This window comes from Podarcis pityusensis (assembly GCF_964106645.2).
Source record: "Podarcis pityusensis genome assembly, chromosome: 3".
Classification (NCBI taxonomy): domain Eukaryota; kingdom Metazoa; phylum Chordata; class Lepidosauria; order Squamata; family Lacertidae; genus Podarcis; species Podarcis pityusensis.
In genome coordinates, this window is record NC_138026.1 from 104,878,331 (window position 1) to 105,166,688 (window position 288,358).

The following is a 288,358-nucleotide window of genomic DNA, read 5'->3' on the forward strand; positions in this document are numbered from 1 at the left end:
CGAAGAATTGATGCTTTTGAATTATGGTCTGGAGGAGACTCTTGAGAGTCCCATGGACTGCAAGAAGATCAAACCTCTCCATTCTGAAAGAAATCAGCCCTGAGTGCTCACTGGAAGGACAGATCGTGAAGCTGAGGCTCCAATACTTTGGCCACCTCATGAGAAGAGAAGACTCCCTGGAAAAGACCCTGATGTTGGGAAAGATGGAGGGCACAAGGAGAAGGGGACGACAGAGGACGAGATGGTTGGACGGTGTTCTCGAAGCTACCAGCATGAGTTTGACCAAACTGCGGGAGGCAGTGGAAGACAGGAGTGCCTGGCATCCTCTGGTCCATGGGGTCACAAAGAGTCGGACACGACTTAATGACTAAACAACTGCTTTTCATTGGGTTTCTAGAGCGGTTGAGGTGTTACCTTTATATATTATTATTATTATTATTATTATTTGCAAAATAATATGTGTGAAACAAGGATTTCTGAGACCTGTCCGCAGCAGTAGTTAAGCAGTACTACAGTGGCCCTCCAGATGTTGTTGGACTACAACTCCCAACCTCCTTTACGGGGAACCTGCAGCCCAACCAGCACCTGGGGGACCCCGTTCTTCCCCATCCCTTTTATGGATTCTCGACTCTTCTTACGTCAAAGCAAAACTGGAGCTCCGCCTAGGACTGGTGCGCGCATGCTCCGTGGGCTCCGGAAGGCAGAATGGAGGCACAGGACTAGTGGCGTGGGACCTAATTCCGGGTGAGTGGAGGCGGCCTCATTCCCGGTGTCTCATTGAGCATGGCCATAATGCCTGCCTGAAAAACATTTCCGTTCTGGGGTGGGATATAGTTTCCTGGAAAGCCTCGACCCCTGCAGCTGCCGGAGACGTTTCTCTGCAAAAGCCCTCCTCCAGCTGCAATATTCTGTGCAGGGATTTCTTGGAAGTAAGGGCTGCTGAAACCAGACTCCGATCCTGGGTTCGGATCGGAGTCCAGTCGTGCAACCCCTATACATACCTACTCGGAGGTAAGACCCGTTAAACTCAACGGGACTTACGACCAGGCAAGTGGGCGGAGAGGACTGCCGCCTAGTTGCGTTTCTTGCAGTTAAGGCTGCTGTCCTGTGCCCTTGAACATCGTGAAATTTACTTCTGTGTAAGCTGGGTGCAATGTTGCACAAGAGACTGCTGTTGCTGCAAATATTCTGCCCTGCAACAACCCTTCATTCTAACCCCTTGGGTGTGGGTGGGGTATTACTTGTGGTATTCACATAAATTTTACTCAGAGTACTCCCACTTAAACTAATGGACCTAACTTAGGCATGCTCATTAACTTCAGTGGGAGGGATGGCTCAGTCAGTAGAGCACGAGACTCTTTAATATCTAGACTCTGAGAAAAAATTTGGCTGAATTGCTACCCTGCACATCTCAGAAAAGCTCTTTGAGGTTTTTTCCTTTAATTATCAGGCACAACAATTAGAGGAGAATAATAAAGCGGGTGATGCTGTGGTCTAAGCCACTGAACCTAGGGTTTGCCGATTGGAAGGTTGGTGGTTCGAATCCCCACGGTTCGAATCCCCACGAGGGGGTGAGCTCCCGTTGCTCGGTCCCAGCTCCTGCCAACCTAGCAGTTTGAAAGCACATCAAAGTACAAGTAGATAAATAGGTACCGCTCCGGAAGGTAAATGGTGTTTCCGTGCGCTGCTCTGGTTTCGCCAGAAGCGGCTTAGTCATGCTGGCCACATGACCCGGAAAAAACTGTCTGCGGACAAAGTCAGCTCCTTCGGCCGGTAAAGCAAGATGAGCGCCGCAACCCCAGAGTCGTTCGCCACTGGACTTAACTGTCAGGGGTCCTTTACCTTTACCTTTAATAAAGACTTGTGATGGTCCCCTCTCCCCCAGATGAGGCAGTCATTGCTCCTGAGCTGTCCTAGAATCTGTTTGCTAACAGTGTTACTCAGAAGTAACCATTGAGTTCAGTGAGGGTTACTCAAGTGGGTGTAGGATTGCAGCCTAAGAATGGGAATGCAAGCACTGTTCCCATCGCTACCGATAAATTTTCTTGTGATTCAAAGCACACTCTGCATGTGGATTTCATCCTGTTTTATACATTGAAGTGCTTTCCTTAGAGAGACACCTCACAAGTTGTCTTACAACTCCAGGATAATGCTTTGGAATAAGATGGTTCCAAGATTCTCCCCAGTTCCAGTTATCTATGTTTTGGTGGCATAATGTGTAGAGCAAGCATAGGGAACCTGTGGCCTCTAGACATTGGACTACAACTCCCATCATCCCTGCTGGCTGGGGAGATAGAATTGGGAGTTCAACACCATCTGAATGGCCACAGGTTCCCCATCCTTGAAGTAGTGTCAATTAGTACCTGGGAAAGCTGGGTTTAGATCCTGAATCACTAGGTGACCTTGGGCCAATCACCACCTCTCCCCCTAACATCTCTTACGGGCTTGTGAGAATCAAATGGAACAAACTCCATGGATGTCACTGTAAGCTTCTTGGAGAATGGTTTGGATTTTATTTTTTTTATGGAACAAATAAAATCATAAATGGTTGTTTTCAGCTTTCCCCCTGGAAGTAGTGGCACTTATCCCAGCAAAGCTTTTTGTCTGTTTTGTGTTAATGGTTTTTATTGCTTACATCACTTCACACGTATCAGTAAACTAATAATCTGTTCTTCCCCATCTTCAGCAGGAACAGGTGTTACTGATAATGGCTGTATCTAGCTTGATTCGGAGCTTTGGGTCCCTGCTGTTGTCCTCAAGCCCTCGTCTCTCCCAGGTACAGCAGCCACGTTGATCAGTTTCTTATCTTTTTCCACTGTGGGTTTATTATTGCATGCACTGTGTATATAGAATGTCCTCTCTCTGGATAGAATTTTGCTGTGGACCTTGCAGCGCAATTAAACTTGCTTATTTTCCTGACACCAAGGCCTTAAATTGTGTGGAATTACCAGGGCTCAGCCTAGAAACCAATTCCGTTTTAGTTGTTGCTGTTTGTTTTAGGATTTGACCAAATGACGCATGCAGATATAATAAGGAAAAATTCTTATGAGCATTTGTTTTCTGCTCTCTTGAGTAATAACAACCAACACCCCTCTCCCCCAAAAAATCTGAAAGTAGGGAGAACAGTGTTTGGCTTGGAGGTTGTGACATCTAATACAGGATTCAGTCCCAGCCCCTTCCACTGTAGACTGTTAAGCACCACAAACTTTTCAAGTGTTTTTGACCCTGTGTTTTGCAACAACTGCTGCATTTTTAACGCATTGCAGTGGGATAATTTTTTCAGATCTTTTACATAGTAATGCATTATATTACTATGATTTTAAAAAAGGGTCTGATGTGGTATAAGGCAGTTCCTTCTGTTTCTAATTAAATTAAGGCTTGCTTTCAGAACCCAAAAATAAATAAAAATTCAGATCTTTGCTGATAAGATTGTCACTGCATTTTAAGGCCGCATTTCCAAAGCACAATAGACAGTGAAGGATTGCGAGATTATGGCCTAGGTTACCAACCTGTTTAAGACCATGGGCACATTCAGACAGAAAATGGACACAGAACAAGCTTTAAAAGCACATAGAGCTGAAAGTGGGGGGGGGGGGAGTGCGACTCTTCCAGCTTTCTCCTTCAGCTCTATGTACTTTACAAAGGAGGAAAAGATAGTCATTCTCATCACCTCATGACCAAGGGGGGCAGTAATAGTGGAGGACAAAGATGTTTTCTGGGTGCTAATGGAAGACTATGCTGCAGACTTCTGGCATAGATCTAATTCAAACACATCCTGAACATAGGAATTAGGGTAGAAAATTCAGTTCATGATGCTTGATTTCCGCCTTTCCTAGATACCTGTGCCTCCCAAGCCTACCTGCCTTGCTGGCCTTGTCCATGCATACCGTGAAATCAGCACCTCTGCTGTTCTATCTACCTCCGATCCACTGTGGAAATGCAGGATCAAATATACCACAAAGCCCATCGGCATGAAAAAGACAGGAGGGCGAGACCACACAGGTATGTCTGCAGCCCCTCACAGCTGGATTGCGCTCAAGTGAGCAAAGGCAACCTCCTCTGTCAGGAGAGACCAAGTAGGGGGAAAAGCCAAGTCTTCTGACGCTGTTCTCCTATGGCAAGGAAATTTCTTTTTAAAAAACAACAACACAGTTTTTGTTTTAAATCTTTAGACTACGTTAAGGCAGGTATGGGCAACCTTTCTTCTGTTGAGGGCCATATTCTCTCAAGGACAACTTGTTAGGGGCCGAATACTGGCAGCAAGATGGGAATGTACTTTGGGAAGGAGGTAGGAGGGCTCTAGGACCCTGCCAGAGCCCTGACGCCTCTTCCCAAAACCAGGCGCAACATTGGAAAGGCAGTGGAAGTCCAACAATGACTCTGAGAATGAGTTGCTGGATTAGATGGGCTATTGGCCTGATCCAGCAGGTTCTTTTAATGTTCTTGGGACTGCTTTTTAACTGAAGGTGCTCAGGATCGAGCCTTGGAACTGCTAGACACAAAGCTTGTGCACTGCCACTGAACTGTGACCCACCTCAAAGAAAATGGTGGATGCCAAGCTCCAGTTAGGAGGAGATGCGTTCTTCTGATCATTATACTTAGCATTTGTATTGTGCGTTTCAAGTCTTCAAAGGGCTTCACATAAAGTAATTCTTACAACAACCCAGTAGGCCAGTGTAGCATTATCCAGGGTAGTTATCTCCATGTTACACATGGGCGACTGGAACTGGAACAAAGAGGACGATAGTTTTCTTAAAGCCACTGATTGAACTCATGGGTGAGGTGAGAATTTCCAGATCATAGCTGCACCAGCGCTCTCTAATATTTTTATTTTGGGGATTCATTGACTCAAATAAGAAGTGCTCGAGTCAACTATTGAAATAATAATGAAGCAACTTTACAATTAGGACTCTTAGCTAAACATATTGTATTGTTGCCAAGTAAATATGAATAACAATCTGGGCATCTTTTGGTTTCTGTTTCTAATCCTCAAGTTAATTCCTGCTTCCCCCTGCCCCACCAAGTGTGTATCAACCACCATGAAGACTAGAAGCTTGCTTTTTGAAACCGGAAAGCTTTTAGTCTCGTTTCAGGTTTTACCTTTAGCCAGACCTAATTTCTGACCGCTTTCATAGACGTAGGGTGGTTGCTGGGAAGCTTGGTCCAGTATTTTTATCTATTCATTTGACTGCAATGTGTGATGCTGAATGAGCTCCGTGTCCGTCACAAGGTCGTATCCGGGTGCATAGAATTGGAGGCGGGCATAAGCAGCGCTACCGCATGATTGATTTCCGAAGGCTGAACTATGAAGCTGGACAAGAGCCTGGTTCCTTTGAGGAGAAAGTGGTTCAGGTGCGGTACGACCCATGCAGGTGAGTAGCAGACACGTGGTCTGGAGACTGTGATGGGTTTTTTTCCTTTTTGATACTTGGGAATGAGGATGACAGCTTGAGCTGACCATGCCCTCTTGGTATCTCTTTGTTCTTGCCCACGGCAGATCTGCAGACATAGCTCTCGTGGCTGGAGGGAAGAGGAGACGGTGGATCATTGCGACCGAAAACATGCAGGCTGGTGACATCCTCAAAACTTCAGGACAAATTGGCAGGATGGCAGGTAAATCTGGAGGACGGTGTCCTGTTCTGGGTGCCACATTTTATGAAGGACATTGACCGGCTGGGTAACGCAGGTGGCAAGGACTCTGAAAAAACCAAGGCCCACGAATAGTTCTTAAGGGCTAACTAGGTTTAGCCTGGAGAAGAGAAGCTTTCAGAGGAGATAGGGTAGCACTCTTCAAATATTTGAAGGGCTGTCTTGCAGAAGACGGGAGCAGGCTCAATCTCTGTTGTTCCAGAGCGTAGGGCTGGAACTAATGTGTGGAAATTGCAGGGAAGCAGATTTCCTAACAGTAAAAACAGTTTTGACAGTGGAACAGGCAGTGGCTGTGTCTGCACCATACATTTAAAGCAGTATCATGATGCTTTAAACGGTTACCGCTTCCCCCAAAGAATCCTGGGAACTGTAGTTTGTTGAGGGTGTCTAAAATTATTAGGACATCCACCTTTTCCTCCCCGCACAATATCAATATCTGCATTGATTTTTAAACTGCATTTTTATTGCTTCTTTTATTTCTTATAGTTGAATTTGAGGTAATGTAAACTGTAATGCACTAAAATGCAATAAGAGGTGAAAGCAGCAATAATGATACAGTTAAAACACATACAGCATCTACGCATAGCACATCGCAATTGCTACAGTGGACGTCAAAAGCATTTAAGTGGTCCACTTAATTTTCAAGTGATTTTCAAGTGATCCATGGGGGGGGGGGGAAATATTGAGGAACCACTACTTAAATGTACAGTGAAGCATTAGCACCCGAAGCTCTGTTCTCACTCCCACCCTTACATTGGATGGCCCTGTATCTATAACAGGGCCTTTTCAGTGGTGGCACCAACATTGTGCATGACATTCCTTGTGCTTGTCCATCTGCCGAAGGAGGACAGACTGAGGCTGCACACTTGGGCCTTAGTTCTACTTGGAGTTTTTGTGCCTTGGCTGTTTTTGGTGTGAATATGGTGGTGGGATTGATTGACTGATTGATTGATTGATTGATTGTCTTTCAGTGTCGGCTAACGAAGGAGATGCCTACCCAGTTGGGGCTCTGCCAGTCGGGACCCTGATCAACAATTTAGAGAGCCATCCCGGGAAAGGAGCCCAGTATATTCGAGCAGCAGGTCAGCACCAGATCAAGGCCAGAAACAACTTTGAGGGAGGTAGCAAACCTGGGCAGGTGGTCAGAATCAAGGCAGTTGCCTCCTTTTCCTCCCTTCCTTTTCAACTAAAGGAGAAGGTTAAATCTGTTGGAACAAATGGAGTCTGTGTCCCGAAAGAATCTTACCTTGCCTCCTTCCATACACACTCCCCCTTTTTTGGAGGAGCTGCCCCTTTTTATTCTTATTTAAGGATTTATAAACTGCTTCACAACAAAATATTTCTAATGCGGCGTACAACACTGAGTATTTACCCCGCCCCCAACATATACAGTAAATCTTTTGGGGAAGTCTCCACTTAGAGTCCCCCATTCATTCAGTGTTGTGGGCCCCAGCCTGTGGTACTACCTCCCGACTGAACATTGCTCAACTTGAGGCACACAACAGAAAATACTTTTTTATTCCAGTAGGCATTCTAAGCTTTATGATCAGGCATCCCCAAACTCAGCCCTCCTGCTGTTTTTTGGGACTACAATTCCCATCATCCCTGACCACTGTTCCTGTTAGCTAGGGATGATGGGAGTTGTAGTCCCAAGACAGCTGGAGGGCCGAGTTTGGGGGTGCCTGCTCTGTGATGAACTTCTTACTGTTATATTCTCTGTATGTTGTTGTTGTTTGTATACTGCTTAGAAATGCTAATGACTAATATATAAATGCCTTGAATTTAAAATAAAAAAGTGACCCACACTGCTTTGTGGGACATCAGGATCTGGCCAGCAGTTTGTAAAGAAGCTTATGGGGAATTCGCTTCCTTGCTGCTTCCAGTACTGTAAGTGTGAGCTGGGTTGTTCCTTGAGTCAAAGCAGACTGAAGCCCTGCTGATGCCTTGTTCTTGCTTCCAGGCACCTGTGGCGTGATACTAAGGAAGGTGAACGAAACAGTCATCATCCAGTTGCCCTCCAAGAGGCAAATGCAGGTAAACAATTTGGGTATATATGCCGCCACGTGGCAGATGGCATCTGCTCGCTGTGCCATCCATATGGCAGCCTTCTTCAACCTGGTGCCCACCAGATGTTTTGGACTACAGTTCCTACCAGACCCGGCTGGCGTTGCCAGTGGTCAAGTTGGAGTTGTAGTCCAAGAAAATTCGGAGGCCACCAGGTTGTATTGGTTGTATTCTTTGGGCCTTCTGTGCTGAACCAAGTTGTCAATAATAATAATAATTTTTTATTTATACCCCGCCCTTCCTGGTTCGGAAAACCAGGCTCAGGGCAGCTAACATCAAATTTAAAACACTTAATTGATGCAACAAAAAACAGCATAAAATACAGTATAAAACATGAATAACAATAAATTCAGGATTCAAAAATCAATTTAGGGGGGAAATCCATCCAATAAACATTAGATGATCACCAGGGATAGCTGGCTAAATTAGTCCTATTTGGGCCAGGGAGGAGACCAGGGGAGAATTAGCCGTGAGATCCCAGATCGAGTAATCTTCATAAAAAGGGGAGGGAAGGAAGGAAGGAAGGAAGGAAGGGGAATAAAAGATCAGGCTAAGTTCAAATTGAAAGCCAGGCAGAATAGCTCTGTCTTACAGGCCCTGCGGAAGGAAGTTAAATCCAGAAAGATCCAGCAACATGTAAAAATCGGGGGTATAATGACACGTGAAGCTTCTAACGTTATCATTGCTCAGTCTACACTTTCCCACATAGGTGATGCAGACATATGAGGCTGAGTATCGAGTCTTGCAGGTTTTGTACGAGTGAGGCAATGTGTCTACTGAGGTTCTTCACCCCTGGTTTGTATTCCTGCTCCATAACCTTTCTCACTCTTACAGGTGATGGAGACCTGCATGGCAACTGTGGGCCGAGTTTCCAACGTTGACCACAACAAGCGGATCATTGGGAAGGCTGGTCGGAACCGGTGGTTAGGGAAGCGGCCCAAGAGTGGCCTGTGGCATCGCAAAGGGGGATGGGCGGGCCGCAAGATCAGGCCCCTCCCACCCATGAAGAGCTATGTCAACATCCCATCAGCGTCTGCACATGTTTGATGTCTGTGTTTGTGTTGTCAGTGATTTTGCAGGATTCTGTCAATAAAGGCTATCCTTTCTGACATGTAAACTCAGCTAAGGTTACAGAGTACATCCCTTGCTGTTGCTGGTTGTTAATTTATTTACCGCTTATATGCCAAAATGGCCTCTAGGCAGTTTTATTATTATTTATTAGATTTATATACACAAGATGTCAGGGCAGTTCACAAGATGATGATGATAACAATTTTTTGATTTTTTTGTACCCTGCCAATCTGACTGGGTTGTCCTAGCTACTCTGGGCAGCTTCCAGCATATATAAAAATACAATAAAACATTAAAAACTTTGAGGATCTGAATCCTTTAAACATTAAAACATAAAAAATACAAGATAAAGCACCAATAAATAGTTTAAACAAAAACAACATAATAACACCCACACACATTTAAAAAGCTGTATAAAGTTAGACAACCCAAGGCCTGGTTGAAGAGGAACATTTTTGCCTGGCGCCTAAAGATCTACAGTCCTACCTCGGATTAAAGTACAGTGGTGCCTCGCAAGACGAAAAGAATCCGTTCCGCGAGTCTCTTCGTCTTGCGGGTTTTTTCGTCTTGCGAAGCAAGCCCATTAGCGGTTTAGCGGATTAGCGCTACAGTATTAGCGGGCTTAGCGGATCAGCTGATAAGCGGCTTAGCGATCAGCTGTTAAGCGGCTTAACGATCAGCTGATAAGCGGCTTAATGATCAGCTGATAAGCGGCTTAGCGATCAGCTGTTAAGCGGCTTAGCCGATCAGCTGATAAGTGGTTTAGCGGCTTGGGAAAAAGGGAGGAAAAAGGAAAAAAACCCTGCAGGAACTTGCAAGACATTTTCGTCTTGCGAAGCAAGCACATAGGAAATTCGTTTTGCGAAGCACCTCCAAAACGGAAAACGCTTTCGTCTAGCGGGTTTTCCGTCTTGCGAGGCATTCGTCTTGCGGGGCGCCACTGTAGCTTTGGGTTGAGCGTTTTCGGGTTGCGCTCCGCGGCGACCCGTAAGTAACAGAACGCATCACTTCCGGGTTTCGCCGCTTGTGCATGCGCAGACGCTCAAAATGACATCACGCACATGCGTAGACGCGGCAAATCATGACCCGTGCACGCGCAGGCATGGGTTGCGTTTGCTTCAGGATGCGAACGGGGCTCCAGAATGGATGCCATTCACATCCAGAGGTACCACTGTATAATAAAGATGCCAGATGAACCTTCCTGGGGAGAGCGTTCCACAAACGGAGCCACTCCAGAAAAGGCCCGCTCTCCTGTTGCCACTTTCTGGACTTTACATGGAGGAGGCACACAAAGAAGGGCCTCAGGTGATGAACGTAGAGTCCGGGTTGGTTTATATAAGAAGAGGTGGTCCTTGAGGTATTGTGGTCCTGAGCCATTTATAGATTACGGCTATAAAATCAGTACAGTTGCAGTGGGGCATTAAAACACCCTCAGTTAAAATATATAACAAAATTGGATTTAATAGCATAACAATTTTAAGAGTTAAAATAATAACATCGGAAATTCATTCAGGGCAATGCTTGCCCAAACAAGTGTGTCTTCAGGAGCCCTCAGAATGCCAATACTGATGTGGGCATCTCATTTCAGCAGGGATGGCATGAAAAAGCCTGCCTCTGTGTTACAATAAACTGATAATCATATAGTTCTGGCAAAACTGGGGATTGTTGAAAGAATACCATAAATCCAACTGGAGAGAACAGTTTACTGGGGTTGACACACTAAGCAACCTAATCCTAGTCAGAATTGGGAGGATCTGAACCCATTTAAATCGGTGTCCTTAGGTATAACTGACTCAGTACAGAATCCGATTGTTAGGGTAATGTGGGCAGATTGCGATGCAGTACGAAAAAAATCGTGTTAGAGCGATGCCTTGATTAGGATTAACTAAAACGTCACCCCAAAATAGCAAGCGTGCTTTTACGTTCTCCAGACCAGAACCCTTATGGCTAGAGGTTAAGCAAAATGGGGTGGGTAGGGAAGGGGGATAAGAAAATCTGGGCATGATTTAGGAGTAAAAGCCTGCATCTTGTTAAGAGTCTGGAGATGCAATGAAAATGTTGGGAATCTGACATACATTAATAGATATATGTAGTGCTCAGAGCCATTACCACAGCAAATGGCTCATTTGACCTTGCACCTGTGATTACCTCACCCATGGGGTGAATTAGGCTGAAGGAAAATGACCCCTTTCTATGCCCAGCTGCTCCAACAAATGTTAGACTGAATTAGGCTGCAATGCTATACCCATTTACCTGGGAGAAAGGCTTGTGGAAATCAGTGGGACTTACCATTGAGTAGACCCATATAGAATTGCAGCGTCAAGTCTCTGATAGATGCAAAATGAATTTCATGATGCAGAGAGGCTGCAGAATAGCAATGGCAATTCTGCATGTTCAAAAATATAAAACTTTGCATTAATACATGTGGCATCAATTTTACTGGTTTACTCAAAAGTATGTCCCAGTTGTGCTCCATGGGGGCTGTTCCTCAGTGAGTACACAGAGGATTGCAGTCTTAATACCTCTTAGTAGGGAGCAAATCTCATTGAACTTAATGGGATTTGCATCTGAGCAGACATGTATATAGGACTGCCCTGTAGGCACCCCTAATACGGTTGACACACCTCAGTTGAGGCAGACGATAACATCTTTAAATAGGGTAAAATATTTTTATTGCCCATCCCAGGGATGGGGACTCACTGAAGTTACATGTGTGTTCACAAGCATCCACGTTTGCACACTCATGCAAAAATAATTATTTATCCAACTGATTTATAATCACAGATGCTTTAGAAAGCCCGGTGTGGGTTTCAATTCTGTTTTTAGTCCATTGTATTGCAGGGCTTATGGGACACGGGTGGCGCTGTGGGTTAAACCACAGAGCCTAGGACTTGCCGATCAGAAGGTCGGCGGTTCGGATCCCCGCGACGGGGTGAGCTCCCGTTGCTCGGTCCCTGCTCCTGCCAACCTAGTAGTTCGAAAGCACGTCAAAGTGCAAGTAGATAAATAGGTACTGCTCCGGTGGGAAGGTAAACGGCGTTTCCATGTGCTGCTCTGGTTCTCCAGAAGCGGCTTAGTCATGCTGGCCACATGACCCGGAAGCTGTATGCCGGCTCCCTTGGCCAATAGAGCAAGATGAGCGCCGCAACCCCAGAGTCGGCCACGCCTGGACCTAATGGTCAGGGGTCCCTTTACCTTTACCTTATTGCAGGGCTTTAAACTTCCTGTATTTTTTAAAAAAATATGGTGGTTGTTTATTTTTAAAGTAATATTATTGTTTTATCTTTTTCGGCCAACCAGCTTTTGAGAAGTTCGCCTCCCTCTTGCAATCAGGAGGCATATAAATTTCATGAAGCAAATAATTAAAGAATATAAGCAAAGGGGGGGGGGAATGCATAAATAATACGCTTTAATCCAACAAAGACAAAAAAATAATAATAAAATAAAGGGGGGGGGATAAAAAGAGATATTTTGTTCCATCTGTTCTCTGCAATGAGACGCTCCGCGAAAGTAATAAGTTTGCCTCGCGACGGCAGCCGTAGTGCGTCAGTGGGAAGGCGGGACACGAGCAGGAAAGGCGGAAGAGGTGAGGCAGCTGCTAGGCTGGATAAAATAAGGGAGGCTGCCGACGAGGCTCGCCCGCCCGTAGGGTTGCGGGTGGTTGTTGCTGTTGTTGTTTTACGTATGTGTATTCATGTTGTGAGGGGTTTTTTTTTGGGGGGGTGCGAGTGAGGTTAGCCTATAATCTCGAGGCTTCCGGCAGGATCGAACCCGCAGCTATCGAGCGTCCAAGGCTCGCGCGCCACCAGCGTCCCATGGGGACCCCGCCCCCTGCCGTCGCTTCAGGAGACCCCGTGGGGAGCTTGGGCGAGGTGGCGGAGCCCGATCTGCAGCTGCAGCGCAGCGCAGTGTCAATCTTTAGAAACAAATAATTAGTGCAAACTGTTATAGATGCCTAAGTTAGACTTGGAGCATGTTCACTGTAAGGCTTCCTGACTTTCACAAAATATGTTGACCCTGGTTGAAGTTCTTTGAAGGGGCAGCCCAAGTTGGCATGAGTGGATATAAGAACATAAAACTAGCCGAACTGAGTCAGGCAAGTGACTCATCCATCATTTTGTTCTCACAATGGCCAACCAGATGCCTGTGGAAAGCCCAAAGCAGGATCTTGGCACAACAGCACTCTCCCCATGTGTGATTCTCAGCAACTAGCATTCAGAAGCGTACTGCATCTGACAATGTAGTAGAACCTACTAGTAGTAATTATTGATACTTATATCCTCCATAAATTTGTCTTAATTCTCTTTTTCACCCATCCCAGTTGGTACCCATTGCTACCTTTGGCCACAGTGAATTCCATAGTTTAAATATTATTATTTGTACCCTGCTCTCCCCGGCTGGAGCCGGGCTCAGATAACATCATATACGGTAAATAACACAGTATACATAAAAACAGGCATCAATTAATTAAAATACACCTTAAAATTAATTCAGACAAATTAAAATATGCACTGTGTGAAGAAGTTCTTTTCTTTTGTCTGTCCTTGAATCTTCCCATGTTCCGCTTCATTGCATGGTCCAGAGTTTTAGTATTCTGAGATCCAGTAGAAGAGAGGTAACTCCAACAAGGATCTCAGCTATTTGCCAAGTTTGAGGAATGTGTCATCTTCCTGGGGTAGTATTTTCTAACAGCACACTGAACATGCCGTAGTTGTGTCTCAAAGCAATGTTCCTGAATTTTGGGCTATCTCACTCAACGTTTCTATAGTGGTTCCAGAGGACGTGACCTGCTTCTCTCTGTACTGGCAGGTGCTTTCCCTGTCATGGTGATTGAGAGGCAGAATGGGAATGTGTTAGTGCATCTCGGGCCCAAGATTCAGACCTATCCTGAGGAGTTAATCCGGCAGCGCCGTGGTCACAATGGGCACATTGAATACCTGATTCGCTGGAACCTGGAAAATGGTACAGGAAGTAGGCCTGGCACCTGTTCAGCAGAGAGCAGCATGGAGAATTTCCTGATGTGGATGTCGGCAGATGATGCCTATGCCAACTGCCCAACACTCTTAGGCAAGAGGACACCCAAGGAAGAGAGTTCACGCAGAATATTCCCTCCCGATGTCACGTTGGATGAAGCATCTCTTTTGGAGATGAAGGCCGATGTCAGGAACTTAGTGCAGCGGGCTGCTTGGCAAATGGCCAGCCCCACAGTCCCTCAGTCCTCCATCCTGAACACCATTCAAGTGCTCAGTGCTTATGCCAGTATTGGCTCATTGATGGGGGTCTTCAAGGAAACGGGTGCCCTCAGTCTGCTGATGAAGATGCTGTGTAACGAGGAGGAGCAGATCCGTCGCAGCGCAGGCAAGATCCTGAGGGCTCTGGCTTCGCACGATGCAGGTGAGACTCAGAAGATTTGTTCTTTTTTAGGGACTAACTCCAGCTATGATACAATTCCTGTCTTAAGGACCACACTAGCCCTTTGTATTTAATACGCAGGGTTTTTAAAAATGCAAGTAGCATCAGGGGGTATGTGTGCACTGATAATTATCAAGGTTGCAGCAAGCATGAACGGGTATTTAATCCTTTCCTCCTGCGCAGCAGTCCTGAAGGAAAGTCCTCCTCTCAAGCTGGTGTTTGCAGACTCTTATTAGTGTCAAGGGTGGGATGGGGGAAAGGTTTCTCCTAATGGAAATACTAATTTTAGAGGAGGGATATTCCTCAGTCCTTATAAGGGACGCGGGTGGCGCTGTGGGTGGTTTGAATCCCCGCGACGGAGTGAGCTCCCGTTGCTCGGTCCCAGCTCCTGCCAACCTAGCAGTTCGAAAGCATGTCAAAGTGCAAGTAGATAAATAGGTACCGCTCCAGCGGGAAGGTAAACGGCATTTCCGTGCGCTGCGCTGGTTCGCCAGAAGTGGCTTAGTCATGCTGGCCACATGACCCGGAAGCTGTACGCAGGCTCCCTCGGCCAGTAAAGCGAGATGAGCGCTGCAACCCCAGAGTCGGTCACGACTGGACCTAATGGTCAGGGGTCCCTTTACCTTTACCTTTATTCCTCAGTCCACAGAAGGAGCCAAAAGGGTTAAATTCCCTCCCTGCTTGCTCTGATCCCATTAATTATCAACCTCACTGGGTGATGCGACAAGTCTGGTTTGGACCTAAGGCTTCTAAAGTATCTTAAGACATGTTCTTTTGTATGTTGCATTAAATGACAGTGCCTAGCCAATGCTATCCTCATCCCTCTGCCTATGTAAACAAACACTATCCCCTCCCCCCCCTTAATCTCCTATGAAAATGATTTCTTCTTCGGCCTTGGTTAATACTTCTAATAAATGGTTGAATTACCAAAAAATTATAGGGTGACTGTCAGTTATGATTCCCAAAGCCATATTAGGGCACTGACTTTATTTTAAATGATGAGGAGTCTGTTTGCATTTGATGAATGCACCTCACAGTAGCAAAAAGGGATACCCCAGACATTTTCTTGCCTGGATCCTAGTATGCACATTTCTGCCTCGAGCATGAAGAGTTGCCCTGTGTGGGCAGAAGCATTTTGCCAGTCCCACTAAGCCATACTTTGGCTTAGGGTAAGGTGTGAACCAGGCCATTAACTGCTTCCTCGTAGCTTTCTGACTTAGTTTTTTGACAAGAATTAATCCCCTGAGCCTCATCCTGTAAGCTGCTACCTGGAATTGCCTCATTTTATGTATTCTATTGCATATGTCTGTGTGAAAGAACCGACTCCCATCTTACTGTGGAGATGGGAGTTCTGTGAGCAAGAAGATGCTTTAGTACATATGCAAAGGAAGCGCCATATTAGTTATCTCTGGTTTCAGGAAGCCGAGCCTATGTCCTCTTGTCCCTGAGCCGGCAGGATGGCATTGAACAACACATGGACTTCGACAGCCGCTACACCCTCCTTGAGCTGTTTGCAGAAACAACATCCTCAGAAGAGCACTGCATGTCCTTTGAGGGGATCCCCCTTCCACAGGTATTAACTGACCTAGATGGGGCTGCTACCAGTTCAGGTCTGGAGGTATATTCAAGGAGTGTGTGGGCAAGATAATTGTGAAGTGACCCGGAGAGAGGTCCAGCGCCGAGGGCCTTCTGGCGGTTCCCTCGCTGCGAGAAGCCAAGTTACAGGGAACCAGGCAGAGGGCCTTCTCTGTAGTGGCACCTGCCCTGTGGAACGCCCTCCCACCAGATGTCAAAGAGAAAAATAACTACCAAACTTTTAGAAGACATCTGAAGACAGCCCTGTTTAGGGAAGCTTTTATTGTTTAACAGGTTATTGTATTTTAGTGTTCTGTTGGAAGCCGCCCAGAGTGGCTGGGGAAACCCAGCCAGATGGGCGGGGTATAAATTATTATTATTATTATTATTATTATTATTATTATTATTAGTTTATTTATTGAAGGCAGGGGGACAAGGGCACGGAGATCCCCCCATTACTTTATTTATATCCTCTCTATTTGCACATTCAAGGTGCCTCACAAAATCAGCCTTGCAAAAAGCATCACCAACCCTGAATATGTTTTGGACTGCTGTTCCGAGCCGTCACAGCCAGTGGTCAGAGCTGATGAGAGTTAAAAGTCCAAAATAGTATGGGAAAGGCTGATTTAAATTGAGGCACTTTAAATAATGTTCTCAATCAGCAAGGAAGAAAAGGCTGCTTTAAATAATGGATGTGAATCAAGTTTACATGGCTATTTCTTCATAGTTTTTCATTTTCTACCCTGCTCCAGATTCCAGGGAAGCTGCTGTTTTCTCTGGTGAAGCGCTACCTATGTGCCACCTCCCTCGTGGACAAACGCCATAGCGCCACAGACCCGGGAGGGGAGCATGCAACCTCTGAGCCTTTCAGTGCATGCTCCGGGGACAGCAAAAGGCTGCAGCGTGAGTTTGACTTCAGCATGGCCATGGCCAGCCTTATTTCAGAGCTGGTGCAGGCCATGGGCTGGGATCGCGGTTGGCAGCTCCGGACTCTCAGCAGGAAGTCGCCCTGGGCAGCTCAGTCTATCTTCCAGTCCCAGGCTCCCAGTGGCGCCACCGTCCCGCCAGCCACTCAGGTCCCCCAGAAGGAGACCAGCACTTTCAAACTGCGCTCAGCCTTCCCCAGTCGTAACAGCTATGTGGAGTACGTGCAGGAGAAGCTGGTGCGGGGCATGCGCGTGCGCATGTTGGAAGACTATGAGAAAGTCTGTGCGGGAGACGAAGGCGAGTTCCTCCAGAGCAATGACGGCACGCCACCCATCCAGGTATTGCTGAGTTTGGGGGCAAAGCTGGGAGAGGGGAACATCCTGGCTTCTGGGACCCAGGGGTTGCGGTACCCACCTTTCTCAACCTGTGGGTCCCCAGATGTTGTTGAACTACAACTCCCATCACCCCTAGCTAGCAAGGCCAGAGCTCAGGGCTGATGGGAATTGTAGTCCAACAACATCTGGGGACCCACAGGTTGAGAACCACTGCCGTAAGCTATGGAATTTTGATGTTTGGGGATCTCGTTGGGTTTCTGAAGCTGTTCTGGCCTTGGTGGTATGAGCAGCAGAATCACCACTGTGTCAAGAGGAGGGTTTTGTTCTGACTGGGGTGGGCCTCTCTGTTGTACAGCCCAGACACTGAGGTCCAGCACCGAGGGCCTTATTGCAGTTCACTCATTGTGAGATGAGAGGTTACAGGGAACCAGGCAGAGGACCTTCTCAGTAGTGGCACCCGCCCTGTGGAACGCCCTCCCATCAGATGTCAAGGAAATAAGCAACTACCTGACTATTTCATCTGAAAACAGACCTGTATCAGGAAGTTTTTAATGTGTGGTGTTTTACTGTGGTTTTAAAATTTTGTTGGAAGACGCCCAGAGTGGCTGGGGCAACCCTTTCAGATGGGTGGCATATAAACAATAAATCATTATGGCTGCTAAATCGTATAAGGGGCAAGGTCAAATTGCTTGCAGGACAAGTAGGCGGAGTCTTCTTCTTTTTTATGTTGGCCCCTGTTTGTTTCCAGGTTTACTGGGAGTCTCTGGGCCGTACATACTGGGTGCATTGGCACATGGTTGAGATCATTAGTTCGTCGGGGCATGCAGATGAGAAAGCCCAAGAAAAGTTAACCAGCCTAACAGCTTCTCTGAGACGGGACACAGGTAAGGCAGTGCTGGGATGTTATAATAAATAATAATAAATTTTTATTTATATCCCGGTTCAAAATCCAGGCTCAGGGCACCTGTAGGAGTGTGTTATAGTGTTAAAGTTGCTTTGTGGGGTTGGAAAAAATGGCTGCTTCTTCCACCTGGACCAGGTTGCTCTGCAAGGGGATTTTTGCTTTGAGGACAGCATTTAAAATGACGCTTTCTTGAGAAGCCATAAAACACCCCTCTGTTATTTTGTGCTCACCTGCAAGCTAACCAGGCAACGTACCGTAAACCGCTTCGGGGCCTGTACTTGGCGCCATACCTGACAGATCATATGAAGGAGAAGTCTGAGATTCTGAGCCGGGCTGAATGGTGGGAGCTCCTCTTCTTCGTTAAGAAGCTAGAACAGCAGGAGCAGCAGGAAGTGGTCCAGCTCATCCAGCAGAATGAGAAGGTAAAGAGCTGGGAAGAACCAGTAGTGGGAGATTCATTTAAGGTAGGAATGAGCCGGTGCCTCTCTTGTTTCTGTTGGTACTCCCTGTTCCAGAATGAGAAGGTTCTGAGTCTGGAGATGTAAGATGTCAGAAGGAACAATGTATCATGTATGGTGGGGATGTGAGAAAATCAAAATGTTCTGGGGTAGTATTCATGAAGAATTAAAAAAGATGTTTAAAACAACATTCGAGAAAAGACCAAAATAATATAATAATAAATTTTTATTTATACCCCGCCCTTCCCAGTTCAAAAAACCGGGCTCATGGCAGCTAACAACAAATTTAAAACACTTAATTGTAAAAGCAATATAAAATACAGTATAAAAACATGAATAACAATAAAATTCAAAGTTCAGAAACAATTTAGGGGAAATTCATCCAATAAACATTAGATATCACCAGGGCTAGCTGGCTGAATAAGTCCTACTTGGGCCAGCGAGGAGGCCAGGGAAGAATTAGCTGTGGGGTCTCAGAGCGGGTAATCTTCATAAAAGGGGAGGGGGAGGGAAGAGAAGGGAAATAAAAGATCATGCTGAATTCAAATTAAAGGCCAGGTGGAATAGCTCTGTCTTACAGGCCCGACAGAAGGAGGTTAAATCCTGAAGGGCCCTAGTCTCCTGGGACAGAGCATTCCACCAGGTCGGAGCCATCACTGAAAAGGCCCTGGCACTGGTGGAGGATAGTCTGACTTCCTTAGGGCCTGGGACCTCTAAACTATGGTTATTCATGGACCTTAATGTCCTCTACGGGGCATATCAGGAGAGGCGGTCCCATAAATACGAGGGCCCTAAGCCACAAAGGGCTTTAAAGGTCTAAACCAGCACCTTGAACCTGACCCTATACTCCACTGGGAGCCAGTGCAACTGGTAAAGCACTGGGTGAATATGCTCCCATGGCAGGGACCCCGTGAGGATCCTTGCTGCAACATTCTGCACTTGCTGGAGTTTGTGGGACAGTTTCAAGGGCAGCTCCACGTAGAGCGAATTACAGTAGTCAAGCCTGGAGGATACCGTCGCATGGATCACTGTGGTCAGATCGGGGCAGGAAAGGAAAAGCATTTCTTCTAGGTGTAGTGACAAAAGACATCCTCAATAATAATAAAAAGAATTCTTATACACGACAGCTGCCGCCAGGATTCTAGTTGCAAAAAACTGGAAGGGGTCTCTGTACATCAAATCTTTCTCTCTGTATTTCAAGCTGCCAGAGCTAGACGAAGAAGGCCTGATCCCGCTGTCTGTCTCCGTAGAGCTAGCTCAGAAAGTGCTGCAGTTCCTGAGCAGGCGCTGCCAGGGCAACACCCAAAGTGATCTGCGCAGCTCCCACGTCTATCTCAAGTATTCCTCCAGCAAAGGAGGGACAGGAGGACAAAAGGTGGACCTGGCCCCTGCGAAGTGTGGCGGCCTTTCCAAAGCCACAGCGCCCGAAAAGACAGAGGAGGACTCACTGTCTACCGAAGCGCCTTCTCCAGCTCCATCCCCGGAAGAGAAAACAGACACCCAGCTGGTTCATGAGCTCCTCAGAATGGAAGGACTTTCTTACCCAGACACGCTGGATGAGAAAACCAGAGGTAAGTAACTGGCAGACACTGGGACTTAATTTTGTGTTCAAGAGACTTCACCTTGGACTAAAGTAGATGTAACAACAGGAGCCACTTAAAATGAGAGACTTGTATCGAGTCCTCTTCGCCCTCTATAAAGTTTGTGTAGTTGAGATTGTCCCATCACAACATTTTGTATTTCCCCCATTCATTGGCTGAGGAGGGCAGAAAAGCAGAACATAGCAGCACAAGGGAAATTTTTTATCGGGCTTTTGGAGAGAGGCCTACTTTTTCCCGCAGCAGCAACCTTGTGTTTCTTGTCAGGTCTAGCTCGGTCTTTCTTATCTGTGTGTCTGTGAACCAGTGGGAAGGCGGTGTGCAAGACTCATTTGCCCAACGTGGGGCTTGAACCCACAACCCTGAGAACACAATCAAGTTTCTGGTTTGATAATAGCCTGGGTAGCTTCTTGTCGGGGAAAAAGAAATGCTAGGGAAAGCCTCTAGGGACAAAAAGGTTTTGTGTGCTGTGGGTGACAAGGAGGAGCAAGCAGGTGCGAGGATGCTGAGATGAAACTGACTGAAGGACCGTTGTGCTGATAGATCTGTTGATCAGCTTTCTGCAGTGTGAAGCTGGTCGGGAAGAAGAGCACCATCGAGCAGCTCTCTGATGCCTTGGAGATGATCCAGAAGCCCAGCTGTGACGCTGAACAGCAGATGGCTGGTCTCAGATTCACCACCAGCATCTTGGAGGAGGAGCTTGAGCGAGAGAGGCAAGAGAGGCATGTCGTCAGGATGGAGTGTGAGCTCTCCAGAAGGTCAGTTGTGGTCTCCTCGTTCTTTCTTTTTTAATATCCACTGCTTACCACAGGCTCTGGGCATAGGAAGGAAGCTGATTCAGGACATTCTTCCATCTAGCTCAGTAACATATATATATATATTTTTATAAGATATTTATTAAGATTTTCAGAATATTACAAGACAAAAAGAAGAAAAAAGAAAAAATACAAAGTAAAAATAGTTAAAAACAATTCCTTCCTTCCATTACTTATCCTTCATTTGCTTATTTCCAGGACCTCCTCACACCTCCCTTTTTTGTATTCCAGTTCAATTATTAGTTCAACAAATCCCTCCCCTCTTTATGTATCCTAATCATTAATCATAAAATATTGTAGTTTTAGATTTTAACCTATTAATAAACCATTTTTTCATATTCCCTTATAACATTTCAGCTAAAGACCACTTAGTTTCTATCCAACATCATTCTAACATTCATTAATTTTGCAATATTTCTGTAAATAGTCTTTAAACTTTTTCCAATCTTCTTCCATCGACTCTTCTCCCTGGTCTCGGATTCTGCCAGTCATTTCCGCCAATTTGATATAGTCCATCACCTTCATCTGCCATTCTTCCAAGGTGGGTAGATCTTGTGTCTTCCAATACTTTGCAATGAGAATTCTTGCTGCTGTTGTGGCATACTAGCTCAGTAACATCTACACCAGGGTCAAGGCCTGTTTTTGATGGTCCTCAGTAACATTTGACACCCCAACCCAGCAGGGTTAGAAACTCAGATATATAGGCCCTACCGGAGAAGAATGGAAAACCAGGCTGATGGATTATATCAAGATGGCAAAACTGACTGGAAAACTGAGAAACCAAGAGGACAAAATCTTTATTTTTTTTTTTTAAATATTTTATTAAGGATTTTCTTGTTTTACAGAAGTGTAGTGCCTCGTATTTTTTTCCCCCCATGTAACATTTTTACAAATCCGTTTCATTTGTTGAGGCATTAGGGGGAGAAGAAAAAGAAAAGAAAAAAGAAAAGGGGGGTGGAGAGAGGGAAGATGGATGGGGGTGGGGTCGGGTGGCGGTGTTTCTATTATGTTTAATGTATGTAGAGTTTGGTGTCAGCGTTGCTTGTGTTGTTCACTTGTGTTCCTTTGGTGGTGAGAGAGGTTGGGGTTGGCCTAGGGTGTGATTGTTTGCTTGTGATTGGCTGTGGTGATCTTTGTTTTCGTGTGTGAGTGAGGTGGGTGGGTGTTTTGGATCAGGTTAGCCATATTGATTTGTATGCTGTTGGTGGATTATTGTCATTGTCCTGTTGGGCTGTGTATGTGATAAATGGGAGCCATACCGGGGTGAAGGCGTCTTCTTCTGTTTGTCCCCGTGTCAGTTTCAGTTTATTAGTTAATTTTTCTAGTAGGGCTGTTTCCCATACTATTTGGTACCATTGGTCCATGCTTACTCCTGACAGGTCTCTCCAGTGTCTGGTTATGGTGTTTCTGGCTGCTGAGAGCAGGTGGGTTATGAGTTCTTTGTGGTGTAAATGGGCATTGTTGTCTTGGAAGATGTTTAGTAGGGCCAATTCTGGGGTGATGTCTATTACTTGCTTAGTTATTTTACATATTTCTTGTATGGCTGTTGTCCAGAATAGTTGGATTTTGGGACACTCCCACCACATGTGGAGGTATGTGCCTGTGGAGGTGCACCCTCTCCAGCATTTTGGTGAGGTTCCTGGGTGTATTAGCGCTAGTTTCCTTGGTGTTAGGTACCACCTGTAGGTGAGTTTCAGTGTGAGTTCTTTTCTTTTCGTTGATATGGATTTAAAGGGGGGTTTAGACCACATTCTGGTCCATTGAGTGGGGTTAATCTCATAGCCTATGTCATTCTCCCATTGTTTTTTGATTGCGTCTAGGGGATTTACAGGATTTTGGAGTAGTATTTTGTATATTGCGGATACCGTCCCTTTACCGTTTCCCTTTGTTGTTAGGAGGAGGTTTTCGAAGGTTGTCAGGGGCCTAGTTGCTGTTGATTTTACTGTTGGGTTGTTTAAGAGGGCATGAAGTTGGTGTTGTGTTAACCAGGGCATTTGGGTGTCTTCTAGTTTGTCTTGTATTTCTTGCGTTGACAAGGGTTTGTTATTTTTATAAAAGTCTATTAGGCGATATAAGCCTTTGGTTCGCCAGGTTTTTATCTTGAGGTTTTGTGCTGCACGGTGGAATAATGGGTGGTACGCCAGGGGGATTAGTGGGGATGGGGTTGGGGATAGTTTGCCTATTTGTGTTTTCCATGCTTTGAGCATGGTCTGTGTGTACCTGTTAAGTGCTGTGGGAATTTTCTTTAGTTTGTTTGGGAGGAGTGGGTATGTTGTGGTGCAGGTGTTTTCAATTGTGTCCCTCTCTAGGTGTACCCATTGTTTTGTCTCATCTTCTAGTATATATGGGATTATGTGGCGTATTTGGTTGGCATTGTAATATGCTTCTATGTTGGGGATTCCCCATCCTCCTTCGGAGGTGGGGAGGTGCAGGTATTTGGGGCTTATTCTTGGTTTTTTATGTGAGAAGATGAAAGAGTGTAGTTTTCTCTGCCAACTGCGAAGTTGGGTTGAGGGGATCCAAGGACAAAATCTTTATGAAAGAATAGGAAAAATTTATAAGTTACTTAGGAGACCATTCAAAATAAATTAAAAAATTGTCCAGTAGCACCTTAGAGACCAACTAAGTTTGTTCTGGGTACAAGCTTTCGTGTGCATGCACACTTCTTCAGATACATATTTTTTATTTATTTCGACTGCGTCAGACCAACACGGCTACCTACCTGAATTTAGGAGACCATTGTATATATTTTTTTAAAATAATTTTTATTAACAGGCCAATCACATCACATTATCCATATCACATTAGTTCCAAATTATACAGCCAAATTTTAAATTTTGTTGGGGGTACCCATACATCAAGCTCCGCACGAGTCCAAAACAGCTTCACTTATCTTACTGCTTTAATTAGACAGTTCTGTCCAGTTTGATCCAGATAGTCCTTTATTACTTCCTTTCTCTTCTTGTTGTTATCGTAAATTCCTTTCTTTGCGATCTCTGATGATTTTCACAAGCAGGTTGAAAGCTGGCATTCTATGTGGATTTTGTACTCTTCCAAAAATCATATCGGTCAGGGACAGCCTCTGTACAACGCTTCCATAAACAAAATTAATCTCCGGTCTGTCCTTTATTTTTCTCAGGCTTACCAAATAAATCAAATGAGTCGGGGGGCTCTGTCAGGTCAAACTTGCATTCCAACATTCCTTCTCGTTCGAACAGTCCTGATTCTCCTCCCCCAGTCCTTCTTTCTCTGGCAAGCCTGTCTTGGCGAGACGCCATTTTTTAACTGCGTCATAAAATTTTTCCTCTTTTCTCACCATTCACCAGTCTTCTCTCCTGCTGTAATCCATCCCACATAGTTCTTAAAATCCTGCCTATGATTCATAAAAACGCAATGATCTTGTTTCTATCTGGGGTGAAGGGTTATTAATATCACATCGTGCAAAGAAAAAAAGAGTTTTTTCCTCCACCCCCCCTTCGTTCCAAACATACAGTCTCCTTGTGGTAATTCATCAGAAAATTTACTTATCCGTCCGTCACTCCTGGTCGCAGAGATCCATTAATCAGCAGTCTTATCAGTCGAGCTTTACTTGATGTATGTGCTTTCAGCTTCATTTCCAATCGTATGTTTCCAATTATATTTCCGAGCTGAAGCAACCAGCACGCGCTGATTGGAATCGGCGTCAGGAAGATCTGACTTCACCGAGGGCCTGTGCCAAGTGTTCGGCACCCCCATCTCTCGTATCAGGGGGTGCATTGTGAACACTGCTGGCAGGACAGTGCATCCCCCACATCCAGGGGGGTATTAGGAAGGCTGCATACTTCCCATAGCAGCCCCTTAGTACCTCGTATGGGTCAGAGAGATGTTATTGTCGGCCATCTTCCAACGCGCCACCTGGTGGCCCCCGAATTTAGGAGACCATTGTAAGCAGATGGAAACAAAGGCAGGATTTTCTCATGTGTAGTGTAAACATTACCGTGGATAATATGGTTTGATATAAATTCCTCCTGAAATAATGACGGAGATAGGAACACCTCACTAGGAGGGGGATTCCGCAACTGGGGAACCACCACTGAGAAGGCCCTGTCATGGGTCAGTACCACCTGGACAGCACCTCTCCCTCCCAGAGTTGGCATCACCAATTTATTGACAAGTTATTTTCTGTTCAGTAGCAAGAAGTATTTGCCTTGCCTGGTTCTGTGTGCTTGGGGCCTGGTCTCCAGCCGTCTGTTGAGGGGCCAGGCTCCTGCGATGACTTGCCCCTTCTCCTGCCCACAGGGAGAAAATGGGGAGGTTGCTGGTGGAGATGCTGAGTCATCGAGTGGAGGAGAAGCTGGTGATGGTGTTGGCACTACAGATGCTGTCCCGGTTCATGGCCAAGTATGACTGGCGGGTCCTCTTTGCCCTCGGAGGGGGGCTGCGCCCCATGCTACAATGCATGCAGAAGCACTCCATGTCTGCATCAGTGCAGCAGGCTGGCCTAGCGGTACGTTTCCTGTCGTATGCTGTATGGTTTGGGTGCAAATGTAATTTCATGAATGTGCATTGCAGTGGTTTCCAGTTGCTGGTCTGCAGCACGTACCCTTCAACTGCCCAGTATTTTCCATTTCTGGCCGCCATGCAGATCATGTGACTCGGGTGGGAGCGCAGCCCAGAAGTTGTGTGTCCCATTTTGCGCTGGGACATGTTTTGGAGGGTATCATGGCACCATTCACATAACACAACCAACCACAGAGATATCAACGGTTTCAAAAATGTGGGGGGGGGGGGAGGAAATCCATGACTTTTTGAAAAACGAGATCGCTAATTGGAAACCACTGGTCTACTGAATTTACAGTTCGCCATTCCTCTCTCTGCTTTATTCCTTGCCATTCAGCCGCTGTCTTTGTCCCCCAGGCGTTGAAGATACTGTTGGGAGCTGGGAACTGTGAGCTACCAGGAGGCTGTGAGAAGCACTACCCTCTGAAACCCTCAGATGCCCGGGCAATGCAAGAGCTCTTCACCGACGTTGGTCCTGCTTCCAGCAAAGTCCCTGGCAATTTGCTCTGCGCCGTCCCTGCTGCGATCGAGAAGATGCTGAACACACCTGGGTGAGGTTCAAGGGGGAATCTGGGCGAGGCAAAGGAGCGTTCGTATCTGATGCTTTCAAATTATAAGGAGGAGGGAAATTTATAGAAGGAAAATGAGAAAGGGAAGAGAGAGGAGATATAATTTTAAAACTTCAGTAAAAATTGTATGAATACCATACTTTTCCGTGTATAAGACTAGATTGTTTTCTTTTAAAATTATGCTAAAATGGGGGTCGTCTTATACATGGATAGTGCATAGGGTGGACGTTTGATTGGTTGCTGCCTTGGCTGTCATCGGCTATTGAGTGTGTTATTGGTTGCTGCCTCAATGGCTGTTGTTGATTGGCTGACACTGCGGCAATTGAGGGGGCGATTGACAGCTTCTGCCAGTGAGGGGACAGATGAGAGGCAGATTTTTGGACGCAAGTGGGTGATTTTCGGCAATCCCCCATAAAACAAGCTAAACAACCCTGCGCAATCCTTTGCAAAAAAAGCCATCTCCCCCCATTTTCTTAAATTTGAGTCTCCCAAAATAGGGGGCTTCTTATACATGGGGGCGTCTTATACATGGAAAAGTATGGTATTTATCTTTACTCTGAGGCTAAGAAGAGCCCAGACCAAGGGGATCTTTCGTTTCTATTGAGATTTTGGAGGGAAGGTTCACTTCATCTTCCTTGAATATGAGGCTCCTAGCTTTCCGGGGCTGGAAAATCCTGTATGAGCCTGAGTTCTATTCTGCCTCATGGAATTATAGACTTGAAAGGGACCTTTTGAAGGTAATTTAGCCCAATCCTCTGCTGATGCAGCAAACCCGCTACGACACCCCCGAGAAGCGGCTGTGCAGCCTCTGCTGAAGACCCTCTAAAGAAGGAGAGACCCCCACTTCTTTCCCGCAGCCTCTCAATGCAGGTTCCCTTTGCCTTCTTCCCCCAGGGCCTCGGCAGCAGTTCGGAATGGGCTTCTGGTGCTCAACCGATTGATCGACTACCACAAGGGTCTGGCGGAGCAGCTGGAAAACTGTGACCTCCATGCAGTCCTGCAGAGCTGCTGCCAAGCCGGCCAGAGCTCCAACGAGAGGCTGGCTCGGATAGTGCTTAGCCGCTTGGCTGGACGTAAGCTGCCCCTGAGCCAGGAGAATGCAGGTATGATGTGGCTGAGGCTTTGAGGATGGATCTTGGCTGGAGGGTGAACGCTCTCCATTAGCAGCAGTATCTCTGTGCTCTCCTTCCTTGTGGGCCTGAAGACATCTGGGCCAAGAGGGCGCTGCCTCTCCTCTCTGTGGCACAGGACATTTCTTCCTTTTGACTTCAATTTGTCACACACGGATGCTACCGCGCTGCCTTAAATTTTCATTTTTCAGTAATGTTATTTGTGGCTTAGGGCCCTCGTATTTACGGGACCGCCTCTCCTGGTATGCCCTGCAGAGGACCTTAAGGTCCATGAATAATCATAGTTTAGAAGTCCCAGGCCCTAAGGAAGTCAGGTTATCCTCCACCAGGGCCAGGGCAGTCCTACTAACGTAATCTGTTTATTACAATTGCTTTTCAGATAGTTCAAATATTTACTCAAATATTTACGGTTGGTGTTTTTATTATGGTTTTAGTTATGCTGTAAGCTGCCCAGAGTGGCTGGGGAAACCCAGCCAGATGGGCAGGGTATGAATAAAATTGTTATTGTTGTTGTTATTCAAGAGCAAAGTTCTAAGCTCTGCCCTTCAAAATGTCTTCCCTCCCCAACCAACCAGTCTCTGCAGCCTCCTTTGGCCCGAAGGACATTGATGTTCCCAAACTGCTGAGCAGTCTGCACACCAGCAGCGTTTGCAAGGAGATGGCGATGGCTCTGGAGGGCTGCATTTGTGGCCAGGGTGCCTTCCCCGTGGGAAACAGCTGTGAGCTTCTGGCAGATGTGCTTCTGCTCAAAGACTTGGTGCCACTGGGATCTGAGAGGGACGTACTGCTGGGAACATTAAGGTATGGCTCACGTACTTCGATGGCAGCTTGCCATGTTGACCCAAGAGAGTTGCGCTCACCCCAAAGGCTGGGAGCCCATCATAGCTCTCTCACCTTGTAAATGGGGCAAGTTTGGAACTTTGCAAAAGCAAACACAGACTTTGGGGAAATGGATGAGAAGTGTACAAGTCCCTCGCAACCATTTGGAAACAAACAACAACAGCAAAAGCCCAGCCAATCAGTATGTTTAGTCGAGCTCTCCAATCATTTTGTGACTTTTATAGGCACTGAACGTTATTTCAATGGGGAATGCAGACATCAGGATAAATCAACAAAGCACGCTGACTGCTTTTAAAAACCCGACACTTTCTCAACCGGGGGAAATGTGCCATGATGCACGACATGTGCAGAGTATTGCCATTCCTTATCCCAAACTAGAACTCCAGAGAGAGTGCCAAGCTGTGCATGTGAATAATAATATGAAGGAGATTAATAATATAAAGAAACCAGAAGCATGAAAGAAAGTAGAGAATGCTTTTGGGTGGTTGCAAGGCAGTTAGCTGTTGCATCGCAAGATTATTGTTGGCAGGGTCTTGTGTTGGCAGGGTCTGGAGCGATCACTTTGGAGGAGCTCAGTTGTTGCTTTTAACGTGTCTCTTTTCAGAACTTTCCCTCCTCCTCCTCTTCTTTCTTCTTTGCTCCAGGCTTTTGAACAAGTTCCTGGACAGTTCCTGGGAAGACTCAGTGCCCTGGCATAAGTGCATTGAGTCTTGCTTGTCTTCCATGAGTGCTCACCTAAATGATCAAGAGGTAGGGAGGAAGAATCGGTGGGGAGGGAGCTGGGAGGAAGAACTATTGAAGCATGTTCTGTGATCCCGTTTCATACGTTGCAGATGTTCTATGGAATTTGTAGAACAGATGATGATTATTTAAACGTAACTTTCCCACTAAAAGTAAAAAGTCCACTTAGTGCCTTCTTTTCCTACGCTTTTTTGTGAATGGTGATTTTTTAAAGAAAAAGTTGATCTCAGCATTTTTATGCAAACTACTTACTTGTTGTTGTGTTTATTTATTTATTTTAAATACTGTTATCAATTCCTGATGTGCTTTTATATTCTTCCCTTTGCCTGCAGGTTGTCCAGGAGTCCATTGAGTTCCTTCATCACTTGGCAACCCTGGACAGAGACTGTGCTGTTTCCATGTGCTGCCTGCGTACCGAGGAAGCCTTGGCCAAAGTCGTGGAGAAGCATGGCTCCGGTCTCCCACGGGTGACGGAACTGAGGGACCTCGTGAGCAAGTGCGAGAAGTACGCCGGCCTGTATAAGAAGATGACTGCCAGCATCCTGGCTGGCTGCATCCAGGTAAATCCCGGTACCTTTTGTGGGGGAATCTAGCTTGGGAGTGCAGGCCAGGTGGAGCAGAGTCGCTTACGTTGAGCATTGGCTGCATTGCATGGAGGAGGAGAAGAAGAAGAGTTTGGATTTGATATTCCGCTTTATCACTACCCAAAGGAGTCTCAAAGCGGCTAACAATCTCCTTTCCCTTCCTCCCCCACAACAAACACTCTGTGAGGTGAGAGACTTCAGAGAAGTGTGACTAGCCCAAGGTCACCCAGCAGCTGCATGTGGAGGAGCAGAGACGCGAACCCGGTTCCCCAGATTACGAGTCTACCGCTCTTAACCACTACACCACACTGGCTCTCTACACAAACTTGACCACAAATTTTACTCTTTTTCTAAAGCGATGAGAGGATTCAGCTGCTGCTCTTCAAAGTGAGCTTGTCAAACAGGTACTCCCCTGTGCCATTCTGGGGCAGTCCCTGGCGCCTCAGGTTCGTGAGGTGGTCTCCCAGCTGCTTGATGACCTTCACCTCTTCCTCCAGGAACTCCAGGAAGTCACACAGATGAGGGTCTCCCTTTTCTGTTGCCAGCTTGTGCAGATCCAGCAAGGCCTGCTTCACCTTTTTCTCCAGCTGCAGGGCAGACTGCAGGGCATCCAGGCTGTTGCCCCACTTGTCCTTCTCTGGCTTCTTGAGGTCCTTCAGCAAGATGCGCCCCCCTCTCTTGTTCTGGTATGGAGGAAAACCAGGCAAATGAATTAGGGAAACAGGAAGAAATGTCATGGCAGCTTTGCCTTGCTTTTGGACATTGCTGTCCTGGGCTTCTTTGGGAGGAGGGGCAGGATAAAAATTCCATAAGGAAGGAAGGAGTCATCCTCCCCAAACAGCTTCTGAGTCCCAGGCTTCTTCCAGCTCAGTTGGTAGAGCATGAGACTCTCGATCTCGGGGTTGTGGGTTTGAGCCCCACGTTGGGCCAAAGATTCCTGCATTGTGTGCGGTTGGACTAGATAATGCTTGTGGTACCTTCCTAGTCTACAATTCTATGTTTCTATTATTATTATTATTATTAATAATTTAATTCATGAATCACTTCCTACGACCACCCTGTTGGAAAACGCCCTGGGGTGCCCTTGCAGCCCCCAAACTCCGAGCATCCTTCGGTATGCGCAGCTCTGGAAAAGGCATTTTCCTTCTTCTCCAGTGCGCTTCAGCAACATATATCAAATGATATCGGCACACTAATCTTCTGGCATAACACCAAGAAGCGTGAGACATTGTAGAGCTGATCTACGTATTTATTTACAAATTATGTACAGACATAGGATTCATGGCGTCCTTTCTTTCCAGCTCCGAGAGAAGAAACAGACAGAAGTAAAAGCAAAAGTACAGTACAAATAGTACATACAGCGGAAGAGATAAGACTCTCTTCCGTTCCCACGCTCTTCCCAGACAGGCATGTGATTCACACCAATCTCATCTGCAGCATCGGAGGCGCGAAATACTAACACATCCAACCTCTGCTTAAAAGCCCTCAAGGAAAGAGAGTCCACCACCTCTTATGGGAATCTGTTCCACTGTCGAACAGCGCTTCCTGACGGAAAGGTCTTCCTGATCTTTGGTCGGAATCTCCTTTCTTGTGACTTGAAGCCACTGGTTGGAATCCTACCCTCCGAAGCAGGAGAAAACAAGCTTGCTCCATCTTCCATGTGACAGCCCTTGAGATATTTGAAGATGGCTATCATATCTCCTGTCACTTTTCCAGGTTAAACATACCCAGCTCCTTCGACCATTCTTCATAAGGCTTGGTTTCCAAATAATAATAATAATAATAATAATAATAATTTATTTGTACCCCGCCCATCTGGCTGGGTTTCCCCAGCCACTCTGGGCGGCTTCCATAGAAACCAAAAATACACTAAAATATCACATATTAAAAACTTCCCTGAACAGGGCTGCCTTCAGGTGTCTTCTGAATGTCAGGTAGTTATTCATCGCTTTGACATCTGATGGGAGGGCGTTCCACAGCGCGGGCGCCACTACCGAGAAGGCCCTCTGCCTGGTTCCCTGTAGCTTTGCTTCTCGCAATGAGGGAACCGCCAGAAGGCCCTCGGCGCCGGACCTCAGCGTCCGGGCAGAACAATGGGGGTGGAGACGCTCCTTCAGGTATACTGGGCCGAGGCCGTTTAGGGCTTTAAAGGTCAACACCTGCACTTTGAATTGTGCTCGGAAACGTACTGGGAGCCAATGTAGGTCTTTCAAGACCGGTGTTATGTGGTCTCGGCGGCCGCCCCCAGTCACCAGTCTAGCTGCCGCATTCTGGATTAGTTGTAGTTTCCGAGTCACCTCCAAAGGTAGCCCCACGTAGAGCGCATTGCAGTAGTCCAAGCGGGAGATAACTAGAGCATGTACCACTCTGGCGAGACAGTCCGCGGGCAGGTAGAGTCTCAGCCTGCGTACCAGGTGGAGTTGGTAGACAGCTGCCCTGGATACAGAATTGACCTGCGTCTCCATGGACAGCTGTGAGTCCAAACCCTTTGTTATCTTGGTCACCTTCCTCGGCACACTTTCCAGCTTCTCAATATCCTTCTTATGCTGGTCCACTGGTACCTGCACACTTTGAGCTTCCATAAAGCTAGCTCTGCCTTCTTATTGCCCTTTGATACATTGGTGTCTCTTGGTGTCTCTTCTACCTCTTTCTCCTCTCTCTCCGCTCCCAAATGCACAGGTGATTCTGGGTCAAATAGAAGAACACAGGCAGACGCACCAGCCTATCAACATCCCGTTCTTTGATGTGTTCTTGCACAGTCTTTGCCAAGGTGAGTGTCCTTTTAGCCTTCAGAGCTGTCGACGTCTCATTCCTTTTACGGCTCTGGCCGTTTGTACCAAGCCCAGGGTCATTTCTTCTTTCCTCAGGCTGCAGCACGGAGGTCAAAGACGACAAGTGTTGGGAGAGGGTGGAAGTCTCCTCCAACCCTCACCAAGCCAGCAAGCTGACAGACGGGAACCCCAAGACCTACTGGGAGTCTAATGGCAACAGCACCTCCCACCATATCAACATCTATATGCATCGTGGGGTCGTAATCCGGTGAGTATACACAAGCAGGGAGGTCCAGTGCTGAGGGCCTTCTGGCTGCGAGAAGTTGAGGTTACAGGGAACCAGGCAGAGGGCCTTCTCGGTAGTGGCATCCTCCCTGTGGAACGCCCTCCCATCAGATGTCAAGGGAGTAAACAATTATTTTACTTTTAAAAGACAACTGAAGGCAGCCCTGTTTAGGGAATTTTTTAATGTCTGACGCTGTATTGTTTTTAATATTCCCTTGGAAGCCTCCCAGAGTGGCTGGGGAAACCCAGCCAGATGGGCGGGGTATAAATAATAAATTGTTGTTGTTGTTGTGTTTATTTGTTGCTTTAACCCTGTATTTTGCGAATTGCCCTGAGATCTTGTGATCTCTTGTGGCGTATCAGTCTAATAAACAAACAAACAAACAAACAAACAACAAACAAAATATGTCTATCATAATTTTATGTTTAATTCTTGGCTTTCCCCCCTGCCAGATGAATTTAGAAATATCCTTCTTCCACTCCTTGAAGCAGCCTGCATTATTTACAGTTGGTATTGATTGGAATAGAAACAGCATCCTGGGCAATAGATTTATTTTGATAGCTGAGATTCTGCCAAGCAGGGAGAGCGTCATTCTCTCCCAAATCTCCAGCTCTTTCTTAATCTCTTTCCACAGTTTAACATAGTCATTTTCAAATGAGTTGAGATTTCTTGCTGTGAGCCAGAGGCAGCATTAAGATAAACTCAAGAGTGTAAATATGTTTTGATGGAAGTAACAATGGAATGCTGAATGGTTTAGTTTATGTAAGAATATGCAGGGATTTATGCTATGCAAAATGAACTGCGGAAAGAGAAGAAGGGAAGTCACTGATATTTTAAGGTTGTCTAAATTAATATTCTAAATTGTAAAACAGAAAATTTAACACAGATAAATAAAATAAGACGGTTGGATGCCAGGCATAGAGAGCCAAGTTTCTTGTTGAGCCAGGAATGTGTGAACATATTGGTTCTCGTGGAACGAGGCAGACATGCTCTCCTGCCTTCTTTGAAAAGGTCCCAGGCTCCCAATAGGGTGCCTGGTTTTTGCTCTGAAACCCCTGCTCTCTCCCTGCACAGGCAGTTGTCTCTGTTGGTGACCAGCGAGGATTCCAGCTACATGCCAGCGCGTATTATGGTCATGGGAGGGGAGAGCGCAGCCAGTGTCAGCATCAAGCTCAATACGGTCAGTGCTTCAGCCTGAAAGGTGCTTCCGTGGCTAGAGAGCATCAAGCTCTTCCCCGTGCCACAGAAGGGTTCCTGTCTCTGAGACACACACCACACTTGACAAGGTTTTGCCTTTGTTTTTGTCCCCCCCCCCCCAAAAAAATTATTCATTTTATAGCACAACTTAACAACACAAACAGAAAAACAAACAATACAAACAAATTCTTGTCTTACCCTTATTTTTTCTAAACATTGTTAGGTGAGTTTCCCCAAGCCCCCCATATCTGATTTTCATTTTACCTCATCTTTAGCAGTTTACATATATCATAATTTTTAACCATTTTTTAAAACCACACTTACTTTTACCATAAAAATCTTCACATTTTATCCCTTACAAGTAATACTATTTTAAAATACACTGTCTTCTACTTCTAAACCTACAGCCTATATCCACTTCCAAAGCTATTCTCAGATTTAAATATTAACATATTTTTTCAAATATTCTTTAAACTTCTTCCAATCTTCTTCTACCGTCTCTTCTCTCAGGTCAAGGTTTTGCCTTTGTTGGCACAGCTTCAAGGGGAAAGGACTGTAGGCTAAGTAGTGGAGAAAGCGTACCTTGCCTTCAGAAGGTTAGTCTCTGGTTCAAAGGAGGAGTCATCAGGCGATAGGAAAGACCTTTGGCTGAGAGCTGCTGCCAGTTGGAGTGGACCAGGCGCAGGGGACAGTGTGGTGTAGTGGTTAGGAGCGGTAGGCTTGTAATCTGGTGAACCGGGTTCGCTTCCCCGCTCCTCCACATGCAGCTGCTGGGTGACCTTGGGCCAGTCACACTTCTCTGAAGTCTCTCAGCCTCACTCACCTCACAGAGTGTTTGTTGCGGGGGAAGAGGGGAAAGGAGATTGTTAGCCGCTTTGAGACTCCTTCGGGTAGTGATAAAGCGGGATATCAAATCCAAACTCTTCTTCTTCTTTGGTCCTCCAGGGGTTGCTGAACAGCAGCTCCCATCAGCCCCAACAAGCATCCCTCCAGTTATCTGGGATGGTGGAAGTTGTGCTTCAAGCAGCATCTGGAGGACGTTTAAAATTTCATCTCGTTTCATGTTTAATTAACATTCCACCTTTCTGTATCACTAGCTGCAGAAACAAGAAACACACAATGAAGATCACGCCCCTTAAAACCCGATACAAAAAAAGTCATGATAAAAAACACGCAGCTTTTTACACAATAAAATTAAACACCAGAAAATAATAATTAAAACAGAAATTCACTCTTGATCATTGCAATAAATAATTTCTAATTTATTCATCAATAAAAATAACAGCATAAAATTGCACGATACATAAAAAAAACCCAGATAAAAGGATCAAACTGAGAAACAAAGACACGCAACTTACAGAATTATTGTATTAAGTATGCACGCACAAACACATGCAGAGGCAATTGACACCAACAACCCTGTGGGAGGGAAGAAGAGAGCAAGGGAATTAGGCAAAGACAACTTTAGGGCCTCTCTGCCCCTTTTCTCCTCCTCTGTGATGAAGAGGCATCTTCAGAATGACAAATCCAAGCCGCATCTTCTCCTTTTCTGCCCAAAGGTGACTGTCCCGCCATCGGCCAGCAGAGTGATCCTTCTGGAGAACATGAACTGCTTCTGGCCCATCATACAGATCAAGATCAAGCGCTGTCAGCAGGTAGGACTGTCCACTTTTTGCCGTGTTTTGGTGGGCCCTCCCCACGGGTGCTGCCTTGATTTCACTGGAAAGGTTTGTGTCGTTCTCAGGGGGGCATTGACACTCGCGTGCGTGGCATCGAGGTGCTGGGCCCCAAGCCCACCTTCTGGCCCATCTTCAAGGAGCAGCTGTGCCGGCGCACGTACCTCTTCTACACCACCAAGGCGCACACCTGGTGCCAGGAAATCTCGGAAGACCGGATGCAGCTGCTGCAGCTCTTCAACAGGTCTTGCCCTTTCCCTGGGGCCGCAGGTGGGGAGGGGCAGGGTGTCCTGCGGGGCAGGGAGGGGTCTCCCTCTTGCGCTGGGAGGGGGTCCACATTCCCAGCCCTTCCCACGCTTACCCCAAGACAGGGTTTCCCAAACTTGGGTCTCCAACTGTTGATGGACTACTATTCCCATCAGCCCTGATCATACGTCCTGCTAGGGATGATGGGAGTTGTAGTCCAAAAACAGCTGGAGACCCAAGTTTGGGAAACCCTGTCGGAAGATATCCATCCTGCTCCTCCCCCCCCTTCCATCTCCATAATAATAATAATAATAATAATAATAATAATAATTTTATTATTCATACCCCACCCATCTGGCTGGGTTTCATGTTGTTCAAGCTCCTGCCCTGCTTTGTCCCGCACCCTGTGCAGCCATTGCTTCTCAGCCCATTTGCCCCTGACCTCCATAGGCCTCCAAGCGTCGCCCAAGTCAGCAGCTGACCCTCCACCCCTTTGCCCTTTCAGGTTGAACAGTGCCTTGCGCCATGAGCAGGTCTTTGCCGACCGCTTCCTTCCCGACGACGAAGCTGCCCAGGCCCTGGGCAAGACCTGCTGGGAGGCTCTGATCAGCCCTTTGGTGCAGAGCATCACCACTCCAGGTATGGCATCTCCTTCCTGGCACAAGTCCTCAGGAGCCACACCCTCCCCCCCTCCCCTCTCCCAGCAGCCCTCCGTGTTGACTCTTTCCTGCCCTCCAGATCCCAGCGGCATCAGCCCCCTTTCCTGGCTCCTGAGCCAATACCTGGAGAACCTGGAGGCTTCCCGGAGCAGCAAAAGCCGGGCAGCCATCTTCAACTCTCGCGTCCGGCGCCTGAGCCACCTGCTGGTGCACGTGGACTCCAGCAGCCCTGAGGCCGAGGAGCTGAAGCCCCCCGTGAAATCCAGTGAGTGTCTCCCTGCTTGGGCAGATGGGCAGCCCAGGAGGGGCAGGTCCCCTTTCCCAATTGAAGGGGGGAAGGTCGCCGCAGAGGAGCCTCTGGGGGCCAGGCAGACCTTGGCAGGAGAGCAAGAGTGTCTTTGGCGTCCGGGGCTGCAAGGGGGGTGGCGTTGGAGGAAGAACTGGGGAGGGAGGAGAGCCCTCAAGGTCCCGTATAGTCAGAAGTGGGTGCCTGGGTGCTCCGGTCCCCGTGAATAACGCCGCACAACCCCCACTTTGCAGATGGGAAGAACGGGAAGAACGGGAAGAACAAAGAGTCGAGCTCTGGGACTGTCAAGGCAGCCGTGAAGAAGCCCAGCAGCACCACTGGCATCACCCAGTGCTGGAAAGGGGTGGTCCAGCAGCAGGTAGGGGGAGCAGAGGACCAGGTGCGAATGGGGGCGCCAAGCAGGGTGAGATGTGGCGTAGCGACTCTCCATTGCTGCAAACAGATGTCTTCCTGGCCACGTCTTCCATGGCAGACCATTCACTAGTCCTGCTGCGTTGTTCTCACTGTGTCTGCATGCAGCTGCTTCCCTGCCTATTAAGGAGTTACTGGGAAGGCAGCCTTGGGGAGAGCTGAGGCTGCGGGACAGGACGGGGTGTGGACCAGACTCTCCCAGGAAAGGGGGTTTCCTGGCTCCAAGCTCTACGTGGTGCTGCTAAATTAGGTGGGAGCCTCGTTCTGATTTTGACACTTCTGCCCCAGTTCCAGTCACATGCCCAGACTTTCCTGACGACTGACAGCCAACCAAAAGATGAGCTAAAGGGTGTTTAGCGCTACCCAGGACAGGCAACCAGCCAGGCATCCCTGCCCGCAGGAAGACTTCCAGGCAGGCCCCAGGGAGCCAGAGAAGGGCGTGTGGGTTGCTCTGACCCTGTTGTGCTCCTGCCGTCCCTCTGCCCAGGTGAAGCTGTTCCTGGAGTCCTCCTGGCAGGCCCCGGACTTTGTGGAGCGCTACTGCAACATCTACCTGCGCCTCCGCACCGCCATGGAGGAGCTCTTTGGGCAGCAGATGTCCTTCATGCTGGCCCTGTGCCACGGCTTCTCGGGGGGTCTGCTGCAGCTCTCCTTCCTGACAGCCATGCATGTGAGTAAGGGCAGAAGGGTGGGGGGCATGGCCTAGTCACGGGGGAGCTCATTTGCAGGAACTGTCCCTCTGACATCCCCCCTCCGGCTCTGCAGGCAGCCTTGCCTTGCCCCTTGCACTTCCAGGGATGTCAAACGTGGCCTCATCTCAGAGCCTGCTTGGCTCCCCTGGCCTGATCACAGAGCAGCCAGCCTCCCCCTCTGGGATCTTCCCCAGATGCCTTGTCCATCCCCTTCCCTGGAGGCGTTGCTGCTGGTTTGAGGGAGGAATCCCCTCCGCCCCCCTCACCCCCCCTCTCCCTTCATGGAAGCTCCACCTGCTTCTTCTCCCGGCTTCAACTGGTGCCTCTTGCTCTGTGGCCAACAGGTGAGTGAGCAGTTTGCCCGCTACATCGACCGGTGGATCCAGGAGAGCTGGGCGGACTCTGGCAACGTGGAGACTTTGCGGCCCCTGCAGCGGAGCCTGGAGCCCGTCCTCTTCCTGGCAGGCCTGGAGTTGGCCAACACCTTCGAGCACTTCTACCGGTGAGGAGGCCTTCGTGGGGCAGATATGCGGAATCGTAGTGGGGAGGGAAGGGCCAGAGATCAAGGGGGAGAGCAGCTGCCGTACAGGCAGAAGGTCTTGGGTTCAGTCTCCAGGAAGGAGGGAGATATTCCTGCCTGAAGCCCTGGAGCCACTGCCAGTCAGTGGAGGGACCAAGGGACCTGGCTCAGTCCAAGGCAGCTTCCCATATTCCCAAGGAGCTGCTTATCACATTGTTCTGGGAGACGGCGCAGGCGTCGGGCAGGAAGTGGTGCAGCCTGTTCCTGGCACTTCCATAAGGAAGAATGACTTGAGAGCACCAGTTCAGCTGCTGGGTTCCTTCCTTCCTTCCTTCCTTCCTTCCTTCCTTCCTTCCTTCCTTCCTGGGTCTCTTGTACGTGAGGCTGGCCTGCCCTGCAGGAGGGGCGAGGGGGGTCTGGGCTGATGGGTCTGCCCTCTCTGCTTGCGCAGATACTACCTGGGAGACCGGCTCCTGTCTCAGGGCAAGACGTGGCTGGAGTGTGCGGTGGTGGAGCACATTGGGCTCTGCTTCCCCAACCGCTTCCCCCAGCAGATGCTGAAGAACCTGAGTGAGCTGGAGGAGCAGCAGCAGCAGTTCCACCTCTTCCAGCTGGAGCAGCTCGACAAGCACCTGCTGGAACTCGACCAGGACGGGAACTGGGAGGCGGAGGAGGAGATGGAGGAAGGCGAGGTGAGAGGCGAAGGAGGGGCCAGCAGGGCAGAGCCCCATCCCTGTGGACCATGCAGGAGGTCCTCTGCCCCCAAGGCCTTTTCTTCCTCCGCTGACACTGCCTGGGCAGCCCCCACTGTCCGCCAAAGCCACAGACCTTCTGTATTTCCCCAGATGGTGGAGGCGCAGCAGCTGTTCTCTCGGAAGGAAGAGGCCGAGGTGAAGGTGCTGGCGCTGTCTCCACGCTGTTGGACCATCTCCTCGTTCTGCTACCTGGAGGATCCTGCCAGGTTCTTCCCAGAATCCCTCAGTCAGCACCTGAGCAAGTTTGCTGACTTCTACACCCAGAGTGAGTGCCAGGCTGTTTTTGAGCCCAGCCCTGCCTCTCTCAGGCTGAGTTTTGGGGGGCAGGTGGACCCCACTTTGACCCAAGACTCTGAACTTGGAAATGAGAACCATCAAACTTTCTATAAAGAAATGATACAAACCTTCGCAGGGAGCTGTGAGTCTTTAAACCATCCTTTGAGAGAGGCAGCGTTAAGAGGTTCATAATCTTTGGAAAATCTGGCTAATCTACGGAACGTGGGATGAGACAATTTGAAAAACAACAAGATTTGTGTTTTGTTCATGCTTCTCCAACCCCAGTATTGTGATCTCCTGTCCTTGAGCAGAGAGAGTGTTGCCCGTCTTGCTGCAGTATTTCTCCCTGACCGTTGCCTTTGTCTTTCTCAGGTCAGAGCCGCTTTGGGCTGGAGCACACCAAGCCGCGGCGTTTGCAGTGGACGTGGCTGGGCCACGCGGAACTTGAGTACCAGGGCTGCCTCCTACACGTCTCCACCCTGCAGATGTACATCCTCCTCTGCTTCAACACTGCCGAGGTCTGACACTCCCTTGGTCCCCACTTGTTTGCCATCAGCAGGGCATATTCCGTGACTCATAGGATGGCCTGCGTTTGCATAAAACATGGGTTGCCAGTGTGATGCCTGCTAGCACAGGTGTGCTCAAGAGAGGACTTCCTCTGCTCCTCCACTCACTGAAGTTTAGTTTGAGAGAAGCAATCTGTTGCCACCAACAGCATTGGTTTAGGGGTGTGCTTGGTTGCAAGGGTGTGTGTGTGTTGCCCATGACACATCCTCCAGTTTGCAGATCTGCCCACAGGTCCTGAAATGTTGGTGACCCTGTCTTGAAACAGCCCCACTGCCTGAATTTTGAACAGTAGAGATTGAAAGCCCTTAGCACCAAGCACAGTTCCTGTTTAACTAACTTTAACTAACTCCAGATGTGCTTTGTTGGACAATACTTAGCTTGCCTTCTATTATAATAATATTTATTATTTATACCCCGCCCATCTGGCTGGGTTTCCCCAGCCACTCTGGGCGGCTTCCAAAAGAATATTAAAATACTGTGATACATCAAACATTAAAAGCTTCCCTAAACTATCTGCTTCAGAAGTTGCAAAACCTTCTCATGGTTATCCCCACATCCTGTCATTGCTGCTGTGGCAGAAACTAGCAGTTCAGTGACTCCTGCTGTGTGGATTTGAGCATGCACCCTGCAAATTTCCTATTTCCTGTGAGTGGCTGGGGCAACACAGCCAGATAGGCGGAGTATAAATAATAAAATCATTGTTATTTTATATTTGCAAGTCCCCCCAATTCTTGAAGGAGGCACTAACTCAACCTGCTTCCATCACCATGACAGGTGTTCAATAATTCCTCTGAGGCTGTCTTCGTTTACCTCTGTTTTCTTTTCCCTTTTGGCCCTAGGAGGTTTCTGTGGAAAGGCTCTTTCAAGCCACAGGTCTCTCCCCTGAGCTCCTCGATTGTGCGCTGAAACCTCTGATGACGAATGGGATCTTGACCCAGAGCCAGGGTAAATATGGAGATGGGATCTTGAGTTTTCCCAGTGAGGTGGGTGGGATCCTGACTTCCAGCTACTTCCATGGAGCACTTGCTTTGCCCAAATCCTTTCGAAAACTACAGCCAAGGAGAGTTTCCCAAGCTAGGCCTCAAAAAGAGCCAGCTATGCTGGAAATCTGAGAAGTTCTGCCAGTCTGAAGTCCTTACATCAGGGGTAGCCAACCTTCTAGGTGTTCTTCACTACAGTTCTCACCAGCCCCTGCAATCTTGGCTATGCCTGCCCTATGTCTTTTGGCTCCAGGTATCTTGAGGCTGAGTGAGGGGACGCTGGCCCAAGCGCCCAGCCAGCGCCTGTGGCTGTTGCCCAAGCAGACCTACTTCGATGTGGAAGAGAACAAGGGCAGGGCTCTGGAGAGGAAGAGGAACACCATCTGCTGCCTCCTTCTTGAGATCCTGAAAGAGGAGAGAGAGCTGCACATCGACAGCCTGGTGTTCAGGGTACGAAATGCAGGGGTCTGGCCTTGTAGCGCAGTCTGGCTGGTAGCCAGTACCAGAGACTAACCCACTTTTTCTGCCTCTCCCAGGTGATAGATGCCTGCCAGAAACCGAAGCCGGGCTCAGTCCCAAAGTTCTCCAGCTTCTGCTGCAGCAGCGCTGACGTCCTGTCCTGCGTGCTCCACCTGCTAAACCAGGGCTCCATCCAGCGCCGGGAAGACCACCCACATCTCCTGCAGTGCGTCTCCACGGAGCCCCCCGCCCTGCCGGCACCAAGGAACCAGCCTCAAGTAGTCTTCCAGACTGTTGAGATAAAAAAAGCACCCACTGCACCCTGCCCAGAAAAGAGACAGGCGTTCTCTACATTTAGGTAGAACTGGCTGCTAGCCTGCCAACACAGCTGCCCAGAATGCTGCCTTCCTGTGTTTTCAAGGCAACGGCGAGGAGGGCGACGGGTGTTTTTGCTCCACGGCGGACTCCTCCTCCTCCTTATAGATTGCAAGTTGCCTTTTCAGCAAAGAGCAAAGTGAGCTTCAGTAACGTTACGGGCTGCGTTGGGCAGAGCTGGCTCCCTCCTGCAAGGAGAAAGTAGAAAAGTTGCCGCAAGCAGCTGCTTCCAGAAGGTGGATGTTTTTTATTCGAGCCAAGGGTTTGCCACTGCCTAACTGCTGTAAGCCTCCCTGGCTAGCAGCTGGCCTGTTGTTTGGTGCAATAGGATGCAACAAAGACTGGTTGGTAAGCAACCACAGCCTTTCCTGAATGTCCAGAATCGCTTGGGGTTGTATAACCCAGGCAACTCGGGAAGCGTCTTCTCCAGATTGTATACTTGCCTTATTTCCCCCAGTGTCAAATTGCCATGCAAACATGGCCCAATGGAAGGATTGCTTCCTTCCCCCTCACTGGGAATGTGATCTTTTGATTAATGTCTCTGGCCTTAGGGGAGGAGCATCGCCCATCCTTGCATGTTCGTTTGGCTGCTGGACAAAGCTAGCACCTCACTGAGCTGATACTCAGGCCACTTTTGGTCCGTTTTTCTTTTTTGTAATCCTCAAATCCAGGGCTAGCCAACATGGTGTCCTCTAGATGATGTTGGGACTACTCACTCCTGACAGCTGCAGCCAAGATAGCAAGTGGTCCAGGATCTTCAGGAGTTGTAGTCCATCGTCATCTAAAGTGCCTCCTGTTGGCTACATGTGCTCTGATTTCTTTAAGACATCCTTTCAGTCCATAAGACAGGACATCCGGCCTAGCCTTTGTGTAGGAATCTAGTGCTGGTGTATTTATTTTTATTTATTTTTTATTTTTAGTGTATTTTGTGTTCTCATTTTATATTTTTGTGTTGTGAACTGCCCTGGGATCTTTGGACGAAGGGTGGTATGCAAATGTAATAAATAATCACAATAATGATTGAGCCGCTCGCATTCTAGCCTAACAGTGAGTGCCATTGGGCAGAGGCTGAAGAGTGAACGGCCAGACCTTTCGCTTTGCAATGGATGAGTCAGCCTTTGATGGGTGCTGAAGCCCTTGCCAATGGCCAGACCTGGCCTGGGGTGGTCACTGTGAACCACGGTGCAGTAAATTAGCTGCTAGGGCCAGCTGTTTAATTTTAAAACGAGACCTAGAAGTTTGTACTCTCAGATGTAGCTTGTGAGCAAGTTCGTTTACATAACAAGTGCACACAATTTGTGTAGTAGCTATAATGTCCACATCCCCAGTAGGTAATATGTGTATTTGTAGAGGTCTATAGGGACCTATAGCTGTCACTGAAGGAAGGGATGGTTGGAGACACCCAGTTTTTAAACATTACACATTGATATGGCTTGTGGGGATGGGCCATGTGGCCTTTGACCTTCTGTTAAGACTCCAGCCTTCCTCAGCTCCAGCCAGCATGACCGGGGGTCAGAAATAAACAGGATCTGTCATCTTCCCAAAATCAGGTACGTGAGGTGCTGGGCTTTGGGGTTCCAGAGTCCTCACACCTCCTCCCCAAAGCCTAGTTAGCACTTTCACAGCTTTGGCAAGGAGGTGGGAGGGCTCTAGGATCCTGCCAGAGCTTCATGCCTCCATCCCAAAGCACAGTACCTTGCTTACCTAATTTTTGGGAAGCCAGTGTGAGGACTGGGAGCTCATATTTTCACCTTGCTCCCCCCACCGCTCTCCCACACATCAGGGCAGTGTGCAGCCCACAGTTTCTGTGTCAAAGTACTCTTGGCAGCCCACTTGTTATGAAAAATTGGACTGCCCTGTTGGAGGGTCAAAAATGAGGTGTAAGACATCTCACTCACTGGTACTTCTGCATATTGTTTTACCTCCCATGCTTTCTGTTGCCTCGTTCAATGCAATGGCCAGCTGCTTTGTCATTTCATTCCTTTCTGAAGAAGTCCAAAACCTGTAATCCCATTAACTGCTGAAGTCCAAATAATAATAGTAACAATAAAACAAATTGGTTAAGAATCCATGGCCTGGTTTCCTTGCACTATCGTGGGTCCAGCGGTATAACGTTAGCATGAACCAAGTTACTGTCTTTGTTGCAGCAACTGAATTCAGGCGGTGTGTTGTTTGGTAGAAATGTGATCGGGTGCCTGGGTTAATGGACTTCAGCTTGCAAAAAGGGAGGAAGGCACTCAGCTCCTGAAAGGCAGTCTGAGCATGGCCATCTCATAGGTGGCCACACCGTAGGTGTCTTGCCTTCATGCAGCTGGACTCCTTAACCAGTTAAGCACAAGCAACTTTGCACAAGTGTTTCAGCCATCTTTACACACCCATTCTCTCCACCCACCCTTTTTTAAAAAAAATACCCTCCCATTGCCAAAGATTTCAGCAGATTACTACAGGATGTGGAACAAAGAAGTACCGGTTCTTTAGACAAGGGAAAACTAACTATCACAAAAGGCTTTATACTCTCAGGCCTGAACTTCTTTGGAAAGCAAATTTTCAACTGCTTAGGGACAGGTGGAACTGTGGAAGCCAATGCAGAGGCTTCTGGAGCTGGCTTCTTGCACCCACGCTGCACCTTTTCTCCCCAAGATCAGCATGCTGGTAGACAGCGTCTAACTGTGCATGCTGGGGTCAGGTTTAACAGGAGGCAGGAGGGGCTGCCAATAGTAAAAGATGGACATTTATCCAAAGGCTTAGAGTGCCTCTCCTCTCGGAAGTATGCATGTGTGGCATGCTTTTGTTTCTAACCTGGTAACAGATAAGTCTGAGATACTGGAAAGTGGTTTTCATTGCTGGCCCGCTACCTTTGACACCGAAAGATCAATCCGTTATGAAGATCTGAACAGGGAAACATTTGGCGATATGGGCTGGTTGGAATTCAGATAGCTTTTAAAGAAGAGAGACAAGAAGGAAGAGTCTAGGAACAAGTCACCAACTTCTGATGTGCTGCAGAAGCTGCTCTGGCCTCATGCAAGAAGCTTGCAGTAGCCTGGTGCCTTTGCATTTACGTTTTCTCAAAACCGGCAAGCTCTACAACCGCTTTCGAAGCCCCCCTTGCGGTTTGCCACATGCATGGCAGTAGGAGAGGCCGGTGTTTTCAAAAACGGCAAGCCCAGGTTCCCCTTTTGCTCACAGAATTAGTCGCCATAGTTCTTTGACCTTTTACAAAACAAGCCAAAAATTCCAAGCCGACTCACAAATTGACCCGAAGCCTTGTCAGTCACAATGGTACCAGCATTAATTTATTAAAATTAATCCAGAAAGCAACCTTACATTAAGTTTAACAAAAATAGAATCTTGTAAAAAATGGGGTTAACCCACCATCCCTGCTCTCCTAACCTCGAGCAGCTGCGTCCGACGAGCAGGCGCAATACCACAGTTTAGGTCTCTTGAGTTCGGTAGGATACACTTTCAAGGCAGGGGAAGGTTGGTTTGGCAGTTCTAGTGACACAAGGAGCTCCAGGAAGGCAGGGAGGCCTGGGCCTTGGAGTCCACTTGGTTTTTGAGAAAAGGAGAGAGAAGGGAAGGGGTTGGGGGGGGCGCTGGCGGGTCTCGTCAGGGAAGAGGAGGGCAAAGAGGCACAAATAGCTGCCACGGGAAGGCGAGGCTCAGGACACCTTTGCTGCAGTTACTGGCTCTCTCGTTCTGGTACTCGTGTTGGATTTTAGGATGTGTCCGTGTATATATCTGTGTCTGTGTGTCAGTCATTTTTAAAAGGAACTTGTTCCTCCTCGTACATCCTGTTCTGCAAGAGACCTGCCTCGCGAAGGTGCAACTCGGCCCGGCTTGCGGAGCTCAGGAGAGCGCTGCAGTGAGTGCAGTGGCCATCAATGGAGTGCATGGAGTGTAAGCTGGCGCTCCATTGCAAGACAGCACCTTGGCCAGAAAGCCTTCCCGGGGGCACAGGCCGCAGGGGCCTCTGGCCTGGCCTCCCTCAGCTGTGCGAGCAATGGCTCCCCCTCTTGCTTCACCTACCTAGCAGGGCCCAGCAATGCGGCAATCAAAGCACACACTGTTTTACACAGAGCTGCAGTACATCCTGCAAGAAGAGAGCCTTGCCCTGCCGCAACTCTCATTTTCTCTCGTCCTGCTTTCTCTGTACTTCCCCCTGCCCCCCACAAATAAAAACCAGAACAGATTGGTTAGTGAAGAAGCCCCTCGGCTTCCCCCTCCAGCCCTATAGAAGCTGTGCTGCTTTAGCAAGGCCCTTCCCCCTTCCTATTCCATTGGAATGGCACTCATTCGAGTTTCTCCCGCCTTTTGCCCTGGAGGTCGGCCTACTGTGCTTTAAAGTGGCAAAGAACCAGCCGTTCTAGGGTTCAGTCCCTTTGCTCTGCTGCACCAGAGCAATCCCGCCGTCTGTGGATCTGTATCGGGTCCCAGAGGCAAGCGCTGCCCTGGGCTCGGGCACTCCTGTGCCACCTCCCCCTGACAAATGGGGGGAAGCAAACAGCAACGCAGCAACTCCAGCCTTTTGTCTTGCCAACGTCTTGAACTACACAAAGCAGCTCGTACCTGGACCAGCTGCCTGCTGCAGAAATGAGTTGCCCCTGCCTTTCCTTTTTGCCATCTCTGTACCACTTGCTTTCTATACTCCCGCCTGGGCATCTCCTCGGGGCATGAGAAGCTGAGCAGTGCCAGACCCACTCCAAGCAGGAGGGGCCAAGTATTTTTTAGGAGAGACGGGGAAAGCTACTTTGTGTTAAAAGATGGCAAGGTACCCAAGATCCCAGGAGCCCTCTGTGCACTGGGGGCGGGCACTGCAGAGTGGCACTTGTGGGCAGAGGTCCAGCTTGCCCAGAATGCAATGGGGTGAGCCTGGCTGAGCAAACCCCCTTTCTTGCCCATGGCAAGGCATGGGAGGGAACAGAGCCCCAGCTGCCCCGAGCCGCCGGCTGGTTGGGGAGCTGTGCAAGTTCCCCCCTGGCCTCTTTCATTCCTGGAACAAGGAAAACTGGCCCAACGGCCGAGTCTTCAAGAGTTCAGGCTGAGAAAGCTCTGTGAATGGTGCAGGTGTGTGTGTGTGTGCCTTCCTTCCGTTTCCTAGGACCAAGTTCACGTTAAAAACTAAAACGAAAACAAAAAAAAACCTCATGGGTGAGACGTAAAGCAAATCGGGATGCTCCTTGCACAGAACAAATGGAGCCAAAGAGAGCCCTGGCCGGATCAGGGCTCCAGCCCTGGGCCATCAGGCAGTCCAGTCCAGTCCAGTCAGTCATCTTCGGCAGAAGCAAGGAGCTGGATTGTCCCTCCTCTGTTCAGCACGGCAGAGCCCAAGTCCTCCCCGAGGCTGTTGCCTCGGGCTGCTTCCTTTCCTTTATCCTCACGCGCTCTTTGTGTAGCCGAAGATGCCGATGGGGAAATGCTTGACGTGTGTCGGCCACTGTGCGGCCAGCTGGAAAAACTTCACATCGTTCCACTCGATGCCGTCAATACAAACTGTAGGAGAGGAGGCAAAAGAGAGGAAGGACATTCAGGCCAGAAGCAGGGAAGGTGTGGAAGCAAGCGTTCAGAAGAGAAGCTGAACTGGGGCTTCCAGGGAAGAGCAAGACATGATGAAGAAGAAGAGTTTGGATTTGATACCCGCTTTATCACTACCCTAAGGAGTCTCAAAGCGGCTAACATCCTCCTTTCCCTTCCTCCCCCACAACAAACACTCTGTGAGGTGAGTGGGGCTGAGAGACTTCAGAGAAGTGTGACTAGCCCAAGGTCACCCAGCAGCTGCATGTGGAGGAGCGGAGACGCACACCCAGTTCACCAGATTACGAGTCTACCGCTCTTAACCACTACACCACGCTGGCTCTTGTGTGCTGGTGGTGGAGGAGGAAATGCCATTCAAGTTAAGCCCAGAGGTTGCTAACTTAGGGCTTGCAGATACCATGGTGTAACAGATTGGTGGAGAATTCAGGCAATAATCCCGCAGCCTGAATTGTGCCTACATTCTCCACTAACCTTCTTATACGAACTTTCACCGTGCTGCCCCTGGAGGCCTTTTTCTGTGCCCCCAGGATGATCCATTAAGCCCCAGATTCCCATCTTCTACTTAAAAAGAGAGTAAGAAGTGTTTTTAGGATGTGCAATATGAAGCCAAATGCACACACCATTCTGCCTATGGTTTGCGAGAAATTTGCTTGCTCTTTCAGCGTTGTACTTGTGCCTCCCTGCTGCCCTTGGAAAAGTCTTGCACATGTCTAGGTGTGTGAGAGAGGAAGAGATGCACATGTGGTCTGTGTGCGAGAAAGACGGAGCATATGCATGTGTGGTCTGAAAAGGAGAGGTATGTGTGTGAGAGAGACGCAAAGAAGTATGAGTGAATGTGTGGTCTGTGAGAGAGAGGGAGAATGAGTGAGTGTGGATTGTGTGGTGAGGGTGAGTGTGGTATGGCCTTCTTGGTAGTGGCACCCTCCCCTCAGATGTCAAGGAGATGAGCAATGAGCAACTATATAACTTTTAGAAGACATCTGAAGGCAGTACTGTATAGGGAAGCTTTTAAATGTGTTTTTAAGTACAGTGGTACCTCGGTTTGCGAACATAATCCGTTCCGGAAGTCCGTTCTTCAACCGAAACAGTTCTTAAACAGAGGCGCGCTTTCCCTAATGAAGCCTACTGCCGCCGGTGCCCTTTCACCGTTCGGATTCCATTCTGAGACCGAGGTAAAGTTCGCAAACCGGGACACTGATTCCGGTTTTGTGGAGTTCGTAAACCGAATAGTTCGTAAACAGGGCTGTTCTTAAACCGAGATACCACTGTATGTTGGAAGCCACCCAGAGTGAACCCAGTCAGATGGGAGGGGTACAATTAATAAATTATTACTATTATTAGCCACCTAGTAGATTTCCCCTGGTACTGGGGGGAAACTCCCCTTTTATTAAAACATCAACAGCATCTGAGTGTGAAATCGTTATTGTGTGATCTCCACAATCAGTACCAGGTTGGTAGGTGAGGGCTGGAAGTAACAATGACTGTACTCTCTCCAAATAGGTTGGCGAACACCCTGTTGTAGAGCGCTGGCGGAGCCACGAGGCGAACAGAGCTCTGGCTAGGGCTATTCAGAAAAGGACAACAACTCAGCCGCCATAGAAAAGGCCCACTCACCACGGAGCATGGTGTTTTGGTGCTTGGCTGTGCAGATCAGGCGTGTGATCCCCTCAATTACTTGACTCTTCGGTTCCAAGTCCTTCTCTTTGTTTTTCTTAGTCAGGAACATGACTGCCAAAAGATAACCATTCGAGATTCAACAGATGTCCACACAGTGAAATCCTATCGCTGAGCAAGCACTGGAAAAGTTTCATGCCCCTTTCCACAGCGCATGCAAAGAGTCTGCCCATGAGGACTATAAGGACAGTTCCCAAACTTTCCCCCCTGCCCCACAGACCATTTGAAATTTGCTGAGGGTTTTGCCAGCCCACTCACCAATTTTTCTGCCTGAAGCGGCAGCTATGATGCATTATGATTCTCAATTGTGTTTTCACTGCTTCTTTTGTTTCTTACACACTGCATTTCATTGTATAACATTTTGAATTCCGTGAAATTTGAACCGTAATAAAATGAAGTGCAATGTAAGAAATAAGAAAAGCAATTACAATGCAATTAAAATGTAATACAGTGGTACCTCGGGTTAAGAACTTAATTCGTTCTGGAGGTCTGTTCTTAACCTGAAACTGTTCTTAACCTGAGGTACCACTTTAGCTAATGGGGCCTCCCGCTGCCGCCCCACCGCTGCCGCACGATTTCTGTTCTCATCCTGAAGCAAAGTTCTTAACCCAAGGTACTATTTCTGGGTTAGCGGAGTCTGTAACCTGAAGCGTCTGTAACCCGAGGTACCACTGTATGCATTGTGTGGAACGATCTGTTTCCTGTCTTCAACCACAAATCCATTGGCACGTCTTGGCCCACCTAAATGGGATCGCTGGTAATTCAGGGACCACTGTTTGAACTAGAAGACTCTTGGGCTAGTAGGAAACCAATCAATGTCAATAGTAAAACAACAGCAATAAATAAACGAGCAGGCTGAGCTGGTATAGGCAGACAACAAAGAGCTGTGATGCTTCTGGGGGAAGATTACCTTTCTTATTCTTCTCCTTGGTGACCACAGTCATGGCCATGGTGTTGGGGGCGGTCAGCTCCCCAGGGCCAGGGATGCGGCTGACCTGCAGAGAGCGGAAATTGCTCTTCAGGGTGTTTTTTATGCCCGTCTCCCGCTTCTCGGCCTCTTTCCTCTTCTCTGGACCCTGTGCTGTCCAGTAATCGACCTGCAGGCCCATCACCTCCACGCCGGGACTCAGGTTGCTGGAAGGAAGAGGGGAAACAGAAGCTGCAACCAAAATGGACCCCGAGCCAAGCTAGGTGAGCAGCAGAGCCACATGGCATAGCTGAGGCCGGACTGTACCACCGCAGGTTCTGAGGGGGACAGAGGTGGAAGCGTGCCACTTACCCAGCTCCCGAGAGCCCGCTGCTGACCGATGGGGAGGGTGGAGGGGTACCCACCACCTCCTTGGTATAGGGGATGCCTCCGCCAGATGGAGACGACGAGCTGAGCAGCGAAGTGGTGCAGATGGTCACATCGTCAGAATCAACTAAGGAAAGGGGGGAAATGGCCATATTATACCAGGGAGATGGTGGCTGATTTCAGGACCCGGGTGGCATTTTAACATCCATCCAATTCAGAGTGCTTCCAGATGACCTGTTTCTTGAGCACAAAGTTTGGGGGAAGCTTAGACGACTGTCTTAGATGTTTACTATGGCCTCGGTCCAGTATATCTGAAGGAGCGTCTCCACCCCCATTGTTCTGCCCAGACGCTGAGGTCCAGCACCGAGGGCCTTCTGGCGTTCCCTCATTGCGAGAAGCCAAGTTACAGAGAACCAGGCAGAGGGCCTTCTTGGTAGTGGCACCTGCCCTGTGGAACGCCCTCCCACCAGATGTCAAAGAGAACAACTACCAGACTTTTAGAAGATATCTGAAGGCAGCCCTGTTTAGGGAAGCTTTTAATGTTTGATGCATTACTGTATTTTAATATTTTGTTGGAAGCCGCCCAGAGTGGCTGGGGAAGCCCAGGCAGATGGGCGGGGTATAAATAATAATAATAATAATAATAATAATAATAATAATAATAATAATAATTTGTTATGCTTTGTCTGCAGGAAGGTTAGGTGATGTTGCATCAATCAAATGTCGCTCCACCTTTCCCAATGGCTTCCCCCATCATTCGTCTTCTTGCAAAAAAGTCTTGATTCTGCAGTGTCAGGGAACTGCCATCAGTGCCGGAGGGAGAGAGCAAAATCCAGAGGGATTCCAGAGAGCGTCCCGGGATTGGGAGAGGCAGCCCATCTTCTGGGGAAGAGAATCAGCGTAGCACCAGTGGAGAAGGGGGGCAGATGGGGGAAGCGGCGAGGCGGTCCCATGACTCCTTGCCAGGGACCAGCGGGGAGAGTAGGGGTCCTCCGCTGCCTACGCCCTCCTTGCGCAGAAGGCTTTCGCGCAGAGAGAGTAGGAGGAGACTAGGCGTCAAAGAGCTTCTTTGCTGGAAGAAGTTCAAGAAACGCCCACTGACGGATTCTGCCAGCGATTGAGACAGCCACGGGTGAGTGGCTGTCCGGACAGAAAAGGTTCACTCAGGCAACCCAGCCAGGTGTTTGCACCGGCTTACGCACGAGCAACCCCTAGAACCACTACATGCAGGCATGTGTTTCTATTGAGCAATAGCAACCTTACAGCCTGCACAATCTTAATTTTCTGGCCTGTGACTGAATCCTGCCTGGAAATAGTGACACCTGGAAGCACCCTCATTCATTGTATGTTTTACATCTTTTATATAACCTGCTCTCCCAAAGCTGGGATTTACAGCCTTGCACCAAAAACACCTTGGGGAGCTTACTGTTGTTAGACACAGCTTAGCCTAGTCAATAATAATAATAATAATAATAATAATAATAATAATAATTGTGCCCTGCCCATCTGACTGGGTTGCCCCATCCACTCTGGGCAGCTTCCAACAGATATAAGAACACAATAAAACACCAAACATTAAAAGATCCAGTTATTACATAAGACCATCTAGTCTAGCATCCTGTTCTCACAGTGGCCACCCAGATAGATGCCCATGGGGCACCCACAAGCGAGCTATGACCACAAGAGTCCTCTCCCCTCCTGCGGTTTCCAGCAACTGCTATTAGAAGCATTGTTGCCTCTAACTGTGGAGACAGAGCCCAGCCACCAGATCCCACCAGCAAATTGGAGAAGGATCTGTGCTGGGTCCTTGCAAGATGCAGGCTGGGTGGGAGACCAGAGCCAGGCTGTCTTGGCCGTAGCCTCCGGGCACCTGGCTCAGTGCCTTCCTCTCACCTGAGGTGTTGAAGGACTGCTCCACAAGGCCCACTTTCACCACCTGCCAAGGAACAAGGAGAAAAGCCTCAGTCAGTACCCAAAGACTTGCCAAGAGCCAACTTTCCATGCCAAGGAGCGGCTAACACAGCCTTCGTCATGCTGGCAGGGGATGATGGGAGTTGTAGTCCCAAATGTCTGGAAGGTGCCAGATCAGCAAAGGTTGAACAAACACCTCACATGACAGTGACTGTGGCTTCCTGCCAAACTACCTCCTCTCTTGGGGAAGGTGAAAGGAAGAAGAAGAAGAAGAGTTTGGATTTGATATCCCACTTTATCACTACCCGAAGGAGTCTCAAAGCAGCTAACATTCTCCTTTTTCCTTCCTCCCCCACAACATACACTCTGTGAGGTGAGTGGGGCTGAGAGACTTCAGAGAAGTGTGACTGGCCCAAGGTCACCCAGCAGCTGTATGTGGAGGAGTGGAGACGCGAACCTGGTTCCCCAGATTACGAGTCCACCGCTCTTAACCACTACACCACACTGGCTCTCTTAACATTAACTTGCAAGACAAGTTATATGGGTGCTGCCAAGGAGAAGGAGAAGGGCAAGGGCTTTTCTGAGTGGTCTAGTGGCCCCCCAACAACAGCACTCACCCCAACAAACGGCACAAACTTCTGGCAGGAATCCTCGTCAGGGCTGTGAAATGGAGCAGAGGCAATTAAAAGCTGCAAACCCGCCCCCCCTCCTGGAAAGAATCCTTGGCCTGGAAAGGCAACTGTGGAGAAGGGGGTAGCTCATGCAGCCAGCAGGACCTCCCATCATCCTTTGCTCACCATCCTCCTGAGCTGCCAAGGGACATGGCCCCCACCCCACCTTCATCCAGGCTATTTTGTCCCCGTCCTTGTTGACGTGTCTCGTCAGTGCGCAGCCTCCCCCCCGCCCCGCCCCCCCCCAGCCAGCAAAGAGTTATAAACAAGCAGCCGTTCTGAGAGAGCCAAAGCGATGTCGTCTCATCTTTAGGATGGGACCGGGGGGGCGAGGGAAGAAGGACAGACTCCTCTGCCTTACGCAGCAAAGCAACCCCACCCCCGGCCACCCCAAATGCTGAGCACAGGATCACACGGCGTAGGGAAGGTTGCAGGAGGGAAGGAATAAGACAAGGAGCACAGGGACGGATGCACTTAAGAGGCTTAGGAGGAAGTGGGGGGGGGGTTCCTTCCCTCCCCAACATGCAACCAGGAACAGGCAGCAGCCCTTGTCTCACACGAGGCAGAAGACGGGGGTCGGGAGAAAGGAGGCAGGAGGCAGCTTTGTTCCTGGACAAAGAGGAGACGGACAGACACTGGGGAAGAAGGGCAACACTGCAGCAAGCCACAGTTCCAATACCTGATATAAAAATCAAAATAGAGGCTTCTTTTCCTTGAATGCCAAAACAAACAAGAAACAAAAAAGACCAAGAAGAGGGAGAGGCGTAAAGAACTGCTGGAACGTAAGCGGTCACTAAGATGACGGGCGCCGGGAGGTGACCCAAACACACACACAGAAGTGGTGTCCGTCTGAATGGCTGCTTTGGGGAGGAGAGGGGTCCTGAACTCTTGAGCAGCAGGGGGAGAAGCTTCTTCTGGCTGGATCTGAGCAGCCAGGTTCTGAGCTTGTGAACCGAGTCAGAAGTAGGGGAAGGGGGATGTCTCCCTGAAGACACACCTGTTCACCCTGGCCTTGGGACACCTGCGATGTTTGTGTTTTGGTTGCCCAGCCTATTTATAGGATCATAGAACTGCAGAGTGCAAAGGGACCTAGTCTGACCCCCTGCAAAGCAGGAATCTCAACTAGATCACACATGGCGGATGTTGGAGACAAAGGAATGCAACCATGGGCTAGAAAATGGCCCCCACCCCCTGGGTTTATGGCTTGCCCTTCGCTGGTATCAGTACAGATAAGGGGTGGCCTATACAACTGCGCAACAGGAAGCAAACCCAATAGTAAACAAACAGCTATCCCTGTGATTGCCATCTGTTTCAATTGTTTTTAATGCTCCACTTGGCAGCCACACTGAGCCCTGCCGGTGATTAAATGAATTTAACCATAATCATAATAAAAATGTAGGCATTGTCATTTGGCTCCAGATCTTTTTTTGGGAGGGGGGACTGGGACTGGGACATCACCTCTTTACCCTGGCTTTTCAGGTGCATGCTTTTAGGACCCACCTTTCTGTATGGTTGTAAGTTGTTTTGAAGTGTTTCTAACATGTTTTAATTCTAGTAACCCACCCTAGGATCTTAGGATGGAGGGTGGGTAATTTCATGATCATCATCACCATCCTCATCCCCCCCCCCCATTAAAGACCCACAGCCTTCTGACCCCAGCCCATTTGCCTGCGCCCTCATCTCTCTGGGTCCAAACTGCACAGTGACCCCAAAGAAGAGGGAGGCTCTTGCTTAGTAAGAGGGAGAGGGAGGGCCAGGGTGGGGTGGGGTGGGTCTCCTGCAGAAGGGCCAAAAAGAGAAAAGAGGTGGTGGAGGGGAGACAGCTGCATGAAGAGAAAGGAAGGCAAAACTTGTTTGGCCAGCCCAAAACATCTGCAGAGCATCAGACTGGGAAAGACTGTCTTCTTACCTGCCGGCGAACCATCTTTATTTACAGAATCATTCCATTCCATCCAGTAGCCTAAACGGAATTGATTGGGATGGTTCTGTAAAACCTGGAACTGGACTACTGGCTGGGCACCAGATTGGCAGAGGCTGCTGTCAGTACACATAATGTCTTACAGCACCAGAGGGGTTCTGCCTCTCTTCCATCCTTGGCCAACGGCCCCTTGCTGAGGCACAGGCAGATACTGAGCTGGGCCCACTCCTGGCGCCAGGCCTGGCAGGCACCCCTGGGTTTTGTTGGGAGCTGCCCAGAGAGGCTGGGTCAACCCAGCCAGATGGGCAGCATATAAATAACAAAATAATAATAATAATAATAATAATAATTATTATTATTATTATTATTGGGTTTGTTTGGTTTTTATGACACAGTCTTACTCAGATGCCCTGGCAGACCTGCACTCTCCCGTGTAAATGACAACAGCACGCCCAGAGTCCTCTCCACCTGATCTTGGGATTTAGTAGGCTGATGCTGGAGCTGATGCCACAGTTTTCACGCTTTTGAAGAGCATTTTCCGCATCTAACACACACGGCTTCTGGAATACCCCGAATAAATTGCCCTAAAGCTGCTACACTTTGCAGTGGGTTCCAGAATACGTACTCTGCTCGACGCCAGCATTGGCCAACCTTGGATCCCCAAATGTTGTTGGACTCTGATTCCCATCAGCTCCAGCCAGCATGGCCAACAGTCAGGGATGATGGGAGTTGGAGTCCAACTACAGGCTGGGGAAGGTGGATCTACCCTCTAACTGGGACTCTGGCTGAGGCTGATGGCATTTGAAGTCCTACAACGATGGAGGTTACCAGCTTGGTGAAGGACTGAAAACTACATGTAGGCTAGTTGCCAGTGGAGTAGTAAAACCATCTATTTCAGAGGTTAGGAACCTGCGGCCTTCCTGATGTTGCTGGACCACAACTCACATTGCCTGGGACTGATGGGAATATGACACAGCTGCAGGGCCACTGGGCCCCCCTCCCATTAGGCCAGCCCAGAGTGCAGTGGGGATAGGCTAGCCCAGAGTTTTCAGGTCACCATGGATGAACTCCTCTTAAGTCGACCACTGCAGACTCTTCCCCGCCCTGCCCCAACACAAAGCAATCTCTCTCCCCAGCCTCAGTTTTCCGACAGCGGCATTGAGTTGCACAACCACAAGCTTGCGCTAACTATGTGAAGCGCCTGGGCACACTGTGTGGCAGCCCGTGGGCAAGCTAGCTGCACACATGCATTGCTGTGACGCATCGCTACACCTCCGGCATCCGCCGCTGCAGATGTCTGAAAAGGAACGTCAAAAGCCAAACCCTGCCCAAAGCGAAGCTCTGCAGTCTGCACACAAAATACTGTGCCAAATTCTGCACGTGGTGGTCGCTGCAGTTGGCCACCCTTGCTGTAGGGCCTGTTCTGATGCCAAGAGTGAGATCGCATCGAGGAAGCATCACCAAACAACTAATGAAGCATAATGAAGTGAAAACGGTCCAGTACAAATCTACCACTAATGCACTATTATTGCATCAATGACATGTTGCCCATGCCTGCAAAAAAACCCCAGCTCCATGAGCTTCATTGCCCATATTTTGCCAAGTCCAAGGTCTAACTTAAAGGTAAAAGTTAAGGTGTTGAATGGTCTCTTTAAATGTGAAGGTTCATTATGGTTCCACAAGATGTGTATGTCTTTAAGGGCCGGAGCAAATAACGAGACCCAGTTTTACAGCTGTGAAACAGTATAGCAGGTGCTGCTAAGTTGTGTTAATTAAGCTGTGTCAGCAATTGGGTATAGTATATAAAGAGCAGCACCTAGCTCTCTCAGCACCCTGGTGGATGGGTCATGCTTGTTGATATATTTAGTGTAAAAGACGTTTTTGGTTTTTTTATTAAAACCTTGTTAAAGTTATTTTTGAGTTCCTTGTAATGTGTGGTCTCCCCAGCAAGCTTTCTGCAGCGCAACTAAACTGCAAATAGCCAACAAAAGGGACCCCTGACCATTAGGTCCAGTCGTGACCGACTCTGGGGTTGCGGCGCTCATCTCGCTTTACTGGCCGAGGGAGCCAGCGTACAGCTTCCGGGTCATGTGGCCAGCATGACTAAGCCGCTTCTGGCAAACCAGAGCAGCACACGGAAACGCCGTTTACCTTCCCGCCGGAGCGGTACCTATTTATCTACTTGCACTTTGACGTGCTTTTGAACTGCTAGGTTGGCAGGAGCTGGGAGCGAGCAACGGGAGCTCACCCCGTCGCGGGGATTCGAACTGCCGACCTTCTGATCGGCAAGTCCTAGGCTCTGTGGTTTAACCCAGAGCACCACCCGCGTCCAAGGTCTAACTTAGTGGCAAGTAAAACTACTGTAAGTGGCGAGTTGGAAGTGGAGATGCAGTGCTCAGAAGCCAATGCCCATTTTGCTTCCACTTGATGCTCCAAGACTCTGAAATGAGTTTGAAGGACACCCCACCACCACCCCCAGTTTGAAGGATATGAAGTTCCCCTGTGCCCAAAACTCACAGGCTTCCCTGCCTGCCTGGGGCGTGGTGACACCCATCCCAGGACATGTCCCAGCCCAAAGCAGAGCCCCTAACCCTGCAGAAGCTCCCGCGGGGAGTGCAGCAAGCCAGCCGTACGTACTGTGTGCCAGTCCCCGATGGCTGTAGGGGCAAGCAGAGAACAGCAGGGCTTGAAGTACCCCACACACCTGAACTGCGGGGGGAGGAAGCACAGAAACAGTACTTGCAATTCCCAAAAACCACTGACCGGGCCTGCCTTTCTCCTGGCGCCTGGCAGAAGGTTTTCTTCTCCGCCCCATGACAGAAGAGCTGCCTGTTCCTTCTGCTCTCAACCCTACTGTGCTTCAGGAGCAGGTTCAGAGACACTGGAGCCATCCAGGAGCCAGGGAAAAGCCAGCAACAAAGAGTGGGACTCTCTATGTAGCTTCTGCACCACTGCCCAACCCAGCACACTATTCCTTGGGAATCCGGGGAAGCAGTCATGGCCCATGATAGGGTCCCATGTGGTGTAGAAGGTGGGTCTAAGTAGCTCCTTCGTTTGCCCATGGTGTGTGTGTGTGTGTGTTTGTGTGTGTGTATGAAAGGAAGATGGCCTCTTACCTCTTCTGCTTGTAGGTCAACATAGCCTCGGAAATGGGCAACTGGTGGGATACATTGGCGCCAGTGATGAACTGGACGACCCGACCAGGGACATCCACTGTGTCTGGAAGGAGGCGAGTGGAAGAGTTAGACGAGGCAGAACATCCTCAAGGAACAAGGCCCCTGCCCCATCCCACCCGGTCCCACCCTGCTCCTCCCCAGCTGGAGACAGGCCTACTTTGTCCTATATTGAAAGATTTTTGGCAGAAGGTAACTGAAACTATCAACAGAACTGTACGGAACAACCTGACATTTACAGAGCAAAACATCCTCTTGAATTATATACCCAGCACATGGAACCTTACAAAAGGACAGTACGAGTGGACTGTGCGTGCCCTTACCACAGCAAAAAGACTGAAAAATAAAAATGTGGCTCCCTTCTACGATTGGATTGAAGAAGTATACAAACTCGCAACTTGTGAACAACTTGCATATAAACGCAGACTTGCCATGGACAAATTCCATGATATTTGGAATCCATTCTTACAAATACTGTTATAGGTTAAGATCTGGTGAAGTACAAGAACAACTTTGTAAAATATACAGTTTTGGGTCCCCCCCCCTTTCTTTCCCCTTCTACACGGGTTCTATTTCTCTTTCTCTCTCTTTTATCTACGTCTCACATATAATTATGTACTTTTTGGATTTTCAATAAAGATCTTGTCTTTAAAAAGTCCTGCTTGGACTACTTACCTGAACTAGGGGGCTCAATTCTGCTAAACAGCTCTCTCCAGGCTGCATCCAGGAACAAGGTGCTGTACCTGTTGTCCACAGAGCCAAGGTACTTGGCCACAGGATGAGAGCCTGCGAACGACACAGAGGAAAGGAAGCATTTTGTAAAATAAATAAATAAATACCTACGACACTGGAGAAGGCAAGTAGAGCAAAGCTTGCACTGCCTTAGGAAGCTGTGCCAAAGGGCAAAATCCTGTTTCGCCTGGTTTGCCTCCACTATTTCCAGCCCATCTTTTTCTTCTTCCAGTTGGAGAGGCCAAAGGGACGTTCCCACAGGTCAACCAGGGCGGACATCTTAGCAGGGAAGACACAGCGGCCTTCCAGGACAGCCACCCCCCCCATGGCAAAGCTCTTACCCAACGGCACCACGAGGAAACGGAGATAGTTGAGCCAGTCCGGGGTCTTGCCGGCTAGCTGCTCCACAAAGAAGCGCAGGACGATGCTCAGGTAGCTCTGGTCCCCTGCGACGGCCACTTTCACTGGGGGAGGCATGTGGGAATTACAGTTACAGCTGCCGGAGGAAGAGAGAGGCTGAGAGATTCACAAAGAAGCAGCCCCCCGGAAAGAGCACAGCCAAACTACTGACCCCACCCCCTGGCGCCTCACTACTCCACTGCCATCAGAAAGCCTAGAATCTACCACCCTTTGGACAAAACCAGGAGCGGTTCCATGCGAGTGGTAAGGAGGGGGGAGAGAGAAAGAGGGAAAGGGGTGGCAGAAGAAAGGGGGGTGGCAGAAAGAGGGAGAAAGAGGGAGGGAGAAGGGGTGGCAGAGAGAGAAACACTGGTGCCCTGCCCAGTCTTGTCTTGGTCTCTGCTCACTACCTGGAATGAATGACTAACATCCTGACCTAATAGCTGCAGAAAACATCAGCACACTAATCCTTGTATTTACCAGAAAAGCTTATATTATTGCAGGAACCAGACTTTACTCAGACACCAACATCTCTTTCAAGGTGCATTTCTTATCCAGAAACCACAGAGATAAAGATGCAGTCTTCCCAAAAGCAAGGCTTCATCCTCTTTACTTCAAACCAGTAAACACATAGTTCAAAGGACTTCTGAACTACGTTACTCAGGAAACTCCCTCTCCACAAGCTATAAACTCCGTATTTTCAATGGCTGGCCAGCTCACGGCTTCAATGGGACCCCCTCTTTGCTCCTCAAGGACCTCAATGATCAATCCTATAGTTTGCTGGACCACGGTGAGTGAAGCTGTCCCCTTGCCAAGCACAGGGGTCTGAAGAGTAGAGCTTAGCACTTGCAGAAGGCTCAAATCTCTGTTCTGTGCCTTTGAGTTCCGTTTTCTTCAAGATCAGGTTTTTCTGCACTTACTTTCCAGGCTTTCGGGGGTCATCAGACCCTCTCTTTACAGATTTCAAGGTGTGGGTGTCTAATGGTTGCTGCCCACACATGGATGCTCGGGTTGCGAACATGATCCGTGCGGGAATCACTTTCGCAACCCGCAGCACCGTGTGCGCGCACGTGCAGGTTGCGAATCGGCGCTTCTGCGCATGCGCAAAAAGCGATTTAGCGCTTGTGTGCATGCGCAACCGCCGAAACCCAAAAGTAACCCGTTCCGGTACTTCCAGGTTTTGGCGTGACTGTAACCTGAAAAAACGCAACCTGAAGCGTCTGTAACCCGAGGTATGACTCTATTCTTGTTTTATTTCCGTGTAGCAAACCAATCTTTTCCTACATCCTGGCATGACACGTTCTTTATAAGGGTTAAAGGCACACAGGCATTTTTCATGAACGCAGGTACTAACTCAACACAGAAGATTCCAATCCTCCTAGAGACCTGCATGTTGAGTTCATGCGTGTGGTGCGCAAGCCTGAGGGTTCAGGCGCACACCACTTAGCAACTTGGGTGGCTGCAACCCCTGCATACATGAACCCCCAAAGTCCTTTCTTCGGGGTCCACCTGAAAAACCAACATGGGGCACTCAGACCCTGGTTTGTTGCTGCCCGCCGGCAATACTCACTATCTCTGGATGCGAGAGACGATGGTGTTGAAAGCGGCCTGCACATCCGCCATGGAGCAGGTGGAGACAATGGGCTGCTTGTGCTCTTGCAGCTGGTCGCACAGATACTGCCGAGAGGAAACCAGAAATAGGAGGCAGGAATGGGATGCAAACACTTTGCAAAAATAACTTGCTGGGGAGGTACCAGAGCCCTCCCCCGAATCCAGGAGTCGCCAACATGGTGCCCTCCAGAATGTTGAATTTCAAGCTATTGCCCCCAGTCGGCATGGCCAATGGTCAGGGATGATGGGATTTTTCAGTCCAGCAAGATCTAGAGGAGCCACAGGTTGGTTTCATTTATTTGTTGGCTTGATTTGAGAATCATTAGCATTTCTAAGGTTCCCCATTCTGGCTTTAGACCCAGGTTACTTGAAGGAGTCTCTGTGCTCATATGAACCTGCCTGAGCCTGGAGAGGCTTTTACCCACACTTTAAAAATCCGCTCTGGAAACAAACATGTAGCCACTGAAGCTTCCTGGTTGGCAGTGCTTCCAGCTGAGGGTTTTTAATTTTGTAAGAGGGTGGTTCAAATATTGCAAATGGGTCATTGGCAACAGTTGTGTTTTTTAATTATTTAACAGTGGGTTTTTCTTGGAAAATTAAATTTGAGAAGGGATAGGGAGCTGACATCTTGATGCCAATTATATTGCAGGGATGCAGCATTTTTAATAATTTTTTTTGCATGCATGAGGAGTGTTCATCCCACAATAAATACCCATCTGGAAGCACTCAAGAGAGCTCAGGGCCTCTGCTCCAGATCACTTGGGCTTGGGGTGTTTCTCCCAGCTTGTTCATGTGAACTAAGCCTCTTCTTTACTCTCAAGCTGGGGAGTTTCCTTGAGCCGGAGCCTCCAGCAGCATTTGCAAAGCTCTGGCTCAATGTCCAAATAATAATAATAGAGGGTGACATTTTATGGGGGAGCTGAAAACCCACTGAAAAGGGCTGTGGCTCAGGGGTAGAACACCTGCCTTTGCCTAGAAGAGGGCCCAGGTTCAATCCCTGGTATCTCCAGGTAGGGCTGGGAGAACCCCCTGCCTGAAACCCCAAAGAGCTGCTTCCAGCATGCATATTACTGACCACTGGCCCTGCTGACTGGGGCTAATGGGAGATGGAGTCCAACAAGCACCCAAAGGGCATCCAGCTGGGAAAGGCTGGCTTTAGAGGCATGCAAGATGCAGGAAGATGGTACCAAGGCTTCCCTGCCCATCCCCAGGGCTCCCTTACCTGGCCTTGCCACTCGGCTATGTTCACCAGGATGATGCTCTCGGGCAGCTGCTCATCCGAGACCAGGATCTGGTTGAGCTGATCATAAACAGACTTTCGGGGCACCTGCAATAGCACAACAGAGGAGCATTCACAGACTGGCACGAACCCACAGCCACCCTTGGGCTGGCTATGCAAAGACCTAGAGGATGGCAAAGGCAGGTAAGACCTCGTGGCCCCAGCAGTGGCTGGTGTCCATTGGGACTGGTAGGGCCGAAGCCGAGGAGACAACCAGCAGGTGGCGCCACAGCCAATGATAAACAGAATCACTTCCTAACTGGTTGTTAAGGACGATGGGATAGTTTCCCTTTCCCCCTAATGGACCAACCTTCACTGCTTGGCCCATTTCTGATGCCAGGAGCTGCCAATTCTTTTCATCTCAGAGCTCCACCAACCCACCCCATTATTATTATTATTATTATTATTATTATTATTATTATCATATTTTTTAATTGACATTTTCCCACAATACAGTAAAATTGCAGTTACAAAAGATACATAAAGAGAAAAACAGAAGAAGAAAAGAAAGGGACAACAGAAAGAAAGGGAGGAAAGAAAAAGGAAGGAAGGAAAGAAAACCCATCAACCCACCGCTTCCAAGCGATTCACTCACCTCCCTCCCGGGGGGGGGGAAACCCTTCCTCCCCCTACAAGCCCCTCCCTGCACCCCACTGCCTGACCTGGGTGCCCTGCCGTGAGTCTGGGGAGCTCTCGCTGTCCAGGCTGCTGGTCCGATCACCCTGTCCCTTGGAGTTCTGCCTGTCCTTGACGGACATGCTGCGCGGCCGCCACAACTGCTTGTTCTCAACTTTGCTGAAAGGCAAAAGTCTGGTTTGTCGAAGTGATACAGAGGAAGCTGGACCTGGCGGGTGGCAAAAAAAGAAGCCTGCCAGGCGACTGAGCAGCTGCCACTAGCTGCAGCGGGAAAGTCAGTGGCGGAAGTGACAAGCCCAGGCTCAGAGAGACCCCACTGGGTCCCAGACATTTCCGGGGTGTGTGTGGCTTTCACACGGATTCAGAGAGCAGGGAAGAGCCACCATGCCTCCAAAGATCACCTCTCCCTGCTTTCAGTATCTACGTGCCAAACCTAGGACTGGAAGGATCTCCAGGGGAGACATTCTTGGTGGGTGGGTGCCTGTCAAATCAACCAAGTTACAATTCATTGCATTTTAGCTCTTTCAAGCTGCTTCCACACAAGGTGTTTTAACTCAGGATTGCTGTGCTTTGTTCATTCGCTTTTCCCCGAGTATCCAGACTGTGCCATTATCAAGCCGCTCCTCTTGTAGTGTCCCCTCCACCAGGCCCTGCTCCTCTTCCATCCCCACTCAGAGCACTGCGACCACAGGCGGCTTGCGGTCGCCTGAGCACTTCAGTCGCGCCGCCTGGATTTGCCAGCATGCGACAGAATCCCACCCGCCAAACAGCGACAGGCTAGCAGCCGCTGTTCCGCCACCAGCCACAAGAGAGAGGCTTTCTTTACCTGGGAGAAACGGTGGCTGGGAACTCTGGCTTGCTGCTGCTGCTGAGCTGGGTCAGCCTGTCCACGCTGCTCTCCTTCAGGACTGTCTCGCCAGGTCCTCCTGGGCAGGATTCATCAGCCTCCAGCTCCTGAGGGGATGCACAGAAAGTCTTTCTTCTTTCACTCTTTGGTAACATCAAACAGCTAGTATACCAAGCCAGCCGCTTCCCCTGCCTGACTGACAGGAGCAAGCCAGCTTCTCTTCCCCTGGGCAGGTACCCTTGGGCAAAATGCGCAGAGCCAGCCCTGGAAAAGAGCTCTGTTCCCACCCTCTGCCCCCCAAGTTGCAGATCAGCTTCAGCTAGAAATTGGGTATTTGGTGTCCCTGGCCACTCTGCCGGCAGAGATCCGGCAAGCATCCTTGCTTCTGACTTCCAAGAGCAACTTGAAAACCCTCTTATGCCTGCGCAGCTGTACAAGCTTTCGTGATCAGCTGCTCATGTTAACGATTATTTTGTATTGCTTTTATGTTGCTTTATGTTTCAGCGTCCCTGTGAGAATTTTTGCATATCTCACTTTTTCTATGTGTTTCATGTTTCATCTTTATGACTGCTGTTGTAATAAATAATCCTTCATAAAAATTATTGCACTACATTCTTCATTAAATTACACTGGGGAACAATTTTTTTTCCCCATTTTCTGTTGCATGAGATTTTTCAACTGTTCTTATATGTTCTTTCAATGCTGATTTCAAATCTGAAATCAATTTTTGTGTACATGCTATTGTTATCTTTCAATTTCCGACTTTTGCCGATACAGTGGTACCTCAGGTTAAGAACTTAATTTGTTCCAGAGGTCCGTTCTTAACCTGAAACTGTTCTTAACCTGAAGCACCACTTTAGCTAATGGGGCCTCCCACTGCCGCTGCGCCGCCGGAGCACAATTTCTGTTCTCATCCTGAAGCAAAGTTCTTAATCCGAAGTACTATTTCTGGGTTGGCGGAGTCTGTAACCTGAAGCATCTGTAACCTGAAGCGTATGTAACCCGAGGTACCACTGTATGTCATATTTACACTGGGGATACATGGACACTGACATGTTGATCTACCCTAACCATATGGTAATTATTGTCTTGCAAACTAAATTTTTCTTTATTTTTATAGTTTTGTAACCTAAATATTTGTGTTTTTCAGATCGGACCATGGCTTCTTCAAGCAGACAAAAATGTGTAAACAAGCCTGATGCCTTTTGTTATGGATGTGGCTGCTACGCACTTCCTCGTCAAAGATGCAATATAACAGCGTTTGTGAGGCGTGCCTATAAAAGCTATTTTGAAATTCCCCTGGGCGACCAAGACAAGAAATGGGCTCTGCATATTGTTTGTCACAATTGTGAGGAAATGCTTAGAGACTGGACAAAAGGAAAATGGAAGAGTATGCCTTTTGGGGTTCCCATGGTTTGGTGAGAACCAAAGGATCACACAAGTAACTGCTATTTTTGTTTCCCAGTGGTATCTACAAGCTGTTGTTATTCAGGTAAAGCTTTTCTGTTGTCCAAGCAGGAAGCTGACCATTTAGAGATCCACACAGATGATCCAGTTGTGCTCTGGGAGTTCCTCAGAGCGCAGGACAGCTCTAATTGCTGAAGGAATGCTGGGATAGGCGACAGAATGTCGGTTTTTCTGGCAAATACCCTTCATATTGACCAGACAAAAACAGCATAACAAAATGAGCAAAGCCTTGCCTGGAGAGGGCTGGTAATCACCCATCAGGCTGGACTCACCATAGCCGCTGTTTCCATGACACCCTCGTCTTGGGTGCGAGGGACACCCACTTTCCGCTTCTCTGCTTCTCCCTGGGCGAACGGAGACAGGCGAGGAGGCAGTGGGGAGAGGAGTGAGAATAAAAGTTTGAATAAGTTAGCAGATAGGACCTCCAGCATCTCCAAGAAGAGAGAGGAAGCAGGTCGGTGCTGAGCACAGGGAAAACAAAACACTTCCAAAACACACTTTGCTTGGTTTAGGCGCCCCAGGAGAGAAGCAACATGGCGGCGGAGGTCAGGGGGCCGGGAAGCCCAATCCCCAGCACTGCAGGGACCAGGGTGACCCCAGCAGCTGAGCCAGTAAGTCCAGTTAACCCACCTCTCCTATACTGTGAAAAGAAGCAGCTTATCCAGGAAAAGACAGGGGGTGGGGTGGGGGAAAGGAGGAAGAAATGTAACAGGGATTGCTCTCGACAGCAGGCCGGTTCTGGAACGGTGGCGGGGGGAGCCTGAGGCTTTCCAGATGTTGTTGGACTACAACTCCCATTACCCGTGCAAGCTGGGGCTGATGGGAGCTGGAGTCCGGTAAATATCAGGTGGGCCACAGGTTCCCCACTGCTGTTCTGCGGGGGGGCAGGCCCAGGCAGGCAGGCTGCTAGCAGGGGGAAAGAGGAGGAGGAGGAGGAAGATGAGGAGGAGGAGGAGGAGGAGGAGGAGTAACTCACAGGGCTGCCCGACTCTCGCTCCTGCCCCTTTTGGCCGTGCAGACTGCTGATCTCAGTCTGGGAACCAGAGTGAGAGACGCCCTCAAAGAAGCGCCTGCAGGAGAAACAGACGGACAGACAGACAGAGAGACAGACGGACAGACAGACAGACAGAGAGAAAGAGAAATGAGGGAGAAGTGAAGTCACCATCACCCGCCCCGCCCCCTGGGCTCAAACCCCTCCCCAGCCTCTGCCCCCAGGAAGCACCACAAGCAAAAAAACCCGTCACCAGAGCCCTGGCCTGGCCTGACATGGACACACAAAGACAGTTGCGGGGGGTGGGTGGAGGGAGGTGGTGGGGCCCGTTGAGCAGCGTGAAAGCAAGTCTTCACCTTCGAGGCAGAGAAAGGACACCGCAAGAGCAAAGCACCCCTGTTTCCAGGCAGAAAAAGTCACGTCCTCCCCGTTCCACTAAACTGGGAAGCTGCTATAGGCCAGTTCAGGCCACTGGTCCATCTATTGGCTACACCCAGGGGTGGGGAACTTCAGGCCCAGGACCAGATGCAGCTCCCCAGGCTTCTTCATCTGGCCCAGACCACACACCCTCTGCAACACCACCACCTTTCCCTTCACCATCCTTGCTTTGTGCTCTCGAGTGGTTTTTGCCACGCTAGAATTTGCACAAAAGTTACATTTGGCATGCGGCTCTGGAAAAGTTGCCCAGAAGGCAACGCCTCCCTCGGGTTGCAAAAGGTTTGCTAACCCTGGTCTGCGTTGACTTGCAGAGGTTCTCCGGGGTTTCAGGCAGGAGTCTCTCCCAGCCTACACCTGGAGATACCAGGGAATGAACCTGGGACCTTCTGCATTCAAAGCACGTGTCCTGCCGCTGAGCCACAGCACTTCGCTGAGCAAGAAACTGCAGACATTGCAATATGATGAGGTTGTTAAGAAGCCCCAGAGAGAGAGGCAAAGGCAAGTGGTTCAAGCTCTGGCCTGGATTTTATAGCCACGCTGCAAGATCTACACCAAAGACACGCCTGAGTGCTGTACAGACCTCTGCTGGGGTGTCAGCAGAGGGGATGGGAATGACTTAGGCTGTGTCTGACTTCAGACGCCTGACGCAGCTTCAACAGCTCCCCCTACCCTGTCCGACTGTTCCTGGTGCATCAGAGCTGCAGCTCTAGACAGTACAGACAAACGTAATGACTGGGAACCTCAAATGTAGGTGAAGATGTTGGAAGAGTCACAGTTGCCTCCAGGTGAGCAGCCAAAAAGCTTTTGTTAAACAGGAAGAGAGTGGTTTCCCTTGCTCTTCTCTGGTCACCAGTGAGCTGCAAAGCATTTAGCAAGCACATGTAGCAACCAAGTAGGCTTGTAACCTTTGCAAGGACAACCATCATATGTCTCAAGGTGACCTCTGTGCCTGATGTGCACCTCTGACCTTTCACTGGCCATGCATCAAGGTCACTATGTAAGAGGCCACTCCTAGCAGCCACTCCCTCACTATGGAGTTTCTGCGTTCTGGGAGGTTGCATAAAGCCACATTCTCATCCTTTGCAATGAGCAGGACCTTTTCCTGCTGGGTCTGATGGCTGGAGATCAGCAGGGATAGCAATATTTCAGAGGTCAAACACTCCACCTAATCCAGCATGCTGTTTCACAGAGAAACCAGTTAAGTATAATTGGTTTAATTCACAATGAAATGGGAATGCCAGTGTGCACTGGTGGAAGGGTTTAACTGGAAGATTCCTCTGAAGCTAAATTCAGAGCAAAAAAGGCTCTCTGAGCTGCCTTAATGGGCTGATAATTAACTGTTATTGTTCTCAGGCTGGAGTTTTAACCTTACATCACATGAGAGGTATTGAATTGCAAATTTGCCATTTTGGAAGGGTGTTGGCTGAAGTCTTTGTTCCCAGACTCTGTAGGGATGTAAAAGACTCTCCAGGAGCTGCGTATCCTAAGGAAGGATGCAGTCTGGAATGCAGGCTGTGAGGAGATACAGACCCCTGTTTCCTTCCTCACTGCTTTTATATATTTTTCGGTGGTATGAAGTAAGAGGAAACCCCTTTTTGCGCCGCTCAGTGCTTTTGGCTGGAGACCTCCTCTCCAGTTTTTTCCGGGGGGTTAGCGTCGCCTTCGTGCCCCCCCCTCGTTTTTCCACAATGGGTGTGCTCGACTGAAGCAGAGCACTTTCCCCGACCTGCTCCTCAAGTGCACCACGCCGGAAGTCGTTTTTGAATAATATCTAATGGGTCTGGGCAATGCTTCGGTTCCAAAAGGAGTCAGTTTTTATGCATCCAGCTGCTTCAAGCTGTGCAACACTAATATCTGCAATAAGGCCAACCAGACACTTCCTAGAAGCTTTACAAGCGCCCCCCCCAACCCTGCAACTGACTACATAATTGGAGGTACCAATTTGCAATTAGGATCAACCATTAGGTTAATGTATCCTTTGTGAATTTGTCCCATCGCCATCCCTTGAAAACCATCAAAGCCAGTCAGTGGTGAGGAACCAACAGCTCCCCCAGATGTTGCTGGACTCAATCAGCTTCCAATCAGCATGGCCCACAATTGAGGATGCTGAGAGCTGGACTCCTGAAACATCTGGCAGGCCATGGGTTCGCCATCCCTGTCCTAAACTGGTGCCCATCACCACATTTTGCAACTACAGAGGCCAGTAGTCTTGAATCCACTGCCAAATCCATTACCTTGATTGAAACCTACCATCCCCGTTCTTCAAACCCATGTACACTTTTCAAAACCTCTGTCCCAGCGTTGGGGACCCTGTGGCTCTCCAGATGTAGTAAAATTGCTACTCCCGTCATGTTTGACCGCTGGCCATGCTGCCTGTGGCAACTGGGAGTCAGGAGTCCAGGCACAGGCTCCCCAGTCCTGCTTTATCATCTCCCAAGAGTGTTTTTTTTCTGAACCCCGAAGTTCCAGAAGTTTTGATCTTTATCTGCCAGGGGAGTTGCTCCTGCCCTGATCATTTGGTTGTGCTTTTCTGCACCCTTTCCTCAGCTCTATGATGAGATAGGGGATCTGCAGGATCGTAAGAGAATATGAAATACCAATATGTATGTTCTGTCTCTCCACATTGCTCCAGCCTGGCCCAGCAGAGAACAAGCCAGTTAAACACAGCTGCTAAGTGAGGTGGCTGGGCCTATCTCCTCTACCAGGCTCTGAGATGCAATTGTTTTTCCACCATCTCCCTCTCTGCCCCTCTTCCAAGCGCACACGCGAAAGGGCTGCTTCTGAAGCAGGGATGGATGTGATCGTAACGCCCTCCCCTCCCTCGGGCAGTGCAGCCTCTCGAAGGAGGGGCTATCCTGCTCCATCAATCCACGCCGGTCTCTGGTGGGGCTTACACAGGGCTCTCTATCAGCCTGTCAAATCCAAGGTCAGCCTCAAGTTATCAGCATCTATCACCCAGCTACTTTATAGTCCCAAACCTCCCTCTTTCCCCCTCAGGAAATGAATCAAAAGTGCAGGAGCTGTGCCTCATAAGTCACACCCTGCCACTGGGGCACCGTCAAGGAGCCTGGCTTCACGGTGGGAAAGGAAACCAAGGCTGCGAACATTTAAAGTGTATTTAAAGCACATTCTAACCTGCCCAAATGGCCTGTTTTTTATGCTGTGAGCTGCCCTGAGATCTCTGGGTGAAGGGTGGCGTTACGCATTTAATAAAGAAGTAGATAATAAATGCCCTGCACAGTGCTACAATCCATAGCAACTCCTAACAGTTCCCAGGATTCCTGAAGTGTTTTAAATGCAGGGTGTGCATGCAGCTGAACGGTCTTGTTTTTCCGGCACGGCGTCTGCCTGGGGGGGTTGTGTCTCCTTTGGGGAAGGAGGAAATGGCCTCCAGGGCACAGGGGAAGACCTTGCAACCCTACGAGTCTCCCGTTAGTACGAGGCCTGAGCTTCTTGCCTCACCTCCTGCCGGCTCTTACCTCAGGGTGGGCTTTGGAGTGCTGTGGACGCTTTCATTATCCTCAATCTCGGGGCCGCTGTCACTGTTGTTGCATTCCTCAAGGCTGTCGTAGAGCAGACCCAGGTCCTCTTCCACCTCCTGCGTCTGATCCACTGGGTCAGAATCCAGAACCTGCAGAACCCAAAACACACAGTGGGGTGTGGGGGTGGGTATACTCTCACATTCACCACAAGACCATTTTGAAAATGAATTTCACCACTTGTAACCCCGTCTTTCCAAGACCAAAAATTAAAAAATTAAGTCATCAAGGGTTGTAATCCATTCAGAAAAGGTTGAAGATTACAGATTTTCTAGCATACTCTATTTATGCTATTTCTAGCGTGAAATATAGGAAAGTTTCTTTTTTTAAAAAACAAACAAACCCCTGCATGTGACAAATTTTAAGGCACATGGAATCCCTTTTTGTGTTACACAGCTAGGCAGGGAGGCAAAATACCCCCAACTACTGGAGGGGAAGGGACACGTCTTAGCTGGAGCTATTTCCTAGACATATTCTTGATTAAATTGTCCCTACAGATTCTCAAACTGATCTTTACGTCTGTATGTGACACTTCTCTGTGCAACTGATGTGCCCCGTTATGCTATGGTAGTTCTGTTGTTTTTGCATTTGTAACCTGTGTTGTGCGCTATGCAACAAAATTTAAAAGCCAACAGTGACATTTAAAAATATTAAAGCACTCTGATATCACTTTAACAGTCAGGGATCCCCCCAAGGGATCTTGAGGTTTGTTGTTTGTTAAGGGTGCTGACCCCATAGAACTACAATTCCCAGCACCCTTTAAAAAAACAGTTGCTGGAATTTTTTTTTTGGGGGGGGGGGAGACTTGCCTGCTAAAGCGGTATAAAAGTGCTTCAAATGTGTGGTGTGGATGTGACTGTCGCTTTCCTCAATCTATTTTATCGGGGGGGGTGTGGAACCTTAGGCCTCAGGCATGAATGAAGCGCTCTAGGCCTCTCTATCTGGCGCTTGGGGTCACATTTCCTTCCCAGGACCGCCCCCCCTTCTAATAAACCTCCCTGGCCCTTCCCCACGGCCTCATCAGGAGGTTTTTGCCTAACTGGGAATGTGTCTTTGAATTCAGAGGATGCCTCCTTGCTTGCCTGGCAGGAAGAGGAAGAGATGCGGGTCTTGTGGGTGTGGATGTGAAAACCTCTGATTTCTGAGTGGATGGAATATGTGGCCTATTGTGCCAAGGTTAGAGCCATCGCCTGTATTCTGCCAATGACTCTGTCTGGCCACACTCACTGCTGGCCCCCAAAAGCTTCCTTATAAGTTTGCGTGGCCCTTGGAGTGAAAGCCGCTCCCCACCAGGGGCGTAGGAAGGGGGGTGCGGGGTGTGTGGGGCGCCCTGGGTGTCATTCTGAAGGGGGGTGGCATTCGGCGTGGCCCCCCCCCACCCACAACTACTCCAAGCCTGGTGAGCGACAAAGCTGCAAGCGGCAAAGCTGCGGCTTTCCTCCTTCCTTGCTGTAGGGGAGGATCGTGGCGCTGCGTCAATATCCGCCCCCAAGGAGGATTGTGCAGTCACGCCAATCGGCCCTTTGGGTGGATTGCCCCGCCCCTTGGGCGGATCGGCCCCGCCCCCAGGTGCACGGCAATGTGTGCCGCTCCGGGTGCCGGAGACCCAGCTCTGCCCCTGCTCCCCACCCGTCTGACACCAACAAAGGGGTGCCGGGGATTCATCTTCCATCCTCTAATTTGAAAGGCACACTTGCCCAACTCATGAAAGTAATCCTCTTTATAGGTCTTCTGGGCTATGGCAATTTATATTTGTTATAAGCTGTCTTATCCACATTTGTTTTCTGTTATTTGCTTTTCCATCTCGCAATGCATATACTTGTGCTTCAATAAAAAAAAGTCTTTTCAAAAAAATCCAATTACCAGATTCTGTGCCAGGCATCAGATTCCATACGAAATTATCCACACTGGGAGTTTTGAGAAGACAAACAGCTCTGTGTATAGCTACAGAAACAATTGATTCTCCAAGTCACTTCCACCCCCCCCCCCTTTTGAACAAGCTTTTTTACTCCCCAGGCAGATTTTTTTTTTTTTAATTATCCCTTCTGAAACACCTTTTTTTACCTTTCTAAGGCAGAAGTGCATCATGTAAAAACACACACACACACACACACACACAACAAAAACACAACAACACCACCAGTTGGTCACTGTTAAGACTATTTAACTTTAAAAGTGAGTTTGCTTTCTTCTTCCACCCTCCCTGCTCCTTTTCCCTTTAGTGCTGTGTCTTTTTTAGATGGCCAGCCTGCTAGTCAGGAGTGTCTCATTTCAAATGATTTATTGTAAGCTGCTCTGGGAGACTTTTTTTGGCTGAAGAGCAGGGTACAAATATCCTGGATGAAACAAATAAATAGTTCAAGCTCGAACCAGGCCACAGGGGGGAAATTAAGAGAAGTAGAAAGCACATGCCTGCAGCATCCTGGCTGCCCAGGTTTCTAAAGCCAGTGGAGTTTGGAGTGCACTCTGCAACACCAGGCAAAAATCAAACAATAATCTAATGAATTTGCGGGGACGGGGGGGAAATCCCTTTTTGCTCCCCTGCAGTATCAAAATGCACACACTCTGACCACAGATAGAGCATTTTTCAGCTGTTTGGTACCAGACAACATCACCCACCAATCTCCCCTTTCTCTCTAGTTGTGGCCATAACAAATACTTCTCATCAATCTCATGCAATCAAACAGATGAAACGTGGTGAGGGTGTGTGTGTGCTGTGCCCACTCTGCCCGTCTGAACATTATCTGCTAAGACCTGCTTGGAAACCCTTAACGATGACATTTTGGTGACCTGAAGCCAGCCGATTAACCAAGGCCGAAAGGATAAATAAATAATACTGTAAAGGGGCAATATATCTGCAGGATTTTTAATTTCATCCCCCCCACCTGCCCCTTTTGTTCATAGAAGATGGCATTAAAACAGCATGTTAATGGCATTTGCGGATATTACTAATGATGAAAGCTGTGAATGCTAAGTAAGGACGGATTGAAATGGTTTTTGTTTTGTTTTTTGTTTAAGGGGATCTAGCAAGGTTGAGGGGGTGGGAAGCAAGCAAGAAATAACAGGCATTTGTATGCTGCCAGAGTGGGAGGAGGAAGCAGAGTTAACCTACTTCTCATGCACCAAGCATGGGGTGAGGGGTTCTGATCTTCCTTGTCCTAGTGTAAATCCCATCTGTACTTCAGCGTGGATTTATACTGGGTTAATGGCCCACCTAGTCCAGGTTTATCTCCTGCAGCCTTTGCCAACCTGAACCCCCAGATGTTCTCAACTACAACTCCCAGTGGTGGCTGGGGCTGGCGGGAGTTGCCATCCAAAACATTGGGAGGGCACCAGGTTGCCAAAGGCCGGTCCGCTGTGCAATGCAGAGGTCCTTCCAGAAGAAGCCACCCCAAACTTGGCTGCCAGAGATTCTTTTCTACTGCTGGTGCTGGAAGACTGCACCTTCTGTACTCAAAGCAAGCGATCTGCTGTCAGGCTGCGGAGAAGGGAAGCAGGCGGAGAAGGGAAACCAGCTGCCCTTGGTATACCTGAAGGAACGTCTCCACCTTTATCGTTCAGCCTGAATACTGAGGTCAAGCACCAAGGGCCTTCTGGCGGTCCCCTCACTGTGAGAAGTGAGGTTACAGTGAACCAGGCAGAGGGCCTTCTCGGTGGTGGCACCCTCCCTGTGGAACGCCCTCCCATCAGATGTCAAGGAAATAAACAACTATCTGACTTTTAGAAGACATCTGAAGGCAGCCCTGTTTAGGGAAATTTTTTAATGTTTGATGTTTCATCGGGTTTTTAATATTCTGTTGGAAGCTGCCCAGAATGGCTGGGGGAACCCAGCCAGATGGGCAGAGTATAAATAACAAACTATTATTATTATTCTTCACCCTCCACAGTCTCCTGGCAGTGGCCATTCATCTGTCTGCAGCAAGGGTTAAATTAGGCAAACAGAGTAGTCTGTGTCAGGTCTGCTGGGAGACCACCCCATGCAGCTCCTCCTTTCCCATTCCAGCTATAGGCGTCGTCCCTCCCCCCAACTTAACGCACTAATCGACTCGTGCGCGGCGCCAGGAAATAATTAAATAATCCAATTCAAACCCGGAAATGGCGGGAGAGAGGGAGAGCCCGAGCGTCTTCGTGGCTCACAAGGAGACCCTCCCCGGAGCCTGAAGAAAGATGTCAGTGAGGGCAGGGGAATCTCCGAAGAGACCGGAGGTGCAGCGGGACTTTGTTTACTCTGTTCAGCCTCCCCGCCTAACAGCTGATCCGTGTAGTAGCGCAGAAGCAGCCACTTTCCCGTGCCAGCCAGTCCTGGAGCGCCAATTCTAGTTGTGGATATTTGGGGATGCAGTGTTTTTGGCAGGGGTTAAAGAGAGAGCGGCAGAGAGGGCGTTTAAAGGGTGTTTTATAGAGGATGCTCCCTACGCGATTTCACTTATGCGCGCAGGGGCTCCGGAATGTAACCCCCGTGTAAGGGGGGGGGATGTCTGCAGTTCTCCACACCTTCTTACAGGCATGAAGTCCACCGTAGACAATGAAGCTGTCTAATACCGAGTCAGACAATGGGACCATCTAGCTGAGCAGCACCTGCACTGGTCGGCAGCTGCTCTCCCAGGTTTCAGACAGGGAGTCTTTGCTAGTCCTCCCTGGAGATGATGGGGAACGAACCAGGGACCTTCTGCGCTCTAAGCAAATGTTCCACCACTGAGCTAGCTAAGCCTTCCTCAGCAGGGTCCTGCTCACGGGGTGCCAGCTGCCCAAGAGACAGGTGTTGTGTTGCTCCTGCAAACAGGAACCTATGTAGGGGGGGGGGGAGGAGAGGAAGAGGAGGGCAGAAGAGAGAAAGCCGGCTGGCCACATGCCTGACAGGGACAAACTCACAGCTTCTTACCTCGTCCGTCACTTTAAACCTCTTCAGCAAGGCAACAAATTTCTGCTTGAAGTTTGGTTGCTAAAATGAGAAGGAAGTTGGGGATGGGAGTAAACATTTCAATCACAGTGCTAGAGGCTTCTCACTTCCCACCTACCCTGGCTACAGAAACATGCCTCGCTGGTTTTTTAAAAGTTTTCCTGAAGGCAAAACCCGCTAGCCAAAATAATAATGATAGGGGCGAAAACCCTAAGAAGGCCCAGCTCCAGGTATTGTCGGGCAGGCTGCCCCCTCGGCACCAACCACCCCCTGCCCAGTACAGTGGTACCTTGGGTTAAGTACTGAATTCGTTCCGGAGGTCCGTTCTTAACCTGAAACGGTTCTTAACCTGAAGCAACACTTTAGCTAATGGGGCCTCCTGCTGCTGCTGCTGCTGCTGCTGCGCTGCCGGAGCACGATTTCTGTTCTCATCCTGAAGCAAAGTTCTTAACCTGAAGCACTATTTCTTGGTTAGCGGAGTCTGTAAGCTGAAGCGTATGTAACCTGAAGCGTATGCAACCCGAGGTACCACTGTACTTATCACCGCCACCTCCACTCAGGGCTCTTGCCATGGGTGCTGACAGCACCCCAATCCCCACAGCGGCTTATGGGCCAGTTCTCTTGCACTGCCTATTATCAACACTACCTTTCCTCCAGCCTCCCATTGGAAGCCAGGGACACTGGAAGTTGTTTTATACTGAGTCAGACCACTGGGTCCATCTAGGTCAGTTTTGTCTGCACTGAGCAGTAGCATCGACTCTCCAGATTTCGGACAGGGGTCTCTCTGCACCCTACCTGGAGATGCCAGGGATTAAACCTAGCGCCTTCTGCATGAAAAGAAGATGCTCTACCGCTGAACTACGGCCAACGACAAGAACACAACGTACGACTGCTTAATAAATCATCTGAGCACTGAACAGAACGTGGGAGCAGCCATGGTCTTTGCTCAGAGGACTTGGAATCTGCGAGGCCGGAATACAGGCTTTGGGTGGGAAAATGTCAAGACCCATTACTGCCCCAGCCCTGACAGAGCTGCCACTCCGCTGACAAGCAGCCCTTTCAGCCACATCTAAAAGCAAATCAATGTGGCAGCTGACTCGTGTGCCCCTAAGTGCTGCGCGTAAGCAGGCGCACGAGAAGCCTGCCATGTAGACGGCCATTTGGATGGAGGGATGTGGAGGTCAGGAATCAACAGTGGATGGGGGTTTGCATGCATGGATGGCTTGAAGGTGCCGGGTTGCTGAAAAGCAGCTGCCACACAAAGGCATGTGTTAAGAGCATGGGTGGGGAATCCGTGGCCTTCCAGATATTGTGGGACTCCATCTCCCATTCAGCCCCAGCCAGCATGGCCAACGGTCAGGGATGATGGGAACTGTAGTCCAACAATATCCAGAGGGCATCAGCGGAGAAGACTGTTATATGGGATCAATGAGTTACGCAGCTTGTCTATTACGCAGATTAAGCACATTTGCTTATTTTGCACAATTTACTCGGCTCCTGCTAATTTGGGGGGAAATAACTGGAGATGAACTTCTCCAGCATACCAACGAGTTCAACTTCTGGTCAACCAGACTCTAGCCTGAGCGCTATCCTCTATGGCGCCACCTGCTGGGGAGGATCGGAGAGCCTCCCGCATCTAGTCTGTTGCGCTGGGAATAAAATAAAATAAAAACTCCAACCCCCACAAACTCCCCTTTGGAAAAGCAAGGAAGGTTGTCTTTACTCTGGTCATCGATGTGGTTCTGATCATTTTCCGCCTGGCTTTCTTCGGCTTCCTCACTTCATCCTCTTCATCATATAAATCCTGAGAAGCGAGAGATGGCAGCACAGAATCAGAAGAATGTGAAGTTCCACCCCTCTCCACGTGGCCCTCAGAGATGCACCAGGCAGCTCCCCTCACTGGCCTTATTTCGCACTGGGCAGAATGTGTCCCTGAACTTGATAAAGACTCTGGCTGGTCTGAATGGAGGAGAGAGTAGAAACTAGCTTGCTGTAGAAAGGCAGAATTTGTTGCCCATACCTGCCATGTGGCCCTTGAAAAGTTGCCCATAAGGGACTGTGGCCCTCAGGATGGAAATACCATTTTCAGGCTGAGCAAGACCACTGTACGTAACTGATGGCAATACTGCTCAGAGACTGGATACGGGTGAGCTGCTAAAGCAGCAGCATAACTTGGAAGGCAACATGGGGAGAACAGCAGATGTCAATGTGCTGCCTTCGTTGCTGGGACTCCAACTCCCACCAGCCCCAAGCAGCACAGCCAATGGTTAGGGATGATGGGAGTTCTAGTCCAGCAACACCTGAGAGGCACCACATTGGCTACCGCTGTCATAGAGGGAAGGTGAGACCTGAATAGACAGAGAGACAGACAGCAGGCTGGTTGGTCAGTAGCTACCTGGCCTTGCACAGCATCATCGCTGGCTTCCTGCTCGGAGGAAAAGCTGTCGTCCTCTTCTTCAGAGTAGTTGTCAATATCTGGAGAGCGATCTGGAATGGGAAAAGGCAGAGACCATGGCCAAACTGCACTGAGCCAGCAAGGGGAAAGGAAGGGAGTCTGGGGGAAAACATGGTACGGAGCCACTGAGTTTGCTATTAAGGCCTAGGAATCTGTCACTGATGGCAGGGAGCCACTGTAAGGATTCTGGAAGAGGTGTGGCACAAGCAGAGTGAAAGAATAGAGGCCATGTTTAGGAAACAAAGCTATTCTGGATGGATGTAGGAAAGGACATATCACAGGACCGAAAGTCAGTGAAGGTACAGATGAGAGTTGGATGAGAACCTGACTCAAACAGTTTTTAGGTACTAGGCTCAGAGAAGCTTTAGGTTTAAGGAATACATTACTATGTTTGCGATAACTTTTAACAACCCCCCCCCCCCCGAAGCTTTTCTTTTAGGGATAGTTAGCTAATAGAATTAATGGATTATGCTGAAATGGCAAGATTAATGGGTGTAATAAGAAACCAAGAAGAAGAAATTATTAAAGATTGGGGAAATTTTGTGGTATATTTGAAAAACTCATGTATACAAATAAGCTCATTAGCAGGACTAACGTAAAACTAGCAGTTAGATTGATAAACTATAAAATAAAGATAGAGTAATGTGGAAAATGCAGCATGAAAATTAAAATTTAAAAGAAACCACAAAAGTGGGGTGGGGGGAGTCAAATATATGTGATTTGTGTTTTTTTTATTTGCATGTTTGTAAATTTCTTTTGAAAAACTGAAAAATAAAATTTATAAATAAAATAAAATAAAAATAAGTAATACATTACCAGCTTTGATTTTGGGGCCAGAGGGGACGTTTCCATCTTCGTGATCAATGGGCTGGCTAGAGAGAGAGTAGATGCTGATTTCGGCCACTCGGATGCTCACATCCTTGATGTTGCTGTGGAGGCCCAGGAGCTGCCCTCCATCTGTCGGGTGCTGCATGACCTGAATAAGGGATCAATGATACTCAGCACACAGGAGGAAGCCTCTGGAGCAGGCCAGTGACCTGCCATAGGGAGGCAGAATAACATGTATTTGGGCTCCGTGTAGAGAAATGTGTTCTACATTGGGCTGCCTTTGAAGATGGCTTGGAAACTGCAGTTGATGCAGAATTCAGCAAGCAGAATGTTGATCACAGCAGGACTGTCTGAACAAAGAACACCACTTTTGGGATGACTGTGCTGGATACGAATTAGTTTCCAGGCTTAATTCAAAATGCTAGTTTCCGCCTGTAACGACTTATGCAGATTAGAAACTCAGGACCTTAAAAGATATCACTTCTCCCCACAGGAACCAGCCTGGACCATGCAATTAGTCGGTACAGCATGAGACTCCTAATCTCAGGGTTGTGGGTTTGAGCCCCACGTTGGACGAAACATTCCTGCACTGCATCGGGTCGGACTAGAAGAATCCTGTGGTCCTTTCCAACTCTACAATTTATGATCATTATCTTGAAACCCTCCTTAGTGTGGCCCCTCCATGCTCAGAAGTTGGCAACATGAGATTGGGCCTTTCCAGTGGTGGCCCCCTAGATGTGGAATGCTCTCAGGAAGGCACACCTGGCACACCGCACCCATCCCATTTATATTTAGGCGCCAGGCAAAGACTTTTCACTTTACCCAGGCTTTCGGCCCTTATTTTGAAGGGTGAAACTGTGTCCTCTTTTAGTGGGGTGGGACCTGTAAGCCCTGCCTTTTTTCTGTACAGCTGTGCTTTTTTGATTTTTTATTGGAAATTCCTAATTGGCTTTAAGGTAACTCGCTTTGGTTCCCTCCATGAAAACAGCGACCGGCAAATACAATGAATAACATCAGCAAAAACAAGCAAGCAACTCCCAGCATCCCTTGCCATTGACTTTGCTTGCTGGGGCTGATGGGAACTGCGGCTACATCTGGGCCTCCATGTGGAAGAGGAGCTCCGTATACAGGATCTACCTAGAGGAGGGGCTCCAATTCTACTCCCTTGCGCAGGAGGAGGCTTCTAGAACAGACCAGTCCCCTCCCACGTACAAGAAGCACAACCTCCCAAGATCTTGAGAAGATGCCCTGGTGCCTCTCCCGCTTCCCATCAGCTCTGGCACCACCAAGAGCCCATTGCTCAGAGATGGTTAAAGGCATGGGATGCCCACATAACTGCCCACCTTGCTGCTTCCCTTACCTCAGCCATGTTGATGATGCCCACTGCCAGGGTCTTGTAGCCCAAAATAGTGCGGTTCTTGTACCTCTTTCTGCGCTGGAGCATGATTTGGAGCTTGTTGCCATCACGTTTCAGGAAGTGTGGGTACTACAGGGAGAGGAGGAGACAAATTCAGATAATATGCTGTTTTTGAGATGCCCGTTCGGTGTAGCGGTTCAGGCAGAGGTTGGCAACCTAAGGCCCATGGGCTGGTTCTGGCCCATGAGCTTCCTGGAACCGGCCCACGGCGGTTCTGTGGATTGGTGTGGGGATTCCATGTTCTTTTCCCCCCGCAGCGCCATTTTTCTCTCGCCGCGGGGACCGACTTCTGGGTCGGAAGAGCGCCGGATTGTGTGTGTGCACATGCGCACGGGCACTCCTCACCTGGAGGAGCACCTGTACGCGTGCGTACACGCAATTTCTGGCGCACTTCTGGAACGGAGGAGCGCCCTTGCGCACACGCTATTTCCGGTACACTTCTGATCCAGAAGAGCGTCAGAAATAGCCTGAGTGCACGCACTGGGGCACACGCTCCGGCGCACCAAGAGGTCTGCCAGGGAGTGGACCGGACCAGCCTCAAAAAATGTTGCCAACCCCTGGGTTAGGGTGAAGAAGAAGATGATAACGAATTACACTTATTAGCCACTTTTTCTTCCATTTGCAAGAAGTAAATGCAAAGTGACTTATGGTATAATAGAAAAAAATTAAACCAACATAAAACGAAAACGAACCAAAAGCTAAAACATTCACACACGCGGAAGACGGTCTAACACATCCCAGCCACTGAAGAGGTCACATTATCCAAAACTCTCCAAACGGAAGGTCATAAGCCCGGCTGAAAAGAAATGTTTTTTGGCCTGGCACCTAAAAGTAGCCAGTTATGGTACCAGGCGTGCCTTCCTAGGGAGAGCATTCCATAAGCTGGGTGGTGCTAGCATTCAAATCTCCACTAAGCCATGCAGCTCATCGGATGGCCTTGGTCCGGTCACAGTCTCTCAGCCACCCTCACCGAGTTGTTACAAGGATAAAATTAAAAAAGGGTGAACCATATACGCCATCTTGAGCTCCCTGAAGGGCAGGTGGGATATAAACGTAGTAGGAGTAGGAGTAGCAAGTAAATAATAAATAAGCTCCCAGCAGAGAACTCAAGAAGAAACAAGCTTGATCTCTCAAATGCTCTCCATGTTTTCTTCCATGCATCTCCTCAACACTGGGGAAACCCAGTCAGATGGGAGGGGTATAAATAAATTATTATTATTATTATTATTATTATTATTATTACTACTACACCATGGCTAGCAGTTCACTCGGCCTAGCCCATCTTTCCCCATTCTGGTGTCGCTCCAGATGCTCACTAGATCTTATCTCCCATTATCCCTGACTCTAGGAAGAAGAAGAAGAAGAAGAAGAAGAAGAAGAAGAAGAAGAAGAAGAAGAGGAGTTGGAGTTTGGATTTGATATCCCGCTTTATCTCTACCCTAAGGAGTCTCAAAGCGGCTAACAATCTCCTTTTCTCTCTTCCCCACACTCTGTGAAGTGAGTGAGGCTGAGAGACTTCAGAGAAGTGTGACTAGCCCAAGGTCACCCAGCAGCTGCATGTGGAGGAGCAGAGATGCGAACCCGGTTCCACCAGATTACGAGTCCACCGCTCTTAACCACTACACCACACTGGCTCCCATACTTTAGGCCATGCTGGGGGACACCAGGTTGGGGCAGGCAGACTCTCATGAATGACTGATTTGAAAGGAGCCTTTCGCTGCCATCCTAAACACATTTGCTAGGAAGCAAGCCCCACTGAACACAGCAGAACTGACTTCCGGGGGGTAAACATGTCTAGAGCTGCTGTCAGAATAGCAATCATACCCTACGTGTGCAAGGGAAAGCCTCTTCAACAGAATCTCAAGGAAACTCCTAAAGCTCTTTCCTGTCTGTTCCCAAATGCACGGTCCGTTCAGAAAGCCAGAGACGCAGGGAAAAGATTTTAATCATCCTGTCGAGGGACAGTTCTCTGCTATCTGGCAAGCAAAGTTCAAATTACCTGCAACGAAAATGTCAGTTCCAGGTCAGTCTCCATCAGGCCTCCAGGGGGCAGAACATATTCATTGGATCTCAGGACTCGCTTTGAACCCTGCAACAAGACCCGGATTGAAGTGTTAAGAGTCAATTATCGCATCACAACCTCAGCTGGCCTGTGTGAAGGAGGAAAAACACAACACTAAGAATTTGATGACACAAGGTGAAGCAACAGAGCAGTCTGTATTAAGCAGAAGATGATTTCCAGAGATCTGAGCCTTAAAGAAAAGGAAATGGGCAATGTAGGGGCAAGGGGTGGCGCCATGACACTGAAAAGCAACTAGGTACAAATGCTTTAAGAAGACTTTCTCCTAATAAATGAACACAGCAAGCAAAATTCACTGTGAATGAGTTCACACAGGATGACCCGGGGAGCCACAGAAGGACTGTGTTGAGCTTTACCTATATATTTCAATATATCTTGCATTTATGTCATGCTTTAAAAAAATAATAAATACATATATACAAGCAAAGACAGGCAAGTGGTACAGGTTCTTTTTCACCACCCAATTCTCCCACAGCACACCATCAGCCAGCTGATCTGGATCTGAGCCAAAGGCATAAGACAAGTCCTTCCATTCAGCCGCCCACAAATTGTAGAAGACCAGGACACGGTCAACTAGCCCTCCTCCTTGCAACCAATGATTTCAACATGCTCCTGGTGGTCTTGTTGTTGTTTAGTCGTTTAGTCGTGTCTGACTCTTCGTGACCCCATGGACCAGAGCACGCCAGGCACTTCTGTCTTCCACTGCCTCCCGCAGTTTGGTCAAACTCATGCTGGTAGCTTCGAAGACACTATCCAACCATCTCGTCCTCTGTCGTCCCCTTCTCCTTGTGCCCTCCATCTTTCCCAACATCAGGGTCTTTTCCAGGGAGTCTTCTCTTCTCATGAGGTGGCCAAAGTATTGGAGCCTCAGCTTCACGATCTGTCCTTCCAGTGAGCACTCAGGGCTGATTTCCTTAAGAATGGATAGGTTTGATCTTCTTGCAGTCCATGGGACTCTCAAGAGTCTCCTCCAGCACCATAATTCAAAAGCATCAATTCTTCGGCGATCAGCCTTCTTTATGGTCCAGCTCTCACTTCCATACATCACTACTGGGAAAACCATAGCTTTTACTATACGGACCTTTGTTGGCAAGGTGATGTCTCTACTTTTTAAGATGCTGTCTAGGTTTGTCATTGCTTTCCTCCCAAGCCTGGTGGTCTTACAGAGTTTTAAACGAGACACGTTGAAAGGTTTGTCCGCTGTTTGGCTTGTGAGGAAGGGGGGAAATGTCAAGAGTTGTAGGAAATGAAGAGAGCTCCCACACTTTAATGTTACAAGTCTTCTTTTGGATTTTGGATGCAACAAGTATGCCATCGGTTGGCCAGCCTTTCTCAACCTGGTGCCCTCCGTAAGTTTAGGCTTATAACACCCATCAGTCCTGGCTGATGATGGGAGTTTTAATCCAAAACATACGAAGGGTGCTAGGTTGAGGAAGACTGCTGTAAGCAATATGATGTCTGAATGCATGAAGCCCAAAACTGCAAAGGACTCATTACTCTGGGGTTTCATCTTTGCTACTGTGTTTGAACAAGTGCAAAAGGTCACTCTGACAGGCAGCAGTTCTCCACGGTCTCAGGTAGAGTTCTTTCCTAACCCTATTACCCTAGATCCTTTCAACTGAAGGTGAGCCTTGGGATCTACTGCACAGAGGATCATGTGCTTTGCTATGAATGGACAGAAAAGCAGAGCGTGGTGCTGTCAGAACAATTCTTATGCTCAAAGGTAAAGGTAAAGGTAAAGGGACCCCTGACCATGAGGTCCAGTCGTGACCGACTCTGGGGTTGCAGCGCTCATCTCGCTTTACTGGCCGAGGGAGCAAGTGTACAGCTGCCGGGTCATGTGGCCAGCATGACTAAGCCACTTCTGGCGAACCAGAGCAGCGCACAGAAATGCCCTTTACCTTCCCGCCAGAGCGGTACCTATTTATCTACTTGCACTTTGATGTGCTTTCGAACTGCTAGGTTGGCAGGAGCAGGGACCAAGCAACAGGAGCTCACCCCGTCGCAGGGATTCGAACCACCGACCTTCTGATCGGCAAGTCCTAGGCTCTGTGGTTTAACCCACAGCGCCAGCCGCGTCCCAATCTTATGCTCGTACCTGTGCTTAAAAACAAACTTTCCCAGGTTTTTAAGGTTGAAGTGTGCCTCCAGTTCTCATCCGGAAAAAGCAAGCACAACTTATCAAGCCCCAGCTGGGCATTCCTGAACCGAGGCTGCCCCAAATGCTTGGTACACCGTGCAGAGTCGCTTAGATCCTCCACCTCGGCAGACAAGCCACTGCTAAGAAAGCAATTGCCTATTTCCCTGCTCAAATGAGCCGGGGCGATTTTCTCCATGCTTCAGGGAGGGTCGCTCCACTGCCAGTGAGAAGTTCAGAGAAAGAGCAGAGTATAGCCAAATTATCCACCCACCTCGCCTTATTAAGCCGCGCGGAATTAACTTGGCTCGGGGGCAAACATTACATAGATCTGTCTGAGTGGAGAGATTCCACTTCCAGCAGGATTAACCTTGCTCACCTTGGGAGGGGAAAAGGAAACGGATTAGCTGGCGGAGAGTTGCGGCAGCTCTCCCACTTTGCCCACCAGGACTCCTAAGGCCTTATGCTGGTAATGCCCTTTTAATTAGTTTTAAAATAATATTAATCCACCAAGCATTATCGAAGAAGGCATTCTGGTGCCTTCGGAGCTCAAAGGCACTCAATGTGTGAGGGGGAAAAGTAGCCTTTGCTGGATACGATAATCCTCTGGGGTTAAGTCTACAAGGTGAACCACAACAAGGAAGATGAGGGTGCAGGCTGCCAGTTGGGACTGGTGGGGCGCAAGGCAGAAGGTCAACAGTAGGTGGAGCCAGTGCCACACACGCAGAGTCAACAGGGTCTGGTTTTGACAACCATCCGCCTCCCTGCTGAGTTTTACAAAAGCTACACCAATTAAGGAAGGGAAGGAAGCTGGCAGGTGGTGTCATCCACTGGACTGGTTATAAGCAAGATGACAGACTGGGGTGGAGGTGCCCAAAGGTAGACTGAGGCTGGGGAAGAGCCCCACTCACCCTTATGGACCAGCCTCTGCTTGGTGTATGCTGTAGGCCAAAGTCCTAGGCATCACAAACAGAAGGAGATTGCACTGCTCGCTCTAGGATTCTTTGGACAGGGGTGAGGAACCTGTGGCTCTCCATCAATGCATTCATTCGAAACTGTGCTTTGCAGGGTTCATCGTCCTTCATCTGGGTCTGTCTGGTGGAACCCTACATCAGGGATGGGGAACCTGTGGTCCTCCAGACATTGCTTGATTACAATTCCCACTGTCTCTGACCACTGACCACTCTGTCCAGTGCAGGAAGGAGGGGAGCCCAACATCTAGAGGGCCTCTTGTTTGACACGAGTAGGGCTCACACCAGTAACTGAGGCTAATCTGAGAAAAACCTCCCACAAACATTTTAGGGTGGTTCCCTATATCAGACAGGTGGGAGATGGGCTTGATGCTCTTGATGGGGTTACATTTCCTCTGAAGGAGCAGGTTCATAGCTTGGGGGTACTCCTGGATCCTTTGCTGTTGCTTGAGGCTCAGGTGGCCTCAGTGGCCAGGAGTGCCTTCCATCAGCTTCGGCTGGTGGACCAGCTACGCCCCTATCTGGACAGGGATAGCCTAACTACTGTTGTCTATGTTGTGGTAACCTCAAGGTTAGATTATTGCAATGCAGTATATGTAGGGCTGCCTCTGAAGACGGTTCAGAAACTTCAGCTAGGGCAGAATTCAGCCACCAGGTTGCTCAGGGTTTTTTTTTTGGGGGGGTGTTATTGGGTTATTTTTATTCTGATGATGTATTTTGTGGTTTTATATTTTATATTTATTTTGTGAACCGCCCTGAGACCTCCGGGTATAGGGCGGTATATAAATTCAAACAAACAAACAACAACAACAACTTAAGAAACTGGGTGGTTCATGCAGGAGAAATGGTCATTCATCTAATTTGGTGCCAAGACATAGAGCGCTTTATAGGTCAAAATCAGCCTAATAAATTATGTCTGGAAACAAACTGGCAGCCAGTAAAGAAATAATAGATGTCTCATGTGTAATGCACTGCAGTAACCAGGGCTGGACATTAGCAGGGCATCAATAACAGTCACAAGGCTCTGTGTAGGAAATGTCACAACTGGTTCACAGACTTAAGCAGGTGAAAGGTGCTTTGTGCCACACGGATAGAATCATAGAGTTGGAAGGGACCCTGAGGGTCATCTAGTCCAACCCCCTGCAATGCAGAAATCTCAGCTAAAGCATCCATGACAGATTGCCATCCAACCTTTGCTTAGAAACCTCAAAGGAAGGAGAGTCCACAACCTCCCAAGGGAGACCATTCCACTGTCGAACAGCTCTTACTGCCAGAAACTTTTTCCTGATGTTTAGTCGGAATCTCCTTTCTTGTCAAGGATCATTCAGGCCACCAAATTAAGGCCCCAATCTAACAGTACTTAACAGTGACAAATGTGATCCTTAAGGGGAACTGCAACCCCATCCAAAACAGATTGAACATCACCCTATTAATCCAGTGAGGCAGTTACTGCTAGTGCCACCATTTTGTCTAGATTTAATTTGCTGTTAGGGACGCGGGTGGCGCTGTGGGTAAAACCTCAGCGCCTAGGACTTGCCAATCGCATGGTCGGCGGTTTGAATCCCCGCGGCGGGGTGAGCTCCCGTCGTTTGGTCCCAGCTCCTGCCCACCTAGCAGTTCGAAAGCACTCTTAAGTGCAAGTAGATAAATAGGTACCGTTTTCTAGCGGGAAGGTAAACGGCGTTTCCCTGTGCTGCTCTGGTGCTGGCTCACCAGAGCAGCTTTGTCACGCTGGCCACATGACCCGGAAGTGTCTCCGGACAGCGCTGGCCCCCGGCCTCTTAAGTGAGATGGGCGCACAACCCTAGAGTCGGACACGACTGGCCCGTACGGGCAGGGGTACCTTTACCTTTACCTTTTAATTAGCTGTTATTCAGCCTATTCCCAATTCCAGAGGTGTTCAGCACTTGAAATAGGGCAGGGGTGAGGAACCTTTGTCCCCCAGATGTTGCTGAACCACAACTTCCTTCAGGTCTAGCAAGTTTGGTGAACGGTCAGGGATCATAGGAGTTGTAGTTCAGTCACATCTGAGGGGCCAAAGGTTCCCCACACCTGAAACAGTCACACACAGTATTTCTACTTCTACCATTTTGTTCTGAAACAAACTCCCAGGCCTAAATAATGCCCTACTCTCTTTAATGGCCAATTGTCCCTGTCTTCTCCAAACTCTCAGAAAGTTGACATCATTTGCCTTGCCAAAGGGCACGACCCTGAGCAGGTCCGAATTTATGGTAAAACCACGGACCGAATGCCTCTGGTAGATGTTCTGCATAATCCAGATGAAAGGCGAGCCAGAAGGAATGGACGAGATATAACTCCTGACACTCACAACAGGGCTAATTTGAGATGGACTTGAATGAACCTAAAACAGGCATAGCATGTGGCCAATGTCAAAAATAGTTGCTTGGGTGGGGGGGAAATCATTGGAGAGAAGTGTTTTGGGAGGAAGGAAGCTCCACAAGAAGGAAGATATTATCTGCTGCTCCAGGGCCTACCCTGCTGTGCTCTCACATGACTTGTAAATAAAAGCAAATGTGGCCCATTGGCTGAAGTGTAAATTAAGGCCTAGAAGGGGAGCGTTCAAAGCCCAACCCAATTAATAACTTGCTGGGAGGCCTCAAGGAAGCCGCCACGTTTCCGTGCCAATTCTCCATTTGCATAAAGGGAACGATAACCTACTTCAAAGGTTGCTTTGAGATAGAATTAAACAAGGTAGTGAATGCTACAGATCGACTTAGTCCTCCCTCATACGGTGTGGCTCTTAAGGCTCAAATTCTGCCTTCAGGAATAGCATTTGATGCGGTACACTTCTGGGTGTGGCTATGTGCAGCGCCACTTCTGAGTGGTATTTACTTCCATGATTCCGTCTCAACTGGCAATAATAATGACATAATTATTGGTGTCAAGAGAAGGAGTGTAAGCCTGGCTGCCTTGTGAGATCATTGTCAGATACTTTCCAGTATTCCCCAAAATATACTTGGTCCGGAACAGGGAGAGGGTCTGTTCAGCAACTGTGCCCAGAACATGTCCCCCCCCCCCATCTCATCCCATCTCTAACAGTCTTCCAGAAGAAAATCAAAGCCTTCCTTTTTCAGGAAAGTTTTTGGGCTGTAAATGGTTGTTCTCTTTCTGAAATGGTGTAATGGCTGTGGTTACATTATTACTGGTGGTTGTGGTATCTTTCATCTACCCTTGCTGTTTAGTTCTAAGACACTGCTGAGACAACTTGTATTTTCTACCTCAGCTACAGGACTGCTGACCATGGTCCTGAATCAGCACCTTGGTCCTTATTCACAGGTCTGGCCATCTGTTCCAGAACCCCAGGACAACTGATCTCTTCAGTTGGGCCATCACCTTCTCTTGGTGGTGGATATCACCATGGATCAGGAGACAATAAGTGCAAGATCCCTCCAGCTAAAAGCAACTACACACATGTGCATACAGCTGAAAACATAATGATTGGGTTCCAAAGCATATGTGTGATACAGGTAGACACAGCAGGCAACTTCCTACTGATTGCTGCTCTCTCCAGTATTTACACAGAAACTTCCACTCATCCAACACAAAGAGGTGAAATAGCTCTTGGTAGTATTCACTACGTGGCCCACCCTGATACTTTCCACAGGCTGCAGAGTGCAAGATCCTGTTCTAGTCCAGCCTTCCCTGACATGTGTCCTCCAAAAGTTTTGGACGACAGCTTCCATCTGCCCCAGCCAGTCTAAAACATCTGGAAGGCACCAGTCTAAAACATCTGGAAGGCACCAGTCTAAAACATCTGGAAGGCACCAAGTTGAGGAACGCTGCTCTAGAATCCCCAGGGCTTAACTTTTCTTTCTCAAAAAGGCAGAGAGATCGCTCTCTTCTAGCACTGCTCTATTGCTGCTAAAAGATTTGTTAGACAAACCCCTTCTTTTCTGACATTCAGTTTGGTTTCAAGGGAAGTGGGGAGTGACTGTAAGCCTGGAGGCAATAGGAAAAATGGAAGAACAAAGAAAATGGAACCAAGAGTCAAAATGCATCAGGCACTACTGGTTCAGCACTGCAAGTCACTGTGTAGGGAACAGGTGGAAGAAGCCACCAAGCCAGCTGGCTACTTGCAAGTAGCCTGACCAGCACTCACCTTGTACAGGCTGCAGATGGGGAAAAAATGGGAATGGTGAGATGATGCAAACTTTCAAGATGGGTCCTTCCCAATGCCCTGAGCTCCCACCTGCCTGCCTTCTTCCTCATAGCTAGTCCAGGGGTGGCACTGCTTGCTGGTTTCCTCCTCCTTAGCCCCAGCGGGGCAAAACTACAACTAGTTGACTCTCTCAACTAACTATGGCTCCACCTACTGTTGGCCCCTCCTGCTTTCCATCCTACCACCCACAATGGCCACCAGCTACCACTGGAGAAGGGGCATGGGAGGAGCCTGGAGAAAAGAGAGGTTACCTGCTAAAGGAGGGGCAGGCAGGAGAAGACGGCAATCTGGAGGAGATAAGAACTAGTGGAGGTAAGGAAGTTGGGATATCTCCTTCCCAATTTAAACAAAGTAGAAGCATAGCAGAAAGCAAGTATGGAGTGACTGAATGGTACATTAACTGCTTCATCCTCTTAGCAGATCTTACCTGCAGGCAGTTGTTAAAAATGAAGCAGGAAAACTGTTAAAAATCATTTTGCCTCCTTTGGTTTGTGTTGACTGCACTCTACATTCGGGGCAGTGGGGGGTGGGGGGAGAAATGAACATTAATTTAAGTGAAGTGCCCCATTATGCTGTGGTTGGAATAAGCCTCTAATGTTCCTGTCACAGATCTAGGGGTCCTTGGTAAGTAACTACTTCTATTTTTACCGTGGCACCCCCAGGGAGGAGCACTAATTCGGTCTCGGAAGGCAATTAGTCACCCTAGCTGTTGCAATGGTGCCAATCACACCACAGCAAACCAGCTGCCACCATGCGACGTATTATTTATTCCCTTAGTGAAAGTCTGAGGAGGGGGAAAGCACAACTGAAAGAACCTCTATGGAGATATTTATGCCTTCATTCTTCAACTTCTAAACTTCTGGCTTTTCACTTCATCTCGGCTTCGCTCCTGAAAATCTGTCTATGCCACTTATTCCAAAATCCATAGATCAAAACACCAGAGGCACAAACCTGGCGCATTGAAACGCTGAGTAGGGCTGGGCCAGAGCAGATCAGGTACAATACTGTTTTTAAAAAAAAACTAAGTAGAAAAAAACACTATTTTATGGACTATAAAATGAAGGATTGAAATGCTATAATTCTAAGATTCTTTCCTCAGCTGCTACTGCAGGACAGTTACATGGGTACATGCTTCAAGATTGAATTTCCAGCAGTAAAGCGCTTTAGAAGGGAAAAACTTGCTCCAATTCCAGTATAGAGGCATCACTTTACAGCCCAGGAGTCAATCTGGAAATCAGAACTGAAGACTTATTCAGATGGACTATGAGATGTATTTTTTTTATTTCTATTTTACCTTTGAGGGTCACATTCCTTGGGGGAAATATATTGGAGGTAGCATGAGGGAGATGGGCAGAGCCCCCCCCCCCCATGTGTGTCTGCTTTCCCCTCTTCCTCCGTCCCCATCCTTTCTGGCTCCCATCCTGCTTCCCCCCTCCAATTAACACAGGTCAGAACGTATCCATTGGGTGCTGACCTGCCACTTACCTTCCCCAGACAGGACTTGCATGCCTTGTTATATGCTGCATCCGCCTAAGACTTGCTAAGAGTTCTGTATCCACCCAGTTCCCACAGGAATGAGATATACTGCTTTACTGCCTGTACCCTGATCTGCAATCAAACATTCTCTAATAAAACCATTGCTTTCTCCTCTCCATTCAGACCCCCCACAGCTCACTGCAAGACTTATTTCTACCCAAGCTCACTGTGTGGTACAGTTGGTTTTCAACTTACGCACTTTTAATCTGCGAACGTTCAGCTTTACGCACATGGCAGAAATTTTAAAAGGGGTGGAAAGGGGGCAGGGATTTGGTGAAAACGACTTTGGCAATCCCACCCACTGTCAGGGACTGGCTGGATGAGGAAGAGTGGAGGGCACCAAGTGCCCAAGAGCCCCCCAGGGAGGATGGGGGGAAAGATGACCCTGGATCGTGGTGGTGGGGCAGCCTGGGGAAGGGACAAGTTGGGAGTTGCTTGAATCAAGATTTCAACAATCAAGGGGGGTGTCAGAAGGAGGAGGCCCTTGAGGGACAGGGCTAGAGGCTGAGAGTCACAGTGTGAGCACAGACTCAGGCAGAGAGGAGTCAGAGGTTGCCCTTGCTACCCAGACCCAGTCCTGCTGGCTCTCGTCTCCCTCTGATACCCTGATCGAGGAGAGTCCTGCGCGTTGCTGAGCAAGTAGCCAGACAGACCCAGAGGAAGAGCCCCATCGGCTAGGGAGGGATCGAGAGTGAGAGGTTAGAGGGGAAGGGAAGGGCCAGTGGTCAGTTTCAGTAATGTCTCCAGCTGGATTAAGATGAACCAAAGGAACTCTGCTGTGTTGTCACTTCCTGTGAATAAAAGCTAACTTCATTTTGTTCCTCACATTCTTTCCTGCCCTGTAGATGACTTGTGCTCGCCTGACAGCTCCTTGACACCCACCAACAAATGGTTTTTACTATACGGTCGTACCTTGGATCCCGAATGCCCTGGAACTTGGACGCTTTGGCTCCCGAACCCCACAAACCCGGAAGTGATTGTTCCGGTTTGTGAATGTTCTTTTGGAACCTGAACGTCCGACGGGGCTTCTGATCGGATGCAGGAGCTTCCTGAAGCCAATCAGAAGCCACAATTTGGTTTTCAACCATTTTGGAAGTCGAACGGATTCTGTTCGACTTCCAAGGTATGACTGTAAGCGACTTTGGCCTTAGGCGCAATCCCCGAATGTAACCCCTGTGTAAGTTGTGGGCTTGCTGAAGTTTTGTCATATGCAACCTGCAGTCCACAAGTTAGACACACCTGGGCTATATTAAGATAACTCTTTTGTAACTATCAGAACCATCTGTTCTGCAGAATTGCATCCAGCCATTTGACCTGCTCCTCCAGTTGACCTCTTGAGAATTCATCCTCATTTGCTTGCCAGGGAGGTTACATGCCAATGAACATTCATTCTGATTTGCTTGGGTGAGGGTTATACATCTTCCTGTTAATCAGACGTTTATCCCTGTCACTCTCCTAATTGCAAAAAGTCAGGGGTTTTATAGGGGGGAGGGAGTGGATTTGTTGTGCCAGAGTGCTTTAATCCACTTTAATTGCTCAAATATAAATTTCCGGTATGCGAATGAATCCTGCCCTACACAATAATGGCAATCTGGAGGGGACTAGAGAGATCACTTGCTGGGAGTGAGACTGTCTGTCAGAATGAACACTTCCCTTCAATGGGGAGGCAGAAACAGCTTATCCTGGGAAGCCATTTGATGTAAAGTGTAGATCTAAGAGTTGACGGTGGAACCACCATTGCTGCAAAGATGCACCCCTAATGGTAATGCATTTTTGAAAAAGACTCTTTAAAGAACAAAGGGAACGCTGGAGAACCACCTTCCCAACAGGAACCGAAAGTATCTGGGATGTTTTCAGAAGCTCTTGACTACCAGAAAGAAAACTAACTGGCATTCTTTGAAGATCTTTGAAGTGCAGTTATCTACCATCCTGTTCTCCAATTTATGGAGCCCTCTCGATTCACAGTTAAATATGTCTTTACATAACTTACTTAACCCACATTAATATAACTCTGGATACAAATATCCTTCCCATCAACAGAGACCCAAAAACATCTAGAGAACAAGAACCAGTATCTCAAACAGTAGGGATGTATGGACCTGTCGGTTTCTCATTTTCCCAACCTTAAATTCCATTCTCCACATTTCTGCAGTAACTTGCATTTATATTATATTATATTATATTATAGTCATGAAATTTGCCAGCATTTTACTAGGACATTCTACTAACAAGCAGATTTTTGTATGTAATTTCCCCTAATGTACACATTTCTTCTTATAATGCATTTGTATGTTATTTCCACTAATATATGAATTTTTATGCACACTTTACCATAGCGATGTTTTTGTATACTTCAACTGCCTGGAAAACTGCACTCCAAAATTCGGAAAAGAGCAAATTTTGAAGGAAGGCGTGCATATTATTTTGGAAGGTATGGATTTGTCAGGTTCACCTTTAAATGTGAACTAAATGGAATTTCTCCCTCATCCCTATCAACCATAGAATCATAAAATCTTAGAGTTGTAAGGGACCCCAAGGGTCATCTAGTCCAACCCCCTGCAATGCGGGAATCTAAGCTAAAGCATGAAAGATGGCTAGCCAACCTCTGCTTAAAAACCTCCAAGGAAGGAGAGTCTACCACCTCTCATGGGAGTCTGCTCCACTGCTGAACAGCTCTTATTCTCAGAAAGTTTTTCTGAATGTTTAGTCGGAATCTCCTTTCTTGCAACTTGAAGCCAAACATGCTCCCTCCTCCATGTGACAGCCCTTACGATATTTGAAGATGGCTATCACAGTTCCTCTCTGTCTCCTTTTTCACAGGCTAAACGATCCTCGTAAGGCTTAGTTTCCAGACCCTTGATAATCTTGGTTGCCCTCCTCTGCACACGTTCCAGATTGTCAACATCCTTCTTAAATTGTGGTGCCCAGAATTGGACACAGTAGCCCAAGGATTAAGACATTCTGGGAGATGATTTATAATGAAATGAAAAAGGTATTTAAATATACCTTTCTGAAGAAACCAGAGGCTTTTCTCCTGGGCATGGTCGGCCAATTGGTGCCAAAGAAGGATAGAACTTTTTTTATGTATGCTACAACAGCAGCAAGAATACTCATCGCGAAGTATTGGAAGACTCAAGATTTACCCACCCGGGAAGAATGGCAGATGAAGTTGATGGACTACATGGAACTGGCGGAAATGACTGGCAGAATCCGAGACCAGGGAGAAGAGTCGGTGGAAGAAGATTGGAAAAAGTTTAAAGACTATTTACAGAAATATTGTAAAATTAATGAATGTTAGAAAAATGTTGGAATGAAGTTATATGGCTTCAGTAGAAATGTTATAAGGAATTAAGTATAAATAGATTAACAGAGAATTAAAGGGAAAAATAAGGTTAAAATGTGTTAAGATAAATATAGGATTGAAAGCAGAGGAAAATGGAAAGGAATTGCTGAAACAACTAAATAGAAGTGGAATACAAAAAGGGAGGTGTGAGGAGGTCATGGAAATAAGTGAATGAAAGATTGAAATTATTTGATGTGTTTTAAATTGTTTTTGTTTTGTTTTCTTAGTTTAAATTGTTTTTGTTTTGTTTCTTTAGTTTAAATTGTTTTTGTTAGTTTAGTGTTAGGTATTGTTTTTGTATTGTATTGTATTGTTTATTTTCTTTTTTGATGTATGTTCAAATTGTTGGAAAGTAATAAATATCATTTAAAAAAAAACAACAGAATTGGACACAGTATTCCAAGTGTGGTCTGACTAAGACAGAATAGAGTGCTACTATTACTTCCCTTGATCTATACTTCTCTTGATGCAGCCTAGAATAGCATTAGCTTTTTTTGCTGCTGCATCACACTGTTTACTCATGTTAAGCTTCTGGTCCACCAAGACCCCTAGATCCTTTTCACATGTACTGCTAGTAAGCCAGGTGTTCCCCATCCTATATTTGTGCATCTGGTTCTTCTTGCCTAAGTGCAGAACCTTACATTTGTCCCTATGGAAATTCATTTTGTTAGCTTGCTCCCAGTTTTCTAATACGTTAAGATCATTTTGAATTCTGATTCTGTCTTCTGTGGCATTAGTTACCCCTCCCAGTTTGGTGTCATCTGCAAATGATAGTGGTTGCCAAAATTTATAGTAATACAGAGCTGTGGCCCTCCAAAGGTTGCTGCTGGACTCCAGTCAGTCCCAGCAAGGACAACAAATGTTCAGGGATAACGGAAATTGTAGTTCAGCAAAACCACAATACCAAACACCTGATTTCAAAGCTCCTAAGATCCACAGGCCATGAGCCAAGATAACAAAGAAATATCATGGAATTGTAGGGAACATGAGGGTCATCTAGTCCAACCTCTTGTAATGCAGGAATCCTTCGCTCAATGTGGGGCTCAAACCCATGACCCCGAGATTAAGAGTCTCATGCTCTACCTACTGAGCTATGGGTCATTTCCAGTGCTGTGGTAGATACAGGCTGACCTGAAAGGAAGAGGTGTCGGTAGTGAAGCTATGGAATGCCTCCTTTGTTTGGACCAAACTGCACATCAGTTTACCGAATATATGAATCTGTTTTCATAAATTGGCCCAAAATTTGGGAAATAAATGTTTCCGCACTGTTTCAATTACATGACATGGTCATCTCAGCTTTCTCAAAAGCGAATTTGGTAGCACTGCTTTCAGCTGAATGGCTTGTTGTGTTAATTTCTTGCCCTTATTTTTATTCCCTCTCTGTTCTTTGGGTGTTATTATCCCACCCTCTTAACAGCTGGTTGTGACACCTAAATAATCACCCACAAATTGAGTTAACAAGTTGTTTTTGTTCCTCTGCCTCTGTAATTATTCATGCCGGGAAGCATTTTGTGCTGTGGAAATCAAATGCAAATAGGAAATGAGCCTGGACCGGCCTCAGCTTCTGCCTCCCTGTCTTTTTTATCTCCTCCCTGGCAGGAAGCAGGAGAGGAACACAGCAGCTCTCCAAACTTCAGTTTTACCATTAGGTCTGTATAGAAAACACTATGGTTTTCCCAGTAGAGACGTATGGAAGTGAGAGCTGGACCATAAAGAAGGCTGATCGCCGAAGAATGGATGCTTTTGAATTATGGTGCTGGAGGACACTCTTGAGAGTCCCATGGACTGCAAGAAGATCAAACCTATCCATTCTCAAGGAAATCAGCCCTGAGTGCTCACTGGAAGAACAGATCCTGAAGCTGAGACTCCAATACTTTGGCCACCTCATGAGAAGAGAAGACTCCCTGGAAAAGACCCTGATGTTGGGAAAGATGGAGGGCACAAGGAGAAGGGGACGACAGAGGACGAGATGATTGGACAGTGTTCTCGAAGCTACCAGCATGAGTTTGACCAAACTGCGGGAGGCAGTGGGAGACAGGAGTGCCTGGCGTGCTCTGGTCCATGGGGTCACGAAGAGTCGGACACGACTAAATGACTAAACAACAACAACCCCAGCACCACCAGGAGGTTCCCTATACTGTCCTGAACTCTTACAACAGGAATTGGAAAGTATTTTCAGTTCAAGGGCCACTTTCCATTTTGGGCAATCTTTTGAGGGCAGCATGCTAGTGATGGGCAACTGACAACCAATGTCGATTTCATTTTCGTACAGTGGACTGGTTTCTACACACACTAACACCCCCTTCTCCCTACATCCAGCAAGCAAGAGGCTCAGCCTTGGTCAGTATGGTCAATGGTCAGGGGTGATGGGAAGAAGCATCCAATAATATCTGGAAGGCCACAGGTTTCCCATTCCTGCCATAGGCCGTGACTACTTCAGACTCCTCGCTGTTCCATCCTTCCACTCAGCTCCCACCAATTCTCAAAGCGGGATGGGGGATAAGAAAGTGGGGTGGCTCCATTTCAAATTAGGCCAAAGGTAATTCAGCTCATGGTCCATCCACCATCCTCATCACTATGCCATCGTCATCGTCTACCCTCGCCCAGGTGGTGGAGCTGGGAGAGGCAGCTGTCAGGCACTCCTATAGAAGGTCCACCTTTCTGCAAAGGATGGAAGAGGCTGGAGGATGAGGAAGCTGTCGATCCAAGTGCTTGCTAGGATGGGGCAAATCCGTCAATCTTGTGTGTTTTCCGCCAGCCCGTTCTCCACATTTCTGCATCAGTTTGCAGTTTGCAGATTTGAATTAGTAGCATTTTTGCCACTTTTTTGCCACTTTTTCGGCTGAACAAATTGGGGCACAAATGCTCCAAACAAACAATGTTCAGCCGAACACACTTACAACCCCCTTCATGCTCAACATGAGATGGTTAGGATGGAGCAGGCAGGCGCATGCTTGCCACTGCCCAGTTTAAACCCTCCTGTGTTACTCTGAATGCCCAAACAGGGAGTGCAGCAAAAGAGAAGCTGTGGGATTGCAGCGGTGGATTAGGCCTAGAGACACCCAGATTTAAAGATCCCCATTCAGCCTTTACCTTAGCCATAAAGCTCACAGAGTGACCTGGGATCAGTTGCCACCTTCGCAGAGTTATTGTGGGAAGAAAATAGGTGGTGGTGGTGAGAAGCACATACCCCACACCCTGAGCTCCTTTCAGAAAGGGCAAATGATGAGTCACAACAGTTAAGGCCTCTGCTTGCCAGTCTCCCCATAGCATCCCTGCCACCAACTTAGGTAAAGGTAAAGGGACCCCTGCCCATTAGGTCCAGTCGTGGCCGACTCTGGGGTTGCGGCGCTCAGCTCGCTTTATTGGCCGAGGGAGCTGGCATACAGCTTCCGGGTCATGTGGCCAGCATGACTAAGCCGCTTCTGGCGAACCAGAGCAGCGCACGGAAACGCCGTTTACCTTCCTGCCGGAGCGGCGCATATTTATCTACTTGCACTTTGACGTGCTTTCGAACTGCTAGGTTGGCAGGAGCAGGGACCGAGCAACGGGAGCTCACCCCGTCACGGGGATTCAAACCGCCAACCTTCTGATCAGCAAGCCCTAGGCTCTGTGGTTTAACCCACAGCGCCACCACCAACCTAGGTATCAGAATATGTTGAACACAAACAGCCCCATTCCTGACTGTGACCATCCCCTGAGGCCCTTGTTCGTGTGCCTCCTCCATGAGAGGTCTGGAGAGCGGCAACACGAGAACGGGGCCTTTTCTGCAGTGGCTCCGTTTGTGAAATGCTCCCCCCAGGGAGGTTCACCTGGCGCCTTCATTATACATCTTCAGGTGCCAGGCGAAAACGTTCCTCTTTAACCAGGTCTTTGTCTGATTAATATTCCCTGGCCTTTTAAATGTGGTTGTGGGAGGGGGTTTATTGTTTTGTTTTAACTATATTGTGCTTTTATTTCGTATTTTTATCTTGTGAATGGCCCTGAGATCTTTGGATGAAGGGCGGGATATAAATTTAATTAATAAAAAATAAAATAAAGAGGTATGGACATTTGTGCCATATTGCAGGATTTCTAGGATGGTAGCCACGCAAACCCCAGCCATCATTGCACTGCAGGCCACAGCAACATGATTAAGCCGGCATTGGGGGGGGGGGAATTGCTGTCAACTAGATGCCCCCATTTGTATTCCTAACACACTCCCATCTCTCAGGACTGGACACTTCCAGCCTAGCCAGTGTTTTGAATGGCAAAAGGCCTCCACAATGCATTCTCAAAGCCATTTCCATTCTGCGGCTGTGTGTCCCAGATACTAAAAAGTCTTGAGAAATGTTCCCCCTTTGGGGCATATGTTTTCTTGTTTTCTGAACATGTTTCTGGTTGGTTTCAAAGAAATCCCTCCAGTCATTTGAGACACAAGCACAAACAAAACGGTAGGGGAAAGGGGGGTGGGGGAATCATTCCTCTTTACTGCATTAAAAAGCCGCTGCAATCCAGGGTGCAAAAATGATGCAAGTAAACTCTAATAAGAACCATATGATTTGCACGTCCTGAAAAATTAGATGCAAACTATGAAAAAGGAGTGTGATGAGGTCTGCAGAGTTGCTTAAGAAATCCATTAATTTTTAATGGAATAAAAACCCAAGCCGTGATAAGTCTTCATGTTCACGCTGGCATTTCTCCCATCTGCTCTAACAATGGCATTTGCTGTCACAGGCGTCTGACGGTGGCAGCATTCAAACTTTACAATGGAAAAATACTACACTGATGGCAAGAGTAGAGTACATAGTTAGTATCACAGCTGCTACAGACATTAGCTAAATTGTTTTAAAACATTAGAACTTAAGCCGGCAGATAAACGGCCTTCTTAGCACTCAGTTCAGATATAGTCCCACATTCAGCGCCTCTGACTCTCAGAACCTATTTTTGCCACCCACTCCCATTTTCAGCACGAACCAAGCCCTGACACACTCGGTTCTTGTTATCGCCGGAAAATTCTGAGTACAGTGGCACCTCGGGTTACATACGCTTCAGGTTACATACGCTTCAGGTTACAGACTCTGCTAACCCAGAAATAGTACCTCGGATTAAGAACTTTGCTTCAGGATGAGAACAGAAATCATGCTCCGGCGCCGCGGCAGCAGCAGGATGCCCCATTAGCTAAAGTGGTGCTTCAGGTTAAGAGCAGTTTCAGGTTAAGAACGGACTTCCAGAACAAATTAAGTACTTAACCCGAGGTACCACTGTAGAGTGGTACCTTTGGATGTGAACGGGATCCGTTCTGGAGCCCCGTTCACATCCTGAGCAGAACGCAACCCACGTCTGCGGGTCTGCGATTCGCTGCTTCTGCGCATGCGCGTGACATCATTTTGAGTGCCTGCGCGAGTGGCGAAACCCGGAAGTGACCCGTTCCGTTACTTCCGGGTCACCGCAGAACGCAACCTGAAAACGCTCAACCTGAAGCTACTTTAACCTGAGGTATGACTGTATACAGACGTGCAGAAAAACCACACCCCAAGGGCTACAACTGGAACCCACATAACCACCCCAAGCAGTTTCTCATTCTGCTACTAAGAACCTGCAGACTGTGGATCCTATAGATGCAATCGCAGAAGGGAACAGCAGGCACAGGAAGAAAGTCTCACCCTTCTTTTGGAGTAGTCCAAATCTGGAACAGTTCATACTGGGCCTGTTGTCAACATCCACGTATCCCACCCACCCCAACAGAAGACACAGCTGGGTGGTTGGATTTCCTAGCATCACCATTTAAATTTCCCACAGTGCAAAGCCCCCAAAATCTCCAGCTAGGACTGAAAGAGACCCCTGCCTGAAACCCTTGAGAGCTGATGTCAGTCACCGCAGACTGGGGTTGGCAACATGATGCCCTCCATATATTTGGGACTACAGCTTCCCGCATCCCTGGCTATTCACCACGCTAACTACAGCTCATGGGATTTGAAGACCAAAACATCTGGGGGGCGGGGTACAAGGCATGCAGGCTACCCTGGTGTAGACAATACTAAACTAAGGGGACCAAGGGGCTGACTTAGTAGAAGCTTTATTTTTCTGCAGAAAATTGGGTGGCCGCTGGCTGCAAAGAATCATCAAGCTTGGCAATTTCAGTTGGTAAACAAAGCTAAAAACTCTGAAATTGCCAAGCTTGATGATTCTTTGCAGCCTGCGGCCACCCAATTTTCTGCAGAAAAATAAAGCACTAGAAAATTTTCTGCCCCATATCACGGCTGAATTTGACTCAATAAACATGGTTGTTCCAACAAACCTCCACCACAACCTGCCATATTAGAGTCTCGCTAGTTTTCTTTGAGGCTGGGCCTTATGCACAACACATAGATTTCCAAGCATGGCTATGAAACGTCTCCATCCAATGCGGGGCGTGTGGGTGTCACATGGCCAGCTGTTCTCTGCGCACCATGCCTCCCTGTGGCTCCCATTCGGACATGCCATTTGGACAACCCTCGATATGCATGTGAAGACCAGGCCCCGGGGCGACTTTAAAACACACACCAGCTTCGGCTACTAATCCCAGATTTAAATCCTAATGACTGCAGTGCACAGAAACGCCCGGGCAGGACGCAAAGCTCTCGCTGGCCCTTCGCCCCTGCCTGCTGTCGGGAGCATCAGCGGCTTTACGAAACAGCTGACAAGAGCACAAGAAGGGCACAGCCAGGAAGCTGGGAGAGGGAGGGGGTGGCGAGGCCTTTATTTCCATCAAAGGAATTTATGCACCCATCTTGCTCTGCTCCACTTGCTGCAGAATGAGGGAGAAGGTCAGCAGATCGGGGAATTGACATTCGGTCAGCACCTTCGCTGCGCTTTCTAGGTGCCCACTGGAAACTTTTCCGTTTCAGAAAGCCTATTGATTTAGCTAACATTTGTTTCCAACGTTTTATTGATTTTAATTATGGTTTTATGTATACAGTGGTACCTCAGGTTAAGTACTTAATTCGTTCCGGAGGTCCGTTCTTAACCTGAAACTGTTCTTAACCTGAAGCACCACTTTAGCTAATGGGGCTTCCCGCTGCTGCCCCGCCGCCGGAGCACGATTTCTCTTCTCATCCTGAAGCAAAGTTCTTAACCTGAGGTACTATTTCTGGGTTAGCGGAGACTGTAACCTGAAGCGTATGTAACCCGAGATACCACTGTATTTGGTGTATACACACACACATAAACGTGGACTTATACACTGCTTAGAGAATTTATTTTCTGAGCAAGTGGTTTACAAAATAAGTAAGCAATTAAATAAACAAAACAAAACAAAACTTGGCTAGAGGAGGAGGAGGACAGGGACTTGCTGCGTACTGAGGTAAGGATCCAAATATGTCTGCTCAGCAATATAGAATCATAGGACCGTAGAGTTGGCAGGGACCACAAGGATCATCTAGTCCAAACCCTTTTGTGCCCAACATGGGGCTTGAACCCTCTTCTCTTGACACATTCACTAGAAAGGGAAGAGTGGAAGTCTGGGAAGACTTGGGGATGGGGGGCCTTTCAGAACAGACCGCAAGTCCTCTTCAACATGAAAGGATTTGCCAACAGGTGTGCAAGAAAGGGAGGGAGCTGCAGCTCAGTGGGTGACACTGGGGGTGGGGGAAGGATTGGGTGGAAGGAGATACAATGTCCTGAGAACCTGGGGAGCTCCTGCCAGTCAGAGCTGACAACACTAGACTCAATGGACAATGAGTGGTTCTGGCATAAGGCAGCTTTTCCGAAAAGCTCTTCTGTGGCAGGGGCGGGCAGATTTCAGGCTTTCAGGATCTACTCTGTGTTTTTCTAAAACCCAGAGATCCAACAATTGGGGCCTGGTGCAAAAGCCACACATTTTAGATTAAATAGCAGGATGCTGCTAGCACAGGGATTTACTGGTCTGAGCTCACTGGGCTTCCACAGAAAAAGGCAGCAACCATGCCTGGTTAGCTCAAGTTTCCTTCATTTCAGCAGTCTACGTTGAAGGGGATGGGAGTGATCATTTCGTTGGGAACATTAAAGAGATCTTTGCTGATCTTTTGCACAATGCCCAGAAATCTAGCAGTAGACCGAGACCCACCTTCTGCCCACGCACCCACCCACCCTGCTCAAAAGGGCTATTATTACAATAACTATCTACTACCTGGGCACAAATCATTATTAGAGAGATAGAGAGGAGATTTCCCCCTCCTTCCTACGAACAATGCATGCATTTTAGAAGGGGAGGGCAAAGAAGTTCATGACATCACCATCACATGCCCTGATTGTCCTCAACTTTAGCCAAACAGTGCCCAATATAGTCTTCTAAAAACGAGAGCTAAGGAGCTGTCAGAAAAGGAGAAGGGGCCCCTCTGCCGCCCCCTGTACTCCAAGCACCGCTAGAAATTCTAGCCACAAATTTAGGTTTGTCACCAAGCGTGCACTCGACAGGGAGCTTCATACACCTGTGGCTCCCTGGATTTTGCCTATATCAGCTGTCCCTTAGTGCCCTTCAGATGCTGTTGGGATGACAACTCCCCTCACTATTGGCTATGCCGGCTGGGTCCGATGAGAGTTGTCATCCAGCAACACCTAAAGGGTAGTTGGTTGGGGAAGGCTGGTGTGTTATGACATGTGTCTGCTTAAATACATGTTTGCTCATTCAAACATTTCAGTTTTAAGCACATAGGCAAGTACATGTCTCAAAACTATAAGATGCAAAGTAGGCTGATCTTTTTACTTCTGGCGCCCCATTTAGGAAAGTTCTTATTCAATACCTTCTGCAGAATGATGATGATTACTGTATTTTAATATTGTGTTGGAAGCCGCCCAGAGTGGCTGGGGAAACCCAGCCAGATGGGCGGGGTATAAATAATATATGATGATGATGATGATGATGATGATGATGATGTATTACTTATACCCCCACTCATCTAACTTTGGAACTCCTTGCCTATTGACATGAGGCAGGCGCTGAACTTTTTCTGCTGCCCGCACAAAGCACTTTTCTTTAGGAAAGCCTACCGAGACACGTACAAGTTACAGGCCCTTTACTTCTTTTTCGCTACTGTTAATTTAAATCATTCCTGAACATTGTCAAGCAGAGGCTTGACAACCATATGTCAGGAGTGCTCTGATGGTGTTTCCTGCTTGGCAGGGGGTTGGACTCGATGGCCCTTGTGGTCTCTTCCAACTCTATGATTCTATGATTTTCAAATACCTGTGTTAATTGTTTCTACTGATAATTTTAACACACATAAAAATTGTTAAATAAATACTTAAACAAAAACTCTCCTCCTCCTTCTATCCCATTGTGTGTTAAGTGCTTGAAGGCTACGAAATAGCTGCTGCATTCTGGCGCTGCGGGGTAGCTACCCTTTCAGAGACTGTACCCATATATCCTTGTAATGCACGTCATATATTTCTTTACTCCTAGAAGGTTATGAGCCCCAAGGGACAAGAACAGCACATTCAAAATCCCCAAGTGGAAGGGATCCAAGAAAAGCAGAAAACACAGAAGGCTGAAGCGCCCCTGACAGCATTTCCAAAGTTCAAAATGCAAGGCCTCCCTTGCGATAGGCAAATATTTCATTAAAAACGGCAGTTTGTCTCATTTACGAGATGGCTTCTTTGCTTTATGAGGCGGTCCCTCGGTCCAGCATTTGAGGCAGGCCCAAGATAGGGAGATTTGTGCTCTGCGGGTGCCTACCCTGGAGCACAACGAGGCCACAATCCCAGCGATTCCTGGCAAGACGGCCTGATGGGGATTGGTTTCCTGGTGCAGAACTCTGCTCCGAGTTTTGAGACAGAAATGGGTCGCATGAATCTGCATAATTCTGTTGGCGCGCTTAATTCCATTCATTTGGTTGTTCAATTTATATATTTTTGGCAAATCTTTGTTTGACAGATGCTAAGAAAATAAAGCTGTGGAGGGTTTTTCCCCAGCTGAGGGACTGGAAATCAACAAGAAACAGCCATACCAGGGAGGACAGACCACAAACCCAGATCCAAACAGACCCTAGACTTCCATTTAACTCCTAGAACATAGGAAGCTAGGGGAAAGATGGAAAAGTGTCAATCCAGCTGTTCCCGGACTCTAAGCCCAATCATCCCTTACCATTGACCAGGCTGGCTGGCACAAATGGGAGTTGGAGTCCCACAACCGCTGGAAGGCTGCAGGCTCCCTATCCTTGACTTGCAGGGTGCAAAAGGCTGGTCCCACTTTCTGAGTTTCCATGTCCGAGATAATAGCCTTCCCCCCTCCCTCGCCTTAAGGTGAATGAGATGAGCTATGTTCTCGAAATAAAAAGAATGAAGCAATAGCAGAGCAATTTAGGGAAGTCCACGAGCTCGTAAACAAACTTTCGCACAAAGGAGGAAGACGTTTCGCCCTTCTGGGCCCTTCCTAAACAATCTCGCCATTCTATAGCAGCCTGCTGGCTCCAACACATTTATCACACTCGCTGTTTCCTAGAAGTCAAAGGTCAATGTACAGAGACATGGAGGGTGGTGCCCTTCCTCCATCTCTATTTTTTAAAAAAGCCTTGCAGAAAACAAGCAAGAAGTAGCCCCCATGTAAAGGCCAGCGGCTAGATGTCTGGCACAATGGAAAGAAGCAACAGCTTGAAGATGGAGAGGCGGTAGGAGCGAGATGGCAAAGAGAGGCACCTGTCGCATAACCAGAGATACCTGAGGACACGAGATCAGCGGCTTACCTGGATCTTCACAGCAATGAGCACAGAGCTGAGCTCCTTGTCCAGTTCCCTCAGCACGGTCAGCTTCTTCAGGCGGAGACTGCACAGCCTGTAAGACAGAGAGAATGGGACACATTCAGGCACCACCATCCCAGGGCCCCTGCCGCATGGTACGAGGCGCTTTGGAGACAGCCTGGAAGGTCGGCAGGCCACCGCTGCTCCCGCAGCTGCCTGCCCGGCAGAGGAAGAGGGCGAAGCCGTGCACCGCCACGGAGAAAGCGGATCGGAAAAAGAGGAAAGGAGGGAAATTAACAGAGCCAAAGCAGGATTAAGGGGGATTATGCGCCGACAGGAAGTTGCAGGGCATGTGGAGCAGAGATCCCTGCCCAGCAGGAGCCACGGCCAGCTCTTCGCTCAGACATCTCGGCTAACCCTGCCGTTGCTTGGATAGAAATGACCCGGTTCAAGGCAACCCTGCCCTCAACTTCACATAACCAAAAATAAAATAAAATAAATTCACACTGCTTATTTACAAGTCGCATTTTAACCATGTGATGCAAAAAAGCAACTGCTCTTTACGATGGATTATCAGTGCTCCAATCCGACGCTAAGAGACACAGGAGCTGAATGATAAGCTGGCAGTCCAAGCTGGCAAGCAAGTCCATGAATCTCTTGGTCTGTTTGTCCAATCATGCTGGCTCCCCCAAGTTTCGTCCTGCCTCGGATTTGCAAGCATCCCTTGGCCCAATTCTCCCTGATCCACCTGCACTGAGTAGAGGGAAATGCCAACCCCCCTCCTGCGCATCACGATTTATTTTTAAAACAAATAAACAAAAATACATGTACATCAGATTGTAGGCATTCAAGATGAGGGGAAGAAAGAAAACCAATACAGGTTGCAGAAATGAAGACTGGGTGCATTAAGTATAAAATATGACCCATCATCTCTTTCTGGTTTTTCAGAACATAAGAGGAGCCGTGCTGGATCAGGCCAACAGACCATCTCATCTAGCATCCTGTTCTCACGGTGGCCAACCAGATGCCCGTAGGAAAAGCACATACACAACAACACTCTCCCCTCCTGTGCTTTTCCACGGGGTCTACTAGCTGCAGCCCACCAGAGAAAGAAAACTGCTCCTAATACCACCAGGAGGAGAAGATCCAGATTATCTATGAATTCCACATACTTGCTTAACATGCCAGGACCAGTTTCATTATACCGGCAGTTTTGTAATATTGAGATGGCACTAGGAGCAGCTGCTGGGAAAAGGGGAGTATATAGGGATCAATACAGCACACAGCACCTGGGCAGCACTAAACATCGCCATTGTAAAAAGCAGATGGAAGAATCCCACTCCCCGCATCTGCACCACCAGCATCCCTTTTGCTGGCATCAGTACGGGGACAGCAGTGGTCCAGATGTAGCTGTGCATTAACTCCAGATGGGTAGATTTAAGTGACATGGGGCAACTGTCCTATGCAATGCACCTTGAAAGTTCAGGTACAGCCATGTGTGAATTTTGGTACTGCACAGGTAGGGTGAAAAATAACACTTGTCACCATAATATTCAGCATCTTCAACTATTATTATTATTATTATTATTATTATTATTATTATTTCTAGCCCTTTAATCTGCAGAGTTCTCAAGAACTGTAGCAGTCCAAGAGTCCTTCAGCAACAGAAAGCAAAGACCAATTTCTGGATCATTTTTCCCACCAACCCAGCAGTGAACCAAAACTATATACCTAAGAGTCATTTTACTTGGCAGGCATCTGTAGAAATTTTGGCCTCTCTCAATTTAATATAATTGGTTACTTTCTCCACAAACGCACACACAAAACACAACATCCCACATCTTAACCGTGTTTTTAACATCTGGCACTTTAGAGTCCTTCCAAAGTCGTGCCAAAAAATATTTTGGCAGCTGCTATTAGATACTGAACCTTCTTTTAAAAAACAAACAAGCATATGCTTGAAGATTTCCCGATAGCCATAGCCAATAATACTCATCAAGGCAGGTTTGTAAACATGTGAGCCTCAGAATCCAGAGTGGTGTGTGAGTCGGATTTCCGCAGTTTGTGGCAGGAGAAGGAGGCCTCTTTTCTATCTGAGGATGCATGCTGACCAGAGCCTGTAGTGGGTGGGATCACTCTATTCTCTCTCTTTCTTTCTCTTTCTCTTTCCACCCTCCACTTTCCTTGTCCACTGAGTGGGATGCCAAAGAAGAGACAAATACCCCTTGCCCCTTTTATAGGTCTTCAAGAGTGTCAATTAGCACATCACCTTGCCAACAAAGGTCCCTATAGTTAAAGCTATGGTTTTCCCAGTAGTGATGTATGGAAGTGAGAGCTGGACCATAAAGAATGATGACCGCCAAAGAATGGATGCTTTTGAATTATGGTGCTGGAGGAGACCCTTGAGAGTCCCATGGACTGCAAGAAGATCAAACCTCTCCATTCTCAAGGAAATCAGCCCTGAGTGCTCACTGGAAGGACAGATCCTGAAGCTGAGGCTCCAATACTTTGGCCACCTCATGAGAAGAGAAGACTCCCTGGAAAAGACCCTGATGTTGGGAAAGATGGAGGGCACAAGGAGAGGGCACAGAGGATGAGATGGTTGGACAGTGTTCTCGAAGCTACCAGCATGAGTTTGACCAAATTGCAGGAGGTAGTGGAAGACAGGAGTGCCTGGCGTGCTCTGGTCCATGGGGTCACAAAGAGTCGGACACGACTAAACAACAACATGGGGTGATCTGCCAGACAGGACATACTTGGATTTTCTGGGGGGAAACTTTGATAAAGTCCGGTTCAAGGTGGGGATGATAAGGGACACAATGTAGAGTAGGTGCATAAGGGGATGCTGGGAGACGGCTGGCATGGATCCCCATGCCTACCATTCATGGATACAGCACTCACATTTAGGCACACTAATGAAGACATTGGAGGAGGTCTGCAAGTATGTACAAAACACATCATCACAAAAGTCAGGTCTCCTTTGCATAGAGTTTAGCTCACCTTGGCAAAGAATTTCCAATAAAAAATAAACCATCTTTCTGGGGTTGGTTGACACTGGCAAGTTTATCAGCTTTCCACTATCAACTGGGGCTGGCAGAAAGGTGGAGAGAGGAAGATGTACGAAGCAAGTGAATAAGAGGAAATTGCTTTCCAAAACTACGTGAAGCAAGACTGCACACAATGATGTGCCTGTTAGGAGAAATGAACACCAAAATGCTGCTGAATTTTCATGAGGACTTGTTTTTTTAAACACTTACAAACTGATGTGCAAATGTGGGAAACAGAATTTAGGATTTGAAAAGGAAGAAACTGAGAGAACGCAAAGTTGACCGATTCGCCCAAACCTACATTTCATACACTGGTCAGATTTGGGTGGTCATCTGTCAGCTTAATGACAAATGACATTTGTGCTCTGTACATGCTAGCACTTTGCTCCTCCCTTCACAACAGTCAGCTGTTAACCATTTCCCAGCCTGGACATAATGGGAAACTATTAATGGAAGGCTTCCTGGCTTGTATGGTGGCTGGTTTGTGCAATCGGAAAACTTTAGAACTCTCTCTCTCTCTCTCTCTCTCTCTCTCTCTCTCTCTGTGTGTGTGTGTTTGGTGGGGGGGGTCTGGCCTCCTTCTTATCTCAGCTTATTAACTTTAGATATCTGCAGCTGCCATGGTATATATTGAACTAGGGATAACCTGCTGTAGACAATTGTGGTTTTCAAGAAGACCATTAAACTGAAAAACAAATGCCCTCTTGGCTTTTAAGTCAATGGAATAGAAGCTATTGTAGAATAAATGAAAGAAAACACTCAGAAGGTAGAGCTGAGCATCCTGCCGTGTATACTATTGGGGGCAGCGGATAATGAATCTTGATATTGGAAATGGAGTGTCACAAATATGGATCTACTTTGGCCTGTGAGCTACGCACGTCTGGGGGCTTGGCCCTGTTTCACCAAATTAGGGATCATCCTAAGTGGGTGGCCCTTGGGACTTTCCCCATGGCCACCCCCCCCCCCCAAGGCACAGCTCCTCTCTCACAGTCTCCAAGTCTCTCTCCTTGAATGCCTTTTCGTGGCTAGATTGAAATTCTGATCTGTAATAATGCCCTTTGCTTGCCTGGATATAGAGGACTGTGTGTAAGAAACCTCTAACATTTACAAGGCTAGAATACAGTCTGCTGCACTAAAATTAAGAGCCATATTTGTCGTTCCACCCACTTTTGTCTCTAGCCCTGTCCACCACTGATATTCTGCCCCCAAAAGATGACCCACAAGGGAATGAGGCCTTTGGTCTGAAAACGGTTCGCCACCCCTGCTCTCTCTATAAACTTGAAAGCAACGAACCCTAGGTCATTTAAACCCCATCTACTCACAAGCAAGGCACCTCCCTCTCCCGCTGCAGCATAGCTGTCAACTTTCAGATTTGAAAATAAGGGATCAGCAGCCTCACCTGTCCCGGGGACAGTCTACAGGATATCTAACAATCCGGGATAGCTGCGGGAAGCTGTGGGAAACAGCGCTGGGATAAGGGAATTTCCCGCCCAAAAAAGGGAAGGTTGACAGCTATGCGCTGCAGCCCACTCCCAAACATGATCACATGGGAGGAAGTCTTGCTCGGTTCCAGGAGAGCAAATGCAGGACTGCAGGTAGATTCAGCTTCTGCAATCAAAGGGATTAAAAGGGCTTGAATAAGAAAGCAAAATCATTTTAAGATGAAGGCATGGAGTCTCTCCATTCATTCCCAGCGTCGCTGAAGATGACTGACTGTCATAAAGAGAATGCCTGAAATCTCAAATGAGTTGAGTAAGCCATTAAGTAGAGATCTAGTGTGCATTCTTAGCCCGCATCTATTAGAAAGCTTAGCGTTAAACTCACATATCCAAGAATCCATATGAAAAATTGTGTGTGTTTAGATGGCATATAATCATCAATGGAAAAGAAGCCGTACTGGCTGACATCTCCTTCTCCCTCCCTCCCCTGTGGGGGGATTTCCTAGTGCATTTTACAGACTAAGGCCCTATCTGCATTATACATTTAAAGCAGTATCAAACCACTTTAAGTAGTCATTGCTTCCCCAAAGAATCCTGGGAACTGTAGTTGATTAAGGGGGCTTGGGAGTTGTTAGGAGACCCTTATTCCCCCTGTACAGCGACAATTCCCAGAGTTCCCTGGGAAGAAGTTAAACCACTGCCCCTGGGGGAGCCATGCTACCATCATTTTCTGGTCCGATAGGTTTTCTCTTTTAGACATGGCAGCTGCTTTGCTTTATGCCATGACCCCCACTGCCGCCATTTTGTGACTGGCACCCACAGCACGGCCAAAAAGTTCCAAATGTGCTCCCTGGCCCCAAAGGACTGACCAGTTCTGGTGTATTGTATCTCTTCCTGGAGAGCTGTGTGATGGAGCAACAGCAGAATGGCAACTACAGCAGATGTAAGCCACCAAAAGCCTTTTTCTACAACAACCACACTTTTACAGCTCCCTAAGCCTTCGCCCTCCAGTTAAGAAGTCTATATTTACAATGGGGTTTTCATCAGTCCTATAGATACTTTTAAGGGTTTACGATATGCACTCCCTTTGTGGTTCTTTAGTCAGTCTGCAAACGACGACAGGCACCTCCACACAAGCCAATTAGGAGAATGCATCTTTTGGGACACTCTAGCAAAATGCTTTACCCCAATCCTCTTATTGCTACTGAGCACTAGCTTTCATTGATCTTCGGCTCACTATAATAAACCAGCCCTGAGACTAAAGGGAAAGTCTGGGTCCCAAGAGGGCACCGGTATTCACAGATCTCTAAACATACGCAAACAGATACGCACATACTAATTCCCAAACCTCCACCAGCTCCTTCCCGTGCCGCTTCAGGATCTATAGGGAAAGACGGGAGGAGCCCGCAGGAGTTGTCCTCTTGCTGGTTGCAGCTACGCAGGGAATGATCCAACAGTCAACAACTGCTCTCTTCTTTCCTCTTTTCTGGGGATCTGATCTAACAGGACACTTTTCACAAAGCAGCTGCTTTTCAGAATGGTGCCAAGGTTCAGACCCTTCTGACCCCTGTTGCCACCTTTACCGAAAAAGCCATGCTCCTTAATTCTGGATGAACGGAGGTGGGTTGCTCTTCTATGGTGAAAGAAATGCACTCTTGACCGTAGGCTCCTCCAGACAGCTTCTTTATCGAGCATTCACTTTGATTTATTCATGGTGCAGTTACACGGCGATGAAGCATTTGTCCTGATTTGCTTGTGGGTGTTTACACATCTTTCTGTCCATCGTCCATTCATTCCATGCTCTACGATGCATTTTGTTTTTAAAGCGTGCTTTAGTCCCATATTCAAGCAGGATCTACAGGCTTTGTGCCTGCAACAATATCATTGTGTAAGCCTGAATTTCCTGATAAGCGCTCAAATCCCTCCCACAAAATACAGACGGTCCGGAGGTGTCCCAAGTTCCAACATAAAGGTAAAGGTAAAGGTAAAGGTAAAGGGACCCCTGACCATTAGGTCCAGTCGTGGCCAACTCTGGGGTTGTGGCGCTCATCTCGCTTTACTGGCCGAGGGAGCCGGCGTACAGCTTCCGGGTCATGTGGTCAGCATGACTAAGCCGCTTCTGGCGAACCAGAGCAGCACACGGAAACGCCGTTTACCTTCCCGCCGGAGCGGTACCTATTTATCTACTTGCACTTTGACATGCTTTCGAACTGCTAGGTTGGCAGGAACAGGGACTGAGCAACGGGAGCTCACCCTGTTGCTGGGATTCGAACCGCTGACCTTCTGATTGGCAAGTCCTAGGCTCTGTGGTTTAACCCACAGCGCCACCCACGTCCAAGTTCCAACATACTCCCTTACTATTTCCCATGCTCCAGGATCAAGTCAGGATAGGAGAGGATAAGCAAACAAGTGGAGATGGTGAGGAGGAAGAGCAGAAGGAGCATCAGAGAATGACAGTGAGGCCCTTGCAGGGGTGTGGGTCTCAACAGGCATCCAATCGAGCGAGTCCCTGATCCTGGTTCTAGTCAAATGGTTTGATGGAAGATTAGTGGTACCCAGTGTTAGTTATAACCAGAGCAGATCCGTCAAAATCACTGGACTTAAGTACCGTATTTTTCACTCTATAGGACACACTGGACCATAGGACGCACCGGACCATAGGAGGGGAGAACAGGGAAATTTTTTTTTTCTTGTTCTCCCCCTCTAAAACAAGGTGCGTTCAAGGTACATTCACCCGAGCTTGTGGGGCTGGCGGTGGGGGGGAGCGCTGCTTTTCCCCACCGCCAGCCTCAAAGATCCCTGAAGCCTTTGGAGCGCAGCGCCCCGCTGCCCTGCAGAGGCTTTGCGCGCAGCCATCCAGAAACTAGAAGAGCGAGACGGAGCCCCTCCATCTCACTGTTCTGACTTGGGAACAGCCTTCCTTTGCGCGCAGTCATCCCCAAGCTAGAAGAGCGAGACGGAGCCCTCCGTCTCACTGTTCTGGCTTGGGAACAGCCTTGCTAGCTTCTGCAGGACAGCGGGGTGAAGGCACCCCGCTGCCCTGGAGAGGCTGTGCGCGCAGCCATCCCCAAGCTTGAACAGCGAGACGGAGCGCTCCGCAGTGCTCCGTCTCCCTGTTCTGGCTTTGGGCTTAGTGGCGCAGCCTGCACTCGCTCTATAGGACGCACACACATTTCCCCTTAATTTTTGGAGGGGAAAAAGTGCGTCCTATAGAACGAAAAATACGGTAATTCAAACACACCCATTGAAATTGGACTTAACTAAAGGTCTCTCAATTTCAATTTGTCAAGTCTGGTTTTGATTCCTGTTTGGGGTGGCTAACCTCTGGCCCTCCAGATGTTGATGCTCTACAGCGCCCATCATCCCTAACAAATAGCCATACCAGCTGGAGCGAATGAGAATCTAACAGTATCTGGTAAACTTAAGACAAATATTATTTATTTATATAATTTATATACCACCCTATACCCAGAGGTCTCGGGGTAGTTCACAGAACAAAATCAAAATATAAAACCACTATAGAGGGATTTGCTGGAAATACGATTTGAACTAGAATACAAAATTGGGAGGTGAGAGGAGGTCAATGGAAATAAGTAAAGGGAAAAGGGTAAAGGTTTAACCTGCTTTTGTTTTATTTTTAACTTAATACATTTTTATATTTTTTGTTAAGTTTTCTTTTTTATTCTATCTTATTGTTCTTTTTACTTGTTTATTTTTTGCTCTGTTATGGTCAAAATTTTCTTTGTACTCTGTATGGTTTTTCTTTTTTTCTGTGATTTTAAATTTGGAATAAATATTATAAAAAAAACCCCACCATATATATATATATATATATATATATATATATAAATAAAATAAAAACAACAAATATTATCCAACGGAATATTTGCCAGGACAAGGGTGTGGAAAGAGAAACTACCTACCTCACCCAAATAGACTTGTTACCGAGCCAATAAGTTACATATCATGCACTATCCCTCATATGTTTTGTTTTTCAGTTCAGTTTCCAACATGAGGACCCCCCCTTCCCTGCATGTTGCTTCTAAGGAGATTTCATCAAGATTTTTACTCCTTTGATACCCCATCCATTTGTTCTCGTACCCGTGAGCAACTATAACACAAATTTATCTTTTAAAAAAAATCCTGATTAAAATGCAGTAAAATATAGGCCAACTTCTGTTAATGCTTCCATTTATCCAAGTCATTTAAATCAAGATTTTAAAAATGTTGGCTCGTTGTATTCATATCATAAGCAGCCAGCAGCATTTTGCTTTCATACATAAAATTATCAGGGGAAACACATTTTAATTTTAATGGCAAGCTTTATAAAATGCAGCTCGGTGCCTTACGTGCAGCATTACTTTTTCTAAAATAACTGTTTCTTAAAATCATAATTTTCATATTTGATTTTTAATAGGGCAATCAACACTGAGTTAATCATCAAACCTGTTACCAGGAGTGTTCTTTGACAAATCCCTATCCACTGGAAAGAGTAATATATACAGACATAAAAACAAAAACTTATAGCACAATCCTATGCATGTCGAGCAGCCCTTCCAGACATCCTTTTTGTTGTGCATTCATGATGATTTGCGATCATAATGCTATCGGGGCAGTTACACACATTGAGCTTTCAATCCTGCTTGTACCTGCAGAATGTTTGGGTGGGCAGACAACTTCATTTCCACAATCAGTATGTGCCCTACAGCCTCCTGCTTACATCCTGCAACTTTTAACACTACAAATGTTCCAGGGTTTGTTTGTCATCCCCGCTTTTGCTGCACTATAGGACAAGAGTGCCCCAACATCCTTGCATTGCAGCAGTAATGCAATGCTGTTGGGGAAGCACTGCAGAATAAATCCACAACTAACACACTGTTATTCATTAATGGAATATTGTAGAATACATGCGCAAGAAAACATCTGTCCGGGGTGGGGTGGAGTGGGGGCGGGGGCATTAATGTCAGCACAGGTTCATTCTACCACATTCTTGTAATTTGGCAGTCGTGTGAAAAAGGCCCTGAAAGCACAGTGGGAACGGACTGTGAATCAACAGCCCCTTAAGAACATTCTTTAAAAGCCAGCAGCCCTTACTTACGAATTGCTAACACACCTCCAACTTCCCAGCAATCTATCCTAGACTGTGGGCCCACCATACATTTAAAGCACATGACTTCCCCCAAAGAATCCTGGGAAGGATAGTTTCTTAATGGTGCTGATAACTGTAGCTCTGGTGAGGTATAAACTACAGTTCCCAGGATTCCTTGTGGGGAACCATGTCCTTTAGATATATGATGTGTATGTGGCCCTGTACTGTGACACAAACAATTGCCAAAATTCCAAAAGAGTTAACTCTGGCATTTAAGCAAATCTGCAACAATTTCTTTCTTTCAATAATTTATTGTGCTTCCAAGAGCCAGGTTTTTAAATCAGCAGACTGCCTGAGGAGGGAATTGTAGTAATGGAAGAGGGAAAATAAGAGATGAGATGAGCCTCAAAGCTCACTTCTGAAAGTTCTGTTCAGCTCATCCCTAGCTTCTAAGAATCCACTAAGAAACCACCAGGCACAGACCATATTAAGCATTTTTAATTCTCTTTATAGTCCTAAGTGCCTAGCAATGTTTTTTAAGAAGAATAGCAAAAGCTGGGGTTCTTAAAATGCAGAATTTGATACCAAAGGCTGGCTTTGGTACAGCAGTCTTGGGGATAAGTAAAACAAAGAAGGTTCTAACTAGAGATGGGGAGAATTGTGTTTAGGTATCAGCCCAAAGGCTGAAAGTGGGCAACAGTAGATCAAACCTATAAAATAGTTCTTTTATAGCTTTTACAGTCAATTAAAATGCATCTAAAACCTGCACACCACACAAATGGCAGCTCAAATAAAACGATTTTACAACACACTGAAATAATGCAAAGTTGTGCTGCGCAGGCGCTGCTAACAGAAAACTCCCAGGTAATCGGATGTATCATAATGGGACATCCAGGAGACAACAGTGGGACCAGCTTTCCTAAGCCAAACACATAAAGCGTTACAGCAGGGATGAGGGAGATGTGGCCCTGCAGATGCTGTGGGACTCCAAATCCCATCAGTCACTGTCAGTATGGCCAACGTTGAAGGATGCCAAGAGCTGTAGCCCATCAACACCTGGAGAGTCATAGGTTCCCCATCCCTGGGTTTTTACTGGGTTGCAAGCCACCATATTGATTTGCAACCAGAAAAAGAAGCCAGTGCAGACATGGGAACAGGATTGCCATGTGCTCCTGCTGATCTGCCCCCATCAGGAGGCACGTTCGTATGCTCAATACATGCTCAAGCTCCCAGATATAATAGTGAGAGCTCTGTGCAATGCACATCACACTACCTTTAGCTTTGAGGCTACGAATGCAAAGCAGGTGTGATGGCCTGGGACTTGGGCTTGGACTCGGAACCAGAGGAGTCTCAGTCTGTACCGGATCCTTTGCCTCAGGCATCATCTGTACCAAGTCTGGGGCCTGAGCCTGCTCTGGCTCCAGATGCGGGGATTACCTTGTTGCCTTCAGCTGCGCCATCACTTACAGCTGCTCCACTACCGGTTTGGTCAGGGGAGGCTGAGGCGGCCCCTGGGTCTAGTAACCCACTGATGTCTCCTGAGCTGCAGAGACCAAGGTCTGAGAGAAGGAGAGACCTGAGTACTCACAGGAGGAGTGCTCACCTTCGGGCGAAACAGGGAGGTGAGTCGCCGGGGGATCAGGACCGGCCATTACCCCAACAAAGATAAAAGGTTGTCGGACCTTGCCCCAGGTTGCAGGAGCAACATTGCTGTATGCCAGATCCTGCCTGAGATCCTGTACCTGTCCTTGCCTGGTTTCCTGCCTCATGTCCTGCCTTGACCCTGTTGGACTGACTCCTAGTGGAACCTTCGGTTTCTGGCCCGGACCTGGACCACGGTTCTCGGGTTACCCCCAGGCCCAGCACAGCAAGTTCCACATATGCACTTTTCTAAGAGGCGAAGAAGTTACTTGTGGATGAGGAGCAGAAATAAATTGGGTGCGGTGCTCATTTGACCACTTTGCAAGGATACAAAATATGCATCTTCTCACACTTTGAGCTATCTAGTCCACCCCACTGAAAGCAGTGCGTGGTGAATAGAGACCCACACTCCAATCTAGACCTGTTTCTGCCCCAACAAATGAGATTTGTGTTCAGAAGCTGCTTCCGCACACCAATCTTCTTAGAGCTCCGCTAGACATTGTGGCCAATGGTGTGGGTGTGTGGATGGGCATTTAACAATGCTTGTTTTCAAAAGAACAAGTGGGGGAAAGATCAAGATCATGATTGCACCATGTGAGGAGCAGGGTTATAGCCTTGGCCATCATGATACAGAGTCAAGGAAAAATCCCACCTCCCATATAACTGCTTTTCACTGCAAGAAGGAAGCTTCCACTGGGAGGCCACTGGAAGTTTCCTTTCTGAAGCTGGGGGGAGATTTTCATCAGGACCACCAATTGCGGAGGGGAGGGTTAAATCCTTCACAGCACCGTGTTGTCTTGATCCACACGCCTCCCACAAAAATTAAACAGGTTAAAATACATACACATATTGAATGTATCATCTAGTTTGGCCCTTAACTGGACCCCAACAAGAAAATGGAAGGATAGAGTGATAAGCATTGAAGGAAAGGTGGGGAGGGATTTATGCTTTCTTTGGATCTCTCTTCCTACCTGAACTAATTTTTGCTCCCCCCCCCCCCCGGGCCTACACATAAAAGTTAAAAAGCAATATTTAAAGTCAAAAGAATAGCGTATTCAACCTTCTTTTGATTTCAAATACAGCTTTTCAGCATGGACTCCCTATTGGCTTACGTCTTCTTTTTATCAGTGACAAAAAGGGGGTGGGAGTTTCGTTTCTCTGTTAATTCCTTCAATCTTGCTGTTAATAAGTCTTGTTCAGGGATGCTTGGGGGGGAAGAAAAAAGTTCAAAGCCAACAAAGGAGAAGGGAAGAAGAAAAGCAGAGTCTTGGAGGCAGAGAGGCTCTGCTCTTGGTAGAAAGGGGGCAGGGGGAGATTTCCCCTCTCAAAAGGAGTAGGAGCAAAATACACAAAAAACGATTCTCTGCATCCCCCTTCCCCAGTTTATTATTAGATCAACATTTTTTAACCATGTCCCATTCTTTGCCATGTGTTTTAACCATGTCCCATTCTATGCTCGTGCGTGTTGTTATTGCATTCATTCTATGTTTATTATATAAAATGCCTCAAAGTGGCTTACAGTTATAAAAGCACATATACTACAATATCTAAAATACACCATACATCAAAAAGATACGAAGTCATCATGGACGAAATGTGCTCATCCTGCAACGGCATAAAAGGGACAAGTTCTACCCTGTCCTTCTACAAGATGAGCACCAAGACAAGCTAGGGTATCATGGCGACACCATATGACCCCAGTTGTGAGCCATATTCCTGAGTGAACAGCAGCATCTTCACTTGGTGCCTAAAAGTTCAGATAGATAGATAGAGACACAAAGAGACATATACATGCCAGTGTGGGGCAGCACTACAGAGCTGGTCTCCCAGTATTAGCATTGCGGTCGTTTACCAGCATGTGGGGCAGGAGGGCAGCAGGGACATTGTGCCAGTGTGGGAGTGCTGTGTTAGAATTCCTGCTCCATGATTGCAGTCATGGGATTGTTGTCTATCACATGACGGTATATGTTTTGACTCCACAGAGTGGGAAGTGACATTGACAGGATGTTTGTGTTACTGTGTTCCGTGAAGTGGGACTATTGTCCTTAGTTCTTTTTTCTCTTTGCTGTCTGATGCTAGAAAGAGAGGGAGCCATGTTGCAGTGCTCCGTGTGTGTTTATATGTATATAAAGTAGATTAGCAATGCTGTGCAAAGTCTGTGGATCCCTAAGTGTGCTGGTGTCAGTTGGCATCGGTCGCTGTGATGTTCGGGCTGAAGAAAGCTTATGAAGCTCCCGAACGATCGACCAGGAGGGAGAGAACATGCCAGTTGGGCATGTGTCTCTGCCAGGGTCCTACTCGAGTGTAGGCTGAACTCCTGACACGCTGATGAGAGTGTCGGATTGGGGAGACAGCACTACCATGCTCTGCCTTGCCCCCACACCATCTCAGCAAGTGGCGCCGTGAAGCTACAACTGGGAGTCTGGTGTCCCAGCACCAACCCACTAGCTACTCCTTTCTAGGTGTATAATTCACACTCACACCTGATAACCAAGGACAACACTTCAAGCATCTGACAAAGTGGACTCTAGCCCACAGAATTTGGGATGAATCTGTCTGTTTCCTGCCTACGTCAATCTTAGATGCATTCATTCAAAGATCCACTCCGTCGTGTTTGTGCACTAACCTGTGAACATTTTTTTAAAAAAACTGTGCCTAAGAATATGCATTTATTTATCTCAAAGTACTCATTTCCCCTATTTGTCTGAATGTGTGCTTTATTTTCCTTACATATTTTGATAGTTTGGTTTTTTCCTGAGCCAAGCACTGTATTGCGAACTGCAGAAAAGGGCAAAATCTGACAAGTTATCAGGCTCTCATTCATGTGTTAGTCTGGGAATTCGGTGTGAAAGGGGTTGGTTCGCTTCCAAATGCGGGTGAGAAAAAATGCCTCTTCTATCCCTACAATAAAGCTTATGTCACAATGCATGTGCTGGTCTTCAAAGGTGTCCCTAGACTCGTTGCCGTTTTATCTGAGCAAGATAAGCCACATGCCACACTTCTCGTAACACCAATATTTCTGACGGCCCGGGCAAGCCTGCTCCACCTGCCAATCACTCTAGCCAATCCCTCTAACCCTTTCCACGGCTTCTGCCACCCAGGCCTGACTTCTCAAAGAGTTCATTTTCGGTCTGATGAACAGGATAATCCACACCTCTAGCCTGCAATGTCCTCAAGGTGGCAGCAGTTTACTGGCTTCGGCCACTCTTTAGGTAAGGAACAGAGGAAAGAAATGACTGCCTAGACCACTCAGGAATGTGAAAATCTCTGAAAACAGGAGGACATATTCTCTCTCTCTCCCCACCCTAAAAAAAAAGGGTTATTGGTAACAAGCTGAGCACACAGATCTGTCCAAGCAGCATGTGTGCAGCTACCACAAAGCCGTAGAAGAAGAGAAATGCATCCGATTCTACCAAATCGCTTCTTCCACAGCAAAGGCAGATGCTGGAAATAGTCCGACACAGACAGAGGAAACACTGGCGAAGGCTGAGCTAAGCTGGCATCAGTTCACTGTTCTGCTCACAGCGATCCTGCTTCTCTCTCTCTTTCTCTCTCATTGCCATGCTCATTACGGTGTCCCTGCAGGATGCCTGCTTCCTGCAATTGGAGCTAACAGCAATCCACTGCCAGCCTTACTTCCCTGGGGCTGAGAGAGGACTGGAAGCTGCTCCTAAGCCCTGAAGCAGTGGTAGGTTTCTTGGAGGAGAGAGAGGACGAAGGAAATCTGGGGTGGTGGACGGTGGAGCTTGCACAGCAGTTATATCATCGTCCGTGCCAGTCCGTTAGGCAGTCGCAAGCTGGATCCCGTAAAGTGAATGTCACCCATTCCTCGCTGCTGAGCTTGAATCCCCCTCCATGGAAATAACCTGAAGGCCGAAAATAAGCACAACAGGAACGGGCTGAGCCTCCCAGCATCCCTCTGAGCTCAGCTGAAGCAGCCACAGCTTCGCTTGCAAGCTGAGCAAGCCCTCCCTCTCGGATGGCAGTGCCTCTCCCACACAAGCATCTCTGAGCAAGACTTACCCCCGGCAACACTGAAGGAATGGCAGGCAGGGGGATTAAGAAAGAGAGGGGGCTTCGGCAAACATGCCAAATGTCAGCACTGAATTAAGCACTGCCAAAAAAGAAAATGAGCCAATGTGCTGTTGATAAAGTACCACAACAACAACACTTTGAAAAACAGGTTTTTTTAACCCCTTCCCCTTTATTACCTGGGGGGGAGGGGCGGGCGGTTCAGCCATGATCAGCGTTACCTGTCTGAGCTTATGTGTTTCCTCTTCTCTGGCACTGTAGTTTGCCCAAACCAGTAAACTGTGGTTTGTCCCAATGAGAAAAGGTTGGGGGGGGGGGAGAATAGCTACATGTGGGAAAGTGGATGTGCCCAATGTCATTCTCATTTGTTAACAGAAATTTGGAGGAAGTGGGTTTGTTGCCCAAGATCTTCCATACACATGCACACACCCCTTTATTGAACATATTTCACAAATTTATACAACAATCTACTATATTACCGTTTGTATCCCATCCCATACTAGAAAAAAGAAAATTTAAAAATACAAAAAAACTGTAAAACATAAAAGGACCTAAAATAGCCTTCCAATTGTTCTCAAAGAAACTAGATCATACTTGTTATATCTTACACAGTATCATATTAATTCCTGAAATAATATAAAAGAAACAAAACAGGACAAAGATTGAATAGAAACATTTGTTTTAAATATATTATCTATACATTGCAAGACTCATTCAAGATCTGCTAGGAGGTTTTTGCTATTACAGTAATTCTTCAGGTATTCCTTAAATATAATCCATTCTTGGTTTACTTTTTGCGTTGAGTATCCTCTTAGCCTCCCCGTCATTTTTGCCATTTGCAGATATTCTAGCAATTTAACTTGCAATTTAACTTGCTCAATATCTCTGTGCACCCCAAATTTCCCAGTACAGTATGTGATTGAATCACACCCCAAAATAGCGGAAGTCTGGAAGCATCCCTTATTTCCTTTATATTTTTCCTGCCTTTTTAAGGTGTTCTCCCCACCCTTTCTATGCTGTTTCAGAGCAACTAGAAGGAGAATTTTATTTTGCATAATTAAAAACTAAAATCCTAGCTGCATGTCTCTCTCTCCCCGCCCGCTCCTCCAGCTGATCGTAACAAAAACCCTCAAAGGGTTCCCAGGAAAGCCATTTGAAAACCGTGATGTTAAGTAATCAGAGTTAAGACTGACAATCATAATCCTGATTTAGTTTGACACATTTGGAATATGGTGTCACCTGATTAGCAAGATAAAAGGTTTCAAGTCAAAGATAGCCTGCCCATGAGAGGATTATTATATCTCAAGTTATCTAACCCAAGTTAAAAATATAAACCAAAATTGGTGCGGAAATGCAGAACAGAGCCATGGAACGCTTAAGCCGCCAAACTCAGAATGTTTTTTATTTTAAAAAACTGTGATGTGGGGACTCTCAAATCAGGTCCTTTTTCCTCACTGAAGGCACTCAAAGGGCTCTTCTAGCCGAGAGTCAAAAGTGGTGTTTTACAAGGACATTAGCATTTTGATAAGTAATGTAGACAAAGCACACTTGGGTATTTGGACATTATTAGTTACTTTATAGCCTGGATTTCTTACAGCATGAACAATAGCCAGTTAATAATTCATGTCAATGTGCAATGTGCAGTCTATAAAAGCATCTTCAATATAATCTTATCTTAGAATAGAGGATCAGCAACTAGCAGCCTACAGGATGAATCCTGCCCCCTGAGGAGTACTGCCTCTCTCGCCAAAATGCAAACTCTCTATCCCATTCTCCTTCTCGGCCATATGCCCTGCTTTATAGGGGACAGTTCCTCTAGCCAAAGCCAAGTCTGAGCCAAGTCTAGTTTAAACCTAAGAAGGAAGAACCTCAAATACTTAGAAAGAACCTGTACATTGGACTGAGCAAGCACTACCGGTCACCTCTGGCCAGTGCCTTCCCCACTATAGTGAAATGCCCCTTATTTCTACTTAAATTTTAGTAACTGGTTCTACATTTGTATCTATACACATAAAATGGCACAAGCAACTTTTAAGCAAATTGCAAATCCTCTTTTTGGGTGCTGCATAAGTTGAGCATCTTCCCCGCCCCTGCCAAATGTAGGTATGGTCCAAGGTGTCAATTTTTATTTCCATTATAAAGTTCAGTCCTCCACACTTCTGCATTGATCTGTGAATTAAGAGTTTGTGAAAATTCATAGCACTTTGGTGCGGATTCCTCCTCATATAAACAACTACCTGACATTTAGAAGACATCAGGGAAGTTTTTAATGTGTGACATTTTGATGTACAGTATTTTTCGCTCTATAGGACACACTTTTACCCCTCCAAAAATGAAGGGGAAATGTGTGTGCGTCCTATGGAGCGAATGCAGGCTTTCGCTGAAGCCTGGAGAGCGAAAGGGGTCGGTGCGCACCGACCCCTCTCACTCTCCAGGCTTCAGGCAGCTATCCGCAAGCTTTCGGAGCATGGCGGGAGTTCCCGCCGGGCTCCGAAGGCTTGCGGATAGCAGCCTGAAGCTTGAAGCTCGGGGAGCGCAGTGCCAACTCCCACTGCGCACCCCGGGCTTCAGGCAGCTATCCACAAGCCTTCGGAGCCCGGCAGGAGTTCCCGCCAGGCTCCAAAGGCTTGTGGATAGCAGCAAGCTATCCCCCCCCCCAAATTTAGGTGCGCCCTATGGTCCGGTGCGCCCTATAGAGCGAAAAATACGGTATTTTTAATCTTTGTTGGAAGCCGCCCAGAGTGGCTGGGGAAACCCAGCCAGATGGGCGGGGTACAAATAATAAATTAGTATTAGTATTAGTATTATATGCACATTTATGCAATGCAATTTGCCCTGGAATGATGTGTCTTCGTACGTTTGCTTTTAAGCGCACTTTACTCTAGTACATTCCTTGGCTGGAGAACCAGTGATGCAAAATTTGAAGAAGTGAGAATTTCAAAGGGTGGCTGGGTTTCAGTTCGGCTTCAAACTGAATCGAAAGTCTCCCACTTCCCTACCCCATGCCACTGGAAATGCTCCAAGAGATTGGACCAAGTGAGAAACAGAGAGGCACAAGTTCTCCATCTTCTGCCTCTATCCCTCCAGCTGGAAAACTAACAAGGAGGAACCAGAATAAAAAAATCCTTCCAGTAGCACCTTTAAGACCAACTAAGTTAGTTCTTGGTATGAGCTTTCGTGTGCAAGCACACTTCTTCAGATACACTGAAACAGAAGTTGCCAGATCCTTCTATATAGTGAGAAGGTGGGGAGGGGTATTACTCAGAAGGGTGGTGGGAATGGGAGATTGGCTGGGGAAACCCAGATGCCAACTTTGCTGCCACATACACCCGGACAACACCATTACTGGCCCCAACAACATCACACATACCATCTCGGGACTATTCAATTGCTCATCATCTAACATTGTGTATGGCATCAAATGCCAACAGTGTCCTTCAGCTCTCTATATTGGACAAACAGGCCAAACCTTACGCCAAAGAATAAATGGACATAAATCTGACATCAAGAATCACAAAACAGAGAAACCAGTAGGAGAACACTTTAATCTCCCAGGACATTCTATACAAGATCTCAAAGTAGCTGTTTTACTACAAAGGAATTTCAGAAATAGACTGGAAAGAGAAGCTGCTGAATTGCAACTCATTACCAAACTTAAAACCATGGAGAAACCTGGTTTGAACAAAGACATTGGATTCTTATCCCATTATACATGACTAAGCCATTTCTCACCTTCTCACCCCTTGCCTTTTCCTGTAAGACCCATTACAGTCGTTAAGAGTCGTCAGCAGGCTCATCCCAGCTATCTGCCAATCTCCCATTCCCACCACCCTTCTGAGTAATACCCCTCCCCACCTTCTCACTATATAGAAGGATCTGGCAACTTCTGTTTCAGTGTATCTGAAGAAGTGTGCTTGCACACGAAAGCTCATACCAAGAACTAACTTAGTTGGTCTTAAAGGTGCTACTGGAAGGATTTTTTTATTTTGACTATGGCAGACCAACACGGCTACCTATCTGTAAAAGGAGGAACCAGAAGAGCATATAGAGGAGGCGACTTTCTTTTGCACATCCCTGTCCCAGCCCATGCTCATTTCATACAGTGTGGAGGAGAGAGAGGAGAATGAAGGAAGAGGGTTGGCTATGCATATACCAAGTGGGCTCCCACTCAAGTGGGACTGCCAACTATGCCTCTAAAGTTTTGGTAAGAAGAGAATTGACGCATTAAGCGTCTTAAGTGTAATGCTCAGGACTAAGCTGGGCAAAATGAAACCAGCATTCAAAGAACTCCAGATGCCAGTTAGGGTGCCATGGAAGACTTTAAGTGATAGGAGCTTAGGAGTTAAGACAATAAAAGGCACAGGTCCATGCCCAGACACTTCGGACATCTTCAGTGAAAAAGCAGCATGGCGGCATCAGAGGAGCATAGGAGACGTCTCATAAGCCAGACCACTGGCCCACGATGTGGTCAACATGTCAGCATGTCTCCAGGATTTCAAATAGGGTCTCTCCTAGCCCTGGGTGGTAACTGAACCGGGGATCCAGGAATACTTCTCCAATGAAATGAAAGGGAATGTTCAAGGAGCGGGAGCAGACACTGACTTACTCCTACTGCAAGACAAGGATGAGCAATCTGTGGCCCTCTAGGTGCTCTTGGGCTCCAAGTCCCATCAGCCCAAGCCAGCATGGCCAATGGTCAGGGATGATGGGAGTTGTAGTCTAACAACACACAGAGAGAAAGAAGAAACAGAATCAAGAGAGAAAAGTGGGTGACCACCATCTTTGGCTCTGGAACTGAGCAGATTACATCCCACACCTAAGAGAAGGCAGCTCTCTACACCCCTAGTCTAGATGAATTAAACTTCCTTCCCGCCCCCCACAACAGGCACCCTCCATGAGTTTTGTTTAATGCTTATTAAAACTAACTAGGCTACTGGCTATCACCACATCATGTGGCGTCGAATTCCATAATTACATGTTTTGTGAAGAATTCTTTTGTCTGCCACAAACTTAGTGTCAATCAATTTTACGGGGAGACCTCCAGTTCCAGAGCTACAAGAAAGAAAAACGGGGGGGGGGGGAGAGAAAGGACAAAACACCTCTCTCTATCAACTAACACGACACAGTGCATAATGCTATAAATGTCTTCCACGTGCCCTACTTAATCTTTTTGGGGGGAATAAGTAAATGATGCATCCTGCTGTTTTAAGTAAAACAGCTTGCGAAACACACACAAAAACGTTTTACGACAGCTATCCATATGTTGGAGGGAAGACTATGAGCATAAAGTAGCTATTTGATGAGAGACTGACTTTTGTAGCAAAGCCTAGTAGTGGAGGATCCTAATCAGAGGCATTATTTTTTTAAAAAAGAATTTATATCCCACCCTTCCTGCCAAACAAGCTCAGGGGACAACAAACATATCAGTGATGCAATTCAATTAAACATTAATAAAAACACTCAGGATAAGATGTAGGCTGTACCAGGTAGTCCCAGCATTTCCTGGGACATTTTTGGAACAAAGGAGCTCCTCTGGATCAGGCCAATGGCCCATCTAGTCCAGCATCTTCCTATCATAGTAGCCAACCAGATCATAGAATCACAAAAGTTGGAAGGGACACTGAGGATCATCTAGTCCGACCCGCTGCAATGCAGGAATATGCAGCTGTCCCAAACAAGGATCGAACCTGCAACCTTGGCATTATTAACACCACACTCTAACCCACTAAGCTATCCAGCGAGTTATCCCAGAGGCCTAGGAGAAACCAGCAAGCAGGACCCAAGCACAAGAACACTCTCCCATCCCATCGTATCCAGCAACTGGCATTCAGAAGCATTGCTGCCTCCAAAGCCACTTCCGCCCTGCAGAGGAGGTGGGTGGGGTTGCGAGCTTCACGAGCCGGTCGCATCACCCCCTGGCCAGCCAATCGGATGGCTCTGGGGGTGTGGCCTGCACTGTTTAAGGCAGGCGAAGCTGGGGATCTCCCTCTTTTGCCACTTACCAGCTGTTCCCATTTCCCACCCTCCTGCCCTACAAGGGTTTTCATTCCTTGAACTTGCTATGGACCTTGGTTGGTAGCCAATGAGGGGCCTGGCAGGAATTTTTCCACTTGGCAATATGGCACCAGCCACTTGGTTTTCGCCTGCCTCGTAGCAAATCGTCACAACTTTCTTGGTATTGGTGGCTAGGCACTGATATTGTTCTGTAGTTGAAGACGGAAGGAAGCGCCATCACCTGCCCTGCATATTGAAGGGTAGTCCGATAAAGGATTCCGGGGGGTGTGGCCCTGTCTGAAGCCTATGGAGGTGAGGGCCTAAGGCACGCCCCCGAGCAGTGACCCCAGGGGAGTTCCTAGTTGATGTGCATCAGCAGGACTCCCCCTACTGGTGGTTAACCCTTCAAGCAGATGGGCTGAAGGCAGATATAGTCGGTTAGGACCAATGCCTAAGCCAATACTGCTCATCACCTCTTACCAATAAAGTTGTGGCCTTATTTAGCCAATTAAGTTTAATAATTGTGTCATGTGTCTTTATTTCCACTGGGGTGGAGAGACTCGCCACGCAACAGTGGAGGCAGAACATAACCATCATGGCTAGTAGCTATTGTCAACCTTATCCTCCTCTTTCTTTCTTTCTTTCTTTCTTTCTTTCTTTCTTTCGGGGAACTGGTGGAGGAAAGCCAAATATTTTATGATCTGTGTACCCTTAAGGAATACCTGTATGGAACAGGCCTGAGATCCTCCTTTCGTTTGGTCAACTACACTTTGAAAACTACACTTTTCTCAACCTGATGGTGGAAAACGCTTCCTTTAATGAAGTCTGAAGGACACTGGTTTCAAAAGTAGATCAACTAAGGTCATCCATCACCAAACCGACTACAGCAGAGCAAGGTGGCTTCTATGCCTTCTTTCAGATGTGATATGCAGCAAGTTAGGAACTTTCATTTATGCACTTGAGAGTGAAGGTCAAATTTGCACGCTGTGAAATTCAAATATGGAAAATGGTTCTATATAGAACTTGACATGCCGCTCAACAGGGTCAATCAACGCACATTTTCAAAACATCCCCCAACCACCCCAACTGAGCGCACACATTGTGAAACTATCTGCACGATTTGCAGCACCTGAGGGTCAAAAGGCAGGTTGCCTGTTAATTCCTACCACAGAAGTGTTTTATGGAGAGCAATTTTAAAAAGTGTGCAGAATCCCTAGTGGGTTCATCTAGTGGGCTGCCTGACAAGCTTTGGAAATTAGGATATACTAAACCGCATGACTGGCCTTTCTCGGTTTTTGTGCAATCAAATAATAATTGTACTGTTTGTGCCGCCTGTACAGTATCATTTGTAATGTTTAATAAATACGATACATTCATACACCTCTAATTACCGGAGAGCTGAGGGAAGAAATGAGATGTAGCCACCTTGAAAATAAATCCAATACTTGGTCAGCTCCAAGTTAATAAGAGCGCTTGGTATTTAAATAGAAAGATTAAAAGCTGTGGAATAAACTACGAAGAGGGTGACTAATAAAGTTCTTTAAAACACCATTAATACAGCTTTATATTTTCGCCTCGTTAGTTCCTCTTGCACAAGGAAAGGTTAGAACAAAAACCCTCTGCTACTGACATGTGTGCCACATTACCAGTTTGCTAGTACGGAAAGGGAAAAATTCCAGTGCAATCCTAACCATGCCTACTCGGAAGCAAGACTGCCGCCATAGTATTTGAAGTCAAGCAAAGTAAGATATTTAAGGATTTCAGCCTGAGATCATGTTTTCCTTTTCCTGGAGCAGCTAAGTCATATCCCCCACCACCACCCGCAACTCATATTGGACTTCATTTGCATCCGAGCCCAAAAATCCCTGCACACATATGGCTCTTAAAAACAATGCCAGATGGTGATCTTGGAGAAATACATGAGTAAGAATGGAATCCTGGCATTCAGATGTCCCTTACGCTAACTTGCTCCCCAAAGAGAGCTCTGGAAGCACCAGAGTCTAGAAAGATTGACACTCATCCTCAGAAACTGTTTGGCCATGTTTCTAAAAGCGCTCAACGCAGTGAAACGGATAGCGTCTTCAGTTCAAGCCTCCGTTTCTCGGGGTTAGCCCCGCATTTGCTCAGCAGGGGTGTCGAAGCGTCAAACATAGCCAGATAAAAATGGGTGGTGGATGCTAAGGTCAAAAAAGCCCAAAGTGGAAGCGAGGTCTTTAATTCCCCCACCTGCCCATCCCACCCCCACAAGTGGGTGAAAGGTTTGTTGGCCAGATATGACCAGAGACTGAAATCAGCTTGGGAGATTTAGTTTAAATACACCAGCAGAAGGACCAGTGACTGCATTTCTGTTCATGATAGATGCAAGCATAATCCACAGATTATGTCAAAGGAAAATCAAAAGCACATTATACTTAAATGAATCTTGGAGAAGGAAAGAAATCTAAGAAGCAGCATGTGCAGAGGGGAAGAGGAAAAAAAGATGCAATGATTATAGGGGAAAATAAAGTATAAAACAATTTGATTTTCCTTTTATATTATCTGAAGATTATGTTTATACCTTTCGTAAATTGAAACACATTTGCTGGTTTTTCTGCTGATGAATTTTGAATGAAGTTTCCAAACTGGTCAAATGTGGTCGCAACTCTCTCGCACACTGGGGGAACTTAAAGACCTCGCTTTTACAAGGAATTTAAAAAGTATGCTTCGTACCCAAGAAAATTATTCCATACGTATTGCCACAGTACCATCCTATGCTTCCTTAGGATAAAACTTGCATTTTATCTTGTATTTTATTCTGCGAACTGCCCTGAGATCCTTTGATGAAGGAAAGTATATAAATTTAATAATAAATAAATAAATAAATAAATAATAAGATCCATAACTCAATGACAGAATATATGCTTTGTATGCATAAGATCCCAGCTTCAATCCCTAGCAAGTCCAGATATTATTATTAATATTATTATCATTATCATTTTTTTTTAATACCCCGCCTTTTTCCCTAACAGGACTCAAGGCTGCTTACAGATTAAAAACAAGGCCCACTAAAAGCAGGGGGGGAGGGAAGCATCATTTAAAAGCAATTAAACATTGACAAAATTAAAACTATATACATTTATAACATCTATTAAAACCATACAAATAATAACAATAAAAACAGCATAACACCAGCCCCCTCATTTAAAGCAGTTTCCCAAAACCTGTTGAAACAAGAAAATCTTCATCTGCGGGTAGAAGGACAGCAAGAGGCGAGCCGATCTAGCTTCTTTGGAAAGGAAGTTCTAAAGTCTGGGAGCTACCACTGAGAAGGCTCTCTCCCACTTCCCTACCAAGCATGCCTGTGAGGATGGTGGGACCGAGAGGAAGGCCTTTCCCGAAGATCTCAAAACCCAGGCAGGCTCATATGGGGAAACACAGTCTTTCAGATAGCTTGGACCTAAGCACTGTACAGCTTTATAGGTCATAACCAGCACTTTGATTTGTGTCCAGAAACAGACAGGTAGCCAGTTGGGCTGTTGTTGCAGAGATGGCTGGGAGAAATCCCTGCAAGAAATCTTGGGGAGCCTCTGCCAGTCAGTGCAGACAGTACTGAGCCAAATGCACTAATGGTCTTATACAGTACAGTGGTACCTCGGGTTACATACGCTTCAGGTTACATACGTTTCAGGTTACAAACTCCGCTAACCCAGAAATAGTACCTCGGGTTAAGAACTTTGCTTCAGGATGGGAATAGAAATCGTGCTCCGGCGGCGCAGCGGCAGCGGGAGGCCCCATTAGCGAAAGTGGTGCTTCAGGTTAAGAACAGTTTCAGGTTAAGAATAGACCTCCGGAACGAATTAAGTACTTAACCCGAGGTACCACTGTATATGGCATATTCCTATGCATGTGTAATCAGAGGTCAGTCCAAATGAAGTCAGTGGAAGTACCGGTAACTTGCAGGCAGGTGTGTACAGAATAGCAGCCTTGACTTACCAATGTTTAGGAAAATCATTGCACAAATACTAATAAGCAGTTGTGTTGTTTACATAGCGCCACGTCTGTGAGACATCGCTTTCAAGGAACGAGTCTGACAGCTTCCTATCTCAAGGGGTTTACAATCTACGAAGATATACACAAGGGAAACAGGAAGGGGAGGTAACGCAGAGGCAGGAGCAAACAGGAAAGCAATATGAAATTATGTTAGTTACAAGTTATTGCCACTGGAGCAGCCTTCTACAGACTGGAGCCCTCTAGAAGTTGTTGGACTACAACACCCATCAGGCCAGGCCAACATGGCCAATGGTCAGGAATAAAGGGAGTTGTAGTCCAAAACACCTAGAGCAGGATTTCCAGCTGTTTTTGGGACTACAACTCCCATCATCCCTAGTTAACAGGACCAGTGGTCAGGGATGATGGGAACTGTAGTCCAAAACAGTTGGAGGCCCAAGTTTGGGAAACCCTGATCTAGAGGGTACCATTCTGGGGAAGCCTGGGCTATAGGACTGTTCCAAATACTTCCTGGAAAATGCAAGTTTTGAGGAAGAATTTGAAGGAAGGAAGAGAGAGGTGGTCGCAAAGAGGTGTTTCGGGAATATGGGGCAGGAAACATAAAGTAATTTCAAGGAAACAGAATTATTTGAATAGCTAAGGGATGAGCCAAGATCACAGGAAATGATGTGTTAAAAGGGGAGAGATACAGAGGGCAAAGCCATGAAGGGTTTTGAAAGTCAGGATCACAAGCTTGTGCAGGATCCCAGAGCAGATAGGAAGAAGAAGAAGAAGAAGAAGAAGCAGAAGAGGAGGAGGAGGAGGAAGAGGAGTTTGGATTTGATATCCCGCTTTATCACTACCCAAAGGAGTCTCAAAGCGGCTAACATTCTCCTTTCCCTTCCTCCCCCACAACAAACACTCTGTGAGGTGAGTGGGGCTGAGAGACTTCAGAGAAGTGTGACTGGCCCAAGGTCACCCAGCAGCTGCATGTGGAGGAGCGGAGACGCAAACCCAGTTCACCAGATTACCAGTCTATCGCTCTTAACTGCTACACCACACTGGCTAGAGTAGGAATTTAAGAAAGGGCATCACATGGTCAGAGGAACAAGAGAAGTGAATTATTTTGGCAGCAGAATGATGGAGAGGAATACAGGCAGAATATACGATGCTGCCTTACACTGAAGCAGACCGTTGGTCCATATAGCTCAGTATGGCAGCAGCTCTCCAAGATTTCAGGTAGGGAGTCTCTGCTATCCCTACCTGAAGACGCCAGGGATTGAACCTGGAACCTTCTACATGCAAAACATGCGCTGAGCTATGGTAAAAAGGTAAAGGTACCCCTGACCATTAGGTCCAGTCGTGACCAACTCTGGGGTTGCGGCGCTCATCACGCTTTATTGGCCGAGGGAGCCGGTGTACAGCTTCCGGGTCATGTGGCCAGCATGACTAAGCTGCTTCTGGCGAACCAGAGCAGCGCACGGAAACGCCATTTACCTTCCCGCCAGAGAGGTACCTATTTATCTACTTTTACTTTGACGTGCTTTCGAACTGCTAGGTTGGCAGGAGCAGGGACCGAGCAACGGGAGCTCACCCCGTTGTGGGGATTCAAACTGCCGACCTTCTGATCTGCAAGTCCTAGGCTCTGTGGTTTAACCCACAGTGCCACCTGCATCAGTATGGCAGCAGCTCTCCTAGATTTCAGGTAGGGAGTCTCTGCTATCCCTACCTGAAGACGCCAGGGATTGAACCTGGAACCTTCTACATGCAAAACATGTGCTGAGCTATGGTGCATTCTCACTAATCTTAACTACAACCTTATGAGGCAGGCAAATATCCATGAAATACTGATTGTGGGAGGGGACCAAGGCTGAGAGGAGAGCTGTGATGGTTTTGCCTCTGAGCAGCCGGAGCATTTATGACTGATGTGCCGAATCAGGAACATTCAGGCATACACCTCATCCTCAAAACCACTATGCTCCATCAACTCTGCAAATCTTGTTTTATTCTTCATCTTCTTTTATTAAGTAGCATTTCTTCTCATTCCAAATATCCAGGGAATGCTGTGCAATTCCCATAAAACGTGCCACTATGAGTGTGGCTGTTTTTCTGTTTTCACATGGGCACCCAACACAATTATGTTGTCTGGACCAATCAAAGCCAATGGAGAAACGTAGTTCTATTAGCTGCACAGAGCCGACTTCATCTTATCTGGATTGGCACTACAGCTACTATTTACTACCTTCATTCTCTCCTTCCACTCTCTTCATTGTTATTTTACTATTACAAATCCATACTCGATAGCATAATACTGCTAGTCTTTATATCTTTTAAGAAAAGAATCCTAAATATGATCTTAATTGTGGGAAATGGTGTGTAAGTCTTACTAAAGCAGATAGCTCTGCTATCCCTTTTAAAGGAAAGTTTACAAACTGTATAAATTCCAAGTCTGCACATGCATTGCATTTTAGCTTGAGCTGCTGTATTATAAGGTAAACACAACATTTATTTCTGGTGCCCAGTGGAGAGATGGCACTGCCCAACCTTTCCTAGCCATGGTTCAGAAATCAGGGTGGTAAGACTCTGCATCTTCACCAGACTTAGTAGCTAGAACCGCACATCAAATTGATGCTGGCAAATAATAAGGACAAAAAACAATCCTCTCTTTACAGGGAAGGAACAGCAATCTGCATAAAAATAGCAGAACTTTTATCATTGAGGAAAGATATATTAGTGCAGTGGAATGGCAGGGGTCAGCAATTTTTTTCAGCAGGGGGCCGGTCCACTGTCCCTCAGACCTTGTGGGGGGCCGGACTATATTTTGAAGGAAAAAATGAACGAATTCCTATGCCCCACAAATAACCCAGAGATGCATTTTAAATAAAAGGACACATTCTACTCATGTACAAACATGCTGATTCCTGAACTGTCCACGAGCCGGATTTAGAAGGGGATTGGGCTGGATCCGACCCTTAGTTTGCCTACCCATGGGCTATAACATTATATTACATTAGTATAATGTGGAGGCAATGTGGTGCGCTCCAGCTGTTGCAGACTACATTTCCCATCATCCTTTACTGTGTGTCATGATGGCTTGGGCTAGTGGGGGTTGTAGTCCGTAACATGTGATGGGCTCCAGGTTGCCTACGTCTCCATTAGAGTGACAGACAAGAGCCTGGTCACATTCACTTTAAACCACAGTTAAACTTAACTATAGTTTAAAGGAGAATGTATCACTTGCTGGTGCATGGGGGCTAAAATCATGGCTACTTGGCTCCTCCCCTGCTTCTGGGATGGATGGATAAATAAATAAATAAATAAATAAATAAGTAAATAAATAAATAAAAGCTATGGATACCTACTGAGAAGATCCATAAAAAACCAATTCCAAATGGAATTATTGTGAAAAAAGGAAATGGGGAGGGGGATTTTGTCCTCGCTCGGGGCATCATTTCCCCAAACTCTGCCCCTGATGGGGAGATGGAGGAGACAGGTAATTTTCTGAAGCAACAGATAGGCAATGAAAGTGGCATGTGAGTTAAAACCTTAGCAAATCCAGTCCCTCAAGCTTGTAAGCCAAAGTGCAGGAGGATGTATACTTTATACATGCCGTATAACTCAGCCTTTCTGCGTTCCCTTGGAGGAGAGGCTTTAAATTTTAAGAGCAGAGGAAACGGCCCTGCAAACAATCCCACGCAGCTTACTGAAATAGGTCCCGCCCTCATCCCGTCATCCTGTAAGATAGCATTTGGCCATCAATTGCATCATATTCCCAATTTAAAACTATAAAACCCCCTTTATAAGTTGCTGAAATAAAAACTGACAACCTCAATTGTCATCTTCATTCACAAGGCCTCCCTCGAGTGTCTCTTAAAATCCAGAAGCACTGTTTTTGCTTCTCAGTTTGATAATCTATGCATTTCCTCTTTCATTCTAGTTTTCCCTGAATACTTATTTTTATCTGCAGTTAAGTCCTGGAGTCAGAAGCCCAGAGTTAATTCTGTACTGCGTTTAGTGAGGCTCCATGGCAGGCCTTCTCTTTACTGTCAGCAAAGCATACACCTGGGAAGAGATTTGCTTCCTTTACTGCAGGGGCAGATGAACTTCAGGCTTGTGAGATCTGCTTTGGCTGTGTACATACATTTAATGCACAGGACTTCCCCCAAAGAAACCTGGGAACTACAGTTTGCTAAGGGTGCTCAGACGCGGGTGGCGCTGTGGGTTAAACCACAGAGCCTAGGACTTGCCGATCAGAAGGTCAGCGGTTCAAATCCCCATGACGAGTGAGCTCCCGTCGCTCGGTCCCTGCTCCTGCCAACCTAGCAGTTCGAAAGCACGTCAAAGTGCAAGTAGATAAATAGGTACCGTTCCAGCGGGAAGGTAAACGGCATTTCCGTGTGCTGCTCTGGTTCGCCAGAAGCAGCTTAGTCATGCTGGCCACATGACCCGGAAGCTGTCTGCGGACAAACGCCGGCTCCCTTGGCCAATAAAGCGAGATGAGCGCCGCAACCCCAGAGTCGGTCACGACTGGACCTAATGGTCAGGGGTCCCTTTACCTTTTACTTTAAGGGTGCTCAGAACTGCAGCTCTCTGTGTGGGAACTACAATTCCCAGGATTATTTGGAGGACGCAATGTGTTTTGAATGCATGGCGTGCAGGAAGCTAAGAGAACCCAAAGATTCACCCAACCAGAGCCAGGCATGAATTGGTGGTTAAGAAAGGGGCTGCTGCAGGGCACATGTTTGGGCCAGGAATTTCTTTTCAGGACCAGAATTGAGTTCACACTCCTGCCTTAGAAAGATCCACTCCTCGCTCGCCTTCCCCCCCAGATTCCTTCATCTCAGCAGAACGATTTATATAGGGAGTAGGGTTTTGTTGTTGTTTCTATCATTAAGCAATTGGGAGTCAGAATCCTTGCTGAACTTACTCAGAGATCTACCAGCAGATGCCAATCTACCTTCTGCCCAAGTGAGAATAGTTGCACTCAGGTCTAACTTGTGGGTTTCCCATGGATATCTGGTTGACCATTGCAGAATGCTGCAAATTAATCTCAGCCAGGTCCAGCAGCGCTTGTTCATATGCTCACGCCTTATGTTTTATTTCATAGACCAAGAACTGGAATGTTGCTGATCTTAGGGGAGAAAAGAAAGGCTGAATGAAAGCTCTTCCCTACTCCCCTAGAACAGCGGTTCCCAAACCTTGTTTCCACTGACAGCTTGAAAATTGCTGAGAGTCTTGGCAGACCACTTAACGATTTTTTGTGCCTTTGGTAGCAATTGTAATGCACTGTGCTACATACTGTATGATTTTAAATAGTCTTTTTACACCGCGGTCCAACTGATTGAAGCTCGTGGACCATCAGTGGCCTGCAGATCCCTGTCTAGGAACCCCCATTCCAGAAAACCCCAGCTATGGCATCTGCTTTTCCTAGAAAAGGTCATTGGTTCAATCCCCTGACTCTCCAGGCACATCTGGGAAAGACTCTCTGCTGGAAAACCTGGAGAGCCCCTGGAAAACCTGGAGGCAACCCTGAGTTAGATGGCACAGCAGCCTGACTCAATATAAGGCACGTTTCTAAGTTCCTAGAAGGGCTGCTAATCAACCAGCATCCCTAGAGAGGCAAAGCTTGTCACATTCTCCAGCCATGACTGAGACCGGCCAGCATCCTAAGCAGCTGTTCCAATTCCACACTCATTCATCACCCGACACCCATTGTTTTGTCACAGGTTCACGCCTGCAGACACGGGAGGGAAAACCCAGCCTTAACTGCCTTGTTCCTTCCACCGTTCTAATCCTTCAGGACCTAAATTCCAAGTCTTTAGGTCTGTTCAACACCGCTCTAGTCAGGTAGAAGACCTGCTGAGCCCTGCGGGCTTGAGCAAAGGAGCCGGAGACGAATCTTCATTATTGACAGTGATTCATAGCGATATAAATCACTTAGGCAGACTATGGCCAGAGGGTTACTATAAGAAGAGCAATCTGGGGGCGGGAGAGAGAAGGGGCAGAGGAGATGGTAGAGAACAGTGTGTGTGTGTGTGTTTGTTTGTGTGTGTGTGTGTGTGTCCACACACACACACACACACACCCCTACGCCAGAAGCAGAGAAAAAAGATGGAAGGACTTTTTTTGTAATTTAGCTCAGGAAAAAACTGGTTGGGAAACATCATGTGCTGCAACTGGCTGAGTTTGCATGTAACAATATGCCAGACTTTCCAGTTGATAGCTTATCATGGCTTAGTGTGAATGATCAGCATGCTGGTGTGCACTGCTTGATCGTTCTCAGCTATCTGCCTGGATAGCTCAGTTGGTTAGAGTGTGGTACTAATATTGCCAAAATTCCAGGTTTGCTCCCCGTATGGGACAGGACAACTGCATATTCCTGTATAGCAGGGGGTTCGACTAGACAATCCTAGACCCCTTCCAACTCTACAATTCTATGAACATTCCCACTTTGCTCCTCCCTGGAACATGTGGATTAAAGTAGCACGGGGGAGATCAAGCTGCGTCAGAATCCCTTTCCCTGGTATGCATTATTATTATTATTATTATTATTATTAATGGGGGACAGCACTCAAAAATGGCACCCAAACCAGCAATATGAATGGTACAGTTCTCTCTTAGTAATTTAGGATTGTACCATCTCATCCATCCCACACACACCAACGTCACAACAGTCCCTCTTCTTCACCTGCCTCAAGGGAATGAAAAGCACAGAGCACCCCTCCTTTCCCTGCACAGAGGTTTCTAGAATTTAGCAAAACCCTCCACTTTTAACTGAACTCTCCCTCCCACTCCTTACTGCTTTCATTATTATAATGCATGATTCAGCCCAATTCTTCCTGAGCGCTACTCCCAGGGAAGTCTCTTTCCACCAAAAGAACAGAATACAGTACTGTAAGATGACTACACTGGTAGCAATTGACACCTTTAATGTGGTTTAATGAGCATCTTTCGATGGAGACAATGTCAAAATAGACCCTGTATTAGATGTCTTATCCAGTGAGATTTGTCTATACTTATTGCCACAAGTAGATTCTGGCCACAAGACAGAGAAGCAATTATTAGTCCAGGATACAGCCTTGAGGTCCTTGTCAGGCAAGGATCCCTTCAACTAAGAAGTCTTGCAGGACAATGCTACTAGAATTGGAAAAGCAGTGCTTGGTGCCCCTTTGGTGAATCTATGTTGCTGAAGAGAAATGTGTTAGTTGCAGTTATTACTGTCATTAGCTTTATGGCTGTTCTGGGATATTAATTGGCCTGTAGGTGTGTTTCATGTTCATTAAATTTTCTGGGTGTGTTTTAAATGGTTAATTATTGAGTAACAGCAATTATTAAACTGATAATTTGTAGTGCTGTAAATGGTATTATTTTAATTATGGGATTATGGGCATTGTATTATTGTCTTTGGGCTGTTCTGTAGTAGACCGTTTTGAGCATAAATCCATAGAATATGTGGTACACAAATAAACCAGTAACAGTAACAAATGCACTGCATTATATGCCAGCAATTATTGTGTTGGCTTTCCAATTTTTATTTAACAAAATTTACCCTGCTTTTCAAGAAAATAATTCTGGTTTACAAAATAGACAGCGCCATAAAATAAATCAGTCCAACAGAATTTTAAAACCATTTAAAACATCCATTTCATTTCAAAACACCGCTGAAATGCCAACACACATTAATAACCCAGCACATTTTGGACCTTGCCAAAAGCAGGATGGCTGTGTTGGACTACAATTACCATCATCCCTGACAATTGGCTGTTGACTGGGGCTGATGGGAGCTGGGAATCTAAGCAACACCTGCAATGCCCCTCCTATAAGCCCATTCCTTTTTCAAGTTTTGGTGTGTGTGTGTTTTAAAGTAACACGGCTTTTATAAAACTCCTAGAGAAGTCAACCATTGAGAGTTAGCTGTATTTTTAAAACACAAGGATGGCAGCTGGAGAAACAGAAACTAGATGCCTGCATCTCCAATTCACATCCACGCCATACATTAAAATCACTCTTACACCACTTTAGACTCGTGGAGAATCCTGCGGACTGTAGTTCGTTAAGTGTGCTGGAAATTGCTCTTATAGTAGATCAACACCTCTAACAAACTACAGTTCCCAGGATTCACTGGCGGGGGGAATATGACTGTTAAAATGGTGTAAGAGTGCTTTAAACGTATGGCATAGACTTGACTTCCATTTCTTCAGTTCACAAGTACAAAGCTGACATGGGGAAGCAACCCAACGGACTTGACATCGGTAAACCGTGATGACCTGGAATTCTTTGCAGCCGGAAGAGAAGAGGTTGTTGCCTTGTTTGCCAAATTAACAGCAGCAGCAAAAATCAATAGGGCCAACCTTGCGACAACCCACAGGTTGTGCCTCAAAAGTGGGCTTCCAAGCACAATCCTCCAAGGGGCGGAGGCACCAGCAAGTCTGCAAAGGTGGTACAGATGCAGCAACCGCAAGAAATGCACGCTTGCTGCTGAAGCCTGCGCGCCAAAGAGTCCACGGGGAGAAGCTGAATTATTTATTGCAGAGGTCTTACAGCTTCACTTGTCAGAAGCGCTTCATGTCACCGAGGTCTGTCCCTTCCGTTCAGGAAGCGTCTCTGGCAGCCTAGACGAGATGAGGCAGCTCTCTCCGGGGAGAGAAAGAGGCCTATAGAGCAAGAGCCCGTTCCGAAATTGAAGATGGCACCCTCCCTGCTGGGAGCTTCTTCCAGGTGAAGTGCTGCAGATTATCGCTGCCTGAGCAGCCTTCCCGGCCAGGCCTGATGAGCAAATTGAGTTGACTCAGCCTTTATCAGGCATAATGGAACCATTTCGCATCAAGCGTCAGCGTAACGCGAACACACAAAAGCCCATAACACTGGCAGGCCTTTCCAGTGGTAAAGTTTTACACGTAACGTTGTTATTTCTGCACTTATCTTGTTAGGCACCTAAGCACTCAAGGGCAAAATCACCTGTGATCGTTTCCTTTCTCTCAACATCTCCCAACGCACAAGCACACAAACATGGAAAGATCCAAGGCATCAAATGCCAATATTGCCACTGTGGCTGTGGGCAGATTTAATTAGTAGAACAAGCCATTCCCATCCTCTGCAAATCTTGAGGTCAGTTCTCAGGTAAGTACAAGAAACACATTGAATCTCAATTTGCTAGGAATTGGGATTCTGTTGGACTACAACTCCCATCATCCCTTATCATTGGCTACGGTGAGCAGGGCTGATGGGAGTTGGAATCTAACAACATATGTAAGGCCACAGGTTCCCCATTTTTGTGCCAGGGTAACGGTAAATGGGTGGTGCTGTGGGTTAAACCACAGAGCCTAGGGCTCGCCGATTTGAATCCCCACAACAGGGTGAGCTCCCATTGCTCAGTCCCTGCTCCTGTCAACCTAGCAGTTTGAAAGCACGTCAAAGTGCAAGTAGATAAATTCCTGCTCCAGCGGGAAGGGAAACGGCGTTTCTGTGCACTGCTCTGGTTCGCCAGAAGCGGCTTAGTCATGCTGGCCACATGACCCGGAAGCTGTACGCCGGCTCCCTCAGCCAATAAAGCGAGATGAGCGCCGCAACCCCAGAGTCGGTCACGACTGGACCTAACGGTCAGGGGTCCCTTTACCTTTACCTAACGGTAAATAGACAAATGCCAATGTCTCTCTAGCTTTGACCAGCAACTGATGGAACTTGGAAATAGAAAAGGTTCGGGGTGGAGATGAACCAAAAACCCAGATGAACCAAGGAAAAGGCAGGCCTCATGTTGATACTTAAATATAGTAACTTATTATATTAACATTGCCCCCTTTGCTGAAACATGCTGTGCAAAGAACCTGCGTGTGTATTATGCTGGTATACCAGTGAGAACAACAATTCACTAAAGAACAAACTTTCAAAAAGGTTTTAACCAGCATAAAGATGCATAAAGAGTCTTTGCCCCTGAGATCTACTGTGCAAAACCCCATTTCAACCAATTTTTGCACAGCACATTACTACTATTAAGGATGAGTAGCACTTGAGGAACTCCATCTACAAATTCTACAAAACGTAAGCAGCCGAGTTTTTGGCATCCTTTGCACCGATGCATAAAGAGCTACTAGAGTAAATGAGTGGGAAAAGATCTACGCAAAACCCTCTCATTTCAGTCCAATCTCAGTGGGTACTTTATAGCCAAAATGGCTGTACAGACATCCATCTTAGTGATCGGGAGAAAGGGAGCAGAATAATGCCATCAGCGCACACAGTGCTATTACAGAGGAACAAACGTAGCAAATTGCTTGAGAGTGCCTCATAATGCAGATGAGTCAATGCAAGGGGCTTGTGGTGGTTATGTGGACTAGGCAGTCGCTAACTGCTAGCACAACTCAGTCAATGTTGTGCAGAGCAGCACCAAACAGAGGAACGCTTGAAGAGGGATCGTTCCATCTCACGTTCGACCTCTCGTAAGTGAAAAACACTGATGGCAGAGAAGACATTATCAGTCTTGGGAAATCCATAAAGCTTGGCTTAAGATCAAATGAGGGTCAATTAAAGACATTGTGGATTATTTATAGTGCCTTATTTGAATTCATCTTGGTCTTTTTCCAAGGCAGTGCAGCCCATTGAGACAAAGCTGTTCATTTATGCTTCCATGCACTGATGGCACACCTACATAGGCTATTTGGGGGTATTCAATGTGCAGGGAGAGCCAGGTCTCAGCCCATGCTAACTCCTTGTCTGAATGACTGATGTTAAGTGGGAGGAAGAGACATAAGGCAGTAGAATCAGCAGAGCATACATAGTCCTTCCATAAAAATACAGTGTCAGTGTGAGATTCTCATATGCTACAGCATTGCTTGAGAACCTGTGACCCACCAGGTAGCATTAGACTCCAATTCTCATCAGTACAAACCATGATGGCCAGTGGTCAAGAATGATGGGAACTGTAGTCCAATACACCCCTGCACTAGAAGGGCAATCTCTTCGGCTCCAATACTTACCCCAGGACAGACCCCTGAAAACATACCATTCCAGGGGTCCCACTGGCAAAATGGCACCTTTGAAGTCTTCCCCTGGTGCTCACAAAGCCTCCAATGGGGTCCACACACGCTACCCTTGGTGGTGAAGTGGTGAGAGTAGTTACCCTTTTCTCTCTTGAAAAAATACACAGGGCTGAATAAGGGAAGTAGAAGAGCAGCACTCTTTTCCACCTCCTCTTTTAGCTCTGTGTACTTTACAAGGCTCAGATTAATTCTACTGGCTCCAACTTTTACCCAGATCCCCTGGAAAAGGTGAAGTTGTAGGTGTACACTTTCTGTCTCTTGATGTGGCATTTGGCATCTGGGGAAGAGAGAAATGACCAGAAGGGATGGTGCCCATGGCACTCAATCAAAACTCCCAAAGCTTAAAGAGGGAGGTTACCCCTGCATTGAGAAAGGTATTTGCTACAGGTAACTACAGACCTGGTTCAAGGTAGCTGGGGAGGGAGGGAGGGAGGGAGGGAGGGAGGGAGGGAGGGAGGGAGAAAGTGTTTCCTAAAAGCAACACTCTTGTTTTCACAAAACCAGAAAGTCTTCTGCACAGTATTCAAAATCCAGTCATAAAACAAATGAGTTACATTAGGCGTTAAGCCTCCAAGCACGTTCATCTGCCAGGGACTAGATACGCATCCAATAATCCAAAAACACATTGGTTTCCCTGATTTCTTGATTTGGACTTCCTGCTTAATTGCATTTTAATTGACATGCTGTTTTTATGGGCTTGTTGCATTGCACATTTTTGATTGTGGATGTTTAATGCTTTTGATGAAATTTGTTTTATTGTGTATTTTAAATATGTGTGGTTTTATTTATTTGCAAACCACATGGAAGCCATCTTGGCAATGCAGCCAGTACACAATTAACATAATATAAATAGTAATCATAGTAATCCTAATTATAATAGAATAGTAATACTATCCTCCACACAGCTATGGTATTAATTTTAGTTTACACTTTTGCTGCACTTACTGGCTAATGGTGTTACAGTGGAAAGCCAAACCACAGAATAGCAGACTCCTGGGAGTTCAAGAGTGGTTTCTTCTTCTTCTCCTCCTCCTCCTCCTCTTTTTGACATTGGTCATAATGTTTGGGGATAGTGTGGGAACATAGTAGTAGTATTGGGGACCCATGGAAAGGCTTGTTCTTCCTCTCTTGTTCCATCAACAGTAGTGGGAAGTAATACTATCACTCTATTCTGCCTTAGTCAGACCACACTTGGAATACTGCAAGTGCCTTAGTCAGACCACACTTGGAATACTGGGCACCACAATTTAAGAAGGATATTGACAAGCTGGAACGTGTGCAGAGGAGGGCAACCAAAATTATCAAGGATCTGGAAACTAAGCCTTATGAGGAACAGTTGAAGGAGCTGGGTAGGTTTAGCCTGGAAAAGAGGAGACTGAGAGGAGATATGATAGCCACCTTCAAATATCTTAAGGGCTGTCACATGGAGGAGGAAGCATGCTTGTTTTCTCCTGCTCTAGAGGGTAGGACTTGAAACAATGGCTTCAAGTTACAAGAAAGGAGATTCCGACTAAACATTCGAAAAACTTTCTGACAGTAAGAGCTGTTCAACGGTGGAACGGTAGTTGGTCAAGGGAGCCGTAGACTCAAAACGGCTGAAAACCTCTGCATTAAGGAGATCCTGTCACTAAGGAGAGTGGACAATTTTGGCCCTCTGAAGCCTATGCTGCCCATTGCCAAAATACACACACCAGCCAAAATGATGCTGCAAGGTCTCTCTCTCTCTCTCTCTCTCTCTCTTGAAAAAATAATAAAAATGCACAAAGTTAAGGGTTGCAAAATCACGTCCTCAAAACTCAAGCTGTCTGAATCTCAGGAAAGCTCAGAATGTAGGGCTGGCAGGACGTCAGCTGGATCAGAAGGAAGACGAACGCGCACACAAAATACGAGTGTGCTTTTTGGACTACAGCTTGTTTGTCTAGCCCATGAATGAAGAGGAGAAATTGCAAAACAAGATGACAAATGCTAAATGACTTTTTTTTTTAAGTCTCCCAATTCCAGACAACACGTGGGTTTTGCAGTCATATTAAGCTTGAAGAGGCTGGACCAAGTCCTCTCACGTTTATGGCAAAACAATTCCAGAAGCGGTGCAAAATGTCCACCAGCTACGTATATGGTAATCAGCACATTAATTACCAAAGACTAAAATATGCAGGTTAGATGAAGCCTTAAGGCTCGCTATATATCTCCCATTTGGCCCTTGGCGTTCAGCAAGTTTCACAACCACATTTAGGAGAGGGAGGAGAGGAGGACATTCCACTGTGGTTTGGCAATGATGGGGAGATTTTTGTTTTTATTTTATTTTATTTTTTGCTACTTGGGTCCTGAAAGCCAAGAAACCACTAATCAGAAAACTAGCTAAAGGCTTGCCAAGTTTTGGCAAGCTGGGAGTTTACCAGTGCCACCTTCCCCAACTTCTCTCCCCTCACTCCCCATCTTTTCATCCATCAGCGATGCTGTTGCCTCAGACAGAGCAAGAGGCAATTCCAGGCACTTTTCGTTCCAATAGCAGTTGGTGGCTCTCGTTCCTCTGACCAATGGGTGGGGTCCAGAGTCTCATTTCCCAAGGCAGATGGCAGTTGGAGCCATGCATTCTCCCCTGCGAGGAAGAAGAAAGTGTGTTCCCTGCAGCTGCATCTTCTTTAACTGATGGATAGAGCCAGGTTGGTCTTCCTGGGATGCTCCTTCTGGGAGGCAAGGGAGACATACCACCAATCACCCTTGGTCTCCTGGCCTATGGAGAGGCCACCGTGCACTGCCCATTCAGCTCTGCAGCCCCAGGACAACGGCAGCTTATTCCTGAGGGCAGCACTTTGCTCTTCCTCACAGAAATGAATGAATAAAAGTCACTCACTTTAAGGCGAGGGGAGGCAAAAGCTGTATGCATGGATACTACTAGAGTGAAGAGTCAGATTTGTCATGGTAATTTATGGAGTACTAGCTATGGGATGCTCTCCCTTGAGAAGCTCATTTGTCTTCCCCGGCTACTTTCAGAAAACTGGAAAACACACTTTTCCTGCCAAAAATTTAGAAAGGGACCTTTCACTGTTAATTTAGCTGTTTTTATTAGTTTTGCACTTGCCGACATCCTTTTAATTAGACCCGATGGTGTTTGCGTTGTTGTTGTCATTACGTACACCACCTTGTGAATCTATGTTGAAAGATCTGCTTGGAAATGCAATGAATAAATTCTGGGAAACTGAAGAGTCAGGGCTACATTTTGCAAGGTTCCTGACAGCAGGGAAGATAATTTTGCCAGGATTAAACGGTGTCAATAATAATAATTTTTAAAAAGACACAATCCATAACCGAGCAAGTATTAGAAATCACCCCAGAAATGACCCTACTAAACATCTTCCAAAACAATAATGCCCACTCACAACACAAAGAACTCATAACCCAATCAGCAGCCAGAAACACCATAACCAGACACTGGAGAGACCTGTGAGAAGTAAGTATGGACCAATGGTACCAAATAGTATGGGAAACAGCTTATTAGAAAAATTGACCAATAAATTGAAACTGACACGGGGACAAATAGAAGAAGACACCTTCACCCCAGTATGGCTCCCTTTAACACATACACAGCCTGACAAGACAACAAGAACCCACCAACAAATCAACATGGCCAACCTGATTCAAAAACACCCAGCCATCGCACTCACACATGAAAACAAAATTCACCACAGCCAATCACAAACGAACAACCACACCCTAGGCCAACCCCAACCTCTCTCACCACCAAAAGAACACAAGCGAATAGCAGAGAGAATCTGCATAAGCGACGCTGACACAAAACCCCACACATATATTAATTAAAATAGAAAAATCGCCACCCGTCACCACCCCACTCACCATAGCCCCCTCCATCTCTTCCCCCCTTTTCTTCCTAATGTAACACTAATGTCTCAACAAATGAAACTGACCTGTAGAAAATGTAACTTGAAAAAAGAGATATTGCACATACTTTTGTAAACCAAGAAATCTTTAATAAAAAATATGTTTTTTAAAAAAGAGACGATCCGATGGAACCCACCATTATTCAGCCTCTCTTCAGGCAAACACAATTTCTGACTGTCGAGAGCTACCAGGACTTCATCATCATCATCATCATCATCATCATCATAATTTATTATTTATACCCCGCCCATCTGGCTGGGCTTCCCCAGCCACTCTGGGCAGCTTCCAAAAAAATATTAAAATACTATAATACATCAAACATTAAAAGCTTCCCTAAACAGGGCTGCCTTCAGATGTCTTCTAAAAGTCTGGTAGTTGTTGTTCTCTTTGACATCTGGTGGGAGGGCGTTCCATAGGGAAGGCGCCACTACAACCAAGAAACTGGTTCTGTTTCTTGTAATGTGTAGGAGCTTAAGGTGGAAGACCTGTCTTCCCTCAGCCCCATTTGTAAGCAGGGCACAGGCAGTTTTAGATCTGATATGGAAACTGCAGAAATGGTTAAGTAATCTCGAAAAAGCACCCCTCTGAAAGGATGGGGTTATTCTCCAGAAAACCATTCACAGCAGATGTATCGTGGCACAAAAATTGCGAGATTAAAAGCAAATCAATATAAACTAGTTTTCAAGCTGCATACAGTGTCGGTGGAGAAGAGCTTGCGTTCAAATCAATTGCAAATCCAATTTTAGTTAAAACCAGCGCAGTTGCCCAATTAGACTCATTCCAAACAGGCAAAATATTTAGGGAGCTCCTTACAACTCTGGAGGGCTTGCAATTCTGTTAGAAAAAAATATTAGAGCCAAGCACGCAGTCTACGTTTGATTCTAGACGCCAGTATCCCTACTAGAAGAAGGTTGCTGTGAGATGTTGACAGCACTGTAGAAGGTCATACAAGTATAAGGTCAGCTCTGGTCATCCTTTTCATTGCACATTCTTGATTCTTTGTGCTCATGATGCTATCAGGGCAGTGGTCGATACTGTTCTGCACTAGCAAAAGTTTTGGAGTGGGCATACTACTTCATTTCCCACCAGTGCACATCCTGTTACTTCCTGCTGAAATCCGGTAACTTTTTGTGTCTCAAATATTCAAGGGTTCATTTTGGTCCCACTTTGGTAGCGCTATACCCCCTCCGACAGCAATAATATGTTAAGTGTAAGGGAAGCATCACAGAACAACTGATAAAGCAGACTAAATCCACCCCTGTTATTGTGTTAATAGCATGTTGCAGAACACACCAGTCCGGAGGGGCCGAAAAAGAAGAAAAGGAAGTTGAGATGAGAGGGTGGGGAGGGTATCACAGAAATGTAGAGCTGGAAGGGACCATGAAGACATCTAGTGCAACCCCTTGCAATGCAGGAATCTTTCACCCAATGTGTAGCTTGAACCCATGATTCTGAGGTTAAGAGGGCCTACAAAAGAGAGTAACTTGACAGATGCTCACCTCAGACACAGCATTTTTATCACCATCTCCAAGGATTCACCCAGACCAGGCATGTCCAAAGTTCACTTCGGGGGCCTAAGCTCAACAACTTCAATCCTAAAAAAAGGTCAACAACTTTGGTCGGCCTTCACGCATGTTCACTTCATCAAATCTGGCCCTCTTTGAAAAAAAGTTTGGGCACCCCTGACCTAGACCTAGGAGATCAGGGTGTCACCAAAACAGCTGGAGAAGCAGAAAGTAGCGAAGAGAACCAGTGTGGTGTAGAGGTTTGAGTGCTGGGCTGGGTTTGGGATAAAATCCCCACTCAGCCATGAAGCTCCCTGAACTGGGTCAGGGACTGGGAAGCTGTGGCCTTCTCACGTTGCTGGACTATAACCCTCATCAACCCTGGAGAGCCTTTGCCAGTCGGCATAGACCGGCCTTCCCCAAACTGTTGCCCTCTCAATGTTTTGGACTGCAGCACAGCAAAACACAAAATGATGAATTGGGTACCACAACTCCCATCTACCTCAAGCAGCCCAGCCAGTGGTCAGGAACTGTGGTCTAGCAACTTCTGCAGCCACATATTCCTCATCCCTTACATTGCTGAACATGGGAACTTGTCTTATATAGGACCAGTATTATCTACTACACTAGTCTTCCCCAACATGGAAGATGTTCTAGACCACAACTTGAACCAACTCTGAGCAATGGCCATGCTGAGGCCCAGAAGTTTTTTCCACACTTTGGAAAAACTGAAGGGCTGGGTTATTATTTTTCAAATCTAGGGTTCAACAAACAGAAGTATAGAGCCCAGATCAAGGGAAGTAGTAGTACCACTCTATTCTGCCTCAGTCAGATGCCACATGTATCCAGTTCTGAGGACCACAGTTTAAGGAGGAGGATGACAAGCCGGAACGTGTGCAGAGAAGGGAGACCAAGATGATAAAGGCTCTGGAAACCAAGCCTTATGAGGAACAGTGGAGGAAGTTGGGTATGTTTAGCCTCGAATAGAGAAGACTGAGAAGTGATATGATAGCTATCTACAAATTTCTAAAGGGCTGTCACTTGGATAATGGAGCTTGTTTTCTGCTGCTTCAGAGGGTAGGACCTGAACCAATGGAGTTAAATTACAAAAAAGAAGATTCCAGCTAAATATTACGGAGAACTTTCCAATGTTGGAGCTGTTCAACAGTGGAACAGACTCCCCTGGAAGGTGGGGGACCTTTCATTGGAGGTTTTAAAGCAGAGGTTGGATGGCCATCTGTGAGGGCGTCTTTAGCTGTGATTCTTGCATCGCAAGGGATTGGACCTGATGACTCTGTGTCCCTTCCAGCTCTACAATTCTATGATTCGAAGCAGTAGGCCCCACGTCCCAGTATTTCCGAACAGAACTCTGATATGAGACAGAGGCTGCATTCTTCACTAGATACTACACAACGAATTCTTTACAAGCAACTGTGCATTCTGGGTGTGAGCACAATGCTAGCTATTCATCAGGAATGATAATCTTTTTCATCAAATCACTCTCAGTCCTACTCTGACCCTCTCGGCTACGGTTTCATTATAGACTTCAGCTATAGCGCAAAAAAGAAATTCACTTTTAAACCTTTCCTATTTAATCTCCGCTCCTGCAATCTTTCTCCACAGCGGGGACCTGTCTCACTAGCAGGGCAAAACCAACCTTTACCTGACCTCATAAAGCCTGCAATTCCAACCCTCAGCCACCCCCCTGCCACAAGGCGATGATCTGGGAGTTTCTGCCACATAGTTAAAGTGAAATTTATCTTTGAAGGAAAACCATGGTTTAAGCTTATCTGACATTTCAGGAGGGGGAAACAGACTTAATCCAATAGCACGCCAGAGCTTGCATTAGAATTTGAGAGAACGATAAAGAAGATTAATGCCTCAAGGCACAAGAGACTGGGGGGGGGGTGCACACACACAAAACACACACACAGCGAGACTGACTATTGGTGATATCCAGTGTTGATAACTTTCCTTTATTCCAATGGGCCTGCTCCAAATATTACTAAGTTGGACTTCACCCTCTGGCATGGGCGTGGAAGTTGTTGCTATCCAGGTGTGTAGGGGTGCCAACTTGAATAAAATATGGGGGGGGGGGGTGTCAGATCAGTTGAGAGACATTGGGGCTTGCTCAGCTGGAGGAGGGGGAGGCTGAACAGTTCAGCAAAGCCCCAATGTTCCTCTGGCTCACACATGAGTCTGAGAGGCACTGAGGCCCGCTCATTATGTAGGGCTGGGTTCCAGGCATCGTGATGTATCAGCACATCACGGTATTTAGTTGCTGATATATCATGATATTGAGAACCAGGTATCACCCAGCCCTACACATGATGCGGTGCATGCACACCATTTGAATGGCAATGTCCATCAATGGGGGGGGGTCTGCCCCCCCACAAATATTTTATTGGAGGGGCTGAAGACCCCTTGGCCCCCAGGAGTCGGCTCCTATGCAGATGAGACTGGACTCCCAGCTCCCACCAGCCCCAGCCATGTTGAGAATTTCCATTCCACCTTAAGGAGCAGACATGGGATTGTTACATGTCACATGTCTGTTTACATTCCAGCACAGTATGCTGGGAACTTCTGTTTGTGTATAGCTTTCACTTTTCTCTGTCTCTCTGAGAAGACAAAGAGAAAGACGACATGTTTCTTTGTCCTGATTTATGATTAATAAATCCGCAGTTTTACTATGCTTCCACAAGCCTCACGCCTATTCTGTGTGCGCAGTTTGCTCTGCTGATATAGTGTGCCCTGGCTTTGAAGCCTGGATTGCTGATTTACGTCAGAGCAGAGGCCGATGGATCTTCGCAGTGGGACGTCTGGAAGGAGACGACCCAGCTGGGGCTAGCCAGCTGGCCTTTTGACCCTCTGCATGCCGACAAGCCAGTATAGCCAATGATCAGGGATGATGGGAGTTGTCCAGCAACATCTTGGAGTGTGCCATTGCACTCTGGGGAGGGTCCCGCTGTGCTCTCAGGAGAGGACCACTGTGGTCTGGTCCTTCTCTCAGGCTTCCAGTAGACATCTGGTTGTGAGAGCAGGGTGCTAGATGAGATGGGCCCCTGGCCTGATCCAGCAGACTCTTCTTATGGAGGGCAAAATGTTCCACATCCCTGGGGCATATTCTGAATACCCCTACTGAAATTAATGGACTTGAGTTACTTAAGTCCACTGGCTTCAATGGGTCTATTTCAAGTTCAGCTTAGCCAGATGCAACCCACTTCTTCCCAGTAAGCATTCAACAAAATCTAGCGTCACCAATTTGCGCACTAAAGTGTAGCCTTCTCTTGCTCTCTCTTGAGATATTATAGTGATTTTTAAAAAATGTCTATTTCTCCATCCTCCCACATATAAATGTTTAAGGTACATGAGCAAGTGGGGGGGAGGAGAGAGAAAGAGACAATGATGGCATTTGGACACAATGCTAAATCATGGTTAAACGCTACATGAGCGAGCTTTACCTCCTTCCCAGGCTCACACATTCTTCCCTTCCTCTTGCCACCTCCTGCACAGCGAAGAGGAGGAGTTTTAGTTATTTGAAGTATTTCTTGACCGCCCTTCATAACAAGAAATCCAGAAAAGTAAAACTAACTCACACAGCACTGTAACCTACTCGGCGCCACTTTAAGACACTTTTATTTGCCTTTTAAAATATACTTTTTATTATTTCTCAGATTTTATGAAGTTCCGATTGTTAAACAAACCCTATTGTTTTAATATCAATCGATAGCTCCTGGGATCTAGGTTTTGGATGGCAACACAGTTTAGAAATGCTCACAACCAATGTATGAATTCAATTTGCCAAAAAATAAACATGAAAACAAATAAACATAACAAAATACAGCAAGGCACGAGGCAAATGAAACACTGAAAAGCCTAGAGGAGCGGAACCCGATAGTAGAAAGATGCAGTCTGATGTAGCTAAATCCAACAGGCCATTTTCCTGCATGAGAAAGACATATCTATCTATATATGTACACAGAACTCACATTTCAAAGTGCCTACAACCTTTAGAAGAACGGAAGCTGCAGACAGCAAGGCGGCTTGTTTGTATTCGGTTTGGCCAGAATGTGCATGCGTACATCTATACAAACTCAATTTGCTCCCAAATTGAAAATGAAAATTAATGGCCCTTCGTTTTAATGTGAACACTGTGGTCTCTCGGTGCTTTTGCTTACTCAATTGTAAAACTGATTTAAACACAAAAGGTGTTATAGGCCAGTTCTGCGCAGCGTGGAGGCAAGTTGTTAAAACCTTCTCTGGCACAGGTAGTGGAATTAAAACGGGAGCTATTTCACAACAGCAAAGCCCCGTGGGTTTGAATAGCTTCCGAAATCAATCCGATGTGTGCTAGAACACAAACGCTCTGGCTGGAGTTCAAACAAGACTAATGGAGCCGTGAGGCGTGGAGATTGCCTACCTCTCCTGAACGGGGAAGGAAAGCGGTGTAGAGGAGGAAGCACAGGTGTAAAGGACTCCAAGGACTGTCTAGAACAGGGGTCAGCAAGGTTTACCTTGCCTGGGCCGGTTCACTCCAGTGGAGATCCCCCCCGTGGGCCGGATCGTGTGTGTGTGATTTCCGGCGTCTGCATCAATGCAGATGCGATTTCTGGCACCGTGGAAGAGGGTCCCCGTGCCGTGCCAGTTTAGCACAGCATGTGGGGACTCGCAAGCGAGCAGTTTGGTTTGGTTTGGGGGCAGCTCATGGGCTGGTTAAACGTCCCCCGTGGGCTGCTTGTGGCCCAGGGGCCTTAGGTTGCCTACGCCTGGTCCAGAAGCTGGGACATACAGACCAGTAGGAATACATTTCCTAACTATGACTGCATCTTCAAGATCACTTAATCTACGGGACCGCCTCTCCTGGTATGCCCCGCAGAGGACCTTGAGGTCCATGAATAACCATAGTTTAGAGGTCCCGGGCCATAAGGAAGTCAGACTATCCTCCACCACGGCCAGGGCCTTTTCAGTGATAGCTCCGACCTGGTGGAATGCTCTGTCCCATGAGACTAGGGCCCTTCAGGATTTAACCTCCTTCCATCGGGCCTGTAAGACAGAGCTATTCCGCCTGGCCTTTAATCTGAATTCAGCCTGATCTTTTATTTCTCTTCTCTTCCCTCCCTTTTATGAAGATCACCCACTCTGAGACCCCACAGCTAATTCTCCCCTGACCTCCTTGCAGGCCCAAGTAGGACCAATTCATCCAGCTAGCCCTGGGGATTATCTAATTTATTTTTGAATTTTATTGTTATTCATGTTTTTATACTGTATTTTATGCTGCTTTTATAATTAAGTGTTTTAAAGTGTTTTAAATTTGTTGTTAGCCACCCTGAGCCCGGTTTTTGAACCGGGAAGGGCAGGGTATAAATAAAAATTATTTATTATTTATTTTTAATGCAGGCTAATGACCCCATAATCCCCCTTCAACTGGCTTTCTTCAAGCTCATTCCCTCCAGCTGCTTTGGACACCAACTCCCATCAGCCCCATTCAGCATGGCCAATGGTCAGGAATTATGGGAGTTGCCCTCCAGCTGTTGCTGGACTACATCAGGTCAGGAAAGCATTAAGCCAATCTCTCCTACAGTCAGGGTACTGAACTGTGAAAGGACTGGCAAAAGAGGGGGCACATCTATTCATTACAGTGCAGACATGGGCAAAGTGAAAAGCGTCTTCTACCTCTGTCACGGACTGTTTGGACACAGAAGAGTGGTGGGAGGAACCAGCTGGGGAACCACGAAGGGAAGAAGGCTCAGAGCCCAGGGAGTGGTAGTGAGACGACAATGAGTAGTCAGAGGGAGAAGACTGGGAGGAGGAAGGGTCAGAAGCTGAACAGGTAACAGGACTTAGTGAGCTGGGAGAGACCGTGACAGAGAGTAGTCCAGATTCAGAGGCAGAAGCTGAAGCAGGAGAGTGGGAGGAGGGAAGCCAAGAGGCAGAGTTGAGTCAGGCTGGTGAAGAGTCATGAGTGCTTCCCCTTCCTGTTGAAACAAGCTCCCCTCTCTCCCCGACTCCCAGAACCAGAAGATGGATGAAATGGGCAGAGGAGAAGTTGGCTGCACTCAGGCACAGTCTCCAGTGGCTCAGAAAAAGCCCTGGAGTGGAGAGGACTTAGAGTAGGCATAGGCAAACTAGGCCCTCCAGATGTTTTTGGCCTACAACTCCCATGATCCCTAGCTAACAGGACCAGTGGTCAGGGATGATAGGAATTGTAGTCCCAAAACATCTGGAGGGCCGAGTTTGCCTATGCCTGACTTAGAGGGCTGTGGAGAGGCGGGGACTTTTGGTCTCTGCAACTGATGCATGGGTAAGACCTACCAGAGATGAGCTGCTGTGCTCTTTAGGCCTAACACTCAGCCAAGCGAAGATCATGTTTTTGCTAATAAAGAGTTAACTCCAACTTCAAATGGTGTGATTTACTGCCGACTTGCTCTTTGACAACATCTGGGGAAGGGCCCAGCATGTTTTCCACGCAGGAATCCTCAGGTTCAGTCCCCATTATTTGAGGGAGCACAGCTGAGGAAGACATCTGCATTTGACCTCAGGGAGCTGCTGCGGGTTGACAATACTGGGTTAGATGGGCCAATGGTCTAAGCATAAGGCAGCTCCGCATGCTTATATGTGCATCCACAATCAAGAGGGGAGAACAGGGGAAGGTGGAAACTACAGATGAACTAACCCAGCAGACCCAGATGGGCTCTGGCATAAAGGATCTTGTATATACTTGCAAAATAAAACCGGCTAAGAATCACTAATATGGGGAGCAAAAACAAAGCACCCTTGGTTTTAAATCTGCCACAGGCATCTGCTGTTTTTCACAGAGGGAAATGTCCTGTGCTCTTGCCTCTTGTAGCTGTGTATTCATTTTGAGGTAAGACTATTCCAACACAATGTCCCTGCATATTCCTTCCTCCATCCTTCCTCTCCCAATTTCTGAGCTTAAAAGTCATTCAATTAGTGCCAGAAACAGACACACAGGCTTGTTCTTGCCTTGCCTCAAAACAGCGTCCGCTATTGTCCCCAACAGTTTGGTGACAGCCTGCGCCAGGATCTCCCTCCCCCTGCTCAGCTGCCCTAACCCCATTCAGGATGGCTGCAGCTCCTTTCACTGGGGGCCTGAAAAGCATTGCAGACATATTGCCAGCAAACCAAGAAATGGGTCCCAGTTTCAGAGGAGGAGGAGGCAGCAGCAGGCATTCGCGCACTCACACCACAGTTTCCCTATGAACAGAAGCTGGGAGTCACAATCCAGACAGATGCAAGAGTGCAGTGATGTGTAGCCCTTTGCCACCAAGTTGCCAAATTTACATTCAAAGCAGCTGTAACTTCCACAAACAAATGGGACAGTGGATTTGCCGGGGATGCCCTAACCCTCATCAAATCCCCTCTCTTTCTCCACCGCCACCCTCTGCATGCCAGCTTTGCTGACAGGAAGATGCGTTTCCCCGACCTACTTTACCCAGAGGAAGCTATAGCACCTGAATTCCAACAAGCTTCTCTATATTCCTGAGAACAAGAGCTTAACATGAGTCAGACTGGGTTGGGCAGCGGTACAACTAGTGTTGTTGGCATTCTAAAACACTGCTACCTTACAAGTGATGCTCGGCGTACGCGTCAAGAATACCAAAACTCCAATTCTGGTACTCACAGCAGTGGAAGAGATGATTCATTATTGATTCAAACAATTCCGATGGGTATCAACCGCCATGTAGAACTGGTGATTTCAACCAACCTGGATCTCAACTAAGTATATATAAAAAAGCACACCACTTTCCATTCGAAACTTTCCTCACCAGGCGGGAATTACATTTGAAGTTTATGAGCGCAAGTTTATCATTTCCAAGACTGTGCTGCAAGAAGTTCAAACACGTCAGACACCAAATACCTGTTACTTGTTTTGTTTATTATTTGCTTCAAATTATCCCCCTATGTCTCCCCGTTATCTAATTTTGGGGATCTAAGAGCTGACAAGAGTAAAGATGTGAATCACGTATCATCATTAGTATAATTAAAACAGCCAGCAATTGTTAAGGCCCCTCTCTAGTGCTGATTTAACTGCAGCAGGGCTTAAGTCCTGGAGTGTGTTTGTGCATAAATGAGTATGGGGTTTGGGGGGGAAAGAAGGGGGTATTATGAGTATGCAAATACCTGGACAATCCCACCAGACTGCATTTGGAGGTCACAGTGGCCTCCAAATCCCAGCCCCTGATTTGTGCTGCCCAACTTGATAAACGTAACACAATTCAACATCAGGTTTTAGAGAAGCCAGCTCACCAAGCTTAAATGGGAGGTTGTTTTATTGCGGCAGAAGAGAGATTTCTTTGCATCTCATTATGGAAAGAGAGGGGAGTAGGGAAGAAAAGAGCAACACTGGAAAAGTAGAAAAAGCTTCTAAGCTACATACACATTGCTGGTCTGGCTTGATTTGGACAGCTTTAAAAGCCTTGTTTATTCAAGCTGCAAAGCAACACTGCATAGCTTTGAAACTCAGGGGTATCCATTAAAGAGAATGGACAGCCTTGCTTAGTAACCAATGCAGAGCTGCTTTATAAATTGCTTTTACCAGCACTAATATTAATCTCCATGCCAGCAAGAGAAGCATTTACCTTGTAGTATCTAAACAGTGGAATGGATGTTATTTGCTCCCGGAACATACATTGGGTGAGCCATGCGTCTGAAGCAGGGGTAGGATTTTGAGCAAACCCATCCTGTGTGGGCCACTTTTACACATGGGCAGTGTTTGAAATTCCCATTGTTCTAGGTACATTTTGTGACAGGGAATTTCATTTAGCACAAGCAGTTTCTGAGCTCTGGGCTCAGTACACAGTACTGTGCCTAAGATCAGATTAAAACTGCAGAGTGGAAGGAAAGGAGGACCTTTTTCTTTCTTTTTTAAAAATAATTTTTATTAACCGACCAATCAAATCAAATCAAATCACATCACATCACATAAATTCCGAATTACAAAGCCGAATTTTAAATTTTTGTTGGGGTGACCCATATTTCAAGTTCCGAAGGGGGATTCCGATCCTCATCTTACTACCCAGTCTTATCTTGCTGTTTCCACATCTCATCTTGTTCGTATATTTTTCTTTTTTTCTTTATGATCTCTTCTGATAATCTCCTTAAGCAGGTAAACACCAATTATAATCCTGTGTGAATTTTTCCGTTCGTCCAGTCATCATATCAAGATGGTTTCCATATATCATCACTTTCATAAATAACAGCACTCTTTCCATCATTAATCTCGCAAGTCTGTCGCACTTTAGTTCCTCTGAGGAGGCTCTCCCACAATATGTAAACAGATCTTTCCTCCTCCCAGACATAAATCTTTCGACATAACTTGCCAAGATGGTGACGATATTTTTTGCTGTGTCATTCCAAAGCTCTTATGCTTTCCACGATCTTCTTGAAACATGCTTTGGTTAGAAAATTATCTCCACACAGTCTAAAATCCACAGCTTAAGTCATTAAAACGGCATTTCTGACTTGTGACTTTGGGGGGGGGGGGATTCTTGGTTAATCACATAGAGAAAAGAAAGGAAAGTTTTTCCCCCTCCCCCATCCAGTCCCGTTGCCGAACATACCAAGCCTTAGTGTGTCTTCTCATCATTTATTCTTAATCCTCCGACCCGTCTTGTTTATCAGAGATCTCTTCAGTTAGCAGTCTTTACTCCCCCTTCTTCCTTGAAATATGTGCATTTAGCTTCCTCCTAATTGTTTCTTTTGAAATTACTGCAGCTAGGGGCACGAATCAAGAGACAGCGTCCAGGAGCGCCGAAATCCGCACAAGGGCTTTCTGCCTAGTGCCCCCACCCCCACAAACTCGGGGGTGGTATAGGGCACAGCAGGCAAGGGCAGTCCCCCCCCACACGCTTGGGGGGGCCGGGAGGCTGTTTACTCCCATCACAGCCTCTTAATTACCTCGTGTGGGTCGGAGAGATGTTATTGTCAGCCATCTTCCAATGCGCCCCTAGTGGCCACCCAAGGAGGACCTTTTTCTGCTTCCCCACTTCCAGCTACTCTCTGAAGAGTGGAGAAGAGACCCTCTTAAGAATATTAGGGGGGTGGGCAGGGGGAGGACTAGACCATATGAAAAATGGACATAATATTTTAGCTGCAGTTCATTCATTTTCAGCTTTGCATTCGTGTTATAAAAAAAGTGTGCCTAGACATTCCTTTGTTGCGCCCATAACCTACCGGTAGGTTTAAGGCACCATTTAGCTCCTAGCTTTCATATCTCAGTTTCTAACACTGCATGTGGGTGGAACTGCCCACCTGTCAATCACCTGACATTCCCATTCCAAGTGACCCAAAGGAAAGAATAGGCCGTATGCTTCTGATTCTTTCCTCCCCCCCCCCCCTTTGCAGCTGGGCACAAGCTGGGCTACAAACGAAGATCCATGCCAAAATAGGGTTTGCAGGAACCATTGCTCAGTCCTCTGCAGAGACTGAATTTGAAATTCCCAACAGTGTGTAAAAGTTTACCTTGTGCCTAGAAGCCAACAATGAAAGCGCCAAGGAAACTCTTCGAGGAACGGAATTCTAGAGGAGGGGTGCAACAGCAGAGAAGGTCCCAACTCTAAACCACACCTTCTTCAATACAAGGAGAGGAACCCTGAAAAACGCCTTCAGATAAGACGTGAGTGAGAAAGCTCATACAGAAGGAAGCGGTCATTCAGATAGTCTGGGCCCGTGCCATTTTAAGAGGTTTCGCATGCCAAAATGCCCACTGCTACTAGGAAGTCAGAATCTCTGTGGACTTTTTGTCATTTGGCTGTGTGTGCATCTCCAGGATTCTTCTCCAATGAGCACACACCACACAAACCCACATGCCTGGAACTAGTTATGTTTCGCAGATTAATTTTTGAACAACAAAACTGCTGATGAGCAGAATTCAGCACCCAGGCATCTGGGACAATATGTTTGCCGTCTCCAGTTACCTTCAAATGGGCGCTTTGCCCATTTTTAAGCCAAGACCGCCAAGCGACCACTTAATTTATCAGAGTGCAAAATGCACCAACGCGGCATGCATATCTGAAAAGGAAATGGGGCAAAGTCCATTCCCAGAGGCATTTTAAATGATGCAATCCGTGTTTACAATAGTCTAGGGTGATGTTGCAGTACACAGCCAAGCTGAAATACTTCAAAACTCTTGAGGCATGGATGGATCAAGTGGCAAGGTAGCACTGGAGTGAATTATCCATCCTTTGGGGGAAGGTTGTCGGGGGATGAAGAGGATGTATAATCAGAATGCTTTGACAGACCACACAAGCATCTCACATCCAGACTTAAACAGAATTTTCATGCACAGCACATAGAACACATTGTTAGCACTTAAAGAGATGTTAAATAGTAGGAAAAGAAGACTCTCTAGAGTGATCTGAAAAGCAGCATGAGAACAGCAAAACGGGAGAGCTGTCAATTATTTCCTAATTTTAAATGAAAAACAGAAGATTGTGAGGAACACGGATGGCTAAAAGCAGTCCTTTACCAACTCTGATCACAAATACCCAATCTAACCCATAGCCAGGAGCCATCTTATTTGGCTGGAGACAGGAGAAGGCAATCCTAACTATTCAGGCTTACAGTGGTACCTCGGGTTAAGTACTTAATTCAGTCCGGAGGTCCGTTCTTAACCTGAAACTGTTCTTAACCTGAAGCACCGCTTTAGCTAATAGGGCCTGCTGCTGCCACCGCGCCGCTGGAACCCGATTTCTGTTCTTATCCTGAAGCAAAGTTCTTAACCTGAAGCACTATTTCTGGGTTAGCGGAGTGTGTAACCTGAAGCGTATGTAACCCGAGTTACCACTGTACTTACTAAATCACAACGTTAACATAGTGGGGTGGGCTAGCGCTGATACTGTGGCTACAGTTTTAAACTTTGGGGACAATCATCTCTGTGCATCAACTCAATGCAGTTTAAATCTTGCTCTGCTTAATGTGAAACTCCCCGAGGAAGCAGGTGGCAGTCAAGACAGAGATGGAGCAAGCCAAAAGCCCTAATCTCCGGGACAAATCTCAGACAAACAAGGGTTGTGATATGCAGCAATGGAGATGCCATCAGGGAGCTGAAAGAGGCAAGCCTTTGTTTAGAATTGCATTTGATGCCAGAAAAGCTACAGAGCTAGAAGGCTGTTCCTTGGCTTCTTTGGAAAATTACAGTGCCCAGACCCAAACAGCCAGGCAAGCAGGCTGGCCAAAGTATCTGAAATTTAAGATCAGGGTCATCGGCACTGAAGAGTTTCATAAGGTGGATGCTCTGGTGTCCCTTTGAGCAGACTCACAACACAGTGCAAGGTTCTGTTGGACAGGGAAGCAAACTGCTTTTGTGGAAGCATTCTATCTCATCAAAGGCTGAAATTACCTGGCTGCTACTCAGTGTCAAAGAGGCAGGTGCTGGAGAAAATACCTGAGATCAGAGGGTGGGGGAAACTCCCACAAGTGATTTGCTGGGTATTTTCAGGACCCACGAAACTCCAGATTATGTGCTTTACCTGCCTGAAAACACAAGATCCCCATAATCCAAAACTGGATTAGTGGGGGGCCTGGTGCCAAATGAGGGGTGGCTAATGGCTCCTTACTGTGCTAGGAAGCATTGATTCACAGTGGCAGGGGCTGGGAAAATCCTAGCTGTTAAAACTGCGGGAGAACGGATTTAGCAGGTAGAGATTCCAAGGCATCAATGAGAGGAGAGTGAAAGTGCACAGGTTGGTGAGGCTATTTCACCAGCTGATCCCCATCAGACAGGCAGTGAACTGTGAGAGGAAACCTGTTTTAATATAAGCCTATGGGATTTGCTGACCTTTTAACTCCCTTCCTTGCAGGGGACAGCCAACACAAACGTTCCCAGCATTTTAATTACAGGAAGGCTCTGACAAAAGGTTCAAAGTTAATTCCTTCTGACAGGTAAGTAACAGTTCAGCTTCACGGGGCTTTCCTCGGTAGGGAATCCTGACAGGTATTTGTCTTTTCTGTATTACTGCAATAGTCAGAACGCTGATCTAGATAGATTTCCAACATGTGATGGTAACAGTCAGCTGTCGGGGGGGGGGGGAATTAATGTATGGCAGGAGCAGCTCTGTCAGCCTGGACACCTGTGAGCAGTTCTGCTCCTGGATCAGACCAGGTAGACAGGTGTTTTCAGAGAAAGGCTGCTCTCTGCTGAGGCCAAGACACCCCCAACTGCCAATACCATATCTTCTTATTGCAGTCAGTCTTCCTCATGGTGACTGGAAAGCACCAGAATTTGTGGAAGTGGCTTCGGGTGTTCTAAAGAATCTGAAAGTTTAAGGTACCCGATACGGTGTTAAGCCTGGAACCGTTTGTGCTTTGTGTTTAAAAGTAACTCAGTAGGTTCCCCACCACCACCGGTTTGACATATTATTGTAAAAATGTCTGCTTAGGCCATGAGTGGGGAACCTTTGGTCCTCCAGATGTTGTCGAAGTGCAAGTCCCTTCAGTCTCAGCCAGCACAGCCAACGATCAGGATTATGGGACTTGTAGTTCAGCAATAATTGGAGGGCCAAAAGGTTCCCCGTCCCTAGTTTCAAGAGGTGTAAGATTCTGAGGAATGACAAAATCACCATCATCATGCTGTCCCAACCACTTTAGGCTTATTGGAGAAGAAAAAATAGCCACAACAATTTGATAAAATGGTTTTAATTTATGGTTATTTTTAAAAATCTATTTTTATAATGGTCGTGCCTCACAGGTTGTCTATCCCTGTTCTAGAAGAGCATGGGTGCACCTTGTCCCTAGCACATGTGCTAAAGAGCCAGGGGAACGAGGTCCACTGGAAGGTCCACTCCCTGCCATGCAGGAAGAGCACTGTGGCAGAAGAAAGACCAGCCAGGCCCCATCCACCGGCCCTTCTTCCCAGAGAGAACTATTGCCTCCAACCACCAAATAGCCAGAACTATGGAACCAAAGGGAAGCATGCCCTGACCCCATCCATCAGTGAGGGGGATGGTGTGTGTGTGTGTTTTGATTCTTGTATTGTTACAAACTATTGTAAATCACCTTGAGAATCAGTTGATTGAAAAGTGGAGTATAATCGTTAAGAATAAACGAGGTAGCCTACCATTTCAAACACTGCTACTAATGAAGGATATTTCAGGCTGCTGAAAGCATATTGCAGGACAATTATGTTCTTCTTTGCCCAAAAGACGATTGCAGATTAAGTCAATATAGCTAGTGGAGCAGAGCCTTCAGCAAAATATAATTTGGATGAGGGCATTGATCCTTTGTAGGAGGAACAAGGGAGTAGCAAGTTATGTCCCTGCTTTCATCTGTGTGATGTTGGAAGGTGTGCAAGAGACACCTTGTGGATCTCTCTCTCACACACACATGCACACACTATAGACGCCTACAGATGGCCCCTCTTTTGCAGGAGGGATTTGTTCACATACTGGAACATTAGGTTTGCAGAATGAAAGTGGATTAAAGCGCTCCGTTGCAACTAATCTACTTTTTGAAAAAATGAGGTTTTTACAGTTAGGAGAGGAAATGGGAAAACGCATGAAAAAGTGCAGGGCAACAACCGATGGACAGGAAGGTGTACAACCTCCCCACAAACAACTCAGAGGGAATGGTCATTAAAGAACAGGCATTGGACAAACTTTGTGCAAGCTCTGTGCAAGCAAATTGGGATGTATATTCAATAAACGGGTCATCTGGGGGAGCCTCATGTCCCTCCCAAGGTGCACCTCTTTCCTTGGATATCAATGGGGTACAACTGCCATGTTGTCTCCTCTCCAACCACCAACCATCTCAGCCCTGTACCAAGCTTAAAGGCTTGGCTGGCAGCCTTCAAGAGAGAAAGTAAGAGGGAAGGGGGAGAGGTGTGCCTACTGAATAGGGAGGGAGCACCTCAACAATGCCCAAGCCAATTGGACCATCGCAACTGTGAAAGGAAATGTGCATTTGTAGGTCCAAATGGGGACTGGGGGGTGGGAGAGAGAATGAGACACAGACTTGCTAATATGGATATTGCTCAAGGAAGAAAGAAGTGCACCAAATTTGCCTCTGTCTCCCACTGAAGGGCCTATAAAATTGATGATTCAGCATCCATATTGCGCTGCTCTCCAGATGTTTGAACACATGAGTCAACTCCTTGAGCATCACAAAAGGCTTTTAGATCACCTTAATTAAGCTGCATCTCCAGGTACAAAGACACATTGGGTGTTTTCTTGCCTATGAGGACAACCAGATTCAGCTTTCGTCCAAAACAAAAACACATAGAAAAGAGAGGCTGCTTACGCGCTGGTTCTTCTCTGCAATGACTCCCCCTCTTCATTCGCTTTTTATGGATAATCCATCTTGCTGACAAATAGTTGTGTTCCAACATTCTCTGTATCGCCCTTTCATATTTTTATTCCCCAGAAAGTGATTTGTGATTTCGTTTATTTTTTACAATATAACACAGTTAAAGTCCCAGCTTGTCCAGTGTTGGACAGGCAATGTACTATACTAGTACAGATGAAGGCAGAAGGCAGATTGGGGTCTCCTGGTAGATCGCGGGCTGATTTGCAGAAGACTGGCAAGAGTTTCTGACTCCAAATTGTTTCCAACAATAGCAATAGCACAATGACTTTCTGCGCTTAAATCAGGCTGTTGAATGAAGAAAGATAACCAGGAGTGGACTTCTGTGTGAAAGGGCCGTGACTTTGGTTCAGTTCTGCTACTGAAAGCTAATTCTTAGGCTCAGAAGGTGCTCACGTCCTCCAGTTCTAACTGTATGTCTTTTGTACCCAGCTCTGGTTGGTAGATTTTGGAGTTCCAATCAAAAGTAGATTCCACAAGCCTGAAGCCTGCCTGCTCCTGGTATAAGGGCTTTTAGGGGCTACTGTGTTTTTAATTAAAGTTTCTTCCTTGCAGCTTCTGCCCTTTTTATCACTTCCTGTTCAGCCTCAGCCAGGGAATTAGTGAGGAATTGCCCTTTAATTAGTCAATTGCTGTTCTCCACAGGAAAGGGGAGACTTTAATTAATGGTATCCTTTATCTCTCTCCTTCCCCCCCCCCCGCCCTTTCTGTCTTTTAGGACTATTTTGCTGTAAAAGAAAAATAAATAATGAAACCATTATTCCACTGCAGGGAACAGAACTTGACTAATTAGGAGACAATTCATCACTAATTTGCCAGCTACAATGAACATGCATTTAAGAAAAAGAGGCAGAGGCTGCAAGGAGGAAATTTAATCAACACTGCAAGGGACCATTGCTGAATGAGACTAACTTGTGAGCTTATATTATAGAAGGGTCTAGAGCAGGGGTTGGCAAGGCTTACCTCGCCTGGGCTGGTTCACTCCAGCGAAGATCCCTCCATGGGCTGGATTGCGCGCACTCCTGAACACACACGCCAGCTACTTCCGGCTTCTGCATCCACACAGACACGATTTCCAGCATCTGCGTCTGCGCAGACACGATTTCCGTTGCAGCGGAAGCGAGTCCCCGCGCCACGCCAGTTTAGCGCCGCGCACGGGGACTCACTGAGCAGCGGCTTGGTTCAGGGGTGGCTCGTGGGCCAGTTAAACTTGTGGCCCATGGGCCTTAGGTTGCCTACCCCTGGTCTACAGCACAGAGTCCCTTGCCCTCCATCTCCTCTGGTGCACACAAAAACAACCCAGAGAGACAGCATGAAAGAAAGGAAAAGAATAGATGGCTGGGTGGATGGGACAGAAGTTTGGGTGAGATAATATGTGTGGGAAGAGGGTGGTGTTAGAAATTAGCCAGGTGCAAGGCACGTTTTGCAACTGGTGCAGGATCGATTGCAACCACGTGGAGATCTCTGGATGCCAAGTTGGTGACTAACATCTCTATCTGGTTGGACCCTCCTGTTTTCTTAAGCAGGTAAGCAGAAGAGCTTATTTATTGCATTTATATCCCACTTTTTTTCTCCAAGGAGCACACAGTTCACCCCTATCCTCAGTTAATCCCCACAACCATTCTGTGTGGTAGGTTAAGAGGCTGTGACTGGCTCAAGGTCGCCCAGTGAGCATCATGACTGAATGGAGATTTAAGTCCTGATCTCTCAGCTCCTAGTCCGACACTCTCACCACTACACCACTCTGGCTTCCTAGAGTACTTCTGCTATGGGGCCACTCTATGAATTAAGTAGGTAAATAAATCTGGGGAAAGGAAAATGTCACTTAGAGAAGGATCTGAAATATTATCCCTGAAGCTTGAATTTGTTTTGTTCTGTATTGCTTTAATGTGTTATAAACCACTTTGAGATTTTTTCATTAAAATATAAAGCAGTACAGAAATGATATTATTATTATTATTATTATTATTATTATTATTATTCCCCATGAGGGAGGGGAAATAGTGCCTAGACATTTTGTTGTGGCAACTGCAACCTAGGTTCAATGTGCCATTTAACACAGGGTTTCCCAAACTTGGGTCTCCAGCTGTTTTTGGACTACAATTCCCATCATCCCTCACCACTGGTCCTGATAGTTAGGGAATTCTAATCCAACAACAGTTGGAGACCCAGGTTTGGGAAACTCTGATTTAGTATGTTATATATCTAACACTGGAAGAAAGAATTAATAGATAATGAGTGAAGGGGGAGAGAGACACCTTTTTTTGCTTCGGCCTCACCCACAGCCAGACGTATGGGGCCCCCACCATGTTCCCTGAAGATAATGCAGCGCTGGACCCTGATAAGGTTGCCCACTCCCGCCATGAGTGGCAAGGGTGCTGATAGCTAAAATCTTAAGTGCCGGGTGGAATCACCACTTTCATTAGGTTTCAAAACCGGCTGCAGAAAAGCAATGCCTCAGCAGTGCTAAAGGGCCCCAATGTGGAAGCCACCAGAGAGAACAGGCTGAATCCTGTTGCCCATCTGCTTCACTGGTGCTTCTTGAGATCCTTCTGTTCTACCAGATTTCCAGACAAAAGGAACTTTGCATTGCAACTGTTTGGAACTTAAAAATAAAAAAATCCCACCACCACAACACACGTTTCTCCTCTTTCTTTGGTTTAATCCTTGCCAAACCGAGCCAGCGAACTGATTGTCTCTCGGCTCAATGCAGCTCCTGAAGAATAAAAAGCTACCTACCACCTGAAGAGCCTCCAGTCGGTGGAAAGTGGAGCAGCCGGTCTCCTTGGCAACGCAGGGACTCACAACAAACAGCCCCACTTTCCAACAAACACAAGAGCATCTTACAGATTGTGCCAGCTTCAAAGCCACTGCACAGGCTCCCTGAAAGGCACCCTCCTTTTCTTTCTGAGAAAAGGACAATAGATGCCCCGACAGTACTTAGATTCCACTGGAAACCGTCAAACTCCTAGCCAAATGTCAAGGCTTCTGAATGCGAGAGACCAACTTAAAAATCACGAAACCCAAGCCAACCTAGGGAAGGAAACAAAGACCTTGACACACTCTGAACAAAATCCCTGAACACTCTCAACACTCCTTGGCTTCCCACACCCAACAAACAAATCTTTAAAACCCAATTGGGCTCTCGCTCTCACTCTTCCTTACAGGCTATTAGAGGGGGAGAATCTTATTTCCATTGTTAAATGCGCCTGGAGGTGGCACTTAAAAGCATTAATGTACACAAGATAAAACATAGAACCGAATTAAAAAATGCAGCAGAGAATTTACACAAGCAATGAAGGAGGAGGGGGAAAAGCTAGGAAGCAGAAGGGGGGGAATCATCCCAAAAAACTACTAGGGTAATTTCCTTCCCCGTAAGACGTTATCATGGTAGATGAGCATCTTCTCTAGTTAGTGGGAAATTGCTATTAAGCCCAGCCATTATGGAAACGAGAACTGAATGTAATGAAATGGCCACCCAGTTCAATCCACTGCGGGGAGGTAGGCGGAGGGGGCAAGATGCTCCAAAAACCAATTATACACATCACAAACTCAAAAGGTGCTCCAGATCGCACTGCTTCAAGCAGAGCACAGGTGTGCACAAAGTAAAGTTCCAGGTTGCGCCCCAGAGATTCCCGTTAATTAAGTCTGGGGCTAAACTGGGAGAAGAGGCAGCTGCAGAAGCTTGTTCTGCCCTTTTCCTCTATGGTCCTTTCATGTGTTTTCCCCCCTACCTCCCCATATGTAGCATGTTGGGAAAGGGGCAGGTAAAGAAGAATCCGGAGGGGGAGAAAGGGTGGGAGAAGGCACAGAGGCTTTGTTGCACAGTTTAGCAGCAGATTTAAAGGGAGAAGAGGAATTGATCTGATTGCAGACTGGCAGCCCTGCCACAAGGGCTGTTATACATTAAGAAGTTCCTACTTCCTCAAAGAAGTTGGCCAACTTGCAAGCTGAACTATGTACTGCCTAGACATGGTCTCCCATAATCTACAGAATTGTTAAGTAAGCACAGATATCTATATGTAAGTAAGTACATATTAAAAGCAGATAATTCCTGCATTGCAACGGGTTAGACTAAATGACTCTTGGGGTCCCTTCTAACTCTATAAATCTATGTTTCTATTTATCTATACCTATCTATCTATTTTTTTATCTCATAATATATATACACCACCTGGAAATACCTTACAAAAGGGAAAAAACAAACTTATTGGTAAAACCTGTTAAAAACAGCAATTTAAAACATTCAAAAAAAGGAAAATATGCAATAAAATAAAAGTTTTCAGTGGGGCGAAATGCCGCCAATACGTTACCCCACGGTTGAAAGAATTGCACTGGCTGCCAATTAGGTACCAGGTTAAGCTCAATGTGTGCTGGTTGTGGTGTGTAAAAGCCTCATACAATGTGGGACAAGGATACCTGAAAGATAGTTTTCCCCCTTATATGCCCAATCCAACATTACACTCTGCAGGTGAGGGTCTCCTGCAGACACCATCTTATCAGGAGCACCATTCTGAACGATGTGGGAATCGGGTCTTTATCATGTTGTGGCACCTTTCCTTTGAAATTCCCTCCCCATGAAGATTAGGCAAAAGCCAACTCTGTTGCCTTTTGGCTTATACCAAAGACCTTCCTCTTTAAAGTTATTTACTTCAAAGTCTTTAAAGTTATTTCCCAGTTGGCATCTGTATTTGGAATCGTTTTAAAGATTTTTATTTATTTCTGATTTTCAATTTTATACATTTAAATAATTTTACAATCATTTTAACATTTCGAAACTTGACTTCCTTCCCTCTCTTTCTGAGGTTCCTTAATTATTATTTTTTATTTTCTGCTTATTCCAAATTAACTTAATCACTTATTCATCTACATTAAATACATACTCTTATAAAAAGTGCAGGTTATTACAATAATCCTGCCAATGTTCTTAAATGTTTACAGTTTGTTTGCAAATATTCAACAAACCATTTCCATTCTTTTATCAAAAGTTTGTTATCTTGATTTATTATTTTTCCGGTAAGTTTCTGCATCATTTTTAAGATGCTTCATCGCTTGTAGTTTGCCACCCTGGGCTCCTTTGGGGAGGAAGGGCGGGATATAAATTTGAGAAATAAATAAATTACAGAACAGATAGCAGTGAAAGCAACGAAGCAGAGCTGTAGGGCATGCAACTGTAGCTAAAGTCACTAAACTGTGGGAGGGAAAACTAAAAATTATACCAGGGCGTGGAGAGAGGTTCCAGACTAATTTACAGGATGAAATAAAACCTTTCATTGCCTGCCATTGTATAATCTGCTTAAGATTCAAAGTCTCGCCCACCCAAACCAAGGCCGTATTTTCACCAGTTTCCCATTCCAGCAGTATTGCAACATCTCTATAGCCCTTACAAAGTCAACAGCAATCAGCCCCAAAGAAATTTGAATTTTAAACCCTTGAAAGTGCCAGGCTAACTTTTGTTGACATATTTTGCATCTGCAACACGTATTTCCCCTTGCTACTGTCTTCACAATCACCCTAGGAAGAAGGATAGGACTAGTCGCCATCTTGCAGCCTGCTTTACCTCAGGAGGCTTCACTGCTGGACAGAGATTTGAACTAGGCCCAAGTCCACCCCTCTCCACTTTAGCCAAACTGGTTCTCACATCTTTATCTGCGGGAACTTAAGACACAAGGCATCCTTTAGAAACCTGACGCGTACAGTTGCAGGTATTGATCAAAATGCCCATGGAGCCGTTATAAATATCACCAAGCCCTTGGCGTAAGTGACAGGGTGTAGCGAAGAGCTCTGCAATCTAAGCCGACACTGCCTGAATATCTATTTCTTACAGGGTGGTGTTTTTTTATATATAATCTGCCAACTTTCAATGTCATTGAATGTGTTTCTGTTCTTGCATTATCAGGAAGGCACTAGCAAAACCGCTCCCAATCTGCCTTCTCTGTGTCATCCATCACGTTAAACGCCAGTGTCTTCCCACATTAGCTTCTTCACTAATGTGAACTATTCCATTCCTGTCAGCCTCTTCGCAACACACTTATTTGGGCCTTCAAAAACCCCACAACCCTCCAATTCGGCAGTTGGGAGTCAAGGCAGTCGGAGAAGACCAAAGAAGGGCAAAGAAAGTGATTCATAGCGGTGTTTAACTTGTGTTATTTGTTTCCAGCCTTTTCGCATGACGGCCAAATATCTCATTTCTTCTGAGACTGAAGCCTAGTAATGAGGTACATTAAGTGGTCTACAAAGATGTCCACATCTTTTCCCTGAACTGTTTAGTCTGGAATGAACGATAAGCAATTGAACATTTCTCTCACAGGTCCATCACTTTACATTTATCCATACTAAGTGAATGTTATCCTTTGCCTTGCAGTCCATTCACACAGCACAATAAGCACCTTGCAGCATTTTCACTCCTCCTTTAGATTCCAAATAGTTGTTTTAGTCAGTTCCTCCCAGTCCCACCACCAGGGATGTAGAGGTAAATCCTATAATGTAGGTGCTCTTCATTACAGCCCTCCACAGCCAGGCCCTTTCTAAGATTATATATGCCCTTTTGACCAATGCAGACATTTTGGCTTCAGTACTAAGGCAATGTTGAAACAACACATTTAACAGCTTTGAACAGCCAGGCTCCCTCCAGCCACACTAGCACCCCCCCCCCCCCAAAATGTGTGAGCTATAGTTTGTTGAGGGTTGTTACGAGATCCCTATTCACTTTCTGGAACTACGGTTTCCAGAGTGGTTTTAAAAACCAATGCCTCTTAACAGGGAACTCTGGGAATTGTAGATCTGGGAGGAGTTGCAGCAGTCTCATGAAAAGAGCAGCCCTCCCAAACTGTACCATTTGGGGCTGATGGGAGTTATAGCTCCATCATATGGAGGGTGCCAGGCTGGGGAAGGCTAAGGGAAAAAAGAGAGAGAGAGGGAGGAAGGGAGACGGACAGACAGACGGGGGAGAGAGAAAGAAAGAAAGAAAGAAAGAAAGAAAGAAAGAAAGAAGTTACCTATATCATGGGCATACACACAGGGCTTGAAGCTTATAGAGCATATGTTCTTTCTACAGTTGGCAGTACAAGACGCTAGAGTGAAAACAACAACATAGCTATTACACATTCCCACAAGATTGCCTTAAGATCACTAAATCAGTTCTCAGCTACAGGGCTCAATATCCTCAAAGCTGCCACCTTTTTAGGCCTGCTTTCTCGCCTTGAAAATAATGCTTCCATTGCTAATGAATGTGGGGATAAGTTTGCAAGCATGCAGATAACGTAGATGCTAGCAAAAAGCTTTCCCCAATAGCCTGGGAAGTGAAGATCCAGGGCTCGGCTCAGTCCCTTTCCTACATCTCCTACTCTTTCGTCTCCTCAACCCACAAAGCCATGCCACATGCCTTCCTTCCTTCCTCCCTCTCTTACAAAAACTTCCAAGTTCCTTCAAAACCTGGCTCTAGGCATCAAGAGTAAGCTGTGAAAAATTAAGCAAATATGTGCGAATGTGATATTGCATACCATATTCCTAACAGTAAAACCCCAGGTTTTCTTGGCATCAAGTGTATATATTACACACAGACATGAGGCACACAGCCCAAGCTATTTTTTTTCCAATGGAAAAGAACGATGAGATATTTTAAACACACCCTTCTAGTCCCTATGGACTGGAAACAGCATCTTACTGGTCATGTAGTAGCTGGCCATGAGCTCCACCCTGTTCTTCATGTATCTCAAAGAAGGGCCATGCCAGAGGTTTGCACAGGTTTAGCATTCCTTTCTGACCCCACTCCCAGCAACTCATTTTTTTCTTCCGCTCCAATTCATTCAGATTGAGCTATGCTATGGGAAAACACGATTGCCACCAAGATATTAATACATCAGCATGTCACAGGGGAGTCTACAAAGAGGCAGACACACAGCGATGAAATCCAATCCAGATGACCCGCACAAAATTAAAACCCAAACCAAATGGCAACAACAGCAGAAGGACCTCCAGTCACCCAGCCTTAGAAGATCTTTCAAATAAAATTAAGCCTAGCGCCAAAACAAAGGAAGAGTGGGTGTCTGTAAAAGGGCTATTCAGTGGCTGACCTCTGATTCTGCAGAAGTCAGAATCAGAATTCAAAATGACCTTGACAGATTGGAGAACTGGGCCCAGGCTAACAAAATGAATTTCAACAGGGACAAACGTAAAGCTTTGCACTTAGGCAGGAGGAACCAAATGCACAAATATAAGATGTGGGATACCTGGCTTACTAGCCGTACATGTGGAAAGGATCTTGGGGTCTTGGTGGACCACAAGCTTGACATAAGTCAACTGTGTGACGCAGTGGCAAAAAAAGCTAACACTATTCTAGGCTGCATCAACAGAAGTATAGTGTCCAGATGAAGGGAAATAACAGTACCACGCTATTCTGCCTTGGTCAGACCACACCTGGAATACTGTGTCCAATTCTGGGCACCGCAATTTAAGAAGGATGTTGACAAGCTGTGTGCAGAGGTGGGCAACCAAAATGATCAAGGGTCTGGAAACCAAGCCTTACGAGGAACGGTTGAAGGAGCTGGGTCTTTTTTAGCCTGGAAAAGACGAGACCGAGAGGAGGTATGATAGCCATCTTCAAGTATCTCAAGGGCTGTCACATGGAGGAGGGGAAAAGCTTGTTTTCTCTTGCCCTGGCTTCAAGTTACAAGAAAGGAGATTCCAACTAAGGAGATTCCAACATCAGGAAAAACTTTCTGGCAGTAAGAACTGTTCAACAGTGGGATGGTTTCCCTCAGGAGGTGGTGGACTCTTCTTCCTTAGAAGTTTTTAAGCAGAGGTTGAGTGGTCATCTGTCATGGATGTTTTAGTTGAGATTCCTACACTGCAGGGAGTTGGACTAGATGACCCTTGTGACCCCTTCCAACCCTACAACTCTGTATGATTTTATCATTCTATGAAAGTGGGGGCACCTGGAAAAGGGCCAAGGACAGGGAAAGGGAACGTGTGGAGTTGAACAATGTGTCAAGGGCCACAGGTTCCCAAGTCCTGGTTACAGGAATGGAAGAAGAGCCTGCTGGATCAGGCCAGCAGCCCAACATACTCCAACATCCTGTTCTCAGAGTGGCCAAGCAGATGAGCACAGGAGCAATCTCCCCTCCTGCAGTTTCCAGTGCTGTAATGGATCTAGGATGATAACCTCAGTAAACAGCTCAGCTCATATGGGAGGAGAAGGTCTTTCTGATACAAAGCCCTAAATTGCCTACCATCAGGTTAAGTCAACACTAGCACTTGGAACTGTGCCCAGAAGCAGAGATAACTGCTAAACAAACCAGACTGAATTTAGAATTCAGCCATGGGGGCAGGGGCTTCCTAGCAGCAGAACCAGCCCATATCCTAAATGAGAACAGCCACTGCCATACCCAATTCTAGACAGATCAGCTTTGCTTTCAGCCTTTTTGATGGTACTTCATAAACAATGTTGCCACATACAGATCCTGAAGGAGCTCTTGGACGTTTAATGCCAACAGAAAATATCACCAAATGTAGCTTTTCCCATCTCTGTAGGCTTGTGAAGAGAGAGAAAGATAGCTAGGTTTGTTCTTTCTTCTGTGCAAGATTTTTAAAAGGTACATGAGACTTTGTGGACATATGAAGAAGCTGCCAAGCTGCCTTATTCTGAACTCAGACCATTAGTCCATTTAATGCAGGCTTCTCCAACCTGTCAGCATCGCCCTAGAGCCAGTGCACCAACTGGACTCTTGCACCTCAACCCCGACTGGGCTAGGCGAGCTGGGTAGCACCGCCAGAGACCTCCTTTCTCACAGGAACAGGTCACAGTGCTGTGGACTCACAGCTTAGAGCTGAGAGCACCGGATTCACTGTCTCAATAATACAGTCGTTGCGCAGCAGAGTTTTGCAGAGTCTTGCAGAGTATAAACCACTCGGAGAGCAGCTCTGTAGAATATCTTCCTTTTATTCTATAACTACAACTATGGTACAAAACTATATACAGAGCTAAATATTCTAAGCATAAATCAATGCTACACTGAGAGTCTGCAGCTGCTCTTAGCAGCAATCTTATCTCTAGGATCTCTAACACTCTCACTCTCTCCGATACACTGACTGACTGACTCTCTCTCTCACACACACACAGATATGTTGCTGGGCAGAATAAGTAGATAGGCAGGACACGCCTCCTTCTCTCTGGAGAGTCAGCAGAGACCATCAGGAGATGATCAGGAGATTCTTGTGTATGGGAGGGGTGAAATCTCCTCACAACCTGCTGCCTTGAGTTTTGGACTATAACTCCCATCAGTCCCAGACAACGTGACCAATGGTCAGAGATGATGGGTGACATCCAAAACATTTGGAGGGAGCCAGCAGGAGTTTCCCAGGCTCTCGGGCAGCAAAAGGTCTCTCCCAGTCCTGATAGCCTTCATAGTTTTAAACAAAGAATAGATGGCAACCTCGTCCGTCCGTCCCTGTATGTTATGTAAACTCCATCGTGGTGACTGTGGAGCAGCTCCAAAGCAGAAGAAGGTGATGCTCTTGTACAGGAAGGCCAATGTGATGTAATGGTCACAGCAGACATCCTGAACCATATTTTTGATTCTACCAACTCTCATCATCCCTGACTTTTGACCATGCTGGCTGGGAAAGACTGGAGAGCATCAGGTCAGGGGAAGGCCCAGTTAAGAGTGCCAAGGTTGTTATCCTGCCCTGATCTCTGCTTAGATGAAGGACAGGTTACTATTATGTTGTTGTTGTTGTTGTTGTTGTTGTTGTTGCTAACAACAACAACAACAACAACAACAACACTTTAAATTCATTATTTGCAAACATTAAAGTAGTTATTACAGTCGTACCTTGGATCTCAAACACCTTGGCTCCCGAACAAGTCAATTCCCGAACAATCAAAACCAGGAAGTGAGTGTTCCGGTTTTCAAATGATTTTTGGAAGCCGAACGTCCGATGCGGCTTCCGATTGGCTGCAGGACGCTCCTGCAGCCAATCGGAAGCCACGCACTGGTTTTTGAACAGTTCTGGAAGTCAAACGGACTCACAGAACGCATTCTGTTCAAGAACCAAGGTACGACTGTACTGTAAATACATAGCAATAATAGGGCAGATTCAAAACACCAGTTCAGCCATGATGTGTCCTGCACTGCACCATTCTGGGCAAGCATCTCTCTCTCTCTGCGCGTGTGTGTGGACAAACGTCAGCTTCCTCGGCCAGTAAAGCAAGATGAGGGGTCCTTTACCTTTATCTTTTTAGACACATGTACTCCACCTTGAGTTTCTTGGAAGAAGGGCAAGATATAAAACATTCTAAAAAGAAGGAAGGCACATCCTTGATATTTCTTTGGCCCTATTAACCATTTCAAAGAAACCACCACACAGATACAGTTCCATTAAATCAGAGAGACTGGGTGGAAACAGCACTCTTCCCCAACGCAACACCGGAGCACAACTTCCCTTTTCTGCGCATGGCACAATTTCTCCGTGGAACCCTGCCAAGGCTTTAGAAAAAACAAATATCACCACTGCAAGCCTTTTGACATCTGTCACCGCTTCTCCTTTCGCACTGGAAACATATGCTCCTGCCAGAGCCTGGGTAAAAAGCTGATGCCTCAGTAGTTATTTCTAGTTGACAACACGCGCCGTCAAAGCAATCGCTCACAGTCTCTGGAGTTCAGTGTGGCCCCCTGCAAACCAGAATGGCTCTCCGTCAGGGTGGAGCTCCTATTCTGACAGTTCCATCGCAGGGTTCTCTCTCAGTGACACCTCCCCTTTTTTGGCTTGGCTTTGCATTTAACATTAGAGGCAGGTTAGCATTCCTGCTTCAAGAAACCAGCTTGTGGAGGGATTCAGGAAAAATATACCCCCTGCCAAAAAAAGAAAAAGGAAAAGAAAAGAAACCAACAGCCCACCACCACAGACAGAAGAGTGGATGAATGCCAGCGGAGAGCATTTATTCTACCTCACTTGTCCCTCCAATATAGGGAGCCCAGGCAGATGACCCAGCTGTGCCAATTCAGGCAGAAGATGGCTTAATAGGAACCTAGATTCCTGGGTAAGGAGATCTCTTAAGTCACCTAGCCCAGCTCTTTGCCAATGGGGAAAACAAGAACAACAAAACAAAAATACTCAATATGCTTCTGTACTCTGAACAGCGCACAGCCTCAGCCTCCAGGCTGTGTGTGTGAGTGAGAGAGAGTAGTAGTCGCCTGCGGAATAAAAAGAAAATAACTCCAAATGGATCTAACAATTACAGCACTACAAGTGGACTTGGGGTAGTGGGGGGGGGGCGGGGATATTATTCCCCAAAGCAGTGGAGCTCTTCTTGCCATTTTTGTACAGCCTTAGCTGCAAGGATACCAAAAGCGCAGTGTATCCACAACTCTGACCCTTGGCATCCTTCTGAAGTCCAACAATATTCTGTGAAGGATGCACAGCAGACTGCAGGAAAGGCCCTTCCCCACAGGCAGTGGTTGTTAAGTTTGAGATCAGCAGCAGCGACAAGGAGCTGGACAAGCCAGTCGCAGCTCCCTGAACAGCAAAGCTGGGTGCAGGATTGACAGGTGAGATCCAAATGATCTGGAGCAGATAGGGGAGAAGGCACAAATGTAAGGTGCGACTCCATTTGGAAGCCTGTTCTGGCCTCCTCACCTCAAAAATAATACTGTTGAGTTGGAAGGGCAACCAAAATGATCGAGGGGACGGAGGGACTCCCAAAAAGGCTGCAGTGCTTGGACGATTTTAGTTTAGAGAAGAGGCAGCATGATCAAAGTTTGTAAAACTTGTACATGGCATGGAGAAACTGGATAGAGAAAAGTTTTTCTCTCTCCCTCTCTCAAAACTCATGGACCTCCAATGAAGCTGAATTTGGGAGAGATTAAAGAAAGTGCTTCTTTATACCAGCACGCAGTTCAATTACGGAACTCACTCCCACAGGAGGCTGGGATGACCACCAATTTAGGTGGCTTTAGAAGAGGATTAGACAGATTTCCTGGTGAAGGAGACTCTCAATGGCTATTAGCCGTAATGGCTATAATCTGCCTCCACAGCTGGAGGCAGCAATACTTCTGAACATCAGCTGCTGGAGACCACAGGAAGGCTGAGTGCTCTTCCAGCTTGAAAGGTCTCCACAGGCATCTGGTTGGCCGTGGTGAGATCAAGATGCTGGACTTAGATGGGCCATTGGCCTGAGCAAGATAAGACTGGATAGAATTATGAACATTATTTGGACTGATTTGTGGATATTAACGCAGTAGCAAGAAGATGATCGGAATCCCCTTTCGGAACTTGAAATATGGGTCCCCTCAACAAAAATTTAAAATTCGGTTTTGTAATTTGGAATTTATGTGATGTGATTTGATTTGATTTGATTAGTCGGTTAATAAAAATTATTTTTTTAAAAAATAATAGATGGGCCATTGGCCTGATCCAGCAGGCTCTTCTTAGGTTCCTATGAAGGGAGGGGGAGAGGAAGTGCCGCTGAGCAGGCAGAACGTCCTCTTGCAAGCGGGACAACTTTGCTTGTCTGAGTTCATAAATCTCTTCCCTGCCACACAACACACGGGACACCTGGGTCATCTCAAAAAGTACAGAGGGTAGGGCTGTGTGCCCTCGAAGGAAGAGGGCAGCTGCAGAAAAAGAGATGGTAAGTGGAATGAATGGGCATAGCCCCCACAAAGGTCTCTCAGGGGTGGGCAGGGGGTTGTGGACAGGCAATTCCCCCTCCCGGTTCTGTCTCTCAGCAAGTGTCTTATCCAAAGTTGATTTCAGAAAGCATGAAGGAAGATTCATTGCTGCTTTCTCCATTTTTGTCAGTTACGTCTAGTTGCCCTAGTTACCAGATCCATGGTATCTAAGGCAACCGGGCTTCATAGGACAAGGACGACACAATAATAAGCTTTGAAATACATGTAACAATTTCATGCCGGGCAGAATAATGGTCAAGTGGGAATATTTGTACATGTCCTGAGTCGCTCCGGAGCAATGATGGAATATTGTATTGCATACCCACACAATTACAGCTCGGAAGGAAGCAGAGGACACTGTGCAAGGCAGCAGAGAGTCTGTCCCAACCTCTGTGGTCTGATTTTTCAGGCCACAGCACCAGCAGCAAGCCCAACTCACAGAACCTTAAACTAAGCAGTTAGTTTTGCCAAGGAGTCAACAGGCTCCCAGGGATGGGAGGGAAGCTGCTCCCCAGAAGGAACCTGAGGTCTTACGGTTTCCTATTAATCTTTTTATTTAGTACATCCACACCCCACATTTCCTTCAAACAGCTCAAGGTGGCACTCATGCCTCTCTCCCTCTCCATTTTATCCTTACAACAAACCTGTGAGGTTGGGTCAGGCTGAGAGACTGGGGCTGACCCATCACCCAGGGAGCTTCACAGCTGAGGGGGGATTTGAACCCTGGTCTCCCAGGTTCTGGTATGGCACTCTAACCACTAGGCCACACTGGCTATTTTCTTCCGAGCAAAAGAGGACTCACTGTGTCAGCTGTGACCGAGAAGCCTCCAAACTCACATGGGAAACTACTGGTCCATCTAGCTCAGTAAAGTCTACACTGACTGGCAGAGGCTCTCCAGTATTCCAGGCAAATGTTTCTCCCAGTCCTACCTGGGAGATATTGGGGATGGAACTTGGGATGTTCCGCATGCCAGGCAAATGCCCCATCCCTGAGATAAAGCCATGCATCCTAGAAAAATCAGCTGCTGGCACAGCTTTCTGCCTCTGCTTAGCAGAAGAGCACACCATCCCTTGCGACCTGCTTTTCCCTGCGAAAGGATCCCCAAAGTGGCTTAACGTAATGCAAACACAATAGCAAAGAGCAAACAATATGGAACATTATCTGACAGTGACAATGCTATCATAAACCTACAGGCTTTCCATTCAGTGTTTAAGAAAGAGGCTCCAGCTCGGCTGAAAATAAATACTAAATTCATAAACAGGTTATCAATTAACAAGCGGGTAGTAAAACAACCTGTGTTTCAGCCAAAGGAAGGCACACTCTTAGCCCCATTACCAGCAGGCAACATACTTAAAAGCATCCAAATGTATTGCCGCAGGTTCTGTATGCAAAGGACCTTGGCATCCGATTCTCAACATCTCTAGTTGGAGAGGTGATTGTGTTCCGCTGTTGGAGAAGAACAGCGACATGGACAGGAAATGCTTAAATAGCCACTGCAAGTCAGGGTTGACAGTTGGGCTGTTTTAAAGTCAGGCTGCATATTCTGAACTTGTCTCCTAGATAGGTAGCATCAGCACCTGAAAACTAACAGGCAGCCTACCCGAAGCAAAAGACAAGCAATGGCTGTCCTCTCAATACCACCTTCACCCAAATATGCTGTGGACTTGTGTAGCCCCTTGCGGGGGGAGAAGATTCCCCTTGTTTCCTACTAGCAATTCCAATCAGTGATTCTCCCCAGGTCTGAGCCCTCACTCCACGCTACCTGAAATATTTGGGGGTGGGGGGAAGGGAAGACAGCAAAGATTATCTCCAAAGGAGATAATTGCCCTCCAAGAAAACCGCATGCCAGCTACCATGGCAATTCAGCATTTCTAAATTCACATGAGAATAGAATAGAAACTCGTAGCTCTGGTGTATATGCACATATATCCTCCAAACGAAGCAATTAAGTACTCCTCCTAAGCAGAAAAAAACCTGCTTTACCTGCAAGGGCAGGAAACGGCAAGAAACTCTCATTTTTAAAAAGCAGCAAGTACAGCAAAGCTACCACCCAAAATGCCAACCACACTAACACACTACTCCACACACAGGGCATATTTGGACAGAATGCTAAACCACAGTTTAGAGCTACAGGGACAAACCATAGGCTTATGCACTCCTCCCCCCCCGAATTCACCTCCACCACAATCACAAATAGAAGTACAGAAGCATTCGCTTATTTCAACTAACCACACCTTGTCATTTTATCTGAATCGGGAATTGGACTCATTTATAAACTATGGTTTCTTTGTTTGTTTACAGGATTAATTTGCCCGCCCTTCACCACAATGTCCCAGGACAGGCAACCACAAAGAGAAAATACAATTTCAAAACAGGTAAAAATCACTACAATTTTAAAACACATAAAACCATCCCAAAATGGAGCGGAGCAAAATAAATTCATCAAAGGAGGCGAACGAGCGAGAAACCACAGCCTGATTTTGGGTTGTTTGCACAAATCATAGATTAGGCAAACCACAGCTTGCCCCTGTTCAGACAAACTAAGATTAGTTGAAAATAAAAGATGCTTCAAAACTCCTCCTTGTGTGGTAACACCAGAGACAAATTGGGAAGGGGGAAAATATATACCTCCAGCCTCATTTACGAAACACTACACCATGGTTTACAGCTTACAGCCGAAAATTACTACAGAATAATGTCCTGGCTCTGCGTAAAGAGCCAAACTAGAAGCATGACAGCTTGTAGTCCATTAACTTGTGCAACTATACTCCATCACTGACCCCTCCTGAGAAAATCAGGATACTAAAAAAAGAAGTAAGCTAGGTAGTTCCATTAAGGCACTCTGTTCCAATTCAGCATCTGATACCCCAGGTCCAGTGCTACTCTCATTCTGAAAGCTTCCAAAACAGGAACACAGCTAGTATTTTAAATTAAGAGAGGAAAAGAAAGAAAATAATTTAAAGCATGCAGGGGTGGTCAGGGGATCACACAAGGTGAGTTGTTCTTTATCAACATCTAAAATATTTAAAAGGTATGCATTTTGGCAAAAGTAAAAGCAAGCCACTTGTTTTTTGTTTTAAGCTACCTTCAAAAGCTAGAAAGTTCAATCGGTTCCTTAGTTTTAAGGTCCGTAACAGGAACAGGGAAGACCTCACGCAGTGCTACTGTCACAAAGCTAAAAACTTCACAGAACACCATTCAAAGGACTCCCACTGAAATGCAGCTTTCTCTTGAAGGCATGACATAATTTTCTATAATATTTTCTATGTGTAGTATCTCAGAGTAAACTGAAATGTAGGAAATGAACATCATACAAAGTATAATGAACAACACATGTATCCCCGCCCTCTGAAGAGTCTGTTGCATTTTATGTATTGTCTTGACCATTTCTCGTTTAATGAACTGTTCTCGTCTTATTTTGTTGTGATTTGCTGATAAGCTAATCGTGTCCATGAAGCTCAATGGGTCTACTCTGAGTAAAACTATCATGCATATTCTTGAACTTCATTCATTTTTTTTTAAGGGTACATTTTGAATCTCTAGACTTTCCCACAACTCTACTTCTGCACATACAATTTAAAAATGAAATGATGGTTCCTTGGGCTGTCATAATCTGGGAGCTTTAATATCATGGGAGCACTATGACAGCTGTTTATTTAGACCCCACTTTTCCTCTAAGGAGCTCAAGGTAGCACACATGGTCCCTCCCCGACCTCATGTCATCCTCACAACAACCTTCTCACGTAGGTTAGGCTGAGAGATAGCGAGAGGCCCAAGGTCACTCAGAGACCTTCACGGCTGAGTGATTTGAACCCTGGTCACCCCTATCTTGAGGAAGAGCCCAAGCTCAGTGGCAGAGCATCTGCCTTGCATACAAAAGGTCCCAGGTTCAATCCCTGGCCTCTCCAGGTGGGGCTGGACCACTGGTCTTCAACTGATGGATGAGTGGGGACCCACTAGTGAGTCATAGCCTGATCCAAGGTGGGTTGCAACAGAAGCGCTACCACCACACAAATACCTGGCAAAAAGAAACGGGTCTCCAAATGCATGTTTGGGTTAAAACTGGGTCCTGAGTCTGAAATGGTTTCCAGAAGACACCTGGTGTAGACAATGCTGAACTAGAAGGACTCACTTGGTATAAGGAAACGAAGAGTGTTTGACAATGGAGTTCCGATAGTATGGGGAAATCTCACATTTGTTTCAAGACCACATGTCATTCTACTCACCCCATTTTTACCGTACATACTACCTTTTTTCTGGAGCAGTATGATTTTAGGGTCTAGAATCAAAGTGACCTGACAAGATAAAGGGATTTAATTACAGATAACAGAGTTACTTTCTTGTGCGGAAATTACAGTGCTGAATGAGACTTCAGCTTTATCAATATTTACAAATTAGGTCATACTTTATCACACAGGCTGAGAGAACACAGTGTGCCCAAATCTTTAACTCATTTTGAATAACTTATTCACACTGAAAAGCTGAAGGATGATTAAGAAAATTAAGATACTAGTGTCTTTCGATTGAGAGCTAGAGTTGCTTTTTAATGCATTAATGAAATCTCAGTCCTTCTTAATAGATACTTGGAAGAAATTTGGGGAGAGTTTTGCAAGGGTAGCCAATGAGGTGCCCTAATAGTTGGTGTGCTCCAAAGTGATCATGGAGAAAAGATCAAATCTGGAAATATTCAATCCAAGGATGTGCTGATTGGGGAGGATGTGAGTTGTAGTCCAAAACATCTAGAGGGCCAGATTAATCTAAGACTTTCAAAGGAGGGAGCAGTAATGAGGAAACTTCTTGAAGGCAATATTGCCTTCCTTTCTTGCCTATATTTGGACTGGCCCAACTCCGAAAGCAGTGCCTATTAGAAAAGAGAGAGATGCTTGTCTGAGCATCATCCTAAACATGACAGATGCTGCACAACATTTCATGGATTCCCTCTGTCCTGTCCCATCCCAATTTCTTAAAAAGGGATCACAGAGCAGAATTCTACAGCCTCAGTAAATGAGATCAGAATGTATCTTAGTTACCGTATTTTTCGCTCCATAAGACACACTTTTTTCCTCTTAAAATCTAAGGGGAAATGTCTGTGTGTCTTATGGAGCGAATGTGTGGTCCCTGGGGCTGGGGGGGGGGAACCCGGGCTTCCCCCGCCAGCCCTGACCTGCTCTTTGGGGCTGGGGGGGTGGGGGAAAGCCAGGCTTCCCCCACCGCCAGCCCCACAAGCTCGGAGAGCACCGGGAAGGCTGCGCGCAGCCTTTCCGCTGCTCCCCGACCTGCTCTTTGGGGCTGGCAGTGGGGGAAAGCCGGGCTTCCCCAACCGCCAGCCCCACAAGCTCAGGGAGCAGCGGGAAGGCTTCTCCTTTCACTGAAGCCTTTCCTTTCGCCTCTCCTTTTGCTGAAGCCAAGAGAGTCCTGCTCTCCTGACTTCAGCGAAAGGAACCCGAAGCCTCCGGAGCGCAGCGGAAACTCCTGCTGCGCTCCGGAGGCTTCGGGTTGCCTTCACTGAAGCCTCCAGAGGGGCTCCGTTTCTCCTGCCACTTCGCTGAAGGGGCACTGCGCAAAGAGGGGGAGAATCTTTTTTTCTTGTTCTCCCCCTCTAAAACAAGGTGCGTCCTATGGCCGGGTGCATCCTATAGAGCGAAAAATACGGTATGTAATGGGGAAATGTGATAGTTCAGTGGTAGAGCATCTGATTTGCATACAGAAGGTCCCCAGTTCAATCCCAGGCATCTCCAGGTGTGACTGGGAGAGACCTGAGCCTGACAGCTGCTGCCAAATCAGTGCAGACAACACTGAGCTATATAAACCAATAGTCTGACTCCATATAAGGCAGCTTCCTATGTTCCCAGTGCATAAACATTTTTCTGTATTTCAGGAAACTTTTCATTATTATTTTTTTGCAGTTCTGATAAAAAGTGCTGGTTGAAACCTGCCAGCGCCTCAGCAGGAACCTTTGATGCAACCTCTGCATCAGAGAGGAGAGAAACCTGTCAGCGCAATCAAATCTGATTTTGCAGGACTTTCTAAGATCCTGGGTATGTTCAGTGTTTGCTGAATACAGAGACCGACTCCACTGATGCTCTGCTTAATAAGCAAGTGTTTTCCTTGTGTTCTCTTTTATGAGTAGAGAATGCTCAGCTTGCAGAAAGATAAATCCATTCGTTGGATATCCATGGAGCTACTTCCTTTCCCAGAAAATGAACGGAAAACTTTGCACATGGAATTTTGGGTCATGTTGGGGACCAAACAGAGAGTGGCAGTGCTTGCAGTAAACCAGAAAATCTAGTTTAGCAAGGAAAAACAATATGCTGTGTGATCACTCCCACTTTGATGTTCCCTTGCTGGAAGCAGCATAAAGCCAATAAGGAAGCCATGGTATCCTGTTATGTCAGAACCAAGAACTATGGTTTGCTGGTCCCTAACAAGTTCCAAGCCAAAAACAAACCATGACTTAAGGTTGACTAAAAATCATGACTTGTTAGGGAGCAAGAAATCACGATCCCCAATATGGATGGAATGAGAAGTCAAAGCTTCCTGGCTTGTTTAACCATTTACACCAAGGGAGTAGCAAAGCATGAACAATTGGGTAGCATGCAGTAGCATGTGACTCATTCAGGCTAAATCACACTAAGGTCCACTTTTAAAGGCCTTATAAAGGGAAGGGAGGGAAAGATTTTCAGAATCACACAGCAGTAAAATGTCCAATCAAGGACTGCATTCTAAATCGGTTAACTGTGGTGGTAACTTGTCTCAGAAATATTTATTTGTTGTAGGATTTGGTTCAGATGAGTAATAATTATATTGCAATATGATCAATTAAAATAGCAATCAGTGCACTCTCTCCTCCCCTTCTGTACCCAACTTTAATACAAGATTTCCAATCTGCTCTGACACATAAAGCAGGAAACTGAAGTTTGAGTGCTCCTTACACATTACAACGGTTTGCCATCCTAATTTGCAAAGCTGATTTCAACCAAGGTTTGTTGAACTGAGAATGTGATCTCTGAACCAGTTTGGTGAAGTGCTTCAAGAATTATTTAACCCAAAGACTGGAAAACTACATTTTGTTTCTAGTTAAATCAGGGCACAGTTCTGGTGTTTCAGAGATCAATAAGAACTATAATCTTCAAACCAGCCAACCTTGGGACAATACTCAACTTTCTCCTGCTGAGTACTTCTTGTGGATCTTAGATTAGTCTTTTCATTCAACTACAACTTTTCTCTTTCGCCACTGTTTTTAAAACAGCCTTGAAAAAATCGAGCCCAATCATCCTGACTTCTGAACTCAGGATTTGCACATGTTTGTTCCCATAAAACTCTGAGCCAAGCCCTAAAGTCTGCATCAAAAATAGATAAAAGGAATCGAGCTACTCTTTGGTTTGCATAATTTGACATTTCTGGGGTGGAAAAAGGGAAGGGAAGAGAGAGAAATGAACAGGGATTAGGCATTCAACCCTCACACCACTCCTTACCTAGTTAGTACTTCTCTGGTTTATGACTTTCAAGTGACACTGATCATGCATTCCCGAACAGCTTCATTATTCTCAGTATTCTAAAGGTGGCCAGTTCTACATCCGATAATATACCTAATGGAGATCCTATGGATATATGGAATGTACTCAGCCCATACCATTTTGAAGCCCTGGGGCCACATTCCCTTCTGGGCAACTTTCTGGGGGCCACAGGCCAGTAAGGTGCAAGGGGCACAAACAAGACCGGGTGGAATGGAATATGCAAATGTTACCTTTGCGCAACAGGCTAGTTTCTATACACTTCAAATACCCCTTTCCACCCTCTACTCAGGCAAGCAAGAGTTCTTGTCACAGTTCAAGGACACATTCCCTCCAGGCAAAAACACTAAAGGAGGGCGATGAAGCAGAGTTGCCTGGGGGAAGCAGGTGTGGCCTGGGGAGAGTGCCAAGGGCCAAATAGAGAGGCTTGGAGGGCCACCTTTGGTTCCCCACCCCTGGCCTGGAAAAAGCTGTCACACCTGGTGACTTCCAATCCATACAGAAACCGCCAGAGTTTCAATGCCCAATTACCCTAAATGCAATTTGTACTCTTAGAATGTACATCCAGCTGCTGCTCCCAGACAGCAGTGGATCCCATACATCGACCTGGTTCGTGACCCATTGCCTTACAGACACAACCACACAGCAGGACAAAGGAAGCTGAAGATCCCCAAGTAAGAAAGGAGTGGGAAATCTACCCCCCAAAAATGCTGACTTTCGTCCAACTTACCCACACATCAAGCTCCCTGAAGCCGCCCAGAGTGGCTGGGGAAACCCAGTCAGATGGGCGGGATACAAATAAAATAATAATTTTATTTACTGTACAAGTAATGGCAGTGCAAGGCAGACTCTAGAATGTATTTCCTAAGTAGGGTTTGACTAAGGCCACAGGGTTGTTTGGGATCAGACCTGGGTGCAAATCTCTGCTCAGTCATAGGCTCCCTGAAAACCTTCGTACACTAGAGAGGTGTATACATGTACAAAAAACACATTAAGTGTTCACCTTCATTGTTTGTCATGAAAAGTACGTACATGACAAAAACACATCTATTCAAAAACACATCTATTAGACAGGTAAGGTCTCCAGAGAGCCAGAACTGGCTGTAGGTTCCCTGCTGAGTATGCACTTAGTGGCAGAGTTTAATTGCTGTTTAATATCTGAATCATCCTGGAGGGGCCTTGACCAAATCACTCCTTCTCCTACCCCCACTATGGATCTGTAATTTGGCAATACTAATAGGAAACTTCCAGTACTGCACAGAAAAGAACCTTAGAAAAGCAAAAAGGCAACATGAGCCTACAACAGGAAGTTTTGCTAATGAATGAGTCGGAATCTCTGGCCTATGGGCCAAATCTAGCCTGCCACACCCCTTCTGCCTAAGCCATGCCCCCATTCAACTCCACCCCTTCTCATATCGCCCAAACCCCAACCCGGGTCATCACAGCAACTGTGGTCACTTGCGAGTGTTTGAAATGATGTGGTGATCAGGGGCCGCAAAGGGACGGGGCCAAACTGGTGATTCAGGAACAGATTGCTCTCTTTTTGCATTGCCAGCTAAGCGCTTGGCCTTGCTGTGCACCAAGAAAGGGTTTCTCGTTTTCAGCACATAGTGAGAAAGACAAGCTGAGAATGGGGAATGTCTTTCTTTCTAGGCAAGAGTGTGCAGGGTGGTGCGCTTTGGTCCCACCCACTGCCCGCATGCAGCCTCCAACCACTTTCCACAAAGAGAACGTGGCCGTCACATCACTGCACATCCACGGAAATACCAGCTTCTCCTAAGCCACCTCTTTTATCACCCACAAACACAATTGGACTGATACCGAGCTACTCTTGTTGCTCCTAGGGGTTCCCACAATGCAAATTTCATGCTGAAGGAAAGAGGGAAAGGAAAAACAAACCACACTTACCACTTGCAGGCAAGCAAGAAGTTATACGCAGTGCCACATTTGGAAAGGATTATTAATCCAGCTGCTTCTGCTCTGGGGGAGAAAATAAGTTATTCCAAATAATACCCATGCTGCATTTCCAATCCTGCACTAGGCATTAGTGTGTTAGGAAGAGCAGTGAGAGGGGGGGGCACGTGGTGTTTGTGTGTAAGCGTCTGACTTTTGTGAGGCTGCAATGTAACCTACTGAACAATGGCAGACCCTCCAAGTGCCCCTATTTTTCAGGGACAGTCCCGGATTCACAGAAGCCATCCTGGTTTCTGATTTGATTCCAGAATGTCCCGCTTTTCCTTAGGACATCCCTATTTTCATCAGGGAAATGTTGGAAGGTATGGTAGGACGTCCTTACTTTCATCGGAGGGTATGGAGTTATGCGACTCCTGAGCCAAGGAGATAAGTAACTATACAACCTTTAGAAGACATCTGAAGGCAGCCCTGTATAGGGAAGTTTTTCAAATGTTTATTGTTTTATTATGTTTTTATAGATGTTGGAAGCTGCCTAGAGTGGCTGGGGCAACCCAGTCAGATGGGAGGGGTATAGCAACTACAGTGGTACCTCGGGTTAAGTACTTATTTCGTTCTAGAGGTCTGTTCTTAACCTGAAACTGTTCTTAACCTGAAGCACCACTTTAGCTAATGGGGCCTCCTGCTGCTGCTGCGCTGCAGGAGCACGATTTCTGTTCTCATCCTGAAGCAAAGTTCTTAACCTGAAGCACTATTTCTGGGTTAGCGGCGTATGTAACCTGAAGCGTATGTAACCTGAAGCGTATGTAAACCAAGGTACCACTGTAATCATCATCATCATCATCGAATAGGATGTCCCTATTTTCATCAGAGAAATGTTTGAGGTAAAGGTCACAAATGTTTGAGGTAAAGGTCCACCCGCTTTTGCTTCTGGCGCCACCCACCACAGCCATGCAGCTGCCCAAAGTTTGCACAGAAGATGCAAACAGAAAAGGGCCCCTGAACATGAAGTCAAGTGCTCAGACAGGTTTCTTGCAGAAGGCAATCCTCAGGGTGTGAATGCCAATCACACATTTTGAGAAAGAAAGTAGGACACCAGGATCAGAAGTTATGAGGAGGGAAGAGCTTGGGTGTTTAATTTTTCAAATCATTTTATTCATCCCACTGTATCAGGAAGAGGAAAAGCCCCACCTCTCTCCCTCTCCCCCTCTCTCTCTCTCACACACACACACAGAGAAAAGTGCTGATAGTCTGCTACTACTAGCTAAGCAAATGCAAGCTTCATTGTCATTCCAATCACTCCTGCCAGCCTCTCCCAAATTCTGACCAATCCATCCACAGGCCTTGCCAGAACTGTAGGAGAGATCTGAAAATGCTACGCCAAGGTGCCCTTGCTCAGCCAGCCAATCTTCCCAATTTGCATTACAAGTCCAGGGCTTCCCTTGCAGTCACCTTACAGGCCGGAGGGCTCAAAATAGCGCACATTCAAGGTTCACATGCAATTCAGGGCCATTCTGTTCAAAGCAGCACATGGCGGCAGAGTCTATTTGGACATCAGGAAAGACTTCCAAGGATACAGCATGCCTAAGGAGGACACCGCAAGGATTTGGAAGCTAAGAACTGCCCTGCAAAATGTCACTGATGCCTGAAGCTAAGGTTACACTGGGCAAGGATCTGCAAGCTGTGGGACCTAATTTTAGGGTTCTGCTATTGCGCTCATGTTGTGCTTGTAGGCTTCCCAGAGGCATCTGGTTGGGCACTGTGGAAACAGGATGCAGGACTAGGCAGCTTTGGGTCTGATCTCTTTATGTTCTGAAGTTCGGGAATCTATCCTCAGCCAACGTTTTTGACATACACAGGTCTGCCCTTGTGCATGAGAACACTTTTTTTAAAAAGGTAGAAAGAGCCTTGAATATTTTCCATTGGACAAGTGCAATATTATGTTTGCTCTGCACTTGCAAGTAATCGATTCTTCAGCATGGCAGCACCTGCTCTCTACAAGCCTAACAATATTATGCAGGAGCTTTTGCTGTAGTTTGCAGTGCCTGCTATAAAAAACCCTTTGTTTAGGCAAGCCTGCCCAGGCATGTATGCTAGGTTTTGAAATGGCCAATTTTAAAGTTTGGTTTTATCAGCATTTTCAAATGGCTCTTTTATATTGTTTCATGCAAACCACTTAAGGTTTTTGTTAAGTGGTATATCAATCTTGTTAAATAAAAATTACCAAGCAGTAGTAAACTTGCAAGGTTGCAGCTTGCCTACTGCACACAGAAAGGAAGTTTCAGAAATGACACGCACCAAGTCAAATTGTTCAAACGGGCTCTCTGCAACAAGCTTGTGTCTCCACCATAACTCAATTTTAAAATAATACTTTGTGCATGCTTTCTTATTTACTTTGCGTTAGTTGCTGTTTCTTGGCACCTGCCTGAGCTGCCTTTCACACACAAACATGATTTCAGGAAAGCTGATTTTCCGCAACGCAACCCCATGCAGCCGGGAACGGCATGTCAACGTAGCAACCGCATGGGCCTTTTTCTTACGAGAAACAGTTGGAAGACCTGGGCAGGCTGTCATCAAAACTTTGAAAGGCTGTCAGACAGAAAACAGAGCAGACTTATTCTCTGTTGTCCCAGTTGCCAAGACTGAAACTGGAAGGTAGGAATTGCAGGAGAGCAGCCTCTGGCTAAACATTAGGAATTCTCTCCCAGGGGACAGTGTGCTGGTCACCAACTTGAATAGCTTTGCAATTTTAAGAAAACTCATGGAGGACAAGGCTATCAATGGCTACCAGCCACAAGAGCTATGTTCTATTTCCAGTAAGTCTCTGAACATCAGCTGCTGGGAATAACAAGTGGGGAGAGCGTTGAGTTTTTGTTGTGCTCAGGTCCTGCTTGTAGGCTGCCCATAGGCATCAGGCTGTCCGCTCTGAGAACAAGAAGCTGGGCTGAACAGACCTTTGACCTGATCCAGCAGGACTGATGCTCATATTAAGAGAAGCTTCCTAGCAGTAAGAGCTGTCCAACAGAAAGACAGGGTGCCTTGGAAAGCAGTGAGCTCACCTTCATTGGAAGTACGTAAGCAGAGACTGAATGGCCATCTGTCAGGGATACAACAATTGTAAGATTTCTGCACTGATTGTAGAGTCAAACTAAACAACCTCCAAGGTCCCTGACAACTCTATGGTTCCCATTTGGCAAATTTCCATGTGGTCAGCTGCTTTCCAGAGGGATGGCACCAACTGGGTAAGCAAACTCCACACAACTTGCACCATACTGTTGCGTCATTCACACAGAGTCTCCCTCCATCAGCCACGCTGTCGGAGCCCTAGGTTGTGACAATCTGTCCTCCTTATAGGAAGAGGCTGTAGACACTTCTGCAAACCAGGAAGACACTGTTCAGGGCTTCCATCATCAACAGGGGCCATGCAATTAGTCCCTCTTCAGCTCAAGGAGGTAGCATCATCAGACTAAGGCCTTTAGTGCAGTGGCACCTCCCTTTTGTTACTCCTTCCCATTACATATCAGATGGGTGCCATCCATGGTCTTTTCACCATCTGTTGAAGACCTTCCTTTTCCAACAAGTCTTTTCAATAGAGATGTATCCCAGTCTGTATCTGTACTCAATTTGAAAATGTTTTTCCTCTATTATTATGTTTTACATACAAGTATGTTTTACATACAAGTGAGAGCTAGACCATAAAGAAGGCTGATCGCCGAAGAATTGATGCTTTTGAATTATCGTGCTGGAGGAGACTCTTGAGAGTCCCATGGACTGCAAGAAGATCAAACCTCTCCATTCTCAAGGAAATCAGCCCTGAGTGCTCACTGGAAGGACAGATCCTGAAGCTGAGGCTCCAATACTTTGGCCACCTCATGAGAAGAGAAGACTCCCTGGAAAAGACCCTGATGTTGGGAAAGATGGAGGGCACAAGGAGAAGGGAATGACAGAGGACGAGATGGTTGGACAGTGTTCTCGAAGCTACCAGCATGAGTTTGACCAAACTGAGGGAGGCAGTGGAAGACAGAAGTGCCTGGTGTGCTCTGGTCCATGGGGTCATGAAGAGTCGGACACGACTGAACGACTAAACAACAACATGTTTTCAGCTGGTTTCTCTGTTAGAAATTGTGTCTTTTTATTGCTGATGTCTTTAATTGTGAAATTGCTTTGAAATTTTATCTGGGAAGCAAGTCATAAATGGGATATGAAGACCTGATTTAACGCTCAGCCAGTTTGCCAGATGAGCAGCCCAGTTTTGTCTTCAGCTCTAGCCCCACTTGGAGCTCTCTGAGGTGCTACTCACTCTCTTGCTTCTCCTTAACCTGCCCCCCCTTTTCCTAACTGTGTTTCTGGTGCTTCCTTCTCCCTCCGACAGCCACCCTGGAGCCAACCTTTATGCTGCACCTGACCACGCATATCGCATTTGATTTCAGGTTGATGTCAACAGATGTCAACTCCACTGGTATTTTGCTCCCTTGGAATCAGGGCCCAGTTGGGTCCCTAACTGGGGTAGACCCCTTTTTCCAGCAAAAACAAACTGTCTAAAATATTCAGGTAGGGAGCCGTGTTGGTCTGATGCAGTCGAAATAAATAAAAAATAATAATTGTCCAGTAGCACCTTAGAGACCAACTAAGTTTGTTCTGGGTATAAGCTTTCGTGTGCATGCACACTTCTTCAGACACATGTGAACTCATCAAGCTAAAATGGCTTCAGGGCACCACAGTCACAGGAGGAAATGGGCTGTTATCTCCACACCTCCAAGGAGGTGACTAGGCAAAACAATAGCTTGGTTTGAATAAGAAGGAGAGGAAAGGGATTATGAATTTGTCCTGACAGCTTGATGGTTTGATGAATGTCATTGACATATTTTTTCTTCTTTTTTCTTTAATAAGTTTTTATTGTTAAAATAGTTCATCATTAATACACATATACAAGCATATAAACATACATTTCATTACAATCCTTAAAAGTGTTCAAACATACTTACACTCAATCCCACAAATAATTCCTTTCCCCATCACCATCCACCACCCCTCACCCCACCTTTGCGTTTGACTTCCAATCTACTCAATTACAATTTCTTTCCACTTCTATTACTTTCTTTCACACACCTTTAGCCTAATTTCATACTTCTTTTTCTATTACACATTGTTATCCATCTTATTTGATATTTCAGTATTTGAAACGGAACTTGTTTATTCTAATAGGAGTTCTGATTTTTCGATATGATTTTGCAAGTATCTTTTAAACACCTTCCAGTCTCTATCTATCTTTTCTTTTGAAATCCTTCCAATTTCTTCCATTGTTTTGGATATATTGTAATACTCCAATAATTTGGCAAGCCACTCTGTTTTTGTCGGTATTATACCACTTTTCCAGTTTTTCGCAATCAATAGCCTTGCTGCTACTGTTGCGTATAAATATAAGGTCTTATCTTCTTCCTTTAGGCTTCCTGGTACTATTGCCAATAGAAAACCTTCTGGTGTTTTCCTAAATGAGTATCTAAACATTTTTTTCATTTCATTATATATTATTTCCCAAAATTGTTTGATGTTTAAACAATTCCACCATATATGTATCATAGTACCTTTTCCCGTGTTGCATCGCCAGCAGACATCGCTACAATTTTTATTCATTTTTGCTATTCTTTCAGGTGTTAAATACCATCTATGTTGCATTTTAAGGTAATTTTCTTTCAGTATATAACACATAGTGAATTTCATATCTTCTTTCCACAATTTTTCCCATTGTTCAAACATAATATTTTTCCCAATATCTTGCGCCCATTTAATCATTGATGCTTTAACCAATTCATCCTTTGTTTCCCACTCTAAAATCAGATTATACAATTTAGATATATTTTTTGATTTTTCTTGTATTAAGTATTTATCGAATTTTGATATTTCTTTTTCAAATCCTAACTTTTTGTCTTTCGCTAATCTATACTTAATTTGAATATATTGGAACCAATCACTAATATGAGCTTTAATTTCTGTGTAATCCTTTAATTCCAATTCTCCGTTTTCTTCCTTTAATACAGTTTTATAGGTAGCCCAATTTTCTTTCATATTTAATTTTTTCACTGCGACAATTTCTGCTGGCGAGAATGTCATCGGCATATTATCCCCAGGAGGAACAAGTGAATCCTGTCTTGAAGCAGACACGAGCTATATAGTTCAGTGGGAAGGTACATGTTTTTAAAAGGAAGTCCAATGTTCGGTTCCCAGCCTCCTCAGCTAAATAAGAACATAAGACATAAACTACGGTTTCATCCACACATTTAAAAGAACCCTAGAAATTGCTGTTTAGCCTTCACAGAGCTACAATTCCCAACATTCTTGATAAACTACAGTTCCCTGGATTTTTGTGGGGGTGGGGATTTTACATGCTCTTTAAACATATGGGGCAGGTGGGATGAAGGGTATGGTTTTCATTAAAAATAAAACTGGATTTATTTTGTTTCTGTTCATGAATAGCATGGTTTAAAAGGAAATATGAATACAACACTTACAAATCTACAGGCAGATCCCTTAAAAAAACCAGAAGCCTTGACTGCTTTTCTCTGTGAAAAGAACGAACTGCAGAAAAAAAAACAGGGCTGCCAGCTTTGGGGTTCAAAAATGCTGGCAATGTGGACAGGGGGCAGAGACTGGTCACAACTATTAAAAGGCTGCCTCCACCACCAGATTATCATGGCACTCTTCCACCCACCCCCCACCTGCCCCAGGATACAGAGCCTGTGGGGAGAAGCTATAGAGGAGCCACACGTATATGCCCCTGCGGCAGGGACGCAGGTAGTGCTGTGGTCTAAACCACTGATCCTCTTGGCCAGCAATTCAGAAGGTCAGCAATTCGAATCCACGTGACAGGGTGAGTTCCCGTTGCTCTGTCCCAGCTTCTGCCAACCTAGAAGTTCTAAAGCACACCAGTGCAAGTAGATAAATAGGTACTGCTGTGGCAGGAAGATAAACAGCATTTCTGCGCACTCCTGTACTCGTCACAGTCCTCCATGGACCAGTAGCAGTTTAGTCCTCCTGGCCTCATGATCCAGAAAGCTATCTGTGGACAAACGCCAGCTCCCTCGGTCTGAAAAGTGAGATGAGCTCCATATCCCACAGTCACATTTGACTGGACTTAACCGTCCAGGGGTCCTTTACCTTTACCAGAGCCCCTGTGGCCTCACACGCAGCAGTGTACAGCATGGAGCATTGGAACAGACACCAACAACTTGGCACCCTAATATGCACGATGGGCCAGATGCACAGTTGAAGCATGTGCACTCTGTGGTGATAATGAGGCTGGCTTTTATTCAGACAAATGCCATCAATCAGGCCAAATTTCTGGCTTTTACAAGGGGGGTGGGGAGAGAACCTGGCAACTGGCCCTAGAGATTTAATAAATTAGCTGAGGCAGTTTCTTTTCAGTCAGTTAGCAAACCCAAGGGGATCTGACTTTTGATATCAAACGCTATATATTACACAAGCAAGTGAAACCTGTAATAAAATATGCCGTGGAGTGTTCCTATTCTGCCATGTCTTCTTCCTTGATATTCCGTTTTTATGCCTGCTGCCGCCGCCAGCATCTCACTGGGCCTTGAGAGACCTCCCAAGGTTTGTTTGTTTGTTTCTTGGCACCACATGGCACAATGGTCAGCAGGAAGCGCATTTCCTCCCCAGACATTTTTAGAGATTTCCATCCGGACATGCCTTCCAACTGCAGTATTCCGGATATGTCCGGGAAATTCCGGACATATGGCAACCCTAACAAACCCAAGCTAAACTGTGGCTTGGTTCAAAGACGGTCTCAACTGAATCAGGGTGTGGACCAGACTAAGCGAAATGTTCCATCACCAGGAGAATAGTTGTTGAACACAGATGAAATTGTCCCATTCAGTGTAGATGGCATAAACATAAATCCATATAGGGGGCCATGGGGTCGTGCATGCCATCCCAGGATGCAATGCCCCCATCCCTACCTGCTTAGTTCTTTCCTAGGCTGACTAGATGAATATGGCACCAGCCTGCGTTTCCTTGAAGGTGAGTAAAAGCATCCATCCAATTTTGAATGCCATTTTGTCAAGCATTCTGGGTCAGGCAGCATATTCCACACACAATGCAGGCAGCTAGCCCCTTTTGTCTGCTCAACAGAGAAAGGTCAAGAATGGAAAAGATGGCTGCCCAGCAGCCTGCCTCCTACCTAGGGTTGAATTCTCCTGTTCAAGCATAAACAGGAGGGAGCTAATGTCTGGAAGTAAACAGGGCTAATGTCTGGAATGCATAAAACCTAAGCAGACAAGATTTCCATCCATTTTCAGACATACACACACAGAACAAATTAAATTTGCATGATTTGCAAGCCTCAATTTTTGAATGAATTGTTTCAGTGCAGTGATGCAGGATGCAACTTCAGAAAGCCCAAACCGTCAAAATTAATATATACGTCAGATGCATCCCCCGGGTGCAGGTCTGGGACAGCAAACTGATGAAAGGGTTGAGGCAGAGATCCCCACCCACACTCCCACTTGACAAGGAAGCTTATCCCGGAGAGTGAGAGTGGGGGGAGACACTTGTCAACATTAACACGATTCCCTGCCAGAGGTAGGCAGCTTTTTCGACTTCTCCGGCTCCCACTAAATTAACTCCCTTGAGTAACTGCTTTCAAACCCCCCTTCCCATCTGTGCTCTCCAGGAAGCGATCGATCGCACATTTGTCAACTCCTCATAGGGCACCACCGCCCGCCCCCTCCGGTCTTCCCATTTCTCACTCCTTTCTGGTTCTAAGACAATGTGAAAAGAGACAATTAAGATTTGACGAAATCAAGGACTTGGTTCCCTGCCCCCTGCCCCGCCTGCCACCTTGCAGGAGCTAGATAGGCACATTCTGGAAGTTCGGAAAATCATGCAAAAGACCAGAATGAGAAAAGGATAATTAAAAAATGAGGCCAAGAAGCAGCACAAGGCAGAAAACCACCTGGCAGGGGATTAGTGCACCTTCCCCAGGCCCCTGTGGATCTCACAGCAGACATTTGCATTCAGGGGCTGGCTTTTGACCTCCTTGAAACCGGCCCCTTATCACAACTTTGGCATGCTCCTCACAACCAGATAAGCGCTTTATTTTAACGCTATGGGCTGGGGGAGCTTGCAAACCTCTCACTTACTTCCAACTTCGTGACCCTCCAAGCACTAAGAGGACCCACTGGGTGACCTTCACCTTTTGTCTGCGAGAAAAAGCCTCCCAGGGCCTCCGGTACACAGCCATATGCCTCCAAGGCTAATGATTTTTCTCCAGAGGTTCTGGCTGCTGCGTGTGCGTAACACACCGGCACGGTAATTATCTCAGGTCCCACTGGTGGAAGCAGCTAGCGCCTGAGCACACAATTACGAACATCAAGGGATGTGGATGAGCGAAGAGATTCGGGGTCTGGGAGCCTTGTGCACCAAATGGGCTGTTTCGCCTCCCTGTAGGTAGCAAAAGCCAGCAGCTCTACAAAAAATAAAATATAAGCCTACGAAAATCTGCAAAATTCATTCAGAGTACGGAACTGGTGAAGGCACAGAATAACCATAGCCAATAGAACAGCTTTGTGCAGTTCAGAAGACAAGGGGCTCCTCGAGATAACATGTTTCTTCAGCATTCATCTTGATTTGCTTGAAAACAACTTACGCAGAGATTAGATTATGTCTGGTCTTTACAGAGCATTTGTTCTGATTTTGTTTACAAGGCAGTTATACAACAATAAGCACTCATCCTGGTTCTCTCCATTAATCACTCATTCAGTCCACACTTCCCAGTTCCTTTCTCCATCACTTTCTAAACTGCAAAAAGTCTGCTGTGGCTTTTTAATGGGATTTCTTGACCTACAGTGTCAGAGCACTTTAATCCACTTTGACTGCACAAACCTAAAGTTCTGGATCCCTCCCACAAAATGCTGGCAGGCCAGAGGCAAGGAAGGACTCAACCCTTAACCATTTGCAACAGGCATTTCTCAATACTACCAGACCTTTGGTGAACACATGGGATGACACCACCAAACAAATTGGCACAGGAATAAGCAGAACAGACCTCTAAGAGAATATACCACTTGTTATCACCTATAGTTCCCAGCTAAAAACACTCCAATCTATTATGAATGACTTACAACAGAATCAAACAACAATTCAATTCCCCTTTGGTCTTGAGTTATAACCCTGTCCTTGCTTCCCTAACCCAAAACTGAACTTGGATAATGAACTTTGATTGAGCAGACTTGGCCATTAATGAACTAGGTGGCTAAGAACAGACCTATCAATTTCTCATTGAAAAAGGGAGAATACTGGCTACATCATAAGGTTCTTCGAAAGGAGGCATTAGCGTCTGCGGCATCAACTGTAATTTATTCACACCATTATATTGCCATGAAATTCGGCAATGAGCCAACATGGGAAACATATATACCAAAAGAAAGGTCCACATTTCATCCAGCATGAAAGATGCTCAATGTGGCCCTGGAGCAGCTTCACAAATCCCAGGAAAAGGAGCAGTAAAGATCACAGACTTACTACAAAGGCAAGTCCAACATCAGCAGAGATGCATAAGCCTCATACACAGGTTAAAGATCTAGTATTTCCAGAAGGCAAAAGAAGAAGACACAGAACCTGAAGGGCTGTACCCAACGCAGTTGTTCAACTTGCGCAACAGACTCCCTCTGGTGCAACAGAGCTTTCGCCTCCTCTGCTATGCAGCCTCCTGCACACTCTCAAAAACTGTTCCAGAGGATTTGGGGACCCTCTAAAACAGCTTTTGGGGCTCACCAGAGAGGAGAGGAACTGGAAGCCCTGCCACACAAGTGGACCTCCAGGCACACAGCACTGGTTGCTACCCGAAGTATTTAAATAATAATAATAATTTATTATTTATACCTCGCCCATCTGGCTGGGTTTCCCCAGCCCCTCTGGGCGGCTTCCAACCGAATATTAAAAACAAGACAGCATCAGACATCAAAAACTTCCCTAAACAGAGCCGCCTTCAGTTGTCTTTTAAAAGTAAAATAGTTTATTGCCTTGACATCTGCTGGGAGGCCATTCCACAGGGCAGGCGCCACTACCGAGAAGGCCCTCTCCCTGGTTCCCCATAACCTCACTTCTCGCAGCGAGGGAACCACCAGAAGGCCCTCGGCGCTGGACCTCAGTGGATGATGGGGGAGGATTTACCCAATTGTTTCAGGTCATAGAATTGTAGAGTTGGAAGGGACCCCAGGGGCCATTGAGTCGGCCCCCCTGCAATGCAGGAATCTCAGCTAAAGCATCCAACCTCTGCTTAAATACCTCCAAGGAAGGAGCGTCCACAACCTCCCGAGGGAGATCCGAGGTCGTCATATGCACACAGTACCAATTACTATCAAAGGGAAATTCACTTTTACAAAATTGGGGCTGGGGGAAACAGGCACCAGAAAATAGAAGGAAAAGGAAAAGGGTGAGTTCTATGCTGGCGCCGAAAGAAACTTAAGAAGAGGCCTGCAGGATCAGGCCAAAGGCCCACCTAGCCCAGCATCCTGCTGTCGCACTGGCCAAGCCCAAAAGCAGGTCTTGAGCACAGCAGCCACTCTCTCCAGTTTTATTCTGACAGAATGTAAGTCACATGGACGCTCGGATCAAGCACTACGAAGTTTCATTTAAAATCTTCCTTGGAGGCAAAGGTAAGTGCTCCTGAAAAAAGGTGTTAAATCCAACTGCTTTGGGCTCTTCATTTCTGTTTTGCCGCAATAATCTTCCCCTTCGCAGCCTATGGAATATTCTTCCCCCGTCACAGCCTATCCCCCCCACCCAATCATCTTCCAGTTTTACAAGTGAACAGCTCCAATAAATATTCAGCTCCTACTTGTAGTTTCAAAATGACTTTGTTCTGAATCTTATCACCCCACATGCTTTACCTTTAGAGGGGTTAATTGCCCCTCAATCTGCTTTACATGAAAAGGGAGATTGAGCAAAATAATTGACTTGGCAGTGATTTGTGTGACTCAACAAACAAGTTGCCCTTTCGCTGGTACAGACCACTGCATTGAAGGGCTCGAAATGTGTTTTGTCAGCTTGGAAGTGCAGGCCTACTGTGCTGTGGCAGGAGATGCAAAGTGACTCAGCTATTGTTTCCACCTGCAACAGGGAGATGTGCTAATGAGCTAACATGAAAACAGCACAAATGTTTGCAACTGTAAGGTACCACTTAACAGCTCTCTCGAAAGCAAAGGACAAAGTACTTGAAGGTTGCCAACTGGTGCTCAAGCAACCTGTGTTCTTTCACAAAATGCTCTCCCAAAAACTAAAGTTGGGGGGGGGGGAGGAAGCATTCAAACAGAAAAATGTTAAAATTCTTAGGGCAGAACAGTCAACATGTCCTCATTTATTTTTGTGTTGTTTTTTTTAAAAAATCAGAATACAAAAAGGAGCATCACTCTCAGAAAAGTTATGGAAAATAATGTCATCATGTCCTACATTATGGTGTACGCTAAATAATTTCAACTACTACAACAAATAATTCCCCATATGTGGTGGACGTGTAAGGTAGCAAAAGAATTATGGGAGATGATATATAATGAACTGGAAAAAATGTTTAAAATAACCTTTTCTTTTTTAAAAAAGAAGCTTTTCTGATCCGAAATTCCAATGGATCAGAAAAGATTATTTATGTATACAAACACTGCTGCTCGGATGCTATTAGCCCAGAGATGGAAAGAAGATCAAGTCCCTACCAGAGAAAAATAGCAGATTTAAGTTGATGGACTGTGCCAAATTGGCAAAAATGACCAGAAAAATCAGAATCCAAGAAGACCAAAATTTCAATAAGGAATGGGGAAAATAAATAATTTACCTTAATACCCATTGTAAACAATTAAAATTATTAGGAGAATTGGAACAACACTTGTAATTTAATGCTGAATTTTGGGTATAATGGAGATTTAAAAGATTTGGACTAATAGCTAAGATGCAGGCGGAAAAGGTCAATATAAGGACCCACAAAGGGGAGGAGGGAAGGTCAGGAGATTCTTTGGAATTCTCTTTTTATGTGGCTCATTTGATAATTGTAAATTGTTAAAACCTGAAAAACTAAATATATATATTTTTTATTTAAAAAACACAAATATTTCCCCATCACATCTAAGAGTTTTACTGACTTATTGGCAGAACTGGACACAGGAGCATAATTAAGCAACTGGTATCCAATTCTCAAAGCACCTTACATTGCCTTCTCTAAATAGACCAAGCCAGGGGTATGCAACATGATATCCTCTAGATGCTGTAGACTAGTACTCCCATCAGCCCCAGCCAGTATGGTCAACAGTCAGGAGTTATGGGAGTTGTAGTCAAAAAACCTTCAACTGCATTTTGGTTGCTTCAGCCCGTGCCTATGACTTGGACTGGAAGCATGGAAGATCTGTGTAGAGCTTAATCTAGGGCTGCACCACTGATCTGCCACAGAGGCACCTGAGCTTTCTGCTAGGCAAACATTCAACAGGTGCATCTTTCTTCACAGACAGGGAACAAGGCACATGCCAAATTTTTCTGCAGCAACAGTTTTAAAAGGCCACCAGGGACCCACACCCAGCAAAATTAACTAAAGGAGCTGAGGAAAAAGAAGCTTATAATAGAAAATGTTATGCAAACATGACGAGGTATAGCTAACAGCTTCATCTATAATTAAGGTAATCAACCAAGCTGACTTTTTTGCAATCAGAAGCTCGTTAGAAATCAGTCTTTCGTACAACTGATTTAACACACAAATCTTCCTTTCAACTACCAGGATGCCAGACTCTGAAAAGGTGCTTCTCAATTTCTAGTTTTAGACAAGCCTCTGACAGCTTTGCCTATACTTGTATGCAAATACCAGTAGCTGAAAATCAGCTAGCACAGTGAGAGCAAATGTCTGTTACTCAAACAGTGGTCTGAGTTGGAAGGGACCCTGAGGATCATCTAGCCCAACCCCCCTGCAACGCAGGAATATGCAGCTGTCCCTTATGGGGATCAAACCTACGACCTTGGCATTATCAGCACCACACTCTAACCAACTGAGCTATCCAGCAAACTGAAGACATTGTGCTGATGAAACTAACAACATAGAGCTACAGTGAATTTCCTCCTTATGAAGCATAATAAGAGTGGCCCCATCTAAGGATCTGGACAGCTATGGAACACAGATGCCTAATCAATGAATAACAATGTGCAAATGAACCTTAAAGTAAGGATGGGGAGCCACAGGAAGAGAGAGTGCTCTTGTGCTCAGGTTCTGCTTCCGGGATTTCCACAGGCAGCTGTGGTTGGCCACTATGAGAATTGGGTGCTGGCACAGATGGGCCATTGGCCTGTGTCAGGAGCTGGAGTGAGGTGCAGGTCAGCAATAAAAATAAAAAAAAATGGTGCCCATGAAGGTAACTCTATATTCAAAGAAACCAAAACAGTGTAGACCTACTGACCATAGCAACTCTTCCCAGTAGTACTTGCCTCAATGAAGCAGTTGTGAGGCCTTAAAGTTCCCACCTTCCCACAGCTCTCTAAGTCTCCTTCTTTCCCGGTTCCTTCCCAAGCAATCTGAGACTCTGATGCCTGTTTTTGCTCCACCTGCTTCATACCTCTTCTGGTTCTGGGAGACCAGAGGGGAGGGGAGTTGGTCACAGCCTGACTCATCTCTGCCTCTTGGCCCTCCTCTTCTCCAGCCTCTGATTCTGGGCTGCTATCTGCTCCAGCTTCTTCCTGCTCACTAAACCCTGTTACCTCTTCATCTTCTGACACCTCCTCCTTCCAGTTCTCTCCCTCTTCTCCCTCTGACCACTTATCATCATCCCACCACCTCTCCCCAGGCGCTGAGCCTTCTTCCCATGGGGGTTTCCTTGGTGGTTCCCCACCTGGTGCCTCCCTCCATTCCTCTTCATCCAGCCAGTCCATGATGACCTGACCCAGCAAGCTCTCCTTATATTCTTAGTGATAACCAACAATTTGGAAGGCTTTAAAAGAGGACTAGACAAACTCATGGAGGATAAGGCTATCAATGTCTATTAGCCACAAGGGCTATGTGGTGCTTTCACAGTGTGCCCTGAATACTGGATACAGGTGGGAAGAGTTGCTTTTGTACTTAGGTTCTGCTTGTAGTCTTGTCATGGGGATCCGGTTGGCCACAGTGAAAAGAAAGCGCTGGACTAGATGGATCTTTGGCCTGATTCGGCAGTCAAGCTCTTATGTTCTTATGACTAATGGCCATGGTGAGGATGGGAGCTATAGCCCCAAATATCAGGCAGGGGGAGCACTGGTTTTGGGGGGGAACTGCTACAGAGTAAGCTGCCGGGTTGCAAGCCCAAAAGGTGCCCCAGTGTATTTGAAGCTGAGAAAGAAAAGGGAACTGCAGGAAAGTCAGGAGCGAAACTATCGTGGAAAACAGATGTGATTACAGAGTAAAATATAGTCAAGACGGTTTTACAGAACACAGAGCAATCCAGTAATCATTCTGGAGACACCTTTTAGCCCAATTTATACTCCATCAGAAACGAAGACAACCAAAAAAAAAATCTATTACCAAAAAGGCAATTGATTCTATGAAGAACGATGACCTCACCTCAGCACTGCCAGTCTGGAGTTACAAGCCAGAGTAATAGTTTCAAAATGGCCCATAAAAATCACACTCTGGAAATCAATCAACACTCCCAGATAGCGTTCTGGGCCACCTGGCTCAAGACCGATGTTCTGATAAAAATCTAGAGCGACAGTTTTGTTAGAATAAAGAGCCACAAGAGGCGAGAAATCATTCGAGTATCTTATTTGGCACACAGGTTATCTGCTTCATCCAACTGAACTAAACCTCTTTTCCGGGAACACCTGTTAGGTTTGTCACCTTCCTTGAAAAAGCTCCCTCAAGCTGCTGAGCTACAAGGCCCCATCTGCACAATACGTTAAAGGCAGTATCATACCACTTGAAATAGCCATGACTTCTCCTGAAGAATCCTGGAAACTGGAGTCTGCTAAGGGTGCTCAGCATTATTGTTAGGAGACCCCGATTCCTCTCAAAGAACTACACTTCCCTGGAAAGAGGGATTAACTGTTCATTGGTTGGCATATCTGTCTGTCTCAACAGACAATGGAGGAGTGCACAAAACCACTCAGATAACTGCAGCTCTGTGAGAGGAAAGGTGTCTCTCAGCCCCCTTAACAAACTGCACTTCCCAGGATTTGGGGATGGAAAGCCATGAAAGCTTAAAATGGTATGATGCCATAGTGCAGATGGGGTCACAAGAAAGATGGCAGGTGAAGATTCTGCCACCCCACTAAGCCCCATGCCAGGAAAAGCTCCGCCTGCTAAACCTGAGTGTTATGTCAAGTTGCTGCTAAAAGGTGCAGCTGGAAAAAAGATGGCAACCCCCGGCCATTCGCGCTGCAAAAACATAATGCTTCAATGAGCAATTTGTTAATATCAGGCGGGTGCCTTTTGACAATGTAATGGGGGAGGGACATATTGCCAACAAAGGGGAAATAGCTGCACAAGGCCCGGCAAACATATGTTGATGAAGAAAATCCACTTGTGCAAATGTTTTAAATGAAATAACAAACAGAACAGGAGCTTTATTGCTTAACGGAACAGTGATCCTTGTGTCCTGGAATACTGTTTAGACTGACAACATAAGCCTATACAGGTGCATGCCCACTCAGAAGTTAAGTCCCACCAAGTTCAAAGTGGTTTTCACCCAGGCACTTGGGTCTATTGCACTGTACGGGACTGCAGCCTTTATGAAGACATTCAGCTGGAAGCATTGTCAAATGGTGTTAACTCTCTTTTTTGGAAATGAGTGTGTGTTCATTCATTGTTTTGAAACTTTGTGATTTAATTATCTGCTACTTTAAAATGTCAGCCCCACACACCCACGCGTATACAGAGCCAGGCACTCCCAAGCCTCTGAAACAGAAGCAGAAACTGAGTTAAATTCAAATTAATTCCATAGCAGCAAACTCTTCAAAATCATGCACCTAATATGCCAGCAAATGCCACTTCAATTCTCTATCTGGCATATGCAATGAAAGAGCTTTGCTTCTAAGTAGAGGGTGAGTATCCAGACCCCTCTTTATTAGAATTTACTAGTAAGGCAACCAAATACAGGTCGTAGCCAAATCCCTCTATATTCAATGACACTTTGTTCCTAGTGCCTAGTCCCACTGAGGTAAGCATGTATAGCAGGTGTGGGGGAACTTAAGATCCTCTAACGCCCCTTAGCCTGGTCTAGACAGACAGCCACAGGTTAGCCATCCCTGCTGAACAAGATGGTGTTAGAAGCCCAATCCCTATGGTCCTCTGTCAATACAACTTCCAGCTTTGCACAGCAGAACAATGCACATTTAAGCCAATGCACATTTAAGCCAAAGCACATTTAAGTCATCTAAGTTAAGCGGCAACATAGCTACATCCCTACTTCGGAAACCTATAATTAAAAGATGCTTCTGGTCAGCCGCTCTAATTCCATTCTAATATCGTAAAACCTCAGCAACATATATAGCAGCTTTGTATTTGACAACTCAGCCTGGTTGCCATAGGCAATTGGGAGCTTCATGAAGACGAGTGTGTGCAATACCATGCAAGCAAGTGAGCAGGCTAACGGAACGGGGACAGATTACGCTCTCCGCCTCCTTCGCCAGCCCACTAGATTTCCAAGCTAGACATGAATGAAGGCCCCTATTAATCTGGAGTGGTGGAAACTCTTGGAAGACTAGTAACCTTTGTAGGCGTCATTACAGGGCTGACTTGCATTTTTCTCAAACATCCAAAAGAGCCTTCAGACAAGAAGAAACTGAAGAGGGATCATGATACAAACCATTTTGTCTCTGCAATAGTTCTGGATCAGTGTTTAAGGGCCAGAGAGCGCTATCAGTTCAACCTCTGATTTGTTCCTAGTTGTGAATGGGAGATTGAAAAGTGCTGAAGGGCAGCCAGAAAACCCTTGGCAAGGTCAGGCAGGGGCTCTCAAGCCACCCCTCCTCTTTGCATCTTGAAAGCGAGAGATGGTCTCTTCTCTGACAACAGACCTCTGCAAATTGGCTTGGCAGATATCATTGCCCCTGGCAAGGCAGGATGCCCAGAAACAATTGCAAGGAACTTGGAGGGAAGGCGGGTGTCCCATTATAATGCACTGAGAATTGGAACAGGTTTTGACCTATAAAGCCTTAAACGGCTCAGGACCGCAAGACCTCAAGGACCGCCTCTTTCCATAGGAACCTACCCCCAGACCCAGACATCATCTTCTGAGACCCTTCTTTGTGTGCGTCCTCCTTGAGAGATCTGGAGGGGGCAACACAAGAACAGGCCTTCTCTGCAGTGGCTCCCCGTCTGTGAAATGCTATCCCCAAGGAAGTTCGCCTGGCGCCTTCATTATACGCCTTTAGGCACCAGGCAAAAACGTTCCTTTTTAACCAGGCCTTTGGTTGATTTGATTGACATCCTATGCCCTTTTAAAATGTGGTTTTTTTGCGGGGTGGGGCTATTGGGTTGTTGTTTTTATGTTGGTTATGTATTTTGTGGTTTTATATTTTGATTTTATTCTGTGAACCGTCCTGAGACCTCTGGGTATAGGGCGGTATATAAAGGACAAGAGTTTGGTGCGGCTTCAGTCTGCTCCAGAGTTCAGCAAGATGGGGGGTCCCCCCACTTCATCTCTCTCCCACCCCCCAGTTCTCTGACACAGGCAGAGGAAGGAGCAGTCAGAATGTGTGGACCCCAGTGTGGTAATGGACTTAACATTTTGCACCATCAAAAGCTGCAGACCAGGCAGTGAATCAACAGGTGCATCTCCCCTGGCATTAGATTCAGTGATAATGCAGTCACACCTGTAGAGTTTCTGCCTAAAGATACAGTGCATCTGCCAAGAAGAGTGGTAGCAATGCCATGCAATGTTCAACAGTTCCATGGAGGAGTGCAGTGTCCTATAAATGATTCAAGGCAAGTAATATAGTTGCCAACTGACTGGAAAATAAAGCCAGCCCGGTCTGCTCCTGTACCTTTATTGACTTCTAAATCTTCAGAAATCAGCAGATGACATTTTTGCAGCACATATACTGTTATCTATTGCGTTTGTCAGTAATTCTATACAAAAGAAAAAGCCCAAAGCAACGAGACAAACATTGCCAGGCAATGGTGTTTAAGAGTGGCTTGAAGCACAGAAATAAAAGCATAGCTACAATGGCCGAGTGAAAATCTGGCAACCCACAGTCAACAAGAAAAGGTGGTCTCACGGATTCTTTGGCTGTGCAGCCAAGACACCAATTCCAGGAATTATTTGAATCAAGATTTCAAGATTTCTGCGTCAAGCTTCAAGAAACTTCCCCTACCAGACACTGAAAGCTGCAGAGATACAAGGTGCAAATGATTTAAAACAAATATTCACAATTTTTCATCAAATTAATTAAAAACAGTAATGTAAGAGGGGCCTGGTGCCCTCCAAGTGTTGCTGGACTCCAATTCCCATCAGCCCCAGCCAGCATGGCCCATGTTCAGGGATGATGGAAGTCATAGTTCAGTAACACCCAGAGGGCCACAGGTCCCCATCCCCCCCCCCCCCGTTGTAAGGTCTAGGGAAGGTACCAGAAGTGGTTTTTAGCAAGGGGTCATGCTGGAGAGAACCGGCAAAGAAAGCCAAGCAGCAAGCTGAGATGAAGCGGCAGCTTGGGGGAAAGAGTCAATCTAGGAATGAAGTGTTAACCTCCAGAGTTCAAGCTAAACAAGAATAGTCAGGAGTCAGCAAGTAGCCTAGGATACAGCCCATTATATGTTGATGTTGAGAACCCAAGTGCAGCAGGCATCCAGCTAGAAAAGGTTGGCTGGTGTGGCGTCTAAGATCACCACCTTGCAACGGGTTAAAGGTAGGGCGATTAAACCTTGTGTTCTGCATTCATCCGTGGCTGGCCAGGCACTCAGCAATGAGAGCAGCCCAGGGATAGCCAAGCTGGTGCCCTCCAAATGATGCCAGCCTACAACTTTCATCACCCCTGACCATTAGCCCAATTAGCTGGGCTGATGTAGTTCCAACAACCTCTGGAGGACATTGGCTTCCTCTACAGTAGAGTGTGTCCCTATGGTCCTCATCCCAAGCACCTGGTAATAAAATGTACTATATACAAAGATCCCTTCTTAGCTAGCACAGTTCACAACTCATAATCTGAATCCCATTACCTCCACCGCCAGCATCATTTTGACTGCCTCATCTAAAAGGTGGTGCCTTATAAAGCCATGAGCGATATAAAGTTCTTCAAAGAGTACATCCATATTCACCGATTCACCGGTACACAATTGAGAGCCCAGAATTTAAGTGGCAGTTCGAGCTCAACGGTTCCAGTTTGTTGTAGCTACTAGGAACAGCAGCTCACTCTGCCCTCTTGCCTTTATATCCAAGATTCCAGTAGCTTATTTCCAATTTAAGCAGCCAGGGTGCTTTGCAACATATCAGTATTGAAGCTCTTCCAAGAAATAGTGTTTTCTCGCACTGCACTCACTCTTCCACCTCCCGGAATCCCCCAACTCGGAGAGCTTAATTTTGCAGCCATTAATTAAGGCTGTCATGTACTTTTATGGGAGGCGTTATAGCAACTCTGTAATTAAAGATGGAGAAAATGAATCCTCTTTCTTTCTTTCAAAAAACTAACACAAACTTTCAGCAATTTTCAAAGTTTTTGTGAAGGGGTTACTACCCACGTTTATTGCATGCGGCGCAAATTAGATTACCCATCAATTTCACCAATTGCTTTTACGATCTCAATTTCATTTTTGAATTCAGAGCTGTAGATTTGTTATTTCTCACCTCTCCAGGCAGTTAACTCCATAAAACATTAAATCAGCAGAAGGGGGGTTTCATTGCCAACAAGTCACAGAATGCCCACTAGCACAGCTGCTCTTGGCCACTTGAGCAGCGCAGCATTTCTTGAAAAGCTCAGTCCACAAACAAGATGCACCAAGCACACATTATGCTCCATAGAGTGGCAAAGCACATGCAACATTGATCGCGCCTCCTTATTCTCTGGCAATACATGGGCAGAGGTACCATCTCAAGCTTCAGAGTAAGGATGCCCTGAGAACCCCTAAGGCACTGCATGCTACAGTGATTGTTGTTAGCCGCCCTGAGCCCGGCTTTGGCTGGGGAGGGCGGGATATAAATAAAATTTATTATTATTATTATTATTATTATTATTATTATTATTATTATTATGGGAGAACCGTGGAGGCATCATAAGATCGCAAGAGGCCTGCTGACCCAGCTGGCAACCAGAAGCACACAGCAGGGCACAACTTTTTTTTTTTTTAATTCTGCGGTGGCCGGTGTGCAGCACTGGGTGACATCACAGATCTCCATCACACCACTTTTCCTCCAGGAGGGCAAGAGGAAAGCTAGTTAATGCCAAACAGATCTGGACAAGGTCGTTCTGTATCCAACAGAGATTCAAGCCTTCCTTTTGATTTCTGTCAGATCCATCCAGCACGAGCATTTTCAGACTCTCCCACAACTGTGTCACGCAGGGGATCCAATGGCCACTTCTAATTGGACTTGACTTTGGGAAGCAACCTGCAGAGACGCACAGATGTAGCCACAGACAGGGGCCGATGGCCCTTCCTCCCAGGCACAGCTTGCTCACTTTCCCTGCCTCTTCTGTTGCAGTTCTGTAATCATTTCTAGAAGCCTGGAGACACCAAGCATTGCCTACCATTTTTCACACTTTTCATATTTAGCCTGCTTCAAATTACATCTGTCTAAACCCAGTATTTGGGGCATATATCAGCCAGATAGCCTCTCATTAATGTTCTTCTCCCTCTTCTACAAATTAGATTTGGGCAGCAAATTAAAAAGCTAGACTTACTTGGCAGCTTTAATATTAAGTTAAAGAATTTCTCTAGTGCGATTGGATTTCGAGCATGCATCTAGCCTGCAATCCTAAATCCACTTAGCCTCTCGGGTTTTGAGATGTGGAGCAGGAGCTCTTTTTTAAGAATGAAGGCCACACTGCCATCTGGGGAAACCTTCCACAGGCCACATGACAGTGGTAGGCAGAGCCAGAGGCAAAAAGCAGGTAAAGCAATGAATGGTGTAGCCTAGTTTATACAGACAACCCTTTCTAGCCTCGATCTGGTCAAGCGAGAGCTCAGACACCTTCCAGCTAGGCAAAAAAACATAAGGAGGATATGATTCATAGAATTGTAGAGTTGGAAGGGACCATGAGGATCATCTAATCCAACCCCCTGCAATGCAGGAATCTCAACTGAAGCACCCACAACAGATGGCCATCCAACCTCTGCTTAAAAACCTCCAAGGAATGAGAGCCCATCCAATTCTGAGGGAGATGGTTCCACTGTTGAACAGCTCTGTCAGAAAGTTTTCTGTATGCTTAGTTGGAATTTCCTTTCTTGTAACTTAAAGCCATTGGTTCAAGACTACCCTCCAGAGCCGGAGAAAACAAGCTTGCTCCAACTTCCATGTGACAGGATTTGAGATATTTGAAAGTGGTTATCATATCTCCTCTCAGTCTCATCTTTCCAGGCACAATATACCCAGCTCCTTCAAACATTCTTCATAAGGCTTGGTTTCCAGATCCTTGACCATCTTGGTTGCCCTCCTCTGCACATGAAGTAGGCTTGGTGAGGGATGTGGACTGGGGAGAATTCTGAGAGAGGAATAGAGAGGCCTAGAGGGCCAAGTTGGGCCTAAGGCAGCAAGCTTGGTTCTTTACCATAAGCCTTCACCCTGGTAGGAACAGGAAAGGGTGGGGAGCCTTCCCTAACCACCCAGCCTCAAAAAGGGCAGGGAGCTTTTCTCCCTGTGCCAAGTCAGTCCACCCTCTGAGGGTGGAGAAACCATTCCCTTTTCACCTCGTATGGCTGCCTGGAGGCAAGGGCCCCTCTCCAACTGGAGGCACGGCAGAACTCTGACGAGTAATTCTTCTTGGCTAGAGCTGTGAGGGCTTAGATTTCCGTGGCTGGGATATGTGATTAATACACAAGCCAGAGAGACACATCCCCGGAGTGGATGATCTAACTGACCTTTTCCAAATCGGGTGCCTCCCAGTTCTTCAGGGCCTTTGGTGAGTGTTTGCAAAATGGGAGTCGTGGAGTGCACTGTGCAAGGCAGTCTAATCCTGCCTTTCCAGCAGCTGCATCAGACCAAGCTCATTCAAAGCTCAAGACCCAAACAATGACATCTTCAGGTGAACTTTCAAGGTTTAATAAATCTCATCAAACAAGGACAAGCGTAAAAAGCATCCTAAGGACTGATTGATCTCTAACTCCCAGCCTGATCACAGAAATCATCCAGAGGAGCACCGCCAGTTGTCCCCTGTGTTACAGAGGTCTGACTGGCCTCATCTGGGCATCAACATTTAGTGTTGCCAGTCCCAGTCTGCCCTTCCAGCAGAGATTTGTCAGGAATGCTCCCTACTAAATTTCAGGGGGGCTCTTTTTTTTATGCCCATAGACCTAGCCAGCAAAGTTCACATTCAAAAAGCGTCTTCCCCTTCCCCGGGGGAATGCTATCTTCTTAAAGACAAGGGGTTCAACATGTAAACATCTCAGTGCCGCACAAGGTTACTGTGGTCCTGCAGGCAGAAAGGAGGCAGAAAATGATTATGCAAGCACAGAGGGATATGGAAATATTGCAAGCACAGCCACCTTGCAAAACCCTAGATTCAATCACCACACATGTAGTAACAACAACAACAAGAACTTTCTTATTTATACCCCTGGGTTGCATTACGTGCAACGTCACCACACAAATTAAGACTCACAGAAGCTTGCGGCATTCACTCTTAACTGGCATGGGCAGTCAACATGATCTGGAATTTTTTCTAAGAAGTATGGTACAAGTGACTTAGAACAGAAACAGAAGTAAAGAGTCAAGCTCTCTCCAGGAATTATCGCCCCAAGAGGGAACACCGATGGGGGGGCTGCAGTTTTACTTCTGCCCCCTTCACATGTTCATAGTACGAGTCCTCTTTTTCCAGGGTTCCAGCTAAGAAGCAGAGCCTCCATGGATGCACAAGGCTCTCCGCTGAAGAGGTTCACTGTACGCATGCAGAGGGACTGGAGAAGTCACGTGGGGCCAGGGTTAAACATGTGCCCCCACTGCCCTGCTCTACCACCTGTGTTCCCTCAATAATGCCCAAGGAGGACTTCAGAAACCTGATCTTCCAAACATTCTAGAACTGCAAATGGTTAGCGCTTCAGCGACTCTGTAACAAGGAAACCTGCTGACATGTATTTCAATATCTTATTTTTTCTGGATGCATCCTTCCAATAACAGCTCCTCTATATTGGTTGGCTTCACGCAGCATGACATGCCAAACTACAGCTTAGCACAAACATGCAAGTGTGCATCTCCAGGAAAAGGGATTGCAGCCCTTTGCTCCTCGCTGGCTTATTTTCTGCTGTACTGAGTTAAGCCGTGGTGTGGCTTAACGTGTCTTCGGAACCCAAGCTTATGGTTTAGCTGTCCTGGACAAACCACAACCCATAAACCACAGGACAATCCCTGGCTACAGCTAAACCACAAGCCTGGTTTTGGATGGCACATTAAGGCAAACCATGGCTTAGCTCAGTGCAGCAGCAGGATGACCACGGAGGAGCCAAGCACGCACAATCTCCTCTCCTGCACATTCACACAAAGCCATGGATTGGCTATGGGTGGTCTGCAAACCAGGCCGCTGCAGCCCAAATTTTAGGATCATCCACAAAATATCAGGGTTGGGTGCTTGTTTGGGGGTAAGTAGTGCTTTTATACCAGCTGTCCAAAAATTACTTCTAGTCCTATTAATGTTTAGGTCAAAAGACAACATGCACATAAGCAACTAATGCTATGACGAAAGGGGGTCAAAAGAGTTTGACAGCACAATCCCAATAAATGTGCCACAAGCTTGTTTTACTCAGAAGTAAGCCCCACTGAGTTCAATCAGACTTATTCTCAAATTAAGTGTGTGTAGGACTTAAGCCCTCATCTCCAGGATTTCTGCATATGACTTAGGAGCAGACACAGGCGCCCTTCCCATACGCATCCTGCACAATGAGAGGCATTGCCCAGGGTGCAAGCCCGAGCCGTTAGAGAGAAACAGCATGCATATGCAAGGGAGAATGTTGCAGCCACTGTGGATGAATCACACTGAACAACATGTGTGAGTCCAGCAAACAATCAAACTATTTCTCAGTGGTCCTATTTGTCACTGATGGTGGTAGGAGCATTTCCCTCTCAACTGGATACAGATCAGCTGAGGTAAAGAGCCACACAACAGTGTGAATTAAGGCACCCATGGGTGGGTTCACAATCCCCCTTTCTGTGCTATGATGTCAAATTACTGGAAAGTGAGAAAGAGTAACCCAAAAGGCGAAAACCTTTCCAGCATTACCTTTTATCCTAGAAATGACTTGGGGTGGGCTGCAGGGGGGGATCAAAACTATAGTCAGAAACAGCCCAACGCATCTTTGGAATTTCTGTTCTATCTGGCTGCTCCTGCTTCTGGCAGGGGCCCTCCTGTTTAAATCCCCTATACCCTTTTCTGCAATAAACCTGCGCCTGGCTTCAAGCACACCATATTCCAGATTGCACAGGTCCATTTCAAAACTCTGGGGATTAAACAGAAGAGGTTGCTTCATTTCTTTGAAGAACAATTTACATAAGTTTAGATCTTGCAGCCATCCACCCCCCACCCGCCTGTTTCTGAATAAAAGGTTCTTAATGCCTTTAACAAGAATAAAGAGCTCAATGAGAGAATAGAATCAAGTTAATGTAATCCCCCTCATATCTTAAATGGGATAACTTTATCCTCAACATTCCCTCCCACCCAAATACATTGTTAAAAGGACCCACAGGTTTAACTTCTACTTCTTCAAACATCTCAGCTGGCTTCCACTTACGGTCATGTTACTTTCCTTCAGGTTTCTGTCCTTCACCTATTTTCTTTTTAAGGAATTTATTGGTTATAACGCAACTACCCAAGGGCAAATCAGAATGGTGGTTTAGAGAGACCATACTGAGTTGGACTTGGGACAACTGCACTGCAGGCAATGCATTGCTCAAAAAAGCAGGCTGAAGGAACGCAGAATGATTTGGGGTGGCTGCACAATGTGGTACCCAGTGTGCTGCCCATGGGCACCAAGGCACCAGGTGCCCACGGGAAACACGCAGGCAAGAACCTGAGCGCTACAGCACTCTCCCTTCCTCTGGTTTCCAGGAACTGGTATTCGGAAACATTACTGCTCAGACCATGAAGGCAGAGCACAGCCATCACTGCTAGTAGCCCCAGGCAGCCTTCTCCCCTGTAAATTTTAAAGCCATCCAAGTTGGTGGCCATCAATGCCTCTTGCGGGAGCGAGTGCCATAGCTTAACTATGTGCTGTGTGAAAAAGGACTTCCTTTTATACGTCCTGAATCTTCCAACATTCAGCTTCATAATAAGATGCCCCCATGAATTCTAGTGTTATGAGAGAGGGAGAAAAACTCTTTTCTGCCCACTTTCTCCAGCCATAATTTCATAAACTTCTATCATGTCACTTTGTACTATTTCACTAAACTGGAAGGTCCCAAATGCTGCAACCTTTCCTCATACAGGAGTTGTTCCATCTTCCTGATCATTTCGGTGGCCCTTTTGTGAACCTTTCTAAACCACCAAAGGACTGTTTTTGTTTTTATTTAAAGGGTTTTGCTGCTCCTTAACCCACAGTGCAAACCTGAACGTTTAGTATGTGCTTGAATCCCTCCCACAAAATACTGACCATCTGGAGGGCACCTGAATCACCATCAGTTCATCCTACCTATATAATGCCCATGGTAAATAGGAAGACCATATTCTTACCCCAAATAATAGTTACGCTTCATATTTGCTTTCTGCAATGCTAGAAACCCTATCCCACGCAGTCTGACAATCTGTCATCAGTTAACTAGATCACAATAGATTCAGAAAGGTTCCCCCATCTCAGAATACCTTTTTTTGCTTCAAGTGACACTCCAATCACTTTGATCCTCAGCTGACGTGTTACTTGGAGAAAATGTGCTTAAATTTAAGATCCAATTTTATTATTGATTAAATTAATGTGAGTTTGCCTGTATCAGCTTCATTGTCTGTATCCTTGACAAGATGACAAGCACAAGGGTGGGATTCTAATCTACATGAGCAACTGCAAGGCAATGGTAACGCCTCCAGATTTCATTAATGATGGTCATAAGAGTCCATGTGACATTAGACGTGGATAGTATTAAAATAGATAAATAGCCCTAGAACACCTGGCTTCAATCATATAGCAGTTCACAGGATCTTGATAAGTCATTCAACTCAGCATCTGTTCCTATTGAGAAGTCAGTGTTGTAGCAAGTCCTTCAGTTTTACCAGAGCAAGTTGAGCTTGAGCACCACCAAAAACAGTGTAGATGGACAACAGTTTGGTTGGTTTTCATCTTCTGCTGTCTTAAACTGGCCTCTCATCATCAGGGAATCTGAGGTCCTTCGGATGTTGTTGGATGCCCCTCAGCTCCAGTCAAGCAGCATTCTTCCCATCTGAAATTAGCAACTGATGTTCTGCCTCTGACAGTGGAGGTAGACGCTGACGCCATCATGGCTAGTGGCCACCGATAGCCTTGTCCTCCATGAATTATCTTTTAAAGTAGGTAGCCATCACTAACTCTTGGGGGAGGAAATTCCATGGGACCTGAAAACCGTGGAGTCAGCCAAGAGCCGTCTGTTTCCTAGGCTTCAGGATGGAGCCACTCCTTAGAGATCTACAACAGGGGTGGCTAACCTGTGCCCCTCCAAGTTTGTTGCTGCTGAACTAGCACTGCCATTTCCCCTGGCTAGAGCTGATGGGAGTTTTAGTTCTGGAACATCCTGGAGTCTCACAGGTTAGCTGCCCCTGCTCTACAAACAGTGCTGAGCCTGCTGGCCACATCCCCTTCTTCCATCCCACCCAACCCTTTGAGGCCTTCAGGTGAACCTGACCACCTGAAGGATGTATCAGGTCCCTAGTCTAATCCTCAATGAAAAAAATATCGTTCTTCAGTTTGCACATGGTACTTGGAATACAGAAGTCCAGGAAGCATGACAGAGTTCCATGGTGGGGCTCAGCAATACAGGAATTCTAACAACGCCCCCCCACCACCACTTTGATCCAGGGTCAAGAATGTTCTCTCAACAAAGAGGGCTTTCCTTCTCAAAATGAAGGGCAGCCCACATAATAATCAAGTGCCACCTCAAAGCCACCCCCTGCCCCTATTACGTAGGCCAGAAGAAAATACTGAGCAAAGAAAATGGGAGTATTCTTCTTCTTCAAATATGCCTGCTTTTGAAGGATCAGAGCAACCTAGGCAGCTCTCCTTCCTGTTGCTAAGAGAGACAGGTGTTTAGGTACTGCAGCAACCTTCATAACCAGAAGATTCTCTCACTGCCGACAGGCTCTGCAATCTGCAATGTAATATAGTATGGACAGCCATGGTTCCCCACCCCCCAAAAAATAAAGCATGGCACAGTATCTCCTTCCACATTCAGCTAAAGGTGTAAACAAGACGCCCCAATTAAAAGGGTCCAGGCATTCTGACATCTATTGTTCTGCAAAGGAATACTAGAATATTTTCAACATCAGAATCTGTTCTGTTTCCCACTAAAGCACTCTTTGCCAAACAGGCACCCTCCAGATGTTCTGAACTGCCACTCCCATCAGCTGCAGCCCACACAGCTGTAGCTGAAGCTGATGGGAATTGTAGTCCAAAACATCTGGAGGGTGCCAGATGGGTAAAAGCTGTGCTAAACTTTCTCTACCTCAACTTCAGGTTCTCATATGTGGAGGACTTCAAAGCAGCTAGTCCGATCAGATTCTGTCCTCACATAACCCCCAACCGGTTCCCCTCTTCATTAATGTCACCTTCCCATGATTTTTGTTAGACCACAAAGATATTTGCTGCCCGCATTCATCTCAAGAGGATTTCTGGGCGGATAAGAGAAGTATATGAGAATCAATGCCCTTCCAATGTAGATCTCTCTTATTTTGAGATCCCCTGCACTTGTTTCAAACAAGGATCTAAGAATAAACCTGTTGGAGAGGGGGACAGATGGGCAGATGTGAAAAAGGGAGGGGGGCTATGTTTGTGCATGCTTGCATAGAATCAGAGTTGTAAGAAATCTCAAAGGTCCTCTAGTCTGACCATCTTCAGATGGGGGAAATTCACCACTGCAGCATACCTGAGAGGGAAGGACATTCAGCCTCTTCTTGAAAGAGAGTAGACCACCTTCACAGGCAACTTGCTCCACAGCTCACCTGAATCTAAATATTTCTTTTTCTTTTCATCTGAACCCATTGATTCAGATCCTACCTGCTGGAGTGACAGAAATTAAATTTGTTCCACCATCTGTGAGACAGTGCTTCACATTTTTGAAGATGGTTATTATCATCATCTCTCTAATTGCCTCTTTTCCAGACTAAATATGCCCAACTCATTCAACCTTTTATCACAGGACTTGGTTCACCCAGACACTTTGTCAGACTTCTCTGGACACGTTCCAGTTCTTAGATATTCTTAAATTGTAGTGCCTCCAGGTGAGATCCAACATAAGCAGAACAGAGTGGTATCATTACTTACTGTGATCTGGACACTATGCAGCTGTTGACACAACCTTGAATTGCATTAGCCTTTCTAGATGCCACATCACACTGCTCACATTTGCTGAGCTTGTAGTTTACTAAAACCCCTACTTCCTTTTCACATGTACTGCTGTCAAGCCAGATGTCATCCACTCTGTATTTAAGCATCCAATTCCTCCCACCTAAACACAGACCTTGACATTTATCCTGGTTGAGAAATTTGTTAGTTCTAGAACAAATAATAATTTTATTATTTATACCCCTCCATCTGGCTGGGTTTCACCAGCCACTCTGGGCGGCTTACAGCATATCTAAAATCTCCATCCTGTCAAGATCTTGGGTACTATTTTTGTCTTCAAAGGCATTAGCTATACTACCCAGCTAGCTTGGTGTCACCTGCCAAGTTGATTAGTGACCCCACCACTCCTTCATCCTTCATAAAAGACATTAAACAACACTGGGCCCAGGAGAGAACCCCACAGCTCCCTCACATGCCATTTTTCTCCCGATTGACAAGTGTCCATCAACAAGCTGCAAACCAATCTAACAGGAGAACCTCCCAGCCCACATTTTACCAGCTTGCCAAGAAGTATATCATGGGGGACCTTGTTGAAAGCCTTGTTTGTCTGTTTCAGCAATACATGGATCCTTGGGTGCGCCTCACCCGGCAATTTAACACACAGCTGAGTCCAACAGATGCCTTTTGTCTCTGCTTTAGGACTGGAGAAAGAGAGAGAGATTGTGCTTTCTCTGAAAAGTGACACTTCCTACTCTTCCATGGTATTCTTTTCCTTCTGTTCCTAAGCAACCTGAAGTGTTCCAATATATCAGTATCTCAAACATCACAGCTTGTGCTCATTCCAAGCACCAGCGTGGCACCTGTGAAAATAAAAATTAGAGATTTGACCACAGAAAATTGGCCAGAAATAGCCCCACAATGCAAGTGCCAAAGATCCCCTTGCCAACTAACATAAAAGGAAACTGTTCCTGCATGGGGTTCTGAGCCACTTTCTGTTTTGTCAGTCAACAACAAAGGACACATCTAGAAAAGGTTAGGAACTTGGACACGAACTTGGCAGTAAAGAATGCCCTCAATCTTCTCAGCAACAGACCAGTTCCTATTCCTACCACAACTAAAGAACATCTTAACACAGAGCAGTGGGCACCAAAACTTAGCTCCCTCTAAGTTCATCATCACATATTCATCTGCCAGGACAATTCTGAACCTGTAGAGCAGAAGCAAGAGCTGTTAGCAAATGCTCCTAATGGGAACAGCCATCTCCACCAACTATAGCATAATTTGCCGTGATTCTCCCCAGCATAAAGCAACCATGTTCACTCTTAAAAATCTGGGGACGTTCAGATGTGCACCTTCCAGATCTGTTAATATAAGTGTACTGTATAGACATACACACATCAAGGCTGAGCAATAATACACAAGTTTCAAGTACTCTTCAGACATTGCATGCATGCATTTATGAAAGGCAGCCAACCACCCTTCATGAATCTCCTGCAAAACTTGAGCTAAGTTTGTTTTCATAAACAGCATCACAGCTTTGCAAGACGCCTGAAAAGCAGGTGTGGTGAACCTCTGGTTCTCCAGATGTTGCTGAACTACAACACCCATCATCCCTGATCACTGACCATGCTCATCTGAGATGATGAGAGCTGTGGTTCAAAATTTCTGGAGGGCACCAGCTTGGGACAGGCTGCTTTGCAGCCCTACGCATAGCAAAAGAGGTACCTGCTTTGTTAAAGCCCAACAAACTTTGCACAGCAGGACACGTTGACTGAAAAGCACAAATGATGAGCTGTATAAACAATACAAACTGCTAATAGAAGCAAGATTCCAAGTCATGATTTGCCTGCATGGAGACAGTTCCCATCAGTTGCCATGGAATGTGACAAGAGCCTATGGATACACAAAGCTTTTCAAAAGCAGCTTGCTTTGGTAGCATACCCTCTTCTGTACAGCATTTGCATAAATACTTGTTTACCAGTTTGAGAGGTTAATCTTTCTTCCCTCTCCTCCCCCAAATTAATCTCAGCAAACTAGCTCAGGGAATCAATTAGTAAGTGCTACGAGCTGTGGCCCTCCACAAGTTAAACTACATCTCCCCTCTTCTCTGACTACTGGCAACATTGGTTGAGGCTGGTGGGAGTTGGAGTCCATCCCCATATCAGACAGTTGCATATTCCTGCATTGTAGGAGCTTGGACTAGATGATCCTCAGGGTCCCTTCCAACCTACAATTCTATGATTGACCAAACTGCGGGAGGCAGTGGAAGACAGAAGTGCCTGGCGTGCTCTGGTCCATGGGGTCACGAAGAGTCGGACACGACTAAACGACTAAACAACAACAACAAAATATCTGAAGGGTCACAGGCTTAGCTACCCCTGCTTTAGTCTGCACCATTTGTAACCCCCAAAGACACTTCTAACAAGGGCCAAGTAAACTGAAGGAAGAGGGAAACCCCTGTACTTCATGACACCAAGGATGGCAGAATGAGGTACACAGCCAGGATAAACACAAAAGTCTTCTTTTCCAATAGGATGAGCATGGGTGTAGGTTTCTCCCTTTCAATCAGGAGCTTCTTGTCCTGGTCATTTGTTGAAACAGCCTGTGACCTTCTTATGATATACGTGATAGCCAGCCATGGCATGTGAGTTTATTTCAATGCACATGCAGCCATACAGCTAACAGAAACTTAAGTATTCCAAACAACTATTTTATTTGTCTATATCAGAAATAAGGAACCAGTGGCCCTTCAGTTGTTGTTGGATTCAAAGTCCCAGACTTGGAAGACATATTTTCCATCCCTTGGTGTAACAGTTGTCCTGGAGTAGTTACAGCAAATTGCTTATTGACCACAATTTAACTGACAGGCACAAGAAGACTAAAATGGATACAGCATCTAAGAGCATGATCTGTCTTCTCAGAAGCTGAGTCCCCATTGAGTTTGGTGGGGCTCAGTCTGTAATAAATGGCTCTAGGATTGAAACCCTAAAGCCATTAATTTCAATGTGAATAATAGGTGCACCTAACTATACATCAGGTCAGTATGAAGGCTGCCTGCCCAAACAATCCCAAATACCTAACCATGTACATCAGACACCTTTTATCCATCCTACCAACAGAACACCCAAGTAGCATTTTTTTAAAAAAAAAGTCATCTGCCCCACCCGCTGCCCTTGACAGTAACAGTTCATCACCATCAGACCAATCTTCATTTCAACAAGGCGCAAAGAGGTGAGAACAAGCACTGATGAGTAAGTGGAGAAAACAAATAGAAGAAGCTGGGTGAAAGTAATTGAACAGATGGATGTTATGTAGTGGTATCACACACACACCCCATCATCATTATTACCAGTGTTAATTAGCAGTGTACAGATTTCTGGGACAAGAGCTGCCACTGCTGCCTTGCTAAAAAGTTAACTAGGGAAAGCCAACACAAAGTACACAACACAAAGTGAAGCAGAGGAGTAAGCAATTGTGTGAGTAAGGCCTCAGTGATTCCCTCACACCCCTCTCTCCTATTCAAACCTTTCATCTTGTACATCCCTTTGCAGCCAGCAACTTACACTTGTCAAGCCCAGAGTCCAATTCTCCCCCCCCCCACCACCCAAAAATTATACATCCACACTAGTCATGTTTTACTCCTGGCAATTATGGGCTAAAAATCACCACTCAGGTGGTCCACCTGTTGTTCAATCCCTCTTTATGAACAGATGTCTATCACATCCATCACAGAAGGCAGCAAACCCCAAACTATCCTCCATATCACATAAAATAAAATAAAAACCAACTTGGGATAATGCCTTTCTCCTAGATGAGCGAAAACCCACCCCACTCATCCCTGCAAAAACTTCCTGAAGAACCTCAAAAGATATGACCGGAATCTCAGCTTCACCCTGCGACCCAAGATACTCTTGGATATGTGTATAGATGCATACCTCTGTGCATATGTGTGTGTATACACACAATAAAAAAATTCTGTGTTCACTCTCCCGTACACAAACCCTTGTTCCACAAATGTACACCTTTCTTTTTCGTGGGGGAGGGGAGAGAAACCTGCACACCATCCCTAAAGTCCACACCAGCCCTTGCACATCACAAAGGTACGCACCTCCAACACCCCAGCCTAACTCGGCCCACCCAAGCCAAGCCCCCAGACCCTTAAAAATAATAATAAAAAACCCCACCTCACAGAAAGCCCCACCCCATCCGCCCCACCCTGCCGGCAGACACCCCGTTATGTCGCCTCCGCGTGCCCCACCCCCCGCCACATTCCGCTGTGTGAACCCCACAAACACGCGCGCGCCCAGGGTCAGCCTCCCCTCCCCTCCCCTCCCCTCCCGCCAACCGCCTCGCCCACCACCCCGCCCCGGCGTGGGGAGCTCCGTCCAGCGACCGCCCACCTCACCTGGGCACACAGCTGGGCGCCGAGCGGTCGATCTCCCAGGTGGCGAAGAGGTTCATAGGGACCGGGACCGGCCCGAGACCCCCAGAGACCCCCGACACCGCCCCGCACGGACCCGGAGCGGGCACGGCCGAGCCGGCAACCGCCGCCGCCGCCCCGGGCCCGGACCCCAGAGAGCCCGCTGCTCCCGCTGCCGTCGCCGCCGCCATCGCGCCGCTACCCTGGGTGCGCTGGGAGGGGAGAGAAGGCGGGCCGGCGGTCGGGGGGCGGCCGGGACCCTCGGCCCAGCCCCGACCTCCGCCTCACAGCGCGGGCGGAGTGGGGCGTGGCCTACGCGCGCGCCGGGCCAATCGCGAGAGGCGCGCGGGCGGGGCGGGGCCCGCCGCCGCCTCGGGCCAACCAGCGCGGGGAGGAGCGGCCGGCTCTGGGCCGCCGACCAATCGGAGGCGCGGGAGGCAGGCTTTTGAAAGGAGGAAAGGCTCAGCTGGGCGTGGCCTCGGGGGATGGAGAGACTGGAGAAAGGGGTGGGGCGAAGTCGGACCCTCGAAGGACCAGAGAGGAGCTGAGTGACGCGGGGCTCGCCCAATAATGAAATATAATGCATAGCCACTGTGGCTGTTTGGCCAATGAGTCCACTGGTTCACCTCGGTGTTCTGTCGGCAAACCCCACATTCCACTGCCATATGCCGTTGCCCCTTTAGCCAGCGGATCTTCAGTATAGGATTCCTCCTTCAAATAAACGTAAAGCTTCGTTATGTGACCAATTTGGTTCAGTCCAGAAATCTCAGATGCACATCTGCATCCGAATCCATGGCTGTCAGGTAGACAGCAGCAGCGGTGCATTCCCACCTCTCATTTTACAGTACCCGTGCAATCTGGCATTTAACACCAATTTATACATATATATTTTTTCTGGTTTTATATATATATATATTACTGGTTTTCCCAGTAGTGATGTATGGAAGTGAGAGCTGGACCATAAAGAAGGCTGATCGCCAAAGAATTGATGCTTTTGAATTCTGGTGTTGGAGGAGACTCTTGAGAGTCCCATGGACTGCAAGAAGATCAAACCTCTCCATTCTTAAGGAAATCAGCCCTGAGTGCTCACTGGAAGGACAGATCCTGAAGCTGAGACTCCAATACTTTGGCCACCTCATGAGAAGAGAAGACTCCCTGGAAAAGACCCTGTTGTTGGGAAAGATGGAGGGCACAAGGAGAAGGGGACGACAGAGGACGAGATGGTTGGACAGTGTTCTCAAAGCTACCAGCATGAGTTTGACCAAACTGCGGGAGGCAGTGGAAGACAGGAGCGCCTGGCATGCTCTGTTCCATGGGGTCACGAAGAGTCGGACACGACTAAATAACTAAACAACAAAATACATATATATTTGGCCCAATCTCTTGGTTACTCTTTTTTTCCCTTACAACGCTTACAACAAGCAAGAGTGTTCTCTGCCCTTGCGATTCTCAACAACAGTGTAAGTACCCAGCCATGCAACTCAGTCACTGCACCCGAAAATAATTGTTAGCAGTATTCATATTAAAGTGACAGAGACAACTTCAGTTTCTAATTGTATTTTGACACGCCTGTCTTTCCAGTTTCCTGAAAATTCTTACCACAAGATAGAATTTTATTTTATTGTATTGTATTTTGAGGTAAGAAGCAGTGAAAGGAGTAACTTACATGAAAATTATGTTACTTTATTGGCTCATTTCCAAGGAATCCTCCCATCTGATTGAATTACCATATATGTGAGGCTGCTATTTCAAGCACATTCACACTGAAAAACAGTGAGGATTGCTGGTGAAGCTTAGGATACTCACTGTACGTGCGGGACAAATCACAACTATGACTCTCTGTGATGGGATGCTATGTTGAAGTGACTGGGCATGAGTATAAATCACCCCATGGATGAGCTAATCACAGATGCATGGTCAGCCAAGCCAGTTGCTATAGTAATGGTCCAGTGCCCCAACTATATCTGTGATTAATGGGTATCAGCTCAGTAGTTTGTTAGCATGTAGTTTGTCTGTCTGTCTGTCTGTTAGTCAGTTTGCCAGTCGGTGTTACTTGCAGTGTTATGTCTTGATTAATGAATTTATTTAGAGCAACTTTGTACTTGCTATGTACATATCTGTATCTGCAAAAGCCTACAAGCTGTATATACCTACATCCAAAACTGTTTTATTGAGCCTTATCTTCTGCAACAGTAAACTCTCTGAACTTTTCTCTGCTTCTGTGTGGTGCCTAGTACTGAGAGCAATTTCCATTGCCTGGGTGGATTCCCAACTTGCTCCACTGGGGTACACACATCAGTGTGGTAGGGAACAACCCCCAAAAGAAAAGTACTGCTCACCTGTTTTTCATTTGTACACATGGAGCTGAAATACAAATTTATTCAGTTTTAAAATATATTTTCACATTAAAACTGGTTTGTAAGGTGGAAATTAATCATCTCATCAAAAGAAGTGGGATATTTTTGGATCAGGGTTGATGTTGCAAGTGCAAAACCAGCACAAAAAGCACACTGCATGCACAATAAACTGTAGCGTGTGCAAAATCCAAGTCTGTGAGGTAAGTGCGTATGAATGTGTTATAAAATATGTGTATTTCACAATATGTATACAGTGGTACCTCGGGTTAAGTACTTAATTTGTTCTGGAGGTCCGTTATTAACCTGAAACTGTTCTTAACCTGAAGCACCACTTTAGCTAATGGGACCTCCTGCTGCCGCCGCGCTGCCAGAGCATGATTTCTGTTCTCATCCTGAACCAAAGTTCTTAAACTGAAGCACTATTTCTGGGTTAGCGGAGTCTGTAACCTGAAGCGTATGTAACCTGAAGCGTATGTAACCTGAAGTGTATGTAACCTGAGGTACCACTGTATTTGTAGAAAGAAGATCAATACATTTTAACTTAAATTTTATTTTTTGGATGCAGAGTTTGCTAAAATAATGGATTATAAAGATCACATGGGGAATTGTTTTAAATTTATTTTTCCTTTTAACTTGTTTTCAACTTTTAATTATTTTATTGCCTGGTTTAGTTTTTACATTGTTGTAAAGTACTGTGATTTTTTATGATACAGCGGTATATATATATTTTTATAAAGGATGATGATAATAATAATAATAATAATAATAATAATAATAATAAAAAATCTATGGTTGAGATAGGACTGGGGCCAGATTCAACACCAGCACTGACAGGGCTACACTGGCTTTCAGAGAGTTTTCCAACACAAAACACGATCCTAGCATCTTCTGTCTTTTAAAAAATTACTTCACATTTCCAGGAGTGCTTGCTTTTGGAAGGAAATATTACAGCTACTGCTGGTGGTCCATCTATTCTCTACAGAAGCGACAACTCCAAGCTACATTAGAGAAGAACTCAGCAGTGTTTTCACTCTCCTTAGGTTTATGGAGTTCACAAAGCTTTCCTAAGAGTTGATAGACTCCGTAAGACACGCTCTTCGGATTTCGTGATGCCCGGGGGCTCATCTAAGCAGAACTCCCGACCTCTAGTAAAATCTATTCAGGGCTCATAAAACATATGATTGCCAATGGGATACGTCTACACTTTATAGACCTTCCTTCCTTCTGGAAAAGCAAGAACAGAGATGGCAGTGCTCAGGCAGCTGATTAGCAGCAGAATCTCAAGAAACACTCTCAGCACAGTTCATGCAGATTCTGTTATCTGCACATGTTGGCATTGTAGATGATTGTTTACTGAAAATATTGAGCAGAACAGAAGTATCCAGAAATAGTCAACTGAAAAAGTGTGATAAAGATCTGGACTTCCCGTCACCTGAAATCTAATAAGAAAAATCAGCACTGTTTACACTGTATTCCCATATACACACAAGAGTTTATTTTTGTTGTTATTTGTAGATGAGTAGCCATGGGAGTCTTGTACAACCTTAAAAACGAACAAATGTATTCCGGCATAAGCTTTCGTGGACTACATTCCGCTTCATCAGATATGTGAAGCATTATCCTGAGTTATCTGGCATCAGTGCTGGATTTACATATAAGCTAAACAAGCTATAGCTTAGGGCCCCCCAAAAAATTAAAGGAAAAAACCTGGATGTACATTTGCGAAATAGAAGATTAAGTTCAACAATTACTTTGATAAAATACATATTTTGTTGTGTGCAAATGGCTTTAGATACCTATTAGGTTCATAAATTACCATATAGCATATATTCAACACAAAAAAACAGTGACAATTTGTTGACAAAGGACAGCTGGACATATAAAGGGCCCCATCAAGCCTAAATCTGGCTCTGCCTGGCATGGTGTTATGGGTGCATGTGGGGTGAAAATAGTGAGGTCAGAGGGAAAGGAAATGCAGAAAATGCAATGATGGTGATAATTACGTAATCAGTGGTCCTTCATAAAGCAGTTGTTGATAACGCAAACATCCTAGCATTGCTGGATTGTTCTCAGTAACTCTTTTTGTGTGTGACTGACCACCTCTAATTATATAGTTATGCTGTACTTTCTATATTCCATTTCTCTCTGACCTAAGCTGAGGAAAAAGCTCAGTTGGTTACAGCACAATGCTGATAATGCCAAGATTGCATGTTTGATCCCTGTATGGGACAGCTGCATAGTTGCATTGCTGGGTGTTGGACTATATGATCCTCAGGTTCCCTTCCAACTCTATGATTCTATAATTCTCACTGTTAACAAATCTCCACAAACCATTGAGATATACATGCTTGTAATGCAGGATAATACTTCATGAATCTGATGAAGTGGACCAGGGAAGCTGATGCCACAATAAGAGATTGATGCCTCTTACTCCTGCACTGTTGTCTTCGTCATCTTCTTCTTCTTCTTCCACTGTTAGAATATAGCACCAGAGTTAATAGGTTAATGTTGTTGCTGCTTATTCGTTTAGTCATGTCTGACTCTTTGTGACCCCATGGACCAGAGCACACCAGGCACTCCTGTCTTCCACTGCCTCCTGCAGTTTGGTCAAACTCATGCTGGTAGCTTCGAGAACACTGTGCAACCATCTCATCCTCTGTCGTTCTCTGTCATCCCCTTCTCATCCTCTGTTGTCCCCTTCTCCTTGTGTCCTCAATCTTTCCCTGGGTCTTTTCCAGGGAGTCTTCTCTTCTCATGAGGTGGCCAAAGTATTGGAGCCTCGGCTTCAGGATCTGTCCTTCCAGTGAGCACTTAGGGCTGATTTCCTTAAGAATGGATAGGTTTGATCTTCTTGCAGTCCATGGGACTCTCAAGAGTCTCCTTCAGCACCATAATTCAAAAACATCAATTCTTCGGCGATCAGCCTTCTTTATGGTCCAGCTCTTACTTCCATACATCACAACTGGGAAAACCATAGCTTTAACTATACGGATCTTTGTCGGCAAGGTGGTGTCTCTGCTTTTTAAGATGCTGTCTAGGTTTGTCATCGTTTTTCTCCCAAGAAGCAGGCATCTTTTGATTTCGTGACTGCTGTCACCTAACAGGTTAAAGCAAACCACTAAAACCGATTGAACACCATTAGTGGGTAAAAGTTTGACAACTGTTGATTTACGTGAATGTTCCTTGATAGTTGTGAATTATTCCTCTCCAGTCTTTGAAATGCATTAGCGGACAGAGCTGGTTGAAGTTGGTAGCCTCCAGCTTCAAGAAAACAAGCCGAGAAACCATTTGGAGCCAAGTTAGTACGCTTAAATTTTGAGAGAGTCAGGAGTACAGAGAGTTTTGGAGTTGTGAATTGGCTGGTAGTGAAGCACCCTGAGAGTGGGAATATGATGCCAAAGTGTGGACTTGCTGCCTGCTGTAGGGGCATACATTTGCTTCTAATATTCTGTGGTTGTTCAGCTGTAAATAAAGCAAACATTACAGCTACATCTCCAGTGCCCTTGGAAAGTAGGTTTTGTCAGCACTTAAGGAAGCGGAGAGCACTCAGCGCCATGTGTATATTTACTTTAGTTTTCCAAGGGCCAAAATAGATGAAATGGCAGAAAATCCACAGTCAGAGCTCCTGATATTTTAATAAAGAGCAAACACAGCCATTCATTAAGGCAACTCTGACAAGGAAAAGGGTATAAATGGAAGGATTTTTTTAAACTTCCAAAAATGCCTTCACCGCAATTTTAAATAGGACCTCTCACCACTGCATCTATGGGCATAGCCAGGATTTATGTTGGAGGGGCAGGCTTCATGTTGGAGGGGCAGAACCTCAGTTAGTTAAGTATCTTATTGATTTACTTTACTTGGGGGTGCAGCTGCCCCCTGTCCCCTCCCCTTGGCTCCACCCATGGTTGCACCTGCCTTTTAAGAAAATCACAGGAGATCTTGGTGACTCCGTTACCAAGGCCCTCAGTGGAAAAACAACATCCAAAAGGTGAAAGATTCATTATGTAAAAATCACCCCATGTTTGTTTAATTTGAGCCCATAAGTTCCACAGGTAAGGTTTCCATTAAGTGTTGTCCTCACTACTTTTCATATGGCGCAGCATGAGCACAGGATTTTAAAAACTAATTAAGGAAGAATTTATTGATAATGCTAGATCAATGGGAGTGAGAGGAAAGCATGAGTAAGCTCTGCCTTGTTGGCAGCCCTGTATAGGAGTAGGGCAGATAAATTTCTATACAGAAGGCATTTATGAGTCACCCATAGCAGGCAAGGGTTGACATGTCGTGGTGCATGGGAGCAGGGGAAGTTCTGCTGAATCCTTTGAGGACCTCCTTCTTTAGATGTAGTGTGTCTGAGGATGGAGTGGATTGTGCTAACTTGGTGCTATAATTGATTATATTTATAAATGGCCTGAGAACCCAATATATGAAAGCACGCCTTCTTCCATTTCAAGGTGCCTATGCTTTAAGATAGGGAGGTGAATGTCTTGCCAAATTGAAGGTGGTTCTTTTAATGAGATTCAGAAGCAATACAAACACAAGTGAATGAGAAGATTAAAGATTTTATTCTAAACAGCAAGCATTGACGGGGTGAGCTCCTGTTGCTCTGTCCCAGCTCCTGCCAACCTAGCAGTTTGAAAGCACACCAGTGCAAGTAGATGAATAGGTACTGCTGTGGCGGGAAGGTAAATGGCATTTCCGTGTGCTCTGGTTTCCGTCACGGTGTCCCATTGTGCCATAAATGGTTTAGTCATGCTGGCCACACAACCCGGAAAGCTGTCTGCAGACAAACGCCAGCTCCTGAGCTGAGTGCCGCAACCCCATAGTCGCCTTTGACTGGACTTAACCGTCCAGGGGTCCTTTACCTTTTACCTTTATATACATTACCAAGCAAGCACTTCGATCTGCCACTGGGAAGCCCTCAAGAAGTGACGAAGTGAACCCCAGGTAGCCCCAGTTTGCACGGCCCTGTGGTCAATCAGTCTATGCACAAGCTTCTCTGAACTATGCCCCCCAAACCATCCGATTTATAGATGGCTACCTTTTTAGCCTATGTGCCTTGCCCGAATAGCTAGTCCAGATTATTAATTAGCTGGCCCCCTCTTCCAATACTGCACATTGCTCCAAACAATGTCTAACATCAAATAAGGTCAGAAGGTACCCTGCACTATCCCTTCCTTCTAACAAATTAAAGGCTGTTTTCCGCTATCAAAGAGCAGAACAAGAGATAGAGAGAAGTGAACAGAGACAGGAAGAAATGACCGTGCTAGATCACTATCTCCTCAAAGTACAAATATCTGCTGGAAAAGATTGCCCATACAGTGAGATCTGCCGGGTTGTTCCCCACCCAGAATATGGCATGGAGGCCCAGGGAAGGGCCTTTTCAGTGATGGCTCCCTGCATGTGGATCTCTCTCTCTACATAGGTGCATCTGATTCCATCTCTTTAACCAAATGGGTGGTTAAGATGCACCGTTTTCGGGCAGGCATTTGGAGGAGAGACCTGATTAGACATAGGATCAGTTGCAGCTGCTTCTACTAGCAATTGATAGTACATTGATTGAAAGTGGCAGGCTGCTCATAAGGGTGTGAAGAAGCCAGATCTGTTCCTACTGCAGGAGTGGGGGAACCTTTGGAACATATTTGTTCATTGCCTTTTGTGATTAGAGATTTTAGCAGGGCTCCTGTTCTTTCATGCTTTTCCAGCTCAACTGATTTTGTGATGTTATGGTTTCGCTGGGCTGAGTGATGTTTTTACGTTGTTGCTGTAACTGCTATTAATTAGCTATTGTGATTTTTTTTCATGCTCCTTCAGTTTTGTTATGCTTTATATGTTGTGTTGCTGTAGTCTCCTTGAGAAGGTTTACCCTAAAAAGGGGCTTATAAATATTTATAGTCTATATAGAATGCATTCCCCTGAGAGGCCTGCCTGGCGTCAGCATTAAAATCACAGAATCGCAGACTTGTAGATTAAGAGCCTTATGCTCTACCGACTGAGCCAACCAACATCCTTTCAGAGCCAGATTAAGACATGCCTCTTCTCCCAGGCATTTGAGGGAATACGATTGTCATGCTAATTGCTGTGTTTCTGCGGTTATTTTGTGTGTGTGGAGGGGGAGCAGTATTGTTGATTTATTGTTAAGTTTGATGGATTTTGGTCTAGATACCTATCAAGACCTTTGGATGGCATATATTGACTGATGTGTTTAAACAGAGATGGTTATTGTATTGTTGATGTGAGCTGATGGGTATTAACCCCCCGCCTTTATTTTTTGTTAAATTTGTTATAATAATTACAGGTTCACCCCAGTTAAATTGGGGCACATAAATGCTAAATTTATTCACAATATGCTGGAAGGACTCAGGCCAAATTGGTACACTATTTCATATGATGTTGGAAGTAGTGCAATCTTTTTGGCTCAGGATCTTTCAAGAAATCACAGCTATTCTCAATCAAATTGTCTACCCAGGCCCAGGTTTTGGCTCCCATTTCAAGAGACTATGCTTGGACTCTTGCAAAAGGACTTAATCCGTTTCCTTTTCCCTGCAGCTGCGAGAGTAGAGATAGCTCAACATAGGAAATATGCCACACCATTTACGAGGCTGGCAGAGGGAGTACAATGTCACCTTAGCTGAAAAAACTAACTCAATAGTGTTGTGCTTTATGTGGTGAAACCACATATCTGAGAACATGTGTCAACCTTTCTTATGGTATGTGACAGATCAGAAAGGGACAATTCAAACTCCAAGTCCTTTTAGATCATTCTCGCTGGACCTCCTTACCTAGACATTTGTTGTTCTCAAAGCAGCAACCAAAGTATGTTGAGAAGCCTTCCCTAAAATCTGTGTCTATGCCCTCTGAATATATTTGTTGTAACCTTTCTTTGCTGTACACGCAGGGCAGTTGTCTTGGTTTTGGTTATGTATTGTTCACATGTGTTGTGTTGCTTGTACTCTTTCTATGGGGAAAAATGTGAAATAAAGAGTACTGTAATATTAAAAAAAAATACTGAAAGAAAGAGAGAGAGAGAGAGAGAGAGAGAGAGAGAGAGAGCGCTTGATGGATTTTTCCCAAAAAGTTTATCCCTTCTGGGTTGTTGTTTTTTTATCCCTTCTGATTTTTAAAAAAGTTTTAACTGCCTTTGTGAAGGACGGAAAAGAGCAGGTCACATGGGCTTCTCTCTCTCCCCCTCTCTGGGCCTTTCCAGATTGGTGGGTGGGGTTTTTTTGTGGGAAGAATATCAACACAATAACAATGCATTAGTGATGCATTTATACTGGACCATCCACACATCATTCTGTTTTATTAGCACAACAAAAGGAGCACACCCCCCCCCCCCACAACCTCGAACATTTGTGGTATTAAAGGTTACAGGATTTTAGCAGGAAGTTACGGGGTATGCACCGGTGGCAGCCAGCGGGATGTCCACCGTGAAATTATAGCAGGTGCAAACAGCAGTGAAGGAGGGGTTGTATATACTGCCCCAATACTATCATGAGCAATCATGCATGCTGTCTGAAGGGTCCTCTCTCTCAAGAGGAATTCCACACAGAGAGACATTGTGTGCCAGGGGGGAAAGTCCTGTTCTGTATTGCCACCAGCCGTAACTCTGGAAGCCAAAGTATAGTCATACCTTGGTTCTCGAAGGGAATCCATTCCGGAAGTCCAACGTTCAAAAACCAAGGTGAAGCTTCCGATTGGCTGCAGGAGCTTCCTGTACCCAATAAGAAGCTGCGTAAGCCGTGGCAGACTTTCGGTTTCCAAAGAACATTCGCAAAATGGAGCGCTCACTTCCAGGTTTGTGGCATTCAGGAGCCAAAACGTTTGAGTTACAAGGCGTTCGAAAACCAAGGTACAACTGTACTCTGAAAAGGCACCATCAGTAACAACTGGACCTGAAATTTCCGGATACAGTGGTACCTCGGGTTAAGTACTTAATTCGTTCCAGAGGTCCGTTCTTAACCTGAAACTGTTCTTAACTTGAAGCACCACTTTAGCTAATGGGGCCTCCTGCTGCCGCTGCACCCCTGCACGATTTCTGTTCTCATCCTGAAGCAAAGTTCTTAACCCGAGGTAATATTTCTGGGTTAGCAGAGTCTGTAACCTGAAGCGTATGTAACCCGAGGTACCACACTATAACAATTCAGGTCTACTTCAGTGCAGGCAATACTTTAGAGATTCCAGTGGCGTGTGGTGAAATTTTTCATAGGGGAACAGTTAGCGCCAGAGGTGCTGGTTTGTGAGGGCAACTGTGGGGTGCGACACTGCACACGTGATGTTGTGACATCCCCACATTGCATCCGTGAGCATGGCATTTCCCCCTCTCAGCTGGACAGAAGCTTCCTGGGCTTTGGGAAGGAGACACCAGGCCTCTGACAGCAAGGTGCTGGGAGGGCTCTTGGACCCCATCAAAGCATCGCACCTCCCTCCCTAAGCCAAGCAGAAGCTTCACGGGCTTTAGAAAGGAGGTGCTAGGTTTTAATAATACAGTGCTTTAATTTACCGGGAACATTTAGGGAACTAGCCTAGTCCCCCTAGTCCACTGACCGCGCACCACTGAGAGATTTTCCAGTGGGGTTTTATCAACATGATGCACATTCTGTGCTCACGCTTGTAGAACATGGAGAGTGGAGTTTTCTCCCGAAAGCGGCACTCACACTTTTTATACTCTCAGCCCTCTCTAGCGTGCCTTGTCAGTCGTCTGAAATGATTTATGATGAGCCGGCATATTTGTCCTGAACAGATCTCTGAACAGAAAGATTGTGTTTGCGAACGCTGAGGCATGCCAGTCCACAAGGAGTTCCCGTTCTATGTGCCACTCAAAAACATGGACAGGCATGAGACTCCCAGCGCTTCTAACCTCAGTGCCAGAAACATCTTAACTTTGTGTTTTCTATTTGTCTCAGCACCTCCAGCAGGGAATGCCTGATGGGCTCTGTGACTAATAAGCAGATAATTCTACTCCTCATCAGAGACACAAGCGTAGAAGCATCTTGCCTGATTCCTCTTATCTGCGAAGGCGGCTTTCAGGATCTGAGGTACCCACAGCGAGAGTGAAAAGAGGCATCCATTTGTGAGGCTGGATGCAAAATGGAGTGTCTGTTGCATTCTCTGGAGCTGTGATGCTTCAAAATAAGCAGAAGGCTTTTCAAAAATAAAAGGCCCTCAAAGCAGCTCCACCAATTACTTGGCCCTCCATGGTTTATTGAAAACAATGGAATTAAATGCACATTGTGACAATGGTACAAGACATGGAATGAGAGGAAAGGGGACCATGCAAGCTTAACCATGTGGATGCCCTAACCGTGGTTTTAAGATTGGAGAAAGTTTAAGTAGTGGCTAAAATTACATTGCCTTATGCCAAAAACCTAAGGGAAACAAAAGTCCTTGGGACTACATTACTCATCACACAGATATTTTGAGAATTACACAGAAATTCTTTCCTTCTCTAGAGCGTCCAAATATGATTTTTCAAGCAAACAACTGCAGGGGATTTCCTCCTCCTCTCCCCATGGATTTCTTTGTGGCAGCTTTCCCCAACTTGGTGCAGTCTCCAGGTATTGTTAGACCACATCTCCCATCACATTGTCTAGAGATGAAGGGAGTTGGAGTCCACATTTGGGAAGGCTGATCTATGTTGTTCTCTGGCTAAAGTGGAGATTCCAAACCACAAGGCCCAAGAGAGAAAATCAACTGTGCCCTGAAGAGAAGGCCAGGCTAGGGAGCTCATACTATGGATCCTGAAGAGATCCCTACTCATGGGGCCCATGGTAATACAGCTGGGGGAGTTCACCCCCCCAACTTCCAGCTTAATATACTCCCTCATCTAAGGGGAAGGCAAGAGAGGAGGAGGAATCATGGAAGGTCATGCCATCAACCTCTGAAGTCACCACACACTCACCCCAAATTCCGTATCGTCCGAATATAAGCCGCACCTTTAAAATTCAAGAGGAAAAAAGTAAAAAAGGCAATACCCAAATATAAGCCGCTCCCTTAAAATTCCGCAGGCACTCACACCCGTTCTGTTTTACCATATGTCTGTTTCAGCAGCAATACCGTAAAAGCCCATTTTTGTAAGGTCACAAATTTAAGAGGCACTTTAACTTTTCAGTCGGAATTTAGGGGGGGGGGGGAAGTGAGGCTTATATTCAGGCCAATACAGTAATTATGCTGTTTTTATCTTTTGCTCTGTATTCTTTTGTCTATTGATACTTCCCCCCCCCTTCCTTCTTTTTTCACATTTTAAATGGTTAACTGCCTTGAGTGCACAGTTTCAGCACTAAGTATATATGATTCAACTGGTAGATGGTGTCTTGCCCCTAAACTCAGGTCCAAATCCATATTCAGCTGTAGATTCTAGGGCCGTGGTTTCCAGCGTGGGGCACACGCCCCACAGGGAGGCAATTTGATTTTTAAGAGGGGCAATTCAAGAATGAATTATTAACAGTGAATGGCATTTTAGGCTTCCTGCACGTGAATAGGAGTTCACTTTTTGAATAATAAGAATTATATGTCGGGGGGGGCATCAGGATTTTAGAGATGCTTAGGTGGGGCATGGCAAAAAGAAAAAGAAAATGTTGGGAACCACTGTTCTAGGGTGAGCAGGTGTCATATATCAGAGAGGCCAACCTTTTTACTCTTGGCAGCCATTTTTAGCTGCTCCTTGTGGAAGAAGCTCCCTGTGGAAGAGAGAACAAGCAAAACTGCATTTGCCAAGATACTCTCTCCTCTGCAGCTATTACAGGTATGTAGCAGGAATCCTGCTCTCCTTTGCTCCTTGGGCAACTAGACATCTCAGACATAGGAATAAAAAGCATGTGGCTTTTGTATGTGGATTTCACACCTCCCTCAATACAACCGAAAGCACCTGTGGAGAGAAGCTCCAACATTTCAGCAAGACCTGCAAAAAAAGAAAGAACTGGCTGAACTTATTGCAGATCTTTATCATCCTGTAATTCAGAGGTGGGAAACCTCAAGCCAGAAAGACAAATGCAGCCCTCCAAGGCTCCCTATCTGACCACTGGGACCCTCCTCACAACACTGCCCCTTTCCAAATTATATTTATTCATTTTCCAAATTATTACAAAGCAAACCAGATTAAGTAAATTTAATGCAATGTCTTAAAAACAGGTTTCCCGCTCCGGTTCCAAGCATGTGATCATCATCATTTCCTCGCATAACCGCATTGTTTCATATTTAGAGTCCTGTTGACATCCTTCACTGCCCCTTTCCAGGACACATCCTGGTTTCTACTCCAGCTGATCATTATACGAACTGATAATTGGTGCTTGAGTTTGCATTCCCCCTCTTCCCTCCTTGTCCTTTTCCTCATGTTTTTTTTTTAGATTATAAGCCTATGGGCAAGGACTGTCATGTTTTAACTGAACAGCAGGGTACAAATGCTCTAAATAAATAAAGCAAATAAAAACAACCCACCTCACAAGCTCTGCTTCATACCTTCCTGGAGTTTTTGCCTGGCTGGAACATGTCGAAGTCCGAAAATGCTTCTTGGTTCACAGAGAGGGGTACATGTGTGCAGAAACTAGCCTAATGAACAAAGAAAAAATGTGTGGTGGTTGTTCCTGACCCTGCAGACTACTGGCAGGTGGCCCCTTCTGGTTGCCCAGACGAGAATGCAGCCTTTGCTCTGGAAAAGGTTCCTCACCCCTGCTCTTAGCCATATTTTCCTTCTAGCAAGTGAAGCAGAAACAGACATTCACAGAGACACTCCTGACATTCCTGAAACAGAATACATGCAATGTTACCACTAGGGTGTGGTTTTACTGTACTAAATAAACAGTCTACTTAGTACTTTTTGTTTTGCTTTTAAAATCTGCCCCACAGCCCCTTTCTTTTTTTGCCCCATCTGGCAGAAGCACGCCAACGGCATCAGGTCAGTGGACTAAAGGCCCACAGGGAAGGCAAGAAGCCATGGAAATGCTGCAGATTATTCCGTAAGGGGTACGCAACAGATGCAGTGCAACCGGGAAGCTGGGAGTGAATCCTGTGGCCTGTAACATCTGCTGTCTGCACAAAAAACACACCCCCTGCTCATCCAGAGAAATGTCGGATCAGCAGCTTCTCTGTAGAGACTCAGTGACACCCAGTGGCTGCTTTGGTTGAAGCTCTCTATATTTATATCTGACACCCACAATTATATTGGATAAGAACATGGCAGAGAGAAGCTCTCCTGCTGGTGAGATCAGGCTCAGCCTCACCATTAGCTACAGCAACAACCCCCAACCTGATTCCCCCTCCATTATACAACTCCCACTAGCCATAGCCAGCATGGTCCACGGTCAGGGATGATGGGAACTGTAGTCCAACGAACATTAGAACTCCGGGTTGGGTTAAGTCCGAGCTGGAGTGATAGCAGCTGCCTCAGCTTGCTGTTTTCAGGTGCCTTTAAAGGTTACTTCATATATTATGACGTTGTTGCTCTTTAATCATAGGGAGGCGGGAAAGTATCGGAATGATCTGCCCAATGGCTTTGGCTAGCCTTGGCTGGAGCCTTCTCCATTGCAGAACCTGGTGTTGCCCATGGCAACCCATTTGACTTTGTAGGCCCAGGCTTAAGCATAATAAGCAAATAGTTCCCCTGGGAAAGGGCAGGCCCAATACATTTTGGCACCTGAGGCAAACCATAAAATGGTTCTCTCCCCCCCAAATCAGGGAAGAAGGGGGCGAGTGAAGATTTACTTCAGGAACAAGGAAGGAAAACAGGTCTACATTGGGAACGGGTGTGTGTGTGTGTGTGTGTGTGTGTCAACTTTTCCCTTTTCTTGCGATGAATCCTATTCGGAATAAGGGAATTTCCCTTTAAAAATGGGAAACATTGACAGCTTTGAATCCAGCCTCTGAGGAGTATGTCACAGCTTTTGCTGCTGCTGTGCCACTGGTGGAAGAAGCAGACGATGCATTCCTGGAAGACTGCTTCTGCTGCCCCTGTGGATCCTGCTGCCTGAGGCGGTTGGTCACCTCACCTTGTCTCATCTTAGGCTGGTCCTGCCTGGGCAGCAGCTGGCTCCCTAGCACCCAAGCAAGGGCCACGGGTATACTGATGCCTGTCCTACCCTGCCATGCTGGGTAGCTGAGTGGGCTTAGGACCAACCCACCATTTTTATTTCCCACAAAACTACAAAGGACATTCTTCTCCTTGATACTAGGGTGGAACTGCATGTTATGAGACAAGCACAGATTTACTGAAACACAAGCAGCTGTCAAAGATGAAGGCTAGCTGGATAGGAGACGCAAGACAAACTTTATAGCACACACAACTCTGCTCTCTGGCATTTTCCCACCGCTCTCTGCCTTCCAGTACCTGTCACTGAGGTGACCACCTCACACATGATGTAACTATATCCCTTCTACTGATTCTCTCCTGTCAAGGCCTTCTGCCCTGGCATTCATGCCATCTCCACAAATGCAGGTTTGGGAGCAGGCATTTACTGAGGTGACATCGAGTTCTGTCCATATTCTCATCCTTTCTATGCCAAGATAAAGCTAAAATAGTTAACTAATCTGCATTAACTGGTTTTAAGAGTATGATTTTATGGAGTGCCTTCAAGTGCAGCGGCAATTCCAATCTGTACAAGTGATTGTGGGACCATAATCCATTAGTAATGCCAAGTACCTCTTTTGAAAACTAGACGGATCCAGCCAGTTTCTGAACCTGAAAAAGCATAATCAAGCGAAGTTCTGAATGTGCAAACCATGTTTCGTTGTTCTATCTTATTTTTCTAGGGAAATATTAAGTTTCACAGGGGGTACACAAGTCAGTGAGCCGAGTGACAACAAGTGAGCAGGCTGTGCTCATATTAAAACTTTAAATGAAAACCCCTATCTACAACATGCATGCCAACATTCATGGCTGCCTTGAAGGTCAAGGGACATGTCACATTGCCACTAACAAATAACTGAGCAATCAGCGCTCAGCCAACAGATGAGGTTTTGTGAACAACCACCTAGTCATTTTAGTGAAACACAAAGGAGCAATTGCGGTGTTGTTCAAGAGAGCACGGTTAGTTGACTTATCCCACCTGCCCAATCTGTCTGATGTCGGCAGCATCTATGTGTCTGCAGTAGTTTCAGCAACTCAATTTTATACCACTAATGGGAACATAGTTAAGGTTTGGAGGCTTAATTATCATCTGGAACCACAGTAAGAGCTGAGAGCTCGCCTGAAGTCATGATACAGGCGAGTGCCCTGGAGTGAAGAAACTCAGGCACCACTAGGTGTGAGTCAGGATGCAGGGAAGCACAGTCACATATCCCTGAAGGAAACTGCCCAAAGCTGCTTTTCACACTGGCCAGCTTACGCCTGACAGAAACCTCAAATCAGCCCTCAGTGCTTAACCAGAAGTAAATTCTCTCTCTACAGCTAAGAATAATCCTCGGATAGTGCCACATTCTCTCTGTGTTCTTTCCCGCATCCGATTGTCGGTGCCAGATTGTTTCTGTGGAAGAAAAAAAATCTCTCCGAACTGCTGTTTCCGTTTCTGATTGCCTTCTCCGCCTGCTGTTGATGCCACACTGGCTGTTCACAAAGGGAATCCCTTGAGACCTAACTCTTGGTGACTGAATGTGCCCACGCTTAATCCTTTCACAAACCTGTCACTCACTGCTGGATTATCAGTGCCCAGGGGAAATCCTTTCAAAGGCCCTGCCTGTTGCTTGATTGCCTTCAAGGAAAACCCTATCAAACTTCCTGCCTGGTACCAGGCTGGGCCCCAAAGAAGCCCTCTCAAACCTGAAATTGGGCATCCTGCTGCCAAAAGAGAAAATCCACTGCTTATCTTGTTTAGCACTGACCTCTCACTGGAGGCTTAAGCCTGTACAAAAAAGAAATGTTGGGGTCAGCTCTTTGCTGCCACAGGGTGAGTTTTGGACTGACTTCTTTGGGATTCTGCAACCTGTATTAATTATGTAAACAATAGCAGATCAGTCTCTCAGAATGCTATGATTCTGCATAATACCAATTTCTTTGCTTCTGCAGTGTGATCACAGATACACACAGCCCTGTACAATACTATGTAAACCAGGGGCAAGCAGAAGGCACATTTCTAGATTATTTGCAAGAGTTTTTGACTCCTGCATATTTAACAATGGCAAAAACAAAACAACTTCCTTTGTCTCCAAATTGGGCCGCTTTGAATTCCTGGTTCATAGTAACCCAGATGTAAATACTGTATGTACTTAAACATGCTGTTCATTCTCCAATGTATGGCATAGAATTGGTTTCACCCCCCCCCCCAAACCACCATTTTGCATCTAGCTCCAGCAGGACATCAGGTTCTAGTAAAAATCAACAACTGTAGATCCTGCAAGCCTCGAAGTTGTGTATGCCTGCAGCTTCTGCTTCTGTAAGATCCAAGAAGACTTGAGATTGATGTCCTGGGGAACTCTGGAACTGTTAACCTAGTAAGGACACAGGGAGTTGTCTGTTTGGTAAAGCTTTTACTAGGCTGGTCAATGCATCAAAATAACTAGCAACTTGTGTTGACTTCACATCAGTACCATATCCTGGGAGCCTGGCATTTACATGTCTATAGTTGCATGTACAAGAACTTGCTTACCACTAAGAATTTGGGAAACTGAAGCAGCCATTAGTTGTACTAGATCCGTCTATTTTATTTATGCAAATCTGCTCACTCTACATGGCACTTCAGAGTACTGTACATGAAGAAGGAAGAATAGGAAAGAGGGAGAAGGAAGTGCTCCAAGTATCTTAAGAGTCTAATACTTTCTCCACATTTGAGCATTATTTAGCTGTTAATCTGCTGTTCCCCCATTCAAATTAATAGCTCACATCTGCATGTATGTGAATTTGTATATGAGGAGTACCTTTGATCTTTCCTGTTCATACTGGTGGTTTGTCCCTGTCTTCAAAATTGTCGCTTCTATCAAGGAAGTGCTGTCAGGGAATGTGCACAAGTAGCTGCACCAGCACTTTGCGTTTTTTTCTGCCCAGGAAGTGTGCAAAAGCACATGGTCAGGCAATTGTAAATTCTCAGCAGTTTTCTTGTTTTGTGCAAATCTGAGGGACCACAATAAAAAAAAAGGCTGCATATCTCTGGTTCAGAAGTGTGCTGGAAAAAGGAAATGAAAATGATTGTAAATTCTCCATGCACACATTTTTCAGATTGTTGCTCAATATCTGGTGTAGAAGTTTTTTATGTGGTTTGCTAATGCAGTTTTCTGGTTTTGTGCAAATCTGAGGGATCAAAGGAAAAACTTATGTCACTCACAGTATCTTCCAGGAAATAAAAAATGAATTCCAACTTGCCAGAAGCCATTTTGCAGAATTTTCCAAAAGACCCACAGAAACAGTTTCTTAATTACAAAATAATGTTTGTGTATCAGAGACCTAATGTTTTAACTTTGCTACCTTATTTTTGCAACCCGAATATATTGCTTATGTCATTTCAGTTTTCTGTAACGGGGGAGTTTTGATACTGAAACGGCACTGTTTTATTTAGCTTTGTATTACATTGTTGGCATTCCTTTGATTTTCTTGTTTGTTTTTGCATTTAATTTTTGAGATGAAAGAAAAAAGCTGGATAGGGAGTTTAAGAAAATTAAAGGAACCCATGTAATAGTTAGTTTCACTCTGGAACAGAATTATATATTTGGACCACTGGTGCCTTCTAGTTGGTCTGCAACACGATCTGGCAGTGCTCACATCCTGTTAATAGCCATTCTATGCTTGTGCGTGCTCGTGCTGTTTTATACCAAGTCAAACCACTGCTCTATCTAGCTCAGTATTGTCTACACAGACTGGCAGCAGTTCTCCCGGGTTTTAGATAATTAGTCTTTCCCAGCCCCGCCTGGAGATGCGGGGAATTAAACCTGCGACCTTTTGCATGCTCTGCCAGTTAATGTCCCTTCCCTGCACCAGGGGCTAAGTGTACTTTTGCACCCAGGGCTCGGTGCATTCCGCAACAGCAGGGTCCAGTCAAGGGAAACGGGAGTTGGGGCACCTTTTGCGGCTTTGTTGTTTGCATACGAAGCGAGTTTTCTGGCTGCAAAGCGTTCAGCAAGCAGCCGGTGAAATGTCACAAGCCAGTAACACAGGGACTCTGCATAGTGCGTTGGGGTTCCTTTGTGCTCCTCCTAGCGATTAGCAGGTCCAGAATTGTGAGAAACGCATCCCTTTAATTCGCCTAATTTACACTGCTTTCAGAATTCAGCCGGGGAAGAATTCCAATTTGCTCGGTGCAGAATCGGCGGAGATTAAGCGCGCTGTGTACGTTTGTGTGAATGAGGCTGGGAGTGCAAGGCTCCGTCTCTGCGCGAGAAAAGACCGCTAATGGATAGGGGAGCATCGGAGGGCATGCACGCGCGCACCATCCATGGCCGCCCTGCCCTGCCTTGTGCTCTGACTTGCTTTTGCAAGCGCGATCTGCAAAAACCAGCGCACGCGGCAGCACCCCACCTCCGGGGGGGTGGACCGTTAGTCTCCCCCCACTTTCCAGAACGGCCTCACAGCGAGGCAAGCCCTCGATTAGCACGGATTAATCACTCCCCCGCTCTTTCTCCTCCTCTCCCTCCCCCAGGCGGGAGTGGCCATTCAGCCAACCTGCCGCCTGACTAACTCACTTTAATTCACTGCCTGCTCTCGCTCGCCTCCAAATCGATACAGAGGCTCGCTTGATCCCAGCCGCGCTCGCAGCCTGAGCTGAGCACAGTTGGCGCTTGCCAGACTGCAGCAGCGGCAGCAGCGACCGCGCGGCTCTCCCAGCTTTTGCCCGGGACTTTTTTTTTCCACCTCCCCTTTCTGTTTTAAAGAAAAGCATTCGCGATCCACCGAGGCGGAGAGAAGGCGAAAGCCGACCGGCCGCCCCAGCCTGCACAAGCCGAGCAAAGTCCCGCTTCCCTAGGAGAGGGGTGGGTCGGGGGTGCTTGCATTTTACGCACACACACACACACGCACCCTCCAGGCAACTGGGTGGCAGAATCGCTCTCCTCTTCCTGGACTTGGAAACCTCGAGCTGCCTCCGGTCTGAGGGATCCGCTTTTTGACCTTCGCAGAGAGAGAGAGAGAGGCTGCCCGGGGTTGCATCGCGGGGGATGCAGTTGCGGGGCTCGGGGCCTGCAGGGCTCCGGGCCGAGGGTTGCTCGTCCCTTATGCCGGCGAGGAAGCTGCTGTCGGGGGAAGGAGCGCGGCGGAGAGGCAGGGCGAGCCCAGCGGCGCAGCGCGCTCCGGGGATCGGGCTGCGCTAAAGCTGCCGGGCGGGCGGGCGCGGGACCCAGGGAGCTGGAGCTCGGAGGAGCAGCAGCAGGCGGAGGAGGGACAACTTGGGTCTCCGAGCCACGGCGATGGCCACGGCGGCGCCCTCTGGCAGGAGTCCGCCTGTGGAGTTGCCGTGATGTTTGGCGGGGCTGCCGGGAGAGGCGGGCGGCGGCGGCGAAGCGGCCAGGATCCGGTTCCCGGAGTGTGAGCGGCGGAGCTCGCTCGGAATCCACGCGCGGAACTTGCCGGGCGTTCATTGGCTCCGGGAGGTTGCTGTTCTCCCACGAATCTCGCTCTCGCGCTCCAAGCCGGCGGATCGGCGGACCAGATCGGATCAGGCTTCTTCAGGGAACCATCCCCTCCTGTGTCCCAGGGCTTCCAAGAACGGCACTAGGTAAAATAATAATAATAGCAATAGTAGCAGTTCTTCAAACAAGGTCCTTATTAAATGAGATTTGTTTTTCTTTTTCTAAAAAGGAAAAGCTCTCGGATTTATTTGGAAAGTGCCCAGAAGCTTTGCTCAGGCAGGCAGATCAAATCAAATCCCCCATACTGTACTGCGGTGATGGGTTCATTGTGAACCGTATGGTGGAAGTCTGGATATTGGGCATATAAGGCATTCACACGTGATTGCTAGTAACTCCAGGTGATTTTTTGTGACCGTGTAAAACTCAAGATACTTCTGAGTGTTGGCAGGCACGGGAATGTGATTTTCAGCTTTCAGCTGTGAAAGGGGGAGGAACTCTGTGCGTATGTCCTCCCCCTTTCACAAAATTAAATTAGGATTGTTCATAGCCACCAGATTTTGAATATTAAATCTGCTATTTGGAATCAAACGATATGTGACTTGGGAATTCTGTGGTTTAACTTTTTTTTTGAAGAAGCATACTGAGGATGGGTGGGTAGCTAGTGTGGATTGCCCCTGCTCTACAACTAAAAGGGCTTAGAGCCCCCATTCTGTCTGTTGACCAGAGCAAGATTGGTTCTCCCACCCTATGTTGGCTTTTCAAAACATAAAGACCCAGGAGTTCCGGTGCACCGAATTCACACACAGTTTGACCCTAATATTACTATCTAGGCAGGCAGCTCCCTTTTTTTCTCTTCGTCTGTTTCTCTCACTCAAACACATGTGTTTGATAAGCTGTGCAGGGAAGGGTAGGCTGTGTCGGAATGTAGGAAACAAACCGCCATGTACAGAGCAAGACCATTGGCCTTTTGAGCTCAGTATTGTATACACTGACTGGCAGCAGCAGTCTAGGATTTCAGACCTAGGTCTTTCCCCTGGAAATGTTGTGGATTAAACCCGAAACCCTCTGCATGCAAAGCAGATGCTGTACCACTGAGCCTCCTTACGGTGCTCCTCAAACTGCTGCCGAGTGGTTTTTGGCTGCTTATGGAGGAATTGAGAAGTCAAAGTTGCCTTGCCTCTGATTCACATGACCGCTTGAGCTTCTGGCCAGCAGGGTTCTCCGTCTACGTTATGACTTCCTCCTCGTCAAACTGGACAGGTGACCGTTTCAATGCCATGTGCTGGGCTGATCTCCCTTTCCACGCTTCCTTCACAGCTGCTCAAACCCCTGCAATTGTGATCAAAGTCCCACGTTCAGCAAGGGACAAAGGGTGCAAAGAATGGAGTGAAAGCATTCCAGCGAGAGAGGAATGGATGGACAGACGGATACTTCCAGCTTTTGAAAGCGGTTGTTGTTCAGTGAATGGAAGGGTGCAGAATCTCCTTTCTGGCTTTTAGGATGTAGCTGCTTTGTCTCCATTAGATGACTTTTGAACTTTGCCATTTGCCCCAAGTTAGATCAGATACCTCTGGCATGGAGGAAGAAGCCCTTTAACCAGGCCAACGTACAAGGCAGGAAGACCAGAGGTGTGTGAACGCACGAGAATTGGGGAAGGGGCTCTTAGATACAGACAGAGAGAAATGTAGTATGTTTGGCTTGAGACATTGCTGCTGTGTTGAAACCTTCCTTCTCAGGGGCCATCTCCTTGAAATTGCTAAAGCTTCACCATCCATGACCCTGCTTGCAATTGTGAAAAGCTCTTTCCAAACAGGTGTGTCTTGTGTCGAACTCGCTCAGTTATTGGGGTTGTGTTTCTTGACACTGGACAGACACATATCACTCTGAGGAACGGAGAGGTGTCTCTTCCAGGGCTGCACGATAAGCTGCTAAGTGGGGACCCAGCCCATAATTTTCTGAGCACCTCCCTAAGGGAGAACACCTATCCTATCCCATGGGTAGGCAAACTAAGGCCTTGGGGCCGGATCTGGTCCAATCGCCTTCTAAATCCGGCCCATGGACGGTCCAGGAATCAGCATGTTTTTACATGAGTAGAATGTGTCCTTTTATTTAAAACGCATCTCTGGGTTATTTGTGGGGCCTGCCTGGTGTTTTTACATTAGTAGAATGTGTGCTCTTATTTAAAATGCATCTCTGGGTTATTTGTGGAGCATTGGAATTCGGTGATTTCATTTTATTTTTTTCAAAATATAGTCCGGCTTCCCACAAGGTCTGAGGGACAGTGGACCGGCCCCCTGCTGAAAAAGTTTGCTGACCGCTGACCTATCCTAAGGGAAGGAGAGGAGAAGCTACAGTGTCTCCAAATAGGCCAATTTCAGGTGGGGGGTTAGCAGGAGGTGTGTCTGAAGGACAGGTGTAGCAGTGCCTTAATGGTGAGCCTCTGATTTCCCAAGAGTTGCCCTAGCCTAGAGCCTTCTATTTGCCGTGGGAATCAACTACCCAAGGGTGAGTTTCCTCTACCCAATCGGGTGTGTTGCCAAGTGGGATTCATCTTGCAGTTAGGGCCATCGCTGATCAAGCGGTGGTTAATTAATTAATTAATTAATTTGTAGCGTTCATACCCCACTCCTCAGCCGAAAAAGGGCTCCTGGGGTGGCTTACATACAATAAATTAAAACACGAGAGTCCCTTGCCCTGAGGGCTTGCAATCTTAAAAAGAAAACATGACTCATAAGGGGAAAGGGAAGGGGAAGGAAGTTGGGGGAAATTGCCAGTCCTTAAAAACAGATCTTATAATGGCCTTCTGGTAGAGTTCAGGGGTAGGAGGTGACGAATGAAGCTGGTCTTGATGGAATGAGCCCTATTTCCTATCTCTCCTGCTGAGACCGTCTGATGGAATGGCAAGGTTGCTGCTAGGAAGGTAGGAAGCTCAATTTGTGATGGAGTTGGTTGCGTGAGTCGGAGCCAACATAGTCAGTGTCTCTCGTTTCCCACATGGAGAGGCACCTGCCAGGTAAGAACAAGGTTATCAGGAGTGGGGAATTGCAATTCAAATACTCCTCTGAGCAGCATCTGTTGAAGGAAACCCATTTGGCCATCCCTGTAGGGATGGAGAAACAGTCGCTCTTACACTGTCTGGGGGCACGTCAGACTAGGTGATATCCATGGGTCCCTGTCCAGTGTTAGAAACTCAGATATATAAGCTGGGAGCCAAATGGCTCCTTGAACTAGGGCTACAGTCGCCAAAATGGAATGTCTTGTTGCCATTTCAGGGCCAGGCGGCTCAAAAGTCATATTTTTCAATACAGCTTTTTGGTTCCTGAATCCATTCTGACGGTTCAGATACAGTGGTACCTCAGGTTAAGAACTTAATTCGTTCTGGAGGTCTGTTCTTAACCTGAAACTGTTCTTAACCTGAAGCACCACTTTAGCTAATGGGGCCTCTTGCTGCCGCTGCGTCGCCGCTGCACAATTTCTGTTCTTATCCTGAGGCAAAGTTCTTAACCCAAGGTAATATTTCTGGGTTAGAGTCTGTAACCTGAAGCGTATGTAACCTGAAGCGTATGTAACCCGAGATACCACTGTAAAATATCACAGATAAATTCTACAGTATGTGTTGTTAGTGTGTGAAAACAGGCAAGATCCACGGATCCCCAGGCATGCGCCTCCAGATGGTGGAGATGTCGGGCACCATCCTGGCGCCTGGGGAATCTTCACCTGGTCACAGGTGGCCGATCCCCACATGCAAAATGCGCCTTGCAAATTTCGAACACTGGTCCCTTCCAAACCTGTGATCCTGTGTGTATGAGAATTGGATCTATAAGAGGAAACCAGCTAGACCAGTTCCTTTTGCTAGCCGGCCAGTTAAGTCCTGCCATTTACATTACAGAGAGGCTGCCCTGTTGCCATAGAGACAAATGGGGGTAACCCTCCTCACCTGGTTGGAAGGGACATCACCTCCTAAGGTAGAAGAACAATAGCCAGAATGTTGTGCACTGAGTTTGGCTGGTGCTGGAAGCTGGAGAGACACAGGCATGTCTGCTCTGGGGTAGACCAAAAGCTGTGACTTCAGGCTTCTTTGAAAACCTAATGGGGGAGCCGGATCTGTTTGGGTGCGAATGCTTTGCACCCCTCCATTCTCTGCTCAGGTTCTATATACAGTGGTACCTTGGTTCATGAACAATTTAGTTGACGAACAATGGGCTCCCGAACGCCGCAAACCTGGAAGTAAGTGTTCCGGTTTGCGAACGTTTTTCGGAAGCCAAACATCTGTTTTGGCCGTTGGCATTGTTTCCGGGGCCAATCAGAACCTGTGCCTTGGTTTGTGAATGTTTTGGAAGTTGAACGGACTTCCAGAACGGATTGAGTTCGAGGACCAAAGTACCACTGTACGGGTAAATACAGTGGTGCCCCGCAAGACGAATGCCTCGCAAGACGAAAAACTCGCTAGATGAAAGAGTTTTCCGTTTTTTGAGTCGTTCCGCAAGACGAATTTCCCTATGGGCTTGCTTCGCAAGACGAAACGTCCTGCGAGTTCTTGCAAGTTTGTTTCCTTTTTCTTAAAGCCGCTAAGCCGTTAATAGCCGCTAAGCCGCTAATAGCCGTGCTTCGCAAGACAAAAAAACCGTAAGACGAAGAGACTCGCGGAACGGATTAATTTCGTCTTGCGAGGCACCACTGTAAAAGCATATATCCTAAAGACACCACAGTTTCCACTGACCTTCAGTCCAAGCAAGCTGAACCCTGGGTCAGCGTGGGCATCCTCAGAGTCTCTCGCCATTTAGAGACTTGGATACACACAACAATATGTTGTTGGATTGCATTTCCCACCGTTACTGACCATTGGCCGTGGCTGATGGGTGTTGGGGTCCAATAACATTGGGGGGGGCATAGGTTCCCCATCCCTGCTGCCCAGGAAGGATTGGAAATTTGCCTCCAGAATACTTAACCCGTGGTAGATGTACTCTTGAATTGCTTTCTAAAAGTCTCAACCTGATCTGCAGATGTGCACGTTAACCCAAATAACTTTGCCAATAAAAGTGGTTGATTCTAACTTGCCCTGAGCAAACCGCACATTAATAGGGATCAACTCTAAAGGTCGGGCTGTGGTTTCAAATATGAAAATAGACCCCAAAATAGAAGTCACGTTAAAAGTATCAATTGAGTTTCCCTCCCTGTTCGTTGCCCGTAATAAAATCTTCCACTCACTTCTCACCCCCGTTCATTAAGTGTGAGTGATGCCTCTTTAATAAATTAGGACAGGCTACTTGATGCGCTGTCATATGGCGATATGAAGGCATGAAGTGAGTGGCAGCAACTCAGATTCATCAGTGACAAGCAATATGTGATGGGTGTGTGTCTGGAATGGGGTGGGATATTCCCCCCCCCCCCCCGCATTTCCAGCCCGTGAGAAGCAGTCCATCTTGGGATGCAGTGGTGTCCCACACATTCTTAACCTAACAAGTATGAAAAATATACCTGCAACATACAACACAGAGATAGAAAAAGGACATATAAAAAAGTGTGTGGTGTGCATTGCGTTAGCCAAATGACGGCCATTTTGGGCACAACTTCTCAATTTACTTGCTTATCTTTCCTTAACCTAGACAGCATCTTAAAAAGCAGAGACATCACCTTGCCAACAAAGGTCCATATAGTTAAAGCTATGGTTTTCCCAGTAGTGATGTATGGAAGTGAGAGCTGGACCATAAAGAAGGCTGATCGCTGAAGAATTGATACTTTTGAATTATGGTGCTGGAGGAGACTCTTGAGAGTCCCATGGACTGCAAGAAGATCAAACCTATCCATTCTGAAGGAAATCAGCCCTGAGTGCTCACTGGAAGGACAGATCTTGAAACTGAGGCTCCAATACTTTGGCCATCTCATGAGAAGACTCTCTGGAAAAGACCCTGATGTTGGGAAAGATGGAGGGCACAAGGAGAAGGGGACGGCAGAGGACGAGGTGGTTGAACAGTGTTCTCGAAGCTACCAGCATGAGTTTGACCAAACTGCGGGAGGCAGTGGAAGACAGGAGTGCCTGGTGTGCTCTGGTCCATGGGGTCACGAAGAGTCAGACACGACTAAACAACAACAATCTTTCCTTAGGGCTGGGCATAGGAGCCAACTCTTAGGGACTGTGGGGGCTTCAGCCCCCACAATAAAATATTTGAGGGGGCTGGGCTCCCACAAAGTTGACGGGCATTCAAATGGCGTGTGTGCACCGCATCATGTGTTCGATTATGTGGGGCAGGGCTTACCTGGGACCCCACAATATTTTGGCACCCCTGGGACTGGGGAACCTTTGTGCCCCTTCCAGTGTTTCTGAGCTACAGCTCCCATCAGCCTTAGCAAGTGTAGCCAGTGGGCAGGGATGATGGGAGTTGTGGTTCAGCAACATGGTTGGGGAGGTTCATCACACCTGCCTTAGGTTGAGCAATGCAGACAATCCGATATTGGATTCAAAGCACTTAAAATACATGATGCTCTGTATCTTAGATCAAGCTGCTCCGTCCTGCCTGACAGCCGCCCAGATAAGTTCCTGGAGTCTGAAGACTGATGGCTCCAATCAGATTTGTTTATCTCAGAAGCCAGGAGTGAGGAACCTTTTTTTTTTATCTGGAGGGACGCATTCCCTATCTGGAGGGACGCATTCCCTAGTGGTCAACGTTGCATGCCAGCAGTTGGCAGGGTGGGACAGAGCTAAAAGCAGGTGTGCAAATAGTTGTGACTCTCACCTCTCATACAGTAGGCAACATTCCATCCGTGTAAAAATTCAGACTTTCCCACACCTACTCTAATCTTTCCATCAAACATACAGGCAGGCGAGAGGGATTATCACATATTCCAGTCAGGCAGAAGCACGCGAGGAGGGCACTGAGCAAAGACCAGGGAGGTTGTGTGACCTAGTTAAAGTCTCAAGGGCCTAATAAAGAGGCTTGCAGCACCACATTTGACTCCCAGGCTTAAGATTCCTCACCCCTGGCAGAAAACACTTTTTGCAAAATTGTAAAGGTTAACCCAAAGGCTTCTTGAATTTCTAAATCACATGATTTCGTGACGCTGTTTCCATCTCTATCAGCAGAGGCTGTTTCTTTCTCTCTGTAATGCAGCCTAATTCTTGCTAGCTGTAACTTTTTCCTCCTTGCCAAAGACCCTTTCCTTATGACACACTTCGCTCTTTAGGCACCACGTGCGTTGGGTCAGCGGTGGGCAGACTTCATGCTCGCAGGGTCTACTTTGTTTACTAGACCCCCAAAATCCAAAGCACACAATTAAAGAATTTGGATTTGGGGTATTTTGGTCCGAGTTGCAGAACTGAATGGAGCTTACTGTCTTCCCTACACTGTTGCTTACTCCAAGGTCTCTTCATCTCAGCAATATAACTAGGATGTGGGGAAAGGAATCGTTTGTTGTTGTTGCCATGGTTAAAATATTAAAAAATTAAAAACAGTGAATGATACCCAATGTAGAGTAGACACATTGGCATCAGTGACCATAACTCCATTTATTTCAATGGGTCTGCTCCGAATAGGATAGCCTTGGTTATCACTCGACCAGCCCCATTCCTGATGTTTTCTTACACGCCTTGAATATTTTTTCCTTCTTTTAGGAACATTCCTGGGTTTTTTGTTTGGGAATTCATAAATTCATGCTTGATTGTGCACTGTCTTCTTAGGATATTCTTTAGGAGAGGAGAGGTTGGAAACTGGATTAAATAAGTAGGTGGTGCATCGGTGTCGCCTCTGTTTCACTCCTGTTTGTGTCGATCATCTGTCTTTACCTGCCTGCAGCATGTGAAGGCAGCTACCATTAGCCCAGTATTGATTAGTCTATACCTGTCCTCCTGTGTTGCGGTCCAACTAGGGCTAGGTCTGGGCACGAGAAGCATATTGGCTCAACTAGATGAGAGCCTAGAGCCTGTGACAGCTATTTTATTGCTTGCTACTTAATGTTGTGGCACTACTTAATACGTTGCTCTTAAAAACCAGTTAAACCTGGAAGAGGCATAAATTCTGCACAGAGCGATCTATACTAATATTGCTCTTTGCTAGGGCTCCTGGCAACTTTATCAATGGATATATATATATATATACAAGCGGCAGGGAGAATCAAACACAGCAAAGAGGGGAGACCAAGCGAAGGGAACATGCACACAAGCTTGCACGTTTCTGCACACACACACACACACACCTGCACAAAAGTGCTGCGTGTGGTGGAAAAATATCTCATTTCAAGCAGCCTGAAAGTGTTCTGGTCTCTGCCTTCCATGCCTCATTTGGGATTTTTTTCTCCGCAGATCTGTTATCTGCATTGATTCCGACTCCTGATTGTTTGCCGTGTTATTTTCTGCTCTTGTCTCTAATCTTCGTAGTTTCTTTTGTTGCGTTTTGCTTGTCTTCGCTGGAACTTGCATCTCTCCACATCTGCAGTCGTGAATGCCATTAGCTGTCTTCTCAAGTACATCACTGAACAAATCCCTGATTCCCCTCTCAAAGCCATCCTCGCAGTTGCTGCCCTTTGTAACTTAAGAGTCTTCAGAGCTTGCACAGTGCAGCAACTAACAACCTGATCCTATTATTTGCTCAGGATTGAATCTCACCCTCTTTCATAGAGCTTACTCCCAAATAACTGAGCATGGATTCGTACTGCAGAAGACTGTTCAAATCTCACCTCTGCCGTGAGCTCAGAAGGTGGTCTTAAGCTACCCATTATCTCTGGGCCACAACGTTACTCCCCCCACACCTTTAAAATGAGGATAATAATATTCACCTGAATTGCAGTATGGATTAATGAGATGCAAAGTGTTTTGATTGCTGTTCAAATGGTAAGTCCAATACCTATGTATCTTTTTGAAAGCTGCTATTATTGTTGTTTATTAAATTTATTGCCTCCCCTTCACCAGCAGGACCCAGAGCGGGTTACAACAATTGAAAATTCAGAATTAAAAACAATTAGAAACACATTGCATGTACAAGAATACTAAAATCCACCTCTCCGTTGAAGTGTTTGTTTATAATGTCTCAAAACTGTTTCCCCCGTGTTGCTCAAATGCAGTGCTAAGAAATTGACAGTGAAAACCACATCAAAATAATCTTATAAATACAGTTTATACCCTGGTAACCAGAAAGGAATGTCGCTATCCACTTCTATAACTATAGGCCTAAACAGGGACAGAAGACAAAGTTAATCACTTTTAAACCTCTCCCTCTAAAATAAATGGGACTTGTTAAAAATATTTCAATTTATCTGTATCACATTCCTAATTTGTACCTAGATCCAGAGGCTTGGGTAGATAAAATCTTTCACTGATTAATCTTCTTACACTGGTGAGGTATCAGAGTACACCCGCTGCAATTAACAAAGCCAAGTCAGTCATGCCCAGTGTTCTAATCAAGAGAAGTAATAGTACCACTCTATTCATCCTTAAGGGACGTGGGTGGCACTGTGGGTTAAACCACAGAGCCTAGGACTTGCTGGTCAGAAGGTCGGCGGTTTGAATCCCCGTGATGGGGTGAGCTCCCGTTGCTCGGTCCCTGCTCCTGCCAACCTAGCAGTTCGAAAGCACGTCAAAGTGCAAGTAGATAAATAGGTACCCCTCCGGCGGTAAGGTAAACGGCTTTTCCGTGCGCTTCTCTGGTTCTCCAGAAGCGGCTTAGTCATGCTGGCCACATGACCCGGAAGCTGTACGCCGGCTCCCTCTGCCAATAAAGTGAGATGAGTGCCGCAACCCCAGAGTTGGCCACGACTGGACCTAATGGTCAGGGGTCCCTTTACCTTTATTCATCCTTGGTCAGACCACACCTGGAGTGTTGTGTCCAGTTCCAGGTGCCACAGATTCAGAACAATATTGACAAGCAGGAACATGTGCAGAGGAAGGCGACCAAGATGATCAGAGGTCTGGAAACCATGCCTTATGAGAAATGGTTGAAGGAGCTGGGTATATTTAGCTGAGAGGAGATATGATAGCCATCTTCAAATATTAGAAGAGCTGTCACATGGAAGATGGAGCAAGCCTGCTTTTTCCTGCTCTGGAGGGTAGGACTCGAACCAACGGCTTCAACTTACAAGAAAGGAGATTCCGACTAACCATCAGGAAGAACTTTCTGACAGTAAGAGCTGTTTGGCAGTGCAACGGACTCCCTTGGGGTGGTTGTCGACGCTCCTTCCTTGAGGTTTTTAAGCAGAGCTTGGATGGCCATCTGTCACGGATGCTTTAGTTGGGGTTCCTGCATTAGAGGGGGTTGCACTAGATGACCCTTGGAGGTCCCTCCAAACTTTACTACCCTCGGGAAGTCTAGCATTAGATCCCTGGACGCGGGTGGCGCTGTGGTCTAAACCACTGAGCCTCTTGGGCTTGCCAATCAGAAGGTCGGCGGTTCGAATCTCCACAACGGGGGGAGCTCCCATTGCTCGGTCCCAGCTCCTACCAAGCTAGCAGTTCAACAGCACACCAGTGCAAATAGATAAATAGGTACCATTGTGGTGGGAAGGTAAACAGCATTATCGTGTGCTCTAGTTTCTGTCACAGTGTTCTGTTGTGCCAAAAGTGGTTTAGTCCTGCTGGCCACATGACCCGGAAAGCTGTCTGCGGACAAACGCCGGCTCCCTCGGCCTAAAAGTGAGATGAGCGCCACAACCCCATAAAGTGGTACCTCGGGTTAAGAACTTAATTCGTTCCGGAGGTCCATTCTTAATCTGAAACTGTTCTTAACCTGAGGTACCACTTTAGCTAATGGGGCCTCCCACTGCTGCCACGCCGCCGGAGCAGGATTTCTGTTCTCATCCTGAAGCAAAGTTCTTAACCCGAGGTACTATTTCTAGGTTAGCGGAATCTGTAACCTGAAGCGTCTGTAACCCGAGGTACCACTGTAGTCACTTTTGACTGGACTTAACCGTCCAGGGGTCCTTTACCTTACCTTAACCTTTTAGATACATGGGGCATTTAAGCCTTCATGAGGTTTCCTTAATCACAGTGACCCTTACTTTAGGTTGGACAAACCCGATTCTGTGCTATAGTGAGCCTCCCAGAACTGCTGGAATAGAGATGGTCAGTTTTCGACCAGATTGTTGGTGGTGTGGCTGCATCCCAGAACCCAGAGGCTGGGGTCAGTTCATAGGAACATAGGAAAGGAGGTTTGCTGTATACAAAGTCAGATTTTTCTTTAAAAAAACCAAGGGGCCTGGAAATTTTCTAAATAAATAAATTATGAGTTGGAAGGCACCCCAGGTATTGTCTAGTGCAACCCCCTACAATGCATACGAACCCTCCTCAATCACACCTCCTCTCCATGGACCACACCCCTTACTGACACTGCCTGTGTTCCTATGGAAGACCCAGTATGGTCTACTCTGACTGGCAGCTGCTCTCAGGGTATTCAGAGAGGAGCTTTTCCCAGCCCTGCCTGGAGGCAGCACCTGGAATCGAATCTGGGGCCTTCTGCAGGCAAGGCAGTTGTTCTGCCACTGAGCTACCACCCTTCAACTAAAGTTGATATATATATATATATATATTGTTTTAAGCGATAGACTCTCCTTCTATCCCAGCTTGTTCTCCCACTTTGCATCTCCTTCCCTCCCTTCTCAGATGCTCCCCAGCGCCAGGAAGCCTTCTTAGCTTTCACCTCCTCCTGCAGATGCCTCTCTGGCCCAGGGGGTCTCTTGGCTCAGCGGGAGCACTGCAAGCCTTGGAATTTTAAAGGCAACCTTAGCAGCCGGCTTAATAAGCTTTGCTATTCCAAGCCCTGCCCACACCGTGCGTGCAAGAGGCTGAGGCACAGAAAATATAATGAAAACATAATGCCTGTGGTGGTTGTGGGAACGCGGGCTTAACTTGATCGCCTCCAGTGCATCTGCATTTCAAAAGCCATTCCGCTCAATAAGGAGGCAGGCCCCACATTTCGGCGGCGCACAACTGGAATGATTTCATGCGCAGAGCAAGCCATTATGTTGTTTTCTCTCCTCCCAAATGCTAACCAGCTTTGGTTTGCAGGAGCGTTTTTCAGACTTTACTTTCCTGGAGCCGTTTCTCATCTAGATGTCTGCTAAGCAACCCCTGTAGAATACCAGTGCGTTGCAAAGGATTCTGGGATCTAGAATCTAGAGCAGGGCCTTGCATCCTGAGGGCTGCATTTCCTTCTGCGGGTGGGGAACCTCAGGCGCAGGAGCCAAGTGCGGCCCTCTAGGACCTTTTAACTGGCCCTCGGAACTCTCTGCAGGCCACACCCCTCCTGGGCACCCCAAGTGTATTTTCCTTGGCTGGAATGTGGCCTCAAACTCCCATAATGCCTCCTGCTTGTCTAGATGGAGGATAAGGAAGGAGCTACAGAAACTTTCCTGTCCGCAGCACAAAGGAAAAATTCACATTCATTCTTTCATCTGCCACTGGCCTGTGGCCCTCAGAACATTGCCCAGAAGCTTATATGGCCCTTGGGTTGGAAAAAAGTTCCTTACTATTGAAATTTCCCAATAGTACTTAGTGCAGGCAACTCCTCCCTCGTGTGTGACTGCACACATGCACAGCAATGGGAGGTAAATAATTCAGACCTGGGAATGGCGGGAGAGAGCTGGAAAGTCCGCATGGCTCACGAGGAGACCCTCCCAGAGGACGTCAGTGAGCCAAAATTCCAAAAATTTAAAAAGCTTCAAAAACCCAACAACTTATGGACTCTAAAACGGCATGTGGGATCTCTCGCTGTTGCTGCGCCGCTCCACTTGACAGCTGTTTGGCAGGAAGCTGCCTTGTAGAAGGCTCAGGCGCACTGTTCCCTGCCCTTTCTGGTGATCTGGAGGCAAAGGTACTGTATATAAGAAAAGAAAAAGAAGTGTTTAGAGGGTGTCCCCCACTTAAGTTCATTTTGCTTATGCGCACGGGGGCCTGGAACGTAAGTTGCTTGTAATCCAAAATATTTTCTTTGCCCTGTTGGGACCGTCAGCTCCTAGCAAATTGATATATATTTTTGGCACATTTTCTTCTTTTTTTAATAAGTAGAGAGAAGCTTAGTACTTATGTAACCTTTTCCCCGAAGTGCTCAAAGTACAGTACCATTATCCAAAATGTTATAGATTCTGGCTTGGAAAGCACTTTCATTCAGGTACATTCAGGACAGCTTGAATGAAACACCCCTGTTCAGTTTCCAGGGCTAGAGTACGATAGCCATACGATCCCCATGGGAACTAAGAGGAGATTGATTTGCTTTGTGCAACTGAGGGGCTCTTTGGTGCAGAGATACAGAAGGCTTGACAACCTTATTGAAAGCTGCATAATGCACAGTATGTCAGGGATGGGCAGAGTGCATGGCCGTGATGACTCAGGAGCCCTTAAAATGTTTTGACTAACGTGTGCATCTTCTTTGCAGGATGGTGCCTCCCCCACCCATTAACAAGCCCCACGTCTGCCTCTCTACCACCCTCATAATGAGCAGCATGGTCCTGATGGACGCCTACCTGGTAGAGCAGAACCAGGGCTCCCGGAAACTGGGCATTTGCATCATGGTCTCCGTCGGGGACATCTGCTTCCTGGTTGTGCTCAGATATGTGGCCGTCTGGGTCGGGGCCGAGGTGAGGACCGCCAAGCGAGGCTACGCCATGATCCTCTGGTTCCTGTATGTCTTTGTGCTGGAGATCAAGGTCTACTTCATCTACCAGAACTACAAAGCGGACCGCAAAAGCCTGGACCTCATGGCGCGCAAAGCTCTGACCCTCCTGCTCTCCATCTGCATCCCGGCCCTGTACATTCTACTGGTGGCCACAGAGCACATGGAATACGTCAGGACGTTCAAGAAGAAGGAGGACCTCCGCAACCGGCTCTTCTGGGTCATTGTGGACATGTTGGACGTGCTAGACATCCAGGCCAACCTTTGGGAGCCCCAGAAGAAAGGGCTTCCCATCTGGGCTGAAGGCCTGATGTTCTTCTACTGCTACATCCTCCTGCTGGTCCTGCCTTGTGTCTCGCTGTGCGAAATCAGCATGCAAGGGATCAGCATCGTGCCTCACCGCATGATGCTCTACCCGATGCTGAGCATGCTCACCATCAACATCGCCACCATCTTCATCAGGGGGAGCAACATGGTGTTTTTCAGGGACATCCGGGTCTCCGGCATCTTCATGGGCAAGAATGTGCTGGCCATCGCCCTCAAGGTCTGCATGTTCGCGCAGTACAGGAAGCACCTGCGCCACGCGCCGGCAGGATCTGGCGCCGCCGCGGCGGACCCCCAGCACAACACCATGGCCCAGACGCAGCCTGCCATACACCTGCTGAAACCCCAAAACCAGACTCCCTGTCCCGAAGGGCTGGCCCAGGAGAACACATGACACGGCGGGCGTCTCCCCACACCAGGCGGCAAGGAACACCTGTCTGTGGTCACTAGGGTCAACTGCAAAGATGAACAACGCCGGCTGGGCCCTGCATAGCCAGTGCTGGTCCCTCCAGAAAGTCTGCAAGAGACCTTCCTTGCACAGGCCGTGTCCTGGAATTGCCCTGGGCTGAGGTGGGGTCACTTCTAGAGTGGCGCAGAACGGATCCCAACCCTGATGCCAAAGTGCAAGCTAGCAGGCCGCAGAGACTGGAGAGCGGCAGCCTTGGGGATGATAAGATCTGCTCAATGGATAGCAGGCAGCAGCAAGCAATTCGACTCCCTCCTTTGCCTTTCGTGTACTCATCCATATCTGTCACCCAAGTTGCTTTGGAACGTAGCCAGTTGAATTGCCTGGGGGCAGGCCTTGAGAAAACTGGTAAAATGCCTTTTCCGCATCTGTTTGACATATACAATGCTGGTGACCTTCCTTTCTGGTATGGGCAAAAGGCACTTGGTCTACTACCTGCCTGCTCACATTCCTTGGGAGTGCCTGGGGCAGGGAGGACATTTTTGGGCAGCCTTTCCCCAACTGAATCCTTCCAGATGTTTTGGGCCACGACTCCCGTCAGCCTCAGTCACCGCAGCTCATGGGAATTGTAGTCCAAAACATCTGGAGAGGCGACAGGTTGAGGAAGTCTAGCATAGGGTTTCCATCTACAGTTGTCCTCCCCCAGTGGAAACATGCTGGATCATGGCCATTTATTTTCTTTCTTTCCCCCCATGAAAATGTTTCCAATAAAACAAAAGGCCAAGCCCTGAGGTTTTCTATTCTGTCTGTCTCTCTCTCTCTCTCTCTCTGTCTCTGCAGATGGCTTGCCAGCCTTCTTTTCCCCCCAGCAATTTGGAAAATATTTGGGTCTGGTGTTCTCCAGGAGGGCGAGAAAGGCAAAAACAAGTTTTGACTGCAGGAATCAAACTAAGGACTAAGGGGCACGCAATAGCTTCCAAATTTGTCACCCCAGGGATTGTGTTACTGCTCTGTTCTGAATCCTTTTAAAACGAAACTAAACAAAACCCTCACCTAATGCGTGGTTTGAAATTATTGTTTGAAAATTCTATGTTCATCCATCCAGGGACTGGTGCAGAAAATTTATTCTTATTGAATCAAGGAGCAGGTGCAGGCTTTTCTTTTCAAACAATATTCTAAGCCTGACAGTGTTCTTGTAACTTGATAGAGACAGCTGTGGATATGGCTGATCTCGTGAGAATGAAAAAAGACAGAACGAAAGAGGCGGTTCTTTCTATTTTTTTCAGCTGTGGGAGTGTTCAGGGTTTGGGTTTTTTCTTCTTAAAAAAAATATATCTATGCACCTTTTGATTATATTTCAAGTTTAATTTATTATTTTTCATCCATCTTCCAGTTCTGTGGCTTGCAGCCAGATGCTGTACATGTTTACTTGTGAAGCAATGCTGATCAAGTTCCAAGGGGTTTACTCACAAGTAAGCATCTGATTGGCCATTGTGACAACAGGGTGTTGGACTAGATGGGTCATTAGCCAGAGCCAGCGGACTCTGCTTACGTTGGACTTACGTTGAACTTCAGCTCCCATCAGTCCAAGCCCAACACATCTAATGGCTGGAGATGATGGGAGTTAGAATCCATCAACATCTAAAGGGCCACAGTTTCCCCAACACTGACCATAGCTGTTTAATAATAATAATAATAATAATAATAATATTTATACCCTGCCCTCCCCGGCCAGAGCCGGGCTCAGGGCGGCTAACCCCAATAAAATAAAATCACAGTAAAAACATAATAGGGGGAAAAGAGAGGGAGGGGGAAAAAACCAACTTAAAATACAGGTTAAAATGCAATTTTAAAATAGCTGATAAATCAAGACCGTAAGGGGAGGGAAACATAAGGGTCAGAGTGAGTCCAAACCAAAGGCCAGGCGGAACAGCTCTGTTTCGCAGGCCCTGCGGAAAGATGTCAAGTCCCGCAGAGCGTTCCACCACGTCGGGGCCAGTGCTGAAAAGGCCCTGGCCCTAGTTGAAACCAAGCTAACCTCCTTGAGGCTCGGGACCACCAAAGTGTTGTTATTTGTGGACCTTAAGGTCCTCCGCAGAGCATACCAGAAGAGGCGGTCCCGTAGGTACATGGGTCCTAGGCCGCATAGGGCTTAATGGGTCAAAACTAGACCTTTGCATCCTGCCCAATGAGTACATCCATGTAAATCAAAACCATTAAACCAACAACTGTTTTTTGTTTCCATATGCTTGCAACACAAATCTGGCGACATCAGCCAACAAATGCTCTCACCATAGGGATTTCCATTCCCCTTACATGCTCTGGCTGATGTTCCCTCGTCTTGTCTCTAAGTGAATGAACCAATAAATTATAGTCTTAATTTTGTCTGAACCTCCAAATTCGAAAGGCGTTGGAGATACAGGAAGCTGGGCAAGCCCCTCTAAAGAAGTAGGTTATCTTATCTTTGCTAATTGAAGTCAGCAGGGATTCCTAAACTTGGTTTATCTTCTAGCCACAGGTCTGGGCTTGAGCAAATGCTCCCTGTTCTCACATTCAGGCTATCGGCTTGGATTATGAGAGACTAAATCTCAAAAATAAAAATAAAATGAAATGAAAGAGTGGGTGAACCAAAAGATCACGCAGGACTATATCTTTCTCTTCTCTTTTTCTCATGATATTTCCTCTGCAGATTAGTGGCTTATCTTTAGAAGAGCAAGCGCAATAATTTTGAAATGGTAACAGTGTCTTGGTAGAATCATTTAAGTTGCCGTTAGAAATGTGGAGGTTTGCATTACGCATAGCTGTCAATGTTTCCCTTTTTTTAAGGGAAATTCCCTTATTCTGAATAGGATCCCTCGCAAGAAAAGGGAAAAGTTGACAGCTATGGCATTACGGTTGGCAGGCGTGTGTTTTCAGCCGGATCCTATGCATGGTTCTCCAAAAAGCAACTCCCACTTAATTCAATGGAGTTTCTTCCTATATAAAGTACGTAGAAGGTCGCAGTCTTAGAAATAGGTATTGAGGAGTTAGGAAGGTTTGAAACCTAGGAAGTATAATCATTGGAATATAGCAGATTTCTGCCCTCCTTTTTTAATTAGTTTTGTTTTATTTTTGCATAATTTTTTAATTAAAGCTTTTTTATTGCACAATATATATATACAAACCCTAATCTTATATGAAAACAAAAGCAAAAAAGAGAGAGAGGTGAGCATGGATGAGGAAGAAAAGAAATAAAGAAAAGAAAAAGGCCTTCCGATTCTCTGTCAGATAAAAAGGATTATTCAAAACATTTGCTCCACCATAACATCTCAGTTTTATTATTTTTAAAACAATTCTCATAAAGTAAATCGAGCGGCAAACCTTTTCCAGCACGAGGGCCGCATTCACTTCCAGGTAGTCTTCTGAGGGCCACATGCCTGTGGTGGGCGGAGCCAGGGGCACAAGTGGGCGGGGCAACACATGCAAATTTCACCTCTGTACAGTAGCCTATTTTCTGCACATGCTCATAACCCACCAAGAGGCATTGTCAGAGATCAAGGCCACATTCCAGCCCAGGAAAAGTACTCAAGGAGGGGGGAACGCAGGCCCAGCCTGGGGTGGAGCTAAATTTGGCCCTGGGCATGGGGTTCTCCAACAACACAATGATCGTTCTGCAATACATCTTACAAGGAGTTAGGGGTAGGAAGTGCAGGATAAGATGCCTGCTTTGGCATCAAGTGGTATATTGATTATTAATTAATCTTAAAAGACCTACACTGGCTCCCAGTACATTTCCGAGCACAATTCAAAGTGTTGGTGGTGACCTTTAAAGCCCTAAACGGCCCCGGTCCAGTATATCTGAAGGAGCGTCTCCACCCCCATCGTTCTGCCCGGACACTGAGGTCCAGCGCCGAGGGCCTTCTGGCGGTTCCTTCATTGCGAGAAGCCAAGTTACATGGAACTAGGCAGAGCGCCTTCTTGGTAGTGGCACCCACCCTGTGGAACGCCCTCCCATCGGATGTCAAAGAGAAAAACAACTACCAGACTTTTAGAAGACATCTGAAGGCAGCCCTGTTTAGGGAAGCTTTTAACATTTGATGCATTACAGCATTTTAATATTTTGTTGGAAGCCGCCCAGAGTGGCTGGGGAAGTCAGATGGGCGTAGTAGTAGTAGTAGTAGTAGTAGTAGAACCAATAGTCCTGCTGCAGTCCAACCTCTTGACACTATTCCATAAGTCCATACATGGGGTCCAGATGTTTTACTTCTTGTTGGTTCCTGCCTGTGAAAGGTGCCATTCTTATGTGCTGCCTGTTCTTTCAGACTCTCGGTCCATGGTCAACTTTCCATCACCATCCGCCCTTGTTTTGGAGATAAACCTTGAAAGTGTGTGCCTAAAAGTGTATCCTAAACGCCTCCAAAAACAGAAAGCAATTAAACGAGAACATCAAACGTCTGCAGTGTTTGTGCAGTCAGATGTCATGGCTTCAGAACCAAATTAATGGTTTGGAGGGTATGACTCATGCCTCGGAATAATTAGCTGTATGCCAGGGCATTGAAATACCTGCTGCTGGACTCTGCCTGATATCTTGTGGGAATTCTGAAAGCCTCTGGAGAGATGGAAAAGCCCAGCGGAAAGAGAGGCGAGCCTTAAAAGGGGCGACGCAACCCTTCTGTGCGGGAAGCATTCCAGAAACCTTCCCTAAACCTGATGCATTTTGCATATAAAAATGCCACTTTTAAAAATCGGGGCAATCTTCCTTCCAGATTTGCTACACAAGATATTCTCTCCTTGAGAGAAGGTGTGTGCTTTTTTTTTTTTAAAAAAATCTGTCTTCCAAATATGAAATGCATCGCACGTAACAAATGAACACCTGACGCTGCCATATATAAAACCAAGCCGTTTGTCCATCTATCGCAACACTCTCTAGTCTAGGGACGGAGGAGAATTTTGCTCAGTCCGCATATTTTAAAGTTGAAGTGACCTAGTTCACGCCTCCCAGACTAATACGCAGATTTGGATCATAATTACCTTTCAAATTTTGCACTTCTCCGGATTTTTCGATACAGCTCTCAGCTCAAAAGGGTACCCGAATGCATTGAAAATCATATTTTAAGTCATTCAGCCAGCCCCTACCTGCCTATGTCTTTGCAACCATTCTAGCAGGTGGCATTAGCAGACTTTGGTCTACAGAGGGTGGTGAATACAGCACAAGATATTATGGCCTGTCCCATGAATCCACTGGATGGCATTGCGGAAGAACGTTGCCTCAGGAGAGTGAGGGAAATTCTCAGGGATGATTCACACCCTGGCCGGCACTTTCTTGATCTCCTGCCCTCAGGCAGAAGATACAGAAGCATGATTAGTCACACCAACAGGGTAAAGAACAGCTTCTATCCGTGGGCTGTTAGGCTGCTGAATGAAAAGATAACAACAGGGCAACCGACTTTCGGGTTTGGTGGGTGTGCGTCAGTAAACGAGGGGAATTAAGACTAAGAGAGCTGAGTGGGGGGGGGGTGCTTGTGTAATCTCAGTGTATAGAAGTGACAATAAAGTATTTCAATTTCAAATTGGGAGTTATAGGGACAGAACTACCTAAATTGTATAGAAATTTATTTATGTGTGCTACTACAGCAGCAAGAATGCTATTCTCCCCAAAATGGAAAGAAGCAGAAGTCCCAGTAAAGGGAGAACAGATGCAAAAACTTATGGAATATGCAGAAACGGCCAAACTTACTGGAAGAAGTAAGAAATCAAGATAACAAACTTTTTATAAAAGAATGGAAATGGTTTATTGAATATTTACAGATAAATTGCAAACAGATAAAAGCATTGGCAGGATTATTGTAATAACCTGCAGTTTCACAAGAGTATATATTTAAAGTAGATAATTAAACAAGTGAATTAAATGAATTTGGATACGCAGAAGATGTTAAAAAATGAATTTAAGGAACCGCAGAAAGCAGGACGTCAAACTTTGAAATGTTAAAATGATTGTAAAATTAATGAAATGTATAAACTTGAAAAGTATAAATATTTTTTTTTTAAGAGAATTGCTAGCAGACCCCTGTTCCGTTCACAGAGCTACAATTTCCAGAGTTCCCTGTGAAGAGGAATTGCCACTATGGAAACTGCTGCTCTGGGAGGGGAATAGGGGTCTCCTAACAACTCTCAGCCACGACTATTTGGAGTGGAACCATAGTGCTTTAAATGTATGCTGCGAATGTGGATTTAGTTTGGCTGGCTCTGGCTCCCCCTACTGTTGACCTCCCTACCTTCCACCCCATCAGGCCTCATGGACACTACTCTCCATTGCATCTGTTATGTACTGAGCTTTCACGCAGGTATGTGGCAACAACACTGTTGTCAGGAGGTTCTGCACCACTGGGACAATCTGCTCCTGATTGGCAGGGCCTCAGGGAGAGGTCCTTTCCAGCTCTGCTATGTAACTTCCTTTCTTAACTGAAGACCGGGCCTGCGGTCGTACAAAATACATGCTCTGCCACATAATCTATGGACCAAGGGTTGGGTGGATTTTCATACATGGTGATTTCCTGGTGGACTTTCTGAAGGTGTCTGGTTGGTCACAGTGAGAACATCATGCTGGGCTTGATGCCAACCAGATGAGCGGTAGTCCTTCCCCAGTTCAGCTCCTCCAGAGACTAGCATAGTGGTTGCTGCCAAACGGAACGCAGTTTTTGGCACAAGAGTGTTAATAGAGAGCCAGTGTGGTGTAGTGGTTAAGAGCGGTAGTCTCGTAATCTGGGGAACCGGGTTCGAGTCTCCACTCCTCCACATGCAGCTGCTGGGTGACCTTGGGCCAGTCATACTTCTTTGAAGTCTCTCAGCCCCACTCACCCCACAGAGTGTTTGTTGTGTGGGAGGAAGGGAAAGGAGAATGTTAGCCACTTTGAGACTCCTTAAAGGGAGTGAAAGGCGGGATATCAAATCCAAACTCCTCTTCTTCTTCTTCTAATAGCCACTCCTGCACTGTCAGGGATTCTGTCCTCCCGCCAGCAGGGCTGGGAGTGGGACCCCCACCGCTCCATCTAATGAGCTTGCCTGCCTGAGCTAGCTGGTCTGGTAAACACAGAAACTTTAATCAATTCTCTTGTAAATGAACTTCCCTCCACAGTAATATTTACATTTGCAAGCAAACACTTTTCGCCGTTCAGATTCATTAAGTGTACCATTCCAGCCGGCTGGGGACTCGCATCTTTTCCAAACTTTTCCCACGTTATCACCGAAGACAAAACACTTTTTTAAAAAAGAAGAGAAGAAGCCATTTTATATAATAACTTATTTGTCCCTGCAGCCCAATAGAGCCTACTCTGGTCGGCAGCAGCTCTCCAGGGTCTCGCAGCTGGAGAATGCAATAACCTACCAGAAAGAGAGCAGGAAGGGGGGGGGAAGGTTGGCTGGCTTGGAAAGAAGAAGCTGAGCCATGTATCAGTAGTTCCCTGAACACCTAGATAGACACAGGTATGGGCCATAGTCAGTGTCAGAGCATCCACAAGCTTGGAAGAAGAGTTTGGATTTGATATCCCGCTTTATCACTACCTGAAGGAGTCTCAAAGCGGCTAACATCCTCCTTTCCCTTCCTCCCCCACAACAAACACTCTGTGAGGTGAGTGGGGCTGAGAGACTTCAGAGAAGTGTGACTGGCCCAAGGTCACCCAGCAGCTGCATGTGGAAGAGTGGAGACGCGAACCCAGTTCCCCAGATTACGAGTCTACCGCTCTTAACCACTACACCAGGTGTCGGGTTCAAATCCCTGCATCTCCAGGTAGGGCAGGGATGAGACCAGCCTCAAACCCTGGAGACCTACTGCCAGAGCAGACAAGACTGAGCTTCATGGACCAATGTTCTGATTCAGTACAAGGCAGCTTCCTAGTTGTTGCTTCTGAGCACAGCTACCGCTGTCAAAATGCTTCAAGATCTACACTTGCTTCCTCTCCTCTCTCGCTCTCCCAAGATAACTTCACAGGGTTATCTGCTGCCACACTGTTCATCCTACCTTCATTGGACTTTTCCAGATGATTTGTTAATAGCACATCAAATTCATAGCTATTGCCCATAATGGCTTCTCTCTCAAAGAAGCACTTGTTTTGCGGCATCATTTTTCCTCGGGGGTATAATATACAACCGCTGTGGGGGAAATACAGTTGATTATTCCCCACTGGTGGGGTTGTGATAGGGAGTGTGTAATTGTCACAGGTGAGAGTCATAGCCATAGATTGGTTACTAGTCCTCATGAAACCACTGATTAATAAGCAGGCGGGGTAACGTGGAATGGAGGAGATGGTGATTTAGTATACTGGAACCAAACCATTTGGGACTTTACAGAGGATAACCTAGGATTGTGCCTGGAAATGGACTGGGAGCCAGGATAACAGCTTTCATGGGAGAGACACATATACATACAATCTGGCTCCAGCCATGACCTTAATTGCTGTATGTTCTGAACTGTTCTCAAAGGCAGCCCCACGCAGAGAGCACTGTAGTAATCTAGCCTTGATGTAACCAGGACACATTTTACCATGGCCAGAGCTGACCACATTAGGAACAGAGATAGCTCTTGTGCCAGTTTTAGCTGGACAAAGGTACTTGCCCTAGTTAAGATTTGATTCCCCTTAACTCAACTGCTGTCTACTTGATGGCTGGACCTATATATAAGATGTTGCAGCCATCAAGTGATGAGTGTGCATTCACAAACAATCCCTTGACGATGGGGCCACGGAATGTGCAAGTTGAGTCCACTGGAAAGTGTTCTTGGCAAAAGGAAAATTCTCCCTGCTGCAGTTGATTCACACATGCAAATCACCAGCTGATATTCCATCTCTCAGAGGCTTAACATACCTGTGTGAATTAGCCCAAATAGGCAGCCAGAGGCAGATGCCCGTTCACTGTCTATTGATTAAATGTGTATGAGACTCACATCGTCAAAAGCAACCTTATTGCCAATATGGGAGCCCAACCTTCAATAAGGTTGAAATCCTTGGGTTTAAGCCAGCATCAGTGCAGCTGAGGACAATGGAACTAAAACAGCTTATATATGCAAGCCCTGACGCAGCTCGAGAGAGAGCTGTGGATCAAGCTGTTCATAAAGTAATCAGCATGCACAAGTTAAATCGATAGCCGATACATGCCAGCAGCGAGGGGTTGACTGCTAAACCCCATTGTGGGAGCTGTGGCTCTGCGTGGAGAACAGGGGTCTCCTAACTACTCTCAGTGCCCTTGACAAGGGACAGTGCCTAGCATTCTTTGGGATGGCCGTTTAAAGCGGTATAATACTTCTTTAAATGCAGAGTGCAGATGGGGAAGAACAAGATGCTCTCTGCCTTCCCCTCTCCATGAGTCAGGACCGACCCAAGACATTTTGGCACCTGTAAAGGTAAAGGGACCCCTGACCGTTAGGTCCAGTCTTGGCCGACTCTGGGGTTGCGGCCCTCATCTCGCTTTACTGGCCGAGGGAGCCGGCGTACAGCTTCCGGGTCATGTGGCCAGCATGACTAAGCTGCTTCTGGCGAACCAGAGCAGCGCACGGAAACGCCATTTACCTTCCCACCAGAGCGGTACCTATTTATCTACTAGCACTTTGTGCTTTTGAACTGCTAGGTTGGCAGGAGCAGGGTCCGAGCAACGGGAGCTCACCCCGTCGCGGGGATTTGAACCACCGACCTTCTGATCGGCAAGCCCTAGGCTCTGTGGTTTAACCCACAGTGCCACCCACGTCCCTGTTTTGGCACCTGAGGCGAACTGCAAAATTGTGCTCCCTTCACCAGGGAAGAAGGGGTGAAGGAACAAGGAATGAAGGAGAAAATCAGATCAACCCTACTTGCTGTTTGAAGTGGGAATTCAAGGCCATCATACTGGAGGGTGGAGCAACTTGCTCTGAATCAAGTGCAGAGCCCAGGAAACTCCAGAGGGCAGCCCCCGCCATTTCCTCCCGGGGTGGGAAGAGACCAGCAGAGCCTCCTATTTGCCAAGAGGCTAGTGTAGAGGCAGCGGGGGGGGGGGGCCTGCTGAGGAGGCGACAGATCCGGCCTCCAAGGAGCACACTGCAAGTGTCGCTACCACTGCTGCTGCAGCAGTGGGTGAGGCATTCCTGGGAGGCTGGATTTGCTGCTCCCATGGATTCTTCTGCCCAAAGCAGTCGCCACACCTTGCCTCACGTGTGGGCCGGCACTGCCATAAGTACAAATGGACCAAACTGGCAGCTGAAAATTACTCGGAACACCAGCCACAGGATAGTATCCTCCACCGCACCTGAGAGCAGCAGACTATCTTCACATCGCAAGCCATATGGCACACTTGGCTCTCTGACATTCCCCACTTCCAGCATCTGTCTAATGGTAGAGCCGGCCTTGAATATTCTTTACCTAAGATGAGGCGAGGTGTCCCAGGAAGGGTTGCAAGCTTTAATTGATAGATTCCTTAAGTTAAGGCCTCATCTGAATAACTGGCGTGGGGAAAACCTTCCATAAATTTCTGTGCAAGTTAAGGGCTTCGCTTGTTTGTTTGCCTTGATTCTGGTGCCTTTCAGTGACAGGGAGGGGAAATATTAAAGGTGGCTGTTTCTCCTCACAGCAAGCGGTAGCTTTTGTTAATTAAATTGTATGTTGCCTGGCACCTCATTCAGTACTGCAAAAAAGGCAGTATTTGGCAATGTGCACATTTTATTAAAATTTAATGGACAAATTAATCAAGCGATCAGTTCAAAGACAGATGATTAAAAATCCGTTAAATCGGCTGACAGCCCTGTTCCCCCGTCCTTTCCTAGGAGAGCTTTGGTCCCATCCATACGCGGAACAAAAACCAGTCATAATATTGGATTAGCTGTCATCGCTTCTCGCAAGGAACCTCCTGGGAGCTGTAGTTTGGTGAGAGTGCTGAGAATTTTCTGTTAGTGTTTCTCAGTCAACACACTGAACAGATTTGCAGGATGTCGGTGGTGGTGGTGGTGGGGAACTGGGCAAATTGTGCTTCCGTTCCTGTTATGGATGGATGCAAGTAGTCCATCTTATGCTGACACCTGCTACTAATCTATGGCAGAACTGCACCACCTACAAACATAAGAAGAGATCTTCTGAATCGGACCAAAGGCCCATCTGCTCCAGCATCCTCTTTCTACAATGCCCAACGGGAAGCCCACAAGTGGGGGCTGATTGCAAGAGCACTCGCTCCATTTGTGATTCCCAACAACTGGTATTCAGAAGCACGACTGCTTCTGGCTGTAGAGACAGAGCTCAGCCATCATAACTAGCAGCCATTGGTAGCCCTACTACCCTCCATGCCATCCAAGTTGGTTACCAACTCTATATCCCGTAGGAGTGGACGTCATCATTTAATTATGTGCTGCGTGAAGAAGCACTTTCTCTGGTCTGCCCTGAATTTTCCAGTGCCAGAGGTGGGAGCCAGGAGCAGGTTAGTAATAACTCCAACAGTGCCAGTGAAGTTAACGCTTTATTAAAAGAAACAAAACAGCTCAGCCCTAGTGAGCACAGCAACTTCCCAGCAGGTCTTGCCCCAATGAGGCAGTAGTGAGGACTGAAGGTCCCTGCCTTCCCACAGCTCTCTTAAGTCTCCATCCTAAGCAATCTGAGGCTCCTTTGTCTTGCTTGTCTTTGCTCCGCCCTCTTCATACCTCTTTGGGTTCTGGGAGACCAGGGAGGAGGGGAGCTGGTTGCTGCAAGAGGGGGAGACCCCCTGGCTCATTGCTGCCTCTTCTCCAGCCTCTGCTTCTGCCTCCGATTGTGGACTTCTCTCTGCCACAGACTCTTCCTCTTCACTAAACCCTGTTGCCCCTCCAGCTTCCGACCTCTCCTCCCAGTCTTCTCCCTCTGACCATTCATTGTCGTCTCACTCCCACTCTCTAGGCTCTGAGCCTTCTTCCCTGGGGGTTCCCCAGCTGCTGCCTCCCACCACTCCTGCATCCAGCCAATCCATGACATTCACCACCTTTGGATGGCCCCGGGTTCTAGTATTACAACAGGGGGAGAAAAAATTATCCCGATCCATGATCTTCAAATCATGCATAATTTTATACACCTCTAGCATGGCTCTTATGCATGTGTTTTCAGTACTAAAAAGCCCCAAAGGTTCACTTCCTGAGCCCCACAAATTGTTCCTCCTTATAGATCTAAATCTATACTTCACCCGCCCCCGCCCCTGCCCCCTTCTTCCACCATGCAGGGTCTGTTTCCCTAGTCAAGAGCCACATACTCCCAGGGCAGACTCCAACCTTCCCAGATCTACTTAGTGTGTTGTTTGTGTTTACTAGGACCCTGACTTCCACCAACCAGAGCCAAGTGCAAAAATAGTGGTGGATACTGGTTTGGGACAAAAATATTCTTAGAAGGTGTGCCTCTGAGCACACGCTCGGCCCAGGAATTTGTTTCAGTACCAAAACTGAGCTCGCAGACCCTTCATGCAAAAAGCCATGCCTAGTTCCCCCCTCTAGCTTTCTTTACCAAAGACAGTTTGTATTTTCTGGTCTCTCCCTTTTAAATTGCTGCCTTTCCGTGTGCTTGGTTAAAAGTCTTATTGTGAATATCATTCATTGGCATTTAGCTACCATCCCTCCCAGGGTGTCTAGGGCAGGGGTCGGCAAGGTTCACCTTGCCTGGGCTGGTTCACTCCAGCAGAGATCCCTCCATGGACCAGATCACACTGCGATTTCCAGCACCTGCATCTGCACAGACATGATTTCCGGCGTCTGCACAGGTTTGATTTTCAGCAGCTGAGCAGGCGCAGATGCGATTTCCGGCACTGCAGAAGTGAGTCCCCACGCCACACTGCGCCAGTTTAGTGCAGCAGGCAGGGGCTTGCCGAGTGGGCGTCTTGGTTCGGGGGTGGCTCATGGGCCGGTTAAATGACCCCCATGGGCTGCTTGTGGCCCATGGGCCTTAGGTTGCCTTCCCCTGGTCTAGGGTCTCCATTTCTAAGTGAGGGACATATGCATCTTTTCTCATGTAAATGTAAACACAGGACTCAGATTTGCAGGGCTCACTGGCAGAGCATCTCCTCTGCATGCAGAAGCTCCCGGGTTCTTTGATCCCTAGCAGCGTCTTCAGGTCATGCTGGGAACGCCCCCTGTTCGAAAACCTGGCGACCCGCTGCCAGTCAGTGTAGGCAATACTAAGCTAGATGGGCCATTGGTCCAGCTCAGGATAAGGCAGGTTCCTATCGGCACACAGCACTGTACGATGCTCATCCTTCCATTTCACACTGCAGCTGTTTGCAATCTCTCATAGGCATTTGCAGGCTTTTCAAAGCATAACTTTAACCAGAAGAACAAACTCTCACCCACCTGGCTTTTAAATCTGTGGAGGGCAGCTGATGGCAGAGCAAATGAACAGAGAGCATTCAGCAAAGCACAGATAGCGAGACTCGGTTTGGGCGCTGGGCTGCTTATAAGTGTGTGTGTGCATCTATTTTTGTCTGCAAAACATTAGGAGGTGGAGGAGCTCTGCTCTCCATCTACTCAGTATCTTTTTCTGGATTATGTTTTCTCTCTTCTCTCTCTGCGTCTGCTGCCTCCCAGCCGCCTTTTTGCCACTGGAACTGCACCAGCTCTTTTGAAACCCCTCTGCGGCCACCGCCATAATTGGCTCTTTTCCAGGGAACAGGGCAAGAAGCTGCCTGCGTACACGAGTCAGCCGACAAGGGAAAGGATTTATGGAGTGCTCTCCCTCCTGCATGGCCTGGGTTAATGCATGGTGCTAAATTACTGCAGACACTCAGTGCTCCCGGTTCCCTTTAATGACTGTCTGCGCACAGGCGTGGCAGCGATCGCGCCAAATAGCATAAGCCCCTCCATCAATGGATGGTTCCCAGGCTCTGCAGAGCCCTGGCCTAGTCACTAGGCAGCTGCCTAACCCAGTTCCCTTTCCCTTGAGAACAGGCCTTCAATGGCATGCAGAACACATAGGGGAGGTGCGAATTTAACCCTGCAAGGGCCAGCTAAGAAGTCTTGCCATTTTAATTCTGGAGCTAAGGAAGGCTGGGTCTGGTTAATACCCATCTCCTAGGTTATGGCAGGAAGAGTTGGCTGCAAATTTAACAATGTCCTGAAGGCAGCTGATTTTGGATAGCATGGCTGTCAGGAGCAGTAAGACATCCAGTGTCAGAGAAGTTAACTCTTTAAGAAACCAAAACAGTGCAGGCCTAGTGATCACAGCAAATCTTCCCAGTAGGTCTTCCCCAAAGAGGCAATTGCAAGGACTGAAGGTCTCTGCCTTCCCACCGCTCTTTAAGACTCTTCCCTCCCGAGTCCTTCCCCAGCAACTTGAGACTCCTTCTCTTGTCTCTCTTTCCTCTGCCCTCTTTGTCCCTCTCTATGTTCTGGAAGACCAAGCTAGAGAGCTGATCTTGTTTGATGGAGGCACTGTGCCACATTGAGCCTTCTGCTTGTCTGAATGTTGCACCTTCGGTCTGCTTATTGGTCTTAAAATGCACCCATGCCGATTCTTGCGATCTGAAGGCCATCTCAACACCTGTCTTTTCTTTGCCTGCCAAAGTATTCCTGTCTCATGAATGTGGCCCTTTGGGGCTGAGGGATGGGGAGCCAGTGGCCCTCCAGGTGTTGATGGACTCTGTTGTAAACATCCTATCACAACTGCAACTCACAGCAGAACTCCAACCATCAAGACCAAGGGGCAAGGGCCATGGGAGCTGTAGTTTAACATCACCTGGACAGCCAATACCTTCCCAGCCCTGTTTTTTAGCAGCTCAAGAGAAGGAATCAAAATTCCATAGCAGCAGCCCGACCATTGCTGGAGAGAAGGCAAGAGAGGGCGAAGATGCTGGTGAAATTGGGCATTCCAGCAAGCGTCTAAGTGCATTCCTCTTCAGACATTACAGCACAGATGCCTGAAAAGCTGAAATGCATGTCCAGGCAGAGGCAGACAGTTGTTCTTTCAGAGGTCCAAAGGCCGTGTGAAAGAGGCTTAATCCAGCAGATCCTTCTCATTTTCTTATGAGACAACAGCTCCCAAATAAGCAAGTCCTCAGCCTCTGCCATCGAGAAGACTGAAAGGGTGGAGACACCACAGAGAATGGTTGATGACTGGCGAGAAGGAGAAGAAGGAGAAGAAGAAGAAGAAGAAGAAGAGGAGGAGGAGGAGGAGGAGGAGGAGGAGTTTGGATTTAATATCCTGCTTTATCACTACCCTTTAAGGAGTCTCAAAGCGGCTAACATTCTCCTTTCCCTTCCTTCCCCACAACAAACACTCTGTGAGGTGAGTGGAGCTGAGAGACTTCAAAGAAGTGTGACTAGGCCAAGGTCACCCAGCAGCTGCATGTGGAGGAGCGGGGACGCGAACCTGGTTCACCAGATTACGAGTCCACTGCTCTTAACCACTACACCACGCTGAGATGACTTCCTCAGACACAGAGCTGCTTCTTGTGTCTGTGTCTAGACAGATAAGTCCGAGATACAACTGTGCCTTAGGGCAAACACAAAGCACTTGTCTCCTGCCTGGGAAACCCTTTTGGGGCAGTGTCGGTTGGCAGCCACAGATGTTCTAATCCTCGAGCGCCGCCTTAACTGAGCCGCTTGCACTTAAAACATCACACACAATGACCCCAGGGTGGGTTGACTGCGGTTTGATGAACTTTGCTAGTAGTATACACTGGCCTGCCTTGATAGCAGGTGACCTTTTGGGCATTGCAGCAGCACTCTTTGTAAGCTTCTAGGATTAGCAGTGGTTGCTCCAAACATTATTCTCTTTAATAAAAAGATCAGAGAGAGAGAGAGGGAGGCAGAAGAGAGAAAAAACACACCCACTCATTGCAAGGGCCATTGTCTGCAGTCTCAGATGCGTCTTGAGGCGCCATGCACGCCTCAGCTGCCTTGTCTCCCACCCCCAAGAGCTAATCAACACCACTTCTGGAGCTAAGGAAGCAAATTAAGCGTGCTAAATCAGGACTGCTAATTTGCAAGGTTTCTTGCCGGAGGCTGCAAAGGAAGGGTCAAGAGTAGCCAAGAAAGAGCGTCACATGTTCTGTCAGAACACCCACAAATTCTCACACTGATTCTGCAGGAGCCGGTTCTCACGAAGGCAATTCCAGGAATGAAATACCATACATGGAGGTATTTCATACATTGTGCCCTCACAAATCCCAACCCCACCTGAACGTTCAGCATCACAAATCTTTTGGGCAAAGATGCTAACAGACTGAGCTGAGACCAGGCGAGTGGCCAGTTCAAAGCTCACCTTTGGGAGGAAGTCTTAGTGCCCTTCCAGACTGGTGAGGTTTTCTTATGCCGGTGTATTTTGTAACATGGCGTTGATGCAGTAGCAGTGCATCAGTGGCGGTTTTACAATGGGCTGCCGCCCGCACATCGCTCTGCTTTATTACCGTATTTTTCGCTCTATAAGACACACTTTTTCCCTTCTAAAAAGTAAGGGAAAATGTGTGTGCGTCTTATGGAGCGAATGCAGGCTGCGCGGCTAAGCCCAAAGCCAGAACAGGGAGATGGAGCGCTGCGCAGCGCTCCGTCTCGCTGTTCTAGCTTGGGGTTAGCTGCGCAAAGCCTCCGCAGGGCAGTGGGGTGCCTTCACCCCACTGCTCTGTGGAGGCTTCAAAGGCTGTCCCCGAAGCCAGAACAGCAAGAGGCTATCCCAGAAACCAGATCCCTCTTGCTGTTCTGGCTTCTGGGGTTCAGAATTTTTTTCTTCTTGTTTCCTCCCCCCCCCCAAACTAGTTGCGTCTTATCATCCAGTGCGTCCTATGGAGCGAAAAATACGGTAGGTGTTAAGGCAAGATTGCCACCTGGTGAGGCATTCTTGCTCTGTAGTGCAACAAAGCGGGCCAAAAGCCCCTCACCGGGTCGTTTGCTGTATGAAACATTTCAGAATTTCAACAGGCAGCGGTGGGATATGAGCCGATCGGAACGAAGCAATAGGACTGCCCTAAAACAGTTGCAGGCACAAACAGCATTGAAAATGGAATTGGGACTGTTCTTTCCTATGTGGTGGACCTGTAAAAGGGTAAAAGAGTATTGGGAAATAATTCATAATGAATTGAAAAAAATGTTTAAAAGTACTTAAAAAAAAAATAGAGTCCTTTTTGTTGGGGATGATTCAGATGGAAATTCCCAGGTGTCAGAAAAGGTTATTTATGTATGCCACTACTGTGGCCCGTGTTTTGTTAGCCCAAAAATTGAAAACGGGCGAGGTCCCAACCAAAGAAGAATAGCAACTTAAACTGATGGAATATGCGCAGTTTGTGGACCTAACATAGAATAAGAGAACAAGAAGAACATACGTTTAAAGAAGACTGGAAAATGTTTCTTGAATATATGGGGGGGAATTGTGTACACTTGAAAATGCTGGCAGCATTAAGATTAATTCAACAGTTTAAACGAGTTTTGATGGATGTAATAATGGAATACTGAATGGTTTAGTTTATGTAAAATATGCAGGGATTTATGATATGCAAAATGAACCATGGAAAGAGGAAAAGGGAAGTCATTGACATTTTAAGGTTGTTTAAATGAATAGTTTAAAGTGTAAAGCAGAAAATCTAATAAAAATTATATATAAAAAAATAAAATGAAAATGAAAAATGAAAATAGAATCAGGACCCCTTGATGCGTTTAAAGCACACGGTCTGCCCCAAAGAATCCTGGAAACCAGATTTCACCCATCACAGCGCTACAATTCCCAGCACCCTGGGGGAGCCTGCAGGATCAGGCCAATGGCTCATATAGGGCAACATCCTGAAGTTAGCAAGATGCAGTTCCCAGGATTCTTTCGGAGTAAATCATGCTTTAAACGTATTCTGTGCAAGCAGCCCAAGACCCTGGAATTCAGATCATGGAGCCCTAGCCTTCAATGGCTCCCTGCCTATAATCCGCAGGCTGCTGGATTAGCTGCCCTGTGTGCCTGCATCAGAAACAGGGAAAGTCCAGCAGGGCTGGCATGGGGGTCAATATGGTAGCAGGACACAGCCGTAGGGAGCTCAGTTGCATCTGTCTCACATAGGATACTTTTCTAGCTATCGCAATGCAAACTTGTGTTTTGTTCCGGGAAAGCGAAGTGGTCCCCTAGGACCTCTGCAGTAATGCCATGCTAGAAGCCCCAGGTCTGCTCTAGGCTGTGCGGTGGCTCATCCAAGATGAGAGAACAGCGACTCACAATTGCCTTGAACAGAACCTTGATTAAATAGGAATGAGAATTCAAGTAGATCCACTTCTGCTGAAGTACACAGATAGGCGAAAGCCTCAAGGACTCTTTTGTTCCCTTGAAAAAACAAATAAATCTGTATGTATATCCACGCACCTACCTACTGCTCATTCAGTATGAATATTTGGACTTTCCCCCTCTTTGCAGAAAATCCAGGCTCATAGAATGGCATCCACTGGGACCCGGCTGGTGTTATCTTGTATGGCTTCCCAAGCAAACATGCCTGCACAACGGTATTTCCCTTTGAAGCTGAACTGCCTGGAATAGGATGCTCTGTAAGCCCGACTGCAGTTCAAAGCTCATGCTGAAGCCCAGGGGCTTATCCCACATGACCAAAAACTTGCCACCGCTGTGCCATGAGTACATGACATGCTGCAGCTGGCTGGGCAATGAAGCGGTTGGTTGACTGCTCTGTGGCACAGCCAGACTGATTGCAGGTGATGAAAATTAGCCCACTCATGTGGACGAGATCAGACAAGCGCTTTGCCATGTGGCAGCGTAGTTTTCAACTATGCTAACTGAGCTGTGAAATGTCCCTTCGAACCGACACGGTTACATGCTCCTGCTATTGTATTGGCTGTCCCCAACCCTGATGTGAAACGACGCCTTCGGGTGCTGTGAGTGGCTTCCAGGGTAGTTGCTCTCTCTTCCTCAGTGACCATGGCCTGCTTTCCATGCGCTGTGGGCCGCAGCTAAACCATGCACACATGCTAGCATCCTATGCATATGCTCTTATCCCGCACATCAGCTCATGCGCAGGCAGCGCCAACAAATGCCAGCCTGTAAGGCTTTTCTGCCAGCACGCAACAAGGGGAGGGCATATGGCAGGTGTACGGAAATCATGCCCATGGGAAAATACTGTTTCTACTGCGTGAGAACAACTAGGCTCAAAATTCCAGCCTCTCCCATCCCCAGCTCACAGCTCTGAAAAGTGCCCATCACTTGGTGGAGCATCTGTCAAACATGTAGAAGACCTCAGGTTCAATCCCACCACCACCACCACCCAGCGATGGGTTGGTTGGACACAGAAGAAGAAGAGTTTGGATTTGATATCCCACTTTATCACTACCCAAAGGAGTCTCAAAGCAACTAACATTCTCCTTTCCCTACCGCCCCCACAACAAACACTCTGTGAGGTTTCAGTTACAGATAGGTAGCCGTGTTGGTCTGCCATAGTCAAAACAAAAAAATTCCTTCCAGTAGCACCTTAAAGACCAACTAAGTTAGTTCTTGGTATGAGCTTTCGTGTGCAAGCACACTTCTTCAGATACTGGTATCTGAAGAAGTGTGCTTGCACACGAAAGCTCATACCAAGAACTAACTTAGTTGGTCTTTAAGGTGCTACCGGAAGGAATTTTTTTGTTTTGACTCTGTGAGGTGAGTGGGGCTGAGAGACTTCAGAGAAGTGTGACTAGCCCAAGGTCACCCAGCAGCTGCATGTGGAGGAGCGGGGAAGCGAACCTGGTTCACCAGATTACGAGACTGCTGCTCTTAACCACTACACCACACTGGCTCTCTACACCACACTGTTGGGAGTCACGAGCTGGGGGAACCCCAAAGGAAGGCAGCTCAGAGCCTGCGGATTGGTGGTGGGACGATGACGAGCGATCAGAGGAAGAAAATTGGGAGAAGGTGGTGTTGGAAGTTGCCTTGTGGATTTTCAAGGAGATATTGACTGAGACCTTTCATGGACATCATAGATGGCATTGCCCATCACTGCCATTTTGGTGATTCCCATCCTAGAGGCTATGATACGAGAAAGGCAGCTAAGCAGCGGCAGAGCTCTCCTGCGAGCACCCTGCCTGCTGCAACCAAGAAAACGCCCTGTAATCTCTTTTGAGCAACTGTCCCTTAACCTCTGGCCTTAAGCCAAGTCTTCTGGATTTAGTGTTCTCTATAGAGACTAGAAAATATTTTCTATCACTCAACACATCCATAATTCAGATCACTGGCACCGTCGCTATGCCAGCCATTAACTCAAGTCTCCAGCAAGATTATTGTTCTTCTTTTTTTACAAACCCTGAAGGGGGGGAAAGGGCCGAAGCTTGGAAATACAGCTTGCAGTGCTCTTCCTGTGTGATTTCCAGGTGAAGAAGATATGCTCATTTGCTCATCAGTTTACTTAAATTTACTTTTCAGGTTGTCTGTCTGTTAGCATTCGAAGCCAAGGTGCAAAGGACAGTCTGCACCTATATTCATTTCTGCGTTTGCAAATTTAAAATTGCCCCTTTTGAACACAGAATAAAAGTCAGTCCACCTAGCCCGTATTGCCTGCACTGACTGGCAGCAGCTCTCCAGGGTTTCAGGCAGGGGACATTCCAAGCTCTGCCCGGAAATGCCGGGAATTGAAGCTAGGATTGTCTGCATGCAAAGCAGATGCTCTGTCGCTGAGCTGCAGAACATCCCCCGTTGCCTGGTGTTTAAGGCCAAGCCGGGAAGAAAGTTCTTCCATCTCTAAAATCAGGCTGGCTGGAAACCAAACAAATGTCAGTCACATTCCTGGCTGCAGCCCAAGCTCGAAAGGCAGGCAGAAAAGTGTAACTCATTTCTCCATCTTAGCCAGAAGACAGATGCAAAACAACCTGTCCTTATTGTGTCTGCACTAGGACTGTTTTGAGTACTGAACCCAGAGTTCCTGTGCCTCTCTTCCCCAACATTAATTTCCTCTTCTTTGCTGGTTCATCATATTTGTACACAGGGAAGCAGCATCTGAGCACAAGGTCTGTGTGAGAATGAGCCCCCGCTCCAACGCCACAGAGACATCACCTTTCAAAATGTTTCTCCAAGGTTGTACAGATTCAGCTGTGTGTTGCAACATGACAAGATCAACTGGCAACACCCCTGCTTATTTTATTGATCACGTTCGGTCTTTTCAGGTGGATTCTAGCATTTTGATTTAGACTGTAGTTGTAGCTGTTTAGCAGCTCTCTGTTTCCATGTAATGCTGGACCATGGTTTAAAATTAACTATGGTTTTATGTGAAGAGAATTCCAGCAGTGCAACTCTCTTCCATACTAGAGACTAGAACAGTAAAGAATGTGCGTGTTTCAAGTTTCTAGCCCTTTGGACAGGGCTATATGCAGCCACAATATCTGAAAGGCCAGTAGGTTTGTTATTGGTTTGTTGTACAGTGGTACCTTGGGTTAAGAACTTAATTCGTACTGGAGGTCCGTTCTTAACCTGAAACTGTTCTTAACCTGAGGTACCACTTTAGCTAATAGGGCCTCCTGCTGCCACCGCGCCACCACCACGCGATTTCTGTTCTCATCCTGAAGCAAAGTTCTTAACCCGAGGTACTATTTCTGGGTTAGCGGAGTCTGTAACCTGAAGCGTCTGTAACCCGAGGTGCCACTGTATATGGTTTGTTTGGAAGGGAGAATAAACCATAGGTTCACACTTAAAATGTAGCCCAACCTCTGACTTGTTTCCGCCCCACTATCAGGTCAAAATCAGAAGTGCAGCAGAAGTGAAGTGGGGAATTTTGAGGCGCATGCTGCTTGTTCATGATAAACCATAGTTAACTTTAACTACTGTATTTTCTGGCGTATAAGACTACTTTTTAACCCAGGAAAATCTTCTCAAAAGTTGGGGGTCGTCTTATACGCCGGCTACAGCAGCAGCTCCTGCAGCAACTCCCCACCAAAGGACAAAACGACAGCAAATTAAATCAGAGGACACCAAGCTCCCTAGATGAAACAGAAATATGCTTGAAAATTGGCCCCAGAAGCCCCCGGTCACTGGGAAGTGGAGCGGATTTCTGAGCTGGACTGGAGACTGTTTTTTTTAATTTTTATTTGGTGTGCGTTGGAAGAGGGGTAGTCTTATACGGTGAGTATATACCAAACTCTATATTTTAACTGGAAAATTGGGGGGGGTCATCTTATATGCCCAGTCGTCTTATACGCTGGAAAATACGGTCTGTATGATGAGGCAACTCGTAACACACACAACCAACAAATAAAAATCGGGAATCTGCCCCTAGTTTCCCTTTCCTGCTGATATCCCAGGACTTCCTAGCCTCCCACAACTCCTGGACCATAACCTCTTTAGTTACGGGTTTCCATGGAGATGCAAGCTGGCCTGCGAGAGTGCCGGGTCTTTTTTATACAGCCATCTGTTCTGAGATGATGGAGATCTCTGCCTTCTCCTAACTGAATCTGACCTGCATCAGAAGCAGCACTGTAGTAGCACGGGTGACACGGGGTCTTGGAGGAATCCCCCTCCATTAGCTGCCAACGCACAGGGAGGGCGTTCATCATCGCTCACAACGAGAGCCGGGAAGGAGGGGAGCCAGAAACGGCAGCAGCAGGTGCAAAGGGCCCAGCCACATGAGACTCATTCATCTTGCCAATTAGCTGCCCCCCCCAACACAAACACACACTAACACACTCTCGCACGCACACAAATTCCCGGTTCCTGAGCAGAATGCAAAGCAACGCCCTCGCCTTCCCAGGGCAGCTACTCATTAAACACTGACAAAGCAACGGGAAAGCTGATTAGCTAATGAGGAATCCCATCCCTGCTAATCACAGCCCTGTCAATCAACACTCCCAGGGACCAGCCTAGCCCTGCAATTGCTGCCAAGGTTGCTTTCTTTTCCAAGGGTGGAGGGAGAAAGCAACAGCAAACTGTTCCCTTCAGTTTACAGCGGGGAAGGCGACCCCCCCACTCCACCCCCTGTGCACCGTGTGTGTACACAATGTCTGTGTTTGGTTAATAATTAGTTAATGAAATTGCTGTTTATTAATCACCCCAGCTGGTGCATTTGCAAGTGAAGGAGGACAAGTCTTTCGGGAAGGGAAAACGCAAGAGGAGCTTTCCTGCAGGAGACGCAAACAGCCTGGGCCTGAGAAAGTTTTTGGGCGTGGAGGAACCAGAGAAAGCCTGTAGCTTAGACACAGGCTGCTGCCTGTTCTGTTCTGCCTTTGGGGAAATGGCCCCCAAACTTTCTCAGGCTCCTGTCCCCTTGGTTCTGTAAGCTCTCTCACATACACACCAGTGCCCCTTACCCTATTTGTTGTTGTTTAGTCGTTTAGTCATGTCCGACTCTTCGTGACCCCATGGACCAGAGCACGCCAGGCACTTCTGTCCTCCACTGCCTCCCGCAGTTTGGTCAAACTCATTGAGAACACCATCCAACCATCTCATCCTCTGTCGTCCCCTTCTCCTTGTGCCCTCCATCTTTCCCAACATCAGGGTCTTTTCCAGGGAGTCTTCTCTTCTCATGAGGTGGCCAAAATATTGGAGCCTCAGCTTCAGGATCTGTCCTTCCAGTGAGCACTCAGGGCTGATTTCCTTCAGAATGGAGAGGGTTGATCTTCTTGCAGTCCATGGGACTCTCAAGGGTCTCCTCCAGCACCAGAATTCAAAAGCATCAATTCCCTTACCCTATAGAAAGCAATATTCAGAACAGCGGTTTGCACGACCCGCTAAGGAAGATAAAGATAACAGCACAGTAAAAACAGTAACGATGAATGGCACATAGATTCGAAATCCAATTTAAACGACTCAGTTTAATTAATTCAGCGAGAAGGATGAACTTGATCCAGAGATAGCAGCTTTCCAAACACTGATAGTCATTTACACTTCCAGCATCCTCCTGCAGCTCCCTTGCCTCTTAACACACCCCTAAGGAATCTCCCACACAGGGAACGGTGGGTACAGCCTGCTTTGGAAACTAATGCTTGGGGGCAAAGCCAGAATAAGGTGGCTTCAGTGGTGTCTGGTATGCATTGGGCCTGGTGGCATGGAGGCCAACAGTAGGGGGAGCCAGAGCCAAAGGCAGGCAGAACCGACGAATACTAGTTTTGTCCCCATTCTCTTCCCTGCCGAGTTCTAGGAGGGCAACAGTTGGCAGGCAGTGCCACGCCTGAACTGGGCAGAAGTCAGAAAGCAGGCAGGTGAGGACCCAGTGAGGTGGGGGGCCACAGAACTCAGGGCCGACGTAATTCTAGGCTACAAATAACCATGCGTCCGGCATTTACAATGCACTACGTAGCACTTTCAAATTCCAGAAATGTGGGGTGCTAAAAAGTTGTAACATGACTCGGGAATTCACAATGCATTTTGGTTAAATTGATGTAATTCAGTTGTGATCGTTAAGTAAAATGTGTGTAAAATTGTGAGAAATCATTACAAACAATTGCCAAGTACTTGCAGCACCGTTGTCAGTGCTTTTTTGGGGGGGTACTCAAGAGTACGCAGTACCGACACCTTTTTCTCTAGAAGAAAAGCACTGATGATGATGATGATTAATATAGCATTACCTGACATTTCCAGAGGGTAAAATTAAAATTCTTTGTTTTCCCAAAAGCAGCTTATGTGCTTCTTTATCGAATGTAGACTTACCAAGCTAAACGTTACCCGACCCCCCCCCCCAAAATTAGCAGATTTGAAATTCTCATGCTTTCAAGACCATTCACTGAAGAGAAAAAATCAAGTTTCATCCTCTAAAATGGCACACTCTAAAAGGCCTCTCTTCCTTATGGCCAGACAGATGTTGCCACTGGATGTGGCTCTTTCGCGACATAAATAAATCAAGACCTGTGGCAAGACCTCGAAACGGGTTGACGCAACCAAGCGGTGATGAAAGCGACCGTGGCTTGGCGGAATTTCAAACGGAATCTGTCATGAGCGGAAAACTGGGCCTCCTTGGTCCCACGTAGGAACTCGCAGGCTCGGCGCAGCAACGTGAACTGTCACGGAATGGTGTTGGAACACAGTTAATTCCTTGGCAAGCAGATGAGCCACCTCAGTGCTTTCACTATGCACTTGGAGCTCTCTGACATCTCTCTGCAGGGCCTGTGGAAAGAACAGGTGGAAGAAAGCTACCTCTTCAGGGAGTTCTTGCATCCCTAACTCTTACCAGCTGGGTTCTTAACAAACCGGTGGAGCAGAGCCAAAGCAGTGTTTTGCAATTGTGCTCTCAATCTCTCTCTCTCTCTCTCTCTCTCTCTCTCTCTCTCTCTCTCTCGGCATTATCATGAACCTTACAGCAAGGGCAGCTTTTTTCTAAAAAATGCATTGTCTCTCAAGCCATGGTTATGAAAGAGCTTCCATTTAAATTAAGAACAACTACATCCAAGGCCTTCGCTTGCAGCATGAGAGAGCGAGAAATAACTTGAACGCTCAATAACTAAGCGGGAGGCAAGTCGGAAGAGGGCTCAGTTTACTTTTGAAATCAAAAGTTGTGATTTCATACGCTACCTCCATCTCTTTTGGAAACATTGCAAAATCCCAGAATTTCTGGCATCTGATACTGGATTATGTGAATGGAATTACAGGGTATGAGTGACAAAAGAACGAAACAGGCTTCCAAATTAGCTGACCATTTCTTTGGTATCAGCAAAAATGCCGATTTTCAAATACTGGAGGAAAAGAACTCCCATTTCTTTGCCTGAGTTCGGGATAGAGTAGTACTGAATAGGTTTGCATAGTATAACCTACAATAGCGTAGTATAACTTACAACAAGATGTACTGAGAACAAATTGTTGAAAAATTGGGAAATTTCCTTTTCTTTTGGAATGAAAAATGTGGGGTTGTGAGACCATATTCATTAGCCATGTCCATTAATTAATTACTCTGAATAGGACTAACACTGGGTGCAACCCATAGTTTATTAAGTAACCATACACATACCACCATCTGTATATATCAGTTATTTTAAATATAGTCTACTTCGTTTTTACTTTACATTTAGAGTTCCACGGTGTTTTGTTCTAGGCTTGTCCATGGCTGCTGGTGGCTAAAGTGAAGTAGACAAACGATAATATTGAGCTATGTTGTGGCAGCAGTACTAAAGGGAAAATAAAAATAAATAATAGATCATAGCAAAGCTATGGAAGAAACTGAAAAGGCCCCCCCTTATCTGAAGAAGTGTGCATGCACACGAAAGCTTATACCAAGAACTAACTTAGTTGGTCTTTAAGGTGCTACAGGAAGGAATTTTTTTATTTCGACTATGGCAGACCAACACGGCTACCCATCTGTAACTGGAACCATAAAATTAGTGTATTTGATATGGTTTTTAATGCTTAATTCACCCACTGTGGTAATAAGACTACTTGCTGTATGTTTTGGGGAAATGTCTGTTGAATCTGTTTGTAGGACCATTCTTTATGACATTTTTCTTTTTTCTTTAATCAATTTTTAAGCACACAACTTATAAATGATATGCATTGCCCATAACTTTGCATAGCTACTCATACAAATTGGGGAATGTCTCCCATCTCATCATAGACTTAACACCCTTTCCACAATAGCATAATACTTTGGAATTTTAATGGACTTTGTAATTCAATTTTTATACCGATAAAAAGCCCACCCTTTCTCCGGATATTCCCAAATCCCTTTTTGGTCTAGTTGTTAAACTCCATTTATGTAACATTTCCACATGCTTACTCTATCCCTACAGCATAGTTGTTAACTGAATCACATTCAGCTGTTTCCATAATTTCCCGATTATACTTAATCTATTGAAGCCCGCACCTGCGTTGGATTTGAAATTGGTTTTTACATGCACATGAAGTTGTATTGTTTTTACATATGGAATACGGTTAGAATTGCCGGGGTTTTTATTGTGAAAATCGCTTTGAGGTGTTTTGTAGGAAGCGAGCCATAAAATGCAATTAAGTAAGCCAGCTCTGCTATTCTACAATTCTACAATTCTATGGGTAAGTGTAGGGAGACAGCTAAGCTCCCCCTGGGATTGCAGAGTTTCAGGAAAGCACACTGTGACTTCTGCCATTGCCCAGAGGACAGAGGGCCATTCGGAGTCTGTACTGTCTGGCTCCCAGGAGCAACACACTGTGGGAAGGGAAAGTCCAACATGGCCCCATGTGCTATGTACTGGTTGAATGCACAGGAGTGGTGGACCCCCAAGGGAAGACGGTTCAGAGCCCAGGGACTGGTTGTGGGACGGCAATGAGTGGTCAGAGGGAGAAGGGAGCAGAATGAGAGAAGGTGTTGGAAGCTGAGATTATAATGCATTATACGTAGGGCTGCCTCTGAAGACGGTTCGGAAACTTCAGCTAGTGCAGAATTCAGCCACCAGGTTGCTCACTGGAGCAAGGCGGTCTGAGCATATTACACTGATCCTGGTCCGGCTGCACTGACTACCAGTTTCCGGGCCCAATTCAAAGGGCTGGTTTTGACCTATCAACCCTGAAACGGCTCAGGACCTCAATACCTCAAGGACCGCCTCTTTCCATATGAACCTACCCGGACCCCGACATCATCTTCTGAGGCCCTTCTTTGTGTGCCCCCTCCTTGAGAGGTCCAGAGGGTGGCAACATGAGAATGGGCCTTCTCTGCAGTGGCTCCCCGTCTGTGGAATGCTCTCCCCAGGAAAGTTCGCCTGGCGCCTTCATTATACACCTAAAGGTGCCAGGCAAAAATGTTCCTTTTTAACCAGGCCCTTGGTTGATCTGATTTTAAAATGTGGTTTCTTAAAATGTGTTTTTTTCAGGGGGGGGGGCTTTTGGCTTGCTTATATTTTGATTATGTATTTTGTGGTTTTATATTTTTGCTTTTATTCTGTGAACCGCCCCGAGACCTCCGGGTATATGGCGGTATATAATTTCAATAAATAAAATAAAAATAAAAATAAAAAAGATGGCAGGGTTTGGAGAGCAGGAAGAGCTGTGGCAGAGAGAGGTCCAGAAAAAGAGGGGAGCCAAGAGGCAAAGATCAGGAAGGCTGATGAAGAAGCCGGGGGGCTCCCCCTCCTGCTGTGTCCAGCTCCCCTCCCTCCTGGTCTCCCAGAACCCAAAAAGGTATGAACAAGGAGGAGCAAAGACAGACAAGGCGCATAAGTCTCAGGTTGCAAGGGAAGGACCTGAAGGAAGAAGAGACTTAGAGAACTGTAGGAAGGTGGGAATCTTCAGTCCTCACAACTGTCTAATTGGGGCAAGACCAACTGGGAAGAGTTGCTGCACTCACTAGACCAGAGCTATTTTGTTTCTTTGAATAGTTAACTTCACTGACGCCTTGTGAGTTATTGCTGACTGCTCCTGACACAATCAGGGCCTTCTCAGTGATGGCTCCGACCTAGTGGAATACTCTGTCCCATGACCTCCTTCTGCAGGGCTTGTAAGACAGAGCTATTCCGCCTGGCTTTCAATTTGAATTTAGCCTGATCTTTTATTCCCCTTCCTTCCTTCTCTTCCCCTCCCCTTTTTATGAAGATTACCCGCTCTGGGATCCCACAGCTAATTCTCCCCTGGCCTCCTTGCTGGCCCAAATAGGACTAATTTAGCCAGCTAGCTCTGGTGATCATCTAATGTTTATTGAATGGCTTTCCCCCCAAATTGATTTTAGAACTTTGAATTTATTGTTATTCATGCTTTTATTCTGCTTTTTGTTGTATCACAATTAAGTGTTTTAAATTTGTTGTTAGCTGCCCTGAGCCCAGTTTTCTGAAACCGGGAAGGGCGGGGTATAAATAAAAATTATTATTATTATTTATTACCCATGGGCCAGAGGAGTTGCTGCAAGGAGCTTGCTTCGCCTCTCTTGGAGGAACACTCAAGCCCTGTTTGTGTCTGTGAGGTGGAGAAAAAACAGGACCAGCAACGGCGAGACGAGGTTTCTGAAAGAGCTGGAGGGTCCTGAAGATCTGAAGCCAATTTGCAGGGTGCCTTTTGCAAAGAAATGAGCAAACCTCGCTTCTCCCCTGGGACTGTTGCCTGTGGGAGATCCCGCTTAAGCCAAGAGTTCAACTCCAATATATTGAGTTGGCATGAAGTACAAGAGGCACTGCCAGACTTGAAAAGAATGGCAAGACTATTATGGGGACTGTCAGAGCTCGGCCAGAACCGAGTCAAGCTTGAGTCCCTGCATATAATTCACTATTACTGCCCTCTTCCATGCAAAACACAGCAGGTAGCGATGTAGCGCATCTCTCTCTTCCCAACCGCCCCATTTCCCCCCAGGCAGAGGGCTGGTTACTTCTCATTGCTTTTTACGATTCCCAATAGCTATTTTAATCTTTTATGATTTCCACTAATTTGAGAAAGTAGCTTTCTTCCCCGTATTTGGGTCATTCATTTCCACGAGTACGTACCGAGACAACTCGTATTACTTCAGTACACTCTGCCCACTATATAAAATTCCTCATTAACTTTGTAAATATATTCAGAAAGGGAATTTTAAGGCGGGGGGTTGGAAATGGAAATGAACTGACCTTTCATCTCTGCTTTCCTTATAAGGGCACATTTAGGACTGCTTTTGTGTGTGTGCGGATTGAGAATACCAACGGCTTTAGGTAACTTGTTCCTGTAAGTCCATAGGCATGAGGGGTCTTCAACCTGTACTAATTCACAAGGTACCAGGGTATATGGCCGCCGAGACCATATAACACCGGTCCTGAAAGACCTACGTTGGCTCCCAGTACGTTTCTGAGCACAATTCAAAGTGTTGGGTGTTGACCTTTAAAGCCCTAAACAACCTCGGCCCAGTATACCTGAAGGAGCGTCTCCACCCCCAACATTCTGCCCGGACACTGAGATCCAGCTCTGAGGGCCTTCTGGCGGTTCTGTGGAACGCCCTCCCATCAGATGTCAAGGAAATAAACAATTATCTGACTTTTAGAAGACATCTGAAGGCAGCCCTGTTTTGTTGTCGTTTAGCCGTTTAGTCGTGTCCGACTCTTCATGACCCCATGAACCAGAGCACGCCAGGCACTCCTGTCTTCCACTGCCTCCCGCAGTTTAACTCATGCTGGTAGCTTCGAGAACACTGTCCAACCATGTCGTCCCCTTCTCCTTGTGCCCTGTTTAGGGAAGTTTTTAATGTTTGATGTTTTATCGTGTTTTTAATATTCTGTTGGGAGTCGCCCAGAGTGGCTGGGGAAATCCAGCCAGATGGGTGGGGTATAATACATACATACATACATACATACATACATACCAGCCTGTGAAGTCCCCAAATGATTGGTATAGGGACCTGTGCTTTTTAACTTGTTCATAAACAGCGGCAACTGATAGCCCCCAGACCTGGTGGTGTGGCCCGTATCCAAGGAGGCAATGTAAGAAGGACCAAGGTTGTCACATGGGGGGCAAGTTGTCCTGGTTTTCTTCCCATCCTCCTCCCTTGCAAAGGTGCAGACACACAAAAGCATTGCCAGTTACACAGGTACTTGGTGCCTAACTAAACTGAAAAGCGTTCAACCTCAGTTTCTTTATTCATTTATGACATTTATATGCCACCTTTATCTTCCAAGGATCTCAAGGCGGTGTCCGTGGTTCTCCTCTCCTCCCCACTGCATCAACAACCTTGTGAGGCAGGTCAGGCTAAGAGATGCTTCATGGCTGAGCGGGGATTCGAACTCTGCTCTCCCAGGTCCTAGTGCAACATTCTTTAACCACTATGCCACACTCCTCCCACCGGTTTAGGAGGGGGTCCTTGCTGTCTCAATTTCTAGTGCGGGTTAACATCACAGTAACTCTCTAAAGAAGGTTGATCGCTGAAGAATTGATGCTTTTGAATTATGGTGCTGGAGGAGACTCTTGAGAGTCCCATGGACTGCAAGAAGATCAAACCTATCCATTCTGAAGGAAATCAGCCTTGAGTGCTCACTGGAAAGACAGATCCTGAAGCTGGGGCTCCAATACTTTGGCCTCCTCATGAGAAGAGAAGACTCTCTGGAAAAGACCCTGATGTTGGGAAAGATGGAGGGCACAAGGAGAAGGGGACGACAGAGGACGAGATGGTTGGACAGTGTTCTCGAAGCTACCAGCATGAGTTTGACCAAACTGCGGGAGGCAGTGGAAGACAGGAGTGCCCGGCGTGCTCTGGTCCATGGGGTCACGAAGAATCGGATAGGACTAAACAACAACTCCTCCTCCTCTCTGGCACACAATGCAGAACACACCGCAGGAAGAATGCATGTTTCTGATTTACGTAAGGCAGAATGATAGAGAGGGAGGGCTACCAGGGTCCCCCCCCATTATAAACCTTATCTTGCTTTCCCCCTTCTCTCCCATGGCTTCTGACAGAGAAAAATGGGGAGAGAAATGAGTAAAAGAATCCACTGCCCTATTGAAGCCATTTCTGTGGGAAAGAGTTGCTGGAGACAGGGGTAGGACCTAAGCGGTGGAGATGAGCAGAAGTATCTAGGAAGCCTCTCAGCCAGTGGAAAAACTACTGATGATTGTGGCCGACAAGATAAAGACTAGGCCATGGCTTTGGAGGGCTCAGAATCTTGGCCCACTTTGCCTAATAGAGGAGCCGCCACCGTCCATAAATCATCTTAAGAGTTAGGGATGAGCTGTAAGGTGGCCAAGTTTGATGAAGATACTAAATTGTTCAGTGTCATTAAAACAAAAAGACATGGCAAAGGGCTCCAAACCAGCAAATGTAAAATAATGAACGTGGGCACAAAAGAATCTTAATTTCACAGGGTCTCAAGTGGCAGTGACCGACCAGTAATGAGACCTTGGGGTTGTAGTGAATGCTCAGTGAAGATGTTTGGCCCAGTGGGCAGCCGCTGTGAAAAAGCAAATTCCATGCCTGGGAACATTATTAAAGGAATTTTAAAAGAAACTTAGTCTTAATACAAATCTATAATGCACCTGCATTCAGAGTACTGTGTAGAGTCATAATTATTTTTTAAAAGTTCTGGTAGCCTCATGAGGACATTGTAGAGTTGGAAAAGGTCCAGAACGGCCAATCAGAATGATCAAGGGGAAGTTGTAAGTCTCCTAGGAGGAAAGGTTTGGGGCTTTTCAGTGAAAAGGCAAGGAAGAAAGGATGTGATAGCTTATAAAATTATGCATAGCATGGAGAAAATAAGAGAAAATATTTTCTCCCTCTCTCCTAACACTAGAACTCGTGGACACCCGATGAAGCGAAATGCTGGAAGATTAGGAAAGAGAAAAGAATTTACTTCTTCATGCAGTGTATAAACTAGACCTGAAGGAGCCTCTCCACCCCCATTGTTCTGCCCGGACACTGAGGTGCAGCACCGAGGGCCTTCTGGCGGATCCCTCACTGCGAGAAGTGAAGATAAAGGGAACCAGGCAGAGGGCCTTCTCGGTAGTGGCACCTGCCCTGTGGAACGCCTTTCCATCAGATGTCAAGGAAATAACAACTATCTGACTTTAGAACATATCTGAAGGCAGCCCTGTTTAGGGAAGATTTTAATGTTTGATGTTTTATTGTTTTTTATATTCTGTTGGGAGCCGCCCAGAGTGACTGGGGAAATCCAGCCAGATGGGAATAATAATAATAATAATAATAATAATAATAATAATAATAAAAACTATGGAACTCACTCCTGCAGGAGGCAGTAACGGCCACCAGAGTTGGATGACTTTAAAAAAGGATTAGACAAATTCAAGGAAGACAAGGCTGTTGAGGGTGACTAGCCACAATAAAATATAGCAATCTCCACTGCCAGAGGAGGTTACTGGGAACTGAAGATGGGCAGAGAGCTGCTGTGCTCATGCAGACCTCTGAAAGAACTAGACCAGTCATCCCCAACCTTCTGCCCTCCAGATGTTTTGGACTACAGTTCCCACCATCCCTGACCACTGGTCCTGTTAGCTAGGGATCATGGGAGTTGTTGGCCAAAACATCTGGAGGGCCGAAGGTTGGGGATGCCTGAACTAGACGGATCAGCCGGCTCCCCTTACATTTTTTCAGTCCATCGGGCTCTTCAACCTGTGCTAATTTGCAGGGAACCAAGTCAGCAGGATGCCAGCCTAGCACACGATAAACTTTGCTACTGGAAAAGAACCAGGCGAAGCTGTTGCCCAAGCAAGCGAGATCCGCGCTTAACATGCCTCAGGTGTTCCAGCTCAAGGAATGTAATTCACACCGGGAAGAGGGAAGCTAATGCGAGGAAAAGGTCAGGCGCTTGATCACGACACCAAAACACTCCTGCAATATAGCGAAGCCTTTATTTAGCTGGAGAGGATTAATCAATCTCTGACGAGAGCAGATGTCTTACCTCACCCTTCGGAAGGGCGTTCCAATCCCGTCTCACTTCAGAGGGCAACTGGGTTCCACCTGAGACCCATGTGGTCCTGCTCCCCACAGGCGAGAAAGAAGATGAGCAATCCTCTCAGCTTCCTCCAGAATTCCAAATGCCCATTTGCTTCCCAGGCACAAGAGACCATGTAGTCTCTTTTCCCTGGCACTACTTTCCAGGGCTTTGAGCCGTGAGTCCATTTCTCTTTCTCTCTGTGCATCCTCCGGGTTGTTTTCATGTTTTCTGGGAATCTAGGACCCCTTCCCTCTTTAAGCTGCAGCCCTGCTCTGTTCATTTACTGTGTGGACGGCGCAGGTTTACAGCACTAACACAACACTGTTTACGTCAATCCATCCGCGCACATAAAGCAAGGAATATAAACCTTAAGATAAACTGCACTGCATTTCTTCCTCTTCCCATCATCACTGCAAGCTATGAGAATCAATAACACCATGAAGAGTTGCTGCACTTTGCCAGTGTATTTGCCTATTAAAAGACTCGGCGGTAATCGGTATTGCATTGCTAATTATTTAAAATTGGTTCCATAAACAAGCTTCACAAGTGCAACTGTGCTTCTCGGCAACTTATCTGTTGCCCTAAAAACCTGGGGGGAAAGCAGCAGAGTTGGTGCAATGCATGTGGTTTTAAGAGCATGTACAAGGATGCCATAAATGTTCTGCGCTGTGACTGTATTGTATAATATAAATTTATTTTAAAAAGCCTTTTTATTATTATTTGTTAAATTTCTGTACCACCTTTCATCCGAGGATCACAGGGGGGTTTATAATTAAAAACACAAAAATGCATAACATAGTAATAAGACAAACACACCCACACACCCACACTTTAAAAGGTCATAAAGGTAAAGGTACCCCTGCCCGAAGGCCAGTCGTGTCCGACTCTAGGGTTGTGCGCTCATCTCACTCTAGAGGCCGGGAGCCGGCGCCATCCGAGGACACTTCCGGGTCACGTGGCCAGCGTGACGAAGCTGCTCTGGCGAGCCTGCACCAGCGCAGCACATGGAAACGCCGTTTACCTTCCTGCTATAAAGCGGTACCTATTTATCTACTTGCACTTAAGGGTGCTTTCGAACTGCTAGGTGGGCAGGAGCTGGGACCGAACGACGGGAGCTCACCCCGCCGCGGGGATTCAAACCGCCGACCATACGATCGGCAAGTCCTAGGCACTGCGGTTTTACCCACAACGCCACCCGTGTCCCCTAAAAGGTCATAGATTGTTTAATTAGCCAAAGGCCTGCCCAGCGCCAGGTGAGCCTCCCTGGGGAAAGCATTCTAAAAATGGGCAGCCACAGCAGAAAAAAATTCTTGTGTTGCAGCCTTCTGGACCTCTCATGGAGGAGGCACATGAAAAAGGTCCTCAGATTATGATTGCAGGGTCTGGGTTGGTTCATATGGAGAGAGGAAGTCAGGCCAGGACTGGCGTTATATGATCAAACCGTCTTGCCCCAGCGAGCAACCTGGCTGCTGAATTCTGCACCAGCTGAAGTTTCTGAACCATCTTCAGAGGCAGTCCCATGTACAACACATTGCAGTAATCTTGGCTGATTGATGAGGCCAGAGATTAATTCCTTTCTGCTCTGCAGTGCCAGGGAAACTGGCAACCAGAACAGAATTTTCTTTCTGGCAGGGGAACAAGAGGATCCAATTCACTGAAGCTGCTCCTTCTCGGGCCAATGGATAGAGCCAGGCTTGTTCTCTCCTTCCCATGTTGTTCTTTCTTGAAGTCTCTCAATTTCTTGGTTCCCGGGTTGGTGGCAGAGGCCAGTGTCCTCCTCAGTCCCAGGGCAAGAGATTTTACAAGTCTCTTTGGATTCTGTGACCGCACTGGGAAAGTATACCATTGGATACCAGCTATGGAATTCAACTTCTTGCTAGAAAATCAATAAATCCCAGCTTTCATTATAATAATAATTTATTATTTATACC

General features: G+C 46.6%; 3 protein-coding genes, 4 long non-coding RNA genes and 1 pseudogene across 15 annotated transcripts; 4 read left to right on the plus strand and 4 right to left on the minus strand.

Moving 5' to 3' along the window:
* The first annotated feature begins 629 nt into the window (after positions 1 to 629).
* MRPL2 (mitochondrial ribosomal protein L2) lies at positions 630 to 8,834 on the plus strand. The gene is made up of 8 exons (XM_080998194.1): positions 630 to 744; positions 2,687 to 2,776; positions 3,837 to 4,002; positions 5,231 to 5,372; positions 5,498 to 5,613; positions 6,621 to 6,731; positions 7,610 to 7,683; positions 8,548 to 8,834. The coding sequence occupies exons 2-8, from the start codon at positions 2,708 to 2,710 to the stop codon at positions 8,758 to 8,760; spliced, it is 891 nt and encodes a 296-aa protein (XP_080854320.1). The 5' UTR covers positions 630 to 744; positions 2,687 to 2,707; the 3' UTR covers positions 8,761 to 8,834.
* Positions 8,835 to 12,276: 3,442 nt separating this feature from the next.
* LOC308472876 (cullin-9-like) lies at positions 12,277 to 43,455 on the plus strand (the record flags this gene model as incomplete). 4 transcript variants are annotated; one of them, XM_080998103.1, is made up of 30 exons in its annotated part: positions 12,277 to 12,370; positions 13,594 to 14,178; positions 15,615 to 15,769; positions 16,524 to 17,036; positions 17,782 to 17,917; positions 18,175 to 18,359; positions 19,597 to 19,966; positions 20,550 to 20,751; positions 25,087 to 25,294; positions 25,705 to 25,898; positions 26,811 to 27,019; positions 27,622 to 27,847; positions 28,531 to 28,636; positions 28,960 to 29,187; positions 31,891 to 31,981; positions 32,079 to 32,250; positions 33,343 to 33,448; positions 35,025 to 35,120; positions 35,210 to 35,385; positions 35,893 to 36,026; positions 36,126 to 36,311; positions 36,587 to 36,711; positions 37,252 to 37,434; positions 37,801 to 37,958; positions 38,428 to 38,668; positions 38,822 to 38,996; positions 39,380 to 39,525; positions 40,414 to 40,519; positions 40,808 to 41,004; positions 41,091 to 43,455. In XM_080998103.1, the coding sequence occupies 30 exons, from the start codon at positions 12,277 to 12,279 to the stop codon at positions 41,373 to 41,375; spliced, it is 5,988 nt and encodes a 1,995-aa protein (XP_080854229.1). In that variant the 3' UTR covers positions 41,376 to 43,455. The 4 variants fall into 4 exon arrangements, with proteins under 4 accessions (XP_080854229.1, XP_080854232.1, XP_080854230.1 ...); XM_080998106.1 differs by having other exon boundaries at positions 12,336 to 12,370; positions 36,126 to 36,310; positions 36,595 to 36,711; XM_080998104.1 differs by lacking the exon at positions 12,277 to 12,370 and adding an exon at positions 12,375 to 12,466.
* Positions 43,456 to 44,659: 1,204 nt separating this feature from the next.
* On the minus strand, positions 44,660 to 218,314 carry LOC308472892 (phosphofurin acidic cluster sorting protein 2-like). Of its 4 annotated transcripts, XM_080998132.1 has the most exons (26): positions 218,094 to 218,314; positions 104,027 to 104,114; positions 81,100 to 81,189; positions 79,044 to 79,169; positions 77,672 to 77,831; positions 76,796 to 76,887; positions 76,124 to 76,204; positions 74,383 to 74,442; positions 69,441 to 69,592; positions 65,509 to 65,602; positions 64,805 to 64,876; positions 63,045 to 63,172; positions 62,245 to 62,377; positions 61,526 to 61,630; positions 60,263 to 60,369; positions 58,635 to 58,789; positions 58,237 to 58,347; positions 57,505 to 57,607; positions 57,026 to 57,097; positions 53,150 to 53,182; positions 52,417 to 52,459; positions 51,782 to 51,824; positions 49,874 to 50,015; positions 49,505 to 49,728; positions 48,535 to 48,648; positions 44,660 to 46,878 (listed from the first exon to the last, which is right to left on the minus strand). In XM_080998132.1, the coding sequence occupies exons 1-26, from the start codon at positions 218,297 to 218,299 to the stop codon at positions 46,763 to 46,765; spliced, it is 2,850 nt and encodes a 949-aa protein (XP_080854258.1). In that variant the 5' UTR covers positions 218,300 to 218,314; the 3' UTR covers positions 44,660 to 46,762. The 4 variants fall into 4 exon arrangements, with proteins under 4 accessions (XP_080854258.1, XP_080854260.1, XP_080854259.1 ...); XM_080998134.1 differs by lacking the exon at positions 57,026 to 57,097; XM_080998133.1 differs by lacking the exon at positions 53,150 to 53,182.
* Positions 50,559 to 51,764, minus strand: LOC308472966. Its single transcript, XR_013983833.1, has 2 exons — positions 51,113 to 51,764; positions 50,559 to 50,672 (listed from the first exon to the last, which is right to left on the minus strand). It is a non-coding gene; the product is annotated as an uncharacterized lncRNA (long non-coding RNA).
* Positions 203,196 to 205,166, minus strand: LOC308472979. Its single transcript, XR_013983845.1, has 2 exons — positions 204,347 to 205,166; positions 203,196 to 203,419 (listed from the first exon to the last, which is right to left on the minus strand). It is a non-coding gene; the product is annotated as an uncharacterized lncRNA (long non-coding RNA).
* A 9,927-nt stretch (positions 218,315 to 228,241) lies between the features above and the next one.
* On the plus strand, positions 228,242 to 232,250 carry LOC308472964. The gene is made up of 2 exons (XR_013983831.1): positions 228,242 to 229,503; positions 231,201 to 232,250. It is a non-coding gene; the product is annotated as an uncharacterized lncRNA (long non-coding RNA).
* On the minus strand, positions 229,513 to 238,407 carry LOC308472949. The gene is made up of 3 exons (XR_013983807.1): positions 238,064 to 238,407; positions 231,902 to 236,553; positions 229,513 to 231,365 (listed from the first exon to the last, which is right to left on the minus strand). It is a non-coding gene; the product is annotated as an uncharacterized lncRNA (long non-coding RNA).
* Positions 238,408 to 238,717: 310 nt separating this feature from the next.
* On the plus strand, positions 238,718 to 258,050 carry LOC308472914 (transmembrane protein 121 pseudogene; annotated as a pseudogene). Of its 2 annotated transcripts, XR_013991615.1 has the most exons (3): positions 238,718 to 239,091; positions 252,301 to 254,739; positions 257,569 to 258,050. The product of XR_013991615.1 is annotated as a transmembrane protein 121 pseudogene (transcript). The 2 variants fall into 2 exon arrangements; XR_013991616.1 differs by lacking the exon at positions 257,569 to 258,050 and having other exon boundaries at positions 252,301 to 254,784.
* Positions 258,051 to 288,358: the final 30,308 nt, after the last annotated feature.

What these genes read in the sequence shown, in the direction of transcription:
- MRPL2 (XM_080998194.1), top strand. Translation starts at nt 2,708, where the DNA reads ATGGCTGTATCTAGCTTGATTCGGAGCTTTGGGTCCCTGCTGTTGTCC. An exon ending in GTGCGGTACGACCCATGCAG is followed by an intron (nt 5,373 to 5,497) that starts GTGAGTAGCAGA and finishes TGCCCACGGCAG; the next exon opens with ATCTGCAGACATAGCTCTCG. An exon ending in ACAAATTGGCAGGATGGCAG is followed by an intron (nt 5,614 to 6,620) that starts GTAAATCTGGAG and finishes ATTGTCTTTCAG; the next exon opens with TGTCGGCTAACGAAGGAGAT.
- LOC308472892 (XM_080998132.1), bottom strand. Translation starts at nt 218,299, where the DNA reads ATGGCGGCGGCGACGGCAGCGGGAGCAGCGGGCTCTCTGGGGTCCGGG. An exon ending in TATTTTGATTTTTATATCAG is followed by an intron (nt 52,460 to 53,149) that starts GTATTGGAACTG and finishes TCCATTTCACAG; the next exon opens with CCCTGACGAGGATTCCTGCC. An exon ending in AGCGGGCTCTCGGGAGCTGG is followed by an intron (nt 49,729 to 49,873) that starts GTAAGTGGCACG and finishes TCTTCCTTCCAG; the next exon opens with CAACCTGAGTCCCGGCGTGG.